The sequence below is a fragment of the Alosa sapidissima genome, chromosome 11, assembly GCF_018492685.1.
Source record: "Alosa sapidissima isolate fAloSap1 chromosome 11, fAloSap1.pri, whole genome shotgun sequence".
Taxonomy (NCBI): Eukaryota; Metazoa; Chordata; class Actinopteri; order Clupeiformes; family Clupeidae; genus Alosa; species Alosa sapidissima.
This window is the reverse complement of record NC_055967.1, coordinates 14252808-14504566: the sequence shown is the minus strand read 5'-3', so window position 1 is coordinate 14504566 and position 251759 is coordinate 14252808. Positions and strand designations below refer to the sequence as shown.

The following is a 251759-nucleotide window of genomic DNA, read 5'->3' as shown; positions in this document are numbered from 1 at the left end:
GGTAAGGAGGGAGAGAGAGAGAGAGAAAGTCTTAGCCACCTCCCTTCATCGCTAACGTGCATCTCTGCTGTGTCATTTAATCTTCTTAATTGAATGCCTCAATAATTCTAAAGAGATTATACTCTGCCATTGTGTCATCGTAAGGTCAGGGTTAGGGCAGGCCAATTACCTATTTGTCAAATACATAAAGCTCCCATCTCATTTTGTTTCATTTGAATTGATTGTGGTGTGGAAAAAAACAGATCCCAGATGGCTAATAAGATTTAGCGCTGCTGTGGAGAAACAGACAAGGCAAATATTATTTAAAGGTGCGGGATAACCAAGGATTATCTGCAATCACCAAGCACATCCACAAAAGCTGATTTTCACGGCACGCTTGTCCCAAGCTGACAACTTAAAGCCAAGCTCTTTATCAATTTGACTTGAAATGAAGTGCACACCGAAATAAACTTGCACATCTCGCTAACACGAGCAATCTGATCTACAGAAGCAAACACATCAGCATGCCATGAAACGATCAGAATCATCTCATTTCAGATAAGTGACTGAAAACAATATTAACATTTCAGTAACCTAATCAGATTGCTTCTTATGACTTTTATTCAAGGATTACAATACATTAAACATGATGAACTGGTTTACCATTGAAATGTTTGATTATGACCTTCAAATCAAATTAAATAAAATTAGTTATTTCTTAACCACTTAAGAATTGTTTTTCTTTGTCTTGTGTGTGTGTGTGTGTGTGTGTGTGTGTGTGTGACATAACTTCTGTGTCTGATGTGTAGCTTGCCCTGTGGACAGTAATACTTCAGAGACAGCTTGGGTGAGGACAACTTCCAGCCCAATTAAAGCTCATAGCCCCCCAACCCTCCTCCCCCAACACACACACACAGCTGACAATTAGCCTCGTACGGCAGGCCTATTGCGCCCCATGGACGGCTCTCAGCGCCTGCCGATGGCTGCCAATCTCAACAGGAAACCAATGATACTGCCCATCTCCCCAGCAGGCAGGCAGAGGGACCCAGCCAGGTTAATAAGTGTTTAAATGTCAGTCTGACCTCTGACCTCGCAGGGCTCATCCCCAACTGACCGCACTAATGACCAGAGCTGCGGAGCTGGGAAGCTATGGAGGTCAGCCATAGTGGGGGAGAGGATGCAGTGGGGTCAGCCTGCTGCCTTGAGTGAGAATATCGGTGTCTGAAATAAAAATGACACAGAGCAAAATACAGTACATTAGGTTGTGTGGATTTAGCACCAGCTCATTTGGTTTAGTATTTAGGTTATTCTGCAGACAAATACAATTTCTATTTGCAATCCTATTTAATAGCTTGATTAGGATTAATTACCTTCTTTAATTTCCACTTGCTATTTTGATATATTTTCCCATTGACTTTAAACACCAATTCTTCAACTCTTCACTTATAAATATCAAGTCACTCAAAATGTGATTTAGATAATCCTTTTTAGTTTGTTAATTATGTTACTACCTAAGCTGTCTTATATTAACCAGCAACTGAATATAGTTTTAATGGGTGTGATTTAAAATATTTGTATTGCCTTTTTTATAAAATAAAAAAACATACACATACTCAGTGAAAATCATGCTCTTCTGCATTCTTCCTTATTTGTTATTTTTGGTTTTGTTATTTATTTATTTTTGTGCGTATTTATTTTGCTTGTCTTGCTGAACGATCTGGTCTCTTTACATGCTACTCTGTCACTACGACTCACCCAGCAGCCACAGAGGACTCGCACTGGAACTGACTCAGATATGAAGGGCGGTTTGAAGGTGAGGTGAGGGGAGATGTGTGTGGGCTTGTGTGACGGCGTGCTTACATGTGTGCATGCGAGTAAGTGTGTGTGTGTGTGTGTGTGTGTGTGTTGGTGCCTGCATGCATGCATATGCCCGTGTGTGTGTGTGCGTGTGTGTGTGAGAGAGAGAGAGAGAGGCGGGGATGATTGTGAAGGAAAGATAAGGAACTGCTCATTTTGTGCCGACCCTCCTGTCTCGGGACATTTCCACTCAGGCTCCATCATGAAAGCAGAGAGGACCCCCGCTGCCCGCGCCGCTCCCCTGCGCTGACGAGGCTCCCCTGCGCTGACGCACTTCAGCAGGAGATGCCTGGGGGGGGGCAGCCCGACGAGGAGGAGGGCAGGAGGGGTAATTGGGGGGGATTACGGGGTGGGGGGCTTAACATCAGGCTGGGACCTCGTTGGTCCTCAAACTCATATCCTATCATGCCTAATTTCTATGCCGTCTCTCTCTCTCTCTCTCTCTCTCTCTCTCATTCTCTCTCTCTCTCTCTCACACACACACACACACACTCTCTCTCGATTTCTGTCTCTCTCTGCCTGGTGCTCTCTCCTTCAAATCCTCTCAACTCCACATCTTGCTCCCCTGCACGCAGATCGGAGCAGACAGCCACAAGGCGCGTCAGGGCGACTGACTGCTCTCTTTGAGGTTGTGGCATGCCAGCGGAGCCTTCAGCGCCCGCCCGCACCCCTCCATCCCGGCGGACGGCCTCATCTTTGTGGCAGGCCCTGTCACACGGCGGAACGGAGTGGGCCGAGGCAAGCGATGCCACCCGCGCAGCAGCGGGCACAGAGACAGCTCCTGACGACTGCACCGGCCTGACAGGGAATATGTTCATGCAATTGGCAAGCTGGTGGCAACTGAGTGACTGCGACTTCAAGTGGCATCATATGAAACAACGGAGCCCCTCGCTGTTCTTTACGCGCATGTGTGTGTGTGTGTGTGTGTGTGTGTGTAGTCGTCAGTGGTGCAGTCAGTGCAAGAGCAGGAGAGCAAGACTCCAGCACAGCACCTCAGTCACACTCCAAAGCTGGTGGCAGAGCTGTCTCATTCAGCAGCCCGAGCAGACGGCCAATAAGGGGCCAAATCACTTCACATTTTGGACTAAGATGAAAAAGATGATAAGCAAATTGTGAACTTGACAAGTCTGCAGTGAAACATTTAAGATACGCATGCACCTTATTTTACTGTATTTCTCCCAAGCTGTGACAGCCAGTTAAATCAAAGAATTGGCATTTTAATTATTTAGAACCTTTCTCATGATGGTATAGTAAAACTGACTTGTTTTGTTCAGTAGTGACATATATGCAAGCCATTTTGTCTTTTCAAGTGACATGAATATGGAGGAAAAAATGTGGTGCACAATTTTAGATGAGGTCAACCACTAAGCAAAACTTATTTTAACATTCATGGCAGTTACCAGCTATTGTCGTTGTAAAAATTATTCAGCAACTAACAAACTAACTAACTAACTAACTTTGACTATTCACTATCCAGTACAACCAAAACCAATAGTAATAAAAATATAAATCCAAACAATTAAATCTAAACAGATTCTAACATGTCTAATTATCAAAAGGTAAGAATTTTTGCAATAGTTGTAACAGTCACTTCCAGTTATATAACTAAACATGGTAATTCAAATCAGAAAATACTTGCTAAATGTGCATGTAAATGTTCCCATTGTGTGGGTATTAAATTAGGCTAGATCACAACCAGTATGTGTGTGTGTGTGTGTGTGTGGATGCTTTTTAAGAATTCATCAAAGACTCTAAACCTGTATAGGCAAGAAACACTACGGTATAGCAAACCTCTATACACCGTCATATATTTATGCATATTATTTGATCTGCCATGATATAAAGGATATGGACACTTTTGCATAATGTGAGATTACTTGCCATTAACCTTTGTTATTAACAGAGGAGCACTTTGATATTTGTCTACATAAAAAGACGCCAGTGAAAGAGTGCCATCACTGTTAAGCAAGTCTAAATGCCTCTCCATTTCCATAAACAGACACACCGACAATGAGTCATAATCAAGTCTGATTCCTCCTATTGAATCACTTTGCATTAACCTAGCGTTGCCATTCAAGGTTAGTGACTGGGGCAACAACACACAGCACACAGAGCCCTGGGTGGATGGATGGCCTCATGCTGTAGCACTTGCTGGGGCGGGCATCCGGTCCCTAATGAGGCCAGGGTGGAAGGGATGGTGGGGTGGGGTATAGACAACTACCCACGCTGCATCAGGGTTGTTGTGATTACATTCTGCATGCAGAGGAATTATGGGTAAGAGTGTTGCTATACCCTCGCTTTGACCAGAAGAGCTGAAGAGCAGTGGCTTCATTTGTTTTCCACACATATAAGAACTTTACCATTTACTTTTTGTTTCAGTGTAAATAGAATAATTTAATACATTTGCCGTGCTTTGTTCTCTTCTGGTAGCTCTGAGAGAGGAGATCTACATCTGTTTAACTAAGGGTAGGGGTAGTGTGCACGAGAGAGAGAGAGAGAGAGAGAGAGAGAGAGTGTTTTTGTATATGAGTATTTGTGTATGCTATGTACATCTGATTTTGTCAGACAGAGAGTGCGTGAGACGGCCAGTCAACTGAGAGCCTTGTCTAGCACAGAGCTGTCACTTCACAATTAAGGAGACACTGAGTGGCTAATATCTTTAATTCCTTTATTCAATATACTTTAACAAACATGGCAGCCACGCACAGGGATAATGCATAATCATTAGCAAAAGGTCCACAAATTATTGATGTAAAATAAGCAATGATTTTTTTCCCCGCTCTGCAATTTATTGCCATTAACAAGTAACTTGCAATCCAATAAATGTCAGCATTGCTTTCAGTTAATTAAAGGAATAGATATTATATAGTAATGCAGGGTGGCGTTTAGATCCCAATTTCCACAGACTGCAATTTACTGCCTGGGCTTTATTTGAAGGGAACCACAAATAATGACCATTAAGCTGTCAGCCGCTAGACAGGAGATCACATTAATGAAATTAGATAAGCTGGACCACTGATATAAACAGCACTTCTGCAGGAGCCCCAGAGACTAGAAATGGGTCAAGACTAAGTTTGAGGAGAGAGAGAGAGAGGTAGAGAGAGAGAGAGAGAACAATGGTGGTTTCCAGACAGAATAAATACACAGTGACGAGTGAAAGAAAAGGCAAATTAATAAGCTGTTTAAAGCTGTTCAGAGGGATGGCCTGAGTAGTGTGTGTGTGTGTGTGTGTGTGTGTGTGTGTGTGTGTGTGTGTGTGTGTGTGTGTGTGTGTGTGTGTGTGTGACAAAGTAGAGACAAAGGAAGTAAATGAGAGGAGAGTATAGATAGATGATTCTCCACCCTCAACCTGTCATATTTCAACCCACAAACTACAGGGCTCTGGTACTAAATTAAGCTTTTGCCATCCAGGTTACTGCCATATCTTTTTTTGTGAAATAATCAACAGAGAAATATTTATACCTTGCTAAAATCTTGTTAATCACATTTCATTTCCCCATCCTGAGTCTGATCCTGCAAAGCAAGCAGCACTTACCTGCTATGTCCAACTAGATAGTGGACGTTTGTCCTGGCCGTCACTTTAGCTCAGCCATTCTGTGCATCTCCCACGCTCGTGTCAAATATTACAATGTTTTGATGAACTGATGCAATCACCATGCATAAGCTACTGGACACAGGCGCAAAGGTCCTGCTGTGTCCCGTGTGTGTGTGTGTGTGTGTGTGTGTGTGTGTGTGTGTGTGTGTGTGTGTGTGTGTGTGTGTGTGTGTGTGTGTGTATGTGCATGCATGAGTGTGTGTGCATGTGTGTGTGAATGTGAATGTGTGTTTGTGCGCGTGTGCAAATGTGTGTGTGTGTGTGTGTGTGTGTGTGTGTGTGTGTGTGTGTGTGCGTGTGTGTGTGTGTGTGTGTGTGTGTGTGTGTGTGTGTGTGTGTGTGTGTGTACATGTGAGTGCCCCCCGGCAGAATGCCAATGCTCAGACCAAATTAGTGATCAGGGAACCTGGCCCCCCATCCCCCCTCCCCTCCCTCCACTCCTCTCAAAGTGGAACGACGGCCGTGTCAGGAGCTGTCACCTCATCACGCAAACTTTTCTCCCAGTCCAAAAAACTTTGGTGCAGCAACTATGGTGTGTGTGTGTGTGTGTTTATCTGTGTGTGTGTGTGTGTGTGAGTGTGTGTGTGTGTGGGTCAGAGAAGCTCGTGCGTGCAGTGGCATGGGGCAGTGTGAGCGGAGGGGGCAGTGGCGTTTTGTGACATCCCTGACGTCTCCCCCTCAAATCAGACTCCCTGCTTCTGTCAGCCCAAGCCTCGCCCCCCGGCTAACACTGTCAGCTAGCCTGCCTACTGACCAGCAATGAGCCGGACTGGACTGTGGGACACACACATACACAAACACACACACACACACACACACACACACACACACACACACACACACACACACACATACACACATACCATACAAACCACACACACACACGTGCAATATTCACTTGCAGCTACACATGCTCATATGGTTATACTGTATACAAACATAAAATCCTACATTTCTGCACACACATACACACCTCTGAAAAATATCAAACATGAGCTACAGTACCACAAACACTAAACATACACATTGTTTTATCTGAATCTAAAAAAGGAAAAAAATGTCTGCAACAAATCTCACAGACCACATCCGAACTCATTCTAAACTTTAACTCACCCTGAGGATGTTTTCCAAAAATCACTTTTCTAAGAGATCTGACTGGTTTCAATATGGTTGCCGCAGTAAGCATAGGGGACGCACTTTAGTGACAGGATAACCTGCCAATAATGTGGTCATGTGACACTGACTTCCTGTCTCTCCTGCTGAAGTCTTGTCGATATCAGCCCAAGCAGAGATGCCTCCTCGCCCCCTTACATAAAGCAGGCTAATTATGAGGTAATTGCCTGGTTCCTCTTTGTTGGTTCTTCCAACAAATCCATTCCTTCCACAATGAAGAACAATAACCGTTTCCTTCCCTTTATACATTTCTCACTGTAGTTAACGGGCATCAAAACATGCATTTAAAATAATGAGCAGCATATATCTTTGTCTAAACAACAAAGACAAGTGAATATTTAGTTTACTAAATAGAGAATCAGTTATGGTTGTACTCATCTAATTTGAGAAACCAGAGAGGGTTAAAGCCTTTACATTATTAAATAGACTAATCAGCTGAAATAAGTTTGTTTGTGATGGAAGTCAGGTGAAAGTGTCCAGCCAGGAAGTCCAGTTCTACACTCTAATGCAACGCTGCCCTCATGTGGCCTATGGTAGACAAGCATCCGCTGTACACCCAAACCTCCCACACACTCAGACAGTGTTCAAGCACTTATCATAATCAGGCTGCTGAGTGTCAGTAATGTGTACAGTGGAGATTTATACACAATTGTCCCACTGATCTATTATATTATTAATATTACAAGCTCATCCCACATTGTTTACATGTGCCTGTCCACACAACTCACCCCAGCCACACTAAAGGCTTCTACATACCTGACGCACCCGACCGGTAGCGCGACAATGTGACGTCAAAATGACGTAGATCTCTCTGGTGCGCCAGGGTTTTGGCCGTGTAGCGCGAGGTAGCGCACCACTCATTTTTTTTCAGACGAGCGCGACAAGGCGGAAACAGGAAGATGGACTAGTTCGAGGGCAAGCGAGTTGCAGTGTTTTGTTACAGTCGTGAATTTTTAATAGTTTGCTGGATAAGTTAACAAAGTTACCAGTGAGAGTTGCAACACATGGAATTAAGAGGAAAGAATAGAAACGATTTATTTTCAAACAAAGGATATCTATTAAGGCCTGAACAAAATCTCTTTCCACTTCAGGAAATTACACAAACTCAGCCAGCTGCTAGCTAGCTAGCTAGCTAACTAAACTGTTTAAATTATTAAAATTTCCCTCGGGATGACTAAAGTACCTATCTATATATCCATCTATCTATCTATCTATCTACCTGTGCACACACCTTGGAAACTACATGATAATGATGATGGTAGTTGTGAATAGTAGCAACCAAAGTCTGAAGTACCATCACAGAGGCTAGCTACTGGTGTTTCTTACTGCAGCTTCTTCTGCTGTTTAAGTAGTTAATGTTAGTCTTTTCACAACAGCGACACCTCTGTTCAGGAGAATATTGCAACTAGTGTTGCGACCACCACGCGCGAGTATAAATGGTTACGGTGCTTCTGTGACGTCACATTGTCGCGCTACTGGTCGGGTGCGTCGAGTATGTGGGACGTTTAAATCATCTACTGAAGGAGAGATGCCATGAGTATGTGTGTGAAAGTGTTGTTCTTAAGTTCTAAATGTTTTGCTTTTCTCCCATAAATCTAAAGTTAATTCCATTTCGATAAAGACTCTGGTATAGGCTACTCTAGTACAGTGATGCTCTCCATACACCAGGCCATTGGAGCTGGATCGTGCCGTTCCTAATATGGAACAGTGGCTCCCAGCCGCCTGGTTGGAGCTCACCTCACCCCCTGGACCCCCAGCTTCACAGCCGATGGCCTCTCTGACAGGCACCACTCTCCTTTCCTACATCTGCTTAACATTCGCCATTGATTTGCGTCAGGCCTTCATTGGCAGGACTAATTTATTTACGAACTTGTCATTCCAAATAATTGATTGAGATGTCCTTGGCGTGAGCGTGTAATGATATGCAAAGATAAAAGATTTTCTCATTATTGTGGGTAATGTAATTGCGGCGTGTGTCGTACAGGAGGAGGGATCAGAGGTGCGCTGCCCGCTGGCCCTCCCGTCTGTCTAGGCCGCCTGAAATGTTTAATTAGAGCCGGTAATGAAATTCAGGCCCCAGACATTCCATGTCGCTCCGACGGGAGCGCAGGGAGTTAACATTACCAGCGGACTCGTGTCCACCGCTCCCATCTTGTGACCCCTATCGAATAGGCTTCAGGGTGCGTCACTATTTAACCAAAGACAGATGGTGGGTACGGGGTCTGTGTGTGGACACGTGCAACTGGTTTGCATTAGTGCCCAAATGTGCCTTCTGAGAATAAAGGGAAATTATTCTTCGCATAGGAAAGTGACCTGATCTACAAGCAAGAGACATACAAGCAATAGCGAGGTACCTTCATGTGTCAGCGACAGACACAGTACGATTTGTTCTAGGCTTTTAATAGTGTTATATGATATAAAGAGTTTCTGTGAAGCTAGATAAAATGGGGTAGAATACTGTAGCTGAGCAGTGGGTGTCGGGCTGCCGGCCAGGGGAGTTGACCTGTGTTCAATAGCCTGAAAAGCTACTGGATGAATTGATGATGTTCTCAGGTCAAGAGATCTCGGCCCAGAATAGCTGACTGGGCATGTTTGAAGCTACGGCTCAGGATGGGGATTGTGAACGCTGCATTTCACCTCGCTACTTCTCTAATGTATTAATTGATGGTCAACCTTCTCCATTTTTAAGTTCTCAAGTTTACAAGTGTGCTGGATTTACACGTGCCCTCATCAATGTGATCCGAAAGCTCAACAAGAATACATGTGGTGGGTGGATTTGGGCTTCCTGAGATCTGATTCGGATCAGATTGGTTCAGTCCAGCGCATCACTTGCCCTCCGGATCCATTCAAACTAAGTGGTTTCATCTCGTTCTGTGGGTGTGATGCATGGTTGGTTGTGACACTTAATAATAGTGATGACTCCATCTCCCCATAGCTGATAGCTCCCTCGTTAAATCACATGTGCCAGCACGCGCTCCTACCGTATCTACAACGCTGCAGAGGGGAGACCAGTGATAAGTTAGTGTGCGCTCGCAGGTCAAACATATCTCACGTCACATTAGCTCACCGCACCGATTCCACGAGTTGTCCCCAGCCTCTGAGACATTGTGTATATCATTTCCAAATGGCCCGACTGTCATATTTGACTCTGACAGTTCATCCGAAGGGAATGATCGCTGTTCTTGTATGATTTATACACATTAGAAAGACAGTTAATGAACATGTCACGCCTGGAGAATTATTCAAGGACTTGTAGAGCTTCAGGAGTGACTTGTCGTCCTTGCTGTCAAGAATGAAGTCATTGCAACATCATCTGCTGTTATGATAGGGTGTTGTCAAATGTGCAGATCAAGGCCAGCTAGGAAGGGCCTGGCATGGTTTGACATGTGGTATCTCATATCTACTCATGATTCTGCACCTGTCATGGAGGCAATACAAGTTTATTACGGGAAGGCCTGACACTCAGTGGCAGCGAATGGTACTGCAAAAAATATGGCTCATGTTGTAGGCTAGGCTGTACCCCAGCACTTGCATCTTTTACATTCTGTTTGCCATAATACTGGAAAGCACCAAAAATATAGTACCTACATTCTACAAAATAATTTCTTTAGGATTTATCCACAACACACACAGCACTCTCACACACATTTGTCAGGGTTGCATCCCTGTTGTAGCCTAGAAATCTAGACGCACCCTAAATTACATTTGCTGCCAGGGCTAGTCTAGCAACTCTCTGTTGGCTTGTGAGCTCGAAAAATTAAACTTCTATCAGGCCAATCAAATCGTGTATAAAGACGTTAGGCGGGCTTAACATAATGATTGATGGCAGAGTTGCAACGGTGTGGCTTGAATTCCCTGCTACTTGAAAACAAATAAGATGGATGTTGCTGTTGGCGAACAGTGTGACATGAGTTAAGCTTTTATTAAGTTGGCAAAAGTTTGAACTAGCCAACTAGCTCCACTGGTGGGAAACGTATGGGACTCAGCACTGTCCTATTGCGTGCAGAGGGAATTTGAAAGACAACCGATTATCCCGCCCCTCGGACTGAGCACTGCGAACGGTGAGTGCCCAGACCCTACATTTTAATGTGGGTCTGGCTCGTCAGGCTATCCCTGTTGTCCTTTAATATGTTGTCACCCAGAGAGAACAGCAGGTGGCACTGTTACATTGTAAGTAACTGCCGCAGCAAAACCTAAAGATGAGTGTTCTTTTGATTTGACATTACCTTACTGTGAGCGAGCTTGGCACTGGCCTCTTCACCATGCTGATAATCCCATTTCTGAATTAAACACAATGTCATGAAGCATAAATCAATAGAAACATCCACTTTTTATTTATACACTGTCGTCAAGGACATAATTTGCCAGACTTCTGCCAGGGCTTTTAGTGTGTGTTTGAGTAAGAGTCTGAGAGACTAGAGTTCTGTCCCATCACACCTCACAGAGCTCACCTTCCAGCAACACCTCCGGACATAGCGTGGAGCACCAAAACCTATCAATTTCATTTTGGTTGAAGGCATGGTCAGAGTTTGTGAAATGATAACAAATTTAGGGGAATTAACCAAGACCTTGAAAATGTGGTGAAGTAAAATCAATAAAACCTCCTTCAATTTTACAAATATTTGGCACAAAACAGCATCTATCAATGTCCGCAAACAGAGCTGACAAACTTCAATTACATTCACTTTACCTCTTCAACAGTATACAAGTATACAACAACTTTATGTGAAAAACAATATCAAAGAATTTGAAAAACCAAGAATCGAGACATTTACAAAACAGTAGTTTTTGTTTGGTTTGTATTTGGTTTGTATTTGGCACAAAGAACACCAACAGCTGTCACAATACAATTCAATTTCCCACCAAACCTTGGGCCACTCTTTTTATAACACATTCTGTGTCCATTTTCTTACCTTGTATACGCGCACACACACACACACACACACACACACACACACACACACACACACACACACACACACACACACACAAAAGCATTGGGATGCCTGCCGTTACACCCACAGTAACTTCAATGACGTCCCACTCTAAATCCATAGGTACGATTATGGAGTTGGTCCCCCTCTTTAGCTCTAACAGCTTCCACTCTTTTGGGAAGGATTTCCACCAGATTTTAGAGTGTGGAAATATTTTCTCATTCATTCAGAAGAGTGTTTTGTATTTACGAGGTCAGGCACTGACGTTAGGCAAGAAGGCCTGGCTTGCAATGTCTGCTGTTCCTCCCAAAGGTGTTTGATGATGTAGAAAACCCTGTTCTCTGCAAGCCAGTCACGTTCTTCCATACCGAAATCACTTACACGTGTATGCATGGACCCTGCTCTGTGCACTGTGTGCAGTGATGTTGGTTAAAGGATAATGCCATTTCAGAGGTTGGGATTGGGTTAGTGAAGGGAAATATTAATGTTTCAGTATTCCAAGAAATTATGGATCATTGTATATTTCCAACTTTTTGGGAACATTTCGGGGAAGTCCTTTTCATTTCTGGCTTTACTGTAACACAGTGCACAAAGCAAGGTCCATGAAGACATTGTTGGTGTGAAAGAACTTGCCTCATCCACTGAAAACAGGGTTGTATATGCTATCAAATACCTTTTGGAGAAACTAGAAGAGATATTGCGAGCCAGGCCTTCTTGTCTAACATCAGTGCCTGAACTCACAAATACTGAATAAATGGGCAAAATGTCCAGACACTCTCAAATCCTTCGCAAAACAGTGGACGCTAATACAGCTGCAAAAGAGGTGGGGGGTCCATATAAATACATATGGATGTTGAATGGGATGTCATCAACGTTCCTGTGGGTGTAATGGCAGGTGTCCCAATACTTCTGTCTATCTAGTCTCCGTCACTCAAACATGGTTGAGGCCAGCCCTGTTTGTCTGAAGGTCTCAGCCACCTGTTTGGAATGCTGTATTTTGGCGGCGAGCGCCTCAAACACGTCGTTCTGGTCCAGTGCGGTGGCTGTCCGGTAGATGAAGGTCCCCAGGGCCTCCAGACCCCTCATGCCCAGGTTCACCCCGCAGCCTTCAGGGAAAGAGCACAGCACAGCTCAGTCTCCTCCACCACCACCACACGCCTGGCCTGCCAGCACTTAACTCAGCCGGTACAGCCCAATGGCCCACCTCAGGGCCTTGAAACTGCTGCCTCGGCACACTCTATATTAACCACTGTGCATCTGCTTTAATCTAAGCTGTACATTTACTTGCACTTAAGCAGGTGCACTTGGAGTGTATGCCAGCAGCTCCCCTCTGCTCCCTTATCTGACCCTGGCTCCCCCTCACTCCTCCATGTTTGCGGTCTCCCTGCTCTGCTTCTTGACATCATGTGGGACTTCGTTCTTTGCCCCCCATCACACCGACTGCACACACCTCCCACTGTGATGACGCTGCACAGTGCATCTCAAATGTGTGCTCTAAAACCTGGGGCTCTCTCCCCGCAGCACACAGCTCACATATCAGAGACCAGAGCCAATCAGAGAGTGAGGCACAAAAACAACCTGTGAGAAGCAGGCTGTGGAGCCCAGGGCTGCTTCCTAATACAAAGGAAGGCTTGATGCTGGTGTAGGGGGCTAAATAGGAGCGCTACTGGCACAGTTTATGAAGAGGAGGGAGTGACCAGAGGTGGAATAAGCACTAAAATATTGTCCTCAAGTAAAAGTACCAATACTTTGATGAAATATTACTCAAGTACAAGTTAAATTACCGATCTGAAAATGTACTTAAGTAAAAGTAAAAAGTAGTTCATTTAAAATGTACTTTAAGTAAAAGTTACTTAGTTACTTTTTTTGTGTGGGGGGGGGGGGGGGGGGGGTCGTTTTTACCCAGCTCTAGTGGCTGCAGCCAGCAGCTAAAGTAGCCAGGCAGCTACCGCGCTACATTCTGGGGGCATGTTCGTGAGCCCCCATGTTCATGCCCCCCAGAGTGTAGCGCTGCAGCTGCCTGGCTACCTAGCTGCTGAAACGGAGATCTACAGTATGTGAAAAATCGCACAATTAGTTGTGCTCATCCTTGCTCACTTTGCAGTGAACAGTAATCCAGCACAACTGAAAAGCTGCTCACAGGCATCTGAGGCAGGCAGGCCCATGTTGAGTTTCAGAGAGAAACTCTATTTGTAAAGGAGTTCAGCAGATCCAAGGGCCTCGGACTGTGGGAAAACTGGGACTGATTACAGGGCCCCAATGGAAGAGAAGGTCCTTGAAAAGTCTGAAGTATATCTTATTTTAATTTCCAAATTAAATGTCAAAATGAATGTCAGACGAAATGTAAAGTTTGACTGACTAAATTTTGTATACAAAAACATAGTGAAGACTGTATAAGGCAGGGGTGTCAAACATCAGGCCCGCCAGCAGGTTTCATACCCCAGATGTTTTTGGTAGGAAGGGAAAATTAGAAAAAAAAAAGAAATTCACATCCAGTTGTCTTCAACAATGTGTTATAAGCAATATTTCTATGATATGACAAATTGATTAAACCTAGCACTACAAACCATCCTCAGCAAGGAATTAGCAGAAAAACTAACATGGAAGTAGGGCAGTACATGACAGCAGAAAAATTATAATGACCATGACTGTAAGTATATATACTTTTTGATCCCGTGAGGGAAATTTGGTCTCTGCATTTAACCCAATCGGTGAATTAGTGAAACACAAACAGCACACAGTGAACACACAGTGCGGCGAAGCACACACTAATCCCGGTGCAGTGAGCTGCCTGCTACAACTGCGGCGCTCGGGGAGCAGTGAGGGGTTAGGTGCCTTGCTCAAGGGCACTTCAGCCGCGGCCCACTGGTCGGGGCTCGAACCGGCAACCCTCCGGTTACAAGTCCAGAGTGCTAACCAGTGGGCTAAGGCTGCCCCAACGAGGTTTCATTTCAACAAATCCGGCCCACTACCTAATATGAGTTTGACAAGGTCAAAGGTCACTCTCACTCTCCCTTGCTAAAGCGCAAAATGGTTTGGTCCGCCTTCACAGCGATTGATAAGGTATCTCATTTTGTTTACATAGTTGAGCATCACTAGTAGTGGACAGCTAATTGTTGTGCTGCTGGTACAATGTCTTTCTCCAAGAAAACCAAGTCGGATTACCAAAAAACAAAGGCAAAAACGAGAAAAAGAGAGATGAAAATGAGGGGAAACAGATGCTAATAAACTTCTTTCCAAAGAAAGATGAGCACACACGTTAAAACACAAAATCCCATGGTGTTAAACTGCTTGAATATCTCCGCAATAGAACTGAGGCAACCCATTGAAAGAGCGGAAAATACACTTTCCTCGGTTACACAGGTAATCTGAGGTAGCCTATCTCGTGATCCACTTCCATCTCCATCTCTTTCAGAAAGACTTGGTGCCAGCTTGATACATGCTGATCATTCTAGTGGTTCCGGGCGCAATTTCCCCCCTTCCTTTCGGTTGTCGTTAGTCTTAACTTTTTTTTTTTTACTCAGTAACGCATGGGATTTGTGATGTAGCGAAGTACAATACTTCACTCAAAACGTAATCAAGTAAAAATAAAAGTACTAATTTGAAAAACTACTTAAAAAATACAAAATACACAAAAAAAACTACTCAATACAGTAAAATGAGTAAATGTATTTAGTTACTTTCCACCTCTGGGAGTGACACACGAGAGGGAGAGGTGCCGCGACGGCCTGGCGAGAGAGAGAGAGAGAGAGGGCCTGTCACTGAGCCACAGTGAGTGTCTGTGATTGGCTGTGTGGCGGAGAGCGTTTCATAACGACTGTCGCTGAGCACAAAAGTCACCCTCTCACATCTATTCTAGTCGCTTGGCTGCTTTCTCACCCACACTTCCTACACACACGCACACACGCACACACACACACGCACACACACACACACGCACACACACACACACACGCACACACGCACACACGGACACACACACACGCGCGCACACACGCGCACACACAAGCACACACACACACACACACACACACACACACACACACACACACACACACACACACACACACACACACACACACACACGCGCGCGCGCGCGCGCATGCGCACAATGAGTAGGGGTTATTAAGTGTAGAGACAAAGTGTCTCAGACACAGTTCTTACTATGACTCAGAGAACTTAGGGGTACAGGCTACTTGGCTCAACTGGCATGAGCCTGCAGTTAAAAAAGCCCCAAATAACTCCCTCATGGCTCGTAGAAAACAAGGATAAGCAAAATCAAAGACAGAATTTCTAAACTGATCTACCTTTTCAACTATGTATAAATAATTACATAGACTAATATGCATCTTTATTCCTTTATAACCCTTGAATGCATTACGTAATAATACTTTGTAAATACTGGGCTCAAGTAAAGTGTTGAAATTGACATCCCTCTTTTCTGACATCCCTCTTTTCTGACATCCCTCTTTTCTCTACTTCCCTTTCCTTTCTTTGCCTGCATACCTCATCCCTCTTTTTAAGCCCATGGCCTCACCTGTGTCAAAGTTGAGCACGCGTGCTGCCTCTCCCTCCACGGTCACCGCTACGTTGTCGCCCTCGATGTAGGCGGCATTGACGCGCCGATGCGACAGCATGATCTCAAACAGCTTCCGGCTGCACTGCATGCGGTGCAAGGTCAACTCACTCAGCCGCGGCTCGATGTCCGTCTTATAGGCGTTAAAGGACTGGTGGAAGATGTTCTTCATGATCTATAAAAGGGAGGACATTTTAATGTCCAAGATGAAGTGTGTGACTGTGTGCCTGTCTTTGTGTGTGTGTGTGTGTGCGTGTGTGTGTGTGTGTGTGTGTGTGTGTGTGTGTGTGTGTGTGTGTACTTATAATTTAACTGACACAGTGCCTTATCTTAATTCAAGGTCACTTAACCGAATGAATGAACCAACAAGATAAGCAACATGAAAGGAAATGAAGCAGAGCAGTAAAAAAAGATCAACTTAAAGGACATATTGCTATATAAAACATATCTGCATGCACCCATGTTCTAATCCATCTTTGAGTACCATTATTATGAGTACCTGGTAGCAAGTCCCTTCCCTTCATCAGCAGCTACAATAAGGAGTTTTAACAAAAATGTTTGCAGATTTACAATAATAATATTCTAATATGAGAGCATAATTACAATACTGTGCTTTTAAATTGTTTTGTTCAGTGCATATTGATTGTATGCTCTGGGCTTTACATGTATTGGGTTAATAAAATGAAACATTTCCACTGCTCTTTCTGTTATATTATTATGCTAGGCCTGGAAGCATCTGTATTCAGGACAAGAAAAAAAATGGAAAATTCTGCAAGGCCCTTTAGCAACAGACCCAAAACTGTGACATTTGAAAGATCTGTGCCTGGATCATTTGAAGATTTGTGTGATGGAAAAGCTCCTGCAGTTGGAAGATGATTTGTCACTGCAGAGGCACAAGTCTTAACTGCCACAGTGAAATAAATCATGGCAAATGAATAACCGCTGTTCAATGTATCAACCAGCTCCTTTACTATATTACTATAAAACCATTAAAGGATAATTCCGGTATGAACACCACTAACCACTCGGTGAGTTGCACAGTTTTGAAAACGAACATTAAGGGTTGTTTTAAGGACATGTTTGTGCATGCTTTTACTGTAGCCAGCCACTCTGAAACAGTCAAAGGCGATTCAAAACGAGTCAGAAAGTCGAGACAGGACCCATCGTCAAAATTTCGGTGTCCACCACTCTAGTTCATCCAAAAAAAAACAGTGACAGACTCAAAGTGCTAAATACCGGAATTATCCTTTAAGCTTCATCAATATCAAAAAGAGCTATAAGCTGCATGATAGCGAGCTTGTAAGGTTTAGGATGGCATGTTCAGTCCAGTGTCCATTGTTTTACCCTTTCAAGAACATCTGAGATCTCCCATCTCCTCCCATCTCCTCTGTGCTGAGCCTACATCGTTGCATGGCTCAATTCTCTTTCAGTGAGGAGCAGCCTGTGGGTTTTTTGAATTCTCTAATCCCTCCCCTTTCTCAGGCAATCTTAGGCCAACTGCTATATCATGCATAAAGTGCACAACCGCTTACAGTAAGTGTGCTGCTTTCCTCCAAAGACATATTGATCTCTGGGTCTCCTTTTTCAGACCAGAGCACCCTGACAATTAGCCCTCTCCAAGAAGGTGCACCTGCGCCTCCTTTAAGATAATACCAGAGGCCTGGACATGCCGTATTACACCATCTGGACGAGTGTCTTCGTCACACCGAAGAGGCAGCAGAAAATATCTCCTGATGGAGGCTGCGGCTTGTGACTCATGCCTTGAGCATCCCTCCCAACTGCAGCCCCACCGCCCCTGCCAACAGAACCCCCCCGCCCCTCCTGGCCCCCATGGACACACGGGCCGTAACCAGGTAACAGTAGCGTCTCGCTGAGTGATGGCCTGATGTCGTGCTCTGACGCCATGTGCTCATTAGGCCCTAACTCCATTTATCTTGCTTCTTCTCTCTCTCTCTCCCCTCTCTCTCTCTCTCTCTCTCTCTCTCTTTCTCTCTCTCCACCACACTCTTTCTCCCTCTCTCTTTTCCTTCCTGTTGCAATCCTTCCTTTTATGCCATCAGCCCCATAATCCATTCCTTTCCCACAAAAAGAAAAGCATCATAAAATGGCAATATAATGCATGTCTGAGTATAGCAGAGATGTCTCCATTTCATTCTCCTGACATCCTAATATTTATTCATTCCTTCATTTATTCGGTATTTACTCCTGCATCCTAGTTGTTTTGAAGTTGGTGTCTCTTCCTGTTCCCGTATTCGTTTGATCATTGGTTTCGTTCGTTTCACCCGGCTACTTACATTCCACTCCTGCAATCCAGCTCAGCTATGACATGGAAGTGTGTGGGAGAGAAAAAAGCGCTCGCCTGGTACCCCCCCCCCCCACCCCCACCCCCACCCCGCTTGCCTGCTACAACCACATTCTGCAGGTTTGTCATGGAAGGAACGCGGCATCTGCGACACAAGTGCCACTCGGCACAAAGTTCCCCAGTAACAGCAGGCAGGTGAGCAACAGCTCGTGGGTTTTGTGAACGCTCCAATCCCTCGCCTGTCTCAGCCATTCACATGGAAATGCACACGGCGCAGCGCGGCGCGCTCCACATCAAAGGGAGCCGGGGCCGGAGGAGATGAACTCGCACAGACACTCACAAACCGACGGGGTGGAATACCCGGCAGGGGTGAGCTCTCGAGTTCAAAATCATCCCACAGCTGTGAAATTGAGAAGTAGGCAGGCTAGTCCTTAGCAAAATTGAGTTGTCAGAAACTTCGTTCACACCGTCTGGTATTTTAATTCTTCATTGATCTTTGTTAAACTTAGACATGGGGTGCCAAGCCTGCATTAAAAGTTTCATCTTTCTCCAGTAGAGAAGTAGGCCTACATGCAGGCAGTGGTGCACATTCATGTCAGTGTGCAGGTGCAGCACTCTGTTTTCCCAGGCATTCATATACATTACATTCATCTTGCTCTTGTGCGTCATAATAGGCCGGCTCCACTTGGCCCCAGATAGATGTCCTGTCGGCTGTTATTCAAATAATCTATAGTGTTTCACATACCGAGGAGTTAGTGGTGTGACGCAGGAAGCGCATCATCTTGCTGTCCGCAGCTGTGCAGGCCAGGGCCATGTAGCGGTTCCGGAATGTGCCGTAGATCTTGAGGTGGAAGCCTGGCTTGGCCGTGGTGTGGCCAGATCCCCGGGGCTCCTTCAGTACGTCCACCCCGTACGCCGACAGGTCAAAGTACAGGCTGTGAGCCTTAATCTCAGGAGTGGGCACCTGGACAACAATACAAAAAAATGAGAGAAAATGAGAAAAGAGCTTTCAAATGGGATTTTAATTCTAGGGTCAATCTGTGAGGAAGGATAACAAAGAAAGGCAACTCATTCCTCTGAGGTTATTCAAGGACATCATTATGCACAGTGGAGCATAATAATAACTGCAGAAAATGAGCCCTTGACGTTTGAAATTAATTAAAATTGTACTTGGCTCACAGTTGAGTAAACACAAATGGCCCCTCAACCCTCATAACCACTGATAATTACTGCACTCTCCTTTTCTCTTTCTTTCTCCTTCTATGTCTCTCTCCTTCTCCTACCTGCTTACACTTACACTTTCTCTCTTCTACTGCACTGTAGCCAGTATACGAGCTCAAATGATATAAACGGATAAACTGATCTCTGTCTGCATAAAGAAGTCAGCTCATGATGGCAGTGGATGGGATAAGGATGTATTCCAGAGCTAAGGCAGTAAGGAGCAGAAAGATATGGCACATCAGTGCATTTGCTGACAGACCTGCCAAAGAACAAAACACTTCTTCTACAGCTCCTTACTGAGCTCCTTATGAGACACTGTGCTGGGTTCTGGAGGAGGTAACTGGAGGCACTAGGCAAAGGGTGAGCTGTCAAGCTAATTAGTAAAGGGCCATTTGCAGTGAGTGGTACAGTGAGTATACATTCACTCAAATATATGAATCATTTACACCACCATCAGAGGATGGTATATAATTAAGCTGTCGTGTCGTGTTGCTTGTGGTTAAATATAACCATTCTAAAACAAGTGTAGATATGGTCAGTGATGCATACTATGTGATAAAATCAGCACCAATGTTTTGCAGTTTGGGATTTCTGCCACCAGCACACTCCTTTAAAATGTTAGACTTCTTTGTCCATTCAAATGACTGGTCTTCGTGTGTATTCCTCGTCCCCTTGACCTTCTCTTTACTTATCTCTAAGCTCCTGAATCTCCCAGCTCTGCAGTGCTCAAGTGCACTAGAGGGAACCTTTTACTTCCTCCACATCCAAACTGATCAAATTTAGCAGCAAATGAAATGAGGGAAATTAGATTGCACGGAGCAGATTTCCTGGACTTGGCAACAGAAGCATCCACACAAAAACAATTCAATACCTTCAGCAAACTTCAGGGCAATCAGCTGAGGTCAAATCAGGAAATTAAATGTTAGCTTTTTGCTGTCTTATGAAATATGAACCTCAGATTGTACCCTTTCTTCAGTCTTTGTGTGTGTGTGTGTGTGTGTGTGTGTGTGTGTGTGTGTGTGTGTGTGTGTGTGTGTGTGTGTGTGCGTGTGTGTGTGTGTGTGTGGCACATATTTGAGTGTGCATTTAGATATGAGGATGTCAGGAGAATGAAATTGAGACATCTCTGCTGTTCTCGGGCATGTATTATACAGTATAGACATTTTTGGATGCATCTTTTTAATCTCTCATTCTCTTTATGTCATACAAATAAAGTGAACAAATTTAGCTAGCTTATCATACTCAACACTATGCTAGTTGTTTATCTAACCAGCCGTGGAGCTGTTATGCCATGTAAGGTGTTTGATGAGTAGCTGTGCAAATATCACAGTCTGGCTGGCACTGTGGCAATCAGCCTTCATTTTCCTGCCTGTCCTCTCCCCAGGTTCCCCTATCTGATGCACACATCTACATGAACAGGTCCAGAAAAACAAACTCTCTCAGCAAGATAGACACAGACTCTCATATCTACAGAAAGCAGATACACAATAGAAACGTAGTACTTGAGGTAGACCTGAAGTGTTAGCAATGGACTTTAGTGTCACTAAATTCTTTCTAAGTAAAGTTTTGTTCTAGTCACTACAATTTGTTATATTTAGTTTCTATTTTATTAAAAATAAAACAGAAGATACACTGCCATTCAAAAGTTTGGGGTCACTTAGAAGTGTCCTTGTTTTCATCATTAATGTTGTAAATGACTGTTACAGTAATGCAATATCTACATTGCCCATTATCAGCAACCATACATCCAATGTTCCAAAGGCATATTCTGTTTATTAATCTGATATAATTTTAAAAGGCTAGCAGAGAAAACATTGGAGAACCCTTTTGCAATTATACAATTATGTAAGCACATAATATAATTATGTAAGCACATAGTGTAATCTGAAAAATTATGTAAGCACATAGTGTAATATGAAAACAATGCAACTGATCTCAGCTGGTACTCTGTCTATAATGGAGTGGAATGGAAATTTCTAAGTGACCTCACACTTTTGAACAGTAGTGTATCGGAACCTGTATTACCTCCAGTCCCTTATTTCCGCCCTCTTACGTGTATGTGTCACTTATTATCAATTTCTATGCAAACCAAGACGGTGGATTCCTAAAGAAACGCAAGCACCCACACCATAAGTGTATCTAAATTAGCTGTACCAAAAAGGACATTTTATCGTGACTCCAAGAGCTGTAAACAGTGTTGTAAGGCTGCGTGTACAAATCCGCTTGGAGCTCCAGTAGAATTTTGATTTGTGATGAGAATTCTCAGTCTAACCGTTGATGTGCCATGTGAAAGGCCGGAAATAGGCACCCACCAGCCCAGCACTAAACTCCAAGTGTGGTAAACAAAATCGGATATTTCAGGCAGTAAAAGCCCCGGTAAGAATCAAACCAGATTTTGTTCAAATCTACACACCTATGGCTACCGGAAAATGTAAGGTTATCAAATTTTGAAGTAGTAAAAAACATCTTTGTTTTAGAATTTTTGAACGAAAGGGGCGGTAGTTGGTGCTTTTACGATATATAGCTAATGTATGTTTTTACTTGTTCAGTGTGCTGCCTGGAACTCTGCCTGGTGTTCCCACCATGCTGCTCTCCCAGTTGAGATAGAGGAATGTCTGAGCCAAAGTGATCCAGCCTCAATCTATCTCAAGCCTGCGAGGTCATTACTGCTGCCCAGTAGCCTACTGGCTGCTTTACTTCCCCGCAGACCCCAGCACTGCATCAGCTGATTACTGACAGGTGGCCGCCGCAGGTCCAGACTAAAGCAAGACTGAAAATAGACTGACTAAGCTATTTCCGCCGTAGTTTTTACTTTACCATGACATATGAGCGGCTGTGTGGTGTCGTGAGAGAAAGTAAACAGAGGCAAAAAGACAGGTGTGATAAATGTGCAAATCAAATGCTTGAGTAGATGCGCAAGAGGCGATGCAGGAAGCTTGTGCTAATTGTCTGGGGTTTGTTGTGCGCAGCGGCTGGCTGCGTCACCAACCTTTTATTTTCCCCTCGCCGAGGCGCGCTAATCATTCATTACTCATTCATTTCCTCACCCCTATTCATGCTGGTGTCAGCCACTCGCCACAGGAAGGGCCCCCCTGCGCCTATCAGCTCTGTGCATCTGCACTGCATCCATATTCAGCCCAGAGGCCAGGCCAGGAGGGGTCAGCGGAACAGACAGCTCAGATGCAGAAAGAGGCTCCATGGAGGCAAGCACACATGATGATCAGAGCACCGGAGCCTGATATAGCCCGGCTATAATACGTACCTGTGGAACTCCAAAAGCCTGCCAGGGCATAGATTATGATCTCTCTCTCTCTCTCTCTCTCTCTCTCTCTCTCTCTCTCTCTCTCTCTCTCTCTCTTTCTCTCTCTCTCTCTCTCTCTCTCTTTCTCTCTCTCTATCTTTCTCTCTTTCTCTCTCGCTCTGTTTCTTTCTCTCTCTCTCTCTCCCATATGTGTCCTCCTGGCTGATTGACTCTGATACAGTCAGACAGTTTGACAAAATAAGTGGGTCCTATGAAGGTTTAAAAATAGTATGTGTTCACACATACAATTTTCACACACACAGGAAATAGAAAAAAGAATAGAAATGATTTCCTCAGACATCTCATAATTGGGGAAAACCAACCACTGACATAAAACCAGTTATTATCAGTCTAAAAAAAATCATTAAAAATCAGGAACCGTGGTGCAGCTGTAGAGTTGGTGTCCTTTGGCACATATGGGTTCAGTGCCCACCGGAACCCAGGATCCACAACCAGACATCATTTCCTGAACCCACTCACACCATATCTCTCTATCACTCATTTCCTGTCCTCTCTACAAATCCACAAAAACATAATATGAAGCATGTTTTGTTAGGAGGGTTGTAAGTCTTGTACAGTAGGTCTGACCTGCCGCTGGTCCAGTCTTTCAATGGTGGCGTTGGCTCCGTAGGCATGGCAGGACTCCACTAAGTAGTCTGAGCTGATGCCCAGCACCGAGCAGGAATCCCCACAAGAGCCGTCCGCAACCACAATCACCCGCGGCCACTGCCCACACGGGATCCGCCGCAGGTAGTCCTCGGAGAACTGAGAGGGCAAGCAGGAGAGACAGAGCACAGTCACCATGTTGGAGAGAGAAAGAACAGACAGAAGTGAATAGCACACAGGGAGAAAACTGATAGAGAGAGAGAGAGAGAGAGAGAGCATTTGAGGACTATGAAGGTCAGATGAGGCTCTTTAGTATTTTGGTGAGGCATGACCTAGTCCTAAATATGCCATTTCAAGCTCCACACTATCAAAGTGTGACTTCCTCAGTAAATCTCTTCAGACACACAAATCTGGAAGTTCTCTGAAGCACATCAGTCAGATGTGGAGACACACAGGGCACACACACACACACAGGCCCATGTGACTCACAGTTCCCACTCGCGCTCTATTCTGCCACAGCTTGGCCAGATGGGGATGTTTGGCACGTCATCCGCTAAGCCAAACAAATCAAAATAACACTGACCTCATTCTGACTGACACATTTAAAACCGCTATATTACATAGTAGAAGCCATCAGGCTGTTCAAAAGCATCCTTAATAATGTTGGGGGGGGGGGGGGGGGGGGGGGTTCAGTTAGCCAAATTGATTTCCCAAAGTGACACTGGGATTGATGTCTTCATATTTCAGTCATTGGATTTGAAAATCAAATATGTATCCTAAACCTGTATTTACAAATTGAGGACAACAGGTGATCCTGGAGCCCTCCTTGAAGATGTTTTCAAGTATGTGTGTGTGTGTGTGTGTGTGTGTGTGTGTGTGTGTGTGTGTGTGTGTGTGTGTGTGTGTGTGTGTGTGTGTGTGCATGTGTGCATGCCTGTGTGTAAGTGTGGGTATGTGAGGATGTGTGGGTGTGTGTCACAAACAAGGTGGCTGAGCAGAGACTAAGCTGGCCCTTTAAGAATCTCTTCCTCTCTCTCTCTCTCTCTCTCTCTCTCTCTCTCTCTCTCTCTCTCTCTCTCTCTCTCTTTGTGAGTGTGTGTGTCTGTGTGTCTCTCTGTGTGTGTCTGTGTGTGTCTCTCTCTCTCTCTCTCTGTGTGTGTGTGTGTGTGTGTGTGTGTGTGTGTGTGTGTGTGTGTGTGTGTGTGTGTGTGTGTGTGTGTGTGTTGTACAAATATGAAGGTTTGTTTAACCTGCTTTAGTTTACACAGTCACAGTGGGTATCCTGCAGTACAGGATATGCCACTAATGTGACATCAACATTCACACTCACATGATAATATTTACAGTTTAGAGACTGATAGTTAAACACTGAAGTAAATCACAAATGATTAAATTCACCCGGTGGGAGGTCATATTCCTTTAAACCAACACAAGCACTGGCACTATCACAATTCTGCCACAGGAATACCTAAAACAGAACAGGCTGTATGCAGAGTTATATCACTAAGACATTGTATATGCATTTAATTAGAAAATGGAGCATAACGCAATGTTTCACTGATCCTGTGTCAGCATCATATTTCTTTTTAAAGGTCAGTTGGTCTCTGAATAAAACACACTGAGACAGACACGGGCAGTAATAGAGAGAGAGAGAGAAAAAAACAGAGGGAGAGAGAGAGTAAACAAGGGGGGTGTATGAGTGTGTGTGTGTGTGCATGCGTATGAGAGTTTCTGATCTTAACATCTGAAAAGACATCAAGACCTGAGAGTCAGTGTGTGTGTGTGTGTGTGTGTGTGTGTGTGTGTGTGTGTGTTAGGGAAAAGGTCATGCTCTCCCCTATCTGAAGAGAGAGGGAGCCATCTCCTTGTGAGAGAGAGGAGAGAGAGCGGCTGAGACCTCTCCTCTATCTCTGAAGCCCGGGGGGCAATCAAGTTACCTCGGGATGAATTCTATCTAGACGAGTCCCCAGTGTGAACACTGGATCTATTAAATCACTTTATTACTGGTGCCAGAGGGGGGACATGCGTCAGCACTCTCGTCTGTGTCCACCTTACACACAATCAGCCTCGGAGCAACTGTAGCACACACAGAGCCGCACAGCAGGGAGCAAATCCAATATGGAGATTGGCCTCGGCCACAGCCACAGCTTCAGGGTTCCCTTAAGACCCCGCAGCTCATCTCTACAAACCAACAGGGGGCTTTAGCTCACAATCCCAATCACTGTTTAGTGTTCAAGCTTGCCCTCTAACACAGTCTACATCCAGTGTCCCCTGCAGGACTGGACTGGGCTAAACCATTTTAAAATGACGAGAGAGAGAGAGAAAGAGAGAGAGAGAGAGAGAGAGAGAGAGAGAGAGAGAGAGAGGAAACCTCTTCAAATGTGCCATGACAACAACGGACTGAAGGGATTCAATTGAGGGTTGAATTGTGCAACTACCAGCAGTCATGGGTCAAAGTTCAAAATGTCAGTTGTCACACAACTTAAGGGTTGGAGAGCTGGTTGGCATGTCATTATACGACTATTCAGAATCCTCTCCAGGCTATATCTGTCATTTATAAAACACTTACGTGGCTCTTTTGCTGAATAGCCAACACGTCACTGTTATTGCTCAGAAACAAAACATGAGCTGTCATTTCATGTTTTATTGCAAGCTATTAATACTTCAGCCGCTACTGCTCAGACAAGTCCTAACCCATGGTGTGCTCAGCAACTCAGTTCCATAGCCGTGACAGAGATAAATATCCTGGAGGGACCGGATTATGCATTCTAATATTGGCTGCTGCATTCTGAGCGGGATGCTATCTACGTTCGAAGCCACAATCACAGGGGTATATTAAAGTCACCCCAGACGGACACGCATCTCCTCAAGTGGGAGAGGTAAACAGGTCCGATCCCATTGGCTTTGATTCATGCCTGCACTGGAAATTACATCTGACATCAAAGGGAGCAGATCACTCCCATCTGTGTCTAGACTAGTCTGAATATTTGTGTTCTGCCTCCACCGCCACCCCTCACCTCTTCCATGGGCTTCACAGGCAGGGGAATAGAAAAACAAAATAATCCATGTCCCTGGATGGCATTAATCATCATGTCACAAAGTAACTTAGCAACCTGATAACAAGGCTACAATAGTGTTCTGAAACGCTTTGTCTCCCAAGACCAGGGATGAATGCTTCCTATTGTTCAGGAGGGGAAGTGAGTCTTTAAAAGTAAATCCTGCAATACTGCAAAAGTCAAACTGGCTCCCTGAGACATGATTTTAAGAATACAATCCTTAGGCCCATCAAAGGTTCATCCATAGTCCTATATTTCCAGCCAAAAACTATATCTAACATGACAGCTTGTTCACTTGCATAACACTACTTATCCCTCTAATGAGGCATATGACAGGCAGTGAATTATAACTTGGCTGCATCCACACATTTTTAAGAGTCTCATTCTCAATAGGAATAATTGCAGTAACCATGCACAATTCATGCATGGTGCTTAGGCTCTAGCCCATATCTGAATGCCCAACAATCTGTAAGAGTTTAAGTCAGTCAGACCCTCTGCACGCTTGACAGGTCAGAAAGTCAGCATGCCTAATCCCCGATTGTGTGAGTGCCAAAGGAAGAAGGTTTAATTTGGGTGATATTTAAAATCAGCTAGTTGTACAATATTACCTTTGTTCCCAGGTGAACTTTAATATCGACCTTTTGCTTCTTTTGCTCCAGAATGCTGAGCAGGTACTCCTGGAACACGCCAATCTTAGTGAAGAAGTGGTCGTTGTGCCAGCACCCCTCCATGTTATCAAAGTCTACTCCCAAGCCCAACAGGAACCTGACGCTGCGGGGGTCCAGTGCGATCTGCTGTGGTCTGCACAGCAGCGCGGTCCTGTAGCGCTCATCCAATACCGTGAGTTTCAGCACCTTTCCCGAGCGAACAGCGACCAACGCGGCGGTCAGACCAACAGGACCAGAACCCACAATCAGAACCGATATCCGAGCTCGCCATTGCCTAATCCGGTCTAAGCTCACTTTGACGACCACATACACTACCACCGCCAGGAAAGTGCTGAGTGCTGTGTCGTAGACGAGGGCTCGGTAGTTCTCCTCTTCCACGCTGCTGTTGATAAGGTCCCCAGGATTTTCAGTTCGTGCTCCGTCCATGTCGAGTTTAAAGAAAGATAATTAATTAAGAGGGTGAAAAAACCTTCTGTTTTCACTTGTTGGATAGTCGTTTTAAATCCATCTGCAACACGGTTGCCCGTGAACCAAATGTAGCCGACACGCAAGCATCGGGGCTATCTTGAGGTGGCGATAAGTCGGAAAAGTGCAATGAGTCCAGCACGGCAGTTCACATTTCTGAAAACATTCACTATGATGAGCAGTTGGAATCATAAACTGGTACTGGTACTGTTCCCTCTTCCCCAGCCGCGTGGGCTGGATTTCAAACCCTCCGGGTAACACGGTGCTGCCGGGGCTGCTTGAGCCTCCGTGGCTTCGACGTTGTGTAGCCCTGCTGAAGGAACGCCTCTGCGCGCGCCCTGCCAGGGACAGGGCTCTTCCCAAACCAGCGCGGTCTCTCCAGGCTGCAGGTGCTGTACACGTGGGTGCGCGCAGTTTTTGCCATAGTTTTGAACAATAACGGGATTGTGAATTGTGTTTTCTAAGGCATATTGCATCGATGTTGCTTGCGTTTCAGGCTGAGGGGACACGATATTAATTTTCCAAATAAAGTTTCGGATGTGGCGACCTCTGAATAGCACACAGATCGGTTGAATTATCAGTTTCATTCTAGCGCTTAGTAGAAGGACGCAGAGCTACACCAGGGCACGAGTCGATTTTTGTAACTTGACCGTGATGTATTTTTAGCTTCAGAGGCTCAGAGGGCCCATAACTAGCTCTGTGTTTTATCCAGAGCCATATTGATTCAATGGAGCTAAAAACAATGACGCTGATGGGAAACAGATTCACTCTGGCCATTAATTTCTGCACGAATCTACACATGATTTACTGTTTGGATCCCCCTCACCCCACTGTGTAATGTGAAATGAAATGTTAAAAAAATGTGAATGTGTAATGTGAAATAAGAAAATCATGATCTACTGTATGTTTTGGATACGAAAGAGAGAAGTGTTTAAGAAATCATAGTATCACTCCAATAGAGATGTTAATGATTATTATAGTAATATTTTTTTTCTTGGACATTACAAGTCACATCATCTCTTTTGTGATGTTCTGAGGCCCACAGAGCTTACTTTTTCTGGGAGAGGAGTTCTCAAGCAACCCCATTCCCTGGGGATCCAGCAGTGATACAGGGCTTTGGGTGGATGAGGCTGAGGCTTGAAGTGGCAGCTGTTCTGAGAGTGCAGCCAGGGAAATCAACGGAGTGGAGCAGAGACATGGTCTGTGGCAGATAACAGTGGACGTGGCATGCTATGCTGATAGAGGATCAGGTCCTCCTGAGCAGTACACCCTCACAGGAATGATGGGATCAGCTCCGGCTGCTGAGCCAACCATTGTGGGTTATCATTAACTGAGGGCTCTGCATGTCAGTACCATGCACCACTGGGATGTCAAGCAGAAAACCTCAAACCAATCTGTCTGGCATTGCATTGTTTTAAGGAGATCAATTCTCCAAGGAAACACAAGCTGTGTGGACAGAGAAAAATGTGTGTGTGTGAGAGAGGAGGGGATAAATGAAAAGAGTAAAATAAAGGGACTGAGACTCATAGAAAAAGAGAGGGTGAGGAAAAGCTGCCTATTGATTAACAATTAGAGCCTTTAGATGTGCAGGGTGCACACACACACACATACACACATACACACACACACACACACACACACACACACACACACACACACACAGTCAACCACCCACCTACACCACCCACACACACACCTCTCTCTCTCTCGCTGTCTCTCTCTCTCTCACACACACACACACACATACACACACATATTGACAAAGTGGCAGTCTAGCAGAGAATCCTTGAATGTGAATCAAGGAATGTGAATGTGATTGCAATGAAGGCCATTCGCTGAGTGGAGGGAAAGCTGCATATATTGTGGAGTGAGAGCCTGGACAAAGGACCCATCTGGCTGCTGATTCAGTGCTTGCCTTGCCACTGCAGTAAACAGATAGGGAGAAAGCCTTGACAAGAAAAACAGTCAGAAAGCTCAAAGACTACCCTATATTGAACAAAGGTTATTCAAGAAATGGCCATTTCATTTAAACCCAGTATATAAAATTGAATTGTGGCAAAAAATATTTTGCCTCATGCCCTCCGTATATATTGCTCCTGTGCTACCTGCCATAGGTGATCTCATTATAGTTCATTTCACATTTTATTTTATGGTTCCAGCGTGATTGGAACCATGCATCATGCAGAGTTTCAGCCTGACCTTTGGGTTAATGGGTTGACCTTTACATCCGATGGCCACAAGGACGGAAAAAAAGGGGAGCAGCTTTATGAGCGGTGGGCAGAGAATGGTTCTGACAGCTGGTTAGCAGCAGAGGGAACACACACACACACACACACACACACACACACACACACACACATCAAAAGCGCTGCAAGGTCTTCACAAAGACCAGTTGATATACACACACACACACACACACACACACACAAACAAAGTAAGTGAGAGACAGGAAGAGCAGGAGGAGGAGAGAGAGAGAGATGCTAGAGAAACAAGCTTTTGTTGTGAATCTATAATTATCTGGCAGTGAAAGAAGTACAGGCTATTGCTGTCTCTTCCTTGCTCCTGTCATTCTCCTTCTAGTTTACAAGGCATAGAGATATGTTCTTCATAACAATGTTACTAAAAAAGGAAGAGATTATGTGATTATAACAACACTGTCATAATTTATCATTTCACTTTGTTATATCATAAAAGTTTGTTATTTCATAAGAGCCTTCACCCATCTTGCTTATCAACTCCAAAGACAAAAGAAAGCCTACTGTATTTCAGTAATTGTGTTGTGTCATCTCCAGATGAAAAATAATAATGGTAATTAAAGTATTGTTTAAGTCAAGTAAAGTCATGTTCATTTATGAAGTGCTTTTCTAACACAGAGGTCATTCAATGTGCTTTACATAAACAAAATCAAACAGAAATAGCTAATAGCTAATCAAAGCACAGAAGGGCAATAATCAAAGAACAGTTTAAAAAGTAAAGAATAAGAAAGAAAGCATAAACCTCACAAGGTAATAGTACTGTACATAAAAGCATAAAAGGGCAATAGTTTAAAAGTGTTTAAAAAGGTTACTCAGTGATAGTGATACTAGTCAAACACCCAGTGAACAGCAGCACTTTATCAAAATACTTGAAGTAGTCCCATACTGTGCACGCACACATATATTACCTTTCAGGGCCAAAATGCCTGACCACAGGGTTCAAATCCTTGATTAACGCCCAATAATTAACACTCAGAGTTTCAGAGAAACCCAGTATCTGAAACTCTCGAGCCGTAAAGAATGAGCCGTTTCACTCTGACTAGGGATGTAACGGCATGAAAATTTAACCTCACGGTTATAGTGACCAAAATTATAACGGTTTTCGGTATTATCGCGGTATTTTTAAAAGTGTGTTCAATATGTTCAGAAAGCACTAATAGGCCTACACAAGCTGAAAAAGTTTCAAAAAGTGTGACAGCATAAATTATATTCCAATATATAGGCAAAACCTTATCAAAGGGATGCTGGAACTCATTTTCACCTGGGGTTGCTCATAGAGGGGGTGCTGAGGGAGGGTAAAAAAATTGTTACTGAGTAGATGTGATTCCTTTATTCTGGTGCATTTTAAGGTGGCCCTGAAGAATTGCTACTGAAGAAGGGCATATTTTCATTCACATTCATAGGCCTACATCCTGACTGGACAAACAAACCTGGCTGAGCTGAGCATTGTTAATTCATAGCATAACGTTACCGTGGCATTGTGTGTTGTCCCGTTCACTTTTTCCTTGGTCATGTTTAATTGGCCACAGTTAAATTCATCAAGTAGATAACAGAATCAGTAGGGTACCAGTTTTGTTTCATTGTACCAGGCCTACTGTATGTCAAAAGAAGGCTTGGATGAAGCTGGGAAGGATTAAACGCACGGTTTCCACACCGTGGTAATCAGCAGTGATAATACTTAAGGGATATTTATAATGAAAACGGTAATTGTAATCGTCAACATTTTTATCGCGGTTGATGGTAATTTTGATACCATAGATTTAATAGAGACCCAGTCAGACCAATAGTATGAAAAATCAGGAACAGAGTTTATTTACAATGATGCGCATCAAGGGAGAGACAGCATGACTTCACCTAAAGATCCATCAGCTGCTCTAACTAGACAAGGAAATAGTTCGAGTTTAAGTATCCTTCCAGGCTGACGGGAGATGGCGTTGGTCATCCCATCTCACGTGGACTACACTGAATCAGACCCTGATTAGTGGCAACCTTGGAATCCGGAGCAGATAGCTACTGACGCAGCCATGCAGAACAGTGAAACACTGCAAAGTCATAATATTCCCGCTTATCTCTAAATACAGTCACACACAGATATACACAGGGACAGTACAGATATCATACAGTCATTACATAGAATCATACTTTTAGTATCAAAGTGACTCACTAATGAGAAATGCAGAACATTAAACCACATATTGGAATATTGGACATAATCCAGAACATTAAACCATATATTGGAATATTGGACATAATGTTCTATTCCACTTTCTCTCACGGTTTACCATTATACCTGTAATCGTTACATCCCTAACTCTGACTATGCCCGATCTGTCTATTCTGTTAGGACAACTAAGGACTGCAATAGTACTGCAAGGAACAATAGTACTCAACAATAAGTACTGTTTCACACACACACACACACACACACACACACACACACACACACACACACACACACATACACACACACGCACACACACACACACACACACACACACACACACACACACACACACACACACACACACACACACACACTTAAGTATATTACAGTATCAGTGGGGACGTAAATGCTCCTTGGAGACAGTGAGAAGAACACTGTGCTGGTCCTGGGTCACCTCCAGTAATGCCTTTCCACACATGCTTTGGTGCTTGGCAACCACAGAACGTGTCAAAACAAAGGACTCAGGTGTTAATTAAAGACCTGCAGACGAAGAAGCCTCCGATGGAGGACAAGGGGACAGGGACAAGCCAACAGCTGTAAAGCATGTCACAAAGCAACAACGTCATGTCAAACGCTGTTGGCTTGTTTTTAGCACAGCCATTTGTCAGAATCTTGATTTTTTTTTTAAAAAGAAAAACTTGCAGGATTGTGTTAACCAAAGGTATAATTGCCACCCTTGACCTTAAGATATTTTTAACTAGAGCCAAACTTACAAAATTAAAAAGTACACATGCAGTATAAACTCCTCTGTAAATACAGAGCTAATTTCCACAGTGGAGCTGTCTTTATGTATTCTTACAGCCACATCACAAAGGCTTCTCCCATATTGTGATGCTATATGGCCATGTGAGAGTAATAACCATGGTTGTGATTCATATTCAGCTCTGTGATCAGTTCAGAGATCCTGTGTGTTAGAACAATATCTACTCCAGGCACCTTCAGGCCTATATTGCCAAACACATCAGATAGTAAGCTGACTAGATTTTAACAGTGCCAATTGTGCTTTTTTTGGCGTTTGGTGTAAATGTACGTCTGGCTTGATCCCCTAATGCCTCTTTAACTCTCTCAATCTAATGAACATTAGCTGCACATATAGTGTACATTGGAATAAAACAACTTAACATTTTTAGGGGGGCCACAGCTATATCTACTTTGTATTTCTTGGGAAAGCATTCATCAAGTGCATATGGAACTGAAACATATTACAAGCAGGGCGTATGTAGGACGATCTCCATCGAATGTTGGCGATGAATCATTTGATGATTGCGATGACTCAGAGCAGACATGGCGCTGGCGGACCCTGGCCACAGAAATGCAAACAGCACGGCCCTCACCGACTGAGTGGTCCTGAGTTTATGGCCACTGATGAAGCTGCTTTTGTTCATAGAAAGTCACATTCATTAGAGAATCCTATACACAGTTGGCCTCTGTGTCCATCAGGTCATGCGTGCAATGGGCTTGTGAACTGGGTGCCGGGAACAGAAGCTTCGTCCATTTCTATGAAGCTGCATTGTTTATGACTCCCAAATGGCTGTGGGGCTGTTTTTCAGGTCAGTTTGTTAGCCACTTTACAGCTTTACGACACGACATTGCACACTTGTTGCCTGGAAAGCATGCTATCGGGCAATAATCTCTTGAGAGCTTTTGTAATCTCACTGCTCTTTGTCCTCTCTCTCTCTCTCTCTCTCTCTCTCTCTCTCTCTCTCACACACACACACACACACACACATACTCTTTCGCACACATGCAGAAGCGGACAGAGTACACAGCTTCATTACTTGAGTAAAAGTACAGATACCCTTTGCTAAATTTTACTCAAGTACAAGTAAAAGTACAACAGTCATATGTCTACGTACAATTACTGAAGTAGTTGTTTTTAAAAGTACTTGAGTATCAAGAGTACAAGAGTAGGCTAGCCTACATTTTCTAAATATTGCATTACTACTGCCACTGTGCTTACATTTATGTACAGAAACGTCTTACATGGAGTTTTGAAAAATGTTAATGTTAATACCTTGGAGAATGTAAAAGGAATTGAAAGTAAAATCAAGTCATTTTCATCTTTTTACCATGTTACTAGGGATGGACAGTATTTCTAATACATGTATTTAAAATACGTATTTCAAATACAAAATACTATTTTGGAATTGAAACACTTGAAGCGAAAACTATCATTAACTTGTTCAGAAAATTGAAATAGTCTGGCGAGGTGAGGCCACGGGTTGGCACATTCCCGGGATGGACCTGCTGCGTCTTCATCCATTGTTTCGTCCATGGTTTCGTCTCTTATCTAAATCTGACCATGGAGTTGACTTTGGCAAAAAGCTGAAGGTGATTGCTGATAGGCTGTCCCAATCAGTGTTGCCTGCACAATCCAATCACGTTTGAGAGGGAAACAACAAAGTGAGGGTATTCACACATACATACAAACACACACAAATACACACAAACACACACACGCATATACACACACACACTTTCATGGGCTCTGGGTGAGCCCTGCATGAAGCATTTAGACAAAACCTGCATGAGGCTCACTAAATTGATGATCTGTTTATGTTTGCATCATTAGTGCACTGTGACTGTGACGTGTGATGGTGACACATGGGTGAGATAAGAGGATCATGGGGCTGGACAGGAAGTGAGCATGGCCAGGTGAAACAGCAGATGGGGTGGGAGAGATGTGGGGCTTCCGTGCACGTGGTCAACTCTGCTGACTCTGCTGGTAGTGGACGCTTTGTGGCTATCAGCTTCCTCCCTTTATCTAACACAGTTGAATGATAACCAGGGGCTTCCCCAGGGAATATTGATGTCACATATGCTCTGAATCTGTGATACACAATCATACCCTCCGCTGCTTCTGTTGTTCAGGCCTCCTGGGGGCTCAGTTCATCCATATTCTAGTTTTTCATGATGCTTATCGATTCTGTGTTCAAACTGAAGGTTATCCCTTGTAACCATGGGTCCCATGACAACCAGGTCCTAATGCATGTGCGTACATACTGTATGAGTCCAACATACAATTACAACATGCAACATGAAAAGGATGTGTAACCTACCTCTCGTATTATATCTGCTTTATATAGCCTATGACAGGTTTTAAAACTATAATGGCATGTTTGGCCATCTTGTTAATAACACACTTTTCAAGGCCAAAAGAATAGCACAGAGTGGATTGTTTCATTCTAGCAAGGATCACATGTTTAAACTGTAGAATGCTAACACCTAGCTTATTCACTGACAATGCCAAACCTGTCGGAATAAACCTAAAAAACAAGTAGGCCTATGGAAAAATAGCAAATCATAGATGGAGGTGAAATTTCCTGCAGAACTGCAAATAATTCCTCCAAAACTGCAGTTTTGACACTTGATGTAGAGCAGGGTTCAGTTGCATAGCACACAGCTGAAATATTGCCAGACTGGCTGAAAGCCTCAATACTACCAGAGAAAAGGCCCCAGTGAACGGCAGCAAACCAAATATGCGCAAACTATACCCAGGGTTTTAAAAGAGGTATTACGCAGCTGAAAAGACAAATGCCATCTCATGTGAAAGTAATTCGAAATTGAATTGCAAAAAAGCAATGCAACAGTACAGTTCACCAGCGAAACTGTTATGTAGGAGGTCACCCACTGTGCCTATTTTCCGCAGCCTCAACTTTTATGTTGTTAGCATTGTCAGAAGACAAGAGCATCCTTGAGGCAGGTGTGAAGTGGGCTTTGGGTCCTTCACGCTACAGCCAGGAGACGTCAGTGTGTAACCAGGAGTCAGCCATTCATCTAAAGAAAGGAGCAAAAGAACACACTGTTTGGAGGCCCTAATTGTTTGTATTTGCCTTGTTCTAGTCATTGATTCTAGTGGATGAATTTATGTTTTCTGTTTTAGCTCAACGCACAGCATCCAAGTAGGCTAAAGAACAGGCTTGCTAAATGTTAGCAAATTGCTATACTATCTGGAATACCATTCCAATAGGATTCATACACTTCATTGTTAGTGTGTCTTTTCCTTTACTCCTTTACCCATTGATCTAGAATAGTGACAGACAATCTGGATCATTAACTGCTTGCAGAGGTGCAAAAGTCTGGCCTCAGAAAGTAGCCTAAAAATCCTATCACATATTTGTTTCAACCATTTACTGTCAGGTATATCAGGTAGATTGGTCAAATCACTTAAGTGCACAGGTATATGACTTTTACTTTCTACTTTACTTCCTTCCTGCTTGCATTGGTCATACATGACAGATAGTTCAAGGGGAGCAGCTTCCATTTCATGACGTTTTTTCTGCTGTCCTGCAATAATCTCCAGAGTCTCCTGGGCTTTGTAAGGAAAAGGGAAAAACTGTGGTATTACAAGAAAATCCACTTGTCCCCAAGAGAGGGGGTTGCCTAAATATGAGGAAAGGGCCACACAAAACCGCCACTGTATGCTCTCTGTCCTGTGTAATAATACAGTCCCCTGAGACATACCATCCCACTGAATATTTATACAGAATAGCACTGGAGCTAAATATTTACTCTGTCTGCCATTAGTATTGAGCATTTGCACTGTCATGATTCATGAGATTCTGTCAAAATCCACATATTCAGAACATGACTGGTTGTGTCCAGTCCAGGAAATTTAGAAAAAACTGAGCCACAGCCTAGTAAATCTTTCTCAGTCAAGAAAAAAATGACCCTTTCCTTTGTCAGTTTTACAGCTTTGCTGGACTAGGGAGACAGTAATATATTGAGAATATTTCATTTTTGGCCACATTGTCTGTTGTGCCTTTCTTTTTTGTTCTATAGCAGGCAGAACAGCCAAGATTTATTTCTGTGAATAGTTTATGGGGACACGCCGTTAATGAGTGTAGTAAATTGATGAGACGCATAATTGAAGTTTTGCTGTGGGACAGCCACATACTGTAGAAACTCTGAGGGCCAACAGTGAATAAGGGCCTTTCAAAGCCAAATTTAATTTGTGTCTGTATGGCTCTGCTTTGGCCTTGACGGATAGCAAACAAATGCTCACACTGCCTTGACAGTGGGAACTGAAAGTGGCTCTGTGCAATTAAAAATAGTTGAAATGCCTGCCTTTCATGACTGCCAGCAGTCATGGGTAAATAGGACTAATCTGGGGAACAACCAACGAAGGGTGAGAACAAAGGCTGGCCGCCACCGAGAATGATCGCAGACTCAACGTCACACACTGCCCTCTTCCTACTGCTGGTATAATCAACCCAACAGATTCATCAATGCAAAGTTTACTTTGCCAAGAATGCTACACTGTGTGACCTGAACAGACCTTGGCTGTCCTCAAAGTCAACCTGTGGCATGACTGCGCGCAAAGCCATTAAAATGCCTATTGACAAAGGGATGCAGGCTTTAACATACTGATGTGATGAGGCACCTGTCAGGATGAGACATTGCCCATTATGTTAGCTGGGAGAGGCCAACTGACCTTGTTTACTCCCTCTATACCCCAACAGCATATGCACTCGGGCACTAACTTTAAACAAACAATAACAACAATTTGCCACTTTCTAAAAGGATGTTGGTATAGGTAATCAGGACTGGTATCATCTACAAATGAATTTGAATGCCATGTAAAGGACAGATAAACACACCTGTAGTTTCAACTAGCCACTGATAAATGCACTGTCTAGTTTTGTGGTCCAGGTATGACCACCTTGTATAAAATGTAAGAGAAAAACCATAAGACTTTGTGAACTATATGGCCAAAAAACATGACTTGTTACAAGTATTTTATTTATTTTTTTTAAATACTTTTTTGATCCCGTGAGGGAAATTTGGTCTCTGCATATAACCCAATCGGTGAATTAGTGAAACACAAACAGCACACAGTGAACACACAGTGAGATGAAGCACACACTAATCCCAGCGCAGTGAGCTGCCTGCTTCAACGGCGGCGCTCGGGAGCAGTGAGGGGTTAGGTGCCTTGCTCAAGGGCACTTCAGCTGCGGCCCACTGGTCGGGGCTCGAACCGGCAACTCTCCAGTTACAAGTCCAGAGTGCTAACCAGTGGGCCATGGCTGCCCCTTTTATCAGCCGTGTGCTGTTTTTGTAAGGATTTTGTTAGTTGTTATACTGTTATTATACTATACTGTTGTTTCAGTATAGTTTACCTGTATGCTGGTTATGACAGGACTAAGCAACAACATTCACCAAACCCAAACAAGAAAACTTGACAACATCTCAATGTCAAAGTAGTTTGAACTGTGAAATAGGATGACGTAGTCATACATCATGATCCACCACAGATCACACAGCAGACCTCCTATCACATGTCACAGCTGCCCGGGTCGTCATCTGCTGTAGTACGGCAGTGAAAACGCATGACTGCTGATGATACCCAGATGTGAAAACAAGGCTAAAAATAGCCCTTTTGTTCTGTTTCACTGTTCAAAACATAAATATTAGGCCTTGTTGGAACTGACAAGCTTATGGAATAATGATTACTGAAGGAAACCCTCATACCAACCTGCAGAACAAACCTTTTCACAGACAGAAGTTTCCAAAAAGAGTCTGACCTATATAAAATAGAAATCTTACGGACATGATTGCTTTCCCACACAATCAAAAAGCACAGTTTTGAGCTATGCCTTGCTTTTTTTAGTCCATTTCCCACACACACATAAACAAACACAAGGACAAGTCCATCTCGTTTGATATTTTCCATTTAGAAGCCTTAGCAACAGGAAAAAAGCTGACCTTACTCAAACTGAAGGTCTGTGGAGCTCTTTGTATTCAACAAGGCAGGTTTTCAGAGCTTTCCAGAGACTCTGAGTAAGGCTGCTTCTCTTAGAAAAAATACAACAGCATGGTTTTTAAAAACATAACCTATTCAAAGATGTCATGGAAAAGTCTTCAACATTTCTAATTGTCTTGCTCTTGGGGATTGTCTGGACAAGGGGACAGAACATAGCTCTAAAATGATAAACATCAAAAGCATTATTCAGGATAGATTATCGTCTCTTTATCTCTTCTCAATCATCGCATCTCATTTAGGCAGGAATTTTCTTAACATCTAAAGTGGGCTAAATGTTACTAACAGGATAAAAATAAGGATAAGGAGAACTGCTATCTTCTGAAAGGCATTGCCGGAAATATTATTCTGAGGTATTACTGACCTCTACTGGTGGAATATTGACCTTCATGAACATCAGAGGTGAAAATGACCCGTAGTAACCTGCCATGTAACTAACAACTTTAAGAAACAATCAAATTTAAATAACTGTCTACAACTAAGCTACATTTCACAATTGAAGACAACATTGTGAAATGTAGCCTGATTGCTACTTTTCACCATATGGTGTGGCAGTGTCCAGAGGTTACATGTACAGTAATAGATTTTGGCATAGTGTTTCATCCATCATGTCAAGTATTATCAAAGTACCCATCCCTCTCTCACCATGTTTGCTTCTACTCAATGACACATCGTCCCTAAAGCAAACTATAAACGATAGGCGTCTTCTTCTGGCTGGTCTGACAGCCGCTAAAAGAATGATAGTCTGTCGCTGGAAACCACCACATGCATTGTCAGTGAGGAAATGGCTCTCTTCTTAACAGGATATTGCTCAGCTAGAGCTCTCCACAGCACATTTACATTATGCTAAAACCTCTCATATTGATTGCTGGTCAGAGCTCTTAGAGAAAATAAATGACATGATGTAGATAAGGTCAAACTTAGCATCTCTCTCTAATACTCTAGGAAATATCTACTGTATGGTTACACTGGAAAGGAGATTCCTGGGTGGCAGGGGGAAAGGGTTGAGTGTGTGTGTGTGTGTGTGTGTGTGTGTGTGTGTGTTTTGTGTTGCTCTTTTTTTTCTTTCCTCCTTATGTGTCTGTTAACTGTACAATACCTTGAGCGAATCATGTTAGGGGTTGGAGGGTGGGCATTGGGCTGGGTGGGTTGGAGGGAGGGGGGACATGGGGAGGGGAGGGGAAGCAGGCATCAGAATAAGTTCACTGTGCTTCTGTTATATCTGTAATGATGCTGTAACCGGCCTTGCTTTTTTTTTCCTCCTGTGAAGGTGTTTCCCCTCCAATGTGTAAACAATGATTGCAAGAAAATATATAAATAATTGATCACAAAAAAAATTAATGTAGCCTGAACGCTGAAACAAATTATATTTGCCCAGGATACAGCCAATACCTTCAAAGAAATACTGTTTTGACTTGTTAAAGATGAGCACAGCAGGTGCAATTAAATGAACAATGAAAAAAGAAGTAAAGTCATATCTGCTCCAGCAGGACCAGCACATTTGACAGAAGTATCACCTCACTTGTGTGTGTTACTGCAGTTGAGGATATTTGCATATGCATGATGGCTTTAACGAGATTATAGATTCCAATCCAGGTCCCTTAAATGAGACTTGGTATTTGCAGAGATACTTAAGTACAATACTTAAGTATGAATGGGGAGTATTATCTGTATCTATATCTGTACTTTTACTTTTCTTCCTACTTTCTTTATTCCTACTTTACTTTTACTTCATTACATTTTTTTAATTAAATGTATACTTTTACTCCACTACATTTTCATTAGCAGCATTGAAAGTAGCCTAAAATAATGTGCTAATGAAAACAAAAGCCACAGTTTACATTCAGCATGTTAGATACTTGCAACCCAAAGATTTTCTGACCTGATGTCACCACGGGACACAGCAATGAATGAAAACATAGTGACAGTTAAGGCCTAGCAAATATAGCTAAGACATAGCACACCAAGGCCTAGGCTGTTGTAAGGAGCTGATTTAAATTAAAATTCATTAATAGCACTCTTGTTTAGGCTTCCATAGTGTGTTTATGGAGTGTGATGTTGTAGCTGCCCTTCTAAACATTTTGGATAAACTTTATTATAGGTCTATTAAAGGGTACAGTAGGCCTACAGTAAATGAATGGCAGCCATACCTTTGTTCAGGCTTCGAGGACATTGTGTATGAAGTGTAGGCACCAAGTTTTAAGGTGCTGCATAGCCTATCCAAAAAGCCTATTCTGACTGCTTTCTTTTTTTACTAAAAGCATAGCGAAGAGAGGGAGTTGTCATCCCACCTGGCATCGAAAGCTTTTACTAGTACTTTGTAGGCCTACATCTAATTTCAGTACTTAAGTATGTTTTATAATGGGCTTGTCACGGGCTATTTAAGTAGTGTCAATAATATATCATTTAAGACTTTTGTGCTACTTAAGTGGTATGCTTATAGATTTTTACTTAAGTCATGTTCTGATCAAATATCTGTACTTCTATTCAAGTGTGGGTTTCAGATACTTTATATATCAAACAACTCTGATCATTTGCAGAATTTGTAGGCACTTCCCATGTTCCCATGTTCTCAGTGAACTTGATTTTTCACTCCAGGCCAATTGGTGGCGCACTATCATTTGCAGTAATTAATTCCAACACACAGTTTCTTCGTTTGCTGGAAAAATATGGCGCTTCTAGTACACAGTAGGCTACTGTGTGTGTGCCATGTAGTGTAGTTAATAGTTTTCAGTGAATTACTTTGACATGTACCTTTGTGGATTATATATTTTTGTGTGATAGGGATGGCACTCTCCTAGATTGTTGTTACTAAAACTCTTTACTAATCACATCACAGTTGACTGACCTGCGTCACGATTGCTAGCCACGTTAGCCATATAGCTAACATTTAGTTTGTAAGCGACCAGGTAAGGTGAGCATTTTAAAAAAAATATTTACTTTGATCATTAATAGCCTAGCTTACAGGATAGTTTACTACTAGTTAATATTGTAATGACCGGTGTAGAATAGCCTGTAGCTTGATATAGGCCTTAGGTTAGCTAGCAATATCCAGCTTAATGCACTTGTGTTATGGCTTCAGTCATCTGACTTACTGATGTGTTTGATCACGGTCTAAGTTATCTTTCCAAATGGTTAGAAAGTTTGAGATGTTGCTCTGACATAACATGGCATTGAATTACTATGTAATGACAGCTGATTAGCGGCAGAATCCACTTACCTGAAGACACTCAGATAACTTTTCAGGGTGAAGGGATGAATGGTATATTGTTCAATCAGTGAGAGTATCTTATGTTGTTCTCCAGGAATTTATGAGATGCATTAAGAGTTTAGGTACAAAAGAAAACTTGATTTAATCATTATGTTATATTCTATGCCATATAGTGGGAACTTTCTATTCAATAATGCATTAATAAAATAGGACTACTTGTTGTCACCAAGGAAACTTCCAAGATGGCCTCAGGGAACGGTCAGGGTCCTGAGCTGAGGTCAAGTGCGGCATCCCGTTCCGCCAGTGGAGAGGATATTGCTTTAGATATGACCACCAGTGAAAAGGTACCACTTTCAAACAATGTACATTGCCGTCTGCATAGCTGCACAGACAAACCTTTTGTACTCTTGAGGCACTTTGACAAAGCTGTTGTGTCATTTTGACAGGTTGTGGATCTTCTGAACCAAGCTGCACTGAGAACTACAGAAAATAAACTTGTAGACCTGAAGCAGGTGTGGTTTTTACATGGCTATGTGTTCGAACGAAGGCATTGAATAATGGAATTAAGTCGTTAAATGGAGTGCACAAGATGTTGTTTGTATTGAAGGCGAAAAATGTGTGCAAGTGTGTGAACATGTTTACTAATTGGTGTTACCTTTTAGGTCCAGGAACTTATCATCAATAAGGATCCTTCACTGCTTGACAACTTTCTTGATGTGAGTATTTGTTGACAAGTCTTCAGAGTCTTTATATGGTTGTCTTTTAAAAGTAGATTTACTTGAATCCTCCATCAATACATAAACATGACATGGATATTGGTCATTCTTACAGGAAATAATAGCTTTTCAGACAGATAAATCTATGGAAGTAAGGAAATTTGTCATTGGCTTCATAGAGGAAGCATGGTAAGTTGTTTTTTATTTTTTTAGGTGACTTCAAAGTAAATAACTCGAGTGATCATGTACTACTACCCTTATGTTTATCTTCTAACATTGTTTACTTTGTTCAACAGCAAAAGGGACAATGAGCTTCTATTGAAGCTTATAGCCAATCTGAATATGCTACTTAAGGATGAAAGTGTGAATGTGCAGAAGAAAGCCATTCTTACACTTACTCAGCTTTATAAAGTAGCTCTTCAGGTAAAATCACATTCCAATCACAAAACCCCAGTCTATGCTGTATGCTACATAATATTGAATAATACTACTACTAGAATAACTGAATCCTGTTTGTGTTTTGTCCAGTGGCTGATGCGGCCCAAGATGGTTTCAGACATGCAGGAGGCCTGCTGGAACATGGTCACTCAGATGAAGGAAGAGGTTCTAGCCATGCTGGACTCCGACAATGATGGGATACGAACCCACGCCATCAAGTTCACAGAGTCTGTGATCATCACCCTGTCGCCACGGACACCCGACTCTGATATCCCCAAGAAACAAGAAGGGGATATTACCCTGGACAAAATCCCGCGAGACCATTCATACATTCGCTATGGTGGGTAGAGAAAACTGGGCACTGTCCATTCTTATGCAGAAGTGTGACTAATGTGTTTGTTAAGGATGTGCAGAATTGGTACGGTCAACAAGCTGACCATTCCTCTTCTTCTCTGGCCCTCTGTGCAGATACTCTTTGTGAGGAAGGGAAGTCCGCACTGGATAAGCTGCTCAAGTTCATGGTCCACCCGGCGATCTCCAGCATCAACCTGACCACAGCCCTGGGCTCTCTTGCCACTCTGGCCCGGCAGCGGCCCATGTTCATGTCCGAGGTGGTGCAGGCGTACGAGACACTGCACGGTAAGTCCATTTCAAACGGCCATGGTCATATGAAAATTCTAATGTTATGAGTGGTGTGCTGTTGTTATAATAGCTGTGAGTGAGTGAGTGAGCTCACTTAACATTTCTCTGTCCACAGCCAACTTGCCCCCAACGTTGGCCAAGTCCCAGGTGAGCAGTGTCCGCAAGAACCTCAAGCTCCACCTGGTGTCCGTGCTGCGGCACCCGTCCAGCCTGGAGTTCCTGGCCCAGATCAGCACGCTGCTGCTGGACTTGGGCATGAACCAGAACGAAATCAACCGCTGCACGCCCGCCGCCCGAGAGCGCAAGAGACCCCACCTGGAGCACTTCTCAGAGGGCAAGAAGAAGATCAAGATGGGTCAGTCAGAGCAGATATTGTTTGCTATATTCAGTGCCGTTTCTTTGTAGATTTTAGTTACTCGCCCAGAGAGTTTTTTAGGGGGTTTTCACTGCACCTGCATCTGATGTGTGTTGTGTGTTTGTTTGCCCTCAGAGCCGGCCACGCTGATCGAGGATGATGAGGATAAGGAGGAGCCTGCCCCAGCCTCCGCTCCCAAGCCTGCAGCCGTGCCGCCCACCCAGTCAGCCATCGATGTCACCGCAGACTTCCTGTTCCCCCTGCTGTCTCCAGACAATGTTGCCAATCTGGTGAGGTTACAGAGATTGAGAATGGATTCTGCATGACATACTGGCTATGATGTTTTGGCAATCAAACTGCCCCTAGTTGCAAGACCCTGGTAACAGTGGAGAGATTCCACTAGAAGACTTTCAGTACATTCTTATTAAAGAGACTTTCACTGTTGTTCATCTAGGTCCTGATCAGCATGGTGTACCTGCCAAACACCATGCCAGCCTCCTTCCAGGCCACATACACCCCTGTGGAGTCCGCAGGCACAGACGCTCAGATCAAACATCTGGCCAGGCTGATGGCCACCCAGATCACAGCGGCTGGAATCGGACCAGGTGGGGAGAAGATCCGGGTGTATGAATATCGAATGCCCTCATTCACATATGATATACAGTACAGTATCTGAAACTTTCCTATTGCCATTAAAGTTCTTGTGTCATGAGACCGCAGGATGGCAATCCCATGTTTATTTTGTGGAACTAAATAGATCTAACCTGGTGATTCCAAAGCCATTAGCTAGTGCAGTCGGTCCATCACTTATTTCACACACTTGAACGGCATCATTCTTTCTTTCCCAGGTGTGGAGCAGCTCAAGGCCCGGGCGGAGGACCCTGGGAAGGAGTCCGGTTCTGGTGAGGGGCCGTCTGAAGAGCTGGCCGGCGGGAAAGACCTCATCATCAAGCGCAAAGTGTCGGCCGTGTCCCTCGGCCAGGCCATCTCAGTGGTCGGGGGCAGCTCGGGGAAGAGCGTCCCCCAGTCTGACGAGGTTCCCCAGGCCAAGAAAATGCCCGAACCCATCGTGCCCTCTGCACAGACCAAGTGAGTCCTCAAAACTCACACAGACCAGCAGGAATTAGCGTGTTGGTGGAGGGAGCCACTTGGTTCACTTGATCCTGGTTGGTTGATGGTGTGTTGGTGGGCCATTGATGTCTTACTCTTCCACCCTCCAGGACGGCTGGCTCCAGCGGGCGTAAGAAAGTGTTCCGATTGGCTGACGTGGTTCAGCCTTTGACTGAGGCCCAGATGACAAAGTTGACCAACTCGGCAGTCCAGCGCATTCTGAAGTCGGAGAAAGCCATTGCACGTAGTGGCATGTCCCATGTGAGTCATCAAATCTCCAACAGCATCATTTAATCTTACTTTTCAGTGACCCAATGCAAGTCATTTTATCAGTGGTTTTCTACATCATGGAGCACTGAGCTTAGGTTTACCATCGTACTTCCCATGAAGCTATAGGAACTTAATGGCCAATGCAGATCAACCAAGGAGTGCATGCATATACACCCTCTACCATGTAAGTAAGGGATAATGGTCGCCGAGGTGTCCTGTTGTACGGAATTAATGGACGAAGGTGAGAGGCAAAGAACTCCCCGAGTCCATTAATTCCGTATAACAGACACCTCGAAGGCTGTTATCCCGCTTATCACCCGGTTGCCACTATAGGCAATAGTCATGCCTTTATAGCACGCAAAGGAAACAAGTGGTTCCGTTTAAAAAGAAGCCGACTTGTTCAGTTTGTTGTACAACTTTCTTTGGCCCTATAACAGCGATAGCATGGACAGTTAGCTTGTTTACAGTTGATTCCATTATTGCGAAGCCTGCTTCCAGGCTCAACCGTCGTCCTACTATGGTTGTTATAGTTACCATTTATAAGCATTGATATGGAACGGTGATTAAACTTCATAGATGTACCGTTATTCAGAATTAATAGCCACCCCACCAGCCAATCAGAAAAGAGTATTTCTTCCTTGTGAGTTGTTCCTTGTGTTTTCCAGGTCAGAGTGAAGTTGCTGGCCCGGTTGGCGACCCAGTTTGAAGGGGCGATGAAGCAGGACATGTTCGAGTTCATCCTGGGGGACATCCGCAACCGTAGTGACCTGGCCTTCGCTCTCCTGTATCAGGAGTACAACATCTATCTGAGCCAGCAGCCATCCAGTACTCTGGACAGCTACGAGTACTGCCTGTTCACCCTGCTCTCAGGACTGCAAGAGAAACCAGAGCAGAGAGACGGGTAAGATTATACACACACACACACACACCACACAAACCTTAACACACACACCACACAAACCTTAACACACACACACACACACATCCAGAGGGCTGTTATGTTCATGTCATGTTTGGTGGAAAAGACGTGTTTTCTATTGCTTATTGCTGAGTCACAAATCTTTGCATAGAGTCGTAAAACAAGTTGTATTTTCTGCTTATCAAACAAAGACATGCAAATGTTCCAATCCCGTCACTCACTTCTTCATTTTTATATATACATAGTCCAGTATTACATTTTCAAACCCCTGGGCAGCATGTTGTCGTAGCACGCGGTTTGTAATTCTGTTCTTCTCCACCTCTTCCAGACTGTTCACTAAGCTGGTGTTGGAGGCCCCTCTCATCACAGAGTCTGCCCTGGAGGTGATCCGGCGCTACTGCGAGGATGAGGTAAGGAGTGTTGCTCAGTCACACGCTTATGGGAACAGTGGAAAGACCGCGAAACCCATTCCGACTTGGGTTTTAAATGTAATTGGAGATATGCATGAATCTGAGCCAGACGGTGCTACCGTATGTTCTTCTGCATGTCTGTTCAGACACGGGTGTACCTGGGGATGACCACGCTGAAAGAGCTCATCCTGAAGCGCCCCTCCAGACAGTTCCAATACCTGCATGTGTTACTGGATCTCAGCTCCCACGAGAAGGAAACGGTACGCTCACAGACTCAATCTGTTTCTTCCACATCATCCTGCTTTTGCACGTGAATATCTGATAACCACCTGCATATTATATTTGAGAACAGTACTACTTGCTTTTAGTAGCAGTTTCAAGTAAAACTGCTTTGGATGGTTTTTTAGGTGCGGTCTAGTGCCCTGTCCTTCATCAAGCGCATGTATGAGAAGGACCAGCTTCGGGATTACATTGAGCGCTTTGCACTGAACTACATGCAGCTGCTGGTTCACCCCAACCCCCCCTCAATGTTCTTCGGAGCAGACAAGGACATAGGTAACCAAACCAAAAGAACCACCCTCATGACATTCACATGACACACCTACTCCAAGACGGTCCACTCAGTGCTCGCTGTTTGCTCATTGAACGTCTTGTCCCACAGAGGTGGCGTCTCCCTGGACGGAGGAGACGGTCATGCAGTGTCTGTACCTGTATCTGGCCCTGCTGCCCCTCAACCATAAGCTGGTGCATGAGCTGGCGGCCGTCTACACCGAGGCCATAGCGGACATCAAGAGAAGCGTTTTGCGGGTCATAGAGCAGCCGGTAAGACCCAGTTTTGGCATAGGAGCTTGTTCTTCTGTGGCAGTCCATCAATTACCTTTTGTTATGAAAAACTATGGTTGGAATTGGCTGTAAACAGTTTGTAGTTCCCCTATTTGTATTTACGTTAGTAATTCACATTTAACTTCGATTTTACACTTTGCTTTTACTTTTTATTTAGTATTAAATCAATTTGTGCAGTGTACTTTTGTTTGCATGGCTTACTTGTGGAAAAACAATGTTAGATTTGACCCACAACATTCACTCATTGCACATCATTGGTGTGACCACAGATCCGAGGAATGGGCATGAACTCTCCTGAGCTGCTGCTGTTGGTGGAAACCTGTCCTAAGGGGGCGGAGACTCTGGTTACCCGCTGTCTAAACATTCTTACCGAAAAAGGTAGTTCAACGCATTGTATGTGTCTATGCCGTAAATAGAGGTTTGAAATTGTTCAGCGTGTATCTCAAATGAAACCGGTAAAAAGATTGAGGTAGATCATTATGGTCTAGTTCAGTGTTTTTCAAACTTTTTTGTGCCACGGCACACTTTTGACACTTAAAACGTCCCACGGCACACTAACATCCTGTGTGAAGAAAAAATAAACATACCATAGCCTAAAATTTCAAAATAATACACAGATATGGCCTTATTATGGCTTCTATGCAAGACCTGCTCAATATAACAAGCGCCCTCTGTTTCATTTGTAGGTGACTATATCTAATTTAATTGTTGTTATGAACTGGATATGTGATGATTCTGTGAGTACTGGATATGGGGCCCCCGTTGTACAATGCCTGCATACCACAAATAGTGCAATCATACAATCAATGAGAGCATGTGGTTATAAATTCTTTGATGCAACAGTTGCTTTTCTGGACCAGTGAGTGACATTTGGGTAATTTTCTGCGGCACACCTGATGATCTCTCACGGCACACTAGTGTGCCCCGGGCACAGTGGTTGAAAATCACTGGTCTAGTTTACTGTTTCTGACCTACGACCTCCACTTCCCCCACAGTGCCACCATCTCCAGAGCTAGTGGAGAGAGTGAGGGACCTCTATCACAAACGAGTGGCAGACATCCGCTTCCTGATTCCTGTCATTAATGGACTTGAGAAGGTCGGTTTCACTATACATTACCCATGTTCTATACATCCTTTTAAAGCAGCCTGACCTTTATTCTGAAGCTGACCACGGGTGCTTGTGTCCACCCAGACGGAGGTTATTCAGGCTCTGCCCAAACTGATCAAGCTGAACCCCACTGTAGTGAAGGAAGTCTTCAACCGGCTGCTTTGTGCCCAGCACAGTAAGTGCTCGTCTCTGCCATTCTAGGAACATTCAGATTCATACAACACTAGTTTATAAATGCACATTTGTGTTTGCATAATGAAGTCAGTTGCTCATATTTTGAACTGTGCTCTGTATTCTAGGTGAAGGTGGTTCCTCAGTGTCTCCAGTGACGCCTAGTGAGCTCCTCATTGCCTTACACAATATTGACTCAACAAAGTGTGACATGAAGTCCATAATCAAAGGTAATACATCTCACTGTGGAATTACCTAACACTTTTTCAAGTATACAGTCTCTTTAATTGTTCTAATATAACTTCTGTGTGTGTGTGTGTGTGTGTGTGTGTGTGTGTGTGTGTGGTTGTGTGTAGCCACAAACCTGTGCTTTGCGGAAAAGAATGTGTACACGTCGGAGGTGCTGGCTGTGGTCATGCAGCAGCTGATGGACCAGAGCCCTCTGCCCATGCTGCTCATGCGCACCGTCCTGCAGTCGCTCACCATGTACCCGCGACTGGGCGGCTTTGTCATGAACATCCTGTCCCGCCTCATCACCAAGAAGGTGGGGGTCACACTGGCCCTCAGATAGGGTGCCAAATCACAGCATGCTGGAGTACAGCGAGTCACTTACTTAGTGTTCCAGAGGAACAGAGTTCCATTAAAATACTAATAATAATTGTGCATGGGCTTAAAACATCATATTGTAGCATATAAGTTCACTGGAAGAAGCCAGAAGAGAACAGACTCTTGTAGAATACACTATCACTAAGTGATGTATATTAGCATTAATAGTGTTACAGATGAGTAGCTTTTGATTCTTTGCAGACAGTTGCCCATAGCCTGATGTGTGCTGCTCCCTGCAGGTGTGGAAGTACCCGCGGGTGTGGGAGGGCTTCGTGCGGTGCTGCCAGCGCACCAAGCCGCAGTCCTTTAGCGTGCTCCTGCAGCTGCCCCCGCCCCAGCTCAGCAGCATGTTTGAGCGCTGCCCTGAGATGAGGGAGCCCCTCCTGCAGCACGTGCACGCCCTAACGCCACACCAGGTAAACACTGACCTGGCCTGCCCTGCCCTGCCCTGCGGCCCTCGCCTCACTGGCCCTTGCCAGTGTTGTCTTTACGTTGTAATTTTGTTTATTTGTCAGATTTGGTCATTTTTATGCTGAGAGAAATTTTGCTCATAAGCTTCCCACCCTGTTCTTGCTTTTCAGCAAGCTCACATACCAGCCTCCATCATGACTGTGCTAGAGGCAGACAACAAAGAACCTGAGCCAGAACCTGAACCAATACCCGTAGAACCTGTGGAAGAACCAGAGGTGTGTAACATTCCAACAACAGACACAGAGACAAAATACTTAATATTCCAGGAAAATAGATAGATATCATTTATGAATACATTTTGGACATTGGTAACTTGTGGGATGTAGCCATAAAAAGGACAGAGTTTATTTAAATGATATAGCCTCATTGTACCACAGCTAAGTTGTTGTTTTTCCCTGACTCTTCCCTGTCTTCCAGGTACAGAGTCTACCGACACAACCTGCGATCATCTTACCAGAACAGGCAGAAGAAGTCCCGGTGGAGATTCAGACTGTGGAGCCGGCCCATCCTCAGTACCTTCCCAGCACGGAGGAGCCAGAGGAGCCGATGCAGACGGCCCCCTCAGCCTTCACCCCTCAGGAAGAGCCCGCTGAGCCTGTCCCACAGGTAAGATACTCACATAGAGGACCGGTGTCTCACACAACAACGAGTTATCTGCTGTTCTACCACCTGTTCTTCATCTGCTGTTCTACTTCATGTTCTGTCTGTTCTGCTGTGGTCCTGTTGGGGCTGGGATTCACGGGTGTTCCTTTTAGCAGGAGGAGGTCACAGAGCAGGAGCCAATCGCCTCTCCAGCACCTCCAGAACAGGAAGCAGAAAACCCGACAGAGGAAGCACTTCCAGAGCATTCCGATGAGGCTGAGCAACCAGACGAACCGCCAGAGGAAAACGTCATGGAAACAGATGCTAGTGCTGCAGATGAATGATTTTTTTTTTTTTTTTATGTAGATCTTCAAATGCTGAAATAGTGTTTTTTGTTCATTGTGAAATATTCAAAATAAAAAAAAATCTTTTGAATTGTATAATATCTATCCACCTGGTATAACTGCAATAGCACATTAGAGATGGAGAAGATTGGAGGTATCCCTTGAGCTGAGCGCTGTTTGTGTAGAAAAGAATATTTTCTTGCACTTTCACAAAAGTCCACCTGGTGGAGCTGTAGCACTAGTTAGTAACCTACATCGGTGGGACTGGAGGAAACACTTGATTCCGAAGAAAATCCCAACAGCGACAAAGCATGTAAAACACCTACAATATGAATTGTCAATACTCATAATTTACACATAAATTAAAAAAAAAAAAAATATCACCAGTGCGGCGAAAAGGATAAAGTTTGATGGTAGGCTAAATAATGACCGATTGGATTATAATAGTGCGGGTATTTTCCCATTTTATATATATAAGTACAATTTTGATTTGTCTTTGTATTTTTTTTTATCAGTTATCCTGCTTCAACTTTCATCATACAGTGTCCTCAGAATGGTCAAAGTAACGTCAGAGCTCGCAAAATTGTAGAGTAGCATAGGGCCTGTTTTACGTGGATTATTAAACCTAGTCCTAGCCAGACCCAAGAAAACGCGAACAGCCTGCTGTCCCTGTGCATCTCCACAGAACGCTCATGTCGAACTTTTTTTTATTATTATTATTATTGCAAAAATACACGTTACATGTTATAGCAAACCATCACTTCATATACTGCTCAACATGTATATTCAATACCATACCATTCATACATACAAAACACACAGTAAAACCTGTTGCCAGGAGGTAAATATCTAATTAAAAACATTAAAAACATCACAAACAGTAATAGTTTTAAAAGCTTTTGCTTTCGTAGAAAATCTAATTGAACATGTGTATTGTTTAAACTCGTTTCTGAAAGCAATGAAGCACGGTGTTTTCCCTAGGAATTTATTTTTGTGAATATAAAACTTTGCCATAATAATTAGCAGATAATTTAAAAATAGGCTGTTCGAGTTACGTTCATTAACTGCAAGACCAAATGGCACATTTTTCCAGAATAATTCAAAGTTTTTGTCAATGTTCACTATAAAAAGCCACAGATCACGCCAGAACTCTTTTAACAATGGGGCATTCCCAGAACAAGTGTAACGCTCATGTCGAACTCATATTTTTTGCCCACCAACAATGACATCACGACAGAATTGTACCACGTAGGATGGAACTAGAATGTTCGACAAAGTAGAATTTTAGCAGGCAAGGTAGAATTTTAGGAGTTAGTGTGTAACCACTACTTTCACGGTCAACTCATACAAGCAAGTTTACGAACAAACTCAACGAAAAGCCGACATAAAACTGCTACGAGACATATAGAGGAGGATTATTTGGTAAGATAAACGTCAACTACATTCAAATATATATATTATATATATTTTGTATTTGTAACACGAAATTAAAAGACCAACTTGTGTTAATGAAAGCTTGAACTCGACAAAACAGGTTTAGGCTTACATGTTGGCTATCCTAAAATCTATTCAAAATTGAAAAAGAAAACAGTTCACTTATACATGTAGGGCTAATTTATCTGGGTCCTTTCCGATTTTAAGCTCTCAGTGTGCCAACATGAGACGGCTGGAGGAGAGCTGGAGGCTCCTCTTTGAGGCCAAGGCTTTTCAAGAGCGGGCCTGGCTGGAGTCAAGAATAGAGGCAAAAATGGAGGAGGTGAGAATAATGACTAGCTATTTCATCATATGGTTTTCCAGTTCAGATTTGATTTTGCAGTTCATCATGGCACACCCTTGCAAGCTTGTTGTCCCAATTGATTTGCTGTAGTAAATCTGAAGTTCTTCTTTAGATCTTCAATTTTCCCTTGGGGATCAATAACGTATCTATCTATCTATCTATCTATAGTTAGGTCCCACTGTATATCTATCTAATCTCTAATAATTCAGAGGTTTGTCCTATTACAGATGCACTCCCTCATATTAGCTGATGTGGAGTGGAAGATGCACTCTTTCATGAAGCTGCTCATGGAGCAGGAGAGAAGAGCTGGGACTGGGCTTACTAGTGCACTCTGCATAAGCTGGGCCATGAGTCCCGAGGGTAAGAAGACCAGGAGCAAATTCACACAGACAGAGAAATGATCCCAGTAAAATAGCCAAGACTTATCTTATTATATGGATTTATGAAATTAACTTAGTAATGCAAACAAGGACAATGATAAGGAGACCATGTTGCATGGTGATACTGCACTTTAAACAATAAATTGATTGATTGATTGATCGATTGATTGATTGAACGTTTGCCTGTGTTAAAAGTCGATGGCATTTATTCTGCTTATTTGAAGACCGGGCCAGACTTGAGCGTTGGGAAAGAGAGGAGGAGGAAGTGAGAGAGAGAAGAAGACAGTTGAAGGAGGCATGGCCATCAGTAAGCCTGCAGAAGGTGGACATCAGGCAGGCTTTTCACCCAGGTGGGTGTTACACATTGGTGGTGGTTGAAGTGAGGTACTCCCCTTCACTTTGTGTACTTGGATAAAGTGCTATATAAATGTGATCTGTTATGTATGTTCCACACAGACCCCCGGGTCACTGAGGCTCGTCTGAGAGAGGAGAAGGAAGTGAGAATGACAGCAGAGCAATGGAAAGCCATTGAAAATGAGAAAAGGAAGAAGGAGGAGGTGAGGAGAGAGATTAGGGAGAGATCTGCAAAGCTTGACCAAGAGAAACTGCAGGAAGACAGAAAGGCACTTGAGGTAGAGTGGAAGAACCTGGAGAAGGAGAAACGAAAGATTGAGGAGGAGAGGAAAGAGATGGAGCGACAGGCAAAGGTTCAAGAGCAATTGCAGGCAAAGTTTCAAGAGCAGCAATTGGAGGAGAAAAGGAGGGAGAGTGAGGCAAGGGAGCGAGAGGATGCTCTCCGAAAGAAGGCTCTTACGGTTGAGTGTGAGAAGGAAAAGATCGGCATAGAGAGGATGAAAATAGAGGTGGTGCTGAAGGAGGTGGAGACCCAAAAGGAGCAACTGCTTGAGAAGAGGAAAAAGCTTAAAGAGAAGGTAGTCAGGGAGAGGAGGACAGTGGCGACAGACAAACAGCGTCTGAAGGAGGAGTGGGAGAAGGTTGAGGAGGAGAAAAAGAGAATGGAAAAGGAGAGGAGGGAGCTGGAACAGAAAGAGGAAGAGCTTCAGGGGGCTCAAGAGATTGAGAAAAAGCAGAGGGAGTATAAGGCTCTGATGAGAGAGATGGAGAAAGAGAAACAGAAAACTGAGAAGTACAGGAAAGAGTTGATGGTGGAGAAAGCACAGCAAGGAAACAAGGAGGGGGAGAAAGAGAGTGACGAGGTGAAGCAAAACATGGAGATTACTGAGACAGTCATTAAGCAGGAAAAGGCTGTTGAGGTTGCTCAAGGTAAGGCTGAGAAGGCCGAAGTTCCTGATGATAATTCTTGGGACTCTGATGAAAGTAACCGAGGGGAACCATTTAAACCGAAGGCCAAATGTAACATTGCCTTGATGAAGGCTGGATCCCAGGAGAGCCCAGTGAAGGAGCTACCAAAGCCTGCTGTCAGTGCCCAGGACAATGAGGACGACTCCTGGGACAGTGATGAAGAGGTCATCCCCACGAAGGCCACAAGGGCTCCGACTACTCAGAGGTCAACTCTACCACTGAAGCCAGGAAGCGTGTGCAACGTGCCAGTTAAGAACACATGCACCAAGAAACAAAGCAAGGCTTTAAATGATGCCGAGTTGTTTGATAAAGAACTCAAGGAGCTTGAGAGAGAAATGGAAGTCAAAAGAAAGACTACACCAGCTACAAATATTCAGAAGGCAGCTGTACCAATGAAGGCCTTGGTTGATCCGGAGTTGCTTGATAAAGAACTCGAGGAGCTTGAGAAAAAGCTAACAGCTGGCCCGAGTAACAGAAAGCCTACAGTTGCCAAAAATATTCAGAAGGCAACCGTACCAGTGAAACAAGGAGATGCAGGCAGCGTTGCAGTCCAAAAAAAACCTTGTCCCAAGAAACAAAGCAAAGCCTTGGATGATGAGTTCAGCGATGACTTGTTCAATACAGATCTTGAGGAGAAGAAAGCCACAAGAAAACCAGCAAAGGAGCATCCGGATGACACCGATGCCATTGTAAGAGAGTTGGAGAAACTTAATGAGGAGTTAAAGGATCCTAAAGGAAGCATGGGGTCCCTTTATAGTCAACGTGACAAAAGAGCCTACGAGTGGAAACACAAAGACTACCAACATAAATTCAGTTCAAAGGGTATGACTGGCAGTAACCTGACAGGTGTTAAAACTCCTGAAACCAAGAACCAAAAAGTGAACAGTCCACTGTTCCCCAGAGACGCCATCCATCTTAAATATCTCAAAGGCAGGAGGTTCTAAAGGGGACATGCATGACTACATATCCTCAGCCTATGACTGCTGGTCTACCACTGTTTTTAGATTTGAGCTTTATTCACATTTTGATTAATAGAATGCCAAATGGTAAAATTATTGAAATTGAGTTATTATTTTTAATAAATGTTATTTTTATTAATTGTGTTTCTTGTGATGTATCTGGGGAAAAGATTATGAACGCAGACTGCGTGGTGCTTGATTAATACACCTGTGGCAAGGGACCTGATGAAACCCATGAATAGATTGTCCTTACAAAGCATTGGAAAAAAAGATTACATTCAGTTCCTTGAGTGAAATGGTCGAAGAAGTTTGCAGCCTGGCTACACCTAGAGAAGATTGTTCACACTACATTTTAGTCTCTATTTATTATTATTACTTAAATAATGTCAGTGTTAGTGGTACTTTCTACTTGCACAGGTCTAATACACTGACTAGCAATGTGCTGTGTTACATTTACAAAGTGTGCTCCATTATGTTTGTTGGTATCACCAATGTAACAAGATACAGTGTAACCAGAGCTTCAGATTATTCTTAACCAATATACTATTCATTGGGATAAAACTCAGCAGCAAGGACCATCACATGCTCCAAATCCACAAGCCATATACCTGTGGTCATCCAGTTTCATTGCTATCCTGTTGCCTATCGAATTCATATTAAAATTATGCCCTTCACATCGAAGGCTGTACAAAATCACTTGCTTGGCTAGGCTTGCATATTCATTGTGACATGGTTATTCAATCTAATCATAATTATAATAGTAAGTATTATAATTGCTGTTGTTACTTTATGATTATATATACATACCACTGCACATTTTTCTGATGTCATCCTACGGTTGCTGATTGACATTCAAATGAGTTGAAAATAAGAGACAACTGCAAATTTGAATATGACGGTCAACTAATTTGAATGTCACTCAGCAACCGGATGACATCAGAAAAATGCGCAGTGATCACTTAGTGTTTTTCCCACAGCTGTATAGGTTATATTTTATATTTATGTTATAAGACAGGAATAAAAACAAAGTCTAATACTCATCAGTTTACTAGAGTAACCCTCTCAGATTGTCACATTTCAGACTCTGGTTAATCTCTGTATGTTAAACTTTGGGAACCTCGTACATAAGAGGTCCTAGAGTATAGTATATCTATACATGTTGAATTTACATAATTTAATTTTGTCCAATAGATTAATTGTGATATGAAAACATGCAATATAAATTTAATTGTATTATTACAATTATACCTATGTATGGCTATGGTCTATGCAAGTCTGCCGAAATAGAACATTTTGGGTAACATGAACACATCATAGCAATGTTTGTGAAGGTGCTGTAGTGACTCAACATGACCATGATTGGAAGCATTTATTCATTCAAAATAACTTTTAATAGTTATTGATAAAATCACTTGTTTTTTTCCACCATAATACTGTGAGACTAAAATGGATTTTTAGAAAAGCTGAATTCCTTTAGACACCAAACAACATATTTACATACATGATTTTCTTTTCATAGAATCATGGCCTCACTCTGCTGTCCATGATGCAAATCTCATCAACTTCAGCTATGTACAGGATTACGCCGCATAGTCACAATCAACAGTAAACAAAAACAAAAATTTACTGGGCTATCCCTTTATGCAAGGGGGACTAATTCAAATGGCTCTCCCACTCAATTTCCATTTCTCTCTCTCTCTCTCACTTGCTCTCTTTCTTTCATACTAACACACACACATACACAACACACACCACACACACACACTCACACAACAATAATTTTCACAGACATCCACCAACGTGTTCATTTGCAATCATTTCTTCTATATAGATGATTCTTAAGCTGAGGATGTGCGTTGTCTGGAAATTTGCTACGGATTATAATATTTCTCTTGTTTTGTTGAAATCTGTTACTTCTCTTTTTTTTTCTGTTGGCAAATGTCTAATAGATCTACGGTGGTAGGAATGCAACTGCGTAGAGAGGAGAGGACACCCGGGGACACATCCCGCGCTCATATCGCCAAAAACACAACTCCCTCCTAAGGCCTCTCCTTTCCTCCTGGAGCTCCAGCACAGCTCTCATCCCTGTCCCCGGATCTCCTCCTCAGCCAAAGGGGCAACAAGAAGGCTGTGATGTCAAAATGCATCTCTCTTTCACACACACACACTCTCCCTGCATCCCCCCCGTCTCTCTCTCTCTGTCTCTCTCTCTCTCTGTCTCTCTCTCTCTCTGTCTCTCTCTCTCTCTGTCTCTCTCTCTCTCTGTCTCTCTCTCTCTCTGTCTCTCTGGCTCATGTTTATCTGGGGCTGTTGCAGGTTTGGCTCTGCTCTGCTCCGCTCTGCTCATTCCTGGCCGAAGCCTTCGGTCTCCTCGATGGCAAAGAGCAACTTCTCGCGCAGCTGCTCTAGATTCCTGTAGGGGGGCAGGTCCAGCCGATTGAAGCTGGATTTCAGAGGATGAGGGGGGGAGAAAGTCAGGTTTATGTGGTTGGAGAGGGTCAGTTAAACCTTTCAAATGAAAACAGGTCAAAGCAAAACAACACAAGCATGCACAGGCTGCTTCACACTTTCTGGACTCACCAGGTGTGGCTTCTGGGTAGCCATGTCTCCTTCCCCACCTTATCTATGCAGAACTTCTGTGGACCATTACTCCCTGATGAGACAGAGAGAGAGTCGAGAGAACGAGACAGCATTAATCTCATGCCAGTCTAAAGCAGTAAAATGCAGTTGGGAATTTCAGGTGAATGAGAACACCAGGTCCGTACCTATGAGCTCGTTAAAGCCGCCCACCGGCAGCCGGCAGGTCCCCGTCACAAACTGCAGCAGGCGGATCCGCTTCTCGTTGTCCATCTCCTTCACCACCTGCCAGAACCAGTTGATCTGCTTGCTGTTCTTGGTGTAGTGGCGGTAGATGGTGTTCTTCTGCCAGTCGCTGAGGTCGATCTCCTGCATGCCGCATAGCATGAGCTGAGGGAGAGAACGTGAAGAGACGGGTCAGTGGACAGGAAGAGAAGGACGTGGCGGCGTTCCATCAGCGCACTGCACACTGCTGCAGACAGCCTCCCTCACCTCCAACTCCTTCTCGTCGAAGTAGCGCAGCCACTCCAGAGGCACCACCTCGTTGAAGCCGTCCAGGAAGGCCTTGGTCTGTTCCTCCACCCCCCGCATGAAGCGCCAGTCAGTCAGCAACCTGCACAGCGAGCACAACTCCGCGTCACCATTGTGTTTCAAAACGAACGAATCAATTTGCTATATTGTTGTTGCTGTAGCTTAATGCAATATCAAGAACACAAAATATCTAATTCTTTACTATACATTTGTTCTGATTGTAATAAAACATATATACTGTGAGTGATCCTTTAGCCAGTTTCAAGCATTTAACTCATTCGGGTTCATTTTTAAGAAATTATCAAATAATATTTTTTAGAACTAATTGTTTAGTTCAGTTTTGTTTTGTTTAGTTTTTCATCAAGTTTAAGCTAAACAAAGATGCTCATTGATTTCTTAAGCTTAATTGCTAAATCTATATAAACACTTTGTTTTTAATTTTATCAATCGGTTTTTGTCATATTTAATAGCAAACTAAAATGATTTTGTGAGTGTGGGGATGCTGTGGTATGCCACAGTGAGAGGAGGAGAAGCTGTTTGTGAGATACCTGATGTACTCCTCCTTGTTCTCTTCTGTGACGAGTTCATTCTCGCCGTTGTCCTTCAACTGGTGTGTGGACACCTTCCCTAAGATCTCCATGTCCTGAGCAAAGTAGAGCTCCACTCCACACTCCTCCAGATTGTTGTCTCTACAGGCGCACACACACACACACACACACACACACACACACACACACACACACACACACAGAGTGTCAATAAAGCAAAAGCTCTCTATTGGCCACATGCACAGCTCCATGTGGTGTGGAGCAGGAGAGCACCCAGTGAGTGGAGGGGACTGAAGGGGAACAGTACTTACTTGACCCACATGATGGAGTTAAAAAACTCTGGGTCTATGGACTCCAGGTCCTTAAGGGTGGGCTTCTTGTTGAGCATGCGTTTGTAGAAGGGCAGAGTGAAGCCTGTGTCGATGAACTTGCCATGGTACAGTGCCTGAGGAGAGACAGGGGGGGAGGGGGTGTGGGGGCAATGGTTAGTGCACATGGTATACACACACACACACACACACACACACACACACAACCATATAGAATTACAATCAACATCTTTGTCCAGCTCATGTTCCACACGTATTTCTAAACGTTAGTTCTCCAACATTCCGACTGAACACCTTCTCCACTCAAGCTCTCTCACTTGCGGGGACCAAAGGCAAACGTCAAAGCAAGCGGCGATAGAGAAAATCACGAAGGCCCGTAAAGGCAACATGCGCTCAGGAAGACGGGGCTCGGTTGGGTTACGCCGCGGCCCCTCGGATAAGAGGCAGACTGCCCGAGCAGCGGGGTCCAAGATCAACACAGACGCCCGCTGCCCAGTGACTCACGGTCTGTCCAGCCCCAGCACTCTGGACTGGAGCGCTGCTGAGACCCACAGGGAGTCAGAGCAGAGACACTCAACACCAGAGAGGCCGAGAGAAATGGAGAACTCGAGAGGGGATCGAAAATGAGGGCTTTGGGGAACCCAGGGAACAAAAAAGGGTGGCTTTAAAGAAAGACAACAGAAGCAAAAGTCAAGACTGTTTTAACAGTGCAAGACACATAAAGAGAAAGGCTATATGGAGAATTTATATTGGGGTGTGTGTGTGTGTGTGTGTGTGTGAGGGAGGGGGAGTGGTGGTGTGGGATTGTGTGAGGAGCGTATTTGTAGACTAAATATAGGACTGGCGTCTGGGCGGGAGCTTGCTGGGTGCGGCAGTGAAGTCATGCCTGAGAGGGAGGGTGGAGGAGAAGAGGGGCACTAGGAGAGGACGGTGCTGCTGCTGGTGGGGGAGGTGGTGGGGGAGGTGGGTCCTTTTGGGTTTTGGGGCCTGGAGCTTCTGGAGGTTGTCGAAGTGCAGGAGCTGGGCTTGGCAGCGGCCAGGGGTGGTTGGAGCTGGGGTGGAGTGGAGTGGAGTGGGGTGGAGCGTGCTTCTAGCATAAGGCCACTATTCACCAGATCAGAAACACACGCCTCTGTGTCCGTGTGTGTGTGTGTGTGTGTGTGTGTGTGTGCTCCCAGCAGCAAAAGAGTAGCAGTGCCTCACACAGGCACGTAGTGTTCGGGAAACTTTCCCCGAGGTTTGTAGAGGTTTCCCCGATACCGGAGTTTTCCACTGCTCAACGTGAGTCTGGCTACCTCCTGTTTGATTGAGGTAAACTCTCACTGAATGGCCTTTTCTAAATGTCCTTTTCATTACAGTTCATTTATTCAAGTTGGGAACCATATTCCAGACTCCAAGCTGAAAGAACTCCAAGAACCTTCTGTTTTCGCTTGACTCATTTATGATGCGCCTTATATCAAAGGATGTTGACCATCATCAGTATAAGGTCATCACGTGTCTCTTAAACGGAAGAGTACCAGGGGGGCTTGATGACTACATGATCGCATTCCATTCAGTCAAAGGTTATGTGTGTGTGTGTGTGTGTGTGTGCTCACCATGGCGATGAATCGCCCAATGAAGCGGAAGTAAGTGAGGTGGTCAGGGTTGATGGAGGAGGCCGGGTTGATCTGCAGACAGTAGTTGTTCTTGCCGGCGTACTCAAACAGACAGTACATGGGATTGAGCACCTCGTGGGAGAGCAGGAAGAACCACTCTCTGTGGAGCAAGGGGAGAAGCACACATCAGAACAGCCCGGGGGAGGGAGGGAGAGGGAGAGAGGGAGGGAGAGAGGGAGAGAGAGAGAGAGAGAGAGAGAGAGAGAGAGAGAGAGAGAGAGAGAGAGAGAGAGAGAGAGGGGGGGGGGATCACTAAGAGGAGGTAAAGAAGGAATGTAGAGAAGAGGAGAGAGATAGAGGGATGTGACCAACACCGGGTGGAGCCAGAGTGTGTATTTGAGGAGAGGAATGGTGCAGATGACAGTGTAAAACCTCACCCTCCAAAACCCAGTTTTAAGACAGACATGGAAGCTTCTGGAATGACAGTGACTTATGACTAAGACATGATTTTTATGCGCCCACACGCGCGCACACACACACACACACACACACACACACAGAGGTGGAGATTACACACGACAGGCATGATTTCAACACATGATGAAATGGCAGTGCAAGAGACATGAAGTGACAGTTGAGCCCTCGCCACCTATGACGTTGAACTCCATAGACACACACCATCACAAACAGTACAGCATAATGGAAAGACACACAGAGAAATACCAACAGGGCTACATGGAAAACAGACACACTGAACACTACCAACAGGGCTACATGGAACACAAACACAGTTAGCCGCTTCGTCGCTACATCCCAGCGTGATTCATCATGCATGTGATGTGGCAGTTTCCCGCACACACCAAAGCAAGGAGGGGAGTGCAAATTTGGACTGAGGCAAGGCTCAAGTGTTGACAGAGGTGACCACTGGTGTGACTATCTGACCGTCTGATCGATGAGGTTTGATGAGAATTTGGTCAGCACACCACATGAGAGTCTCTTGATGAGGTCAGGTCTTGTGGTGCTACCCAAGACAAAGCCTTTGAGGCCACATGAAATTCTCCACGCTGGGTAGTATGACGTGATCACATCTAAGACTAAGGCTAAGGCTTCAGCATAGGCCTACTGTATTTCAACTGACAGGACAAAAAATATCTAATAGTACAAACATAAATATACACACACAAACGCACAAATCACACACACACACAGACAGACAGACACACACACACACACACACAGAACTGAAGCCCCAGCTACCCACCACCACAAACACCACCACCATTGCCCCCATCCCTTCACCTCTGCCCACCCGCCCCCACTTCTGCGTCCCAGGGTGGGGGGGAGAGCGCTGGGGAGGCTGGCTGGCTGGCTGGCAGGCTGGCTGACGCCGGGGGCAGCGCAGACACCTCCAGACATCCCGTCCGTGGTTCTACCCTGTGGTAGAACAGCATGACGTAACCTACCATAGGGTAAAACCACTGGCGCGACGCCGGAGACACAGACACAAGGCAAAAAGAAAAAATCACAGACAAAAAAAAAACAAAAACACTACAACAAAAAAAGGAGGGGGTTACAGGACAGCATGGGCAGGAACGAGGAGATGGAGCACCTAACACCACAGAAAAAATGATGAGGAACCACCCGTCACCAACCACAGACACACACACACACACTACACACAGATACACCAAATGAGCCGCAAGGATACAGAGGCAGTTGTGCTGCAAGCCATGAAGAGCAGAGAGCGACAGAGTGACTAAGAGGATGATGAAAAGCAGACAGAAACACAGCGTCAGAGAGGAGAGGAGAGAAGAGAAGGAGAGAGAGCCAGAGAGTGAGCAGCGGGAGAAGTTGCTGAGGAAAACGACAGGAGAGAGAGAGAGAGAGAGAGAGAGAGAGAGAGAGAGAGAGAGAGAGAGAGAGAGAGAGAGAGAGAGAGAGAGAGAGAGAGAGTCAGACAGCCAGGAAATGACTGCTGGGTGAGGCCCTGGGCGGGCGGGTGGTGTGGTGTGGTGTGATGTGTGGTGTCGACAGTGCCAGCGGCGGGACTTGCCTGGCGATGCCGCCGTAGTCCAGGCCCTCTTCTCCCCTCATGATGATGTAGAGCCTCCGCCGCAGGTCGTACGGCTTCATGTTCATAATCTGTCAGAGCCAGAGAGACACAGACGCTCAATCCCTCCGCCTGGTGGACCACCATCACCTGTGTCCAGCAGAAATGGACACAGATCCCACCAGGTATGTTGAGTCCAATGTGTATTGAAGCCTTACCTGCTGAAAGGAGTCCTCAAAGAGTGTCTGCCTGGACACGGAAATTTTGACATGGCTTGGCAAGGCATTGGACTGCACAGAGAGAGAGGGAGAGAGACAGACAGATAGACAGACAAACGGATGGACAGACAAAAAGAAACAGATGTGGAGAGAGAGCAAAATAAGGAGAACCATACGGGTAGAGTACTTTCTGAACTTGCACAAAAATACGAGCTAAAAAAATAAAAGAACAGAACTGGGTCAGGTCAAAAGAAAAAGTGCTTAGGAGGAGAGAGAGGTGCTTACATGGCACAGGAAGCGGAACTGATGGTATTTCCACCTGAAACTGCGGTCATAGGCCCCTGGAGAGCCCCCTGCCTGGACCTGCACAGAGCGAGAGAGAGAGGGGAGAGAGAGAAGAGAGGGGAGAGAGAGAGAAGAGAGAGAGAGAAGAGAGAGAAGAGAGACAGAGAGAGAGAGAGAGAGAGAAGAGAGAGAAGAGAGACAGAGAGAGAGAGAGAGAGAGAGAGAGAGAGAGAGAGAGAGAGACAGAGAGAGAGAGAGAGAAAGAGAGAGAGGAGGAGGAGGATGAGTGGATTTGAAAAGTAAACATGGGACTTCAGCAGTCAAACCAACGGGTTCCAATAGTCCAGTGGGTGGGGTATTGTTGGTACCCAGATGGAAGTAGAATAGAAGGAGCTTTGGTCGGACTTGCTCGTCTAGACTATCCCTGTCTCCCAGCACCAGTGGCTGAGGACACTCACAGCAAAGGCAGAAAGCACCCAACTAGACCACAGACTTGGTTGGGCTTTTGCTACAAATATAAAGGATGACTGGGTCCAAGTTTAAACTGGAAAGCTCAAGTAGAAACAAGGACCATTGGTCAGGGAGGGTAACTGATTAGTCATGGGGTATCCATTGACCTGGTACCTGGACCCTGTAGGTGAATGGCACCGGAAATAATGGGACCAGAAATAAATGGAATTTGACAGGCCCTGCTCTGGAGCTGCATGGGGAGGCCCAATGAATCTTACTGATGAGGCCAAAGGCAAAAGAAGTCATCAGACAAGGCCCAGTCATGCAGCTCCGCCGTGAGGCCTTGGGCAGGAAAAGGAGTAGGGAGTGGGGAGGGAAAAAAAGAGGCTCGCCTGAGGCCCAGCGTGCCCGTGGAGGTGAGCCTGAGCCTGCAGCTGTGTTAGTACAAGACCCAACTACGCGCGCACACACACACACACACACACACACGCACACGCGCACACACACACACACACACACACACACACACACACACACACACACACACACACACACACACACACACACACACACACTGGATATGTGCCGAGTCAGCAGCGAAGGAAAACTGAGCGCGCAAAAAGACGGAGGGAAGAAAATATGGAAGCCGAGCGGATGAGTGAAAATGAGAGAGAGAGAGAGGGAGGGAAAAGCCACTAATATTCTGGCTTTTGTGTTCTTGCCATTGCTGTGAGCGGAGTCCAAGCACACACTGGTTTTGGTTAGGGATGTTGGACCGCTAAAGCAGCGCTAACTACAAACATGGACTCCATCAGCGGTATCAATTTGAAATCACCCTGGACATTCTAAGTGCCTCATAGAGCCACTACATCCAAATAAAAAGGTTTTTACAATATATTACAAAAGTACAGTTAATTTCAACTTTTGCAAATTATATTTTTACAGAATTTATGTCAAGACACGCACACACACACAATATTTCATGGTAAATTCACTATAATTTGCAAGTTTAATTAGTGTAAGTCCATGCATGCTTCATGTGTATGTGGTGAGGTGAAAATACAGCAGCACCACAGAACAGCTCAGATTCTCCCAGGGAGAAGATGGAGCAAAACTATTCGTTCCCCAGAAAGGAAACAAGAAAATGATGTAAAAAGTAAAATAATAATAAAAAAGAAAAACAAAAGAGAGGACTGAGCTCTAACATGATCACTTCTTCATTGTCGGGATCATTATATCTACGTACAAACTGGTTGACTGATGCTGTTAAATGGACGCTCCCTTAAACTAGCTTTCCCTGTCTTGGGGTACTAAGGTGGTGCAGTAGGGGTGGGGTTGGGGGGTGGGGGTTGGGGGAGTAGTGGGCTGTAGGAACAGCATATTTACCCAGACTCAAAGCCCGGTCGGGGGTCTTTAAAGGTGGTGGTGCGGGAGTTATGGTCCACAAAGTAGCGCACGCCCTCCGCTGTGTACTTCATCTCCCAGCCGGGGGGCAGGGGGGGCTCCTGGATCATCCTGATGAGAGAGGGGAGAGGGGACGTGAGCTCCGGCCACCGAGCGGGCGCAGGGAAGCCGCCAACCCCCTGCCCAGCCCGCCATCCCACAGCCGCTCGCCTCAACCTGACACCTCACGGCCTACGCTACCGCTCGCTAACGTTACCATTTCATTTGGCAAGTCAAAACAAAATCAATCAAAATAAATTCCAAAAAAAAAACACATAAAATCAACAAACATGGCATTAAAGCAAGTGTGGGCGGAGAAGCCATGGAACGCTTTCCTGTGAGGGTCAGAAAATAACAAATGGCTACACTATGCATAAAAGTCATTTTCTTCTAAAAGTTTTCATAGCAATAGTTCAGGGGCCATCTTGACTCTGGCTTCCAGGCGTCATTCTCTCAGGCAGCTGTTACAGCACACCCTGCTTTTTTACTGCTGCTAATGTGCCGAGGAGATGATTGCACTGAAAACGCTTAAGCCTTGCAAACTAATAAAACTGCTGTCGAAACGCCCGGGGTAATGGGAGCGCGAGACGGCTGAGAGCAGTGAGTAAAACAGATGCCCTGAGGAGATCCCAGAGCCCTGCCTCAGTCCCTCAGCCCTGCCCTCCCAGGCTAACATTAGAGGAGCAGCCGGGCGGGGAGCTTGGGCTGGGTGGGGCCCCGGTTGCTGCCCACACCGCCGCTAGCCGCGGGCAATGCTAATCTGCCTGCCGGGAATCCAGCGCCGACGGCTGCCAATGAGAGGAGTGGGCGGAGGGGGAGGGGAGGGGAGGGCAGCCACGGGCATCACTCGTCTCTGGGCAGACTGGCAGACGGTAACGTTACTGGTGGAGGGCCGCTGGCTGGCTGGCTGGCTGGCTGGCTGGCGGGCACTGGGAGTGGAGGTGAAATTGAGGCGGGTGTGGGGGTGGAGGGTGGAGGGTCCTTACCCTTGGGTTCGGGGGTCCTCCCACTGGGTGGTCCGTGTGTTGTGGTTGACGAAGTAGACTCTGCCATTGTCCTGCCGCTTCTCTGTGGGGGCAGAGGAAGAGGTCAGATTAAGGCAACATGGCAAAAAGTACACACACACCTAACTGCAATAACCTTTGATGCATTCCATCTTGTGAAAAACAAAACAGAAAGCAGTCTAGACTTTGAGACAACTGCTGGATGTCTTCAGGGTGTCACTTTTCAATGAGTGACTTGAGTAAATACAATACTGGCTATATACCTCATTCTGAAAAGAGTGTAACTGGCAGCCAGTTTGAGAGAGAGAGATGGAGGGAGAGAGAGAGAGAGAGAGGGGGAGAAAAAAGGAGGGCAGCTGAAATCTCACAGAGCTGATTGAAAACTAACGGGTGTGTGTGACATTTCACTCGCACCCTTTTCCAAAATGCTTTTCCAGTGCCGACCTCAGCACTTCTGCCTCTGGCCCAGAGAGGGAAAAAAGAAAGAAGGGATACAGAAAGACAGGTGGAGAGGTGATGAACAGAAACGAGGGGGAAAAAAAGAGGGATGGCAGGCAGGAGAGGAAAAGGAACGGCAAAAGTAAGTGGTAGGAAAGAGAGATAGAGAGATTGAGAGAGAGAGAGAGAGAGAGACGGTAAACGTGTGTCAAGAACAGGGAGGATAACTTGCTGACTAATCTCCAGTTTGGCCTACAAAGACACAATGGCAACATAAAAAAGATAATAGTGTGGCGACCACATCCATTTCCGTTATGAGGAGTGTGTGTGTGTGTGGGGGGGGGGAGTTTTATGTTTTTGCTTCTGTTGTCATAGTCCCAGAGCCCTTCTGGTTTTCAGGACTGCAGCCGATACCCCACACATCCCTTAACCATGACCCCCTCCAACCCCCACCCCCACCCCCACCCCCACAGCCTCAAACCCCAACTGTGTGTGTGTGTCTCTCTCTCTCTTTTACTCTCTCCCTGCCTTCCTCTCTCTCTCCGTCACTAGCTCCCTCCCTCTCTCTTGACATCTTGTTCTCATTAGCGGGCGTTTGTGGAGAGCACTGGACCAGTAGCGCTCACATCGCAGCTCTCGCCCCTCTGTTCCTCTACCCTCCCCTCCCTCCCTCCCTCCTCTCTCTTTCCCTCCATCTCTTTAACCCTTCTCTCCTACCAAGCACTTCATTGTTCTCCCCCCCTTCTCTCTCTCTCTCTCCTGCCTCCAGCTCTTCCGTCTATTTCATTCTATCCATCTTCTGAGCAGCGGGCGCAACCACAGCAGAGGCCACTTGGCTGCAGGTTTTTCAAGAGAAAAAAAAGAAAGAAACATAAAAAAAAGAGAGAGAGAGAGAGAGAGAGAGAGAGAGAGAGAGAGAGAGAGAGAGAGAGAGAAGCCCATCTCAAATGAATCTCTATTACATAATGGAGGTTTGCGAGCCGGGAGACAAACCGCGTCTTATTGAAAGCCAAACACGGCTGGAGCATGGGGCCGTGTGTGAGAGTAGAGAAGAAGAGGAGAGGAGAGGAGAAGTGGAGAGGAGAGGAGAGGAGGAGAGGACAGGAAAGGAGAGGAGAGGAGAGGGATGGAAGGCATATGGCGGGCCCCACAGCACTCCAGACCACAGGGACAGCGAGCGGCCCCCGTGCTACTCTAAACCTCCTGTTGGCAGGAAGCAGTCACAAGCTATACAATGGCAGTGGTCAGATGCAACAAAGAAGGAAAAAAAAGGGGGGGGGTAAAAATACAATTCAGATGAGACTCATCAACTTTATGTTCCTGTGCTGGCTCCAGCTGAGGGAGAGTACCTACAAGAATTTAGAGTGAAACAAAAGAACCTTAGTGGCTTCAATTACAGCACGAGGCCATGAGTTATAGACTAAATAAAGAAGATCCTCTGTCCATCCCAAACAGACAGAAAGACAGACAGAGAGAAAAAGAGAAAGAGAGAGAGAGAGAGAGAGAGAAGGACCTAAGTCCTGCCCCCTAACCCTTTTGGACATTTCAGTGACTCACAGTGGTCCCAGATGAGGTGACCGTGACGAGAGACAGCAAAACCCCAACTGCCACTACACCCACAAAACCAGCCTGTGTCCTCTTCAGTGTGTGTGTGTGTGTGTGTGTGTGTGTGTGGACATTGGAACGAGAGGGCACACACTTACCCCAGCCTGGAGGTAGAGGGCCCAGCGGGTCATTTTCAACAGGCGCTCCTGATGGCTGAGGAGAGAGAAGAGAGAGACAGAGAGAGGGAGAGAGAGAGGGATGGAGAGAGGGATAGAGAGGAGTGAGAATCCAGATCCCATTCAGTGGCGTCAAGCACTTTTCCTCTCTGCCTCCTAGTCCTCAATGCCCCTCTTCTTTTTCTTCTTCTTCTTCTTCTTGTTCGGCTCATTCTTTCGGTCAGTCTTTAGGGCCACTGCCTGTCCCCTCTGGCAGTCCGACGTGAAATGCATCACACTTCGACCACACAGCTCCTTCACACTCCACACCACAGCGAGGGGTGAAAAAAAGAAAAAAAAAGAAAAATATGGCAAAGGGAAAAAAAAAAAAAAAGAAAAACAGCAGAAAAAGAAGGAAAAAAAAAAGAGCGAATGAAAAACAGACAAAACCACAGAAAGAGAGATAAAGGGCCCAGGCAAGCGTGGCACACTGACAAGGAGCAGCAGGGTTGTCCGTCTGCTTCTGCTGCTCTTTCTATCTTTTCTTTTTCTTTCTCAGTTTGCCTGGTGCTAGTAGTGGTTTGCAGGAGGCTGCCCTGGTGCTGGGTTAGGCGGCCGGTAGAGCGGGTCGGGTCACTTCGTGGGAAGGGCAGGACGAGAGCTCTCTCCTGGAGCAGCGGGAACATGCGACTGACGGACTGAGCTGCGCCGCCACTTGTATGCCTTTCCAAAAACTACAGGCTCAGAGCAGGGGGAGGAGGAGGAGGAGGAGAAAAGACAAACCATGAAGGAAAGGGAAAGAAGGGGGAGAAGAGGAGGGAAAAACAACGTGCACACACACACACACACACACACACACACACGCACACCACGCTGTTCCAATGAGCTCACTGGCTACTCTCATGCTCCACCTCTTTCTTCCCCACCCAGCCACTCGTTCTGAGGGGGGTGCCTCTCTCTCTCCCTCTCTCTCTCTCTCTCTTTTCTAGAGCTGCTGTGAAAGTGAGCAGGGAGGCGTGATGTCTGCACAAACTGAGAGCACATTCATCGCTCCCATCCAGCGCTGCGCCCCACCACCACACACACACACACACACACACACACACACCCCCTCCCCTCCTCACAAAAGCACCTTTATTCAGCCAGCCCCTGGACCCGCCGCCGTTTACTCAGCCTGTGTCTACACACAGCCCAAGTGTGTGTGTGTGTGTGTGTGTGTGTGTCTGTATGTGTGTATGTGTGTCTGTGTTTGTGTGTGTGTATGTATGTGTGTGTGTGTTTGTGTTTGTGCGAGTGTGTGCAGTCAACAGTGTAGGTCCCCCTCAGTCACATAAGTAAACACACATATATTTGCTTCAGCATGGAAATTTTGTATGTTTATAGGTGGCACACAGTCGCTTGGCAAACCTGTTGTGTGTGCTTTATGTGTGTGCTTCATGTGTGTGCTTTATGTGTGTGCTTTATGTGTGTGCTTTATGTGTGTGCTTTATGTGTGTGTGTGGGGGGGGGGGGGGGTCTCTATGTTACTGGTAAATGAAGAATCATATTTCAGTTGATTTCAGTGTGTGTGTGTGTACAGTGTGTGCAGAGAGTGCGCAAGAGTTTGTGTTTTTGTGTTGCGTGTGCATGCGTGAGAGGGGTGTTTTGTACAACAGTTTGCGAAGCTTTGGGAAAATTCCATGGCTGTCCACACACACACAAACACAGTCCTGTCCCTAAGAATACCTGCCTCTGTTCTGGCACACATTCAGTGCTATCACCTCCAGTCGTTTAGTTACACCCTTTAAATGTGGCAAAGTGTTCACGGGAGCCGCCAGGGTGAAAAATAGCCCCAGCGCACTGACCACAGGGCGACCGAACCTCATAACCCCCCAGTGAATGGGGTCTTTTCTCAGGCTTTGTGGCCCTCCTCTCCTCTCCTCTCCTCTCTCTCGTCCCTCGTTCCCCACTCCTCCATGCTTGCCCTCCATTTTAGCACGAAGGCGTCACAAACGCATGGCGAGGTCTTGCTCGCACGCGCCAACCATTCCACTGCCTGTTGAAAAATAAAAGTGGCGCGCTTGCTCATGTTGCAAAACTAGTCCACCCTAAAAGCACTCTGGAAGCTTGCGCTGGGAATCTATACGTCTGTGTGTGAGCGCAGTTTGTCTTGTCACGGAATCAAACGACTTTGCTGTCTGAGTGGCAAATGCCAGAGAAGAGGGCAGTGGGTTTATGGGCAGGAAAACTGAGTGTGTGTGTGTGTGTGTGTGTGTGTAGTGCTGGGAAATGGCTAGAGTGGATATATGTGTGATTGTGTAAGTGCATTTGTGTGCATGTGTGTCTGTCTGTTTTGTGTGCGTCACTCACTCACAGGCCTGTCTATGGTAACCACCCTCTGGAGTTTTCTATGACTAAAAAGGTAAAAAAATAAATAAAATAAAGAGTAAAAAAAAAAAAAAAAAAAAAAGAGAACAGGATGACATCATCTCCTCTGCCTCTCTCTCTCTGCCCTCACCCTTCAGTGTTCCTCCTGCCAGAAGGGAATGGGAAGAGGGGGGGGGGGGGGGGGAGAGAGAGCGAGTGAGAGAGAGACTGAGAGAACTGGACAGAGAGAGAAAGAGAGAGGCCTAAGAGAGAAAGAAAGAGAGACCTAAGCGAGAAAGAGAGAAACCGGAGAGAAAAAGAGCTGGACAGAGAGAATAAGGGAGCGTGAGAGTGGGAGAAGGACGACAGCACAAGTTAAGGGGGGCAAGGAGAGGGGAACGTGGGGGGGAGGTGAGCATGGGGCCAAGATGAGGCTGACCTGGACGAACACTCTGTCCTGTGTCAGGGTGAAGACATGTCTGACCGTCTCCCAGACCTCATCGACTCTCAAACATTCACTCAGACACTCCTCCAGTAACAAGTGACATGGACACCATGGACCACGGCAGTGGTCAGCAATTGAAGTGGACATTTTAAGTGACCGCTGAAAAGTGAAAAAAGGATAGTGGGGGAAAAGGCCGAGTGCAACTTGACCAAGTTGGACATACATGGCACAGAGGTGGGGGTGGCCGCTCACACAGGTAATACAATGGCCCCGCTCTTTTTCAGAGGTTTTTATGAGAGAATGCTGTAGTGTGCTCTATGAATGCAATCGCTTCATGTATGATCTGGCATTGGGCTGAGAGAGTGGAGGAGGGGAGGAAAGAGGTTGAGAGGGAAAGGAGGGAGAGAGGGAGGGGGGGAGGGGAGGAGGAGGAGGGGAGGGTTGGGTTGGCGGGGCTTTTCTGGAAGGAGAGGCGGAAACAGCAGTTAATGACTGAGACTGCTCTCTCAGGAGTTCCTAACGAGCAGGCAATTATGGCCCAAATGCTCACGCGCACACAGACTCCCCCACCACACACACACACACACACACGTACACATGCGCACACACACACACACACACACTCTATGTAGATGTGTGTGCCGCTTGCTGATGTGTGCCCATGCATCTGAGAAGGAGCACGTATGTTCTTGGAAGATTTTATTGCACTGTAAGCCATGCCACTGCAGCATTAGTGATTGTGTATGTGTGTCTGAGAGAGAGAGAGTGTGTGTGTGAGAGTGTGTGAGTGTGTGTGTGAGAGAGTGTGGGTGTGTGTGGGTGTTTGTGCGTGCGTAGTGCACCACAGAGTAATGTATGAATCAGGTGTCACATTTTTGGAGTCCTGGCATGACACTGAGTCATGTCAGAGATGGGGCCCTGCTTTCTCGCTTTCTCTCCTCCTCTCTCTCCCCCCCTCTCTCTCTCCCTCTCTCTCTCTCTCCTTTCTTGCACTGTGTGGGGGGGCTTAGTTATGTGCCAATTGAGCACTCTATTCCCTGCCATATCATTACGCAGGCTATAGACAAATGCAGCACCGTCATGCCAACGCAGGCGGCCCTCCCTCGGTCTGTCCGTCCTTCCAAATCGTCCGAAGCTTAGCAGGACGGCCCTGGGACTACTGAAGGGAAGTGGACTCTAAAGGGTCCCAGACACAAAGCTCAGCAAGCCCCCAACCCAGCACAAACACACACACACACACACCCTTATCTGCACTCTCAGAGACTGATGTAAGGTCCCTGGAGAGGAAGAGGGGGCCACTGGGTTGCCATGTGTTTGTGTCTGTCCGTGTGTGTGTGTGTGTCTGTCCGTGTGTGTGTTTTTGTCTGTCCGTGTGCGTGTGTGTGTGTGAGTGTGTCCGTGTGTGTGTCCGTGTGTGTATTTCTTCCCCTTACTCTCTTTCACACAGTGCTCTCCTAAAAATAGGCAAACTATCAGCCCGCCTGCTTGACCGAACCCAAACAGGCCCTATCAGTGGGGAGAGAGAGGGAGAGGGAGAGAGGGCCGTCTGTGTTCTCAACGGAGCTCAGCTGAGAAGAGGCGGCTGTTATTCTGACTGAGGTGGGCACAGTTTGTCAGGGTGGGTGCTCAGAGAGAGAGAAAAAAAGAGAGAGAGAGAGAGATAGGGACAGAGAAAGAGGGGGAGAGAGAGAGAGAGAGAGAGAGAGAGAGAGAGAGAGAGAGAGAGAGAGAGAGAGAGAGAGAGAGAGGAAGTTTAAATAAGGACTAAAGAAGAGTTGCTCCCTTTTCGTAATTGCAGTGCAACTAGATGCCCCATTTTGGCAGCAGGGGAAAAAAAATTGTTTATTATTCTTATCCTGTGCTGCTTCGGTTCACTAGCGTCGCTCTGGTGCCCTGCATTACCCAGCATGCCAAGCGGGCGTGTTTAGGGGGATGGTGGGGGGGCAGGGGGAAAGAGGAGAGGGAGGTGGATGGTGGGGAGGGTGAGCTTGGTGGTGGAGAGGGCAGTGGAAAAGTACTCCCCTAAGCCTTCACGCTCCTCAGAGGGGGCCGGGGGCCACGACACCAGCACTCAACACAGGGCAGCAGAGGTCAACGCAGATAAGGCACACACACATGACACACACACACACACGTAAGAAAAAATACACACAGGTGGCAGGCAGGCGCTTAACAAGCCTGGCAGGACAGAGCACACAGGATCAGATTGTTCAGTCTCTCAGTCTCTCCTCTCTCTCTCAGTCACACACACACACATACCTGTACACACACACGTTGGTAGACCAAATATGACAACATAAGAGATGCCTTATGTGTGCGTAACACTGAAAACCTAAAGTCAGACTCAGCACTCTGTGGCCCCCCAGAAAGACAGACAGACAGAGTGGGTTACCTGATAGAGGAACCTCTGGCTGAACTGGTGCATGGCCCCTGCAGCTGGCTGCGCTGCGACTGCCACTGCTCGTAGTTGCGCACCGACTCGGCTGTGGGCCGCTGCCAGGTGGTGGTGCGGGTGTTGTGGTCCACGTAGTAGTAGCGCCCGCGCTGGTCCACCCGCTTCTCCCAGCTGGACACACACAAACAAACAAACAAACAAATTGGGCAGATGTTAGGATCTGAGAGCAAGCAAAGCTTGGTGACTACAGATATTTCAGTGCTCGGTAATGTCAAGCCCACAACATCATCTCCTATTACTCCTGACATCCCATATGAATTCAGATGAAGGCATTCAAAACCTACCATCTTCCGTGGATTTCCACACACACATACTGCACGCACACACACACACACACACACACACACACACAACACACACACCTCTGGGGCAGCCTCTGATACTCAATCCCATCAGAATGATAAGAACATGGGATGGTAATATTTCACATCACAAGCATAATGTGCATGTAGGACTACCTGAGGAGAAGTGGGAGCCTGTTTCACCCCTAAACCACTGGGCCGCCCCATTCCCTTCTTCAGCAAACCCAAGTATGCCTGCGGCTATTCTCATACCTCTGACTCAACCAGTGCAGAATTTGAATGTGAAAACACCAGACTTCCGTGGACACACACACACACGTCTCTGGGGCAGCCTCTGACACTCTTAGTGGAGTGACTTTTACAGTCAAGTATGCTGCTCTGTTCTGAATGGCCAGGCAGAGTTCTGTAGATAGCCGATACCCTCCACACATCCGCCGTCCCCGAAGACAAAGACAGCTCAGCCCTCTGTCTGGACAGCCCAGGCAGAGTGGGGGAGGAAAGAGGGAGAGAGAGCCCTGAAGAAAGGAAGGAAGAAAGACAGGAAGAACAAGAGAGAAAGAGATATTCACAGACACAGAGGAGTAAAAAGAGAGAGAGAGAGAGAGAGAGAGAGAGAGCTACGGAAACAGAACGTTGTTTACAGGCCCATTAATGCAGAGGCACACGTTGCGTGTACACCAACCCCCCCCCCCCCCCCCCCCCTCCCCAAACACGCGCGCACATACACACAGACACAGACACACACACTCCTAGAACTGAGTGCCCAGCGGAGCCAAAGCAGCAGGTTTTAAGTGGGAACAGATAGCGGGCGGGACCCCCGTGAGGTGCTCTGTACGAACGAACCAACCCCCCCCCCCCCGCCACTTCGCTAACCCACGCAGGCTCCCTCTCCACACTCGCGCTCACGCTGCGCTGCGCTGCGCTGCGCTGTGCGCTAAGAAAAGGACTTTTGTTCTCCGCTCCCCCGGCGTTTCCCTGGCGAGTGGAAAAAGTGAAGGTGGCAGGGGCGGCGGCAGCAGCGGAGAGGGGCGGGTGGGGTGGGGTGGGCAGTGGCGTGACCTTTCCTTCTCTCGCTGACAACCTCTCCTTACATGACAGGAGGGGGGAGGGGAGCCCGAGAAACAAGTGAGGAACCTGCTTCCACGAAGACTCAATAAGCACTCACCTAACACACAGCACAAGGGCTGCTGGACTGTGTTTTTGTAATGAGAGATGGGGAGGGGGGGTGAAATCTTTACTGCTCATTAATGGCCTGTCTAACAAATTACACCTGAGTAAAGCCATAAATACTCAACTCTACCAGAGACATACATTTACACACACACACACAAAATGTATCCTTACAAGGGGAAAGAGAGGTCTTAGCATTTGAGGTTTAGTTGGAATTACATCTTTAAAACGGAGCTGTCAATCAATAATATTGGGTAGAGTAAAACCCAGGAGTCAGGTTAAAAAACTGAACTGGCGCCAGTGCACCACATAAAATGTCTCAAAAACCAGCATTTCAGACAAATAACCCCGTGATCAAGCAAAGAGCTTCTGAATGAACAGATGTTACCAGATGTGTCTTAGCAGATGTGTGATGTCTGTGACAGCCTTAATTCATATACTTTTATAACACTGCGTTCTGACACTAACAAGCTAGCCAGTCTCTCAAAAGATCTCACTCTCTCTCTCTGAAGAGAGGGGGAACAAAGACACATCCCAGGAAGAGATGTGGGAAGAGAAGAGAGGGAGAACGAGAGAGGAACATACCCTGGTGGGAGGGGTCTTTCCCAGGTGGTAGTCTTTGTGTTGTGGTCCACGTAGTACACCCTGCCGTGGGGCAAAACACGCTGCTCCCAGCTGTAAAGAGAGGATTGGGGTGGGGGGGGGGGGGGGGGGGGGGGGGGCAGAGATGGAGAGCGTCAATGGAAAGACGAGGTCTCTGGCCAACGGCCCAAAGACAAATCATCTAAAGGCATTTCAGACAGTGACAAGTCAGTGACACATGGAAAAACCACTCACACACACTCTTTGAGAAACAAACTTAACCACAGTAAATAAACACTATGTTGCCTCTCACACAAGCACACAGACATAGACACATACACACATGCTCTCAGGCACACACCCTGTTGGCAGCGACTCCATCACGGGCTCCATGGCAGGAGTGGGCTGGTCCGGGTTTGAGGGGGCGGTCTCTCCAGGGGCCGGGGGTGCGGCTCCGCTGTCTGGCCCAGCGGGGGTGCTGTTGCTGGGGGCGGCGGACCTGAGTGTGGGGGATGGCGGAGGGGGGGTGTGGCGGGCCAGACTGCTGCGGCCATTCTCCAGGCCGTTAGGGGCCAGCTCACCTTTACCTGGCCCAGGCAGGGGAAAAGGATAGGAGAGACTCACACAGAGACTGGGATGTGCTGGTGTGTGTGTGTGTGTGTGTGTGTGTGTGCGTGTGCGCGTGCGCGTGCGCGTGCGTGTGCGTGTGCGTGTGTGTGAGTGTGTGCGCGTGTGTGTGCGCGTGTGTGTGTTACCTGCGCTGCCAGGGCTGCTGTGGGAGCTCTTGGAGGCGCGGTGGCGTCCGGCGGCCCCAGGGCTCTGCTCTCCGTTCACATCCCCATTAGTGAGGGGCCCTCGGGGGCCACCTGGAGAGGTCCCCCTCGAACCACCCGGAGAGCGCCTGTGGGTCCTGTACGCAGGAAAAGGAGGAAACCCATCAGGGTGAAAACAAACACTTACACTACCAAGGTCCAAATCTAACAAGCCTCCTAAAAGATGCTTGAGCACTTCTCAGGGACATTGGACATTTAGACGCAGTGGGCAGATCTCCTTACTGACTGGTTGCACGCATGACCAGCAGACCGGTTGCCAATTAAAATTTCCCAATTCCCCTCTAAATGTTGTGATTTTACAGGACAGAGACCTCCATTCCCGCCCTCTATGATACAGTGACTGCCACCAGTTCAGTGGGACTGATGATTAAGAGCGTTGTGAAGCACTGGGGAAGTGCACGAGGGGTGATAATTGAAGAGGTATGCAGGGGCACTATTCTTGGAGACATACTTTATGTAAGGAAATACTGTTTTGCTTTCTGCTCAGCATTCAGAGACCTTTTCCCACAGCTGTGCAAAGAATCTGTGATCGATGATTATGGGCTCAGTTTGCGTCAAATCCAGGAACAAGGGTCCAGCAAAAACGAGGCAAACTTGGGAGCAAAAGCCCCAGACAGCCGCGTCGCTGAGGAATCTGCGGGTTGGCTGAGAGAGCCATCCTTCACTAAGTAAATTGAAAGAATCAAAATTACAAGCTAAGGTTCGGGGCTGTGAGTTTCTCCACAACCTGGCCCCATGTTCGGATCCGCTGGCAGCTTCGGCAGCGCCTCTACCCACAAACAGGCAGAGCGTGCCAGCACAGCGCTCACTGCATCACAGCAGCGTCACGGCAACACGGTCCAGGAACAGCTGACCTCGCTGCCTCCTCAGGTGATGTTCGACAGACAGGATGCTCTCTGATCTGTGTCCACTGTTAAACAGCTTTGACGTGACGAGTCGAGGACGAGAGCAGGGGCAGCTCCAAAGCGGCGGTTTGAGTTTTACACACCTTAAAAATACTCAGTGGGTATAAAGCAGAAGGTCTTGTTTTGTCTTTGCACTTCCGTCATTTGTGAGTGACAGCCGGGCCTTTGATATTTTAGATTTAGGGAAGGAGGAGACCTCTTGATGACCCATTGTAAATGATGTGCAGTGTTTAGGCGGGCCAACAGGAGAAGTGTCTTATGGCAGAGAACTTATCTACTTTTATCTAGTACAGATCGAAAATCCATATTTAGATGAGGATATTTTTACCATTTTTTAGAGGTTTGTTTAGTTTGATCAAGCGCATCTAATTTGATAAAGACTAGCCGCTACAGCGCTTGTGTGTTCAAAGAGCACTCTGTTTCTCCGAGGTATGAAGGAACCGCTCAGTCTGCGACTCAGAGGAACTGAACACTGACTCACAGACGCGCACACACAAAGAGGTGTCAGTGTGACCTTCTGTTTCTTTCAAAACACGCCGCTCATATTTTCCTAGTGGCTAAATTTAGTGCTTCTTTCCGACGTATACTTTTATACAATGCAAACATGTTGGTTCCTACCCCCCTGGATACTGGAATGCTAAGCGCACACTTGGACTGGACTCAATGGAAACATTATAAGGGGGGGTGGGGGGGGGGGGGTTCTCAGTTACATGGTTTTCTAACTGGTTACCTGTTCTCTGCAGAAAAGAACCAAAACGGGTGGGGGACAAAGAGGGAACACAGTTCCAGGGTGCTGGACGGACGTGTTTCATGATCACGTGTGATTAGTGCGTGGGCCTCCTTGCTTCCGCGGGCCCCGTGGGGGGTCTGTACGGCCGGCCGTCATGGGAGACTGGCGGGACGGCCAAACGAGTGGCATTTTTTCGTCGCTTCACGCCATCCTCGCTCTATCGCCCCTCCCCCAACCCCCTCCCTCTCTCAACAGATGGATAGTGCAGCTGAGAGAACCTCTCAACCTGATGGCATGTCCTCTGTGTTGGGTGCATTAGAGTAAATACACAGACTCTTCCTGTGGGTGTCTGGGCAGGGGGCTCTGGCCCTCCCACCACGGGTTGGCCATGTTGTGGTGGAGCTCCAGCAGACGCTCCTGGCTTGCGTCAGGACGGAGAGCTGCTCTTTAAAGAGGCTCCAAGCACACTTCTGGCCCTCGTCACCAGGGACCTTACTATGTCTGCTCGAGAGCACGTCTCAATTTGAGGTTTGTAGACTGGTCAAGAATAGTGCTCTCGTTTGGTTCTGGGGAAAAGCGGATATGTATTGTGGGTCCCAAATAGTATAAGTAAGTATAAGTAAGTACCGTAAAACTTCAAATAATAGCCGAGTCCCAAACTGACGCCTGTCTCTTTTAAACGCCTGGCGTGGCTACAGGTTTGGGTTAAAGGCCGGGCTCCAATAGAGGCCTGGTCTGTTTTTTAGCTTCGGGTTGTATTTAATCGTCTAAAAAAAAAAAAAAAAAAATTAAAAAAAATTCACACCAAAGATTTGCAATGACACGAAACCGTTGCAGAAAGGAGTTGCAGCGGTATGAATTAGATGTTGCACGTCGTTGCAAGCCATCGCAAAGCATTCACCATGTCTGGTCACAGTTGCTGGTTAATAGAATGTTGCAGCTCATCTCGTCGCGAATCTTTGGTGTGATTTGGGCTTAAGCATGGGGCAGTCTGTGCACGTTATGATTAGATGGCATTAAAAGACTGCGTTGGGGAAAAGCTAGAGTTCCAAATTGTATAACTTTTTTCAATATGAACTATGCCCTTATGTCCGACTTCGTCATCGTTCAATTCATCCCTTGTGTTTAAAATTTGCGGATAAGCCGATGGTAGCCTAAGCTTGTTTTTATGCTGGCAAAACAAAAGGGTTCGTGAACATTATTCTTTATTCTAAATGCGTACTGCCATGGCAATAATGAGAAAGAAGTCAGAAAAGGAATTTACCTTAGGTTAATGATGTAAAGTCAAGTACACTTCTTAGGGTCTGGTGTGTGCAAGCGCAGTTTTTATTGATGAGTCGGAGTGGCAAGTGCTGCGTGGAATGTGGCTGCCCAGGGCATTATAAAACTTCTCACTCTTAGGCCTCTCAGGCCTCATACACGGCGCTGAAATTGCATATTTATCTGTCTAAATTCGAATCATATGCTGGGGGAGAAATCGTCGGACATCCATGATTTTGTTATTTAGCACCCCTGGTCAAAAATATGTTTCCGTGCGCCTGGAAGTAGGCTATAATTTGAAATGTAGACGGTTGTCAAATATGCCAAATAAAATACAGGAGAAACTATATGGTTCATGCTCTCTCTCATGCTGTTTCATTCATGCCGAAAGGAAGGGAGAATGAAACATTACGCACGTTCCACTTTTGCATAAATAATTCCTTAACGGTTTTGGTCAGGGCTGATAATGCAACTGTATTTGACAAAGGACCGATATAGGCTATTTGCTAGTGACAAAATATGAGCTTTCAGTGTGATACAATCTCTTTGTAAATTAATGATTAAAACGCGTTTCATCTGTTCTGGCTATCCCCGCTATTTAGATCTTAATGTATCTCACTTCGATAGATAGACAGATAGATAGACACTTTATTGATCCCCAGGGGAAATTCAAGAAAATGAACAGATGAACACTAAATGAATGATGATCCGTAATTGTCATCAGATAGCCTAGTCATATAGGTAGACATTCAGTGTGTTTGAAATAATTAATTTGATAATATTTTCCATCTTTGCAAAGCAAAAGTTTTGTGTAAAGGGAATTAAAGGCCTGTCTCATATAGACGCCTGTCTCTAATACTAGCCGGTGCAGTTTGGCGATTTGGGAAAATAAAAGACCAGGCTATTATTTGGAGTTTTACGGTATATACACTCTTTTGATCCCATGAGGGAAATTTAGTCTCTGCATTTATCCCAATCTGTGAATTAGTGAAACACACTCAGCACACAGTGAACACACAGTGAGGTGAAGCACACACTAATCCCGGCGCAGTGAGCTGCCTGCAACAACAGTGGCGCTCAGGGAGCAGTGAGGGTTTAGGTGCCTTTCTCAAGGGCACTTCAGCCGTGCCTACTGGTCGGGGTTCGAACCGGCAACCCTCCGGTTACAAGATCGAAGCGCTAACCAGGAGGCCACGGCTGCCCCAACCTGTCAGGTTGCACTGACCACTTTTACAAAGTTTGTTGAGTCACTCTTTATAGTGCTTCTTGCTTGCAAATGTTTCTGATTTTCTATCCAGGTAAATAGGCTTCGAGCAGACACTGTGCTGAGTGGGTCATTTGCAAAGATCATGTGATAGATAATGGCAATAAAATAGGTATATGTGTCCCCAATGCATATTGCATCACTTTCAGATATTTACACAGTAAATAACAGACTGTGCTTTCATGTTTCATGCATTATCTGTATAACTGAGGTGCACATTCTGAATCACAAGTTTAAGTTAATATTTCAGGCTCAGATCAGGCTGAAGCTATAGCGCACATGATCGTGCTATGGGTTGGGATGGAACACTTTACACTTAACCTTATTCCCAAGGAAAGACAGAAAGTCATTACCATGCAGTCTCTGCTCTCTGTGCTATCAGTTGATTGGAATAAGAAGAGGACAAATGCAGTGTGTGTGTGTGTGTGTGTGTGTGTGTGTGTATGCGCACTGACCTGCCACGCGGGCTGGCTGTGCTGGGCGTCTCCTCACTCTGTGTCCTGCGTAGGTTCGGTCGGTCTGACGGCAACATCTCTGCAATTAGAACAAACGGAGCAAAAACGAGGCAATCAGAACAGAACATGACACGACAGTAATGACAAGACCAGCACTCACAACATCCAGTCAGTGAAACATTACTACCAACAACATCAATTCATTACCATCACCACCATCATCACTCAACATCTAAGACACCAGGGAGTTTGGGGCAAAGCCTATAAAATAAAGACATTCATCATTGAGACTGTCATCATTGGAGACTGAGAGAAAGGGGGAGGGGTAGAGAGGCAGAGAGAGAGAGGGGGGGGGGGGTCCTCTACGTCATTGCCGTGGGCTCACTGGAGCCATTGTGGTTGGCAAGTTTTGCCCCCATCCCTTCCCCCCTCCAGCTAAACCACCGTATCCCACCCATGACTCAAACACAACAGCTTTCTCAAAACACGGCTTTCATAAAACGCCACAGAGACACCAACACAGGGACCTCAGAGGGGGGGGGGGGAGAGAGAGGGAGAGGGAGGGAGAGGGAGAGAGGGAGGGAGAGAGAAAGAGAGGGAGAGAGAGAGGGAGGGAGAGAGAGGGAGAGAGAGAGAGAGAGGGAGGGAGAGAGAGAGGGAGAGAGAGAGGGAGAGAGAGAGAGAGAGAGGGAGGGAGAGAGAGAGGGAGAGGGAGGGAGGGGGAGGGAGGGGGAGGGAGGGGGAGAGAGAGAGGGAGAGAGAGGGAGAGGGAGGGAGAGATGGCGGCTGTATTGAGCCCCAGGAAGATGATTGACACGGCAGTGGAGACTTGATGTAGCGCTGCGACACGCCGGCTCCCTTTCCGCCACGTTACTCTGGCGGGCGTGCGGGCGGTCCTGTGTAAACAGGCCTCCCCGTTTCATGGATGGCGAGCTGAGCTGACTGACACAAGGCCTGGCTTTGCTTCACCTTCGCTTTTTTCACCCCACACTGGACAGCAAGTATGAAAGTGCCTCTTGTGCTGCCGACGGCCCCGTCCACTGACTTAACGAGACACTGGTGTTCCTCCAGCATCCACTCAGCTTCCAACTCAGAGATGCAACTGGACCCCCTGACCCCTGACCTCCGCCTCGTCCAGTCCCCCCCGCCCCCATAACACAGTCTGCTTGCAGCCAAATGACACAAATCTCTGCAGGGTGAGCTCTTTTAACGTGGCTATGGGTCCAGCAGCTTGGGCCACAGACAGTCTGGCCTCATGGTTTTAGAGCTGAAGGAGAACAAGAGGACACTCAATCTGCAGCTTCACTGATAAGGGGGAAGTGTTTTGAAGGGAACCAAAGCACCGAGAGCCAAAGAAAGAAAGAAAGAAAGAAAGAAAGAAAGAAAGAAAGAAAGAAAGAAAGAAAGAAAGAAAGAAAGAAAGAAAGAAAGAAAGAGACAGGAGCCAGCAGATGTCACTGCTGTGTCTGTGAAGGCACTACAGCCTTGGTTCTGTTTTCTACTCTCCACGCTGTTGTTTAGCTACCCTCTGTCCACCCGCCCTGCCACAGAGGCTGTTTGGGACGTGTGAATGTGGCACCAGTGGGCGAGGGCTTTGTGCCGGACAGGCATGTTTGCATTTCACATGTTCTCATATGTTACCGCTGGACGTGGAGGTTAGTGAGGTTACAGCCCCCGTCCCTCCACACCACCTCTCCCAAGGCGAGGGAGGGAGGGCAGAGAGAGAGAGAGGGAGAAAGAGAAAGAGAGGGAGTGATAGAGAGAGAGAGAGAGAGAGAGAAAGAAAGAGAGACAGAGGGGGAGGGGGCATCTTCCTCATGTGCACTGCACAGATGTGCTCCTACTGACACCAGCCCAGCTAAATTGCAGCCATACAAGTGCTGTTTGCCTTCGCCTGCTTGTTGAGAATGTAGCTCCACACACAGCTTTAGTGACTCATACGTATTCATGTGCTGGCAGGAGGCACGGATCTTTGAGTATTCATGTGTGTGTGCTGTGTGTGTGTGAGAGTGTCAGTGTTTGTGTGAGTGTAAAGGTGAGTTGTGACTGCTGTGGTTCTGTGTTTTCTCGGGGGCCCCCACAGCACAAAGAGGCTGTTTATGGGGCGCTGTGTGTGTGTGTGTGTGCATGTACGTACGACTGCGTCTGTGTGTGTTTCAGCATGTCAGAAAGACTGCCAGGGGAAATGAGCAAAAACACTAAACCAACAGAGCAAGCCTTCAGCTGGGAACACAGAAGAGCCTTAACACACAGACCCACAGCACACACTCGACTCTTTTATACATGTGCGCACACACACACACACACACACACACACACACACTTTTGCCAGAGAGCACACACACACTTTGCCAGAGCATACACACACACACACACACACACACACACACACACACACACACACACACACACACACACACACACACACACACACACACCCCCCAGGAGCACACACACACCCCAGGAGCACACGTTCCCCTAGTTCACGCCTCTAGGGACAGCGTACACACTCGAAAGCTTTATTCACACACAGACCTACATACTGTATGTACGTCCAGCATCTCCCATTGGCAGCCTAAATGCACCTTCTCTTCTCTCTTTCTCCCGCTCTCTGTCCTTCATCCCCCTCTCCACAGTGTCCCCACAGTAGGGCAGGAAACACCCCCCACCCCCCTCTCCGCTCCCTCCCTCAGACACACATCTGATCACAGGAGCCGATTGTCCCGCCAAGCGCTGAGAAAAACGACACCCAATTACACAATTCTCAGAAACAAATTACACATAAGCACTCCCAATCATGTTTGTGTGCATGCCTGTGTGTGTGTGTGTGTGTGTGTGTGTGTGTGTGTGTCTTCACATGACAGCAGGCAGGAAGAAAAAGCAAACACGTCTGAACGAGATAGGAAGCCATGAAGAAGCCTATTCATCGCCAATTACACAATATTGCCGTTCATATGCTCGTGTAACGTGCACGTGGAGACACACACACACACACACACACACACACACACACACACACACACACACACACACACACACACACACACACACACACACATCCCTCAGTCATTGAGACTGTTGCAATGGTTTTGAACAGAGAGCCCCACATGTACATTTGTGGCCTTTAATGAATAAACAAGCGCAAACTGTTACCTAAAAAACTAGTCACCCTTTAAACCTCTGAAAAGCGATCGTATTCATAAGGCAAAAAACCATACACCGACGCTTACACCAACAATGCCTCCCTAGTATTTCCAATTGAGGGCGACTAAGTAGGAAAAGGCTATATTTCTCTCTCTCCTGCTCAGCCGGCCAGACCAATAACTAAAGTTAAGCCGTGCACTTAACTGCTAGTTTAAATCCTCATCACTGCAGAACTGTTGCAGGCGGTGCCACATAATACTAATAAACAACAGCTGAATTTGCGTTTTTCGATGGGGGGGGAGGGGGGCAAATTGGCTGGCACATCAATGAAAAGAAGACTTCAGAGAAAGGATACAGTGTACAATATGAACGTATAAAACATCAAACATCATATTCTATATCTGCTTCCCTTTGGTTTGTTTTTACAGTCAAGACTAAACTTCTCATGGCAGGACGCCCTCTGATGATAAAGAAATGGTCCCCTACGCCCTGCGTAAAAACAGAGCCACTCCATTACATTTCACTTTCAGACTATCAATAACAAACAGATGCCCTTCAGCTGCTGCATAGCATTAAACATTAAGCCTCATGCAACAAGCCATATAAACACATTTGCTCTTATTTTTAATTCAGATCACCAATTCATTCTTGTTTTGGTAGTGAACATTAATTTCTGCGATTCACAAAAGTTTTCTTTTCATTTTCCTATTTTTTAAGTGAAAGAACATTTTACTAGTGGCTAAGAGCATTCTACCAAGACGGGAGAAAAATGTCTTATTTTCTTATTTGTGTAATTTGTGTAATGTAATACAAACATCATAACACACCTGCTGATCAAACTAAAGATCAATCAGTGAATCATATAGTTAGAATACCAGCAATGGTATCGGTCACAAGCTTCCAATCTATGATCCTGTGGGATTCCGCATTCAGCACAACAGGGTAAGAGCCCATTTAGGTGGTTAAGAGTGCTTGGTGCATCCTGAGTTGCGTTCTTGTATTTTTACATTTTCACAAATTAATTTAAAATATTAAGAGAGTGTTAAGGGAATACTGGTGCATGAGGCTCATTGTTTCTACATTTAAAACAGTTAAACATTTTCAATTCCATCAATCAGTTCAATTTAAATATTGTAGTTACATTTTAGGTTAAACTTGTTTAATTTAATCTGAGCTCCTTTTTAAAATATTTTTTTTAACAAATGTAATTTTCACTGGGTGAAAAGCCTTCTATGCTGTAAGACCACTGTGATATTTTCCACCTTCAAGCTGCCGCCCACACATTGGAAACCACTGCTCTAAAATATTTACACATACACATACGATATTCGGCGGAGGGTAAAATTTGTAAGAGTTGTGTTGTACCAGCATTCAAAAATCTCCAACTACGTCTCACACTTGAAGAGCGTCATGCTAAATGTTTGATGTGGACTCGTGAGCCTATAGCGAGGCTTGGGAATCAGATGTGGAACACACTCCATAATCGCTCAGAGGTGGTCCTCACTGAATGTAGCCTGACGTCTTCCCGCAAATTGCCTTCACATGCACATTCATATGTACATTAATTAGACTGACTGCTGCTTAATATTGTATACAATCTCTCTCTCCTTTTTCCTCATCTATTCTCTCTGTATATTTGAAGGACAAGCCACACCATGCATGCAACTGAAAATTACATTCAGTTTGGGTTCAGTATAGTTTCTACACAAACCAGGACTACGTGCCTGTATCTTGCCTTGGTATTAGTGTATGGTGAAGAGACTATGCTCTGCTTGTGCATGTGGAAGCATGCTACAAAGTGGCATGGCAAAACTCCCCAGTTTCCCCCCCTTAGAATCTCTCTCTCTCTCTCTCTCTCTCGGTTCCTCACTCACTCACTCACTCTCTGCTGCGGGAAGCTTCTCTGCACTCCTCGACCACAGAGGCCCAAAAGCTCTGGCTTTTTCCACTCCTCTGCCCCAACCCACTCCAGCATTTAGTTTAGGTGGAGTCAACACGCACAAATATACATTGAAAAAAGCCCACTGGTTGTACCCAGCCCAGGCCTGCACCAGAGCGTGCTTGCAGAGCCTGTGTGTTAATGCAGCATTTACTGCACACTCTAGCACACTATTTGATCCGTGTGCATATGTGATCTTTTACATGTATTACAAAAAAAGTGTTTTCCCCCCGTTATGTCCATATGTGTGTGTGTGTGTGTGTGTGTGTGTGTGTGTGTGTGTGTGTGTGTGTGTGTGTGTTATGAGGCGGGACTCACTGTCTGTTGCTGTGCTGCCATTGGGCAAGGATCCCAGATCAACAACCAGGCCGTCCAGACAGACGTTCAGCTCGCCTCCTGCTACAACTGAGCCTTTGTTCTCCGTCTGCAGGACTAGACTGAGCTGCAGATTCTCCACTGAACAGCATATGAATGGGGGGGAGAGAGGGAGAGAGAGAAGGAGAAAATGGTGAGAAAGAGAGAGCGAAGGTCGATAAGAAAGGCTTGCAGCAATGTACGTCATTTGAGCTGTGTCTCAGTATCAATGTTTGGAAAATCTCCAAACATTTTTCATTGTATCAGTATCTCTCTCCCTCTCTCTCACACACACACTGAAAGCAATTGAAATGTTGCGCAAATGAACACAAAAAAGAAAGTAAATAAATAAATCTGGCTGGCAATGACAAATCTGCACTTAAAAAGAGATTTTATTCTGTGAAAACTGGGTGTGTTGAATGAAAACAAACCATCATCACACTGATTAAAAGGGAACTTACAACTTCACAGAGGATAATGTATCTGTCATTAGCATTTATTTGTTTTTGTGAGTTTAAAGTCATATCAGCTCAGTCAAAATCTATCAAACATGTCTCTTTTCATTACCCCATAACCCAAAAGTCAATCAAAAACAGTCTGAAGATAACAAATATAAGGCATTTCAAATCGCTGCAGTCTGTGTGTCCAAGTGTTCTCTCTCTCTTCAGTCTTCCCTCCTTCTGCATGTGTGGTGCAGCACTGCCCTAACGTGGACGTGGCATGGCTGACGGACACTTCGTGCCCTGCTTGGTGGATTCTCTGGGGGTCATTTGGCTTATTTTCACTCCCCTCATTATATCCTATTACACAGCCCCTGGGGCAGCCACAGATACTGGGGTTGTTGTGGCCACATGTCAAGAGAGCGTCCTAAACGTCAGGAGAAGCTTCAATCAGAACTACAAAGTGCTCTGTATGAGCATCAGTCACTAAGTTTTCATCCAACTTATGTGCCTATTTTAGGCACATGAAGCAAATGAAAGATCTGCTAAAGGAAAAGCAGGTCTCTGTGTGTGCATTTTGATCAACTGCGTTATGCAAATTAAAAAGGCCACCGTCATAATCAAGGAGAGTGTCTCTAGGGCAGCTTTAACAGGAAGAAGCAATAATGTTATATCAATAGTCATACAAATACTCGTCAATAAATAGGATATCAGGGAAAGTACAAGCATGTTCACTCAGGACATCCTATTAAAATGCCCACATCATAATTCTGAGTGAAAACATGGCCATGGTCTGTAGATTCAAATCCATGTGAGCATTCAACTATTTCTCTCCTTCTTAGTAGACTCACAAAAAAACAAAAACCCTGTATGAATTCTAAAATGGCTCAAAGTCCGCTCAGTTGTAAACGGCCTCTTGCAAACGCATGCATCAACACCTGTTTTCTTTTTCCAGGGTGTGAAGTCATAATATACTTCTGCAAGAATAAGAGAACTGAACTGAATAAGGGAACTTATACTTAACATTATACGTAGATCGTTTTCACAAGAGAAATGTGGAAAATACAAAGTTCAGTTACAACTTGCGTATGTTTTATTGCATGTCAGCAAGAATGAACTGGATTATCTGTAAACTGAGTGCAGCCAACCTGCCACTAAAAGAAAACAGCATTGTGCATTATGTGGTCTCTTCACCCCCCCCCCCCCCCACCACCATGTAATAACCCAAGGAACAGCTTGTAAAGATATTGTGTGACCCATCTAAGTTCTTGTGTGAGTGCATTTGGCTGGACCTACTTTTGCCATCATGATTGCGTAAGGTGTCCAAAAGGTCAATGGTGGCGCTACCCAGCAGCTCTTTCCTCAGGGTGTGGCAACTCCACAGCTTCAGATCTAGTCGACTCTGAGGTGTCACATTCCTGCATTCACCATCCAAAAGACCAACATTACAACATAACTCATGCATACAGTGAAGATGGACATGCTTGGACAGAAACAGCAGAGATTTGCACACTGCACAATAACAACATCGATCTAGACCCGTAAAACCACAAACAACTACTTCTGCCTGGGTCTGAGAAAGGAGTGTCCAATTCCCATCAATTGCTCCAACCCCATCTATCTACCCTAAGTGCTTTCAGAGAGTAGTGCAAGTGACAGGAGAGTAAAGCTCACAGGGTGAGGTCCTCATTCCACTGGAGTTCCAGGTGGCCTGTGCGCTTGCCCGTCTTCTTGGTCTCACTGGTCAGGCCGTCAGCGGTCACCTCCACAAATGAGCTGAGGCGGGAATGGCGGTTGGGGAGTTTGGGGGACTGGGGCTTTGCAGAAAGAACTAAGAGAGACAGTAGAAAGACAGATAAACAAAACAAAAATGTCAGGGAAATAAAATGCAATGAGAAAGGAATAACGCTCACTTGACAACACATTTGGGAACAACTAGAGTCAGACAACGGTTATAACTCAACCAAAGTATCAAGAAGAGAGACCGTGGGAACAGAATCAGCGTTGGAATCACAGTAGGCCCTCAATGCATATTCATGTTAGGGACTATTTGTGCCAAGTCTATCATAAGATTTGCAATATGCCGAGTACTGAGGGAGGTTCAGTGGTGATTTCAAAACATATCCCTGCAGTAAAAGTCTCACAATTTCCTTCATCTGAAAAGTCAAGTATTCTAGTCACTGAAAAAGCAGTTAAGCCATGGAGTGAACCATGAATGGTATTATCCTCTGAGATCCCCAAAGAGGTCAGAAGCGCACTATGAAATATTGATAATAGTAAAATCCTGATAGCAGCCATTTGATAGTGCGACAATATTTCTCCCCATCCAAGGTGCTAGCCTAACATTTCAGATTAGAACTGTTACATTTACCATTTCCTGTCTATGTTTCCTTTGTCTGGATACAATGACTCATTAGATATTTTGGAGGGCAGAAGCCATTTACATGTAGATAGAGTAGTACTTCCTTTTATCCGATTCAAACTGTGTCAGATAAGCCGAATCCCACAAGGATAAAATAGCCCAGGAAAGAGTCAAATGGAATCCCTTCACTTTTGCAATACATGTAGGCTGTTTTCTGTCCCCGTACATAGTAGACACGTACATAGTATATTTCAAATCCTGTTTATTAAGGTGTTCTGTGTGTAAACACAACATTTCCCTCGCTCACCATGTCAACAAGACTGTCACTACTGCCAACTGCCATATTGGCATAAGACAACAAAGGTAAAAATCTTCTCAGCATCTGACCACTGTGGTCAGGCAGAGTGGACAAGTTAAGGGACACAGTGCCCTCTAGCTGAGACAAAGACATTCCTCCACACCGGACAATACTGACAACAGTGCTGAACTGCCATATGTCTGGCGTTCATAATACCACCCTGTCCAGTTATTTTGTGTTGATACTGTTTTGATCCTACCACTGGTGAAAAGAGATGATTCAGAGGAGAGTGAAGGACAGTGCAAAGATGTGGCATGGATGACGAAGCAGGTGTGCACAGGTAGAAAATCATGATTCATTACCTTTCAAGGTCAGCTGAGATTTTTCGGTGGACTGGACACTGCCAGGTCTATTCACACTGGCAGTTGCCATGACATCACAGCTCTGAAATACACATATGACATACCAATGAGACCAATAAATCTCCATCACTACCTTGTCACTACTCCCAGCCGCGTCATTTTTAGGGAATCCCCCAATGTCAATGACCCCAACTGAATCTTTACTGCCAGTATTAATGCACGTTCAAAAGATCGATTTGTTATCTTGACGCAAGCTACCTGACAGCATTAACAATTTGACATGACTGAACATGGGCCGAATGATTCTGACAAGCTGAGTTTGTTTTGGGAGGTAGGTCGGGAACAACATGATGCGGAAGCATCTCAATTAAACGCCATAGTAGGTGGATAGATTTCCCATTTTAGTTATACCACTGCATGCTGGCCAGAAATTCAAGTTAGGATAAAATGGTTTACAGAACATTCCAAACTGCAGTGGGGAAATGAATAACGTTAACGTTCATCTGATGACAGACTGAAATCAAAATATGTACCTTTGCTGAAAGAGAACACAAAGCTGGGAAACAAACTTGAGTTTCAATACCTAGCCAGGGCTCACATAAATAGTGTGAATGCCCATTGCATGGCAGTAACTTTGACTAGGTATCCCCAGTTTTTTTTAAGGATAGCTAACGTTAACTAGTTGCTAATACTCCCCCTGCAATTCCGTTAGCTAACTAATTAAGAGAGTGGTCGTTACAAGCACAACGGTTTAGGACGTAGCTTTAAATGCAAGTTCAATTATGTGATTAATCTGAACGAATAGAATAGATTTCATAAACAGGAGAAAGCCAAAGGGTTGTTATTTTGAGTGGAATATGATGTAGCCTCAATCGATTGATGAATCGAAAGCAGTAACAGTTAGAAGCTAGAATGTTAGCTTGCGTTATAAGCAAGCAATAGCAAGACAACAAATGATACATAATTTACTGTCATATCAGAAACTTAGTGAGTTGACAGTAAGAGCGTACTCTCCCTTAAAACTACAAATTCACAAGAGCCCGGGTCACATCCCAAATCACACCGACGCATTGTGTGCGCAGTTTAAAACCCCCACAATAACAACACGGAAGGTATCCTAGCTGGCTAGCAAGCTAAGTTAGCTAGCTAACCCATCAAGCCTGGCAGTTAGCTATTTCTAAGATAACGTTACCAATTAACATTTAAAAGGGATCCTCAGACCAGCTTAACATGACAAGTACAAATTACCCAGTAAGAAAACATATACGTTAAACAAGCTTTGAAGATCTTACGTTGATGACATCTGTTCCTACCTTATTAAAGCTGTGGTCCTATCGCTGCTACCTAGTTAACTTTCATTTCCGCCTCAATGTCAGGGTCACGTGGTAAAGAGAACAACGCAATCGCAATGAACCCCCCCCCCCCCCCCCCCCCCCAATTTTTTTTTTTTTTTTTTTTTTTTTTTAAAAAACAAGAGAAATATAGTATCTTTGTGGTAAATAATAACCGGTGCTCTTGGTAACTTTACTCGCAGCAACTATTATTGAAAAGCCTATTTACAAATAGTGCAATGCCTTAATTGACTGTCAATTTGTCATTGTTATCATTATTGTAGTAGGCTAATCTAGTCTTCACCAAAGATCTTCGGTCTTCACTTAGAACAAAGAGTTTGCCTACAATGAGACGGTATAGGCTAAAAACCTCACAAGCTAGTTGTTTCTTTAAGGTTAGGCCTATGTCATTTTCCTTCAGTATTCTGTATTGTTGGCCTATGCTATTCAAACAGTGAAGCCAATGTGCCCATAGAGGGGATAAATGCAAAATGGTGTTACATGTTTGGAGTAGGCAATATACATTATTATTATCATCATTATTAAAATATACTACACGAAAAAGAATTGGCTTCACAGGAAATACTCTAGCTTGCTCTGATCTGATATCCAACAAACACTCTGAAAAAAATGAATTAGAATTTTATTGTGCCTCTGGGAAGGTTCTATTTGAACATCAGAGGTCAGTAAGAGTAACTGTATGGCATGATGATGTACATATCTACAGACTTCAGTGCAGCCTGCCAGCTCGTTCAAAAATCTGCAGCATATTATTTTCCAAGAGTAATATGGGTGTAACGATGAAATGTTTGTTTTTGAGGGTTGAAGCCGAGACATTAACAAATCTTCTTGTCCTTACTTGTCAAGCATCTCAGCATCTTACTTGTCTTAGCATCTCAGCATTCTTTCCTCTATTATTACGAAATCAGCAATACTGGCACTGATGCAAGGTTTTTTTATAAGGTTCATAGGGTCGTCGCCCCCCAATTTCATTTAAAAAAGACTTATGAGACAGAAACCTGTTGTACATCTGTATGTTCTCTGTAATTTCACATGGTGTTATTCACACATTTACAGTACATACAGATACAGTGTGTCATTTGGCTGTTTGGAACGTTTTCAGTGTTCTTCCTGTGGTAATGGGACTGGCTGTAACCCATAAGATGGACCACGCTGACTCATGTAGTGGTCATGGTAATAAGTTGTCACAGCCAAGGGAGGGCCCAACAGCAGACAGAGCCACACTAGCCCATTCCCATAGTTACCAATGAAGAAGCGCTCCAAGAGAAAAGCCAGGAGAAGCTGAAATGGGGATGTGAACAGAAATATCTGAATCTGTGCCAAGGTCCATATGCAATGTTATAAATGCAACTTCTGTTTTATGTTTTTCCAGTTAAATGTATTGCAAAAGAAGCCATGCCTCACCTCAAACATCATGTTGAGAAACAGCCATAAGTGACACCGTTGTAGGGCCAGAGCAATATTAAACTGCAAATAGATAAATACAGACCTGGTCACAATAATGCTCATTGGCCACAGCAAACATCTCTGTATTGTACAACTGCATCGCACCTCCAACAGTCCAGAGACTACTATGAAGATCAGTATGTCGGCCTGTTTTGCAGAGAATTTCCTCTTTAGAAATGGCTCATAGAGATGTCTGTATTAAAAAGAGAGGAGAGGCAAAGGGAAACATGGACCAGATAAGAGGAGTGGAAAATCGTTTGCAATTTTTGACAAAGGAAAAAGAGTGGATAAGTCATTTATTTGGGTGACAGACCTTTGAATCCACCTTTGGAAAGGAACATTCCAATTTCTCCACAAACTGCCAAGTGTGTCAGCATTCCTGGGAAAATGCAAGTTAAAAACATATTTAACCAATGACACAGAGGAAATGAAAGTCAGCATGATTACAGGTTTGAAGATGGTGTGACTTACCACCAGTCACCATAGAATTGCCGGTCACCAAAGCGCAGGAGTTCGGCTATGAAGTTCAGATAGGAGTGTGAAAAAAGGAAGAAGAACATCAGCCACAGGAAATGGGTGGGAGTCTGCATGGGAGAGTTCAAGTAAGTGTCATTTCAGATTTCTGACTTCCAAGGAAATACAGCAGACAAATAGAAAGCCCAACACAGACACACACACACACACACACACACACACACACACACACACACACACACTCACCGCCAACTCCACAAGGTGCTCAATCCTTGCAGCTATTTCCATATCCTTGACAGACCAGACAGAGGGTGGAGAGGAAACACTTATGAGACCTTGTCACAATCAGACAAATTATATTTATCCAAAGACTTAAAAGGACTATGATGTCACTTACAACAAAAGTCTTTTTTGACCGCTGGAATATGGGGTCAATCCACTACAATGGGCCAAGCATATTGTTGAATGAAATATGACAGCAACTTAATATTAAATAACAGCATAAATGAACATGTTCATGACATAGATTAAATCTGACTGACTAAACTGTAAAAAATAACTACAAGAATCCAACCTGCTGCATGATTCCCACTATGAGCTGGGTGAGGACCATCTGGGAGGAAAAACATCATCGGAGTTATTCTCCATTCACACTCTTTGATCGATTAGAGGAGTTCCATCAAAACATCACAGAATACAATACATACTGTAGAAGTCGAATATATATATTCCCTACAAAGCCTCACAGAATGACAAAAAATCTTACCATTTCCACCAAGCTTTGGAACACAACATTTATACGGACCCTAGGTGTTTGAGGGAAGTCCCTCTGGTAACACAGAGTGGGAGCCAGAAGGAAATAGTAGAGATCTTGAAAAGGACAGAATAATCAAAAGTTAATCCTGACACTCACTATAGATTTCATTTTGTCATACCATTGAATAGTCTTATACAATGTGAAGATGCTGTGATTAAAATCTTACCACAGAGAGTGATTTCACTTTCCTGAGGAATTACATGTTTTGATCCTGTAAAACATAACTTCTTTATGCACAATACTGTATGATTATACTGGGGATGGCAATTGCAATGGCAATAGTTGATAAACAATGTGCACACGTGCAAACGGCATGCACATTTTGGTCATTTCGGGCTGGATGCTGTCTTAGAGAGGGCTCAATCAGGCTATAGCATCAACAAATCAGTCCAGTAATACATTAACAGTGTGTCTTGATTTTGTTTGTGGAAAATGATATCAGTCTACTTCACACATAGTGACACTGAATCATGGAAACAGTTAGGTTCATGTCCAGCTTCATGTAAAATTGTAGTTATTATTTCTAGGACCTCATCAGACCTCCCTTTATTAGAAATAATGCTTATTAAGGCAATCAATAACGCTGAAGCTCTAGCTCATACCGTCCTTTGTGCATTCCCTCTTACGGTACCAGCTGCTGACCTGCTGATAGGAGTAGAGCTTCAGCCAGAGTATAGTGTAGGTGAAAAGCGACAGAAGAGCTCCACCTATTGACATACAGTAAGCATGACAATGAGGTCGTTTGAGGAGGTACAGTAGGTTCCAACGACGACAGTGTGTATTGCATCAAGCCTTTCCCATCAACTTCTTTTAAACAACAACAGCTTCTATCCTAATAGCATGAAGACCAATTAAATCCTTTGCCAATCTATTAGTTACCAGTTGTAGGGCTGCAACTAATGATTATTTTCAATGTCGACTAATCTGCCGATTATTTTCTCGATTTATCGATCAGTTGATTGATCGATAAAATGCCAGAACATGCTGAAGAAATGTTGATCATTATTTTCCAAAGCATAAGATTATGTCCTCACATGCCATGTTTTGTCCACACACCAAACATCACCATCATAGAAGAGTAAGTAGAGTAAGTCAAGTAAGATGAAAATGTTCACGTTTAAGAATCTAAAATCAGAGAATTTTGAATGTATTTTCCTTAAAAATTGGCAAATACCAATTAATTGATAATCAAAATAGTTGGCAATTAATTTAATAGTCAACAACTAATTGATTAATAGATTAATCTTTGCAGCCCTAACCAGTTCATAAGTGCTGTGACTATTCATCAACTATGAGGACTGAGTCATTCATTACCTGTAGATAAAGATGTTTCATAATGGAGAATAATGAAGGTGGGGAAAACAGACAGAAGCACAAGGTTTCCCATGTGAAGCCAGTATGCCAACGAAGAAGAAAGGATTCCCTGAGGTCATTAGGAAACAAATTAAAAGCTCTATCAACAACATAGTATAATCCAAAGCCACAATAATTCATTTTGGAAAATAAATCCAAATTCCACACCTTTTCCTGGCTCTTTTCCAGAATCATAGACACAATAGGAAACATGTTGGCAGCTGCAAAAAGAGTACAGACAAGAAAATCACTATTCACTGCTTGGGTGACAGCTGCAAGGAATTAAGTTACCTTGAATTGCATCCTCACCCAAGATCAGGTACATATATGGCCAGTAGTGGTCCCCGATCAGGAATTCCACAGCTTTCTTTAAGTCAATCAGAAAGCCATGCCTTAAGACAATGGAGAATGATTCATTTAAATTGTGGAGAGCCTTGTCCGGTCTCTTAATTCTTCATATTTGCAATGCAGGCTACTCACTGTATGAAGTTCTCCAGAAACAGGTGGGCATAGGTCAAGGTCTGAAGCACAAAGGTTTAATATTCATCTTAAACAGTGATAAAAACACCACACATAGGTTTTACAAAGTTTTTTTTTTTTTTTATTAAATCCTACAATGCAGGGCTCTCACCAGAAGAATCACTATCCAGTTGAGAATTCCTCTGTAGTTGGTAAAGCGGCTATTGGAGCTCAGCAATGAGTCCTGAACACTGTGACAGCTGTCCAGAGTTAAAGACAATATTAGTGTGTGACCTCGATTATCGTTGACTAATTTCATAGCCCATACCTTAGGTAAACTACAAGCATGCACAGATACCAGATCATCTCCATGTAGGGTCCCAGAAGAGTGGAATCTGTGTATTCCTCCTGGTCAGACTGCGAAAGGGATTGACCACGCAGGTATGCTTTCGGGACAGACATCTCAGCTGTTTGCTCAAGCTCAAATAGTCAGTTCAAGTGTTATTCTTCTACGTTTAACATTTTATCGGACCATTAATGATACTTTTTTTTACATGTAACTTGCATGTTATTTCAGAGTTTCACACAATAGGCCTAATTACCTGTATGCGGCTGCAGTATTGACTGAGGATGCAAGATGCACCAATTAGAGCAGGATTAGGCTACATCCTTGCACAGCTCACTCAACCTCATATTAGCATTATGTTAAAGAGAAATCGTTTACCAACACGTGTCAATTTGGCCGCCTTCAAACGAATTGGTTTCTTATCGTCTCATTAGCATTGTTCCGACTGAGGCTAACCTTGACAGCCGAGAAAAGAGCGCAGGAGCAGGCAGCTGGTCAAAACGATAATTAGTCCTCCTCCGTGACGCATCTGAGGTCAAGAGTACTGTCTGTCTGCTGTCCATTCATGTCGTTACGCCACGATCATGTCGTATTTTCGTGGTTAGCCTACATTGAAATATAAACCAGGTACAGAACACGAGTATCCCATACGTCACACTAAGGTGTTAAATAATATGCAGCAGCTAGCCTACCCATATTACCTGCAGACCAAATGAAAGGGTTTATTTAAAATAATGAAATTATTTCGCCCAAATAGCATGAGTCCACACCAGACAGATGACTGCCACCACGAGGTTACTGTCAAACCTTACACAGCAGGGTGGTGGTGGCTCGCAGGATGCTTCTGGAATATCAATGGAAGCCTTGCGTGTGTATGGGCTGTTTTTGAAAACTCAACTATAATCTGTATTTAACTGTATTCAAGTCAGAAGCTGAAGTAAACTGATACTTTATTTACAAATGCAATCTTGTGTGATTTATATTGGTTTTGTTGTGTATAAATGGCATAGAGCTTATAAAAGCCTTAAGATACAGAAAGCAATATAAAAGCCTTAAGATACAGAAAATGTCTAAAAACACAGCTTCAGTTGATTCAAATACAGTTACAAAACAAGGTAAATCTATGATGAATTGTATCTTTTATTATTTTTTTAAAGAAAATACAGTGCCTACAGCTGGTTTCAAAACAATGACAAAACTGGAAGTACCTGGCCTGTCCTCCTAGCCATCCAGTTATTCTTTTTCATAGACAAAGCTTAAATTCATTAAAAATGGCTTTGTTATATACAGACTGATATCGTCATTCCAAGAAACAAACAGAAAACAAATTAGCATGTACTGAAAGATCTTGTGGGTCATTTAATGATGGATTTGGGCGTTTCTGCTCTCGTGAGGATCTCTGGATTTCTTCAGTTGATAGTGAGTACATCACTCTGAATCTCGTGGCTCAACTGTGTCTGCAGATCACTCAGTTTCTTCTTGAGCCCCGCCAGGGCAGACAACACTATGGTCTCTGGCCGGAGGGAACCACAGGACTCCACATTATAGTAGAACCTGCCATAGATTTGGGGGCACAAGACAGTAAGTCCACTTTCATCACACATTGATTTATAAACTGATCAAAGCTTCACCAAAATGTGCTTGTTTTTCACATACATCTGGGGATCATCCCATTCATCAACAACAACAAACATAAAAGAGCAAATTTTTTTCAAACATGAAAGCCCTGCAACACTATCACTCACCTATCTGGTTTGCCGTTTGGGTCATAAGCAGCTTGCACTTCATCTTCTTCAATCTCCGAGTATTCACTCTTTGGCCTGACACAAGACACACAGGAATAAGGGAATATAGAATATAGGCAATTAACAGTTCACTACACAATTTTTATAACACATAGCCAACTTTCAAGACAGAGACGCACCATTCCTCTGGACGGGGGTACACAGTGTGTCTAAGCGCATTGTCAGGGTCATACTCAAAGGCCACCCCAGCTGTGGGGTTCCACTTGGCATGCTCTTTTCCGAAGCCCTTCTTAGCAAACGCCCTGAGACGCAATTCTTGACCTTTTCGAAGTTTGACAAGTAAGATGTCTGTTGGAATCCAAGTAGAATAGGAGAGAAGAGTTTGTCAGCAGGGCCGGAGATGACAGAGAAATGGAAATAAACAAAGACCAGCACTGACAGAGAAAAAGGGAAGGTCTTGGCTCACCATCCTGTTCTACGTAGTCATTGGGATCGTTGTCTCGACTCCTTGAGGTCACCTAGAGACACACGCTACAAACATCAATACACTGCTGTATACAGAACAGCATATCTACTGACTATGACAGCATATCAGATTGCCTCTTACAGGTATCACACGTGGGTTGTTGGATAAAAGGTCCCTGGAGGTTACATGGCGTGTCTGGTCTTCTGTGCAGCGAACATCCAGGGTCAACTCAACAGAGCATTCAGGGCAAAAGTCATCACATGTACAGTCCTGCAGTGAACACATGGAGAGAACACAGGAGATTACATAGAGCAGAGTCCACATAATATAAATTGTGAGACATAAAAGTAAATGCCTCTAGCCTATTGTAACTAACTACTGTAAATCAGGCTCTCAAACACTCACTCTGGAGTACTGCATCTTATCCACGATGTCATCACTTGTAAGGGGGATGAGACCTGGGAAACCATACATACTTAGGCATACTCACACAAAAACATCATAATATCTATGCCCACACCAAAAATCCGGATGTAGCTGCTACTCACCGACTCTGTGGGCTATGAACTCATCATGGAGAACAGAAGAGTTGGCATCGATTTGGATCCAGTCAATTGCTAAGTGAGAAAACAATTAAGGTTACGAATTGCTACGTGAGAAAACAATTAAGGTTACTAAGAAATGTTTTATGAATATGGTCTAAACATTAACAATTCATTCCCTATTCCATATTATGAATATGGTCACAACACACAATTCATTCCTCACCTATAGTCGGAACCTCTGACATAAAAACGCGTCTGACAGAATTCGCAACCCTGCAAGGATTCAACAATGGAGAAGCACATATAACTTTACAAAAATAGCACGGACAGTGAAAGAAAAAATACAGTAGCAATCCTAGCGTTAGTCAGCATGTAAACTAACACGACCAACACGACAAATGTTCACAACAGACACTATGCTAACGGCGCAAACACAAACACTCACGATAAATCGGTATTCTCGATGACAAATTTCACATTCTCGTCTGAGAGTTCTGTGATTTTCACTGTCGGCTGATTGGCATATGGCATTATGAACGCAAGGATTTATGAAATATTGGGTAAAAACACAAGACACATACAGCTAATACACTCGAATACACAACAGAAAAGCGGCACTAGATTACACACAATTTCTGATTGGCTCTTGTGGTGATTTCGTATCCAGGTTAAAGTGCGCCATCTATTTCCGTTAAGTCAAAATAAAAGCCCCTTTTAAAAAATAAAAGTATGTCTGAGGCTGAAGTTATGATGCAAAGTTGGTCCGTGCAATCGCAATCAGGTATTTAGTCACATTTATTTAAAAATATATTAAATTAGTAGTTATGCACTGAGTTTTTTTTCTTGTAATTGTATTTTTTAAATAAAACAACTTCACGGGAAATATACAAGTCAATTTTATTGAAGAATTCCCAACAAAGGCTGATGCTAATTCACTTAATTTATTTTTGTTTTGTTTTTAACTTTACAGTAATACAATGGAAAAGATTATTGGGTCTGGGAACGGGAAGGTGGAGGTTGGGGGGATTTGATGTAGACAATAACAGCTGAAACCCTGCTGGAAAAAAATATATATATAGACCAGTTGGCACAGCAACTTTCTTTTACAGTGTCTTAACGGGCAAGAAAAATGCAAAGCACATCATCCCCTGCATTAAGGTTGCGTTCAAGTAAAGTGACGAAAATCATTGGGTGCTTGGGCATTGAGCACACACTCTTGGTGGGGAGAGGTTGGGAGAGCTGTGAACGTGACGCTGGCATATACAACTTCATCTTCTCTGGTTAAGCCCTGTGATGTTTTTCAGCTATAAACAGAAGTAAGACCAGTCAGCCACAGCAACAGACACAGTAAAATGTTTCAGTGAAAAATGATAGGGATTAATCTGATTATATAGTTATTGGTACTGTAGTCACCGGAGATGCTGATTAAGATATAATTTAACAGATATTGTCCATAATTGTCTATATAATTTGAAAACTGAAAAGAGCTAAACCTAATATTAACTTACTGTAACTGCAGCTCCCATAAGTCCCTGTGCCACTGCCTCACCAGTGGACTGCACCTGAGGGACACAAGAACACTGCAATTAACCAAACAGGTAATTTGACATCACAGGGAATGCAAATAATGATTGAGGAGGCTGTTGGCAGGGGGTATTCAGTAATTACACCACACTACGCATAATACCTGTTTTGCTGTACTAGCCATGTTGACTACATCCTGGATACGGTTGTCAAGGAAAGTCCAAGTGTCCTGGAAGTCGGGAGAAGAGTCTTGCAACATCACCAGCTCTGTGGTATTATAGATCCCAGTCAGGGCTGCCCGTTTGGTATACCAGTTCATCTGTGCAATTTCAAAACATGACAAAAAAAGGGACAATATTGTTCATTAAGTTCACACAACATTCTTCAGCTGAGAGACAGCACTGGTGAAACTATTCTGAGTTGCAGATAGTATAGGTTTATGAAAGCAGCAAAAGATAGCAAAAATGCAAATGAGGCTACTCACATCTGTGGAACGATCACCTGCATAGTACCAGATGTCATCTATTAGTGTGGACAGATGCTTTAGACTGTGTGGGATGTTATGTGGGAGAATCAGGATGCTCATAGCCTGAAAAGGAAAACAGACATGTAAGTTAAGGGTTAGGGTTGACGGAAAAACGAATGGTAAGACTGCCTTCTGCGGCATGAGTAATGCCATAATACCTGTGGCCATGTATCGATGTAAGGGATGTGCATCCTCAACCGTGTCTCAACCGCATCTCGCAAAAACTCTGCAGTTTTCTTTTGTCTGCAGAAACACAAGTATGCTCCGATAAAATAATAGAACACTCTTATACGAAATTAACTATCATTCAGTCCTGTGTAATGTATTTGATATGAAGATATGATACTCTTCAAAGGGGGAGGCAACAGTGAACTTAATTTCATTAAGACACCTGAGTATATTTTTTCATCACACACAATGAACTTTCCCTAACGTTCCCTAGAATATAAAGACAAAGGACTTAGCTACAGTGTGCTTGAAGGAAATTATATAGCTAGATTCTGTCACAGGTCACTGGGCAGGTGCAGTTAAATATAACTAGCTAGCAGCAGAACATACATATACAGTGAAATTAAACAACATCTATTGCAAAGTATTGCTGATGCACATTTATCCTGAGATGAGGACATACTCAGCTTGACCAAGCTGGACGTGCTTGTGCTGTTCGGCCAGGATCTCTGTGAGCTGAGTATTACACTGGCCGACAAAGTGAAGCACCAGGTCTCCTGCTCCATTAATGAACATTCCGGTAGAGGCAGATGACAAACCCAAAGTCTAACACAAGGAAATTTAAATCAGAGTTTTTTTCTTGTCTTCATTTTCTATGCAAACTACAACAATCCACCCATCTTGAATAGAATCCACTTACCTCTGCTCCAGCTGCAATAGCCTCAACCGTCCAACCGTGCTGTGGGACAAAGTCTAGAGCTGCCGTCAGGATACGCTCGGCCAGCTGCTCTTCAGTCTCATAGTCCTCATTTTGCTCCCCACTCTGATCCTGGTAGCTGGAGTTCAGAAAATGTATGATAGATGAAGGGATGCAGGTCTTTGAAATGCAACCAGATTTATTCAAAGTAATGAGCTAAAATAAAATGACATTTGGTACATTAAGTCAAAATGTTCAAAGCCATTACTAGACATTCAGCACTAACCTTGTGTTACCTTGGGGGTCCTCTTGCCCTGTGGCAGCACCACCTGCAGATGCCTCATGTGTGGAAGTCGACGTCCCCTCGTCTGCAGTTGATGAGTGGGTCTGGTAGTGCTCATGGTGGGGAGTAGATGAGGAGGCAGATGCAGGATCTTTGGAGTAATCATGCACCCGCAGCAGGGCAGCGCGATGGAAGCCTCGTCTGATGTTGCTGCTCTGAGGATTGGCTGCTGCCTGCACTACCACTAAAAGGAAAGACAGCCTAGGCTAAATGCTGAGTGACCTTTTTGGGGTGTGTAAGGCAGATAAGTCACACCAAGCTCTTTCGAGATGTAGTATGGAAACATCTATTTTCACCATTTCCTTCGCCCTCTACAATTTAATGTTTTTTATTGCTTATTTTGTTTTGGTTTTTTTGTACATTTCACAGCAAATATTGTTTTCTATTTATTTTGTCATTGTAATCTCGGCATCACTGAAAATAAAGTGCTTGGCTGACGTTCATGGGGTTTATTGATTATTCTTCTAACTGTAAATACTTGTTTTATTTGCCATAAGGTGAATGGTAACTGTAGACAGTCACACACTTTTAAAGTATTTATAGTATTAATTCAGCAGGCGTTTGTCCACAGAGTATTGAAAAAAATTGCTTTACTAGACTACAAAATCTGCTGAATGTTTCACGTTGACTGATGAGCGGCTTACCTAACAGTTAACGTTACTCCAAGAAGTGACGCCCCCCTTCTCACATAGCATGCAAGCTAATTTTATCCTGACTTATAACAAATGTTTAGCGTTAACGCTTTTTATGAGAAACCAACTGATAAACCAGTCTATAAACTCGAACTTCTCCTCTCCACAAACTAACAGTTTGCTCGTGTAATTATGTCCTTCAGGACAGGATCACCTTGCTCAACTGCATATGACATTTGGCGACATACCAGCCAGCTACTGCTAGCCACATTAGCAAAAGCATGAGCTACCTAGCAAGAATTACGTTGCAGAAAGGTTTCGTTACATGATAAAGTGCTAAATATCATCACCATAGACTGATGAAAGTACCCTCTTTCAGACTCACCACTGGCCAGACTTCGCAAAGCCCTCCCAGCTTTTAGTCCTCTTAATAGCGCCGCCATGTCCAGATTGAACTACGCGTTCCGTTTATTTACTGCGTAGATTGCATGCGACCACACGTAACGTTACGTCATTAGTGGAGCAGCGAGGGTGCCAAGTGGAGAACAGTGTACTGAGGTGAAATTTAACATTTTAATTCGGGTAAGTGTGAAATTGGCTTTACAGTATGACATCACAGCTTAGTTCTGAATTCTATCAATACCAAACCTGATGTAGTTTTCTCTAAAATTATGACAATTATTTCTGTGCTGCGTCACGTTGTCATCTTATCAGATAGTTAGCATTTTAATAAATGTTAGCGGTTATCTTTCTTCACTTAGAGCTAGCAGCTACGTAGAATAATTTTCATTCAGAGAATATGTCTTTAGAAGATGATTCTGTATAACAGCAATATGCTTAATGTAAGCTCTTGGTTTAGAATGAGTTTTAGTTATGGGTCATGTCAGATGTAACCTCAAAGTTATGCTACGTTAATCAGCCAGTTTCCTCTCATTGCTTTGCTCGAATGTTCTTTGTTTACATGACTGGCTAACGTTAGCCGAACTAGATGTACCGCAGAGCGGTACAAAATATGACCGCCGCCCAGTCCAGCACATGTTTTCCACAAAAATAAGTCACGCTGAAAGGCATATATGGTTCTAACTGTCTCATTGAATTGCATTATGCACACTCAATTCTCACTGGTATCTGCTAGACAACAAGTACCAAAACATGATTAGTTCATAGATTTCACATGTAATATACATTTTATACAACCCCACCCCCATCTTGCCTGTTTATAATTCTGAGAAATTCTTGAATTGTGTGCGTGTACATGTTTATGTTTATGGGTGTGTGTGCGTGCATGTGTGTGTTTGCCTGTTTATGTGCCTGTGTGTGTGCATGTGCATGCATGCGTATATATGTCTACTGTGTGAGTATGTGTCATACGTAGGATTACTGTGAATGTATGTGTGTGCGTGTGTATCTGTTTATGCACATGTGTGCATATGGAATGGGTTTACATGACCCCTGGAGGCAAACATACGCAAAAAATTGGTCATCCTAGGCTTCGCTGCGCGGCGGTCATAATTATATACGTTCGACTATTTGTGCCATGCCCGTAGTTCGAGCATTCAATGTCCAGAAACCAAATATTAGATTCTAATATTTGGTTTCTGGACATTGAATGCTCGAACTACGGGCATGGCACAAATAGTCGAACGTATATAATTATGACCGCCGCGCAGCGAAGCCTAGGATGACCAATTTTTTGCGTATGTTTGCCTCCAGGGGTCATGTAAACCCATTCCATATGCACACATGTGCATAAACAGATACACACGCACACACATAATAATAATATTAGAACCATATACAAGGTCTCTGTTCAAGCACAGCTGTCATCTACAGTAAGTTAATACCACGACTGTTTGAAATGACAGTGTGCTCGCTGTCAAGGACACTTGTGATGTGTTGTGGACGTGCTGCTTTCTGTGACCGCTATTTAAAGGGGAACCGGTTTAGACCTGCATATGAAATGCTTGGATTCAAATGCTTTGCTGCAGGTTGAAATGGCAGACTTGGGATTGAAAGCAGGTGACCGGGTTCTGTTTGTATGGACTCAGCCATCATCTCCAGCCCTTCTGAAGGAGTTCGCCGAAACTCTTGGGGGGCTTGTAGGTGAACAGGGGCAGCTGTCAGTGGAAAATATGGAAAGACTGGTGTTGTGTGAGTATGAAGCCATGTACTTTTGATATTGAACTCGTATCCATGTCATTTTGTACATTATTATGTATGTTCCTATTTTACTGATGTTATGATGTTTCACTCCAGTGTTGTATGAGTCATCGCCTGCTCTTCTCTCATCAGCTTCTCATCCAGCATCCAGCTATGATTGGGTTCTGTCTGGACTTCTGCCTGATAGCTCGCCCATCCACAACTCTGAGCTACTGGAGGAGATTGCTAGAATCATGAAACCTGGAGGGAAGCTTGTTCTAGAGGAGGCAGTTACTGGTGAGAAGTGCCAATTGTGATTCAGCTGAACAAAAGACTCACCACAAGAAAAAGGATTAGTGATTGGCCCAATTGTTGTCAGTATTGGTTAGCAATTTAGTTCCACATGTATCTCTACCTTTTCTGATGATTTAAAATCCAAAACTTTGACGTGTTATCAAGATTTTCAAAAATGAGATGGGGTAGAACCCGCAATCAGTGACTCTCCTACATAATTGTTGGCTAAGTGGGCTTTGTTGTCATTGGCAACTAACCATAAAGGAGTTAGGTTGATGATATTCATTGGAGGAGGGATGCTGCAGTTGCTACTTGGACTGATACCCCAAACAGTTGGTGCAAAATATAATAATTTATTTGGTGAAAATGTCTAACATATCCTTTCCACCAGGCTCTGAAAGCAATGGTGTGAGGACAGCAGAGAAGCTAATGTCAGTCCTGAAGCTATCAGGTCTGATATCAGTCACTGAGGTAAGCAGATAGACACATGAGGTTGAGTTCTGGTAGTGTTTCAGACACTTTTTGGCTTGCAGACAACAACTGAAGCCTGCACTGCTTTCAGGTTAAGAAAGAACCTCTGAGCACAGAGGCCACTTCAGCTCTGAGAACAGCCACAGGGTTCCAGGGGAACACTCTGTCACGTGTGCGCCTATCAGCAGCCAAGCCTAATTATGAGGCAGGCGCCACCAGCCAGCTAAAGCTCAGCTTCGCCAAGAAAACCCCTAAACCAGGTGGGTTTCTATGGTCTTCATAGGCCACTGTAAGTACCAGTAGTTGATTTTATTTTCCTCTAAGAATGTGCGCTGCACTTCTTTGTATTTTAGCGGAGAAACCAGCCCTCGACCCAAGTGCAGCCAAACTGTGGACTCTGTCTGCTAATGACATAGATGATGATGATGTGGTGAGTGACTGTCTAGACCAGTTTCTTTAAAATGCACTGCACATTCAATTCATTATCTGATAGCTGACCTTGTCTTGCTTTGCCTGCAGGATCTGATCGACTCAGATGCTCTTCTTGACGCAGACGACTTGAAGAAACCTGACCCAGCCTCTCTGAAAGCCCCCACATGTGGTGAAGGTGCAAAAAAGAAAAAAGCTTGCAAGAACTGGTAGGGGAAATGCAGTCTTGCATCTTATAAGGACATAAAACTTTTAGACATTAAATGTAAACTTGAATATCCAAAATGGTAAGGTCCCTCATCATTGAATTCTTCATCTCACCCTAGTACATGTGGACTAGCTGAAGAGTTGGAGCAGGAGAGTAAAGGAGCTCAGAAGGCCAGCCAGCCCAAGTCTGCCTGTGGAAGTGTAGGTTTCCACGCTCAACCATACAGTCATCCTACTACTTACTGAGACTATTGTTCTCTTGTGTGTGTTGAACTTCAGCGATATTAATTCAAGATTTTTGGGGTTTTTTGCAGTGTTATTTGGGCGATGCCTTCCGATGTGCCAGCTGTCCATACCTTGGGATGCCTGCTTTTAAGCCAGGAGAGAAAGTGCTGTTGGACAACATGCAGCTCACTGATGCATAGATGTTTCATAGACACTTGTCCAGTTCGTTGGCAGTCTACATTCCTCCCTCCTATCCCGTCAGCCTTTGATTTTGAATCTCAGCATAGGTAGAAAGGTCAGAGCCACCATTAAGCTGCACATTTCAGACATGTTTTGAGCTGGCTTTGCTCTCATGGCGATTCTGTGACAGCACCAGTATCTGTTCCCCATCACTGAATTGCCATATAGTAAAGGTTTCCAAAGTGTGCTATTTGTTCCCATAACGTACATGGCTAAAGTCAAGGTGGACTTAATGGTAAACACTGTACAGTATGTAAACTGCTTTCTATATCAATATTCACAATCAGTATACCAGCAGGTTCTAATGCTGACCTTTCACATGTGCACTTCATACTCTACCAATCGAAGTAGAAAATTCCCGTGATTTGTTCATTTTTTTTGTTGATCTCCCCCAAATCCCCGTTTCACAAATTATGCGCACAAAGTTCTGAACTGTATACTGATGTGTCTGTATAAAGTGTAATATTTAAGAATAAAAATGTAATTACAGGTACTATTTCTACCTGATGTATTTTGCATAATCAATTCACACACCACTCTTTCCACTACAAAACACAACCTATTTTAATATTTGTTCATCTTTGTCAAAACCACAGCGTCATAGCCAACTTGAATTGCTACAAAAATGTTATAGGTAAGTCAATATTTTCAGAGAAAAAAAATGGATTATTAAAGAGGTTTTCAACATGAGACTGGAGAGAAAAGTACAGAGACTGAAATAAATATTTAAAAAATCTGAATGTGAGATATTGATCTTTGGTAGAGTTATCCATTTGTTTTTCCCACCATAAGACTTTGCAGTTCATGCACTTCAAGGCTGTGCGCTGAAGGCTATTAAGGCAAAGCAACAGAAAAGTCCATCTTGATGTCACCAATGCTGGGGTCAAAGGTCAGATTGTAGGACACCGCAGCTCTCTCGTCTCCTGAGCTCTCCCATGCTGACCTCAGAAAGTACACACCCTGCTTTCTGTGGGGACTCCATTCACAGGCACCCTGCAGGGAGAGTCAAATGCAGAGACCACTTAACTGTTTAACAGAACCATCTTGTAAACTTGCTCTAAGTAGTTGGTGCAACAAGGTGTGGTGTCAACTTGCAGGATTTGTTTTCACGCACCTCTTCACTGACAGGTTCCACTAAGCCCATGCTCAGGGTGACATCGTCTGTCAGTTGGAATTCCATCCATAGAGCAACTCCGTGGCAGCATCCTCTCCTGCACATAATAAACTACTCATTGCAATGACAGTGTTTGGGTTTTCCAAAAACTCCTTGAGTATCCTCACATTACAGTGTTAAAATGTGGCTGTAAGACGGGCCAAAGAGAGTACCACATTTTCTAAATAGCCTGTATCCAAGGGTCCATATTCTGAGATGGGGCGTTTTCTAATGAGAGAAGAACCTAGTTGTCTTACCTCAGGAGTGGCACTGACCCCTGGCTGCTGACCGGTTGCTCGGGAACACACTGCTGGAAGTCAAAGGTCATGACGGGGCGAGGCTCAGTCAGGGCGCGACAAGGGTACTCCCACAGGGGTTGTGGTTCTGCCTCGCGTGACTCACGGAAGTCCAAAGATTGCTGAGAGGAATACAACTCCATTAACATCTATTGACATTGTTTTTTTTACTTTTCATTATTCTGTACTCCAATGAAAGGCCAAGTAAGGCAGTGAGAATGCATCCCACCTGGACCATCTCATCCATAGGTCCCACATCAAAGCCTTCACACGTGCCACAGGGAGCTCTTATTCTCCACAGGTCCTGGCAGAGGAATACAAAGAAAATAAATAAACATAAACAAGAAATAAACAAATATTTTAAAAAAATAAAACAGACATGCCAATATCCTGTATTTATTGTCAAACAGAATGTCCACAAAGGGGTAAGTAAGACAGAAGAGGGAGTATACAGAGGCTTCTTTACCCGAAACTCGACTCCCATCATGTAGAGTGTGGCAGACCTGGGCAGGATGGTGGCGTTGGGTTGGAGCAGCTGGGCTAAAGCAGTGCGGCAGTACCAGAAGAACAGAGAGTGCCAGGGCAGCAGGGTGGTGCTGAAGTACGGCTCTCCTACGAGCACTGACACCTAAGGACAGTCCCAGAGAACACAGGGCAGGTCAGCGGACAAGTCTCTGCCCCGAGTCTGCACACACCTGTCCATCACCCAAGAAACAGTATGTAGTCGATAAGAGTTAACTTGAGGCAGGGAGTACCTGTTGGCCGTCTAGGTCTGCAGATGTGACCTGTTCAGGTCGCATCCCTAACACCTGGACCTTGCCCTTCAGGGAGTTGAACTCGAGGATCTGAGAAGAGGAAAGACCCCATCCATGTTAATCTCTGTTGAGATAATCTATCTATCAATCTGTAGCTATCAAGGATACCTTGCTTATTTTTTGTAGAGAATAAAATAAGTGAAGTATTACCTGTTCAATCACTTGACGGGACATGCCAGAGTTTTCAATAGTGAACACCTGTAGTTGAGTAGAGTGGTCATTATAGATTAAATATAAAGTGAAACATTGGACGTGTGTGCTGTTTTTAACCAGATTATAATGTGTGGGTCAAAAGAGTGAGATTTACCTTTTGAGCACCAAGCATGGAAGCAAAAAGTGGAAGCAAACTTCCATCACTCACACCGAGACAAATGCTGTCAGGTTTTAACACCTGTCAAAAATAAAATAAAATATTTCATTATAGATAGATAGATAGATAGATACTTTATTGATCCCCAAGGGGAAATTCAAGAATACGATATATTATATTATATATTTTAAGATACAAGCTAGGAGGACAGTTTCAAAGTCTTATAGCCACTCACGGCATATTTCAATGCCAATTCATGTGTATGTGTGATCAAACCAAGCAAACCTGCACAGACTAACAGCAAAGTGTATTTAGTGTAACTCACACTACGTAGAGCACTGATGTAGCTCTCGTTTCTGTGTCGGTCATTCAGTTCTCCAAAGCGAGGTCGTGTCCACACTAAGTGGGCCTGACAGGTACACATGGGCCGATCCAATGACCTCTCCACACTGCTCTGTTGGCTGGTATATTTTACATTTTGATTGGATTATATGAAAAAATAAATGCATTTTTCATTCATCTGTAATCTGAGATGCTTTCCATACAGTTTTACCAAAACCCTTCTTGGTTTTACAACAATGCACACTGAATTTTCATGAATGTGTTTATCAGAGAGCGTCACACTTTAATGAAGTTAGCAAGCTGATTCAAATGAGATTTATAATTGAATGGCAAAATATGTCATCTATTGACATACTGAAAATATCAACTAAATACTGAGATTTAGAAAACAAATAGATAGCGGTTGGCTTAGATGCAACACTCACAACTGAAAGCAATGCTGAAAGCCATCAGCAGGATACCAGATATGAAATATGAGCTAGTGGAAACACTGCATGTTTGCAGATATTTGTGGGTATTTGTTGTGTAAGTTTACCTGCAGGAGAGGTTATACCAGAGGCTGTAGTCATCATGGTTCACAATGAGACTAACCTCCTCCCCTTCTCTCACGGTCATCTCAGATGGGAGGAAGTAGACACTCTGCATCCAGTGATCCCGCCACTGTGCACACAACACAATGATAAGACCTAAACAAATAACCAGACCGATGCCTCATAGGTCACTGTAAAAACGTTCTCTCCATATACTCACAGGACACTCCTGAGGGTCTGAATAGGTCCAGCTAGGGGCCATGGAGCACACGATGCTCCCCTCTGGGTCCATGTCTATGTCCCACCAGGACAAGATGACCTGAGCTTGTCCGCTGGCCTGGGCTTGGAACTTGCATGAATAGGACTGTGAGGCACTGCTGACAGGCTGGCTGAAGTCCACACTGTATAAAACAAGTAGGGATGGGGAGGAGAATGAACGAAGACACTTCATATCATACTGAAAAGGTGTGGATTCCATGAAAATAGCTACAGTAGACATTTTATACTTTCCAGCAAAAGATACTAGCCTAGAAATCTGTCCTCCTTACATTTCCCTACTTAATATGAAGTTAAAATATTTACAAATTATTCAAATGGTTCTCTGCTACATGCCATCACTCACCTGAACATGGTGCAGAGGGGTCCGAGTGGCGTGAAAGAGTGCGGAGGCACCTGGCTGAGCTGAATGTCGCAGACGGAGGGCGCTCCAGCGCAGCAACCCACGGCTGAGGGCGGCATCAGACGCTTGTCATCGTCAACCTCGACGGGCTGCAGCTGTGTCCAGCTCCACAGCCTTTCGGACTCCACCAGCTGGGCGTATACGGTGCCGCGATGGGGCACCGCCTCACAGCCTCTCTGAGTAGGACATGGAGGGGTCAGGACTTGTGTGAGCCATGAAGGGGTTATGCTTAAACAGGTTGCTTTAATGTCATTGTGTAAGTTACTGAATCTCTTTTTTTAGTGTCCCCACAAAATGACGGTGATCTGCATGGTTAAGCATTCAAATAAAGAACAAAGCTTATCTCCAGTTCACAAGATGCCATCTCTGTATCTTACATTCTACCCCAAACCCCTCTTTACCTGGACTAGGTGCATATGGGCATGTTCATAGCTCTGTACCTGGACTAGGTGCGTATGGGCATGTTCATAGCTGGGCAAGGCTCCTTCTCCAATCAACTCTGTGTCAAATAGCTCAGTGACAAGGACATTAGCTCTTGTGAGCATGTCTCCATCTGCGATAAAGAAACCTTGAATTAACCTCTTACAAGTCAAATGCACTATCAACATAACTCACATGAGATAGTGTGCTCTCTAAAGTAGAGAAGAGAAGTGGGATGGCAAGTCTCACCTGGACCCACTGTGACTTCTGTGGAATGTTTATTGATAACCTTGATTTTGTCAGCAAATCCATTTTTCTTTACAATTGAGATTGCAGCATCAGCCATGGGCTTGAAGACCTACAGGTGGCAAAACAAATTCACCCAAGTTTAATTACAGCTCAGCTTGGCGGCCATCTGTTGTTGTTATTGTTGTGCCTGGTTACAGCATCTACAGTGAGTGCTCAGTAAAAGGACCGAATGGGAACATCAAGTTCACTTCTAACCTCCACTGCATAGCAGTAATCCGCTCCAGCAGTGACAGCCATCATGGACAACAGACCAGTTCCAGTGCCAATGTCGAGGACAATAACCTTCTCCCCACGAGCCTTTACCCTCTCAACTGCAGCTTTGATGCCTTGGTAGTACTTCACGTTCTAATACAGACACATATCTTAGTTCAGAAATGATTTGATTACCATGTAAATTACAATGAACACATCAGCAGTCAGAGCACAGATCCTTTACTCATACATTGTTTCAGCAGATACTCACTCTGTCCCGGTCATGTAACATGTCAGCATAACAGGACCTGTTAAATGAAAATCCAGGTGTAAGATCGAGGTTTACCCTAACTTTTTCTCCAATACAAATTGCCAATACAGTTGAGTTAGTTAAGCACTAGAAAATGCACTCTTCAAACATAATATTATTTCATCATGTTAGTAAATGATCTCAAGACATTGACAACATTAGACAAACGATTTAAGAATGGCGTTTGGTGTCATGTCAATCCTGGGGTTTTACATACATTTAAAAAAACTGATATTCACATAGGCTAAGGCGTAAACGTAGTCTAACGTTACCTCGCAATCTCTTGATGATAATCATATTCTTCACTTTCCTCCACCCAGTCAAGAGCGCCTGTGGTAGGATTTGCGCGGCCGCAAAATGTCTTCATGATACCAAATCTTCCGTGCTTTCATAAAATATGTCCCTGAATATTTCCGAAAATTCACACAAAATGATAATCTGTGATGAAGATTAGAGCAGCATTGCATTCATGGAGGCAGACATGCTTCAGACGCCCATACGACCACGTGACTCAAGTGAAGTCTCAACCAGGTATCGCGAGGATTGAAAGAGCGATTTTATTTGTCCACATTTTTTTTTTATATATATATAATAGGAGACAGTAGTCTCTAGGATGTAGTGGTGCATATAGTGGATTATTGTGTTTCTCTAAAAAGGTAGCCTATTTAACTTAAAAGGTAGCCTATTATTCAACTTAAAGTAAGATAGAAATCACTATCTGGATATAGTTTAATTTAGCATTTCAGTTCATAGGCAGCAAGATGGCATTAAGCTGATGCATCTACTGCACTATAATTCTTTTCTTTAGTTAAGGATGACATGTGAGGTAGACCATTTAAGAATTTCACACAAAGACAATGTCATCCTCTTCTGTGTATTGTTATACCCCACCGTTACGTGGCCCTATGAACAAAATCCCACCACTGACCCAAAATCCTCATAAATAATAACACCTTTTAAAATGCCCCAGTGGGATTTATTACATCAAAACATACCATGACAAGACACTACAAAGTCCAAATCAAAAGACAATACAAAATCCCATGCTGGGAGGCAGCAAGACAGCCAGCAGTCCCCACGCCAAAAGCCTCTCTTCAGGAACAGGATCGTCAAGTCCTTTTAACTCCTGATCAGTCAGCTGGTCAGGTGCTCCCAATTAAGGCAATGCAGCGCACCTGAGCAGAGGTAGAGAAGAGAGAACAGGGAGAAACAGCACTGGGAACACACACAGCCGTAACAGTATTTTCAAATTGGCTAGGCTACTGTGTGTTGGGTATTTGTCAATCTGCAAAATCCCAGATGCTCACAAGATATAGGCCTACTCTTGGATGTTGTCCTTCTTCACCATAGCTGAATGCATGTTGTAATCCTTCATTATGTATGGTGCAGGGGTGCAGCTAGAGGGGGAGAGTTAGGACGATTCTAAAGGCCCAGCACTGACAGGAGGCCCCCAGAGAGCCCCCCGATAATATATAGTATTATTGTATAGAACTATTGTCTGTCATAGGGCCCACATTATCTAGCAGCGCCCCTGGTATGGTGAATTTGTATACCTACAGACTGAGAAGCAAGGCAAGTCATGTGAACATGATTCATTAATTTGAAAGTGCCAATCGTGGTGGTGGTTTAATCATTTAAACATAACACAGTAACACACTAGTAAATAATCCAAACATACATTCCAAACATACCATTTTATTAATGTAACTTAAAATGTTGTAAATGATGTTCACATTGCAGGTGGTGCAGCAGTGAAAAGTGATGGTGTGCAATAGACCAGGAACAAGCACTGTCCCACAACAACCAGTGTCTGAGAAAGGTGTTGTGTATGGAAGCAGTTTAAATGTATTAGTGACAGGAGGTAACATGGTTGTGATAAAAAAGTTGTCATATGAAAAGACAGAACAAGTGGCCATGGCCACTATGACCATGATTGCTGTATCACTATTTTGTGTTCTTATTTTGCTTCATTCTTTTCTCTGTCTCCTCGATCTCCCTCCACATCTCATCATAGTCGAGGTCATCCTCATCCTCATTCTTCTTCCCCTCCTCTATTGGTGGCACCAGCTGTTTTCCATTCTTCACATTTGGAGATGACATATTTGCTTTTGCAGTCTCTAGTTGGCTTTTGGGAGGTTGTGAGAATTCAGACACTTTACCAGCATTTACTTTCACTGGCGCCAAAGGTTTCCCAACTGTCGCTTTTAGAGATGGCAGATCTGCTTTGGATGCTTCCGCCTGCTTTCCAGTCATCCCTTTAGGAGATGGCAGATTGGCTTTGGGTGATTCTAATGAGTTTCCACCCATCACTTTTGGAGCTGACAAATTTGCTTTGGATGTCTCTAATGGTTTTCCAACCATTGCCTTTGGAGCCGAGACATGCATTTCTCTTTTCTGTGCATTACTGTCAATCTCAAACTCCCTCATCAGAACCTCAAGCTCCTGGTCACACAACTGATCATCAGTTTCTTTCTTTGGAGGCTTTGTTGATATTTTTGGACTATTCTTTGGAGATTTTGCCTTTAGCTCAAACACGTCGTCCACACCCAAAGGTTGAACATTTTTCTTTGCTGTCACTTTCACATCAGTTGGCATGTTGCTCACATTTCCTCTCGTCATTTGTGTGTTGTCTTTGTTATTTATGCCATGACCCTTGTTTTGCATCTTTTCCTTTTCCTCATTTTTTTGGATCAATTTAGCCACTTCCTTGTCTGTGGCGACCTTGCAGTCATCCTCATCGCTGTCCCAGGGAGAATCATCACCATCCTGTTCCTCTACATCTCCCTTCCTTTCACCTTCTATGCCGCGCCCGTTCTTTGCCTGGAGACTTTCATCATGTTTGATAGTATTGTCCTTGACGATAACCTCGTTCTTCCCTGGTGTGTTTTTCTTTAGTGTGGTCTCCTTCAGATGGGTGTGTCCTAACTCACCCTCATCGCTGTCCCATGGAGAATCATCGGTGTCCTTTGCAGTCACTCTCCCCCCAACTTGTGCTTTGGGTGCGATTCTTGTCTCCAGTTCTCCAATACAGGCATCAAGCTTTGGCTCTTTTTTGTCCTCTTTCAGACGTTGTGCAATAAGATGCTTGAAGGAGATGTTACACGTTGGCTTTTTGGGTTGTGGGAATAATTCCCCCTCGTCACTGTCCCAGGGAGAATCTTCATCATTGTCGTTTTTCTTCTCATCAGTGACCTTAGTCTCAGCCTTTGGGTTCTTTGAGGAGGTTTTGCATTTGTTTGGAATATCCTGTGGTAATTTCTGACTATAATCCAAATTATTATTATTATTTTTTATATGTTCCACAATGACAGCTTTCTTTGGGCAGGTTTTTTTCTCAGTTTCACATTTCTCCACCATTATCCTTTTCATCTCATTCAACTCCTCCTCCATCTTAATCTCTCTCAGGGCTTCCTTTTCTCGTCTTATGGCATCTTTGTGCCGCAGTCTCCTCTCTTTTTCCTGCAGCTTTTCTTTCTGAATCTCCACCTCCCTTTGCTCAACCTCTATCTTCTCATCCAGTTCTCTTCGCTCTCTCTCAAGCCATTTCCTCCTTCTCTCAAGTTTTCTTTTTTCAGCGTCTAACTTGTCCAGAAGTTGCTCCTCTTGCTTGTCCAGTTCCTCCCAATGCTCTTTCTCGATCTTCATCAGTCTCTGTCTCTGATTCTCCACTTTTTTTGTTTCACTCTGTATTCGTTCCTCCATTGTCTTCCTGTCACTTTCTATTTTTTTCCACTCATCCTCGATCTGCTTCCTTCTTGATGCCATCCTCTGAGTTTCTATGCTGTCGATCATGGCTTTTCGCTCTGCCTCAATCTTTTTCCATTCTTCCTCAACCTCTTTCATCTTTGAAGCAGTGTTTTCTCTCTTCATTGTCACCTTCTCCCTCAGCTTTCTCTCCCTCTCTATCAGGTGCAGTCTTTGAGCCTCCACTTCTTTCCTCTCCATCTCCAGTTTCTTTTTCTCCATCTCCATGGTTTCCTCTAGTCTCTTTTTCTCCACCTCTATTTGCTCCCCCCATCTCTTTTTCTCCAACTCAAGCATCTTCCACTCCTGCTCAAGCCTTGACTTGCTCATTCTGTCTTCTTTTCTCTGCATCTCCATTCTTTTCTCTTCATTCAGCAGCTGTGCTTTCAGGTGAAACACTTTCCTCTGCATCAGCTTCACTTCCTGTTCCACTGTCTTTCTCTTTGTTTCAAGTTTTTGGCACTCAGCCTCCGACTCCTTCTTTCTCACGAGAAGCATCTCTTTTTTCTTTGCCACCTTCTCCCTGAGCCTCAACTCCTTTTCTTCAAGTTTCTCTCTCTGAGCCTCAAACTCTTTCAGGCCTTTTTCAATATCTTCCCTCACTCTCTCTCTTTCCGCATCAGTCTTTCTTTTCTCATCCTCAAGCTCTTTCTTTCTGTTCACATATTCTCTCTCTCTTTGTTCAGCCTCAGCCAGTTTTAGTGCTTCTAGTTCCAGTCTAGCTTGGTCAATTTGAGCCTTGATTTCTTCTACCTGCCTCTTCTCCTCTGTCAGTTTCATTCTCTCTTTTTCTATGCTTTCCCTTTCCTCTCCAAGAGCCTTATTTCTTATTGCATCCTGCTCCCTCTCCATCTCTTCATTCTCTATCTGGTTTTCTTCTCTTTCTTTTATTTTTTTCTTCCATGTTTTGTCTTTCACTTTGCTTCTCTCTGCTTCGATCTTTTTCCACCCCTCCTCTATTTGTCTTTCTTCCTCTCTGATCCTCCTCTCCTCCCATTTTCTTTTCTCAATTTCAGCAAATCTTGATATTGCCATGTCTATCCATTTCTCCATTTTCTTGTCTGTTTAAAAGTCAGATAATATAATTTATTAAACTGATTGTAGTTAAATGTAATTTGAATGCAACATGTATTTTATTGTGAGTTTCAATTAAATGAACACAAACTTAAATAGTCTAGCTATTAGATTACATTGATTTTTAGCATTTGTAGCCTGTGTTTGAACTTGAAAAACAGCTATGGACATGTCACTGTGTGAATTTACCATCATTTCTTGCTACCATCTTCTTCTTCTCCTCTGGTTTCCACTGCTCATGAAAAGTCATCATCCTCCATTCCACCTCTTTAGCTATGAGGCAGCGTACCTAACAGTGAGGAGACATTAGGTTACCAACACACTGTGAAAACATTCTTCACAGTCTATATAAAATTCCACTCCTTAATTAAATGCAAATTATGGGTATAATTCAATGGAAATATAAAAATTTCTCTCACCTGTTCCATTCTCTCCTCTAGCCAAACTCTCTCCTGCAAAAGTTTGATGTCCAAGATCTCTTGCCATGTTAAGCCTGGTTGTGCCATACTACATAACAAAATGTAAATATAGCGATTTTCCTTTATATTTAAATTATTGAAGTTAATCAGAGTGTCTATGAGCTTTTAAGAAACAACTCATGACTTCATGATTCACTAAGTCATAAAAATAAGATGACAGAGTTCAAAGATGCCCTAGTTATTCATCAATATGCAAAGACAAGAGAATACACCATTTAAACTCAAGGGAAGTATGTTGAACTCTGTAAGTCAGGCCTGGCTATCAGAAAGTAATAGCCTACTCACCTTAAAAATATTGGATGAGCTGGAAAGATTCGGTAAAGAGGTTTGTATTCTCCATCCTAGACATTAGGAGAAGATTAAGACCTGTTTTATTGGCAAGGAAGGCTTCACAAAGTATCAGTGAAAATAAGAATAGGGCTAATCTCCAAAATATTATTTTTTTAAACCTCGCATATCGCATAACCATAAACATAATATGTCGAGGGCCAACCATTAAGCCCACCGTATTGGTTGTAGCCCTACATTTTAAAAAGTAGACCTAGCCTATTTTAAACTACAGTAAGGGCTATTACTCCTCATTAAGTGAAGAAACAATAACCTACTCTTCACTATGTTTAGGCTACGATAAGAGATTATGAACAGGTAGGCCCAGGCTAAACAACCTTGGAATGAATAATATTGCAGTGTAGCCTAGCCTACTTACATCGTCAGTGTGACCTTGAGTTGTTGCTCTTTGCAAATGATTCGGGACAGAAACGTTCCAAGATTCGAATTCCCTGGTGGCCTTTCGTAACGCTTTTGAGGCGTCATAAATCAAGGACTGCAGGTGAACGTTCCAACAAGTGCACAAAATTTGTGTAATTTAATGTAAAACCAGAAACAAATAACACATAAACAATGTATGACGCACAGAACGGTTTATTTTTTCGATGGCTGAAAACGTTAGTTTGCTAGCTATTTTCAAAATAGAGTAGGCTATGTGCTGTGTATAAACCTGTACTGGATTAGGTTTTTCTCATGATAATGCACATTTTGTTCATGAACATAGTTGGATGATAATAGGCCTATGCTCTCCCATCAACACATCTTTGGACAATTATAATTGACAGCATTTTACAATTCAGTGTTTATTATCAATGCCTAATTAGCGGAGGTTAATTACAATTACATTTTGTTCTCCATGCAGTCACAATATAGAAAGAGGATGAAGAGGGTTGCCACTTTTAGTCCACAAGGCAACTCAGAAGTATTCTTTCAAACGGTAGCCTATGTGCAGATGAGTTCTGCAACCTGTAGCTTTGTCTCTGATGTCCATCTCTGAAGCGGTCCACTGTCCTGCAGTCAGCTACAATTCACAAGAGAGATATCTGTGTATGTGACAACAACCAATTTTTTCTCAGTTGAATGTTTTTGGTACACTGTTCCGTGTGTGTAGAGTCACAAAGATTAGTTGAATGAAAGTATACTGAAGGCACTGGTCAGAAGAGTCCAGAAACAGGTCAGGGTTGCAGCGAGGGAGAGAGGACACACTTGTGTGACTCTCCAGCACGGTTGGCGGGCTGATGTCCTAGGAGAGTAAGATGCTTCGGTCAAGCACACTTGGGCGTAGGCAAGCAAAATGACATGCTAGGAGCTGGCACCAGAATATCAGAAAACAATGGCCGATATCCTGGCGGCAGTTTTGGAGCAGTGCTTTCCAGTAAGTCCAATACTGTCCCTCGAATCTCCCTGGAGACATCCCCCCTCACTTCCAGTAACACCAGCACATGTTCCTCACTACAGGAAAGGGAGGGAAATCAACAAGGAAATCATCAATTTAGCAATTTGCCTTTATTCAATCATTTTCTACCTGAAAACCTATGTGTTTTTGAAAGTTAAGCCATCTAAACATTCACTCCACCTTCAGTCCCTGAAAACATGTGATGTTATGCATTATATATCAGACTCCCACCTGATATCAGGGTACTTGGCGACCAGTCCCGAGACTTCCAGAGACAACATGCTGGGGTCCCTCAGCTGGATAAAGTCAGCCAGCACACTCAGCAGAGCGATATGATTAATCTCACTGTCCGTCCCCTCGGCCTCCTACAGATAAAGCCCAAAGACAAGTCACATTAATCCAGCTCCACTCGCCATCTTTTCCAACACTGTCACTGTGACAGATTAGACAGATTTGTAATTCAGTGCTTTAGGTATATTTATACAGCGTAGCTTTCTTCAGTACTGTCTAATAAGCAAATATAACTAGTTCCTTATGCATAAAGTGATGATAACCGGGCAGAGGATACCTGATAAACTATTTGATGTTAGCTGACGTTTGGCATATTATAATGGCTTAACTTCATCTACATTGCTGCATGATGAATGGCTATTAGAGATGATATGCGTCACAGAACCTCATGTAATCTGTAAATTCTACTCACTGGGTTTTGAAACACATCCCTAAATTGTTGAGCATCCTGTGACATCCGCTCTGCAAGTTGTTGACGCTCCTCTGTGTTCCGGCAAACTAATCTCTTCTGCATTAATGCGCGCACGTACTCCATCACTGTCAGCCACTGGCTCTCCTCCTGCAAGCGCTGCAGTAAACATGTGGGGTTAGAGCATGAGCTGACCTAGGATCTGTGGCTAAAAGCTTCATCTGTTCTCATAGATGAATCATAACAAGTGCAATCAGTGAATTGGGAACAAACAATAAAGGGAAGGATGCATTTTTTTGTTTTTGTTGTTTTTTTGTTTGAGAGGGAGGGAGGAAGGAGGCTCACCTCTCGACAGGGCGGTCTGACTCTGCCGTAGAGCTCCCAGTGGTGCTCGAGGACGCTGCAGAGCTTCGGGGTGATGTTGCCCTGGGTCAGCCAGGAGCGGGTCAGGATGCCCTGCAGGTACGGCTGGATGTCCAGGAGCAGCTGGTCCATGACCAGGCGACAGGCCTTCTTCACTGCTCGCTCCAGAGCAGCCAGGGTCCCAGGGAGAGCCCGGGAGAACCGGCCCGGGGCAGGAGGCCTCAACTGCCTCTGAAGACTCTCCGTGGAGTGTCTGGACACACACAGAGTCACAAAGTGTTTGAGAAATGCAAATTCAGATACATGTTATACATGCATACATGCATCAAGATCACAGACTCACATACACACACTTAAAAAGTTGTACTTGCGACTGCAAGCACTATTTGTCTGCATACACAAACAAACACACATACTGTAAAAAGAGACTTGTACACCATCTCACTTGAGGATGATACAGTTGCTGATAGATGCCAGCAGGTAGTGGAGGTAGAACTTGTTGTCGCTGTTGGGTTCCTTGCGATGCTCCTTTCCAAATCCGACAAGAGCTTCTCTGAATCTGCGGTCAAGGAAAGGGAGTCAGTCTTAGTGTCAGTGGAGAAGAGCATGATGCCTTTCTATATGCTACACACATCATACACACACCATGCACACAAACACGCCACACACACACACACACACACACACACACAGACAGACCTGTTGAGGAGATTCTCCATTTCGTAGAGCCCCATCTGAATGGTCTGATCTCGGAGACTTTCACTGATCATCAAGGCCACTCTAGCATTCTCCTCTAGCATCTAACAGGTGTTGGCACAACAGAACGGCACATGCTAATCAGCTCACAATGAAAATGGAAATGAACAATGATAGCATGCTAACAAGCACTCTGCCAGTGGAACAGGATGAGGGAATACCTGGGCGAGAATAGTGGGCAGGCTTGTGTGGTAGTAGCCTTCATGGTCAGTGTCCGGTTCCTGGTCTCTTTGCCAGTCAGTGAGCTCCACCTCCAGAGCTTTGTGCATCCACTCTGACACACTTCTCTATGAAAGAGCAACCCAAGAGCAAAAGACAATCACTTCAGAAATACCTGCTGAGATTTGAATATCCAGAAAAAATAAGCAGACTATACTGAAGAAAAAATGACAAAGGTCCAAACAGCACCACCAAGAGGTAGGCAAGGTACATTTCAGACTAAATTCTGAATAAGCACATGAAATCGAGCAAGAGTGGCTAAGGTCACACACTGTGAAGCACCACTCAGCAGAAGTTTAATGTCAAATCACTTAAGAGGTGACATATTTATAACATGCTGTCATTCTTTTAACCAGGGTTGACAGGAACTGCTGCAGTTGCAAAAAAAGGCTAATGGGACTGTACTGCAGGAAAAGGTAAGAATGAAACATTGTCTATTGTGTCACAGTACAAATAAAAGATCCCTTTCAAACACGTTGCAACCTCTGACGTGGCTCGAGGTCTGGGGGTGGATATTATTACAGCCTCGTCTGACAGGAAACCACTGTGAAAAAGACAGCCCAGGCAGCAGCTGGATCTGGCGCCAGAACAGAGCCAGAACAGCGCCAGAACAGAGCCAGAGCAGATCAGTGCCAGAACAGAGCCAGAGCAGGGCGAGAGCAGTGCCAGAGCAGAGTGCGGTGGAGGTCTCACCCGTACGCTCTGCACATATTTGTTCTGCAGCTGCTCCAGGCCCTCCTGTGTGATGAGCGGCCCCAGCTCCTCCTGCGCCATCTCAGCCACCAGGTCCGGCTGACCCATCATCTCTACACTGCAATGGACACACAGAAGGGACGGGGGACGGTCAGTGTATAGAACAGTCCTTGGGTGAGGTGTGCGTGTGTGTGTGTGTGTGTGTGTGTGTGTGTGTGTGTGTGTGTGTGTGTGTGCTTGTGGGACTCTAGCTGGGGCGCCCCTGAGTCAGGAAGGCGGGCTGAAGATTTCCTTTGTCCCCCTCCTTGTTCAGTGCCTGCCCACTGCAGACATATGGAAAGTATTACACATCTGGTCCTCTGAGGGTCAGATATGATAAGTAGCCACTCGCTCCCATCTCTACCCTCTATGACATGCATGCAAATGACATGGATACCTTGCATTTCTTGAAAATGTTCCCCACACGAGATCTTTAATCTTTCATGCATAAACAAAAGGAGTTGAAACAACACACCCACACACAAAGGCATACTTTGATCTACAAATCTCTCTCTCTCTCTCTCTCTCTCTCTCTCTCTCTCTCTCTCTCTCTCTCTCTCTCTCTCTCTCTCTCTCTCTCTCACACACACACACACACACACACACACACACACTGTGTCATACACTCACATGTTCATTTACATCTGCAAACCTACCTGCTGTAGATGTGCAGCACCCAGTTGAGCACGGCGAATATCTCTCCACTCTCCAGGTCCCAGCTGCTCACCTGGCCCAGGTGGCTCTGCAGGCAGTGGTGGCAGGCGCGCAGGTAGGCCTGCGTCAGGCGGTAGTGCGGCGGCACGCACTGCTCCAACAGGTGCCGCACTGTGGCCAGGTCCGCCATGACGGTGTGCTGCAGCGCGGACAGGTGGCCGGCCAGCCCCGGCCCCCGTGTGTGGAGGTAGGAGACGCTACGGAAACGTGCCGACACCGCCTCTTCCATCACCTGTACACAGAATGACTTTTTATCAGTTCAGTTTTGTGCAGTAAAAGGAAATATTTTTGTTCAAAAATGATTATGATTAGATGAAAAGCACTTATGATACATGAATGAAAAGACAATAATGGCACTCAGTCCACAAAATGCAGTATTAGCAAATCGGATTCTGAGCACTAAAGGACAAACAATTGTAGTTTGAAAGTAAATCTAAATGCCCTTGCAGCATTTCATAGCTGTCATCAGTTCAGCTCTTCTTGAGTTGAAAAACAAAATGTCACTGATAGATGGATTGCATTCCACAAAAGGCAGCATCAGGAAATAGGACTCTGATTACTCAGGCCAAGGTCAAAAGGCCAAGATTTGATGAACAAGAAAACACATCAATCTAATTGTAAGAGGACACGGTGCTGCAGTCGCCCATGAAGGTTCTCCTGACCTTGAAGAAGCGTTCCCTCCAGCAGCGCGGTCTGCCCGGTGGCAGAGGTTTGGAGTTGGCCATCCCGGCCCACCCCCCCACGCTGCCCCTCTCCTCCAGCAGGGCCTGGTCCAGCGCCTCCTCGCGCTCAATGATCCTCACGGCCGACACCAGAAGCGTGGGGTTCTGGCGTGCCTGCGCCAGGCTACTCCCGACCACCGTCCACAGCTCCTTGCCCAGCGCGTCCACCAGCCGGCCCACGCCCGAGAAGTAGTCCCGCACCATCAGCTCGTCCTCGGGCGCCAGGCTTGGGCCCCCGCACCCGCCCGGAGCACACAGCTGGAGCAGCACCTCATCCTGCCAGCGCTCCAGCTCCATCAGCCGTGCGTGAGCCTCCAGCAGCCGGCGAGACTCCACCAGCCGCTCCGTCTCCAACACCTTACTCTTCACTGGGGTCAGGTAGATGGGTAGAGGGGTTTGATAAGATGGAGCAAAGGGGAAAGGAGAATTAGGAATGGGAGACAAGGAAAACGTAGATATATAGTATGGTAACTAGTGCTACTATAGATAAGTACTAGTGCTACTAACTAACTACACACTGATGTTACCTGGACTACTATTAATGAATATAAGCATACAGTACATATCTGAACATAACTGAACGTGGCTAAAGAAAGTGAGTTCACATGTCAATCACATGTGGAGTAGTTGGCACCACTCTATGTGGAGTACCTAAGTAGAGGCGGGGGAGGTTGCTAACGGCGGCCAGCAGTTGGCAGTGGTTATCGGCGACCTCCTGCAGCTCCTGCAGGGCGGAGGCTCCGCTGACGGCCTTCTGGGCCTCGGCGCTGACCTTCTGCATGGTGTGCGACACCTCCCTCAGCTCCTCCCGCGCGTCTCTCAGCTGCTCCAGGCCCCAGCCCACGCCCTCCAGGTAGGACTGCACCACCGACTGCAGCAGCGCCAGGGGAGAGAGGACAGAACAAGAGCAGGGGTCAATCATCTGCCTGGGCCATTACAGTGCTTTAGCTCTCCATTAGACACCATTAGCAGTGGCCCGTGAGCCGAGCATTTCAGCGGGCATCTTTGTAGATGTGGTGTGGAGGACAGTCAAAGCATGACTGATTTGTATTGCTTATTGCTGGCAGAGGCAGCAGCCTTGAATCCAGCAGCTAGGATTGCATGACTGGACAAATCTGATCACTGCTGGAGCTAAGTGCTTGAGATAAAGCAGTGGTAGTGTCTGTCCCAAACAGATGGACTATTGGCTGACTATTGATTTTATGGTACCTTTAGTCTTGAGTGAATCGAGGATGTCCTTTGGGTCTCTCTCTTCTTGTATTGTCCCAGTCTCTCCAGTTGCTCGGGGCGACAGAACACACCTGACGCCCATTTCAAGGCCGCACCCCGGGCGAGACTCTCCGCCCTCTCGAGCTCTGGCCAGATCTCCACAGGGAGCGGGGCATCTGTCAATCACACAGAGGGCTGTGACTCAGCACTGACCAAAACGCACATGTCAATGACCTATTCTATCCAAGAATCCAGGAATACTGACTCCAGTGTTTATTATGTAGTCAAATGCTTGAGCCAACATTTCTGGGACACAGACTACAACCTGAGCATTGTCTCCCCTCTGTCATAAGATTATGATCTCTGCCTTTGCTTGTGACTTGTGAGTGGCTCAGCCAAAGGGAAAATCCCACAGGACGACAAACACACACGCACACAAACACACGCGCATGCGCGCGCACACACACACACACACACACACACACACACACACACACACACACACACACACACACACACACACACACACACACACACACACAATAGCTGTTTGTGAAAATGAGTCAGCTGTGCACACTTAAGTGGCAGTGAAAAGTTCACCAACCCTCCGGTCAGCAGTGTGACTATGACAAACAAAAAAGCCTACACACACACAAACATAAACATATCCTGTCTCCTGTCTCATAAACATATCCTGTCTGTCACACATACACACATAACCATCCACAAATAGTCCTGATCTGCCTCCTAATCATATAGAACAGACTAGATGTCAAGAACTGACCAGCTGTTTGTCCAGTCAGTCAGTCAGTCAGCCAGGCCTGTTGACATGACCCTTACATGCTTTGCCTGGCTGTCCTTCACTCGAGCCCCATACCTTTAAGACTGTCGCTGCCATTCTTCGCTCCGTCGGACATTTACGCTTCAATTTCAGCCGTCGGTCCGTCCGTCCAACCACTGTCCAGCCGAGCCTCTGCCCTGCCCCAGGGGCTGCGCACACATGCAAAGAGGCAAACAGTGATCGAGGAGAAAGACTGAGGGACAGAGAGAGAGAGAGAGAGAGAGAGAGAGAGAGGGAGAAGGGGGGGCACACATCCACACTCGCCTGACGGCCCTTCCTCTCCCACACTCCCAGACAACATCCTCTCCGCACAGGCCGGCAGGAAGGGATGGAGGAAGGAGGGGGGTGGGGGGGGTATAGAAAATGGGAGAGAGAGAGCGAGAGAGAGAGCGAGAGAGAGAGAGAGAGAGAGAGTGAGTGAGTGAGTGAGAGAGAGAAAGAGGGTGGGAGAGACTGTGAGGGGAGGGCACAGGGGAGGGGAAACAATGAAGATGGATGAAAGGGTGGAGACAGGTGACAGAGGGGTGGACATCACGTCACAGGGCTCTCCTTATGTCATTTCAACCATTCAAGACACCACCACACTATATATAGTATCGTAAACAATAGTTTTATATCAATTTTATTCTAGCAATAGTAGTTTATTCTCCTGCCCTTCTTGAGAAGACATATTTTTTCTTATTTCTCTGGGAACCTGTCAGCCGTGTGGTGCTGTAGGCTCTGTGGCCGTCGGTGTTGTGAGGATGGTCTGACGCTGACCCTGGGTGTGCTGGGGGCCGACGGGCTGGGCGGCCTGGGGGGGCGGCGTGCGACCGGGGCTCCTGTGATCCCGAGCAGCTGCTGCCTGTGGGACAAACACCAGGAATGTGGCCGTCGCACAGACACGGGCTCTGTTTATTTGTGTGGTGGTCAGCAGGGCCTGACCTCCCTCCATGTCTGTGTTTACATCTTCCCCACTTCCCCAGAGTTGTTCTCGCACACACTCGCGTGCACGCAAACACACACACACGCACACACACACACAAACTTACTCACCTTGGAACGTCATCACTGTCAAATAAAATGGTCTATTTTTTCCTGCTCCGAGCTAAAACAATTGTTAGATATGACTTATCTATCAGTGCCTAACAGGATGCGATACAGTCAACATTACTCATGTTTTCAACTGTAACCTGCCCTTCACAGCATACAGTCACGTGTCTCCAGCTTGGGGGGGAATCTGTTCTCCATAACCAACAGACCCCTATGGTGTCTATAGAGATCACACTAACAGTCCCTTTCAGAGGAGCTGCAGACAGAAAGCACTTATGAGGTGATGTTTGTCCCAAGCTTGGGCTTAGGGAGGCTGGGGATTGGCGTTTACTGAGATGAGCTTTTAGTGGTGAAGAGAATGTCCTAATGGGTGCTCTCTGGCTAGAGCCCCCCCTCGCCCCCCTGCCTTGCCCCCTCCCTCTTCTCCAAGGCCACTGACCTATTGTTCTCGCCGTGCTCCAGGGGGACTGCTGAAGAGAGTAGGCCTTGAGTATTGATTGCTCCATCGGTCCCATCCTGCTTAGCATGCGTTTCACAATCAGTGGCAGTGCCAGCCAGCGGAGAATGAAATAGAGCACACGCACAAACACACACACACACACACACACTCGGGCCTTGTTAATGGGACCCGTGCCACCTTTGGGTAGGGAAGTGTGTGAGCACGGCGGTGCCGCTGTAACGTCACGCCCCGGCACACACTGTCATCACCCGGCTCTGCCCAGGAGGCAGCGGCTCCACCAGCACCCAGAGGGGGCAGCGAGGAAATAGGAAGAGCTATTTCTGAAACGGCCCACCAAATCCAGGGAGGACTTCCTGTCTGACATTCCTGACCTGGGCTGGGTTCCTGCTGCGCTCAGACAGACATGTGCGCGCTGCTCGAGCACACACGTGTGTGTGAAGTGTTCATTGTTATTTCTCACATACACACCGTGGCCCTGCTCGGCTAAAAATCAGTTGGAAATAGAGGAAATGAACACTCAAATACAGGGAAGTGGAGGGCAATGAGTGCAAGTATATAGGCATGTAGATGACCAAGAGGAAACACTGAACACCCACCATATTTTAGCATTGAGAAAAAATCAGGTATTTTGAGGAATCTTTCCTCGCTGTCATCATGATTTGTCTTGATTTTTGTCTTCTGACTGAGGCAATCAACTGATACACACCATACTTAATGCACAGCAATGCTGTAAGCCATCATAAATCTATTGTCGAAGTATTTTTTATTTCAAATGTATGTCTATTGGACAAAATGAAACATTCATGAACAAGTGTTTAAGGACTGCTCAACAATGGCCCAGTCCAGTGACAATACACGAGCTGCGGTAGGCCCTGAGCATGTCACAGTTGAAAAGCGTGACAATGGCGTTTTTAATCCTAGGGACACTTTACAGAATTCACAGTCTACCCTGTCTAAGAATTTCATATTTACTGTACTTCATGTCCCACATGGTGTTCTCATCAATACAACTCTCAAAGCTCCATGCTATGGCCTCATCTGGGCCCAGGAAGGAACTGAGGTGTGAGAAACATTAACATCTGTAGAATCAGTATAGGGGAAGACCTCTGAGAACCATCCAAGTCAAGGTGTTAATTCATTAAAGAACAATAAGGTGGCCAGACCTGATGGTATTAGCAACCTAACTCATTAACATTTAGAGGGCAGGAGGGACTTTGAAATAGGATATTAAACAAGAGTTTAAGAAGCTCTAGGTTCAGTCTTCAAGATTGGTGCCCGGAAATACATCCCACGTATTTCTGTGATTGCTTTTTATTGGAATTAAGATTGAAGCTGTATTAACCGAAGAATCATCCTTTTTCCTATGAACACCTTGTGTTTTTCTTACATACTGAAGACTTGTTGTGCGTGTTCTCCACAAAAAAAAAAAAACAAGTGAAAACACTTAAGAATGCATTAGAATGCATACTAATTATAAATTGAATGTGCAGGTACACGTGTGTACGTACACTTGTGAATGTACCTGTACGCACACACAGTCATTTCAATACACACAAACACATAAGTAGTTTGTTAAAAAAACAATGGACCTTTATTGCCATTTCACTATAGATTATACACGTAAAACTCAATAGCAACAGTTTAAGACTACTTCCAACTGGATGAAATACAAAACAATGCATCAGGATGACCAGCATTCTAACAAACACGTCAGAAAGCCAGGGGAGAAAAAAAAATAATCAAACCAATTATTTAAATCTCAAAACAGCATTTAGTAATGCAAACATTATTTACAAAATAAAATAGTTTAAAAGTACTTCATGCCATGCTCCTTATTTCAAGGACACAATCAAAAATCCTTCAAATTGTACAGGAACCTCTAGTATGGAAAAGCAAGTAAAAGAAAAAGAGAAAGTAAAACTCCAGCAGAGTGGTTAAGAGACATGGTTACGCTGGAGGCCCTGGAGAAGATGAAGAGAAGAGACATGGTTCTGCTCAGACGTCTAGAAAACAGGGACAGCTTTATGTGACGCATAATAAAAGCATTCTGCACAAGGAAACCATACGCTGAAAACTCCTAAAATGACACTTAGAAGCCAGTGGTTAGCGTTCATGAGTATATACACATACAAACAAACTGCACAATACTAAAAACAAAAAACAAACAAAAAAGTTATTCAATAATTAAATATTATATAATACAAGGAGATGGGAAGCTTGGTTTTTATGTTGAATTAATTATTATATTTTTATACACAGGAGTGTATGGGTGGCCCTGACTGAAAATAAGACCCAGGGTCAACTATGGATGCATGTCTTATGTGTGGGAGTACAAGCAAGGGCCTAGCCTGGCTAGCCTGGTGGCGGGTGTGGTGTTGGAGGTGGTTGTTGGGGTGGTGTTAGCAGCCAGAGCTAGCGCTAATCTACGCAGCGCTCACTGGCGGTTGCTCTTGATGCGCTCCAGCCTCTTCTTGAGGTCGTCGAGGTTGGCGGCGGGCGAGGAGGAGCGCGTGGGGCTGTGCGAGTGCTCCTGCTGGAAGTGCGACTCACGGGACTCCTTCAGCTGCGACAGCTTGCTGTGCAACATGTCGGTGGACGAGGCCACCGTGGGCTTGGACAGCAGGGAGGTGAGGGGCGGCCGCTCGTCCGCAGACGACTGCTGCTGCTGCTGCTGCTGCAGCTGTGAAGAGCAGAGAGAAAACAGAAAGAACAAAACACTGCTTAGACCGAGAGACGAAGCCAGAGCAGATCATACTGTGAGTGTTATGACAAAAAGGGTAATCTAGGTCACCCTCTTAGATCAAAGACCTTAAAGGAACACGCCACCCAATGTCAGTAGTAATATATGTTCTTACCCTAACTTTCACGAGTTGAGTCATACCTCTCCCGTGTCGGTACGTGCACTCAAACGCTCTGGTGCGCGGTGCGAATGTGTTAGCATGTTGCTATGCTAGCGGGCTCAGACATAGCCATAGAGGGAGGAAGATAGCAGTAATCAAAAACATCCATGTTTTCCCTACTTAAATACAGTTGCACGAGTAGTTGATAAAAATGTGTAAGGTCACACAACATGAAACGTGGCGATTTTCCAAGCGAATAAACAGGAGAACTACAATGTATGGTGCAATAGCACTTGGGAGTACTTCGACCTAGCGTAGTAATATTAATTAACACCTAATTGTAGGTCCCAGCCATGCTTTCCGCCGTTTGCAGCAAAGTGGAATTCTATGAAACATTTACGAAATCACTATAATACTTCTGCTTGTCATCACAACCCTTCACAATGCATGTTATAACCATGATTGTTCACAATCTACTTTACCACTACCTGCTACTTTGCTAAGTCAGCTCAAACTAACGCCAGCAGGGCAGGTTGTCTCTATTTACGGAAATGACTGTGTGTGCCTCGGAGGGGGAGGGGGAGGCTGAACTCTGTGGTGGATAGGATCTACAATTAGGTGTTAATTAATATTACTATGCTAGGTCGAAGTACTCCCAAGTGCTATTGCGCCACACATTGTAGTTCTCCTGTTTATTCGCTTGGAAAATCGCCACGTTTCATGTTGTGTGACCTTACACATTTTTATCAACTACTCGTGCAACTGTATTTAAGTAGGAAAAACATGGATGTTTTTGATTACTGCCATCTTCCTCCCTCTATGGCTACGTCCGAGCCCGCTAGCATAGCAACATGCTAACACATTCGCACCGCGCACCAGAGCGTTTGACTGCACGTACCGACACGGGAGAGGTATGACTCAACTCGTGAAAGTTAAGGTAAGAACATATATTACTACTGACATTGGGTGGCGTGTTCCTTTAATAAAAGTAAACATTTAGGGTCAGTTACCAGAACATGGATTAAGCCTAATCCAAGACTACAGTTTATCTTCATCATCTTAATTCTTTTTTACTCTAAGACTAGGCTTAATCCATGTATGGGAAACTGGCCCAAATATACATTCATGAATTGATTAAATAGGTAGCAGTGCTACAGGCTGGGAGTGTTGAGGCCGAGGCTGACCTTGGAGTTGTTCTCTAGACCATGTCTTTGTCTCAGGATCTTGAGCCTCTCGTAGTAGACGGCTGGTTTCAGTTCCTCCCCGTTGCTGTTGATTGGGACACTGCTGGAGCTGGGCATGTACGTGGAGGGATCACCAACATGCTGGGGAATCACTGCACACACACACACACACACACACACACACACACACACACACACACACACACACACACACACACAATATGGGAAAAGAACTATAAAATGCATAGCCTCATTATGAGCAGAACCTTTAAAACAGGCAAACTATTGCATCAAGTTGCTTTAAGTATATAATGATTAATTAACAGGGCCATAGATAAATTTACAATTACAATATACCCTGAAAATGAATCTAGGATTAGTCCTCAAGTCAGCAGAATCTACAGGGGTATAGAATGTTTGTGTGTATGCGTCAGCATTGTATGTGTGTATGTACCAGTGCTGGAGGACTGGATGCGACCTTTGCCCTCACGCTCAGACTCGATCATGCGCAGGCCTCGCTCCACGTAGCTCTGGAAGAACTGGGATGTGTTGCTCAGGAAAGGCTCAACATCAGCATCCGAATACTTCAGCTTATACTCATACAGCTCTGTCAGACCCTGTACGCACACACACAAAAAACAGTTTTAGTCCTTTTCCACAAACCATGGTTTTACCAAGTGAGATGTGAACCAAATTAAAAATGTACCTCTTTAGTGTTCTCCTTGGAGCCAATCTTCTTGAAAATCTCTGAAAGAATTTCACTCACTTTGGACTTGGACATCTTTTCATCCTATGAGTAACATAAATATACATCATTAATTCATTTCCAACTCAACCACCACGCTGAACAAGCCCCGTGCTCAAAAAATAAACACAACTCTTCCATACCGTCCGGATCGCTCCCTTCTCAGACCCCTTGTCGGATTTGTGACCCGACAGGTTGCCCGCATGCTTGACCACTCGCCGCAGGTGTGCCTCCAGCTCTGACTCATTGCGGTTCTCGATCATCGACAGGTGATCCAGGATCTGTGGACATGTGAGCCAACAACTGGTTAACACACTGTAAAAAGCGCCACTACATCAACTAACCACACACACAGGGGTTTTCCTGCCCCCAGTACAAGGTCAATATGGAGAGCTTTCCATTTGGCCTTGGAGTCTTTTGAACATTGTGCTCTAGGTGGGCCTCTGTGGTGGTCATACCTTGGCACCTTTGAGCTTGCACAGGGTGTGCAGGAGGGTCTTGAGTGTCCGGTGGGGGACGTCGCTCTTGAGCTGCTTCAGCTTCTCTTTGGGGAACACCTTCATGAAGTTGTGGACGTCCAGGAGGATGCGGTCCAGGTTGATGCTATTGATAGTCTCCGGAAGGAACCGGATCATCCTCCACAGGCACTGAAGAGAAGACGGTTCCACTCATGAACACACATCCATGAGGACAAGATCTCATACACGGACTAGGGTGGTCCTTATTTTTCAACTTTTGAAAGTTCATGCTCTCACCCCACAAATATGTTTGAATAAATAAAAAAAAAAAATAATTGGGCAAAATTTTATCAATATTTAGAGGTTGCTCAAGACCTTTGAAGTTTAACACATACTGTGCAGTGTGCATATTCAGGATTATTTGCGTATTATGTGATACATTGTGCTAGGATGTATAATTGTTTAATAATATATGCTTATGGCAGCAATGAACTTATTTGACCATGCAGTCAATGTGTATTGATTATTGGTGACCACATTAAAATGGGAATTCCATATTGTCCATGCATATTTGGAATGCGTATTTGCTGATCTCATCTGCTGATTCTGGTATTTCCCAATAATATGCTGTTGTGAGCAATTCATAGCAACTCCTGTTTTAGTTGTGATATGTCTTTCAAGGCATCAATGTGAATGAAGCACAATAGACAATATACACTGAGACAATGGCTGAAGCAACACGAAGCAAATCCGCTATATGGTTACTTGGATCAGAAGAGACTGAAATAACTGGAACAAAGTTACCCTTCGAGAAGCAGGTTTTATGTTTGTTGTAATATCACCATAAAACATTGAAAAAAAACTTGCGGTGATCAAAGAAGTCTTGGTATTCTAGGACAAGGCTAGGATTCCCGTTCGTCCCCAACATGCCATAAAACAACTGGAAACACTTCACGACAAGTGGCAGAAGCTGAAGAAAAATGCCAAGAGAACTTCTGAGACTCAGCAGTGCAATGTAGAGGCCTTCGTAGACTAGTTGGGAGACCTGTTTGATATTGCACATCAAGATGCACTCATTCTTCTCAAGAATCCAGAAGATGGAGACTTTCTCCTGGCCCAAAGAGAAAGAGGACGTCCCGGGTGTACAACTGTACAATATGATGATACAATTTAAATCTCTCACTTTGGCCTTTGGCCTTGGACACTGACTGGATCTGCTCCTTGTTATTTTAATTCAATGATCAAGATATACATCCCCAATCGCCCATTGCGGTCTTCTGATGAGCGTCTGTTATGTCGACCAGTCATAAACACTAGGTCAAATTCAGGACTCTTTTCCTCAGTGGTTCCATGTTGGTGGAATGAGTTGCTCAGTGGTCTCCGTTCCTGTGATAGTTTTGGGTCATTTAAGAGGGGTCTAAAGGCATATCTGTTCAACATGCACTTAGTTCATTAAGCGCTTCTTATGCGTTATGGTTTGTAAAATATTGTTTTATTTCCATTAGGCTGTTGATTAATTTGACATTGTTGTTTACTATTGATATTCTCTTTAATGTAGTCTTAGCATGTTATTGTTTTTATATTATTGATTGAATGGACATTATTGTTTATTATTGCTTTTCCCCCCCTCATTTTCATTGTTTATTTCATTAGGCTATTGATTTAATTGACATTGTTTATTATTGCTATTCTCCTTTATATTATTATAGTCTGACCAACAAATAGTATTGCATTTTATTTTGTTGTGCGTTCTTAAATGGTACAATGTCTGCAAAAATGAGCGATTCCGGAAATACTGAAAGGCCTTGAGCTACCTCTAGATATTGTAGGAACAATTCAAAATTTTGCACAGTGTGTTTTTATTGATATCCTAACACATTTAGGGGGTGAGAGTTGAATTTTACCCCATATAAGGACCACCCTAACACGGACATCAGCACAACTGTGATTTATACCTTCATGACCAATTCTGAGAACATCGGAGACCCTGCTGTAGTGAGAAGACTGTCTTGTAGCAGCACCAAGAGAGCACTAATGGAAGAACAGAAGCCATTATTAGTACACCCGATCAGACACTGACACACACACTGACACACACACAGACAGACGCACACAGACAGACGCACACAGGCACACACAGAGACAGACAAACACACACACAGACACAGACACACACACACACGCGAGGAAGCCGACCTGAGGATGTTGGTCTGGTCTGACTTCTCCAGCACGCGAACCACCAACAGGTTGACCGAGCGGATGAGCTGCTGGCCGTCCTCGATGTCCTCCACCCGCGCGTCCAGCATGAGCGTGATGAGGCCATGCATCAGGTCCTTCAGCACCCCCATGGACGCCTCACGCGCCAGACTTTCCACAGAAAACAACTGGGAGGGGACCACACACGAGAAATCGCACAATGAGAAAGAATGGTCCAACACTTCAATACACACAAACCACCCCCCACCACACACACACAGACTTGGCATAATGTTCTACTCACAAACAAACCAACTAATCAAACCAAACTAATAAGTCTAAGGCTATTATCACAGGACATTTAAGAAACATCTTATCTAGAAGATGTGGAATTTGCGGATGTTGCAACAGCTTAGAAAGTGCCTGCTAACATGTTTAAAGTACTTTAATTACTAAATGGCATTTGTGTTCAAAACAATTTCAAGACATAAATCAAACGAGACATTTTGGCTATTCATTGGAAAACATTTGAACACAGTTGCTTCCTTGCGACAGACTAGTTGCACAATTGGTAAAGAGAGGAGGAGAATTGTTTTTGCTCACAGAGAGCATGTTGCCGATGATGCAGCTGTAGAGCTTGAAGATGTCCTTCTTGTCCAGCCGGTCGTCGGCCATGTGGGTGTTGTAGATGAGCCGCAGCTGCATGAGTGTGGCGATGAGGAATTGGTCAATGTGGCCCGACATGGCCTCTGCCTTGTCCTCCTGCCGCAACACCTCATCGATCTAAACAAGTCAGTACACACAAACACTCAGCAACAGAGCTATACAAATACCTTTATCAATAGCTATGCAGGGATATTAAATTCTTCAACGGTTCAATTGATACAAAACACAAACGCAGCCATGTTGTGTCTACTGAACAAGGATTTCGGTGCAGAACAGGGTCCTATTGCACAAAACTAGGATAAGGGATTAAGCCGGGATATCTTGGTTATCCTGGCTCAATTTATCCGTGATCCAGTTGCACAAAAGCGGGATAGGGGGCAGCAGAATATGTTATGGTATAAGTTACCATGGCGATTTATTCTGTGGAGCTAGCCTGCTCCAGACCAGGCTAAGTTCCAGGATCTATTTAATCTCATCTCTTATCTCAGTCAGCAGTCACCACAAATGGAAACCAATAGTTATACCACTGCCCACTACACATTGGCATCACATATACCTAGATCCACTGTCATTATTTAAACGCTTGTGATCATTAATTAACTTTTACATATTCGCCATTCTCGACCTGTCATGCGACAATGTGACGTCACCGGAGTACCTAACCATTTCGCGCGTGGTGGTCGCGGCACTAGTTGCAATATTCTCCTAAACAGAGGTGTTGCTGTTTGTTTCTGTTGTGAAAAGACTATCGCTACCTACTTCACACCGTAGAAGAAGCAATGAAGCCGCTCTAGTTGCCATGGTGAATCAGTGAATCTGTGATCGGTGACGGGGTCTATTTGAGGGAGCCATGACCGCGCACTTATCCAGGATAAGTTTCACCTGGCTTGATAAATCAGTGTCTGCTCATCCTGGTTTGCTCGTTGTGCAACCAATACGCTCGCCTGTACGCTCGCTCTTGTTTTGGATTAATTGAGCGCAGCTCAGTAACTTACCCCGGATGTCTTAATTCTGCTTTTGTGCAATAGGCCCCAGGAGAGTTAAATGTTGGAATGTGGAATACATAGAACCAAATAAAAACAAAACTCCTGCAGTTGCCAGGCCTGCTTCGTGTCCCACCTGTGCTAGGGCCTGGATACTGGTGTTGATGTCTCCACTGGCCACCTGGGAGATGACGAAGTTGATAGTGGAGGCTGTGCTGTTGCGGAGGTCATCAAAGTGCGGAGACACCGAACGGATCCTAAAAGACAAAACATTGAGAGAGAACGAGAAAATATTACTCGAGAGAAAAATGCACCATGTACACTACAGAACACAATGTAGATTGTATTGACAGCGCATTTGTAAACATTCACCTTTATATATAGCAACAGTGGCTAACATTCTGTGCAATCTAATTAATATAAACATGAAAAAAAATGAGCACCCATGACCTCTGACCACTGAAGTGAAGATGGGCGTTCACATTAAAGCAACACCAAAGAGTTTTTTGTACCTTAAAATAATGTTTCCAAAATCATTTCAGTGGTTCATCAACTTGTAAGAGGGTGAACGGCACTTCTGCATTCGCTTCGCGGCCCTCTATCGGGTATAAATGCACTATGTAAGTTTGCCAGATCGGGTAGTGCATCTGTAGTTCGATGGAATGAGACATAAGAAACTACAAATTTGACTTGAATCTGATGTCGCAATACATCGTACTTTCATAAAATCATGCAACATATTCTACCTTGTTTGTGGACATTGTTATTAGCAAAGCTAGTGATAAACAAATAGCGTGCGTGCGAGAGAGAGGAAAAAGTTCTTTGGTGTTGCTTTAAAGACCTCTGGCTGCAGCAGCACCAGAGCCCATAGAGCCCCGTCATGCCTGTTCAGCCCCACTGGACTGTAGTGGTCAGCAGAGGACTCACTTGGGCTCTGGGATCATGACCGGCTCCAGCAGCTCGTCCAGCTTGTGCTGCACCAGGTCGGGCAGCTCGCACACATTCGTGTGGTCATTCTCGATCATGTCCAGGTCAAGCTGGAACTCCCGTGGGATAGAGGGCGCCGAATACTCGGAATGAGCGTTGTGCTGGCGCGCTTGGCTGTGGATAGAAAAAAAACGGAAAAAAACAGTCAACCTCTTATAGAAATGTCTGAATCTGTTCATACATTTCTACAATGTAACGTTAAGGATTTTATACAAACAGGTCAACAGGGTTTTTGCCATTGGGGTGACTGGGTTATGGTGTCGCGTGATTCAGCTTTGCCTCAGACTGCCTCTGACGCCCTCACTCACAAGCATGTGATGCTCCTGCTAACTGAGAAAGCCCCTCAAGGCTCCTGCCTCTACCCTACGTGCGTGGCTGCGGAGAGGGGCTACTGGAGGAGGAGGAGGAGGAGAGGGCGGCAGGAAAGACCATACTTACATCCTATACGTGCGATACATTATTCTGTCCACGGTGAGCGGCACACACGCGTGAGAGTAGGGAGTTATACAAAGAGAGGAGAGAAAGAGATACAGGCACAGGATTAAGAGAGACCACATGCAGTCCGCCAGAGCAAAGGAGACAGGAGAGAAGAATGGCAGAGTCATCATAGCAAAGAGATTAGTCCGGTTACAGGCACACTAGGAGTCTCAGAACATGCAAAGAGATTAGTCCGGTTACAGGCACACTAGGAGATTAGTCCGGTTACAGGTTACAGGCACACTAGGAGATTAGTCCGGTTACAGGCACACTAGGAGTCTCAGAACATGCAAAGAGATTAGTCCGGTTACAGGCACACTAGGAGTCTCAGAACATGCAAAGAGATTAGTCCGGTTACAGGCACACTAGGAGATTAGTCCGGTTACAGGCACACTAGGAGTCTCAGAACATGCAATCCATTCCATGCGCTGGTCAGGTGAGCGGAAAACAGAAAGGGTTAATAGGGAGGGCCTTTTTTTAAAAGACCTTACCACATCTTATAAAACAAAGCCAGTATGGATCTAGTACTACATGAGTCAATATGGCCTCTCTTAAGAACATGGCAAAAACCGGCCTCTGAAAAAAAAGAGTGTTCATGGAGTGTTTGGAAAAGGGCCTCCTGGTGTTTGGGGGACGTACTTGAGCTTGTTGGGCATGTCCTCCTGGGCAGCGGCAGGCTTGCGCATGAAGGTGGCGCTGGGGTTGGTGGGGTGCTCGCGCTGCGCCCGCTCAGCCGGCTTGGCGGGAGCTGGGGGAGTCTTCTTTGCCGAACGCTTGATGCGCTCTTCCAGCATACTCAGGTCCTTCTCAGAGAGCTGCAAGAGACAGCGACATTGCTTAGCCCAATTCTCCAAGGCAAAGATAAATTCTCTCAATCTGATTGCTCTAGTTATGTGACTCTAGTGATGTGAAGGCCTTTCTAAGCAATTGATGCAGTTTAGGCAGTGAAGAACCTTCACAATGTTTATCATAGAGCCAGATGGGTGCTTAAATCAAACTGCTCCCCATTAGGCACCAGGGTTAAAGAGGGCTGAAATACTCTGTATATGCAGCTGTAATAGTGCCTGTAAAAGTGTATACTTATTGTTTATGTAAATACTACGGTATTCAGGGTTCCTACACATTTTCCATTTCAAAATTCCATACTTTTTCCATACTCAAATATTCAAACTTCTCAGTAGATTTTTCTGACCATATTCTAGACATTGTCAATGGAGCGTTCTATTAACATTTGAAGAGCTGTATATTATTAACTTGTTAGCCCTCAGAAAACACTTGCCCATTGTTGGATACTTTTTATTGGGGAAGTGCTGTGTTGGAAGGTGCACTCACATTTTTAGTTCTCTGTAGATACAGCATAGCCTACATACATGTACTGTATATTGGAGACTGCACTGCTGGCAGAGGCCTCATAATAATCAGTATTATTTGTTTGCAATAAAAGTTTCAGATAATGCAGTATCCATGTCTTGGCAACTTTTACAAAAATCAAAAAAGTCTACCAGTGTTTTAGCAGAAAATAGCAGAGCTACGCAAACATACCAGTGCATAGAACAGGGGTTTTGGTACCAAAGTCCCCTTGTGGGAGAGATTTTTTTCTGAGGACCCCCATTCAATTGTATCTTGATGATGGTGGACTGACAGTTAATAAGCTACACAGTACTCAGTTCCTACTCTGTAGGAATGGTTCATTATGACCTGAGTGAAGTGATTCAGCTTAGTACTGTAGATGCAATATTCTGGAAACACAAAGGTATTTCTCCATACCCTTGTTTCTTTTTCCCATACTTATCCAGACCTGGAAATTACTCAAATCAAATTCCATACTTTTCCAGGTTTACCATACTGCGTAGGAACCCTGTGTATTTAGGAAAATATTTTGCACAAACAACAAACACTCACATTGCCAATGAGTTTGAAGACCTGGTCCCCACAGACATTGTACACCACCACCACAGTGTTGAGAGCAGCATTCCGGACAGTTGTGTCACGGTCACCAATGTGGACAGCGATGTCCTTCAGGCATTTAGCCGGAGTTGGCTGGCAAACATTCATTCCGAAGCCCTCAATCAAGCACCCTAGCTCCTCCAAACATTCTGGGTTTAGCAAAATGAACCATAAAAGGAAAAGCAAAGATTACAAACAAATCATGATAACACTATTAGTGATAACCATATTCTTTAGTACTGCAACAGTATTTACGCATGTAAACTTTAGTCATGAGTAGATGATGGGCTTTGTTATGGTGGAGTGTTTGGGCTTCCTCACCACATCTCTGCTTTGAGTTCTTGGACTTGGTGCCCTCCATGAGGAAGGGAAAGAGCTTGCTGGCGGGGTACACCTTAGACAGGATGGAGAGGATGGCACGCACGTCCTTGCGCACCACGTCTTTCGACTCCCCTACCTGCTCAAAGGGCACAAGGGGAATCAAGAGTTTTTAACCATTCCAATGTAGGGGTTTCATTTTATAAGAATAATAATGCTGTACATACCACATTTCTTCATCACACACACACACCTTGAGGATGAGGTAGGGGATGAAGGAGGAGGCCTCGTAGTCGCTGAGGTGGTAGTCTTCGCGCTTCAGCATGGTGAAGAGCAGCTTGAGGAACTCCAGTGCCTTCATCAGAACGGTGGTGTTGGTGTCAAAGAAGCGCAGCGTGAACCACTTCAGCACCAGGTCCAGACAGCCGATCACCGCGTCCCGCTCGTCCTCCATGTGCTGGTCATTTCCCCCAGAGCAAGAAAGAGTGGACAACAAAGTGAAACTAAATGACATGATGGGACAGATAACATCTCCAGTGACTTGGCATGTGAAAAAGGCCTATGAGTGGCCTCCTCAAAAAATGAGATCAATAAAAAAAAAAAAAAATAAATAAATAAAAAAAGCATGTTTGAGGACACCAAGGCTGTCAGAGTCGGTTGTACCTCGATCATGGAGCCGATAGCTTTGACGTGGCGCTGGAAGTCAAAGTGGAAGAGCTCGTCCTGGAGCCACTTGGCCAGGCAGATAGACATCTGGGTCTTGAGCTGCTCGATGTACTCATCCCTCGGAGTGTTGAAGTTCCACTTCAGGATCTGCAGGGCAAGAAAGAAAGAAAATGAAGTTGCAGCTTTGAGCAAAGAACTTAAAAGTTTGGAAGCCATAATTTATTATTGAACATTAAAAATTAGGATAATTTAATTTGATTTTAATCTGAGTCTAATTAAAATCACCTGTATATTAATATTCTAACTCATGCCCTCGTGATCTGGGCTATGAAGGTACCAACCTTGAGTGACTTCTCCTCCTTCACACGCTGCTCCTTAGCGTTGGGCACCAGGATGAAGATGGGGCCGGACTTATCCTCCTCATCCTTGGCATTGGCCTTGACCACAGTCTTCTTCCCCACCACACCCTACCCAGGAAAACGTGAACATAAGAGCCATTACATATATACTCAGACAGACAGATAGACAGACAGACGGACGGACCATTAAATTCTCTTCAACACCTCCCTGGTATAAAGAGAAACCGGGTGAGTGCTTTGCTGTGTAAACCCACCAGCCCCAAGTGCACTAGTGATTGCTGTGACTGACTCATGACAAAGGACACCAACATTCTTACAAAGGTACCTGCTTGTCGTCAAGACTGTGGTCTGAAAGCCGTTTGGGATTACTGATATTACTAGCTCTGTCCATGCCAGAGTTGAGTTCCACACTGGCTCTCTATATTTAATGAACACAGATCAGCTTCTTAGAAAATACTGGCTTTCCAGAAGGGTAAAGTCTTACTAAGACAGTATTGTTTCACTAGTCCTTTTCCAAACGATTAGTGTAAACAGTACTAAAATGGAACAGTGTTCAAACAAATGACGACATGGGGGAGAAATGAACCTTTTTAGCAGCTGGGCCAGCTGACTTTGCTCTCTTGGTGTCAGGTTTGGATTCTCGTTCCCGCTCACGTTCACTGGGAGCAAAGTCATCTGCGGCACTCTGGGCACTGGCTGGAGCTGAAGGAATGACAAGATCAAGAGAGGATACCTCAGTAGCTATAGTATACACACTCTACATACTTCATTAGGAACAGTATATACATACTACATACCTTATTAGGAACAGTATATACATACAACATACTTCATTAGGAACAGTATACATACAACATACTTCATTAGGAATAGTATATACATACTACATACCTCATTAGGTACAGTATATACACTACATACTTCATTAGGAACAATATATACAAAGAGCATCATATGGGTGATCCTTTATGGATGCTGAACTAACATCCAAGAGGTTAATTTAGCTTCATTGCTGTCCACTTCAAATGTTGAACTTATGAGAAGTAGTGAGGGGACTGTGGACAGGCTGCTGTAGCAAACTGAACAGAACAAAGAGTTCTACTAATTCCTCCGTAGGTCAGATCCACTGTGGTACCTGTGGTGGGTCTCCCAGAGGAGGCTGCCTTGGTTGGGGCGGCTTTGGCCGGAGGACCGAGCTTGGCCGGCATCACCGCTCGTGCTTTCTCCAGCATGCCGACCACCTGGTCCTTGGACGCCGGCTACAGAGTAGACAGAGAGGAAATGACATCATGAGATGAACCGAGGGAAGCAGTAGGTGAGACAGAGGCCAGTGCACAACAAAAGGGAGTTTTGAGTAAATACTTTTTAACATCCTCCATCTCATTCATTCAGAAACCACAGAAGCAAAGAGGTCTTCTTACACAGGCCAAGGTCACGAGGACACACCGTACCTTTAGCTTGCTGGTGGCCTTGGTCATCTTCTCGTAGCCCAGGTGCATCATGAAGGTGGGCAACGCGTCCTGGGCCTTCTTGCGCACGTCTCCGCTGCGGTCCTCCAGGCAGCAGTAGAGTTGGGGCACACAGAGCATCAGGTCTGGGGACGCCGCCCGCAGACTGGGCAGCCTCTCGGCCAGCCAGCCCAGCAACTGCAGACGAGGAGCACAGGGGTCACGGAGGTCAGACACACACATTCTCTTTCCATTTCATTTTCCCCAGTACAAGGATCTTCACTTGTTTGATGGGTTAGTACAACTTTCACAGAAGACTATTTAAAGGGTCACTAATGAACCAACCCATGAAATCACTGTTGGGACAGGTCTGGAATTTCCCCTAGGGATCAATAAAGTATATCTATCTATCTCTCTATAACTAATTCATAGATATGTCCATTTATCTTGATTTATTGAATTGATTGATATTTGATTAAATACCACTAACAATTATTTCACTGCAGGACTACAGCAAAACACCCTGCCGACAGGGGCAAGGCCACAGTTCATAAGGTGCTGAAATACTGTATGTGCAGCTGACAGCCTTAAGGGGGTTGTTGGCGTGTGGTTAGTAGAGGTGGGAGGGGGGTCTGGGTACCTCCTGTCTGAGGAAGGGGTTCTCCCTCTTCAGCTCCTCTGACATGTCCTCTCCCTCCAGCCACTCCTTCATGCCCGTCTGCTCCACCCAGGCATTCAGCGTCGTCATGGCAGAGGTCCGCACATTCGCCTGGGGAGGGGGAGAGAGGAAAGCCCAGGGCCAACTTGTAGATCACATACAGTCACTACCAAACAGTCAGTGACCGCTGATAGAGTATGTGTGAGTATGTGAGTGTGAGCATGAGTGTGTGTTATAATCTCTACCTTGCTGTCTCCAAGCACAGTGATAATGGGAACTCCCAGATGCTTGACATGCTGCTTGAGGCCAGGGCCCATTGCTATGGCCAGCTGCTGTAGGATATTTAGTGTCTGCTGAACCTGTGGGCCCACACACACACACACACACACACACAATATGAGACATGACATGATTTACTGCCCTCTGCTGGTGAAGAAAAAAACAAAAAAAAAAAAAAAAAAAAAAAACAAACCCAATCATTTATTTTCAAAGGCAAACAGAAGTTCACAAGGAGGATAACATCACACAGGATCATACAGACACACAGAGTTGGACTCCTCACCAGTAGTTTGTTGGAGTCATTGAGACGGCCCTTGAGGGCCAGGGGCAGCTCCCCGATGTTGGACTGGATGAACTTGGCCTCAGAGATGACCGCAGCCACTTCGTCCAGACCCTCCTTACGGATCTTCCAGTTCTTGTCCTCGATCTTGGACACCATCTCAGATGTGATCTTATCACTGGAGGCAAAATCACGCAGGTTAAAGATGCACAATAACAGGCCAGAAAACAAACTAGCTGCATGTTGAATGGATGTGTGTGGTTTGTGCGTGTTACCTGATGTCTGTTCTGGGCAGCAGGTCCATGACATCTCCCGCTCCTCCCTCATCCTCCTGCTCGTCAGCATCCTCTCCGTTCTCCTCAGCACCGCCCTTCTTAGTGGCACCTCTGAAGGGAGCCGGAGCAGACTGGCCCTGCATCTACACACACACACACACACACACACACACACACGTTAGCCTGCAGTATGAATGCTGGGATAAATTTTCGATAGACATAATGAATGTTGTGGAATTACTAGGGCTGTCAAAATAACGTGTTAATTTCGATTAATTAATTACAGAAATAACAACGTGTTAAAACATCTAACGCTGATTAATCGCATTTCATAGTAACATTTGACCCAGTGCTGCAGTCTGGCTATCGTGACTGAAGGAGGCAGATGAGAAAGCACTGCTTTGAATGAAACATTTAGCCTACGTTTAAAAAAAAAAAAAACGCCCAGACCAATACTGTTGACAGGAGATTCAATTTACTATTTCTGCACTAAGGTTTCGTCCTGTCTGTTTGGTGTTTGTCTGTTCATACTCCCTTTGTGATTGTAATACAGAAAATCCTTAAAATAAAATTCTTAAAAATAAAATAAAAATAATGCTAGCCGCCAGCCTTGTCAAAGTTAATTTTGCTAACGTTTTGCTGAGCCTACACTACATTTCCGTTGCAATCGTTTTCCTACTGTTTAGTTTAATTTCTTGAACTATCCTGGACTGCCACCTACTGGATAAAAAAGGCAACAAACTATTTTATGTGTGAATAAAAATCTACAACATGTTTGAATGGCCAAAAAAAAGGATAAATCATGGGGGTATTCCACACATTACCTTGGTGTTAGGGTAGCCTACTCTGTACATGTCATTGACAGTAAGTGGCAACTTTAGTCATTTGCATTTATCATGCTAAACATCTGACAGCAGGCATGCTGATTCCTGAGCCAAAGGGGAAATTATGATAAAAGAGAGAGACGTTGAACTTTAAAGTCTATAATGTTGGTTTAGCTCATCTGCAACTAGTTTTTAAGATATGTTCATAGCAAAAATGGATGCATATCGATTAATGAAATCACAGATTGTGTAATTAATTAGATTATTTTTTTTAATCGAAAGTTACGAGACTTTATTGAGCACTAATACACATATTAGTTATGTATTAATGGCCAACTTGTGTTCCTTAGCATTACCAAAACTTGGTATTTTGTGAAGTGAAACATAAATGTATTTGTGTATGGCATTAAAAGGTTCAAATTCCTGACCACTTGCCAATAACAAGGTTCTGAGTGGTGCCATCTTGTATAATTAGGTTCTCTCTCATACTTTTGCTAATGCTTTCTTTTGATGATATCAGCATGTTCAATAATGCTGTGCTCTTAGCACATTCATAGCTGTGGTTTTCCAGAATGCAGAGCTGGTTATGGCCTACACCGGTTCAGGGCTTAAGTTTACCCTCCCCTCCCAAACACACACACACACTGACTCTATAGAACAAACACCGTCAGCAGAAATGTACCTTCTCAAACTCGGCGTCGATCTGTGAGAGCAAGGCGGTTTTCTCATCCTCAAAGAACATGCGCAGTGGAGCTCCCATGTAGAGATACATCACGCCAAGCAAGGTGATGGCAGATGTGCGCACCGCCTAAGACACACACACACACACACACACACACACACACACACACACACACACACACACACCAGGGTAGAAGCTTTACTTTATCTCTCTGGCATAATAGATTCAGTTTCACACAAAGGAAATGTGGCTGTGGCTTTAAGATATGGTGTTATGTGAGTGTAGTATTTCAACACATTTGAATATTATTTCCATATAATATGCTTAGCAACTTGCAACAGGTGTAAGAATAGGTGGCTTCGTTGGTTTAGTATGTAGCTAATGGGCATTTCATAGCCTAAATGACACAGAACACTGGCAGCCTAGTCGACATAAAATAAACAAAACACTCACCGGATTGGTGGCACCCAAAGCAGTCTTAACATTATTGATAAATGCCTTCACATTGATCCTGCAGGAAACAGAAATACAATGTTCAATGGATCTTCAGACACAAACCCATGAAATCATAAATGACTAATTTTAATTAGCATGTGGAAACATACCCTGTGAACCCAAATTCCTTCATGGCGTTTGCCAACCAGTTTAGAGTTTCAGCCTGATTCTTGGGGTTTTTCTGTGCAAAAGCCAGGGACACCACCTAAAGACAAAATCAAGCACATAAGAGTTCAGTTAATTAGCTTGTTATAACATTGTCCTTAAACATGACTTAAACCTCCTTTGTTAAAAATATCTAAACTTTCACGTTTATGTCACATTATGTTGTGTGTGTGCATGCTTGCACGCATGCACATGGAGTGAGCAGGTGCATGTTCGTGTCGCACTTCTCTCTGGATCAGTGACAACAGAGTGAAGCTAAAAGTAGGTTACAATGGCATGGGTCTATTGCCAATTCCACAGGTGTCTCTGGGGCATGGGTCACAGCTATTAGCGCTCTGCATTTAGCCACTTATCTTATCAGTCACCAAACAAACGTTTCAACAACAGCTTCCTTCAGAGGACCATTTCAATTAAATATAATATTACAATATTACGATATTGTGGCAGCCGTGGCCTACTGGTTAGCACTTCGGACCTGTAACCGGAGGGTTGCTGGTTCGAACCCCGACCAGTAGGCACGGCTGAAGTGCCCTTGAGCAAGGCACCTAACCCCTCACTGCTCCCCGAGCGCCGCTGTTGATGCAGGCAGCTCACTGCGCCGGGATTAGTGTGTGCTTCACCTCACTGTGTGTACACTGAGTGCTGTGTGTTTCACTAATTCACGGATTGGGATAAATGCAGAGACCAAATTTCCCTCACGGGATCAAAAGAGTATATATACACACTTATACTTATACAATATTCCAAACATTTATCCACTGACAGTTCATAGTAGTATGCAATACAAATGTACAGAAATAAATACATGAGCCAATTTGTGGAGCCCCTTGTACAAGGTTAGTCCTCCTTTGCAGGGACGGCACAGACCTGTTCGGCGGTCCAGGGCAGGGAGCAGGCCTCGCCGATGGCCGTCAGCGCTTCCTTGGCCTTGCCGCCACATTTCACGTCGCCAATCTTGTCCACCAGCCCGTCCAGCACCACCAGGGCAGATGTCTTGGAGAAGACGCCCTTCTGGGCAATCAGGCCCACGATGTGCAGCTTCATCTGCATCACCTAGGAGACAGCAGGACAAAGGGCATTTTGAACAACAGCTCATAGATCTATTGGTCACCTCCATCACCTTGGTTCCTCAACTTGTGTAAACCAAACATGGTATTTGTGTTAGTAAATCACGAGGTCATGCAAATCAGGCAGAGAACATCTTGCGAGTGCTTGACCTGGCCAGAGGTCTGGTGAGTTTGAGAGTTGCTAATGACGACAAACACACCTGGAAATTCGTCTCCTTCCAGCCCGGCTTCTTGGCCAGCATCCGGACCAGTGCCTGGCACGGCATCTCGCTGCGGTCCATCTGCTCCACAGCCTGGAAGTGAGACAGCCCGCAGCACAAATGAGTGTGGTCACCCACAAGTACGCCATTGTTTTATTTGACTAAACAGTCTGACCAGAAAACTGGCCAAAAAGGACTTCAGTGTGACCAAGCGGTCTGCTCCTTGGTATCCTAACTCCATTCGATGCTAGCGGACGTTAGCAACAGAAATCAGTTTGATTTATTTTTTCCATTTGGAATGTGCTAACTGGATGTGACACGACACAGTGCTGTACAGCGTGATGTGGCGCGACATTTTGAGCAGAACTTTTTGTCGGACGCCCCGTTTCTGTTTTCTTTCGGTCACTCGCGTTGCTCTGCTATTTCGAACAACAAATATGATGCAATAGAATAACATAATTGATATAATATTCAACAGATTCAATATGGACAGAGAGCATTCAATGCTACGCGACACCCGGATGTAGTTACAGTAGGACAAGCTGTGTAAGAGTAGAAAGGTCACCTTCTGAAATTCCTCCATGCTGGCCAGACGCTCCTTCCAATTGCCACTGTCCAGCTGCTGCATACAGGAAGCGGGCAACACGGCAGCAGCCTTCTCCTCACACACCTCCAGCTGGTCAGTCACACACACACACAGTTTTGAGGGAGTCGCCCTACATGCCAGTTTTTCCATTGAAATTTCAACAAAACAAATAGATGACAAGAAATTACATGTTTAATGTTTGCTTACTGAGAGTTCAGTCTCTACAATCTCTTTGCTTTCTGGAGCCTTCTTTGATTTTCCACTGGGTGTACTGGAAGGCTTGCTCTTTTTCAGGGGACCAGCCGACTGAACATAATAGGAATAATATAGAAAGAAAAAAAAATCATTAGTATATCCATCCATGCATCTTACAAACCCCTTCCCCGTTGGAGAGACTTGTGGAGGACAGGAGACATTAGTAGGGTACTGCCTAGAGGCTTGAGGGAGGGATGCTCCTCACCTTGGCAGCTAGGGCCTTCTTAGGAGGCCCTGAGGCCTTGGGTGGAGGCTCTGCTGCGGGCGCGGCCTTGGCTGCAGGTTTCTCCTTCTTCTCAGCTGCTCCTGCAGCACCTTTCTTTCCTCCAGCTAGCTCCACTTTATCTGCACATTCTTTTATCTGTTGCAGCAGCAAAGACAGAAGAAGAATTAGCATAATGTGTGTGCCATCAGGTGTTTGCTAATCATGAAATAAATAAATAAATAAATAAATAAATAAATAAATAAAAGAGTTGTAACAGTTTGACCCAATAAACTCTTCATATGCAAAGAATCTTTTGCAAAAATCAAACCACTTCCTACATATTAGAATGCATGATAGGAATGAACCTTTGTGTGTAACATGTTTATGATACATATTTGGATGATGTGGTTGTTACCCTATCAAGCTTGAGTTTATCCAGGTCTGCCAGGAATGGGTTCACTGCCTTCTCCCCCAACACCTTCATGGCAGTGCCCAGAGCTTCAAAAGCAGCGTCGCGCACCTCTGCAGCAGAGTCATTCACTTGCTGTAGGTTAGAAGATGGGGGGGGTTAGAATCGAAGCATCAGAAACAATCCAAACTCTGCTGCCATTTATCAACTCGTTTGTTTGAGCTGTGTGTACCTTCAGAAAAGCGGCACAGAAAGGCTTCAGAACACTTTTTGGCAACGTGGATGGAGTGCAGTGACGGAAACTTCTAGCCAGGAACAGGGAGGCCTGCTGCTTGATGGAGGGATTCTTGTTGTCCATCACAGACAAAATATCCTCACTCAGATTTTGTAAAGTTGTCTATAGACAGAAACACAAAGAAATTCACAATATGAGTGAGGCCCACTTGATGATGATGATGATGATAATAATCATAATAAAGTACATAGCTCTACGCTGGTCAAAACAACAAAAAGCTGTCGTTTTCTGTGTTATTTCAAGCACTCACAGTTAGGAAGATTGCATCAATGGCCTCCTGCAAGGCCTGAACCACTTGGGGTTTCTTCTCTTTGAACTTCTCTAAGATGGTTGGCACCACCTTCAAAGAACCCAGAAGAGAGCATGTCAGTTAAGTTTGTTAACAACAGGAGCATAAATTTAGACTTGAAATCGCAAAAGCTCACATGGCCCGCATAGGTCCCAAACTTCTTCCGAAGACCCGCCGCTAATCCGGTTAAGCATTTGGCCGCCAGCGCCACCAGCATCACATTGGTATCTTTGCCAACAACCTGCAGAAGAGATTTCAGGGGATTTAACACACAGACCTACTTTACCCAAAGATCTCACCTGCCAGACGTCTGTCTGCTGCTCAAATAACTTAGTAACCTTTTTCAGGGCGCGAGTCAGGTCTCCATAGTCTCCATTCTCCAACTTCGGAATTTTGGTCAAAGTTTCTACCGCCTCCAGAGCCTCCTTCCTTTCCTGCCATTTCTTTGCTTCCTATATCGGGTTGCAAGGAAGATGGAAGGTGAGCATCAAACACGGTCACTAAAAACACAATCTTGAAGACTTTTGTGAACTGTACGAGCACTCACAATTTTGTCATAGAAATCTTTAGGCAACTTGGACAGGATTTCCACAGGCTCCAGGAGCTCGTATGGATCAGCAGGTTCTTCACATTCATCATCGTCATCTCCTACAAATAAATTTAAATTATACTTTTCGTACAGATACTCAAATTACAACTAAATCTGTTGCTAAATTGCCGAAAACATTACAAAGAACTCAATTCTAAATTCTGCAAAGGGTCACTTTAATAAAAAAAAAAAAAACATTATTAAGATATTATTCAGCCAAACAGCAGAGTGTAGAGGGAGAGGGGTGTGACAGCCAGGCTTACCGTCCACCTGGTCTCCTCCTGAAGCTTGATGCTGCTCAAACTTGGCCTTGAGGTCCTGCTGGGATCGCAGGAAGCGGGACTGTCTGGGGGGCGATGTGGGCAGCTTCACCCACTCCTCCTCCAACTCTTTCAGCTGCACACCAGGAGACAGAGGCCAGACGGGCCATTAAGCATCTTACAGGCCAGCTCAGACAAACACCACAGACATCCTTGAAAAAGCCTGATGAAGTGCTGTGCTCTGACATATAAACAAAGTCACCCCCCAGGAGGATGCTTTCTTGGTGCCTCTTCATGAATGGAAGCTTTATGAAGCACTGCCTTTCATAAAAGCTAGTGGTTGTGATTTTTAAACAGTCAGAATTGAATATGGTGGAAAACAAACTTTTGAGCTGTCTTTTTCTCTTACGTCATTGTTAGTGAGATGGCCCTTAACTTACTTGCACAGAGTTGATGTTCTGAAGAGGGGCACGAAGTGCATCTCGGATCCACTTGTAAATCTCTACAGCTAGCAATTTGGCCTCATCTCGAACTGCCTTTTCTCGAGACTCAAACAGTTTTGGCAACAGTTTGACTACTGGCTTTAGGGTGATAATCTTGGAACCAAATTCACTGCAAATAAAAATAAAAACCATGAATAACTGAATAAATTGACCAAATCAGGCCAAATATATAGACCACTCAAAGTCAAATTTTCAATTAGTGAATAGATTTATGACTAAAAAGAAAGGAGGAGGTAAAATCTAGTACAAACCTGAGGGCTCTCCTTAGTGTCTCTACGCTTGCTACAACAATCTTGGGGTTCTTGTTGTCCAGCCCCTTAATCAGCTCTTCCTGGACCACCTCAGCTTTCTCTATTTCTACATACATGAGGCAGATATCGGAGCCCAGCTCTTTGGCCCGTGCTTTGGGCTGGTTGAAAACTTTGTTGACCACTCCAGACACTACCTCTCCAGTCGTTCTGAAAAAATAAATAAATAAATAAATAAACAAACAAACAAACAAACAAACAAACAAACCCATGTGCTGAACACTAACAGCAGCCTCAAAAGTTTACCATCAGCGGCTGTGCACAAAAGATAAGCATATGGTTCTTTTGTTCGGTCAACATCTAGGCCAACACTGATGACCTACTGACGATATACTTCACAGGCCTACCAAACAATATCACACACCCAACAACTTAGGGAGTGGTGTTATGGTAAAAGCGACATGTTATGACAACAGAAAACCAAAAACCACTCACAGCTAGAACACAGCTTGCATTTATGTGTGTTGAACAGTCCGTGTGAGGTGAATGCCAGTGTCACATATCTAACGGCTATGATAACGGTGTGAGAATAACTTCCATATAGTACAGTGTTTTTACTCAAGGAAAACAGAAGGATAATTCTTCTTAAGTGAAGAACATGAAAATATCTGCAGAAATTAAACACATCAACTAGGGACCTAAATAAGCCTGGTAGTGCAAAAACATAATAAATAAATAAATAAATAATAATAAAAAAAAAACTGTACTTACTTGCCAGCCACATGGGCATTCTCTATATACACAAGTGCTGCCTCCAGGCCTTTGAGCTGAGCTACAGCGTTGGAGTCTGTTACAAATCTCTTTATGAGTCCCAAGTATTTTGCCCATTCTGGGCTTTTCTCGTCCGTTATCCTCTGGAAGAGCTTCAGTGCTTCCTCATATCCATTTACTCTTGCTTTCCATACCTTGAGGTCGAGCCAGACATTTAAAAGACAGAGAGGGAACAAAACTAAATGAGTTCATGACTGTGAGAACTGACCCAGTTTTCTGTGAGAATCTGAATACCTGTAATAGACAGCAGTCTGTCAAACCTACATTTAGGGATGGCTTGCCTGGGTATGGGAGCCAGATTATTTTTGCTCATTAAGTTTCTGTTTTGCTCTTTAAGTCGAAAAGCAAAAGGCAACACAGGCTACTAGAAGCTCAAGGGGCTTAGCATCAATTGCTCCGATTCGTTGTTAGCTTCTCAGGAATGCACAGCACATGGACTAAATTGCAATTTAAGCTCTTTCCTTCCAAAATGATGTCTGAGGTCAAATGTTACAAAAACAGCAATACCAGACTATTCTCAGGATTGACTCCTTTGATTTATAAGATTATTTTAAGATATTGGATTTCTTGAAACTGCAAGCAACACACCTACTTGAGTGAAATTGGACAGTTAGTTAAAAATCACCTTGTGTTCACATTTCTGATCAATAGGCAACTTCATCCATTCACTGTCGTCCCCCATGGTGGCTTCTGTATGGGTGTGCCTTATCTGTTTAACTGCATGGAGGGGGAAACATCAGGAAAGGTAGCATTGCATGCATATTACAGTGGGACAAAACCGTACAAGCATATTAGTTCTAATAGGCTACTACTTTTAACAACCTTCCCACAACAATACTGAATGCATGACAAACAATCTGAAAAGCATTCATGATTAGGTTTACACAGACTAGCAAGCTAAAAGAATACCATATGAACGTTGAAAAACACAACCACTTGTATGCAAGAACAAGTTATATGAAACATTTAAAAATATATTCTGGTCGGTCACAAGCTGCTAACACGTCATTGATGAGAGCAAGGCTAAGAACGTTACATGCATGCAGGCCATCTACAACAGAAGACCATGAGGATGATGGGAAATAGCTTTCCATGCTATCCAGAGCAATATTCCATACTACAGATGCACCACCATTGAGAGCCTACTAATGCCATAGCTAATGGAGCAGAATGGGGTTTCACATTTCATGCGGATCCATAAAACTCCGTTCAACAGCTATGAATCACGATATTCCTAGCCAGGCCAGGTGAACATAATCCATGCGCATGCCGAAGTAGAGGCGACTGTTGTGACGTTCATTACAAAATCAACTGTTTGGGAAAAGGTCAGCTCCCATAATCTAAATTAATTATTACAAACCACCAACATTATGGTCATTTAACTCTGCGTCACACAGAAATATCTTCTTGCTAGTTTCAAGCACAACAGTGATGGTGACAAATTAACTGCTGTTTACATCTAAATGCGCACAGCTTGGTTGACATTATGCTAACGTTAATGTTAGCAATGTAGCTAGCTATGTTTGTTCAGCTGGCTACATAATAACAGTTAACCATAAACTACTGTTGATTGAATCACTAACGGATTGCTAGGTCACATCTGAAGAAATCATCTGCAGAGAAGATTCTAAGCAAGATGAAGCAACTGATGTTTAGATTCTATCTTTGCCTCGCCCACCTTTTGACTTAAGCTAAGTACGGGATAGATTTTCTACAGTGTAACGTTATTACTAACTGACTAGGCGTGGGGCATCAACACTTGAGCTGCATGCACATTCATTAGTTCAAACAAATTCCTCAGAAGACAAAAAAATGTGTATATCTCAGATGGCAACATCTTTTGGATGCCAGCCACATCCGCAGGGGACAGGTTTACAGCTCAGCTCAGCTTGTCAACCATGGCTGTGTTGGCTAATTTAGCTTCAGTTACCAGCGAAAACAGCCAAGCTACCAAGTTAACGTTGGCTGGCTAGGGTAGCTAGTTAGCACATGAACTGGGAGGGCCTAGCCAGGCTGGCTAGCATCAGCTACACTCGAAACGGCGAACACGTCCACCACCTCGCCATTTCAAATGTTTACAACAAATCCATCGCTACACGACCCCCTGATAATATATGGGCATAAAATGGTTGGCATGACAATGCAGTCACCATACAACATGGGCACAAAATAAACCGACTCACTATTGTTTGACACAAGCGCTTGTTATTTTATACACAACCAGGCCCCGACAACGCAATGGTGGGTGCAATAAATGACTCGTTAATCGTTAAAAAGCTGGTTGTCTTTACAGCAGCGCAAAAGGACATTTTGATATAGAATTCACTTAGTTACATTACCTGTGTTCCGACAGAGAAGGCAGGGTGATTTTATGCAGATGGAGCTGATACTCAATCATTACTCTTCGGGCTTTGAAACGCCTCCAAGGGCGGAGAGTCAGAAGGAGGGACCCAAATGAACAGAGCGTGCTTCAAGCAGCCGGTTATACACGGTGACGCATACATTCGGCTAACTCCAACCAATGCCCACCCTGTCTTGAGAGATTGACTGGGAAAGAAGTTTGACGGCTATGTTTTATTTACAAATGACGAAAACGTTATTAAATATACTGATATACTAAATAATTACTTTTTTTTATTCTAACAAACAAACTAATTTAGCCTACTTTTTTTACACAAATAATTTTACAAATAGTTGTATGTAGCCATTTTATTTGACCAAGATGACCTCTAAAGTAGGGCTAATGTTGAAATTGACTAGGCTAATTTCAATGTTGAACATGGATTTAGATTTGCCTATTGGTGTGCAAGCAAACTTGTCAACAGGAAGTTAAGATTAATTCAATGAAAAAACTGTAAGTGTTACTACTCTGTGAGATTGCAATGTCGGTTTTGTAGGCCTGTTTTTTTCTTGGACTTAAATGACAAGCTGAACACAATCAACATAAAAAATTTTTGTAGGCTGCTTTATAGCTCTTCATAATGAGCAATATATTAAATAGACAACCGAGAGGTTCTGGGGTCTAGACTTGTAATAGGCTATAATGTCTATCAAAAAAAAATCCCTGTATTATGGGCCAGACAATAAAAGAAAGGCGAAGAACAGGTGAGTAATGTGGACACGAAGCGCCTGAAAAGAGATCATAAGTAACATGAGCATAGCTATTAGCCTAATCACCCCGTGGGAGTATGGAAAGGGTAATACAAGATTTTATTAATTTGTAAATGGTAATAAAAAGAGAAATTATATACATCAAATGACAATGACATAATCCATCAAGAAATGCTTATAATTTAAACATTGATTTACAAAACCAGCATAAAACACTACATTCAAAATAGGCCTATTAATTTGTGAATGAACGATAGAATTTCATAATCTTTTTGAAAATTCATTTAAATAAGAGAAAGGACACTTGCGGAGTTTGAATAAAAGGAAAATGGACACTTGGCTGAAGAAAAAAGTCACACCAAATCACCTTTTTGTATGAAATGATAGACAACTTTACAGAGCCTAGTTTTATGAAGAAAGCCCACTTTAAGCCAATCTGATAAATAATAATAGTCACAATAACTAATAATCACAATGATTGACCCTGTTAATTACACATAGACTGTAAAATAATTAATTGTGGTGACACGCCATCATAATTTAGAAAGTCACACTGTTTTTTGTTTTGTTTTTTTTATACCTGGGAACATATAGTTTATTTCTTGTTTCAGTGGGTGCCCTTTTTGTATGTGCACTGCCATTTTGTTGTGGTTGCCCAAGAAACGGCAGATGTGGATAAATCCTCGATACGTTTACCAGAGTTTGACATAGATCCAATATTAAATGTCAGGCTTTCCACAGACTGGAACACATTTTTTGTCATCCACCGCGAAATGAATTCTGATCGGTTCGCACTCTCAGTTGATGACTATCTGGGTGAGTTTAGCCTAGCCTACTACTACGTTAGGAATGGAATGGAATAGGCTATGCATCCAGCTGGAGGTCTTGGCGTTAGTTTATATTGCTTTATGGTTTCTTCAATCTCATGTCAATTGGTCAACGTTGGTGATAAATGCACAGCTGTTCATGATGTGCAGTAGCCTATAGTGCTGTTGAGTATGCAGTTCTTATTGAATATCCAGTGCACAACTGGATGCAGATATAAGTGTCGTTGATGAACGTCGCTGTTTTGGACTGTTTTTATTCACCAGCAGCTGAGACGAATGTTCTCCTCTATCTGAATGATGCGGTTACACAACTTCTTGAACATAAGGAGGAATACACTCAGTTTGGAGTTGGACGTTATTTTGCTGAATAGTAAGTTATGATGTGCAACTCCTGACATAGCTGTGTTGCTTTGTGCTAAAACAAACAAACACACACACACACACACACACACACACACACACACACACACGCACGCACACACACACACATTTATGTATTTTTCTTTATGTTGTTACTTTATTTCTGTTGACTATTTTTTACATTAGAAAACATATGGACTGGAAGACTGTGAAATAGAAATAACACGTGGAATTGTATAGTAAGCAAAAATGTGTAAAGTTAAACATTTTGTTTTGATGACTGCACATTTCTTTCTCCCAACATGGTTACCATAGCATACATAGCACTTGTTGGCATTCTTTCACTGTTAATTTAAAAGTACAAAATAGTCTAAATAAAAAAAGTGACCAGACTTGTGTCTGGGTACAAGGTTGGGCGCTAAATGAACATGCAGAACAAGTAGGCCTATTCTTGCACGGTGCAAATACCAGATATGCTGAAAACTGCCATTTTTGAACTGTCTGAAAATGGCTTGTCTTTTGGTCTACAGTTTTAACAGCGTGAAGAATGGCAACCATGTCCTTTTCAGAGAGTTCAACTACATAAAAGCAACCCCACACAACCGTGCGTCTTTCATTAGGATATTCTGGAGATCTTTCAGACAAATCGGAAAAAATGGAGGTAGGCTATGTCTGTAAAACATGTACCTGTGAGAAGACAGACCCAATATGTGTTTAATATATCTATCTATCTATCTATCTATCTATGTTAAATTACAATTAAGCCATGCTTGTCTTTGTTTTGCTTGGCAGACCTATTGGCAGCAATGGAGTACATCTCACTCCTGCAACTTTTATGTCCTGACTTTCCAACAGAGATGGTACAAAACACAGCCAGGTTAGAGACAAGATCATTTAATAGTGTTTTTTAAGGATGCTGTCCATTATAGGATTTTTTCCCCTCTTGATCTCTGTTTATCACAGTCTTTTGATTGCAACCATGTTATCATTTAACAAAACATGTTCTTCTGCAGGATTGTGCTGATTGATGATGCAGTGGACAGTCCGATGTCCTTCTCAGACTTCTTGTATTCTTTCCAAATTAAATTTTACTTTGAGGGTATGACACTTAATTTGAATATATCATATTTCATATACCTCCATTTACATGTCATTTGTTACACCATTGTAATATGCTGAATGTGAATATTATGTAAACATGAATTGGCTTCAATCCTTTGTATTAATGGGGCTAGTAAGGCTAGAGACCAGGTAAGACTAGTCTCAATGCGGAAGTGTAGATAGAATTTGCAGTTTAATTATACTCAACCCAGAAATGCCTGGGAAGCATCACACAGAACGAAACCTGTGCAATACTAAATCATCAAATGGAGTAAAATAGTTGTTTTGAAGTAGAGTTGGAATGATCTTAACCTCCATGCATGTGGCATTGCGCACATATTTTTAGAAGCTTCAGCTGAAAGATTTCCTCTGCTTGTGTCCCCAAGGGACTCACTCACTCATGAGACTAGACAAAGGGATGAGATCACCAGGCCCATGAACAAACAGGCTGTTCTGACTTCTGAGCAGGCACTCTTTAAACACTCTGCTCTGCTTCTATTTCTCTCTCTCTCTCGCTCTCTCTCTCTCTCTCTCTTTCTCTCAGAGTTCCTTGACAGTGTGTCGGTGATTTATCAGGACCTTCTTTCGGGGAAAAGTCCCAACACTGTGATCGTCCCCACTTCATCTTCAGTGGAGCAGCTGAGCAGCCTGGCTGAAGATGAGCTGGAGGTTCAGGAGGCGGTGGACTCGGCCATCTTTGCAGAATGCATTGAGGCCCTGTGTGAGAGGTTTAAGCACAGGTGAGACAAAGTCATACAGCAGTGCTGAATAATGGTGTTGGATACAAATTGTATTAGTCATTCAGTCTATAGTGAGCTTTAGTACGCACAGTTGATTTAGTATTCCCTCAGCATGTTTGTGCCTCTTTGGACAAACAATGCTTCGGACACAAATGCTTATTATGTGTGATTAGATTATTGATCTAGTTTTTGTTTTCCAGTCACCCCTCCCCCTCGGCAGTCCGAGAGATACTGGAGAATTCTCAGCGGGTGTCTTTCTACGGCTTCCTGATGGCCATGGCAAAAAGTGAAACTATCAATCAGGATATTGGTAAGAGTGGCACACTGTGCAAGCAATAAATCATACTTTTGGTCACTGCCCTATTTAGAAGGCCAGAGTTATTGTATTAAAGGCACCCTTAAGAGCTTTTTTACCTTAACATTACGTTGTTTCCGCACCCCCCCCCCCCTTCCGAAATAAAAATGGAAAAGCTGCTATGCTACAGGAATTTGGAGATCTCTTTCTACAGACTGCTGTCGGTGCATTCCCTCTATATTGTATCAAAGTTATGTTCATACTTTGCAGCAAAAGATTTGCAGCTTTAATCATTGGCTAACGAGTCAGCAGTTATATTAAAAAGATCCTTTTCTATCTACATGTAACATACAATTTTGGGTGTTTTAGTTATACATGGGTACTTGCATTATTACAAGAGGTGATCTGCAGAAGTGTATCAACTGACAAGTAAAGGCAACCATACATTTACTTTTTAAAGGAGCCTTACCAAATAAGTCTGAACTTCTGTTGGACCCAGAGATGGACCGAGAGTTGGAGAGACTGTGAGTGAACCCAAACACACATGTTCTTGCAATAAAAAAATCTCGATCATTTATCCACTGTATTTATTCAAATGTTATAAAAATTAAATAAGAGTTTTGATTCAAATGGTGCTTCACATGTCACAGGTAATTATAGCCCACATTTGAGAACCCTTTAGGGCAATGGAGTGCTGGGGGATAGTAATTGTGCTTTGTTGCAACTGAAAGCTTGGCTGTGGAATTGTGTAGATAACTCATTTAGATTAGTGTGGTGAGGTGAAATAAATGCACTCTCATGTGCTGCCTACACATGTCTCCTTCCTGCCTCCAGCATCGCCCAGATCTCCATCAGCCCCACCTCCAACAGCAGCGGCAGCGCCACTGGCCTCAAGGAGCTGCCCAAGAAGGCCTCACCGCGCAAATCCCTCCACCACCGCAAGAGGATCGAGATGGAGAGTGACGGCTCGACAGAGGAGACCGATTCCTCCGAGAACTAGTGCCCCACTCCGCATGTCCCTGTTACACAGACACACGACCACACCAATCCCACAGCAGATCTCCGCATTCATATCCGTAGACGCAATATGATATTCTGCAAATGGCATGAGAGAGCTCAGCTTTTGGAGAACAAGCCAGAATGTCTACCTAGAATTTGAGCTAATCGTCCTACTCATTGCATTCCAGAAATTATTATGTGTATTGCATATTGTACTGTGCAAAGTTCTATTTTTATTTTTAATTTTATGAGAGTTAACTATTTATTCTGTTATCGTAACTATTTATTGTATGATTACATCACCACTGGAATATCATTGCATTGAAAAGAATAATACTTACCACCTGACTCCTTGTTTTCAGTAACTTAGCTTATACTGCTTGTTTAATTGAGCTAGATAGAGTTTACCTGATTAAAACTAAACAACTGATGTACCTGAGATGACCTTTCAGATTTCCACAAGCTTAACTTCATTAACCTTGAAAACATCTGATTTTGTTACAAAACAAATAAACTACTATTCTTTTACAAATAGCATTTAATAGGAGTTCCACAGTGCTCACAGAATCATTCAAAATAAAAAAGACAATATACAATGTATAATCACAACCAAAAATAAAATAAAATAGGCACAATCTGTGATTTTGCATGATTGATATGAAGACACGCATGGCCTCACTTCTACCACCCACAGACACAAGGCTGATAATGTTTGGTCTTTTTGAACGTAGTATTAAATAATTAATATAATCTGCAATTGTTCAGAATTCTGCTTCACTGAAAGAGACACAGTCACATTAAAACTGGACATTCAGCATTAGGCTTATTCACACATCTCTCTCCAATCACATCCACTGGTTTTGTCAAGATTCAGATGAAATATTTATATACACACAATGCCAGAGATGTAGCTGATGAGCATATGACACCAAACACATCAGTTCAATTCAGCTTCCATGTATTCATTTGAAGTTATCTGACCCTAATCATCGTTCAGTTTGTTCAACCTTCAACTCCTCACCATTTAATTTTAGCAACTTAACATTTCTTTAATAATAGTTTTTGAGCAGTTGAATAAATTCAATATATTTGGTATTAATAGGCTACACAAGAGCTTGGAGTATAGTAGCAGTCAGGGAGTCCGATGAGGCCCCACTCTTAACAGTGAGGCAAAACTAGCACTCTCTTTGAACAGCAGCTCCATGGTAACTGCCGTGAGCCGAGGAAGAAAACACAACGGGACGTCAACATTCAGTGAGAGAGAGAGAGAGAGAGAGAGACCCAGTTTACTTTTGGCTGTGTTACACTGCTTGTGCCGACAAACACTTAGCCTTACAAACAGACGTGGAGATGTGTTTTGCACTGATCTCAAGACCATCTATGCTGTGAGATACAATGAATTACATGTGTGGGTGGCTGGAGCAGGTGGCTCCTGGAAGTCTGGTCTAGCTCTGAGAGAGGTCCGTGTCATCTTGTGCTTTAAGTCCATAAATAGGAACTGCACATTATAACCTGCTTGTTCATGTTTTATACAACATTGCCTCTCAAGTTCTCTCAACGTCAGACCTGGAATATAGCAATATAAAGATATGGGTCTTTCCATAAAGCTGGTAGGTAGGTAGACTCAGTTAGAAATGGCAATTCCAGTAGTACGGAAGCCGATGTCATGACACTTAAGATGGATGTGAACCTATATGTTTGTCTACACCAGACCCCAAAGTAAAAACAACCATTAAATGGGTTTCTATTATCCATCATGCAACACTTTATAAATGATCTATCGTGATGCAAAACATTAAGTAGGTGCAGTGTTATTCAAGGAAGATATCTTCTGTTGGACAAGAGTACGCCATGTGTTCTTTGTAGTACTGCTGGAATGCTTTCCTGTTAAAGATAAACAGATTAGTTGTATCATTATAGTTATCGACAGAACTAATATGGGGGACCATTCTTATAAACAGTATTTCCTAAAGTGTTAATAATATTGCTATTGTTCTTGCTGGAAAGAGCAGCAGGAGTGGAGATGTGACAGACTCACCCCACAGACGTGGCTAGGGCTGTGGTAGACTCCTCTGAGAAGAAGACATGACAGGCAAACCTCTGATAGGCTGGGTGTTTGGTAATCAACCCGAAATACCTACAAAGAAAACACAGATTCGGTCAATCTGAAATCATGACCACAACACTGTGTGAGAGAGGACACTTTGAAAGATACTTTAAAAAAAAGATTTTAAGGACACTTTTAAAAATCACTGAACTGTTGCTAACTTGTCACTGTAAACAACTGTGTGCTTGCTTGAGGCAAAACTTTCTTTGACTTACTTTTTGTTTTTTGGATGGCATCCACAAAATGAAATGTTCTTCAGCTGGAAGAAATGACAACACTTATCGCCCTGTGAAGAAAGAACACATGCGCTTAGTGTTTTTCTTCAGCCTTTCCCTAAATCGGTGTGACGTTGAGGGCAACTCAGAGCAAGGAGGCGCAGACTGGCTTAGGATGTCTGTGGTCTGAGACTAGCCGCTGAGGACAGGTTTTCTCTCTGAACAGAGGACAAGGGACCCTCAAACATCACGAGTTGTGCTATAACTCCAGCAAATCTTAAGGAAGTTGGTTATACAAGAGGATTACTGCCAATAAATGGTACAGTGCTGCACACTGTCCTCCTGGCGGCAACACTGACCTCAGGAGGCCCCGTTAAAAGGACACATTAAGTGTGTTTCATTAAGAAAGGCTGCCTGCTTTCCAAGACATTGGCCATATTGTGTAAGGCTGCACAGAAATCTGATTAAAAACACTGGGATTGATTTGGGCTGCTATTGTGAGATTACTACAAGGTCCGGCGCACACTAACGCCAGGCCACGTGCACAACAGTGAGGGAGAATTCAACATACTCTGTCAGCAGTCCGGCAGTCGTCTTGAACAATGATCTTCACGCCCCTCATGTTGATCTCCACTACGCACATTGAAGGAGGACTGAATTGCATTTGCAATCTTCTGTTTGTAGCAATCTGTTCACATGTGATAGTTACACAAATCATGGTTATTATCATGATTGTAATGTTCCAAAAACAGGATATTTTCAATGTGAATATTGAAAAAGAGCTTTAGCATGATGTATACCTTATGCATAGCTGCACAAAGAACATCATTTCCTTTATGATATGGCACCTGAACAGAGCCAAGGAATTTCACCCAGAAGGTATCCACCCAGTCACTTTTCTCCTCTGATTTAAAGACAAAAAAACAGTTACAAAGAATTAAAATGTAATTGAATTAAACTTCAATGTAACAATGAAAATTGTCATTAAATCCATACAAAGAGAAAAAGAGAACTCGAACTTCATAAAGTGGCTTTTGCCTATTTACTATCTGACCACTATATATCACCATTTATTGGGTTTAAAATGCCATGAATTCACTTTGAAAGTCAAATGGTCCTGAACCTTTGGCTTGCACGGTTTCCTTAGCAACCTTGACCGCATAGAAGGCGGGGAATATGCCGCGGGCGCCGGTGCGCATGTTGTAGGCCTCGCACCACAGGTCCTCCGACTCGGCCTCCAGCAGGAGTGGATCATCGGCCTCCAGCTCCAGCTCGTCCTCGTGACGCGGGACAAACCTGCCCGGGCCAGCACACACAGACCTCAGCGCCACAGCCCAGCTACATCCGCGCCCATAAACCCATGCCCATAAACCCATGCCCACAAACCCATGCCCATAAAGCAGGTGGCTCCTGGGGGTACGCTACCCACATGATTCATCAATGACTACACAACATTTGTATATTCCAATTGGATACCGGCCACATCTTTTGGATTTGATTTACATACACAATTCAACACAACCTTTACAAGCATGTGTCACTCACAGGCAGTTTACCCTCATGGTTTAGTAACAGAATGAAAACATTTGATCCTGCATACCACATAAGAATGGAACGCTAGGCACACAATTTAAGAACCTGAAAACGTGTTACAGTTTTTCTCAGTCGCTTTGGTGCTTTTCTCAGATCAGAGTGAAAATTCTCATAACTATTAGTTCAACCTCCACATTGCTACTATGATGTGTCATTTGTGCACATCATAGTATCAATTTCTCCTTCCTCTGAACGAATTGCAAATGCTTTTGGACATGTATCAGTTGCTTTGTCATGTCAGTCAAAATTAACTATACTTATGGATGCTGAATAGTTGTTCCCAATAAAACTAGTCTTCATTTCATTGCTTGAGTTACATACAAAATTGGTGAACTAGTTATTAAATTCTGTCCCAATGCTGTATAATTGCAAAGAGCACAGTAAAAATGTGAAACATATATTCAGTGTCTTGTACTCACTTACTCTCCTAACTACAGCAATTTCTAACTTTACTGTAGTTTTCTAATGGCTGTACAAGTACTGTATAGTGCTGTCTTGAGCATGTTCAGGTAGTGTCACCGAGTTCTGACCTTTTTTTGCATGGGAAAACACTGAGAGAATGCCATAATGAAAACATGACAAAGCCATTTGACTATCTTGTTCATAAACAATGGTGTCAAGACTTCTTATTTTGATGACACTGACAGTTTCATTGACATAAATACTTGCTTTTGAGGAATGGACTATCCATTTTGAGCAAGTGACGTGCTTTTGCAGGTTATCCACTAGGCTTTGCAGTTTGCACTAATTGTTTTGAGAAATGCGCTAACTGCTGTGCAAATGTTATAGTGATGTGAGAAAAGCACCAAAGCAACTGAGAAAAACTGTAAAGTAAAAACTGCTGTAATACTATTTGTAACTAACCAAAATTAACCCTAAGCAGAAAAAGCTGTTTAGCTAAAACACTAAAACCTAGAAACACTGTAATCAATCATAAAGTGAGGCACTAAATCAATATTGTGTACATTTTATGTAAGCGTGAATTACTTATAGTCAGCACTGATAGACAAACAAACACGCAGCCAGAAGGCCAGACAGACAGGCAGGCAGGCAGACAGACAGACAGAGTGACAGACAGGCAGGTAGACAGACAGACAGACAGAGTGACAGACAGGCAGGTAGACAGACAGACAGAGAGACAGACAGGCAGACAGACAGAGAGAGAGACAGGCAAGCATACAGACAGAGAGACAGACAGGCAGGTAGATGGAAAGAGACATACAGATTAGACACACACGTGTACAATATACATTGCACATACAACATGTATACAGAAAGAAATATGGGAACATACAATACGTAAGTATAGGCTACATATATTCCAGATAGAGCCGTGTACACAAAATGTTCTATGATATAGTATGGTGTCGTGAGTGCTGACTGATCCTACCTGAACACTGCTCTGTGGCTCTGCTCCCGCTCCTCCCCAGCAATGACACAGGAGAACAAACCAAACGTCTCCGCACCTGGAACCAACACATCAGCACAGGCTCTTTGAGTTCAGCTCACATTTCCTTAACAATACTTCCTTACTCCTATAGCAAGCATGCTGGTTGGGTTAAGTTCTTCTCAATTCGCTTTGAGGGTGCCAACATTAGTTGATGCTCCAGGGAATGAGGGGAGTTCTTAAGAAAGCTGCCATTGTGTTAGCATTGTGTTAGCTCTGCCACATGGCTCCGTTCCTGGGCCGCTGCCATTTTCTCCTCTCTGATGTCCTTGCACTTTCCCAGTACAGAGCTTTCTCATGTATTGATATGCTTACTCTTTATATTTCTTATTTTAGCAGCACTGAAAATTACCATTCAGTGATAGTCTCAGAAAACCAAAACACTGTACCAAAGTCACATTACCAGTATTATGTGTCCACATTATCAGTATTAGGAGTCCATTTACAAAGTAACTGCAATTAAACAGCCTTGAATTTACATCCAGTGAAACATGGATTATGTAACAAAGGTTGCAATTTTCAGGATCTGGCAAGGGATCTGACCACATCAATGCCTCACCTATGGACTAAGCCAATTGATTTGAATCATTAATGGTACCACTTGAATGAAAAGTAACAATGAGTTATGAACTAAATGTACAGAATAACCCATTTTTTTTATTATTTTGTTGTTTTTTTATTGTTTGTTTTCTCTGATGTAGGAGTACTGGATGGCTAGATGCCTAAGCCACTGACCTGACAAGCGAGAGCCACGCCTGTTGACAAACACGTTGCGGAACTTGCGGGAGCGCGGAGCGTCCGAGCTGGAGTCGGTGGTGGTGGCCATGGAGAGGCCTGAGGACTGCTCTCTCTTTAAGCGCCTCTGCGGCCTCTCCCTGCCCCCCTCCTCCTCCTCCTCCTCCTCCAGCGCCGACTCGTAGACGGTGTTGTCGTCGCTGTCGCTGTCCTGGTAGACCTTGTAGCACTGCTTGAGGCTGACCAGCTCCAGCTGCGCATGCTCGTCCACCACCAGCGTGTACTTGACGGAGTCGTAAGACAGGCCGCTGGCGTCCGAGCTGCTGACCGCCGGCTCTGCGGCCGCAGGCTTCCCCTCCGCCTCCACTGCTGCTGTCGCTGCTGCTGCTCCTGCTCCTGCAACTGCGGTCACTGATGCCCCTCCGGCCCCAGCAGCCACCGCAGCCACTACCACGTCGTCCTCCTCCTCCTCGTCCACCTCCGCTATCGTTCTCCAGGCCGTTTCCCTGCCCACGGCCTCACTGAGGCTGACTGTCCGGCGGGGCGGCGTGGGGGGGTAGACCCCGTCATCATCCTCGTCCTCCTCGCTGATGGAGGCCTTTTTCTGGACGTGGTTTTGGTGGTGCGGGTGGTGGTGCTGTGGACACGGTGGCGGGGCCTCACTGTCCGAGCTCAGGGACATGCGGTTGCTGCTGTCGCTGCTCTGTGATAGGGACTGGCGCCCGCTGCTGCTGCTATCGCCGTTGCGTTGCCGCCTGATCACCTCCTCTTCCTCCTCCTCCTCTTGCTCTGGCTGGTCATCTCCATCAGCAAAGTTCATTTCCACACCGCCAAAGTAGCGTGGGTAGCGCTCCTGCTCCCTGCATATGCGTTCCCCATTCTGTGTCGGGTAGCGCACCGTCTCCCGGCTGCCGTTGACCTTGTTGTAGTGGGCCTTCTCTACGCTGCCCTCCGCACTGGCCACCGAGGCTCGACAGCTGTTCACCTGCTCCTGGATGGGCTCCCCGGTCGTCTCCCTCATGGCTGGCTGGGCAGTGGTAGTGGTGGTGGTGTTGGACTTCCCTGCTCCGGACTTCACTGCACCGGACTTCCCTGCGCCGGACTTCCCAGTGCCGGACTTCCCAGTGCTGGACTTCCCAGTGCTGGACTTTGCTGCGTTGGACTTGGCTGTGGAGGGTTTCTGGTGCTGAGTGGTCGAGGGCTTCTTCTGAGGCTTGGATTCCCCGGCAGCCTTGAGAGAGGACGTGGAGGTGGGGCCACTGGTGCGCTTGGAGCAAGTCCGGTCAACCCTCTGCACTTTGCCTCCATCGCTACCCTGTTCCCCTGTTACACACACACACACACACACACACACACACACACACACACACACACACACACACACACACACAAACAAGATTATTTATTAGGCAACAGGCTGCAAGGGGAAGGGATTATGGAGCCAATATCCAGGCTGCATATGCTGCATTTCACACAAAAAGCCCAGCGAATGAATGTGAAAATCCCCTGCTAATAGAGCTGCAACTCCAAATGAGGTGGCAATATTAAGAGCAGCCCGGCACAATTTGCCTGATAAGGGGCTTTAGAACCTAAACAGCAGGGATCTGCAGGGTTGCGTGCTCAAGAGTGATCATGTTCAGCTCACCTGTTGCCTTCTCTTTGCCTTTCTCCTTCCTTCTGTCCTTGTCCCCAAAGGAGTTGTTGTTTATTGTGTCCTGTGATGCATAGGGGAAGCAACGGAAAATGTTTTTACATACATACAGTACATACATTCAAGCATGGCCATACATACAGAGCCCAATACACTATGCCCAAACGCACATAAACGTTTTTGTCTGTCACACAAATTCCTTTTTCTGACTTACACACATACAGTACATGTAGAGTAAACAAGCACATTTTGTGATTTTCTGCACTGAAATGTTTTCACATTTTCTCTGTGTTTCTAAAGGGCTTTGACCTTCTGGTTCTCTGCCCTGTAACATGGCGTGGCACAATGCAGACACGGCGTGCGGAGGCAGTAAAGTGATGCCAATCTGCTGCCAAACAGCTCCAATCAATGTCTGCACTAGCTGTGACTCAGGCCTAGAGGGTGCAGTGCTGACGTCACAGTCTTCTGGGAAGTCAGAGCGGAGAGAGGGAGGGAGTAGGAGAGAGAGGGAGAGAGAGAAACAGAAACAGAGAGGAAGAGAGGAAGACGCTTCTGTCAGAGACAACGAAAGAGAAAGCTAGGGAGAGCTTAAGTGGGAGTCTAGGAGAGAGAGAGAGAGAGAGAGAGAGAGAGAGAGAGAGAGAGAGAGAGAGAGAGAGAGAGAGAGAGCGTGATAATGGGAGGGGGAAAGAGAGAGGGAGCCTTTCCCTCTCTGCCGGGTTTTCACGACTCATGGGTCTAATAACAGCTGTTGCCATCTCATCAGGACTCCGCCGTCATCGAGACGTGGATGGTGACAGGGTGGGGAAACTGAGGGTGTAATTCCACACGTGTCCGAGCGCATCTGGCCACAGCCTAGACTTTATCTGGATCACACTTCAAAAAGCTCAATATTTTAAAAATTGTTTAGGGACATCTGAGGGGAAACAAAAACTAAGAGCTGCTCACACAAGCACCCAATCCACTGCAGGCAGGCTTTCAGCAGGCTCACATGCAAATGCACCACCCAATTCCTCCCCTTTCCACAACACTCTTGTGGACGTCAATTTGTTTGCCTCAGATGTAACGCCCTCCAGATTGAGCGGGAGGGAGAATTAGCGACCTTCTAATGCCCATCATGCCCTTTGAGCTGACAGGCTGTGGCAGAGGCCCACGAGAGCCTGCCCGGTTGCCCGCCCACGTCCCTACCCTCCCGGCACGAGTGGAGCTGACACAGCCAGGATTAGGGATTACTGGAGATGCCCTGCTTCCATGCCTGGAGCAACAACAGGTCTGCTGACCTGGATGTGCTGAACACTAAGGAACCATGCCAGAGCAGGCAGAACATGGGAGAGAACATGGGTGGAACCTTAGATCCAGAGAACATCATGGAAGACCCACATTACATTCTGCTGTTAGAGGAAAGTATGGATTTAGCGCCGCTGATGAATTGTTCACAAATGCTGATAGAAAGTCCTTTAATCCTACATTATAATGATCCCTAACCTCACTGATCAATGTGTGGATACTTCTGAGAGATGTTTTAGAGATATCTCCTTCTTAACAAGATTAATTTGTGAGAGAGCTCACCTCAAATCTACACCCACTGTCATAGTCAGGATTACATTTTAATGTCCATAATATATTCAGAGGGACTATCAAGCACTCGATATAGCTGCTTTGAAGTTAGCAGCTCATTTACTTGCGCTGCATTATCTTGAGTAGAAGTTAAGACACGTGACAGCAAAAACCCCACACTATAGATTATAATAAGAGAGAAAAAGTCTCCTCTCCAGACCCTACAGTGTGCACTGGATCGAGCTGTTTTCTCCTGGGCACAGAGGCCTTTGTACGGGGCAATTATTTGAATCATCCCCTTCGTACGGCGTGGAATGACAGCACTCTCCTCACTGTGCACTTAACTTAGAGTACTGCCTGTGGGCTCCACAATAACAAAAGGCCTCATAGTCATCATGCAGGTAAGGCAGCAGCAGGCTGCAGACACAAGCCTCAGATGGCCTTTATGGCAGGGCAGGGACAGCTTGGCTTGTTGCCCTAATTTAATACCTCTAAATACAATACAATCAATGCTGAACAATCCACAAAATGGTGATCCCAGTACTTGGCAGATTCACCACTGATCACTCTAAACCTGTCAGGATACTGTAATGAAGATACAATAGACCATCATAGCCTTTCGTAGCATAGGGAAACACTGAGGATTTATAAACAGGACATCCTTAAAGAACTGAAACAGCAGGACACAGTACAAGTCACATGAGCTAGACACGACACTCTCCCCATTCAACCATATTCAGTATGTATTGAGGTCAGGAAACAGACATCATGTATGGAGCCTGGTGAAATCCTAGCCTGTGAAGCTGGTGGAGCTGCCGCTCGGTGCTGTCATAGACACCTTCTCTGCCCACTATCCACATCATCACCCCTCCCTGTCGGAGCTGCTCACAACAGATGGATGCAAAGGTAAACAGCCGAAGGGGAAGGGAGCAGGCCTGCTGTGCCCTCCTCTCCCCTCCACAAACCCTCACCTGAGTGCGAGGCACCTGGGGGAAGAGGTTGAGGGTGGTGGGCCTTTTGGGCCGGTACGTGTCCATGGCGATGGGGGCTGGCTCCCTCAGCAGAGGTTGTCGGAGGTCGGGCGGCGCGGCTCCCCCTGGCCCCTCCCGTTGCCGTGTGGGCTGCCGGGCCGCATGGACGGGCTCCTTCCTCCTCGGCGTCGTTGTCGTCGTCGTTGTCCTCCTCCTCCTCCTCGGCTCCTCTTCCTCCTGCTGCTGCCGCTCGTCGTCTTCCTGGATCCCACCCTCCTCTGCATCGATCAGGTCCAAGTGGAGCATCTCCGACTGCAGCTCCACTGCCCCCCTCCTCCTCTCCACCAGCCTGGCCGCTCCATTGGCTGCCACAGACATGTGACCCTGGGAAGATCAGGCAGGCAGCGTTTTGAGTCAGGAGGGAGGGAGGGAGAGGGAGAGGGAGAGAGAGAGAGAGAGAGAGGGAGAGAGAGGAAGAGAGAGGGAGAGGCAGAGTGTGAAGGAGGGAGGGAGGGAGGTGGCTGCAGAGAGGAGAGAGCGAAGCAGTGGGGGAGAGCAAGAGCGAGCGAGCCAATCACAGCCCGGCATGACATCATCAGCCTGGTCGTCTTCCTTCTCCCTCTGCTGCCGGTGACTCTAATTCAATCAGAGAACAATAAACGGCACCACCGCACAAATAAACCAGACACATCTGTGCCACTGTCAGGGGCCATCCTCTCACTGACAAGAATAAGAACATCAAACCATATCTTCCCTTTTTGAGGAACTACATTCAAAAACACTCAGATTAAAACAGGAAATGCACCACTCGACATGGAAAACAACAAGACCGATAAGGTCTCTATTACACCCAAAGCTGGTCCCTGAGTCTCTGTCCACTGACCTGCTTGGCTGTGGTCTGTGTACTGTGCGTGCGTGTGTGTGCCACCCATGTCTGTCAGTAATCTCATAATGGCTCTGGCCCACTGACAGCACGGCTGTGTCTGCTCCTACTCTCTCATTCTGGCCATCTCTAAATCAACAGGGCGCTCTCCTCTCCGCTCCGCTGCTCGGACACGGCGGCCCCACCTCCCATAACCTCGGCTGGACTAATAACCTGGCCCCCCACACCCCTCTGGATGTGTTCAGACATATGAATAAAACATGGAGGACAGAGAAGGAGACCTGTCTGGGAGAGAAGATGCAGTACATAATGAAAATGGATCTACAGCAGATGCAGTACATAATAAATTGTATGTAAAGAAATTCGGCTTAATCCATCGCTGTAATGAGGATCCAAACGCTCTGGTCAGTCTGAGGGCTCTGGAAGCCTTCACATGCTCGTGCCTGCCGACTGCCTCCAGCCGAGCTGCTGGACTCCATCCCTCACGTTACTAGGTGACAACATGACGACAGGCGGGGTGGGCGGGGCGGGGGGGGGTGGGGGGGCCGACAAAGAGGGGAGGGGGAGGGGGGGCTTTCTCTGTGTGAGAGCCGACAAGCACACACCCTGGGGTGACAAACACACGCGCTAAAACAAAAATCCCAGGCTGACAGAGAGAAACAGATACAAACACACCTGCAACAGATCTGATTTCTTCTAGGATAAGCCCAGCGTGGCTCTAGTCCTTTGAGTCCTAGAGATAGAGTGATCAACGATGACGTATTTTAACAAGATTCCCCGTCCCCTTGAGTGAATTGGGATCACTGTGAACAGATGTGACAGCTACCAGTGGACCAATTATTGCACGTGGTAGAGAGAGAGAGAGTAATAGAGAAGTGTGTGTGGATGTGCACGACGATGACTAGTTGTTTAGATTGGATGTCAGCCATCAAAAGATTAACCTGAGATAAAGTCATCCCCATTTGACCCACATTAGGGGGGGGGGGTCTTTTCTGCACCTCACATTTTGTACCTTTACCATTATTAGGGTAGACAAGAAACTGACTGTGTGAAGATATACCAACACGTCAATTCCACTGAAATGCAGTCAGTTAAAGCGTGCGAGTGTGTGAGCTCTGCATGGCTCTCCCGGGAGTGTTCTCCTCTTACATACGTTCACATCCGCGGTGCAGTAGGTAGGACTGGGCGCAAGCTCATCACCAATCTCTGTGACCTCGGACAAGTCGTCATCCTCGTACTCCTCCAGACTTATGTCGTGGGTCAACCTAAGGAACGAACACACAGTGATAGACCAGGTCCTCTGAACAGCCCCTGAACTCCAACTTGATCTGAAGCAAATGGCACATGGCAAAATACACCAAAGAATATAACACCGTGCACTTGTTTTGCAATTATATTCAATGACTTAACTTATTATTTTCTTAAAAGAAAACATGAAGCAATAGAGCATGTTTATAAAGATAGTGAATCTATGTGAAAACTGGTCTAATACAACAGTTTTGCAGTATTGTTTACAGGAAGAAAAACAATAGTCGATGTGATGGAGACCTTGAAGGCTCTTACTGCTCTGACTAATTGCCTCGTTAGAAATGCAAAGCTCACAGACAGCATGTTATGAGCAAGAGGAGGAAACCCTCCTGCCTGCAAGATGGAAAACAACACAACACACACACAGAGCAACCCTAACACAAACACTTCACAACTCAAGACATCACTTTAAGACATGCAAGTTTACCATCTCGCTAACCTAAACATGAGATTCACCGCACCAAAGTAAACACTATTACCTTGTGTTCAAAACATCCACTCATTCACTACGTTGTGTACTATATACTGAATAACCACCATGTAGTGATTCAAATCATCCACTCATTTACTACCTAGTGTGCTACATATACTAAATAAGCACCATGTAGTGATTCAAATCATCCACTCATTCACTACCTAGTGTGCTATATATACTAAATAAGCACCATGTAGTGCTTCACTAGCTGCTCTATGTAGTAAATAGATGGATGTTGTAAAGCCAGGGCTGAGGTGAGGCCGGCGGTGAGCCTGCACAGGTCTACTGTACCATTTCTCCCACTGCTCCTCCACCCAGCTCTCGCCATCCTCGTTGGACTCCATGGCCAGGCTGAACACCATCTAGCTGGGGCCGGGCGGCAGACCACGGGGCGCTGGGGATCGAATGACCAGGGGCAATTAGCGGGCACTTCCCTCCCTCCTCAGCATGGAGCATCCCAGACACATGCACACTCTCTCACACAAGCGCACACACACACATACACACTCTCGCAGGGTGGACCAGCGGAGCACGCCTGTTCATCCAGCAGCACGAGGTGGTGGTGGTGATGCTCAGAGGCGAGTGTGCAGCAGGCTTCTCTCCATCGCTCCTGTCTGCTCCCTCGTGCCTGGGAAAGTCACCGACGGGGGGGGGGAAACGAGCTCGGAAGGGAGGGACCAGAAGGAGGGGTGAGAGAGAGAGGGAGGGAGAAACACAGAGAGGGAGGGAGAGGGAGAGACTGCTTTGTACAGGGCACTCCCGTTAAAAGCCTGCCACCGCTATGATGGATAGGCCCAATCGATGCAGCTCAAGTTGCCGCCACCATGGGAGAGGGGCCCAGCCCAACCCAGCGGAGAGCAGAGCAGAGCAGCCGACAGAGGGAGGCTGTGGCCCTGATCAATGAGCACTGATCCGGCTGGAAATAAACAGCAGCACTGTACCTCTGCTGAAACAGGAGGATTCTGTTTCTGGCCTCTCAACCTTTAATTTGCTGCTGCAAGTACTGAGCTTTCACTTCAGGCCAAGTGATGACTGGGGGAACATGATTTTCTGTAGGTGTCATTTAGACCAAAAAAAGAAAAGGGGAAATGGAGGACATTTATTTCATTTATTCACAGCTCAATGTCTTCTGAATGCACTTAAACAGCAAGTATGCCAAAGAGAGTGTGAGCTAAAGAGAAAAGGAGGAAATAAATCTCAGGGAGGTGGGCATCTGAGGACACAGCTGAGATGCACAGGGCTGATCAGGTCAGTGGTCCTGCTGGGCTCTCCACACCCGTGCAGCCAAAGGAACCCGTCCCCCACAGAGCTGCTTTGGACATGAGCGACAGGGTAGCAGACAAACACAGAGCTGGTCTGCATCCCGAGCACCACTGCAGTGCGCCCATTCTTTTAGGAGTCTGATAAGCACACCACACCTTCCTGAAGTCATTAACAGCTTTAGAATGGGAACAGTCAAGTGTGGCAGAATTAGGAAACAATGAAATGCAGGCAGTTGAAATTAGAGGCAAGTATAAGGTGTTAAATACAAGGTAAAAACCTAAAGTGCAGCGTATCGTCCTCCAACACATTCTAATCTACAATTGTAGTCTATAACACACAGTAATATTGTAGACTATTAATACACTATGAGAATTTTTGAAGCATATCCTGATGCTGTTTGCATTCCCTTATATTATCAACATATGGCATTTGTCTATGAATTAAAGAGGTTATATTGTTAAGCACCAATTATACAAATACACACAGAAGAGACAAGGAAAACAGAAATACACCTTCATCAATGGCATTCACAAAATAAACACAGAAACCAACAAAAAGCTTGCTGCTCATTTCATTCTGCTAAATGAGGAAACTGATTAAATTCTGCCATCTAGTGGTATAGCACAGTACCTAAAGGCATGGGGGGGAAAAGAATGAAAGAAAAAATAAACTCTTTTACAACATTTTCAAATTTTAAGGAATTTATTTGATATATTGTATCCTACAGAAAAAAAATACTGGATGCAATATATAATATATCCCATAGATGGTCTTAGATGCAGATTGATGCATGTAGTGTGAAGGCTCTCATAAATTACTGCCTATAGACAAAGTAGGTCACAATTCCATCAGCGCTTTAATGAAAATAAAACTCTTTTGTACAATACAAAAAAATAAATAAAAGTATTCTAGAAAGCTTAAAAGGAAACAAAAGACTTTAAGTGTACACATCTGCATGGAATGTACAATGATGACCATTTCAAAGCTATTGATGGTCAAGGACAAGGTGTATTTAGGGAGGGGGTGGTATGGCAATGAGAATGATATCATTTGCATGTACTTTGTCAAACTGCTGCGATGCTTCTTATGTGAAAGTGCTGTGCGAGTGACGAGGCCCAGTTTGAAGGGGGCTCATGTACAAGAGGGCTAGAGAATGCAAAAAGGACACAGAGACAGGCACATGCATGTGCTAGATATTCCTTCCGAGTCAGGTGCACACCAAACCTACCACTAGTGCAGTGCTGGGTTTGGAGGCCAAAGAGTGAGGAATTCTTTGATAGAGCTTCGGAGCAAATGCATGCACCTCTAATCTGACTAAGACCTCAGACACGTCAGACTTACAGACAGAGCAAAGAAACTACATATTCAACCTTGAAAGCGCTGCGCTTGAACTGACATGTTTGATTTGTACAGCTAAAGTTATCCGATTGTATGTCTCTAGCTATGTACGCTTTTATTGATTTGATCTGCAATGGGCATGACATGTTTTGGTGAGCGGCTGATGGAGAGTTCCAAGACATCAGAGGTGTTCTGGAATTTTCTGAGGGAGTGACTATTGGACAAGGTACTGGTCAATTTATTTTATCACTATTTGATCAAACTCCTGGCAAAATTTTAGATTTGCTTCTTTAAAACATTTTGGCAGAAATATCTTACTTTTAGACTGGCTTTGAACACATTGCCTAAGTGGATGGCTAGGGTTGGCTGCTGCTTATTGCTGTGGCATTAGTGCATTTTGCATTCGGGTTCAGCTAACCGACCTCTTTACAACATTGCAACTTATCAGGTCCAATTACAGCCCAGCAGACTGCTGAATGTACTAACAAAAATGTTACTATTATTCACAATAAGAATGATGGTATTTAGCCTGTACATGTCAAGAATAAATAAAGAGGTTGATTGCAAAACTCATTTCTTCAATGAGTTGTCATAAATATATATTATTTAATTTTGCTTTCAAGGTAATATCGGTTGAACTGCAGTTGGGTTATGTTGGTTAAGTAAGTAAGTAAGTAAGTAAGTATTTTATTTGTATAGTGCATACTTCATGGACAGAGTGCAACACTAGTTTGCTACAAAACACAACTGCAATTTCATTGAGATCATGTTTTTGAAGGATTGTCTGCAAATGTGTACTAAACATCTAGATTACCCCGTTAGTTAGGAGCTAAATGCAATTGTCTTTTTGCAAATCTCATTAAAAAGGTTCAAAATTCTTCTTCAACATGGACCTCTGTCATCTTAAAAAAGAAAAAAAAAAAACATTTCAGTTCCTTCAGGATTTTGCAAGGATTTGTGGAGATCACCGTGGCCAAAATGAACGAAATCAACAGTTGTAAGTGTGGATTTTGAGTTAAATGGGCAAAGTGTAGTCTTAAAACATTCAAACAAGACCTAGAGCAACAGAATGTGAAGAAACAACTGTTCTGATGCAATTTCAAAAACAGCTATGCTCTGCGTTACTCAGATATCCACCAAAGCTAGCATGCTAAACAGCCAGCTTCAGACCCTGCTCAGACCGCACTGTTGTAATACCACTTTGTACCTCAGTGCAATACAATGCAAGTCAATGGAAGAGCACCATTGCAAACTTAATGATGCATTCAAGACAACTCAAGTCCTACATAATTCTACACATGGCCCCTTTAAATAAAATACATTCAATCCAAAATATTGCACTGCAGTGTTTCAAATACTTTTTGGCAATAAGAGAAAATTGCAACTCGCAGGAAATTGAGGAAAATCCTTGAATTTGCGAAAACGCAAGATCGCAAAATCCTGGAGGGATTTATTTCCGTTACGTTCGGACTAGTCTTACCTCCACTTATAGTTGTCCAGTGTAAAAATCTTTGGTTACAACGAAACTATTGCCAGATTGTCCGCTTTTAGTTTTGCCAGAATCTGATTCAACAATCACTCCATCTCCAAGAACCTGCTCTGACGACTGCTGCTTGACCTGAAGCCCATTGCCTCATGTTAACTAGCTGAAGTTGTGTACAGCATGATAACGGCAGTGTAATCTGCAGTCAGACAGCGATAGCCACAAAGGGGTTCTGATACGGCTATAAGGGGAATCCCCTCCAGTTCAAATTCACACATCAGACACATAATCAGGGTGAATCTACAGGACAGGAGCAGATCAGGGTAACAGCCAAGAGAAGAGGAGCCAGAAAGGCACCAGCTCTCACTAGCCAGCTGTTCCCATACAGTCAGAGTCCAATTGGCAATGGTAAAGCTGATGTGATCTCTTCAGGCGCTGCTTTTGCTGCTGATCTTTTTCTGCAATGCAACACAAGCTGCGTGGAGTGGCAAGGCAAGGCAAGGCATGGCATGGCATGGCATCTCTCCTTCGAGTCTCATCTGAGGGATGTGCAGTGTGTCAGATATCAGGGGACACCTCCACAAGACGACAGGATCCGCTCTTCGCCCCCATAAAGGCCTCCTTCATCGCAGGCCACCCCTGCTATCAGTACACCTCCTGCTTCTTCTCGGGGACGCCATCTGATATGTGTCTAAACACAGACCAAGGGGAAAATCATTTTGAAGTCATACAACTGATTACTTAGTAATATAACTGATTACTAAGTAGCTAAGTAAACGAGGACATGGTAGATATTCCAGTGGTGATATTCTAATGGAATGGTTCCAAAGTACACAGCCGAGGATTGAATTTGGCTTAATAGAAAGCGGGACGGCAGAATGGTAGAATTAATCATTATGGTCCAGTAAGCAGTTAATAAGATGTATCATGATGTCTGTAGACATATATCATATAATTAGATGCATTGTTTAGCAAAGTAAAGTAAATTTGTGGTAGTCATTACAGAGTATTGAAGGTCAGTACCGGAGGTTACTCCTGGCTGGTGGAGGGCTTGCTGATGTGCTGGACTTTGGACTGCGAGCAGCCCTGGGTACTCTGCAGCTCCGTGGGCCAGCCTCTCTTCCTCTGGGGCTGCGCCGACACAGCTGGACACATGACTGTTGCAGGTGCGGCGATGGCGGTAGTTGCTGCTGATGAGGTGACCACTGTTGGCGTAGCTTCTGTTGTGACCATTGTGGTGGTGGTGGTTCTCTGGCATTTTAACATTGCACCTGCGAACCACACGAACACAAAACGGCTACATTGCATCTTATTAGACATATAATGCAAAATATGTGCTAGCTACTTCTAATCAGGCAATTTGTTTGGACAAGAGGCAATAAAGAGGTAAGAAAATTCAACACAACTTTGTTGGGTCCTAACAAAGAGAACAAAGTTTGTAGTAGTGCTATATAAAACTGTTTAACACCGAGATGACTGCCACCATCTTGACTTATCAGCACCCAGGAGCACTTCTCTACAAAAAAGTGATGGATGTGGTAGATGATTGTTGTGTCCACTAAGATAGCACTGGTCTTCTGTGGGACAATTACCCAACAGCCAAAAGTAGGTTGCTGCAATTTTCCATGGCCTCCAGAAAGAGAACTCCCCTGAAAGGTTGAAAACTACTGGGATAGGTGATTAAGGAAGATCACTGGCAAAACGAGGGGTTCAATCACATGGTTACCCACGGCGGGAAACAGGGGGACATGCTGGTGGTGTCCAGTCTCCCTTTGGACACGCACATCCCATGACCAGCCATGTGGTAGCCTGGGAAAGAGAGGTGTTCCACGGGTTTGTGGTGGATGCTGAGGAGAGCAACAGTACCCAAGCTGCAGACACCTCCAGGAGAAATGACAGCCCTCACTCTGGTGGGATAAATATAGGGCTTCAGTCACTCTCGGAATGTAGAAGCAAGTGTTGGGAGAAACAGGTGACAAGAGATACCGCAGACATCCAGTTTCACCTGGGGCCTGTACTACGAAGGGAGCTTAACCTACCCAGATGTAACCCAGGGTTTACTTCTTAAACCGGGGTTGACAAAACCTGGTTATCTTAAGTGGTGTTAATCGGTACTACGACGCTGATTATGAAGTTGATTTGTTGAGCCGGGGTTAACCTAATTGGAGTTTGTGCGCGTTCACATAAAAGGGGCGGGTTGCAGTGCAAATCACCACTTTCAATGATGACGCGATCACCTTATTTTACGGATGAGGAATGCACAATTATTATGCCAAGTTATGAGAAATTAAAACCCACTCTACGACAAAAATCAAATACGTCGGCAGTGAACAAAGCAAGGCAACGTATTGCAGATCGGGTAGCCTAAAAGTAAAGTTTTATTTCCACATGTTCTTCAAATATGTGTTGCGGAGGATTAATAGCTTGCGGAATGTCTGAAATGAGTTGAAATAATTAAATTGCCTATTTTGAGTTCATAGAAATGCCTACAGATGCAACACAATTTAGAAGTGGGCATATAGATTACAGTAATAGGATAATTGATGTTTAAGTAGCCCCCATTGACTGATTTAGTTTATGCCTAGTCCTGTGAACATTTCAGATGCAACACCATTGCCAAACGCACATGGCAGCAGGTGAAAATGAAACACAAACACATTATTCAGAATAGTAGGTTTATTATAGCTTGCATTAATATTTCTTAATTATGAAAACATGTAGGCCTAGTATGCTTATAGCCTTCACTTGGCCTCTGTTTTACAGCTAACAAGAAAAAGGTTCTTTGAACACTAGGCTACTGTAAGGAGTGTTTTAGGAGTTGGCCATCGCAAATAATAGTGGAAGGCCGATTGTGGAAGGGGTTGAGGGAGGCATTCGGTCGAATTCTGGTGCTGTGGAAACGTGTAGCCTTTATGTGCAGCGTACAGTAATAGGACATTCAATTCAACAAGTTTGTTAAAATGGTGATTTTAATTTATTAGGCCTAGGCTATGTCCGATTTATTTTAGGCTATTCTTGCTCAGATGTTCAGCATACTGTAGGCTAGGCTAGGCCTATGTCCGATTTATTTTCGGACATACAGTATTCTTGCTCAGATGTTCAGCATCACCGATTAGATGGAAAACATCTAATGTCCACGTAAGGGCATTGCTATGACGGGTGGCATTAGAGACTTCTGCCTAGATCATCTGACAAAGATAACGAATTCCCTCGACTGACCATCTATATCTTCATAGAGAATATATATATATATATATATATATATATATATATGGCGGTCTCTAAAACCCCTCGAAAAGAGCACCTCACGCTTTGCGCTCCGCTGTCGTATCATCCAGGCACGCCGACATAGGCTCGATTTGTTAGTGGAGGGGTGGTACTTATAAAGGGTGTGGTTAACGGAAACCTCGGGTTACATAACAGAGCAGGTTTGAGATGCAGCGTAAATTGCCATGGCAGCATACCTCGGTTAAAATCGATCCACCTTTCGTAGTACAGGTTAATCGGGAACTTACGCCACACGTGATCAAATTACTCTCGAAGTTACCCAGATAAGCCAGTAACCCCGCTTCGTGGTACAGGCCCCTGATCTGAACTGTTGTTTGGTTGTCAGCGGAGAGGCACTTCCTTCTGCACTACTGTAGTAACTTCTCATGCTACTTGAGTTGGCTTCTGTAGTAACTTTCCTACTACACTGTAGCCCTCTACATACCAATTTGAAGGTAGGGTTGATGAACTGCCATGTTTGCTAGTCGGGAAGACATTGGCCACCTTTCAACTCAGGAACTTGTGGGGGTGAATTGAATGTTTATAGGAATGGCCCAGTGCTCGGCCCAGCCGCTAAGAAAAATGGTTCCTATTTTATCTCTGAAAATGGCCCTTGGAGATCCTATGTGCATATTCCGTGGCTGAACTCACAAAAATGCAGGCAGCCCTAAAACGGCCTGCTAGTTCATGCTTTGAAAAAAAATGTTACATACGGCCTTCAAATTAGAAGTTCTGACTTGCATCTACTCCACCCATGGGTAGGATGGCCCACGAGTACCCATACTGCTACTCCATACTGATTGTTTTCAAACAAAATGGCACCTAGTGGTACAAAAAATAGATTACCTGAACAAGGTATCCTGGTTTCATTAATATCCCATGGCACCTGGGGGCAGCCGTGGGCTACTGGTTAACGTTTCGGACTTGTAACCGGAGGGTTGCCGGTTCGAAACCCGACCAGTAGGCACGGCTGAAGTGTCCTTGAGCAAGGCACCAAACCCCTCACTGCTCCCCGAGTGCCACTGTTGTTGCAGGCAGCTCACTGTGCCGGAATTAGTGTGTGCTCCACCTCACTGTGTGCTGAGTGTTTTTCACTAATTCACAGACTGGGAAAAAAACGCAGAGACCAAATTTCCCTCACGGGATCAAGAGTATACTACTACTATACTAACTGCTTGAGTATCCAGAGGTAAGCTCAACTTCAGGATTCACCATAACCAACCACAAAAAGTCTACAAGAGGTGTTCTTCACATTCCAACTTTACATGTAATAAAGAAAAAAAAAGAGTTTTTTGGGTGGGGTTGGCATAGCCAAGACACTCTTGGGCCTGACTTGGAAACTTGAGTGACCTGAAGCTACCTACCCTGGAGAGGCATTGAATTGGCAGTGATTTGAGGTCCCACCTACTGGGCTGCTGAACATCCTGGTGCCCTCTCAGAGGAAGGGTCAATTCAAAGACCATACACACAACACAGCTAATTCAGCACCGTTTCGACATGGCTTACAAAAGGTAACAAGAGCACCACAGCCACACATACGGTTGAAGAACGACAATGCAAAGTGATATACACGGGTTTCCCGTTTACCAACAAAACTAGATGCGCGCGCAGCCGTGAGGCAGAAGACGCTTGGTGGCCGACCACAACGTTATAAACTTAACCTAAATAGTTGGCTGCTGTAAGCTACAATCGGATTTTTTTGTATACCCCTGTTGTCTCAATTATATTAACATCTCATTTCAGACTATATTTCAAAGTTTGACGTTCATTTGGATTATTAATATAACATCGTATTTTGTCATTTTTGGCGAAGACATGCATGCCGTTAGGGATATTGAACATATTTAACATTCTCTAACCATCGTGATTTCGATTTGGTGCAGTTTTCAGCACAAAAACTCATTTTATTCTTTTGCTCTTTTTCATTGATCTTTGCTGTTCTATGGTGGTTTCTGCCTCTTGGTTGCGCACGCATGTTTTCGTGACGTTCCATGTATACGGGCTGGTGCTACTTAACTTCTAAGCACCAGTTTATTTTCCATGAGCTAGAGTTCAACCATGGAGCTGCTATTAACGTCACTGTATCAGCAGACTTACTGTATACCCTCCACCAGTCATCTTTCACCCAGCAAACACTAGTTCACCTCTGTGGTGAAGGGGTGAAGGAAGCATGGCTGTGCTCATGGCTAAAGAATGGTGTGCTACTGGCTAATTTATTTCACATACAGCCTCAAACTATGTTAGTGCAACACTGTGCTGCTGACTAGCTGCCAAACTTGTGTGTGAAAATCATCCAATACAGGGCCCACGGACACAACCATTTCGACTAGTCTCATTTCTCATGACCTGAAATGTCTATGCAATTAAGACATATAGACAGGTTGTACCATTTCCAATAATATTACTTTATTGTTTGCGCAAGGGAGTTAGGGAGTGGTTTATGACATGACATGATTTCAGTTTTGGTGTTGAATGCACAGAATGTAAGTTACAGTATACATCTGATGCCCTTGCACAGTGTTCACTTATCACTTGAATGTCTATCCTAACTTCCTTGGCTTCACAAACTGTCTTTGACTTGTAGTTCAGTCAGGAAACTCTCTAAACACGCTTATGAGCTTTATTTATGTACATGACATGGTAGTAAGTTCTGTTTTAGCTAAACGGACTACATCTACTAAAGATGCTGCTGCTGTTAGATGAAAATGCATCCAATCTAACAGTGACTGCTGCATAACTGCTGTTGATGAACACAAAAAAACCCCATCATAAAGCCATGAGTGAAAGGATGCCCGTTAACCTACGCAGAGCTAGACAGGGGATCTCTCATAATTAGCAGCCCTAGCTAGAGTTTCCAGACTGAACTCATGCATGGCCATCATTTACCTGAGAAAACCATTGCAAACATATGTGGGTACACGGTTACCCTTAAAATCCCAAATCTTTATTTTCAGTGTGTTTTCATTCATATACACTTGAAAATAAGTAACCGTAAACAGTGCATGCACAGATGGCATGATTAACAGATAGCACAAATGCATAGCAATGGATTTCAAACATTTGACCTTCTCTACTTTTTTACAATGCCATTTTTCAGAATTGAAGTTTTTATATACACGGAGCTTTCAAGAGCTATTACAACTTGTTGATACAAACAAAGAGATGTAAATAATATACATTAAAAGAGAATATAAAAAATATGTTCATCAAATGTAATGGCTGCTGGTCTAAGTTTCCCAGAATTCCCTAAACACTGATGACAATTTTGTACAATGGTGCAATTGCTGTGTTACGGATGAACACTGGGCCTCACGTGTTCCTGTTCTTACCAGTGGTGCTGCTGCCACTGGCCTGAGAGTCATCTGATAACGAGGGCTCTACCTCTTCTTGGATGGTGGGAACAGACGCCAAAAGACCTGTGAGAGAGAGAGAGATGCAAGCAAAGAAAAAGAAAAAAGCTCAATGTGTAAGTCTGACCTCATGAGACTGCAAGAAAGCTATTCATTTTTTAGCAGGCCACAATTGCCCACAAGCCTACCAACTGTTCTGAATGAAAACAACCTGAAAACAACCAGGTGAATGATTTGCAGTTATTATTACATGAGCACATAGACTGCATAATAATAATAATAATAATAATAATAATAATAGGTCATATTTACATCCAAATAATTTTGAGCTCAAGTCAACCAGTGTCTTTTAGCTGTTATTAATCCAGCAATACAGACTATAACAATATATTCTAAAACGGATAGTTTTGGTCCTTCATTATGATTGGCTGAATCGCGTTCTATGCCATTGTAAAATCGAGCATAGCCCTACACATTGACCGCATTTGGTTCTATATTTCTGCACCTCCACAAATTGATACAAAAGTTAGAGTTGTTGCGTCTCGACGTTGCTTAGCAACCATTCTGACAGAGGAAATATATTTTTTGGCGGAAGAATGATTGTCCATGAATAAATCCTTACATTTCTCGTTGCTGTGTCTTTATTTTATAAAATCTTGCCAGATATATGTAGTAACCATTTTAGAAAAGCAATAAGCCACTCGAGTCCGTAGGTTACACTGATTTCACACGTCGTGCCTAACAGTGTAACCTAGGGTCTCTCAGGGCTTATTGCTTAAATGAAAAATGGGTACCGGTAATTAATTTTCCGTTGGACATGGCAGAACAGTGTGTGTGTGTGTGTGTACGCTTGTGTGTTTTTTCCTCATGCTTGCGGCTCATGGCACTGCTGTGATCAAAAGGATCCTGCCGTGTAAATTACTTCAATAGGGTCATGCTGACAGAACTCCAACCGAACAGCACAAAGACTAAATGGCAGAGATGGAAACACTCTGAACAGCAGAAAGGGTCTCTCACTAAGAGCCACATTGAGCATCATTTCAAAAACTAGCCTCTGACGCATGGCCATAGCCTTTTGCCTCACATAAGGCCATTTATTAATAACAGTTGTGAAAAAGCAGAGCAAAGCCTTTATGTATTTGTAAGTTGCAGCTTGGAGAAAACACATAAGCTGCATTCAGACCTACGTGTAAGACCGGAGGTTCTGCGGATGTTAAACGGTTTCTGACGGTTTTCTAAACCGTCTATCTGAACAACATAAACGGTCATTTGGAAGTCCGAACTTAGCCGGCTGTTCTACTGCTCCCCTCCTAGTATTTCCGACATTATGTAAATTAACTTCTGTCTGAATAAAGCGAAGAACATGCGGAGATTCTGCTCATGTGCGTGTTCAACCACATTCAACCTGTTCAACCACACAGAGATTCTGTTCATGTGCGTCAGTGTCGTTCACACATACGACCGTATAATGTTAGCATCATATCTGAATCACCCAAAGGGTCAGACCTCCGTTTGACAAAGCTCCGCATATACTCCGGAGGTTATATCTGAAAGCATCTATAGTCTCTGTACAACGTTGCCAAACACACTACAGTATATTAGATGAATCTCATGGTGTGCATGTGTGCGTGTAGGGAAACACTCACTCAGGCCTCTGTAGTGGGAGAGCTGCTGGTAGACCTGCTTCATTCTCTCTATGTTGAGGCGACTGCTCTCAGCATGGTTGATCATGGGTTTGGGGTAGTCCACCCCCACCACACAATTGGCTGCTTTCTGCACAGACTCCGGTGCATTCCAGGGCTCATAGATGTACCGATTGGGATAGTCCTTCAACTTTGGGATGTAGCGCCTGCACAGGGCAAATGTAATTCTTAAGCTTCATAGTATCACATATACCTTTCACAGAATAGCATGGAGACGGCACTTTGAACTGGTGGATTGGACTAAGACCATAAAGTGACATTACACAAGTTTTAAAGACATTTTAAAGATTTGTTTTAAGTAGGTAGCTAGCTTTAACTATATCCTAAAATCAATATTCAAGGCAAATGGTCATGTGAAGATCCCCCCCCAGCACACTGGCATGTACAAATACTACGAGTACAACGGTTAGCAGGTATTACTGGCAAAAAACGGACTGTGCTTTGCGTACCTGATGTAGTCTCCACTTGGGTCTGTTCTCCTGCCGAAGCCCACGGGGCAGTAGCAGTGGAAGAACTGCTGGAAGAAAGCACTGCAGGAGAGCCACATCCAGCTGCCCGCGTTCACACTCCAGTCAGCGTCCAGCAGCAGCTCCTCAAACACCTGACCAACAGACAGAACCACGTGCATTCAGATCCACTCTTTACCTCAAACAGACACCAGCAAGGTCTTATGAGGAAAAGTGGGGGCAATAATTACACCAAAGGTAATGACAGCTCCACAGCTAGGCCTAGTGAGTACAATGGCATAATGGCAGGGAAACAGCATTACCTAGTACCTAGCAACCGTGACACTGGCACAGCAAAAGCATGTGATGGAATCAGTAAATCGAAACAATCTTTTAGTTACAGCCAACAGTGCTGACCCCAAAAATCAGTAGCATGTTAAGCTGTTCAACCTTTTTAGGCTTTCTTTTTCTTGGAAAGGTGCTACCATTCTCTGTTCACGTTAAAACGCAAAGCCGGACTTTTCTAATAAATATGGGTCCGACATCCTTTTCAAATTGTTCATGCTGGAATAGTGTAGATGAGAGGTACAAAAACGTAACAAACGTGTTTCGGATTCAAACGAAAACAGAATAGTATTATGGGTGTAGCTATAGTACGGTATGCTTAACTGAACACACAGCCAGAAGTAAAAAACAGTGTGATCAATACGTGAACTGACATGAATCATTAAGTGTTCAATGCAAAATCTCTAAGCAAGCCAGTTCAAACTTAGGTCTAAGGGCCTGACATGGTCAGACTTCCCAGATCTAATAAGCATTCTGTGCAAACTATGACTTATTTCCAACAAGCATTACAAATGTAAGTTTCATTTGAAAGACTTTATAAAGTTGAAATAATCACAGATGATAATAAATAAACTGATTTGACCGTAATTTCTGACATGTTAGTATATTTACAAGTTACATGTTTAAAGTAAATTAAGTAAGGAATCACCCAATCACAGTAATATATGTCAGGTGCATTACTTGATCACACATTTATTTACAAAACATAAAGCCAGCAAGTGGATGTCTGTGCTGCCTATTTGTAGACCTAAACCTTTGAAAATGACTAAAAAAACACAACCTGCCTTCCCCTGTATTCATGCCAATTATTTGTGAGGACTTCATATTAATAAACTATTGTACTTTTGTAGAAAATAATGATTGATACCAAATAGGTAAAACAAGTTTATATTCTAGAGACATTGGTTTTGGTGCCCATTCATGATATAGACAAAATCTGCACAAGCCTTGTCTGAGTTAGCACAGAATGATCAACTTTGTACATGAGTATGATTGCTATGTATTCTACCACTTAAAACTGGAAGATAGAAACTCACAAAAACAGTCCATTCACTGTGTAGAGCACTCACTGTATGTGTTTATAAGAGCGAGAGTTGACTATGTGTTCATACATTTTGTTCACAGAGTCAAATGAGAAGATTCAAGTCAGATGAATTGAATGCTTTTTACCTTATAATGCATTTTACCTGTTTTGCTGTTTTGAAAGATGCAAACAATCACAATGATATTGTGAGATCATGGCCCAAATATCATGATTGTATCATCGCCTCTGTGGCAATTCACATCCCTACTTGCGCAACGGAAATCTAGGTGCTCAGAAAGCAATATCCCTCAGACTGAGACTGCATAGCTACAACAACATGGTGTTGAGAGGACATTCTAAGCCAGAGCTTCTAAAATGATTTCATATATCCAATACAAGCCAGTGTACTGCTTGCCTACAAAAGCAACCATGGACTGCTGTGAAAAGACTTCATCACTCAAATACTTCTGAGCTGAGGGAATGCACACAAGTGCTCAAGCCAATGCATACCAAATCACTTAAGGCATTTACACAGCGCATCATCCAAGTAAAACACCCATAACTCAGGATATAAAGTGGCTCAGGTCAGGTCCAACGGTCAGGTCCAACCTCCAGATGGTGACAAAAGGCGGGATGGTGGCAGATGCTGACGGGCACATAGAGTCTACTCACTCTCAGCAATTCTCCAGACCAGTCGCCAAACTGTTTGCCAAAGCACACCTAGTCCAACCTTAAGAGTTCCATGAAACTACAGCAGTGGTTTTCAAATCCCATTCCTTACCTTCATACCACACTCCCAGCTGATCCACAGGTCTCCTCTGGTCAGGAAGCAGGCCACGGCGTGCCGGGCCAGGTGGTGGATCCAGCCCTCCTGCCGCAGCTGGGTCATGATGGCGTCGATCCAGGGGAAGCCCGTCCGGCCCTCGGCCCACTTGGCCAGCGCCTCCGGGTTGTGATCCCATGGAATCTGCACGCAGATGGGGTTGCTCTCCATGCGGTCAAAGTTGGGGTTGTTGGTGGCCGCCGTGTAGAAGAACTCCCGCCACAGCAGCTGGCCGTAGAGAGAGAGCGGAGGACTGCAGCGCTTACGGAGCTGAGGGAAGACAAGTGAGAAAAACACAACCATCACACCACGCACACGAGCACGGTGTCTACAATACAACAAGTCTACTGTACCACACAGGCAGCACAACACGTCTACCGCACAGGCACAACATCCCACTAGGTGAACATGGCCATCGACAGAAGGCTGGTGCCATGACTGGTCAGAACTCACAGAGATCCACAGTGTGGTGTGAAGTACTAACATACTAAGACAGATATGTCTAAACACTGCATTTAAACTGCAGCCATTGAGCTGCTTCTGCTGTGACAGCACCATCACCACACACAAATCTACAGGACGAGGGGGAGGATGAAAGACATTTTGCATTTACAGTATAGCACGGCTAGTGATGGATCTAACTGAACTCACACTGGATGTAAACTATGTGTATTCTGTACAAAATGTTAGATATGTGCAAAAATACAGTGCATGAGGTAGGCCTTGGGGATAATGCAATTTCTGCATTAATGCAGAAAAAACAATCAGGTCTGAAGACCTTTACATACATAATTGATTAAATTAATTGATCTTCTATCCATATACATGTTCTAGCCATAAATGTGTGAGTAAATTGGGTGTCTCGCCCGAAAGCATTTTTGGTCATAGGTCTAAGACTGAACAAGTCAACAGAAGAGTCAGACTGCCATTTTGTGTGTGTGTGTGTGTGTGTGTGCATAATCTGTATTTGGACTGGAACATTGGCTAATTTCTATGGCAAGAGATCAAGAGAATAGGAAACATTCATACCTCCGAACATCTAACTGGCAGGAATTGAAACTATTACATCACTGAACTTGGGATGACTGAAGGCATGACCTTTGGTCAATTAGTTTAAAGTTTTGCAGGGCAATGCTATCCTCTCTACAGAGGTTTGACTGTTGTCCACTGACGTGCAAAAGCTACACTAAGAAGCACCTCTGACACTACAACTTTACTGTTATAAACATGCCTGGGATAATGTAGCATGATTGTTTAGTACAACACAACCTATGTTTGTGATGTTTGAGGCCATAATGACGGTCAACACATAAAAGTTACCCTACCTGCAAGTAGAGTTCCCGTAGGTTGTAGTAGAACACTCGACAGGACAGGCAGCCGAATCGCAGGTAGGGACTTAGCCCCGTGGGGCTTGCCAGCAACGACATCATGTTTATTCGTGGTCGCTCAAAGTTGGCCACCCATGCCTGAGGAATCACATCAAACACAAGGAAACATGACTCACTAATGATATGGTACAGGATTTGTTTTAGGGAAAAGACAAGCAATTAGCAAACTGTATTAGCAAACAACATGAGGAACACAACTTAAGTCAGCTCAGCAAAGGATCTGTAACAGTCCAGACCACTCACCTTTCGGTCTAAATGCTTGTTAAGTCGTTCCAAGGCTTCAGTCTCACCACCTTTCCAGACTGCATCAGCCTGACTTACATTCTTAAACCCTGAGAATACAGTACACACAGACCCTTAGTGAAATCTACATCTGTAGAACATCAGTAAAGCATGAACTTCATAACTCTTTCTCTGATATTGCATAAAACAGTAAAGGTATACACTTCATAAGCCTACTGTTAGCCTTGAAATCAGTATGCCAGCTTTTTTAAATATATAAAATAATACACATTGTGGGCGCCACAATTCCCCAATAACTAATAAAATACTATATAAAGACAGTTTTATACATAAAGGCACAGCTGCTGCACCAACTAGGCGTGGCTGAATGAGCTGCAGTAGGTTGAGGTAGCTTGCCCACTTCAGGAGCGGCTGAAAGTGCTGTGGTTGGTTAGGGTTGGGGTTGCTTGGCTACTAAACCCCTTTAGGAGTGGCTGAATGTGCTATGGTTAGTTATGGTTATGGTGGAGTGGCTGAATGTGCTATGGTTGGTTATGGTTATGGTTGAGTGGCTGAATGTGCTATGGTTGGTTATGGTTGAGTGGCTGAATGTGCTATGGTTGGTTATGGTTATGGTTGAGTGGCTGAATGTGCTATGGTTGGTTATGGTTATGGTTGAGTGGCTGAATGTGCTCACCTAGCTCCTCTAGAGAGGGCACGCTGTAGTGTTCGTCGTGGTTGTCCGCGATCTTAATGCGGCAGCTGTCCATCTGTTCGGGCGTGATGGTGGGCAGTGGCTTCTTGGGCAGCTCCAGGCGGCTCACGATGGCCTGGAAACGCTTAAAGGTAAGCGGCGGCCGGTTGTTGTTCATCTCGATGATCCTGTCGGGGAGGAAGCACCCCAGGTGAGACAGACCCACATGGCCTGAAAACCACCCCGCACTCAAGCAGGTTATGAAAACTCTACTGAAAATGCATCAGGCCCAAGTACAGTTTGCATTCTAAATGACAAAACAATTCATCAGCTGGCCTTAACATTAGCAGTTGCCCTAGGCAACCAGCTGATTTACAACCATGTCCTTGCTTGCTTCATGTCATGATGTTCATTTAATGTACAACATCCAACATAAATGTAAAGAGTGTGCTTTGTGGCCTGCATATGCTGAACCATAGCCCTCTACATATGGCCCATTTGTGTTTCATATCTTGGCATATTGGCCTATTTCAATAAACGTGAGTCATGTAAATACAAGGTAAGGCAATGCATCTTTTCAACCCACAGCAATTAAAATGCATCCTGTGTTTCAAATGTAAAGATATATGGTCTGTCTGAGAGTTTTATATGGATGCAGTCTGATTCGCTGAACTCGGACAGCACAGTTAATATTATTGGCCCATTCTAAATAGTTTGGGTCACTGATGCTGAATAGGCCAAATTAAATCCTTCTTGATCGACACACAAACAGACTAGAGAAAAAAAGTTTATTGGGGGAAAACAAGAACAAGGCTAAAAATGTTAAAAAAAAGTATTCAATGCTTTGGAGACGCACATGACTGCATGCTAATGCAGGTAAGCTCACCCACCCCGATAAAGTTACAGCCCTCAATCTTTATTTATAGGTTTCTTCACATTATACAACAGGCGTCTATACTGAGCCAGCGTCGGCTCCCTCCCATTGGCTCCCTGGTCCGGAGTCAGGAGGCTCCCATGTGTAAGCAGCAGTCTGGCGGCGCATGCCTGCCAGCACATGTCAGTAGTTGGGACTCCACGGCCTACTTACTGCCCCTCCCTTTCCTCCGTCACATGTCTGGCAGTGTGACCTGCAGTGGCGGCGCTCGGCCACTGGGTGGCTGCAACTGCCAGTGCACAGCAGTTGGCCCGGACTGCCTGAGAGCGAGAGAGGCGTCTCTCTGATGCCCACGCAGGTGCCCCTTCTCGGAAAGGTGGCGACGACAACAGCGACTGCGTGGGCCGCTAGTGAGCACCTGCTTTTATGTAACGTTGTGCTGGCGTGCACACCTTCTGACGCACAAGGAGAGGGAAAATGAGTGTGCACGAGAGAGAGGGGGTGGTGGCAGGGGGCGTACGATGAAGATACAGAGCACACGCATGGTCCCAGGGATTAAGTTGAACGCTTTTCTCCTGATGATGTGAGGTCAAGAGTGCGCAGATGCAATTTACACACTTATGCAAACAGCGTGTAATCATCTGTGAATGACTCATGTCTGTGGGGAGCCAGAGCTGCACTGGACACGGGGTGACCAGGCCAGGCAGCTCCAGCAGCCCCGTAGAGCCCCACAGTCAATTATTGATCAGCCAGCAGCTGGGGCACCGCAAAGGTCAAAGAGCAGAACCACATTCAACTGTGCCAATAGCACAATAGCCATAAACAGGCCCACAGGCCATGCTGCACGTCAGGGTACTGATTAAGCCTCCATGCAAGGGCATTACACAGAATGTGTGCAATGTGTGATTGAAGGATAGAACTGCCATCAGCAGTTTTAAAGGTACACTCCCATTTTCACTTTGGCCTTTTCCTCATGTGTATCATCACAGGCTAATTGAACTTTGAGATCCTCCTCTTGCCTGTGTAACACTTCAGATTCTGCTGAAGTCGTGATATGAGTGACGAAACTGGCCTGACAGGCTGAACGGCCGATGGCTGTTGGACGTTACACCCTGCAGGTCATGTTGTTTATTTCCCCGACTGAGCCTTTTAATGACTCGTGGAACCCCAAGCCTTATCTATCTTAACCATACGTCACATTCAGCAGCAGCCTGCAAGGTACTTGGCCAACTGACACTTCATATTTTTCATGGAAATTAAGTATTGTGATTGACACGTCAGAGAAACACGGCAAAACGTTCAATTGTGTCTCCCACACGAAAACACACATACACATGCACAAGTACGCAGGCATTAGAGCACAACACACTCACAGAACAATCAAAACACTGAATACCACAGCAGATGCTGTTTTAACTTTCATTTTCTTCCATTAAAAGCTAATTACTTTTCTGGTAATGACAATCTCTATTTTTAACAGTCCATGCCAAATATTTATTTATTAGCCTAAAGCTTCAGTTGCGTGACAAGCCTACTGATTTTTGTAACCAAAGAGCATTCGCGATCTCAGGTTACACGATGCATAAAACACATCTTAACCCCCTACTGTCCGGCTCGGCCCCTCAGATCCTCCAGCCTGGGACTTTTAGTTGTTCCAGAAAGTAAACTGTCAACTAGGGGTGACCGATTATTTGCAGTTAGAGCACCCAAGCTTTGGAACAGCCTCCCTTATAACATCAAATCTGCACCATCAGTGGCTGTTTTCAAATCTAGTCTACACGCTCAGGCTGCGCGTCGGGGTCCGGTTCACCCTGTCAGGACTTATTTTCCCAATAATGACCCGCGTTCTATACATTATCCCTTACTTATTTGAAACATCTCTATTTTACTTAGCCTACTTCCATACAGTGGGTCCCATTAATGCATCAACAAATGTTCCACTACCCTCCAGAACTAAAAAATGTAAAAGACTATTTGAGTAGTACAGCAGTGTTTCCCACAGAATTGGATTCAATTTGTGGCGGTAGCCGACTTGGACAATGGGGGGAGGGGGGGCTTTATTTACTTTTCCATTTACATCGGGATTTTGCAAACATTCAGTGTCAGAGTCAATAAAATGAGCCCTTCAACGAAATTGACAAGCAGCTGTAAGTAGGCTAAGCATGCTAAATTCGACATCCAAACAGTATTCTAACGTTAGCTTTGAGATACTGCTTGATTTCATAACTTAACTTAGTTTAGTCTCTTCAATGTAGCCTACTATGTTGTGATAAGACCTTAGCAGAGTTCACTTCAATGCAGCAGTTTTGAACAAATTTGCGCAGCATGGTCACGATGCTAAGTGGATTTAATAGCAATTTAGCAAGACGTCTTCTATGCAATGCTTCTATGTGGCAACAACAATCCTTCAACAATCGTGAATGTTTTGTTAAATGCACATGCAGAGGAGTGGTAGCGGGTTACGAGAGAGAGCGGGGCGGGGCAAGGAAAGGCTGCGTGCGTAAAAAGCGCAGCTCAATGGCAATGCAAGGATTTGACCTTATATTTAATTTAAATTAAATTAAACATAGAATATTAATCTGTGGCGGCAGATTTTTATTTTGTGGCGCCCCGCCACAGATTAGTCAATGTATGGGAAACACTAAGTACACTATTAATGTGTAAATGTTAAACAAGCATTAGCCTAATACATGGTCTATTCACAAAAAGTCTATGCAAAACACTGCAAAATGTGCAAGACAATCTCTACAATGTCCCTTAGCAAAACAAATTTTAGAAAATGAACAGGAAACTTTCTTTATATAGATAGGAATATGAATACCATAATGCCAACTTCCTTTTCCTTGTTTCCCACCGTTTTCTTTATATGTCTTTATATGACATCGATGAGCTGTTTTTAATATGTAAATGATTTTGTAATGTTAAGGCAGTGGTGAGGTGCCCCATTTAAGTGCAGAGTGAAACACCGTCTGGGGAAACTTTTTAAAGGTACTAGAACAACGCTTCAATTAGGCCAACGGCTTTCGAAGATTAAATCCCTTTCCTTTCCATTCATGCTTTACATTCCTCCAACTAGAAGAATCCTCCATCAAGTCGCATGACAAAACCTTACAAATTCCAATTTTCTTTGTATTGCACTTACGGTAGTAGGGTTTTAGCTGGTGTGTGCATACTGGACTATATGTAGGTGACTTTCTCAAGTACAACACTTCAGAACCAGCCACTATAGAGTTAGCAATACACAACAGACAAAATGAAGTGTGGAGAAGTGTTCCACCTGAATATATCCTATAGTATTCAACTCATGCTTAGTGCTGGAAGAACTGACTGGACGCCTGCTCCTGCCCTGAAAAAAAAAAATGACTGACAGACTTACTTATCCAGGTTGAAGAGCGTGTGGGAGTTCCGCACCATCGTCTCCACCCCAAACTCCTGCGCCATCTTGATGATGGCTCCATCCCGCTCCTTCCCATATGGCTCCGAGTCATACTCAAAGGTCAGACGGGTGATGTTCCATTCCTGAGAGGAGAAGGAGAGGGACAGAGAGGTTTCACATATTAGTTGTTTTCGTTGTCTTTTCTTTATCAAGAGGAACTGATTAAATGTAAAACCATTAAATTACAACTTAATAATTATTCATCTCCATCCCACTTCCAGCAATTCAGCTCAGACCCAACACACTTTAAATGTGTATTATTATACGGCTCTTCACAATGCTAGTAGAACGCTCCATTGACTTGAATGGGATTTCCCAAAGTTCTAGCAGTCATTATTTCTTGGGAAAGGACCTCTGAAAACAAGAATGACCGCCGTCAATGGCAACGGAGTTTGTGCTTGGAACTTCATTCAAAAGTGAAAGCAGACGGTTAATCAGCTGTGTTCTAAAGAATGTTTGATTCAAGTTCAGCGTGTGTTGCGAACTATTTGTTTCTCAGCAAAAGCCACGACGAAACGGTAACAAATAAGTGTAAAGAGACATATCATGGAGTTTATTTTTTCGTTTTGGCAAGTAGCCGTATAATAAGCGGGATAATGTATAGAACGCCGGTCATCATGGGAAAATAAGTCCCTTCAGGGCGAAACAAGACCCTTGCATTGTACTGCTGGCATATACAGTCTATCTAGTCAATATTTTTACTTTGCTGTTCATTTTACAGTTGGATATTACTCAAGTAACCACAACAGGCATCCTGTGCCATTAGTCGGCCATTAAGTGAGAATTTGTATTTTACCCGTATTATCACTTTTCAGCATACTGGATAACCCTGGATAAGAGTCTAGGATGCCTTGTGTGTTCAAATTATGCTAAAAAATTATGATGAAAAAGGGTCACCTTTCTGTCTCATTGAACAAAAGTGAAATAGTGCAATACCAGACGCTCTGGATGAGCAGTGACTATGACCCAGACACCATTTTCCCTATTAGATTTTGTTGATGTTGGCTTTTTGATTTAGTTACTTTAAAGTAAAATTGATAGACATTGTTGCTTGACAGGTATAGATAATGTCAGTCATCCGTCTCAAGAGTTACTGACTATGCAACCAACAAAATAATGTATCCAGCAGTGGACACCAGAAATACAGCTGGTCAGACGTCTCAACAGGTCAGTGTTGTGTCCAACCTCATTCTACTGACGGGGGGCTAAAAACTGTGGCCCAGAAAGTTGTGTGAGGACCTGACAGCAATTTAGAAATCTGAGGAATTGGTGAACATTACCTCGGTCCTTTCAAGACCTTATATTACTTTCTTAGATTTAAATTTTAACAATGTCAAGCACCTTAATTATGTGATGAAATGAAAGTGCCCTTGAATGTAGTGCCTGTCCTCTCCTTCACAGCTTCTCTGAAATTCAAATGAGGATCTGTTTAAAGGCTACTTCAATTATTTTTCTAGAAGCACAAGAACTTCTCCTAGTTACAGGCAATGGAGACAGGCCAGACCAACAAAGGCAGTGAATCTCACAAGTGAATGCTTTCATGTAAAAACACATGTCTGTGCATCTCACTGCAACACAAATAAAAAAGAAGTCTCAGAACAACAACACAAACGAAAACAAAATGTTTAATTGCTTGGAAGCTCAAGGTGACAGGATGGGTCACGTTGCTTCTAGCTATTTAAATGTCTCCTGCCATGTGGGACCGCAAATAATATTAACATAATGTCCCTGAGACCATTACCTACAGTGTAGAGGATGTTCCCTACATCAACCCTTCTGGTTACAGAGCATTTCGCCCACTGTGCCCAGTGGCTCTGAATAAAACGGAACAGCCATTTAGGACAATCTCTGGCTGAGTGACCAGCCGTAAAATAAATGATCCAATATCGTTCCGATTTATGAGACGTGCTGTTTACCACTGAGGTGAGTTTCCTTAGTCCTCTATCATCTCATAACGTTTCATAACTATGTAACATAATGTTTCATAATATTCTATTTACAGCAGCATCAAAACTACTATAAAGTGAACAAGCTAAAAGTTATTCAATGTATGCAAATAACCTTGCATAATAATAAGAAGCAAACCTTACATTTCTATACATTATATACAATACTGACCTTGAAAAGCCGTGGAAACACATCTGTTGGTTGGCCTCTCACCACAAAAAGCCTTGAATTTAGTTTCCTGAGACTGGTGTCCAAGTCCTCCAGGGATTCCAGCAAAAACCTGAGGAAATGTACAGGACAAAGTATAGTATACACTCTTTTGATCCCGTGAGGGAAATTGTTATGTTTGAATAACATGTTTATGAGGCAAACATGTTATTCGGCTAACGGTGGCGATTTGTGATCGCAAAACATAAATGTATATATATGGACTTAGTAGTTATTCCCTTTGGATGACCTCATGTGGCCCAGACAATCCGTCACTACCGTCATCATAGCGTTGTGTATGTATTACTTTTCCAATTAAGAAGAGCTTTTTGACACATTCATTCTATGTGACACAAATTTGGGACAAACGTGTGACCCAACTGTATGGTATCGTGTGAGCATGCATAAGCTTGAAATTAATGACGCACAAATACTGTGTATTGAAGGTGTTACATAAAACACAAGTAAGTTGGCGTGAGCAAAATGCGTTCGCATGATAGCATGCTACTTAACAAATCCGCAATCTGAAGGAGTCATTAATTACATTGCCGTATTGACCAGCCATCTACTTACTATTTTCTTGTACATGGATCACATGGTACATGGATGTATCTTTATAAGTTCGCTGCTGCTTTCACAAGTTTCACAACAGAGCAGCCCTAATATTAGAATTAGCCTAGCTTTGAAGCTAAGGGGCTGATATGGCCTACAAGTCAAACGAAAGCGTACGTTTAGCTGTACTGTCAAAGGGTATAGAAGTTAGAAGTTACTTCTATACTCTCTGGTACTGTACAATAGAAAATAAAAAGGAAACGTGTACGTTTAAATTATTTCAGTAAATGCATATCCTGTAATAGTTAACTCCTCATTTGCATTAGCTTGGAGCTAACAGTTGGATGCGCCAGTTATTTCTTGTGGAGGCCAACCCATGCCAAATTTGGCTTCTGCCAAAGCTACACTTATATTCCAAGCAATAAATATATTTAACATTTAATCTATCGTGGACGTGAATTGTCAGCTCTGCCTAAATCGTAAAAAGAAGCTCACAAACCTCCATCTGTTTACTCCCACGTTCGCCGAACCAGCAAACCACGGGTCCAAAATATAAACACAGCGTACAGTGTCCGCGCCATTTAGGGCTTCCTGTAAAGCTGGATTATCGTGAAGACGCAGTCCTTTTCGAAACCAATGTACAGAATTGACGACCATGACTTCGATTTAGTCCATGCTAGTAATCCAGTTGATGTTATAAGATGCTTTTACTCAAACTGTATTCATTTTAGATATCGTTGACACGCTAAAGCTTCTTGGAGTTTGAGCGACCAGTCACGGAGAGTCGACACCAGACGTAATGGCTTTCCTCCGCTCTTCTCTTTCATTGGTCAAGAGAATGACACGTGTACAGAGTATTAAAATGAGCGACGTGATATGCCTCGCATTGATTGGTTCCTCCGCACGTGTAGACTTATCCTAGTCACGTTTGTTTGGTAGCCATGGCTGTAAAGAAACGGTAGAACTAGAAAAGTGAAATTTCACTGTGAAGGCAGCAGTAAAATATAACCCAACAAACACTTTAGACAGGCGGAATCTGTGGTGGCAATGTCTAACCCTATAATAAAGCATTGTGTATTGAGTGCTTGAGGATTTTATTTTTCAGTGACCGTCACCTTTAGGCTACTTGAACACACATGGTTTCAATGCATAACCTACATTTCACACACTTTTGAAATGGGCCTAATTTGTTTGTAAAGGGATTATAGCCTGTGTTTAAATGTTGGATATCATTGCAAAAACTGCATCATGCCAGAAACAGCTTAGGCTACTTAGAAACATGTCTTGATAATTTTGTTAATTTCACCTGCAATTTAAGCACATGGAATTAAAACACAGTGGGTCAGTGAACAGGCCTCAAGTCCACATGTCTTCATGAGTCATTTGTCAGTAAAAAAGGTATGCTACTTAAAAAGTAGCCTAGTTCCACTCCCTCAGTGGAAGCCTACTTATTCAGGGTGATGTGTCTTGTCTTAGTTCTTTTTTAGGTGTAAGCATCAATTATATGAATGCCTGCTTGACATAAAATAGACTAGGCCTATGCCTCTTGTAAATATAGCCTACATCCCCCCTGCAAATTAGGCTAGGGTACTTTCCTTTCTGTAGTTTATGTCGTAATTATTTACACATTTGTTTGGTTCTGTGGTCTCATTATATAGGAAGGATCGGATGACAAACGTAGGCTGACTTTTAATGGTCTCTGCCAAACCATGTTTTTTGAGAAACCCCTGCTACAACTTCTGCACGATCTGCGGTTATCCTACTTGTTTTTTTTTTTTTTTTTCAGCTCTCAGGTGCAGGCTGCCACCACTAGAGAGTGCTATAAGCCTGCATTCTGATCCTTCATAGACCCTGAGCCCCTCAGTGAGAGGCACTAAACGAAGTAATTACCCTGAATGATCCTAATAAAGCTTATGTCGTTGAGCTATCCAGTAGTCTATTTATGAATATGTTTACAATCAATATGTAATACAGTAATATAATTTAGAGTTTGATTCAATAACATCAAACACCTTTTAGGCCTACAGTCTACCTTTCTATTTTGGGAACATTGTTGATATAAACAATTGTTTTGACTGTAATATTGGGCATTCTCCTCCGATCAATAACCATGCGTGAAGGAACATCAAGGGGTCCAATACTTTACAGCTTTCCAGAGTACCAAGGCAATTTTGGATATATGGCTTTGGATCAATAATGTTAAGCCTTGACTTAACTTGGGAAAATTCCAGACAGTTGTTTTGAATGGTTTGATAAAACACATGGTGTTATAAGCTTAAAAATCAATCATTGACAAAACTGAGGAGAACTTGCTGACAAGCAGAAACCAGCAATTCTAAACTCCAATATTCTGGATATATGTGATATGACAGTGGTTTTCAGCAGCCTCCTTTTATAACTCCAGGCTATAGCAGACATAGATTTAGTGGTAAGGTGAATATGACGAATTGTATATAACCAACAGTGTTCACAGCATTATTATACAGCCCATACTGGTAGTATTTATGTATGTTCAACATCACTTATAACATAATAAATGATAAGGATGAGAATATGTTTCTTCTCTGAATTTGTTACTTGCAAACAATTTAGGGTTTCGGATGAATCTGGTTACAAAAGGTCTTGATAACTGAGCGACAGTATTGCAGTGAGTACACAATGCATGCTACTCACTTAATGAGACCCCTGCTCTGAAAAATGCTAGCAGAATGGCTGAAACTTAGAATTCGGCTATACAGTAAAATTTATTTAACACAATTAGAATGGTACAGCTTATTGTCCAGCTGGAAAAATGAAACATTGCAGAGCATATTACTGTTGTGCGGAACAGCTGTAAGTCTTTCAGGGCCAGTGTATGGTCATTTAACATGCTTCGGGACTATGGGCTGATTGGCTGATGAAAGCTGCCTAGTGGAAGTCCATGTCATAGCCCCGCTCTTACTTTCATTGGATGTTTACCTCACAGCTAAGCCATCATCATCTCCCAATGGGCCACAATACACACCCACAAGAGTGCTTGGAAAGTGCACTTCTGTGGAAAAGAAGCACTGAACTCTGTGACAAACATGTTGTACGATATACCTTAAAAATATGAGCATGTTGACATGATCTGTACAGTACATTGCATTTATAGGCTACATCCGTTTCTAGTTTATGCTTGTTGCTTTTAAAGTCAGAATCACAGTTAGGATGCCACTGTCTCATTTAACACCATTTTGAACACCATGCTGCCTGGAAACGACATTTTCTCACTTCTCAGTACTTTTTCTCAACACTCCGATAACACTTGTCATATCTAAAATGATTGATGTTTGACACAGTTTTTGTTCGTCTCAGGAGTTAAAGCCGAACTTTAGACAATTTTTTCCCACGAGCAGTTCTAAGCTTGCAGAGCTCAAGCTAAGCTATCTGTCTTTTGATCTGGCAGTAATCAGTTGCTGGACTCAGCCAGCTGATATTCAGGGCTTTTTTGGCAATCATGCCAGCAGGGCACCTCAATTACATTGCCACTGAGCTGTTTTATTGAGTGAAATGCTCTGTGGAGACCATTGAGGGACATCAGTGAAGCGTGGAAATCACCTCAAATATCTATGGTCACCTGAGCTTGCAGTCTGTTGCTTTTTCCCACTGAAAGCCCTTTTGGCATATGGCATAGACTTTGCCTATAGGTGTTTAAGAGGGATAGAGCACATCACGGTCAAAAGCTACCTCATGAGCAGAGGAGAAACAATCATTGGTTTATTTAGCTGAGTGTACAATAGATTGCATGACACATCAAGGTTTGAAGTGTTTGTTAGACTGAGGGCTGAGCTCAAAGTGTTTCTCATCCAAACATGATTTATGCATTTGAAAAGCCAGGGGCTAAGAGTTTGAAGAACTGATGCACATGACACACACATATACATGTGTGTCACACATACACACACACACACTCACACACACACACACGCACACACACTGGCACACACACACACACACACACACACACACACACACACACACACACACACACACACATAAAGAGGGGGGCGCAGATGGTGTGCAGACTCCTAAGATGACTTGCAGCAGTGCGCTCAGAAAAGCAGCAGTTCTGTGACTCTGAGATAATGGTCTGTTGATTAATGAAGCTTTTTTTGTGGGGATGGTGAACCATCTGGAGCAGGGGCAGAGTAATAGGTCTACATCCGCTCCTGGGGAAGCTGTGGTCCTGTTCAGCTTGGATGAAATCTCAAGGCCTTCTCTGGTTCAGCCTGTCCAGCAGCAGGCTCTCCCTCTAACTGACTGATGGCAGAGACACTCAGATTCAGGCTCAGGCATCAGCAGGCAGGGGTGGAGAGGAGGAGAGTGAAATCACTTGCCAGAGACCGCACATCTGCTTCTCCATCTTGCAGCAGTTATTAATATACTTTTGTGGAATATTTACACTTCATTAAGATCCAGCTGTTCAGTATGAGTCTGTTCTTTCACTTTTGTTATGCATGTGACATATAAAGTATGTAAAATGTAATTCTGCTATACCACGCTGAGGCTGTATATAGCTGTCTGGTAGGCCTAGTCTATGACCACAAAAATATCAGATAGAATAAGTTGAGTTGAAGTTGTGTATTGGTGTTTAGACTACAACACAGAAAACATGAATATAAAAGAATGTTTGAGAATACTGAATACTACACCCAGCATGTGAGAAGCAAGTAAGTGTAAAATCTGTCATATTTAGATGTTCATTCTTTTTCTTGATCATTTAGTGTGCACTTGGTACAAATTTGTCCTTGTCATGTATGAGTTGCAAAGACAATTGTCACAGCTCTGCCAATAAGGTGGATTTTAGCAAGGGAGTAGCACAGATTGTTCTGTTCCTGTCAGTGGCTCTTTAATTAACAAGGCCACGCTGCAGTATCAAATCTGCTGCACAGCGGGCTAAAGATTATGGAATCAGAACAATGGTGCAGAATACTGGAAATGCTCTATTTGCTAAAATGAAGGTCCCTTGTTTACAGCAGTGCAAGCCCTTGAGCTTTGAGGTAATGAAAGACTGCATGTTACAGTACAAAGCACACTGAAGGCAAAACAAGTCAGCTGACTAACACACTGGTGCATGGTCCACCAGCCCACTCAGGCTGGTCAGCCTGGCTTTTTATGGCCAAGTAATCGGCCAGTGATCTATTCATTCTCTTAATGGAGCTCTTCTTTGTATGCCGCAATGTTTTATCTTGATCATTCTGTCTTAACAGGGCCGGAATGTCACAAGAAAGCCTTTGTCAAACCATGGCCAAGCATTAGGCTGTGGGATTTGATAATGGCATGGTGATAACAAGTCCTTATGTACATCATTTGGGGAGCTCTAATGGCTTTAAATGGCTTGATAGTTCATCTGAGCAACATGATTTTGCAAATAGCTGTTCTTAAGTTTGTTGTAATAAATTGATCGATTTTTGTGATATGCTTTGATATAGCACAGAATGAAGCGTATATTTGAAAGAGAGTAGCTTAATAGAGTTCTGGGAAAAGCTATTCTACTACCAACATGTTTCGCTTTGGCTACGGTATTGAGATTATCCAAGCACAATATATGTGGCACACTATGTTGTTGAGTTGCATTTGCTCCTTTTCATGAACTTATTTCAGAGGCAAGGGGAGAAAAAGAGACAGCCATTCAATCAGTTTCAATATCTTGTGACATTTAGGGATGACATAGGAGGGAAAACAAGGGCTATTTATTCTTCTTTCGAAGCATAGGCTTGGACAGACGGAACACTGATATGTATTGTGCAGCAAATTATATCAGGTAACGGCACAATGTAATAAAGTTGGCCTGAGAGCAGATGGGATTTCTCAGCACAAACTCCCCACTTGTTTGCCTTAATCTGGTCCCTCATGTCAGAGACCCTCGGGGGAATCTGAGCAGTCGTGCCCTGGCCCCCTTGACTTTTCTCCTTATTACCAGCATGGAGGTACAGCCCCCGTCTCCCTTTCTTTCAGTCCGGCGCATACCCGGCCGCTATCGGTTGACGCCAGGCAGAGAGGTTTTTGGCAGCGGATAAAAATGGCCTTTGCGGCCGGTGGCTATCGGGTGCAGTGCCGCGGCGACATTAACCATTTTAATGATCAGATGAGAACTTGTGCAGGGCTGGTCCTGCTGGAGGTCAGACAGGGGAAATGGAGCTTGAAGGCCTTGGGGTCACTCCCAGGCCAGTGGTACAGCAGCAGGCTTTATGTTTTCGTATTGTTTGTTTGGACCATATGGTGTGTGTGTGTGTGAGTGTGTGAGTGTGTGTGTGTGTGTGTGTTTTATACACATCATGGGAACATCAGATGGCTACACGCTGTGGATGCTATGCTATGTATCAATTAGCTGTGGCTAAAGATTTCTGCCTGATTTCATTCCAGATGCCTTTCACTGGCCACCCGCTGAGGCGCTGCTTGTCTGCCGGTGTACATGTCTGCCAGCTTACCTGACTGCCTGTCAGCCTTCTGGATAAAGTAGCTTATGGCCTGATCAGTTGTCATGTACATACATAATAACTGACAGAGCAACAACTACATCTGCTGGCCCAAGTTTGCCTCACAGATTGACAGCCTTATTCACTTGGGTCGCTTCATGTCTATGTCTCCATGTCTTCCTGTCTTATTGTCTGCCTGTGGTGGTTTATTGTCACAGCATGCTTCCTGTCTCCCTACATATGTGTACTGAAGTGTGGCAGTGGCCGTATTATGTAGACAAAAGGTGGTAGTGACTGTGTGCTGGCATTTATGAGGGCACACAGACGCCTCTTTAAAACAGCAGAAATAAACAGGCCTTTTATCGCCATCATTACTCTAAAATGTGCCCTGAGACACCGGGAATACAAATAACATCGAACATCAACAAACCATCGCAGGCTCAACCCTCCATCAAAGTCCACCTCAATATAGAAAATGCAATTTGGGTGGGCTAGGCATGCCTAATTTGTATTCGTGGTCTGCAAAATGGTGTGATTAGTATGCTTACAGCAGCTATGTAGCAATCATAATTCAATAGGTTGGGAAATCAAAGGCAAATGCCAGTGCACCAGAGCAATCACAATGCCATTGTTTTTATGGTGAGCTTTTCAATTCTAAGTGGTTTAAACATAAGTGGTGTGCACAATCAAATTTGTGTATGCGCTCAAACTTCCTGCCAAACTTTGACTTACTGAAAATGTGTGAAAGTATGTGAAAGGTGCTGTTTTACATATCCTTCTATTGTACACACTTAAAGGTATAACGCCTCCCTGCTGGCATTTCAACATTGATTCAACAGTAAATAAACGTTATAAACGTTTTAAAAAAAACATTATAACGGGTGAATCAACGTTGAATTATGTGTTGGATTTGCAAATTGAATCAACGTTGATATCGCAACATTATTTCAACATCCGCCATTTCAACATTGCTGCTGATTTCCTTGATTTCTTATTTTACAACCATTTGTCAACATTTTACAATTAGCATTAAAACAGTGTTTCAACATTGACACAACAACTGACATTATTTCACCTATAATTCAACATTGATTTTCTTCCTTTTTACAACCAACGTTGTTTCAATGTTTGTCTACATACCCTTTTACAACCATTTAGCATTAAACATTGTTTCAACATTGTTTAAACATTGACGCAACAACTGACGTTATTTCCCTATATTTCAACGTTGAAGGTCGGTCGTGTGCCGGCTGGGCTGATGTTCCTGATGTTCCTGATAGTTTTACATTTATTTGTCTTTTGTATTGTTTCATTTCAGCAATACTAAAGGAGTGTCTCATTAACCTGAAATCTGAAGCAGTGACACAAACTATGATGATCATACAGGTGTGGCTATTCATTATTTCACTTTTTCAATTTGTGACATGTTGATTCTAACACAAGTTAACATTACGTTGTCAATGAAAATGAGCAAAGTACATTGCATTACTGATAATTGTACTGGTGGCCATATTTGACCCTGAAATAGCTCTCTTCTCACAGTATTCTGTGCCAGAATCAATCTACTTTGAAATATGTGGATGTTTAGAGATGGTTTGGCTAAAAATATTGTTCTGATGTGATATGGTCATCAACTCCTATTGAGAGTTACAGACTCCAACACAGAGGGCTGCAGATTAGTGTCTACCTTTGAGTGCAAACCTTGTCGTGATTTTGTGTTTCAGGTCTGTTTTCATTAGCTCGAACCAACTTCTTTAGGGAAAAAATACAGAAATTCGATTCACTCCTCTCCTCTTCCATCACCTCTGCGTCAGTGGGAGTGAATTACGCCTATTAGCATTCTGCACCACATGGTTCCTCCACTGCACTATGTTCCTGCTCTGGCTCCCCCACTGCTAGCTGAAAAGGCAGATTTTCGAGCACAAAAGGGATTATACTGATGGAGCAGCCAGTCCCTCAAATCAAGCTTCTCCAGTAGCCAGGCCCAGCAGGACGTCTGATGGAGGCATAATGATCTGGACTCGAGTCGTCTTTGTGTACTTCATCCAGGGTCAAGAGTCCCCAATTAGGCTTCAGAACGAGGAATTGAGAATGGAGTTCACCATTAAGTCGTCAGTTGGCCTCCTTAGAAGTTATTTTCGAAAACAAACACACAGACTTCAGGTCAGGTCTGGAAGAGGGCTGGGGGTTGATGAGGGCAAATTGCATGTCTGACAGATGATGCGGCACCCGCTTCTGACTTTCAGGATTTGCTTTTCGTTTCGCCTTCGACTCCATTAGCTCTCAATTCTACTTAGGCCCGGTGTAATGAAAGCTGACACTGTATCCATTCTCCAATCTGAGACATCTCACCGTGTGGTACTGCCGTTGTGTTCAATTGGGCTGCTTGAAATTCATGGCAGTGCACTCTCATTGGGTGGATAGACATGAGATTGAGCACTCTAACTTTGGTTTCTGCTCCTGAAGAGCAGGACTTTGAGAACCTCTGGAGAGTTATAGCTACTTTTGATGACTGTTATGAGCCTCGCATGAAATCAGGGATGCAGGCTTGTTTTGGGACCAGTAGAGGCTGATTTCAACATGTAGGACCCAATTTGCCCCTTGAAGTTGTAACTGTGCAGATTGTGAAAATGACATCAAGGGTGAGAGAAGAACTCACACTCAGGAACAAACCATGCATATTTCATGTGCATTAGGTAGCCTACTTAACCAAATGAACACTCAGGACAAGGTGGTGTTGACACAGACCTGGGGGGTATTCCAGAAAGCAGGTTTACTGGCTTAACTGGGTATGTTAACCCAGAGTTAGCGGTAAACCTGGGATTTCAGTTCCAGAAAGCTCAAAAATGATCAGGCTATGTAAGTAACTATGGTAACATAGGCTCTGAACTGAACTGGGTATGTAAACCCAGAGTAAACGGTAAACCTGGGATTTCAGTTCCAGAAAGCTCAAAAATGATCAGGCTATGTAAGTAACTATGGTAACATAGGCTCTGAACTTAACCTGGTAGGGGGTAGGTTTTGTTCAGGTTATGTTCAATTGTGTTCGGTCATTTCAGTGCATGTTCAATCAGGCCGCTATTTTTACACTTGTCACACAATGGCGTTTCATTTTGACGGTCCGATTGACAAAGAAGCACAAAATCATGTAATATTCATCCGTGCAATTCACCGTGAGAGGGCGATAAGACCACGACATCACATGATAGGACTAGCCTATCCATTCTTTTCCAAACGAGTTTTTCAGCTGAATCCTAAATATATCCTACTTGAAAAGCATTCTCCATCCCTACATTAAGCATGGTGGATTAGAATAGAATAAAATAAATCTTTAATGTAGGCTAGCTAGCCTAAGCTACACCATAGTGGACATTTGTGTTTGGCTCACCAGACAGATGGACAAACAACATCTCAGACACATTGAAGATATAATTAAAACAAGTACAGTACAAAAAAGGGGAAACATAGCCTATAGAAAATTAATAAATAAGTTTAAATAGCTGTACAGCTCAGCCGGGTATGCATGTTGTCACTAAGTTTGGTTAAGAATGCTGATGGCATTTGGGATAAAATATTTTTTTAATAGGCTACACACGCTCTCCGACTGGGAGTTTTTGTAGTGTTGGAGACGCAGAGCATATCGGCAAGCTGTCGGTTGGTGCGTAAAGTTTGCCTTGCGCTAAAGCAGTTCCTGCGCAACTTCATTCGTTTTCCTGGACACAAACCCACGATGATCATTAAAGTCTAGTTTCACGAACAGGCAGGTCAGCATCACTTATTAAATTTTCTAAATGTGCACCGAAATGTGTCCAATAGGCTACCCATGCCTTCCGACATTCATCCTTCCGATGATGGAGCGCAAAAGTTTACCTTGGCCCACAGCTGCAGAACCCGCGTTAAAATAGAAAATTGCATTTGGGATTCTCAAAGAATTCTATGGCCCACTCAATCTGTGACAAGGTAGGCTAGTTTAAGAAAGCATCATTGAAATCAGTCAATACAATACGTGATGTCCAGTGAATTATTTAATTGTGCTTTTGACATTAAATAGGCTATCTTAAACATACACATTTACACGGTCAGTTAGGCTATTCTCTGCCAAGCAAGGTCTCGGACGCAGGCGCTTAAGTAATGCTCTTTTTTTTTGTTATTACAGTTCTCTCCTCCTCGTAAGCCTCGACTACTCCGCCTCTGAAAAATACGGTGCTCTTCCTTTCGCCGGTTTCACTCATGGTTTCGACTCTCAATAGATGATGTCTTTATAAGTTCGCCGTGAACGCGCACAACTCTAGGTTATCTAACACAGGGTTGATTGAACTAACTGGTAACCGGTGTTTTGGAACCGACAGCTCGGGTTTAGTCGCCACAGGTTCAGACAACCCAGAGGTTAAGTTTTATCTCAGTGTTTGTTAAACCTCCTTTCTGGAATACCCCTCTGTTCAGGTTTGTTCATACGCAGTAAACAAACAAGACTACACACACAGTCAATGATAGAGAAAGTTTGAGGCTTAACTGGCATAATTTAAGTTCACATTAATTCAAAGAGACTGACTGATAGGAATGTGCCCAAAGACCTTGTGTTTGACATCAGTTTAGTTTTGCACTGGCTTCCAGTAAGTCAGAATTGACGTTAAAAGTTTGGGGTCATTTCCATTCCACTCCATTATAGACAGAATACCAGCTGAGATCAGTTGTAATCGGGGCAGCAGTTTTCAGATTACATTATGTTCCTTAAATAATTGCAAAAGGGTTCTCCAATGTTTTCTCAGTTAGCCTTTTGAAAGGATATCAGATTAGTAAACAGAATGTGCTTTTGGAACACTAGATGAATGGTTGCTGATAATGGGTAATGTAGATATTGCATTAAAGATCAGCCATTTCAGTCAAGGACCCTTTCGCAATTATGTAAGCAAATAATGTAATCTGAAACTGCTGCCCTGATTAAAAAACAATGCAACTGATCTCAGCTGGTATTCTGTCTATAATGGAGTGGAATGAAAATATCTAAATGACCCCAAACTTTTGACCGATAGTGTATAGATTTACAAGGTATACGTTTCATCTTTGCTTCTCTCTTTTGGTAGGAAATTGGGATATTTAGGTGCCCAAGATACAGCCTTGGGGATAGTTCAACTTAGTCTATTCCCTGTCTAATTAGTGAAGTTGGTGGTTCTGCATGTGAAACCTTTCTCTCTGCCTTAAAAATGCATCATTGTAAAGAATAAAACCTGATTGAACACTAATTAAAAATTGATTATCAACATAAATATAAGAAAGATAAGATAAGATAAGATAATACTTTATTGTCTGTTACACAGAGGTTACAGAAAATTGTCTTTGACAAGGCTCCAGTCACAAATAAACATTCACACAGACATACAGTATACAAACAGGACATGGGGTGTTGAGGTATCAACTGACTGTAGTGTTCATTTTTTGCTGTTCAGTATGACTATTGCAGAGGGGATGAAGGATTTCTTGTAGATGTTTTTATGGGCCAGTGGTACATTAAAACGCCTGCCTGATGGTAGTAGCTGGAAGGAGTGATGGAGGGGGTGAGAGGGGTCCTCTGTGATCAGGTTGGCTTTCCTGATCACAGAGCGGCTGTACAGCTCAGATAGGGGGAGCTAGGGGGAGCCAGTAATTTTGGCAGCATGATTCACTGTACGTGACAGTCTTGTTTTGTGTTTGATGGTGAGTTGGTTGTACCAGGATGAGATATTGAAAGTGAGAACTGATTCAATGAGGGAGCGGTAAACCAAGTTTAGCACATCCTTGCTGACCTGAAAAGTTCTGAGTTTCCTGAGCAGGTGGAGACGTTGTTGTGCTTTTTTGTATGTTGTGTCTGTGTGTTGTGTGAAGGACAGGGAAGTGTCTATGTCTGTGCCCAGGTACCTGAAAACGTGAACTTGAAAGCCAGTCATGAGGCTATCTTTAAGGCTCTCCAAATTCAAACACGTTCTTCCTATCTTTCAAACAGTCTCTAGTCTCACATTGATCAAAACCTGGTTTGCACAGTGGTGAGACCATGAACACATTCATTCTGTGCAGAAGACAAAGCACAACGGGTGCCTTGCGGGGTCTCCAAATTGTGCTCTACAGGGTGTGGCAACACATCAGATATCAAATAGACAGCGTCTTAATGTCATTTTGCCGGCTCACAACATCCCAGGCTCTGGAGTAGCTTCCTGCTGGAACAACAGAGCGGCGATCGATGCACGGATAAAATCATTTCAGATGTGATGGTATCTGTCACAGCCACTGCCATGGTCAGCAAAGGCAGAGGCAGGCCTCCAAAGACGCCTGCAACATTAATCTCAGCAGTGCTGTGCAATATTCATTTTCTAATGGAACATTATGAAGAAATGCTGGGCTGTGATCCTAACACAGAACGAGGAATGACTTCAAACAATCCTGAAGTATGTTACGGAGTTGTGATGCAAATCACCATTGCACAATTACTGTTGTAACAGAAATGTAAATACATTATTATATATCATTAAGTGTTCATTCATTACATGCATATACAGTCCAGTTTTTGTCTAGATGCAGCTCCGACCCTATGCAGGAAAATTATGGGATGGAGAGGATCCTGTTTATGGAGAGGGGAAGCGATGAGGAGAATTTTGATATTTTCATAAGATGCTAAAATATTGAAATATGCCATTGTCAGCTTTCCAAACAGGTGTGTGCGAATAATGAGTGATGGTCTATTAAGTCAGCTGGGAAATCTGCTAAATGGCTTTTACTCAGAGAGTATTACAGGCCTAATGTTGAAATTATTAGAGAAACTTACAAGATATGAACCTCTGATAGAAAATATTAAAGATGGCCTTTTCATGAAAATGCTAAGTGACTAATCTGGAAAGGCAGAAATGAAAATTGGTTTATATTCAAATTTCGCCTGAGCCAAAAAGGAGATTAGAATACAATGCATATTCAAATGATAATGTCGAGCATTTGTCTGAGGAGCACTGGCCCATATTATTTGACTTTGTGCCGATTGTCGCAAGTACAAACTCAGTAGGGAGATTACTGTGTGTGTGTGTGTGTGTGTGTGTGTGTGTGTGTGTGTGTGTGTGTGTGTGTGTGTGTGTGTGTGTGTGTATGTGTGTGTTTATATGTCTGTTTGTGTCTGTGTGGGGTACAGAGGTTGTGTGACTGTGAAGAGAGGCTGAAGGAAAAGGGTGTTAAAACGCAGTGAAGCCTCAGACTCATACCCATAAAGACTATTTCACATTCACAGGAACCTATCAGAACTAATTAAACAGCAGCACAGGTGTTGCAAAGCACAATGATGAGAACATTTTGGGCAGTGTATGAAAGGATTTCATTATGAACGCTTGAGTATTCAAATGCAAATTCAGAGACTACTGTACAAAAGGTGCTAAACTTCTCTTGGGTGGATGGCTATTTTAAGATCAGGATTTGTATAGAGAAGGCAGCGGTGAATGACGAGGAAGAAGAACAGATGACTGTAATTTAAAACATTCAGCTGTGAAAAGGCCAACGAAAATTAATTCAAAATTGCATGAACATCAAATGATTTGGAACATTTTATTAAAAATTATCATGGTTTTGTCAAAATCACAACTCTTTATCAATACTAAAGCATACATCAAGCCCAAGGTTTCCACACACTAAGCAGAACACATGGCTATTGCTGAATGGAGGTTTTTCAAACTATGCTGTTTTATTGCATATTTATTTTCAGAGTCCAGTTTCCATATGTTTGAGAGTGCAACGGCATTCCAGTCTCCTACCCACAATAGTCTAAAACAAACCAAGTGTAAACTTGAATTATAATGACATTTGACCTATTTGTGGGAAATGGGCAGCCTGCCAAAACTGTGAGCTCATGAAAATGCCCAGTTCCCCAGTGTTTCCAGGGTTACTGCACTGCACTGCGGTGCTGTCCTTGGTGCTGAAGTTTGGCCCATGTCACTGCAGTGCACATGTTAGATGTGCAGCTCCACGGGAGGCAAGGACTCACACTGCGCCTCAGGTCAGGCACTCCCCCTCCACTATTACTGGCACTTAAAATCAGCATGCAAGTATCCACTGGGGAGAGACACAGCCTCTTTAAAAACAAACACACACAGTTTGCCATCCAGAAGTATACCAGAGACCCTTAACTGAACATTAGGTCCAACTTCATTCAATAACCCATCGCTTTCAACATCTAATGAACCCTCGCTCCTCTGGATTAACTGTGTTGGGATACAGAAATGGGATGGTCATTAAATTGAAAATGAACTTGATAAGAGCTGTAATTTAGATAGCCCGGCTAATGAAGTTGAAGATAAGTTCTTTCCAATTTTGTCACTGATGGTATCGCTACAGATAAGTGAGTGGAATGAATTGAGTGAAATATTTTCTTGGGGGGTAGCATAAACAGAACTCTTCTGTAACTAAAAGTTCTTCTGCTGTTGAATGACATATTATGATTATCCTTGCAACATATAATACATAATGTATTTCTGTGCCAGCTAGGGCACATTGATTAGCAAACATATTTTGTGCAACATTTTACAAAAAAAAGGTTTGTGCATTTTGAGTTAACAAAATTCAAAACAAAAGAAACTGGTTCTCTGGTTTGAGAAGTATTGTGTATGACCTTCCAAATCTAGTGCTGACTCGTGTGAGATTGTGTGAGAGAGGACTGATAAGGAAACATTCAGGTTGTAATTATGTTGGGGCCTGAAAGGACATCTGGAAATGGTACCCTGAATATATTCATTTCACTTTCTGCATCAGTTATTTAATTTCATGGGCCTTGATAAAAGGACCACAGTCCCATTCAAAAGAACTTGCACTTGACAGACTGGGGGCTGGGAGGTGGGATAGGAAGCAGAGGATCAGGAGGCAAAATGAAAGAGAAAGAGAAAAGGAAGCCCTAGTGAAAACGGCAGAGAGATAAAGTCTTGCGCACAGGACCCCACTGCAGCTCCAAGCACAGCTGGCCTTTAATAGAGGATCTGATTGAGGTTTCCATCACGAATCTGCATGTCACATTGCCAAACCTTCTAATGGCTTAAGCGCCCATATTACACTGCTCTATTTGCTTTCTCAGTTGGGACATAAAGCAGCGTGAATGCTCAAATATTGTTTTTGAAGAAAAAAAACTACATTATAGCATGGCACAGGGGTAAGGCAGAAGAGGAAAGAATAAGATAGGATAGTATAGGCCTACAATCTTCTATTTCTTGAATTTCCCCTTGGGGATCAATAAAGTATCTATCTATCTATCTACAACTAGGCTCCATCCATCCATCCTAATATTATACATACATACATATACATAGCCTAAACACGCACGTTAAACATTATGATGCTCCGGACCTTTGCTTGAGGAAATTTTCCGTAACTGGACCTCGCTGAAGATTAATTGAATACCCCTGGTATAGGATATAGGATAAGGTATAGGATAGGGCTTAGGATAGGATATAGGATAGGGTATAGGATAGGATATAGGATAAGGTATAGGATAGGGCTTAGGATAGGATATAGGATAGGATATAGCAGTGGTCCCCAAACTACGGCCCGCGGGTGGCCCCCCAAAACATGTCCGTAGTATATAGGATCCGGCCCGCAACGGGAGTACAACATTGTCAAACTAAAACCTCCGCAATTTCCCTCATTCATTCTTTATGGCGAGTCTTAACAGTACACATGTAATACTCTTTTTGTCTCGGTGTTTGTTTTGGCACTGTTTTGCGTTTGCCATCGAAAACGAAATGAAATGTAGGCCTACCTGCAAACAATGCAAGATGCCTATGCTGACTGCATCTAGCCTGGGTGTTCCCATGCTGCCTTGCGCGCGATTTGATTCACGCTGCTAAGGCAGCCTGGAAACTACCGCCCTAATTTTTGCCTCAGATGGGGAACCAATCACAGAACAGGGGGGAAAGCAAGACGATGATGAGCTATGCACAGACACATTTGATAGACATCCGTGGCACCCAATAAACGAATCTGGGCATTTTTTTCAAATACGAGAAAATTAACGTTTGGTTCCCAGACCACGTCTCATTGAGAAGTGGTGGCGCTAGCCAGGCTAGACTGCATCAGTGCTTAAAGTATTTTAGAAGTTTATCAATTAATTGTTAATAACTAACTAACTTCTATTCAAGTCATATTTCTGGGACTTTCTGGGATAATTATTTCTATTTTTTATTCACTCGTTCAAATGTTCATACAAAGAGTTCACAAAGTTCTCATCAGGTGACTGAAAGTTAGAATGGTGGTCATTTCAGACCACTTCAGCACTTCATAAAATTCTCATAGTTTGATAATTTTAAATTATTTGTAGGATATTCACAACTTGAGCTGTGTATGCAAAGACACAGAATTCAGAGTTCACACATTTTTTAACAAAATATACTTTTGGGACTCCCTGCTAATACTTTTGGGAATGCAAACGTTTTTTTTATTAGTATTATTTAATGTTACACTGATATGGCATGATGACAATATAAACACAGCTAACAATGGTATTAAATTGCAATAGCCTATGATTAAATGTAATAAAATATTCAACTAATGTAGACTGCTGTTGTTCACAGCACTAAGCTATTTATGGTTACTGATATAGGACTACTCCGAGTCTCTGGCCCTCTCTTGGAGCCAGGCATAGTGAGGCCCTCGGAAGAAAAAGTTTGGGGACCACTGGGATATAGGATAAGGTATAGGATAGGGCTTAGGATAGGATATAGGATAGGGTATAGGATAGGGCTTAGGATAGGATATAGGATAAGGTATAGGATAGGGTATAGGATAGGATATAGGATAGGGCTTAGGATAGGATATAGGATAGGGTATAGGATAGGGCTTAGGATAGGATATAGGATAGGATATAGGATAAGGTATAGGATAGGGTGTAGGATAGGATATAGGATAGGGTATAGGATAGGGTATAGGATACAATAGAATAGGCTATAGGCAGTGGTTAAATTGGGCCTGGGGCTCTCCGGGGCTCAGTGCCGGCACATAAGCCTGCTCGTTTGTGTCTAGATGTGCCTGCTTGCAGTCAGTTGCCTACTGGAAATAGGCCTATGCTGTATAAAATTTGATGAAAGTGATGCTTTTGAAAACATGATATTTCTGAGAATAAATGAAAGTTTTTTGAAATGGCAGGTCTATTTTTTGAAAACATGATATTTCTGAGAATAAATGAAAGTTTTTTGAAATGGCAGGTCTATTTTTTGAAAACATGATATTTCTGAGAATAAATGAAAGTTTTTTGAAATGGCATGTCTATTTTGTCTCGGCGGAGCTGGGTTGAGAACAATCAGAATACCGCCGTATTCTTGTTCAGCTGCTTAATCTCGTTGACCATTGTGCCCCGCTCGCGCATGCATTCCGAATGCAAGTGCACAACAGCAGATAGGCTACCACAAAAAGGCAACCAGAATGACAGAATCCTCATCCAATGAATGTATCCCCTCGAATGAATTGCTAAAATATTAAAGTGATTTTAGACTAATTTGTTCGCTGGCGGGCCATTTATTTTAATTAGCCTAATTTCACAGACCGGTTGCAGAGACATTTTCCGTAAACTTTTTTCCAGGTGCATCTGCAAACTGCTGGCCCAAATACAATGCCCTGAATTATGATCATCAGCTTTGCATAATGACAAAACAAAGTGGTCTATCTAGGTAGGCTTAGGCTTTTTTATTTGATGAATGTTCCTAGGAGATCCTTAGTTGCGTGGGATGTGGAAGCATGAAAGTTCAAGAAGACTTACTGCCTTGAAAAAAATGCTATTATTTATTAAACGCTATATTCATGAAATCGTTAAATATTACAACAATAAAAATAGCTTGTGTACTTTCTTAATTGAAACATGCTATGCACACAAATGATAGTTGGGGCCCCTACTCATATGTTGTCTCTGTGTAATCAAGTGATAACTGATTTACAGTAATGTAAATGCTAAATGCCCTACCTGTTGATACTACAACAATGCAAAGTATAGGCTCTTACCCTTGCAGTTTTGCACATATCATGTAAGATTTGGTTTCTCCATTTCTTTGCACAAAACTCTCCAGAAAGTGCCATTTAATGGTTTATTTTTCATGGGGGGGGGGGGGGGGGGGGGGGCATACCCCCGGATCCCCCTAGAGAGAGCCCCCCCCACATAACAAATCCCAATTTAACCCCTGGCTATAGGATATGGTATAGTATATAGGATATAGAATAGGATATATGATAGGGAATATGATAGGATATAGGATAGGGTATATGATAGGCTATAGGATAGGGTACATGATAGGGTATAGGATATGATAGGATAGGATAGGGTATAAGATAGGATAGGATGGGATATAGTAGTATAGTATAGAGAAGGATAGAGTATACATACACCAGTGCTAAACCTATTTCTGTCTGACCTTCAGACATCTCACTGAAATGCAATCTTAAAGATGCCCGAAACAGGCTGAGAGTCTGAATGTTGCTGTTTGTGGTGATTCCTGGGATTAGAAGGTCAGGGGGAAATTGCCAGAAACCAGCCTTCAGTTGAGGCGCCCTGAGAAGGCTGGCATATTTGAGGGGAGATTCCGCCTAAGATAAACACCTGAGAAATATGAGATTTCCACTTTGAAGGTGAATTGCAGAGGGAAGGGCGCTAGATGTGCACCACGCACACTGGGTGGCATGTCAGGCCTCATAGAGAGTTATCAATATTTTGACAAGAGCCCAGGTTTGCTTTGAGAGGGAGGCTGTTTGAGCACGTCAGTATGGAGGAGCGAGATATAGCCAAAAGAAGAAGAGCAGGTCGCAGGTATACATAATTTACAGAGCGCAGTCTTCATTATTCTCAGGCACCATCCCTGGTAAAACATCATTTGTATGGAAATTAGATTCGAGTTTCATAAAAGGGGAAGTGACTTGGAAGCTTTTCAGGCAGCATGCCGCACGCATCTCAAGCCGGCCCTGTTAATTATGAAACATGCTACCACAGCTGTTGGGTAGAGGCGCCGGATGAATACTGATAACGCAGCACGGCGTCTCTATGACAAATTCATGTACACAAGGGTTATCGCTGAGCGTTTGTTGTGGCGCACATGGCCAGCACACCTGGGGTGCCATTTCCCCCTTATTTATATTCCCTTTGTTCAAGGCAAGGCTAGTGGTGGAGTTACACTCAGGGTAAATGTGTCCATGTCGTCACTCACAACTGGACCACCTGAGTGAGCAGTCATTGTCAGTGGAGATGAGTGGTGGTAAGTGTTATGGATTTATAGGGAATTGACTACGCGTTTGACATTGATGCCACTGACAAGACAAACTAGGACTTTCAATGTGTGTGCGTTGACTGAGTCACTCGCTGTCAATTTCTCTGAGCTCAGAGTGACCCCTGGGATCTTCCTTGACCTGCCTTGCCTCTGAGAAACAAGAAAAAGACCCGGGAAAGAAAATTAGTTTCGTAGCATAATTGAGTGTAAGCCAGTAGTTCCAGCATTAATGCTAGGACACAGGGTTAGACGAAGGCATCTAGTATGCAAATAAATCATTTGGTGCAAAGCTGATTACAACCATCTAGCAAGCAATCTGGGTGGGAGAGAAGCCTCGTCTCCACCCCCATCAGACCCGAGAGGAATAGCTAATGAAGTGTTTGTGCCATGCAACTATGTCTCCCTCTTTCTCTGTCTCTCCCTCTGCCTCCCCTTTTTTCTCTCGCTTTCTCTCTCCCTCTCTCTGTGCCTCTCGCTCTTTGCATCTCTTTTTTTTTCCTCACGGGCACATGGAAGGCCAGTCCCAAGGACTCATTTGCCGGGGAGAGTGGATATTAATTTGGATTAGCCCGGGGTGCGCCGGGGCCCTGGTCCTGGAAGAGAGAAGTGGAAGAGAGGCATCAGAGAGGAGCATTAATCCTCCGTGCTCTGTTGTTCCCCCATTTGAGAAGGAGAGCAAGATTCATGATGGTACTTACCAATCCCCTTCTGAAAAGAGAGAGAGAGAGTGTGGAAAAAGTTGGCCCACTAATCTCATGTGCAATGTGAAAGGAGTCCTGGTTTATTTTTCAAAGACCGATTGGTCTTTGAAAATAGCAGGCCTATTTTGTTATTCTATTGATTTCTTTTTTTATTTCTTCCTAGTAAATTTAGCATTCCCTCCTCCGCCATCTAAAATAATCCCAACGTCTCACACAACAGCAGTGTGCATGGCTGAATCTGTTTGCTCCAAAACCAGTTGCTCCAGTGAGATACTGTATAAGCTCCACTCCAAAGTCACTTTCCCATGCTAATGGAGTATTAGTGTAGTTTCAGGAGAATAAAGAAGCTCTTTATTGCTGCTGGCATCTGCACAGTTCTCAGTTTCCTCATGGACCTAAAGCACAAACTGCTTTTACAGGTGTTTCTGTGTCATCACTGCTTCTCTGCTCTCATTCTGACTCAGAGAGATGCATGAGCACCGTTGGCAAGGCTGACTCGGATCTGACGGAGAAAACCCCCTGCAGCTGAAACCACACATACTGTAACTGAGGAAATGGAGATGGAGGTAAGTTGGTATTTTTATGGACAATGTGTGTGTGTGTGTGTGTGTGTGTGTGTGTGTGTGTGTGTTAGTGTGTGTGTGTGTGTGTGTGTTAGTGTGTGTGTGTGTGTGTGTGTGTGTGTTAGTGTGTGTGTGTGTGTGTGTGTGTGACCCACATGGTATCACTTGGAGCGTTTATATGTGAGAAACATCGGCTGACGCACGGGCAGAACAAACAGTGGCGGGGAACATGATGAATGCTCACCGTCAGCGCTGCAGCCTGCCGTGGATCTCATAATGGCGGTGGTGATTAATCCATGGTGCTTACTTCCAACATGCGGGCATCACACAATGCTGGGCACCGCCCCCCCCCCCCCCCCCAAACCCTCAATTCTGCAAGTGCTCAATGGCCCTAAATTTCCTCAGTGTATTCTCTAGACAGAAGAGCAATCAGACAGGGCATACAGTAGAGGAAGCTTTACTATTGGCCAGCTGGTGACTAGGCCATGTCCACCGGCCACCGGCCATCTGACTCAACTGTATGCAGGAGCGTTTATTAGAGCGCCATCATGCTCTAACTGATGCTCTAACTGTGGCGTGTATTAGATCGCCATCATGCTCTAACTGTGCCGTGTATTAGATCGCCATCATGCTCGAACTGTGGCATTTATTAGATCTCTATCATGCTCTAACTGTGGCATTTATTAGATCGCCATCATGCTCTAACTGTGCCGTGTATTAGATCGCCATCATGCTCGAACTGTGGCATTTATTAGATCTCTATCATGCTCTAACTGTGGCATTTATTAGATCGCCATCATGCTCTAACTGTGCCGTGTATTAGATCGGCATCATGCTCTAACTGTGGCATTTATTAGATCTCTATCATGCTCTAACTGTGGCATTTATTAGATCGCCATCATGCTCTAACTGTGGCATTTATTAGAGCGCCATCATGCTCTAACTGATGCTCTAACTATCAGTGGCGCCGGCAGGCGTAATCCTGTACGCACTGTGCGTACAATTTTTTCACGGCTTTATTTGTGAAATCATTCAATATTAGCCTACAACAATAAAACAAAAACTTGGTGTGACAACTAGCCTATATTTATTGACTCATGTGTAATCTGAATATTGGCATTATTCCAAATAAAACCGGAATATGGTGTGCATGGAAACCATAGACTATAAAATATGAAAACGTAGCATCATGACATGATAACGACGAGACTGTCCTCTATGGTCACGGTCTACACATGTTTAAAATGTTGCATTGTTTGCTTACCTCTGTAGGCTTATTTTAAAAAAAAAACACTGTTTGGAACAGGGATTCAGTTAATGCGTAGAGCAGAGGTTCTCAACCTTTTTGGGGCTAAGGCACGTCATGACGAGTCGGGTTGGTGCGGGTGTTAAAAGTCCTTGACTGTGCGTAGGCCTATCATCTAAAAGGTTGGGACAACCAAAACAGCAGTTCAATGTATTTAGAGTGTTGTGAGCAAATCCTTATTGTAAGTAAGTTACCATATCTGTGTTTTTCTCTATCGCAAATCGCGAGATAAACTCATTGGTTTATTTTTTTTTCATTTCTTTCCCTTTTTCGCGGGTTGGGCATTGAAGTTATAATGCGCATAAGGTATGTTCCCCTAATTTGAGTCAGAGCCGCTTGCTCTGTAAAGGTATTTCTGTCCTTCCCAAACTGCATTAAAATAGTGTGCTTAGCAACCAGAATTTAAAAAATTCTCGGGAGAGAAATCTCCCTCATCCCAGAAGGGGTGTGCATTTTAAAAAGCCTGAAACACCCCTATAAGCCCACGTAACCTACAGCCAGTGTTACTTAGATGCTTTATGCGGTAGGCTATTTGATAAGGGATGACATGGGTAGGTTGACGTGATTAAGAGGGGCTTTCTGTTCCAGTTTATGTAAAGGTTTTTCTTAGGCTCAATAAGGAGAGGCCCTTGTTAGGCTAGCCTACATTTACCAAAAGCGCAAATTTTGTAAATAAGGTCGGGTAACTTTTTTTTTTTTTTTTTGGGGGGGGCACGTATGCGTACCTTGGAATACAACCCTTGCGGTGCCCCTGCTAACTTTGGCGTTTATTAGAGCGCCATCATGCTCTACTGTGTCGTTTATTAAAGCGCCATCATGCTCTAACTGTGTCGTTTATTAAAGCGCAATTATGCTCTAACTGTGTCGTTTATTAAAGCGCAATTATGCTCTACACTGTGTCGTTTATTAAAGCGCCATCATGCTCTAACTGTGTCGTTTATTAAAGCGCCATCATGCTCTAACTGTGGTGTTTAGATAAGCTGGAAATGTGGTGGGCACAAAAAACAACAACATGCATAATCACACTGGGATATAGAATGTAAAATATTATCATAAATGTTGGCATCATGTGTAAAAGCCAGGTTATGTGGATATGCGGTTATGTTTCAAAGTCAGATCTACAATATGGTTAGCTATATCTGTAAAATTCAATAATTTTTGTTGCTCTGACTCACTCCTTTCTCTCTCACACACATTCATCCTTGCTCTTCTTTCTCGCTCTTTTTGTTTTCTAATTCCCTAACATGTTGCATGCAAATTTCAAATGACGATTCTTCCAACGCACAAAGATGATTAAACAAGAGATCAGGGCCACAGTGTAGCTGTTGTGCTGATTCATGTAAATGAACCAAGCGTCTGCGTGGTGCACAACTTCATGCATTGTCAAATGCTCTATTGTAATTAGGTTCAAGAGGGCTCTTGCCTTGTTCCTCATGTCTCTTTGAAATTACAATTAGCCCAGAGAACAAGCACAATCTGGGACGACAGATCCTTAATTATGATGGGGGCCCAGGAGGCATATGAAAGTGAAAGATATCTGCCCCTTAAATCAACTTGTCAATAGATAGCAAGGCAACAATCCCAGGTCAGATGCAATGGGATACTGTTGACGGGTATTGCAGGCTTCTAATAAAGCAATTATGTCATGGTGTATGCATGTTTTCCCCATAAATCTCCCCACTAAGAATAACTGAAGTCAAAATGGGGTCTCTCACTTTGGTGCTAATTCCCAGAAATACAGTGCACCTATTACTGTAGCCCCAAATGAAAGTGACTATGATAAAAAGGTCACTGTTGTATATTATGATGGTACATCTTCTGTACCACCACAAATAATTCATGACTCAGATTAGTTTAATTTTATAATCCACTGCCCTCGTATTTCTCTTCTTTTGTTACTCTGGACATAAAATCTATTTTTATCTTTTTGGCTTTTGTTTTGTTATTGTCAGGTGCATCTGGTTACTCGGTGGAAGTCATCTGGTGTAAAATGAATTGTTTCACATTTCATGCTGAGGTACCAACACTTTTGACAATTTAATCTCTCACTTTTTTCCCTCTGAAAAAAAATGGTCTAGAGAGAGAGGAGAGATGACAGGAAAAAAAACAGTCAGACAAATGGCCTTGCCAATCTGTTTTCTCAAGGTTCAATAAAGAAGATGGTGGAATTGATACATCAACAGGGACGGGGGAGAAGCTGGCGGTATGCGCCTGCTGTAGCTGCACAAGCCGAGAATTGCAGTGAGGGAGAGGAAAGAGAGCCAAACTGAGATTGGTGCAATAGCAACCTTTTATTTGTTCCCTTAAGGTAGGAGAGAGAGAGAGGGAGAGAGAGAGAGAGGGAGAGGGAGAGAGAGAAGAGGGAGAGGGAGAGAGAGAAGGGGGAGAGGGAGAGAGAGAAGGGGGAGAGGGAAGGGGGTGTTGTTCAACTAGAATGACTAGAGTTAGAAAGTATACACATACTGATAAGGTTGCAAAATGGATGAAATGCATACTTTACATGTGTTGTGCACCACTTTAGGTGAAATGTACCGAGAAACGAGATTATTGCTAAATAACAGTCAAAAAATGTAACTCAGTCCCGTCAGCCCATACTGCCTACATGAATGAATGCATAGAGTGTTTGTTCTAAGATTAATGTAGTGCTTTACCAGACATCATTACGATTAAGTCTTACATTTGGCTACTGTGGACCACTGGTCTACATGAAGGAAATAAAGTTCTGTGTCAGGGTGATTACTCACATCTAATGGGCCACAACAACTCAGCAACTGCATATATGTGCTTTCCAATTATAGATGGCCCGCTTTTCTACATGTATAGGGAGCCAGACATCAGTGGGGTGCTTCAGAAGTATGGCGAGCTGATGCACTCTAATCCCTATCTGTCCCAGCACAAGCTCTCCATCATGAATTTCTGATGCATCACATCCATTCTAATACTATCCCTGGCATGACTCAACAATAATAGCAGTTTAACCTTTATATTCCCTAATAGCAGTTATCAGAGGAGAGGGGGCTAATCCAATAATAGAGCGTGGCATTGCATTTTTCCCCCTCACAACTCTCTTTTTTGGCCATTTAAATGCAAATTCTCTACAGGGTGAATGGGGGCCTGGCTCAGACACGCAACAGAGCATGGCGGTATTGGTGGCAGAGCTGAGCTGCTCTCAGATCAGTCTACGGGTATAAAATAAAGAGGTGGAGGTAGGGAGAGAGAAAGAGAGAGAAAGAGAGAGGTAGAGAGAGAAAGTGGTGGGGGAACCAGTGGAGTGGAGATGAGGAGGGAGTTGCGGCTGTCTAATGAGTGAAAATAAACATTTCCTGTCCACTGGAGATCGGATCTAAGGATGATAAATGGTGCGATTTCAGGTGAGGATGATAAATCGACTGGCGGCAGCGGCGGTTGGGACGTGCTTGCGGACCGAGAAGCGAAGGAGGGAATGGCATGCAGTCATGTGATTGGCCACTGCACACGGCCACACAGGATACTGCTCATACTGTACGAGAAGCCAGCAATCAACCGCTGCTTTCTCATTATCACCCTGTTTCCCATCCTTATTCAGTCATGACACGTGCCGGGTGATGTCCACACATCCAATCCACACGAGAGGGAGCCAGACTAGGCTGGAGAATGGAGAACCTACTCATGCGATTACTCAGGCGATTCCCTCTCTAATGTGCACCTCATCTCTGTCTACAGAAAGGCTCTGCCAAAGAGCTCCCGGTAGGCTGATTAGGCCTTTAAAATGGTGTGGTGCAGAAGGCCATGTGCTCATCATGAGCCGCCCTCACAATCTGACCTCTGACCTCTTCCCCAAGGGACTGAGGTGCAGGTAAATTGGTATTTGTGGGCAAAAGTGTGTATGTGTGTGTGTGTTTGTGTGTGTACTGTTTGTGAGGACAAAGTGCAGTATGGGGACAGCTCCACTCCACGGTAGGGTGGGAATGAGAGGCCCCGGAGCATGTGACACCTACCCTCCCCACCCTCCAAAATAAATCAATAGCTACTTACTTGTCAGGAAAAAAATATTATTGATCAGCACAGGCAACAGAGACTTGCACAAATCCACAGAGGATGAGACATTTAAAAAGAGATCAATTATTCATCGCTGAGCGACTGGCAGCCATCTCGACGCGACAGCAGAGTTGACCTGACAAGCTCCCCTGGTGCTGTGGCCCCGATGCTGGAGCTGAGACGAGCTGGTTCAGAATACCTACCAGTGATAAATGCTTCCTCTGATGTTTGGTGCCATAGATCAAGCGCAGAAACAATGAGGCATGACAGTAATCAGCCCATTAACACCTCATCATGTTTCGCTGGCAGAAGGGGGTTAGGGTGGGGGATGTGACATGGTGTTATTTGATGTGTGTGTGTGTGTGTGTTTGTATCTGTGTGTCTGTGGTACATTCAAGTAGTGGTGCTCTCCAGCTCTCCACTGGACGCAGGACAGGCCACATATGAGTGCATGAAGCAGAAGGTCACAGGGGACGTCACAGGGAACAATCTGGAAATGTCAAAGCAGCAGCATGTTCATGCGCAGAGTTGATTTTGTTGTTTTGACACTGTCAGCAAACACACATTGAATCCGGTTCTGTGTTCCTCTACGGTGCTCACATTTTGTGATCTGGCCACCACCCGTGAGCCTCGATGGGCCTCACCTTAGTGGAACTTATATCACTCACAGTCCTCTCTTTATTAAATCTTCCAAAAAGCAGTAATTGGAAGCATAGCCAACCATGACCAGGAGATCAATTTATGCATGTGTAGGGAGCTGCTAGGCTAATTCAAGGACCTGTTTGCTTATGTACGCAAGTCAAATGGGACTGCATGGAAGAGCAGTTTCAAACCAGCCTTTCCTTGATAACATCATTACAATCCCATTAGCATGCAGACTGGATTGCTTTGCGCAGAGTTTACTTCTGCATAAGTAAGTAATTTATGGAATGAAACATTGATTTTGAGGCTAATCACAAATGTGAACAAGCATCAGTCTCAAAGCTACACATGCACAGACTAGATTGGCTTCTGTGTGACAGTCGCAGATGCAAAGCAATTCCTTCGATGCTAGGCTAGGGATTGAAAGCAGCAGCGCCAACTCTATAATCCAATAAAAATCACGAGCAAAGCTTTGTTTAATGATCACAAGAATAATTATTTACTCTTAATTAAACTCTTTAATTAAACAATGCAAAGTTCACTCAAAGAAGGTTAAGGAGAAACAACTGATGCAGGATGTTACTCAGGTGGACTCCCTCTCGTTATTCCCTCCACCAGTGCCTTCTGTGAGGTGACCCCGGAGTGCTCAGTGGCACGTTCTTTGCCCTCTAAGGCTTGTCAATGGCCTGGCTCTGGGGAGGCCCTGAGGCCTGAGTTAGCCAGAGTTTGTCCAGGGCCTTCGGTGCCTGGGCTGTGTTTGTCAGCAGACTCTTCATTTCACCGCTGTGCAGAGCTGCATGTAGATTGGATCTTCTTGGCCCTGGGGGCATTCCTGTTTTGTTTTTTTCGGTGTGAGGTTGCCGATTACATGCTTGTTCGGAGCCATTGTAGCGCTCGCTGTTTAGATCCCTAGCCGTGACCCACGGGCCCCTGGGTGCAGGCACTCGCTGTGCCTGCTCAGCCACTTGGAGCTGTGTGCTTGGTGTATTAGTATTATCAGGTGGCTGCTCCTTCCTAGCTCCTCTCATCAGATAGCCGCTGTTTATTGAGCCGGCCATTACAAGTTAAGCCTATGTCTAAGTGTAAGTGCAGGGTCTGCTCATGAGTAAGGGCAGGGCTGTGCAACGCTGCTTTCGAGGAAATGCTATGTGCGTTGTTTGTTTGGAAACTTTTCCTCAATTATCTTTATGATGATGGGACATCATTAGCTAAAACAGATGCGCTGAGAGAGAAGTAATGCCCAACTAAAGTTTCAGCAGCTTGCAACTGTATAAAGGAATCAGGGAACATCCAAGGAAAAAGACATCCCTATTCCTTAGTTATTCTGTCTGTGTACAGCATATATAAACAGGAGGGGGTTGGCTGATACGCTGTTACGCTACGATTTACAGACGTCAGCGAGAAATGTCACTGACTGCTCCTTTAAGGATATGAAGAGTTTATAGCTACACAACCACTGCTTATGTGCACACGCGCTGAGTGTCTACGAGGGAGGAAGGGGACTTGGCTAAGCCTGAGCTGCTCTGTGCCTCCTGAGCATAAATATTTATTTGCTAAGTGCCGTGTGCTGTCTGACTTTGGCATTTATTCAATTTTTGTCTGAGGATTTATTGACTGTTTGTCTCCTCTTATTGTTTTACCTGAGTATATCTAAGGGATTTCCTCAATAATTCCACTCAGATGAGAGAAAGGAATGATTACGAGTTTACTCTAAGCCATCTCCATCACCAGTTTCTCACTATTTCTATCATCAGCCATTTGTGGATCACTGCACTTTCTTTCAAGCATGGGTTCTCTATATCAAAACTGTCTTATTCTTGTGTTGTTGTTGTAGTCACAAACCTTTAAAGGAGAACTCTGGTCGATTTCAACACGTAGCTTTGTTGTTTGTGGTCAGTGTGGCCTACACCAAGTTCTGCTAGAGTTGCTCCTGCTAGAGTTCGCACCCAGGCGGCTGAAACGGGGCAGGCTATAAACGTCCTTTTGGCCTCTTAACATGTTCGACATGTCATTACAAGTGCCTAGCCATGTGAACTGATTCCTTCCAAGTGAACACAGTGAATATGACTGCAGTAGATGTGAAAGAACTGCATGAAGTTGTGTTAATTCAGCCAGTGCACATACCTCTGTTTAGTTCCGGTATTCCGGTTAAGTCCACACAAGTCGACTGTCAAACTCATGCAATATCAAATAATATTCTAAAACATATTTTTTCCACAAAAAAAACATGGTCACGAATTGCCGTGGTTATGTCCATAGTAATGACTATGTAGCAACATAGATAGGCCGTAGCCTGACATCACAACTGAGCCTGCACAGCTCCAACAAAACTCGATTTTGAGAATGATAAAAAGCTATTAGCCAATCAGAACCCATTATATTTTAGCCATCGCATTCATTAACACAAGGAGAGACTTATCGTTGGTCAGTGTGGACGCTTTTATCGTTATGGTTATAGTTATCGTTATAGTTATCCTTCTTGGTGTGAATGGCCCTTTAGGCTATGGCCTATCTATGTTGCTACATAGTCATTACTATGGACATAACCGCGGCAATTTGTGACCACAATTTTTTTGGTGGAAAAAAATACGTTTTGGAATATTGGATTGTATGAGTTCGACAGTCGACTTGTGTGGACTTAACCGGAATAGCGGAAACAGACAGCAACCAATGTCGATTTTTTTTTATTTTTCTCGCTATTGACAGCACTCCGTGACAACAGAGCTACGTGTTGAAATCGACCGGAGTTCTATCTCCTTTAAAACTTATCTGGAAGAAAATAAATTTATTGGGAAAGATTTAAAACTGTGATGGCCTTATAGGAAAAAAGACCAACATTTTTCAGAGAAGGAAAGAAGGAGCAAAAAGCAAATACAACAAAACACAGTGATAGGTACAGCATACACAGTGAAATTGTTTCTTATAAAAATATCCATACTTCCATGCATCATTTACAACCAAGTGTCTCAGTGCCTCCAGCTGTCTGGTGTTGAAACCAGGCTGTTAACCATTCCACACACTCTGATTGTGACGGATCTTCTCCTACAGTCCCTCTGCAATAAATGCTCTTTCTTAATAAGGCAACTGTCTGCTTTACAGAACTGTTTCAGGAATTCCCAGGATTCCACTTACAAACATGCACCTGAGGAGAAAACCGCACCCCATTTTCATGTCGCTGAGAACTCAGTTCAAGAGAACAACATCCATATCTGTGTCATTCTGGGGATGTTCATTTGTGGCTCAGCAGTCCATTCATGTTTTTATGTTAAATGGTCTACTCTTCCTAAGAGACCATAATTCACTCTGAGCTATATCTCAGTGTTAGAATTGCTCTCAATCTTTGATAAAAAAAACACTTCAAATGCCCAGATTAAGGTACATTTCAGTTAAGACATGTCCATTCAGAAAATGAATGAAACCTTTGGGGAAGAGTAAGCCATGGATAATCAGCAGGTTAGAGGAGAAATGTGTAAATGCTCCATCATTCCTCTCAGCCAAGCCTCCATCAACATGTAATTTCCATGGCTACTCAAATGTTTAACATACAGATTTATTGGCTTCAGTGGGTAATGCAAATTGGCACAGCCATGACCTCAGGAATTAACTTGCGTTCTCTTCAAATAATCATTTGGATTCAAACAAAGACAGGAAAAAATCTGCCTTGCAACATAGGGCTGTGACTTTGAAAGTGTATGCAATTACTTCACCATATTCCAAAAAATACACAGGAAACAGGCTTCTGTGTTTTTTTAGTGCCTTTCCAGGCAGGAAATAGGAAGAATGTGTAGAACACAAACTTACATCAATATGGCAATTGCAGGTGTTTCCATTATCCCCCTGCACAAACAAGCACAAAGGAGAGGGATTTTATTCAGGGGAAAAATCAAGTAATTGCTACCCATTTCCTGCAGACTGATCACACCAGTGTTAATAGCGCATCCTAACAAAGGCTCACTAATCAAACTCCAGGTTTCTGGCTTCATCAAGTCCTTTGCAGAAAATACACTATTTAGCCTCCATTTCTCACTTTGGAAGTCACCCCTATTTCTTCCATGTATTGTGTGTGTTACTATGTATCAGTTCTAAATAATTACTCTCTCTCTGCTGAATAATTACTGCCCAAGAATGCCTTGGCTGTCACTGCAGTTGCACCAAATCTTGAGCCCAGCTGTTCAAACCAGGGATGGAATAACACGACTATAACACAGTCCTGCTGAAATGGCTAGCGACAAGGCCGGAGTCATAATATACTTTGATGGGGACAACCCCCCCCCCCCCCCCCCCCCCGCCCCACACACAATATTCAACTATGTGGAATATGCTACAGTACACTATCACCGCTGTCCGAAATAATCACTTGCAGATGTAATCACAAACTAAACTTAACAATTGTTAATTAGAATACTACTAATAATAATAATTCTATAGGCTATGTAATCAGTGAACAGACTTTTGCGTAATTTTGGGATCTGTTAATGAGAGAGAAAACAGGAAAGCTGTGCAAGCTGAAAGTAATGCAAAATTCTCCCAATTTTCTGTGATTTTTCAACGGCAGCAGCTGGCTTTAGTCACCACGGTAACCTTAACTACTCAGCCGCGATGGGAACTGACACTTGCCCTCTCGAGGGAGAGAGCAAGCTCGTCCCTGTTTTTCAAGGACAGCACCACTACGAACACGCCTTGGCTGTGGCCCGCGGTTAGCCTCTGTCGGTAATAGGTATAGGCCTGCATGGAGAGGTGCCAGCACACTCAGTCATGGTCGTGGCTGATGTGTTATCAAACCCAATTTGCGATCTGCCGACAGGAAGGATGGCGGTGCCTCTGTCTCCCCCCCTCTCCCTCTGTGGTGCCCCTCTGCCCAGTGCAGGTCCAGCCAGACCCCCTGGGTCAGGAGCATCCTCTTAGTGCTAAGCAGGGTCAGTGGGCTCATCACTCCTCCAGCATCTCCTCTCGTGTGACACGTCCACACTGGTTGCCTGGCCAGGCAAAAAGAGTTGCAGACAGCGGGGCTCTTCCTTCATATCTTCATGTACATAACCATGGTCACTGCAGTGAGTGTTACTGATAGTCAGGGGGCCAAAACTGATATTGTGACTTTGTCGGACAGCTCTGGGTACAAGCTGACAACCTATCCAGAATTAATATTTAACCATTTAAAACACGTGTTCTAGCCAGGTTGTCAGCTTAGAAAATTATTTTTTTGTCCATTTTATCACTGTATTCTGTAAAATCTGCTTTCTTATTCTTCTAAACCTCTTCCTGTAATTTTGAGCAAATTTGCAATACAATCCAACTTATGTGCAAGCATGATCTTAAAAATTGATAATCAATAAATACCAAAGGAGTATCACACCAATCCACTCTACAGTAAACAAATTTCATTTCTGCCTATACTAACCACCTATCTTTGGACCTCTTGGCTTTCACTGAGACTTCATCAAACCGGAAAACAATGCCACCCCAGCTGCACTTTCAACCACACAATTTCCCATACAGGCCTGCTAATTTCGAACAAATGGAAATATATCATCATACAAATACGACTCCTTTGAATACCATGCTATCATTGTGACAGCTCCGGTCAAAATCTATTGTAATTTACCATCAACCAGGGGTGCCAGTTCATACTTCAGAAGAGCTATAGGGATGTTGGAAGTGTTTTGTGAGAGGGAGTACAGATCATAAAAGGGTGGGTCCGGTATCACCCCGGGAAATTTTTGAAATTCTGGCTGTTAAATACACCTTTTTAACGCAGTTTGGGAAGGACAGAAATAGCATAGGCTAACAGAGCGAGCAGGGCTCTTCTGCTGTATGAGGTGACATGAACATTGCTGCCTGCAGAAGGTTATCTCTTCACTACTTGACACTACCCTACATGGAGACATTTCACATTTTTTACATTGGAGATTATACAAGCTAAATTATGGCGCAGTTCGAACCCCGACCAGTAGGCACGGCTGAAGTGCCCTTGAGCAAGGCACCTAACCCTCACTGCTCCCCGAGCGCCGCTGTTGTTGCAGGCAGCTCACTGCGCCGGGATTAGTGTGTACTTCACCTCACTGTGTGTACACTGTGTGCTGTGTGTGTTTCACTAATTCACGGATTGGGATAAATGCAGAGACCAAATTTCCCTCACGGGATCAAAAGAGTATATATACTTATACTTACTTACTTGAACTCTCAATCGCAAACAAGGATGCAAAGTTTCCACACAAGTGCACACAAGTGCGACTTGTGTCGTTCCTGGGTAGTTCCAGTTGGTGTCCAGAGCGCCTAACCAAACAATACGAAGTGGATGTTTATCTTGTGACTCAATGATTGATCTGTCCTGTAGCTTTATTTTGATTAAGAGACTGACTCCCCTACTTGGCTCATTCTTGCTATTTATGTTAATTCGAGTATTGCCTTGCTTTTTGATAAGCTAGTATTATAATTTTCACAGACACTTAAAATAAGCACAGTTATAAATGGTGTAGTGGCTAAATTATCCCAATAAGTGGTGACTTATTATCCCAACGTTGTAGGTTCGATTTTCTTATGATGTGAGATTGTTCTCTTGCTTCTCGCTACCTGCAGGTGAACTAGTGTGACACGTAGATTCAATTGTTTTTGACTGATGTCTTGGTCTCTCGATGTAGTAACTAAATATGTATGGTCAAAACCTATTGTTGTGTCTCGTAGGCCTACTACTCAGAGGTGAAAAGAAGATATAGGATGCGAACTCTGGCCGAGTGCGCAGTGCACTGACGCGCTGCCGTTAAGCCACGAGACAGTTGATAAAATATGCGATACCCAGAAATTCGTCCAGGCTATATATTTTTCCAACATAGATATTTAACACAAATAATGACTCATATTGGTCGGCTTAAGTTAACTGTTTTATATGCTTGCAATAGGTTTAGGTTTTGGCTGATGGCAATGACAATGCCAGCATTAATCACTCGGTTTAGATTAGAAAAATGTCGACATATGCCGTGACAGAAAATGTCTAGGGGGTGGGGTATTACACGTTGCCACTGTTTCCACCAATGATATGTATCGCTGCATTATAAACAACGTTGTTGGAACTACGGTGTGCGAACGTCGGAGGTAGTGAATTGCGACATAGGTACGATGCTTTCTGGAAACAGGTGTAACAGTGTCGTTGTTTGGTCGCAAGTTGCGTCGTACCATGGTGGTTGAGTAACGTCGTTGCTAACTTTTCTAGAAACGACCCCCTGTTTACATGAATGCTAAATAATGTAATTGGCAGCCATCTTTGTTTTCAACTCGTACGTTCAGCTCGGAGTACTCTAAGGAGGCACGAGTTAGACAGTTAAAATTACGATCTAAAGGTGGTGTGTCTCGGTGAAATGTTGAGAGATAGCTGGGAGACTTACACTTTCCACTCGGGGGGGGGGGGGGGGTTACGCAACATTAAACAACGACACGCCCATTTCAAGTCGTCTGATGAGAGGCGAATAGAGGACCCCCAAGGTCAGCGGAGAGTTCTTATGACTTGAAAACAAGAATGGCTGCGCCCTGTGTTTGTGTTAAGTAGCTGTGCTATTTTACTCTTCTTTTTTCTGTTCAGCAAATGTGAATGTCCATTTCAATGACATACAAATACTTCAAAGGTATTTGTTATGTTGTCTTGTTGTTTGTGGAATATCGTGGAATATGTAGTTTATCTGTTGGTGTTGGTAAAAGTGGTTAACAATGTTGCTGTGTTGCTTAAAACAAACGCTAGACAACGCTAGCTACTCGAGGTGCTCTCTGACTCATGTCAGAGCCTGTTTACGGAGAGCCAGTTCACTCCCTATTAACTCCATTGTATCTGCAATCTGTTCCGCTAGGGGCGAACACTAAACATTGAACGGATGGGTACACTGAATAGAACTATAGTGATATGCCAATTTACAGTGTGGTACATGAATAAAGTAAAATAGCGCTAAGGCCACTATCTAGAATTCTACATTTCCACCTGAACATTAAACTTGTGCAGCGTTGCACTGTCTCACACTTCAAGCTAGTGCACAGTGTCCTGCCAGACAGTTACCCCCCCTCCCCCAACATTCTAAATCAATTGTATGCACCATTTTGCTAGCATAGTAATGTTATACACCATTTGAAAGCTTTGACTCTTGGGAATCCAAAAATGACAACTTTTTTCATGTAAAATCTGTATAGTGCTTTACATTCTCAGATTCATCTTATTATGTCTCAATTAAATTTGATCCAAAATGCTCCCCTCCCCCTCCTCTGCTTTTGGTGCTACCCTCTGGCTGCAGTGTAGCTGCAGCACCACAATTTTAGATGCAACAAAGTAGATGCAACATATTGGGTACTGAAATATTCACAAGAATCCATAGAAATTGAATCTTCATGTTATTATCCAATATTAGTTGTACAAATGTATAGTGACTATCTTATACACACTCATTGAACCAACAAAATAAATGCAAAAATAGAGACTATTTTGTAATTATTCCATATTTTGTGTAGTCTATATCAGAACACCTGACATACAATCTAAATAGTCCACAAGAAACCTCAAAGTGTTACCTTTCATTTGAGACCAGGATTATGCTTCTACACAAAGGGGTTCATGTGCAGTAAGCATTTGATTGTCAGTATGCATTTTGGATAACCAAAAGTCCTATGGGGAGTTTCCATAGGGCATTTTACAAAACGCATGAGCATACCTTGGCAAATAATGGTCTAAAGCAGTGGTTCTCAAATGGGGGTACGCGCACCCCTGGGAGTACGTGAAGGCACTCCAGGGGGTACGTGAGATTTTAAAATATAAATATATTTAAAAAGTAGAATCCATGCAAAAATACTTTAAAAACAATTATTTAATAAATATTTCAGGAAAATATAAGTTCATAAAATGAATTTTATATTCCAGTAGGCTATTCAATTTCATTATCCTAAAAACCCAGAGTCCCCCCCATACCAGGATGGTTCGACCCAACCTGTCACATGCCACACGCCATCACCTGTCAATCACTGTCAAAACTCAAACGATGGAGTCGTGGTTGAAGCATAGTGGTAATTCTTATGAAAACACGGAGGGAGAAGTGGCAAAGAAGGCCAAACCAGAGCCAGCAAAATTCCGTGCTCTGTTTTAAGTCTTTTTTTCTCAACTAAAAATGCTTTGCGCTGGTTAGGGGGTACTTGGCTGAAATATTTCACAGTGGGTACATCACTGAAAGGTTGAGAACCACTGGTCTAAAGCACTCATATTTTCATTCTACATTGATCTACTTTTGCACACAGCTTCACAAGACCTGGTGCTAGGGCTCAGTTGTGTTTCTAAGTGATATCAAGTTACCCAGAGGGCTGAAATGTGGTCAGTTCAGAGATGTAATTCGGCAGAAAGGAAAAACTATATTCTAGCAAGTGAGTACATCACACAGTTACTTTGACTGTTTCCTACGAAAAGTACAGGTTCTCAGCTTTCTATAGAGGTCCAACATTTGATGGTAGGCCCCAAAAGAGGTGGGAACAATGCCCTTGTAGGCACAGTGCAATTTCAGGCAAAAACTTGAAATTTGTATTGAGATCCATGTGGTTAAACTTGGCATGACTCATGCCCATAGATAGGGATACTGATTGATAGAGGGTTTTTTTAGGCAGAGATTGATTTTTACATGTTCCATCTCTATATTCTCGTACACTGTAAAATGAAGTCTGACACTTCTGCAGACAGCCCATGAGTGTTTGCTTTCATTTGGTACCATGTTTACTGTATGTATATGGTCGTTTGTGGTTGTGGAGATATGCAACATTTATGGGCATGTCGTGTTGAGCAGGAAACCTGAAAATTGCCCTGAAATTGCTTGTTTAAGTCACAAAAAGAAATGTTCGACTTGGCAACCACACTGGAACTTAACCTATAGGTCCCTTGTAACTAAAGAAATAATTTGTCAGCTTGTACCCAAACATGTCCATAAAAGTCTTAATGGAAGCCTTTTTCAGAATTGGCCCCCTGCTATGATGCACACACAGAGAACTCTTGTATCACAGACCACTCTGATGGTCCTTAGTTTTCAGTCTACAGCTAGAAAGACTTTGACTGTTCTGTAGAAGCAAATGTAATACTCAAAGTTGGAGGTGGAAATTCAATACAATAAAATCCCCTTACTTTTCTTTTTGTGTAAATTGGAGTGCAAAACACGCCATTAACAATTGATCGGCCATTTGTTTATTTGTACAGATCAGCAATGGTATTTTCACCTATTGTCCTGCTCGCCTTATAATAAGCTCAGAGGCTGTGGGCCTGAACAGCGAAGAATGAATGTTATACTTTTAAACGATCACAGGTCACTTGAACCCCTTATGGCCCCATGCAGGCTCTAAATAAGAAATTCCCATTATTTCCACAATGGCCCGTTGCCACGGCACCAATCCTGCACTCTGCACCTCTCTGCATGTATAGAGCCTCACATCCACCACGGGGCATATTGCATCGCTTCATAAGCAATTATTTCAGACCGGGCTCAGTGTGAACAAATACTTCTTCATTGATTGCATATTAATGAATCCTTGTGATGTTAGGGCCTAATTACATGACATTACTATTCCTCGTTGGCTTTGGGCATGAGGCCAAACATCTGAGTGCATAATGTGAGCTGTCAGTAGTGTGTTTAGCAGGAAGTTTAGGCAGGGGAAGATTATTTTTCATTATTTTGACACCATTAAGTCAAAGACGCTGTAGATTTACAATACAATACAAATTTACAAGACAAGATTTACAAGACAAGATTTACAAGACAATACAAATAGCAGCCGAACATCCAAAAGCAGTTAACTGGTGAATTGCACACAAACATTTTTGAAACATTCAACACTTCATTGATATGCATGGAGCTGTAAGAAACTAACTCTAGTGCAGATTATGATGAGCAATGACTTTCTGATCTCACAAACAGTCTACAGACAAACAGAGGGTAGCAGACGTGAATGACTTTAGTCATACCAGTCGTGACTGGTATAAATATCTCCAATATGGCAGCAATATTACACCTCAGAATCTGCTCCACACCTGACTGGCAGAGTCCATCTGACCGGGATATACTGTAAGTAGCTGTGAAAATGCATTCAAAACATCCTGTTTCTTTTCACGGTGGCTTAGGTCGATAATCACTGTGTCGTATAGGTTGCGCCAGGAAAGTGATACATTTTTGTCATGAATCATAACTATGTTATGTGAGACAAATATCTTTTCTTGGGACTGAAACCTCTCTGCTTTGGGGAAGTGTGCTCTGCAGTAAAAATGACCTAGATAGAAAATGAGAGAGGGAGAGAAACAGAGAGAGAGAGAGAGAGAGAGAGAGAGAGAGAGAGAGAGAGAGAGAGAGAGACTGTAAATGACAAACATTTTCCTAAGGGAAGGTGTTTTCTTGAACAAAGCTTTGATTGTGACAGGAATTAATATCTTTGTGTTTCTTCTCCAATTGAGGCATATTGACCTGTAAGTGCCTCATACAAATCTGAGTGAAAAGACCTATGAGGATTTCCCTGTGCTTTCGTTGACAAACAAAATATATATGCACTTTGCTGAACAATTTAGCAAGTCATCTCTCACAGGGTCCATGCCCATGTATGTTACTGCTGGGGAAGACCTGTATGCTTTTAATGCAGTGAACTAAGCACACAACAATTTGGAATGCTCATTATTGGATTAGTAATTATGTCGTGGAATCACATGGGTATATGTGCCATAGCCGATGCATGTATTTCATTATTTAAATATAATAATAATAATAGGAATGTTATTATGCATGCTTTCTTGCATATATCTGAAATGCTGTAATAACAAACTACCGGTATGAAAGTTTTGCTAATCTATTTTATACAAGTGGACACAGACACAGACAGACATGCACACACACACACACATACACACACACACACACACACACATACACACTAATGGCAGACAGGCCATCAATTTGATTCCATTTCAGGCCACCCTTTTCCATGCAGATCTGTCATTTTGCAAGCTAACCCTTTTTATTGATGGCTAAAGTAGGGCCATATGCTATTTTCAGTGTAATTTGACTATCTTAGTTTTAAGCCAGGCCATATCTGGTATCACATGATTTGATACGACTTGTATATTTCTTATATCTGCCTTAATATCAAGGAAAAGCAGACAAATGGATGTGATTTTGACACTGGTGGAGTTTACTGTTCAAGGCAGGCCAGAACTACCCGGAAGCCTATTCTACTAAAACTACTGATGTGTCATAGCGCTTTCAGATATAACCTCCGGAGTACATGCGGAGGTTTGTCAAACGGAGGTCCTACCCTTCGGATGATTCAGATATGATGCTAACCTGTATAAGGACGTATGTGTCGTTCACACATACGTCCTTATACGGACGTATGTGTGAACGACATACAAGCACATTACAAAATCTCCGTGTGGTTGTCGAGTGAGGGGTGGGGGCTTGTAGATTTCACAAGATGCGAGATATGACGCAGAATATATGCGGCCGCTGCCTGTCACAGCTGCTTTTTGTTTGCAAAGTGTAGGCCTAGCCTATGCATTATGTAAGCTAAAGAAGACAAATCTATTGTGCGTAGGCTAATACTTGAAGTAGGCTAGTCAAGTAAGCAAACAGTATTTGTATGTGTGCTTCGAATAAACACATTTATCTGTTTTCAACGTTAGGCTATGTACCAGAATTACTTGGCTATAGAACCCCACATCTGGTTTGCGTTGGAGAGAGAGCATGCACAAACTTTATGGTAGGCTACCAGCCAATTCAGTAGGCTAACTCAAGACTTCAAGGCCATCATACAACGTTTTTAAGCAATAAACAAAATACTAACATAACAGTGAAGTTGTTCGTTTTTTCATGGTTTATTTTTTCCAAAAGCATCCTCTCCCCATGTGTCTATTGCTTTTACGTAAGGAGCTTGTAACAAAGTTGGCTTTTCTTCGTTTTCATTTTCTCTAGGCATATTTATGCTCAACAAATATCAGCGAGCTCAGCGAGGTATCAATGAACAAAAAACCGTGTTGGCTAACAATTTATTAAATACTCCTGTTATTGTCGTCAACGAAGTCGCTATAGGCTACTGCCTTTTCAGCGCCTTCTGCTTATGGTGATTCAGTCTTTTGAATTCGTTTGGCCTTGCCATGCAGTTGTAGGCTACAACGTCTCTTGCCGTTCCCTTCATGTGTTCTATCAAAATGTTGTATGCCCTCATGGACAGTAGCTCCGTGATGTCTGCATCTTTCCAGGTCGGAGATTTTCTGGACAGCATTATGCCACTCCATCATAACACTGGCATTTGAGTCAGATCTAACCACATGGACGCACGACAGAAACGTCACCAACACGCCTCACTAGGTGTGAATTTTAACCGCATGTTCTACGCCTCGTTCAGACACAGCACATTTACATAATGTCCGGAGGAAATACTAGGGGAGGAGTAGTAGAACAACCTGCTAAATTCGGACTTCCATATGACCGGTTATGTCGTTCAGATATACGGCCCCACCGTTTAACATCGGCAGAACCTTCGGTCTTACACATATGTCTGAAAGCGCTTAGTGTCTCACTGAATACCATAACAATGTGCCATACCAGTACATCAGTGATGAAAATGGCCAGATTGAACACGAGACAGCATTCGTCTTCATGCCCATGATGGATGGACCTTTTCTCCCCACTGTTGACCAATGAGGAGCTGAAGTCCAATCTGTTTGCTTGGGTCCTGGTGCTGTTCCTGAGGGCATCAGAGCCACATATTGCTTGACTGTTGACCCATCAACTTCTTCATATTTCCCATGAGCTCAGTGTCACTAAATGCCAATGTGGGGAGAGATGGGATGCGATGGTGAGCGAGAGGTGCATGGTGAGGTTTGGCAACTCTAGTCTCACTCCATCTTGGGATGGCCCTTGTTCCTCCATCGTGGGCAAACAGATAAACGGACGGTCAAACTGGCTCTGCCATATATGGATCTGTGATCTCTAAGCAAACAAAAAAAGCAATATCCCTTAGCCACCCTTAAGCTGTTTTCTGCTTCGCAGTGAGTCAGCCGCTCTGTTGTGCAAGAAAAGACATTGGGTACAAGACATTACAAGACCTTAGGTAAAAGCCATTGGGTACAGACGTTGTCACAGAAACATTCATTTCCAATAAAGAAATCCAGTAAGTGTTTACATTCAGGGGGCTCTATCTTGCACTTTAGTGCAATTGACTTTGCGCAAATCGTTTTGTGGGCGGATCTTGGGCGCTGTTTCTGTTGCGCCCGACGCAAATCTAAAATGGGGTGGTCTGTAGTAGCTACATTATTCATGGGTGTGGTTTGGGCGTAACATGCAATAAACCAATCAGAGCGTCATCTCACATTCCCTTTAACAACAGGCACGCTTTTTCCATAGCAGATTGCTATTATGATGGCGGATTTGCCAGGCGCAGCCAGGAACGGTTCACAGCACTATAGTCAGTTGGGAACAGTTTGCTATTGATTTTTCCTCTTGACAAAATGTAATGTAATGAAATGACAGAAATGTCACTTTCCGATGTTTTGGGATCACTCTCACTGAATCATGAGGTTATGAATGCATGGTGATATTTTTGCAATGTAATCTAACATTACCTCACTATAGACAATGCAGATCTGTCAGATAAGCTCTCCTCTCCTGTGCTGATGCTGGGGCATTTGGGTTAAATGGCATCGGCATGCAGTTCAACATCACGTCTCATTAAGTCCTCTAATATTTGCTAATTTATGTCATCAACACATCCGTGATTTGTGGAAATGTGTTCGCTAGATTTATACCTGTTTTTTCTAGGGCTGTCAAAATAACTGATTAATTTCGATGAATTAATTTGAGAAAAAATAACTGATTAAAAAAATGAGTGCAGATTAATCAATTCCGTATGACCTTTGACCCCGAGTCAGTAAAAATTAGACTGTAAAATGAAGGAGAGAGAAGAAAATGTGCTGCCTGTATCATTGATTGGAACATTTACTTTTAAAAAATGGCCTGATGGTGTTGATAAAAAATAAAGGGCTGTATTTTGGGTCACTAGTGCATGGGGTAATACTCGTTATTCACCCACGCAAAGTTGAATTCGGTATTTTGCACGTTTATTTTTTAAGCATTGCGCCCAGGGGTGTGGCAATTAACAACCTAGGGAGGGGCTTAGCGCGTTGTCTAAAAATCGCTATCATACACCACCTAAACCTGGTCAGAAGTCAATGGCGAGTTGTTCATATGCTATTTTAAGAGTGCATGTCACCAGTCATATTGGCAGGTGCACGCACCATCCTTCTATCATTCATGAACGCACACCAGCGCACGTCCATGCAAAGCATTACAAATTGCACGATTACAATGGGAAACATAATTAGAACAAAGATATTACGAAATACTGTACATCTCATAATGAGTATTCACCATCATTTGCAAATTGGTAATGACGGTTAAAAGTGATTAGGGGAGAGGCGAGAGACACATATGGAGCACAGCTGAAGACGCACTGTCACGAGATATAAGCAACTTCTCTGCAGGATAAATGTTGTTTTATTCAGTCATTTGAGCAATATTAGGGTAAGTGTTGCTTTTTCCAGCCTATGTTTTCGGTGGTAACCCATTGTCAGTCAATAGTGAAAGTAACTGCATATAACTGTCTTGTCGTTGACTGACTCCTTGGTGAAGTTAGTTTCACTTTGCCAATGAGTTCAAATAGACGAGTGCAAATGTGTGAAGGCTACACTAGGTTTTAGTAAAGCATGGTTTAAGAATTACTATTCTATACGGTCTCACAAGCAGCCTCCTTCAAATGCGCCTTTGAATGCCAAAATACCGATGCATTTATTTGACATATCGCGCGTTGCGCCGTTAAAGGGAATGACAGATGTCATTCTCATTGGTTTAAAATGATGTTACGCCCCAAACACACCCATATGACTGATTAAAAGACCTAGGAACACCTTGTTACGCCATCCGCTCCACTTTTGATAGCGAAACCCCTCCCAATGTGAACTGGACATCCTACTAAATTTGAATAGACTTTTGACGAGTGACGATGCACTTTAGAATGTCATGATAGGGCCCAAAGTGTTGAAAATAAAGTCCTCTGCAATGTCTGCAGCAAGGAATTTGCATATCACCGGAGTTCATCAACTCTATAGTCGTACATCAATGCAATAAGTGTTGACATTGAGGGGAGTGTTAATTAATTTTCATTGTGTCCCCTAAGTTATATCTGTGGCCTGAAATGCCTTGTATGTGAAAAAAAAAACTTCTTCCCGAAGCACATTTGAATTTATTTCCTCAGCATATTAGGTCATATCATAGATTATTATGGCAATTATTTGAACAGTGAAAATAATAATAAAAGAGTTTTTGAACTTTAATGTCACTAATGCTGATTATTCCATGATTCATTTGAATTTAAATTTTTAAAATACCTTCACAGCAAAAATTATATATGCAATTAATTTAGATTAATTAATCACAGAGTATGTAATTAATTAGATTAATTTTTTTAATCGATTGACAGCCCTAGTTTTTTCACATCGGACACCACACTGATTTCCCTTGTGTAGCAATATTTGTCCTTGTAATTATGTATGGTTTGGAGAAATGGGAACTGCGTTGTATAGATGAGAGGAGCAAAGTGCATTGCGCAACACAGGCGCCCAACCAAGCGCTCCTGCAGGTGTAAGCTACGGCTGTACCTTACCAACAGGCAACTCAACAACGAGAAACAGTGTCCAAGTTGACCTAACTTTCCAACTCTGCACAGTATCCCATTAACTGCATGACAGTAGGCTATTTACAATATTTATTTTATGTAAAGTAGAGTTTGTAAACACGTTATCATCAACTTAATGCACGCACAACTTTTGTTTGAGCAGGAGGGAGAATAACAATGAATGGACGCAGCAACTACAGAAATTGTAGCCAAGGCTACTTGCTGCTTTCTTTTACTGTCTATGGTTGCTGGTTAACAGCACATAATAAGCTAATTTAAGCGAATTCACAAACTCAAGACTTCAAGGCCATCATGGAAATAAAATGTTTTTTGAAAACAACGAAAGGATGGAGGGAACATAGCAAAGTTTGAAGTTATTTCAGATGGGCTACAACAAGGTAGGCAAAATTGTGGTGCTTGTCAAAACCTTAGCACGGCTGGAATAATGCTTATAGGCTGATGTTAAAGCACACACAATGTTTAAAGCCATACACAACGGTAAATTGGAACAAAACTAAAAGGTAACTTTAGCCTTTATAGGGCTGTATAAAGTTGTCCAAATTAATAGGTCGTAATTAGGCGTTGTTGTAAAGATATTGCATGTAGATGTACTATATAGGCTACTAAATTTTTAGTTGACCAATGCACAAACTAAACCGGGAAACGGACAAATATTATCAAGGCTTTGAATGTTTCCATCTGTGCACAGGATGTCTGTAGATCGGTGTGCATAGCATTCATTTCTGCAGGCCTGTGGCCATGCATTTGCCCTTAAAATAGCATCTGAATTTGCGCCACTGACTTTAGACCAGGAGGTTCCTGGTCTGTGGCGGAATTGTTTTCTGAAACTGCAAAATATCAACAGGGACCGTTTGCGCCGGAACACGCCCCCTCTTTTCGCTGAAACGCCCCCCTGGGCACACATGTACCTTTGGAGGGAAAATTCCAATATGCGCTGACTGCAAAATAGGAAAGACAAAAGCGCGAGTATACAAAGTCAATTGCGCTGGTATGCAAGATAGAGCCCAGGATCTTTTTAATGATATTGACAACTGGAGACCATGCACTTAGAACTAATAAAGCTTTGCCACTAAGCTCATTTACAGTGTTTGCTTACATTTTGCTCATCCATGATGCTTCTCATGATTACAGTTTCAAATTACGTACCCTTACTGCAGCTTAATCAAATATCAAGTAATATTTTAACTTTAAAGATTTACACAAAATTCATCACAGTATTTCAGTAGCAAGTATTATTGTGTAATTAAGTTTACATGAACAAACCATTGCTTACAGTACCAAAAAAAAAGTAATTCCGAGTGGAATCTGAAGTATAAGTATAAGTATATATACTCTTTTGGTCTCTGAATTTATCCCAATCCATGAATTAGTGAAACACACACAAACACACAGTGAGGTGAAGCACACACTAATCCTGGCGCAGTGAGCTGCCTGCATCAACAGCGGCGCTCGGGGAGCAGTGAGGGGTTAGGTGCCTTGCTCAAGGGCACTTCAGCAAGTTTCTACTGGTCGGGGTTCAAACCGGCAACCCTCCGGTTACAGGTCCGAAGTGCTAACCAGTAGGCCACGGCTGCCCAATATATGCATAATGAATATATGCACCTTAGATTTTTTTTTATTTTTGTTTTAGTTGACTTGGTTCCATGTTTGTCTAATGTTAGCTACCAGGCTAGGGACCATACATTTACTGTAATACATTAGCTTCCTAATAGGTAATTCAGTGGCTATGCATCTTTTAAATAACTTATTTTGAAGGGATACAGTAGTTGAAGTAGCTTTGAAGCTTATTTAGCAATCTTGGTGAAGTGCCAAGCCAGTGTTATGTTAGTTCACTTGCTAAGGAGCACACTTTTGGACTACTAATGTAGCTTGGTAATAGGCTAAAGCAGTAACTTTTGTTTGTACATGGTCCTGGAGCGACGTTGCCATGTTGGTCTTGGACCGTCTTTACAATGTTGGTCCAGGACCCACATTGCCATGTTTGTCCAGGACCGTCATTACAATGTTGGTCCAGGACCGGCTTTACAATGTTGGTCCAGGACCGCCTTTACAATGGGCAGCCGTGGCCCACTGGTTAGCACTCTGGACTTGTAACCGGAGGGTTGCCGGTTCGAGCCCTGACCAGTGGGCCACGGCTGAAGTGCCTTTGAGCAAGACACCTAACCCCTCACTGCTCCCTGAGTGCCGCCGTTGTAGCAGGCAGCTCACTGCGCCGGGATTAGTGTGTGCTTCACCTTAGTGTGTGCTTCACCTCACTGTGTGTTCACTGTGTGCTGTTTGTGTTTCACTAATTCACCGATTGGGTTAAATGCAGAGACCGAATTTCCCTCACGGGATCAAAAAAGTATATATACTATACTATACTATATACAATGTTGGTCCAGGACCGTTTTTACAATGTTGGTCAGGGACCGTCTTTAGAATTTTGGTCCAGCACCGTTTTTACAATGTTAATTCCTGGACCAACATTGTAAAGACGGTCCTGGACCAAAATGGTGGTCACTCCTGGAAGATGTACAACAAACAAAAGTGACTGCTTTAGCCTATAACTATATAACCATATATATATAACCAAGAAGAGACCCAATAGTTGATATAGCTTTGAAGCTCATTTAGCAATCTTGTTGCCATGGTAATTAGTGCTAATGTTAGCTGCTAGGCTAGGTAAAATACAAAAAAAATAGCTTGCTATTAGGCAATACAGATCTGTCAGTTGTCGTTAGACTGATTTTTTTTTCTTCCTACATTTCTGAGAAACTTGCCATGTTTGAACCTTTATACAATAAGCTGCAAAATATTTTTTCTGCTTTGTTTATTCCAGGTCCATCATAGTCTAATGAAAGATTGAACTGTATATTTTTTAAAATCTGCATTTGTATACACTAGAGATCTGTTTTGGTCTTACATAAAGTTCTACTAATGTTTCTTATAATGTTCTTATGCATTTGTTTGCCATTAGTCACGCCACAAGCTTGCCTGCCATACCTGTAAGGGTTAATGAGTCACTGAGCTGGCTCCCCCCTATACTGTAGGCCAGGTGATTTAGACCATGTGCAATGCCTGTGTTTGCAGTGAATCTGAGGAAGAACAATCAAGGTCATAACGTCTTGCCAAACTATGAGAAAATAAAATCAAGAAAAGAAAATACCAAGGAGTGTGTGGACTTTTTCCTATACACTTTTGCTTGTTTTTGTTCTGTATCTGGGATTGTGCACAAAGTCCCTTTACAAGTTGTTAGAGAATGGAGCCATACACTTTTCTAAGAATCTCTGAATTTACCTGTATAGGTGTCACCAAGCCATATATAATTATTTTACAATCTCAGAGAATCATGTTTATTGGTTGCAAAAGAGTTTGGGGTAGATTGTGGAATGACAGTGGCAACATACTGTAGAATAGCATTCACAATTTATTGTAACATTGTAACATAATGTGTCACAAAAGAACAGTTAACATCGCTATAGAGTCAGGGACATCAGTATAACTTTACCCAATATAGCCTTTAACTTTTTCTTTTTTGGTAATCTTTGAACTATTGTACAGTTGAGTCACATTTCCTATTTGGAAACAGTGGCTGATCTTGCATACATTATTTGGGGACTTACTGACTGCAGATTTAGAAACCGATATACTGTGGTTTGTTTATGAGGCACTTTGAAGCTTGCCTAGCAATGTCCATCAATAGGGGGAAGTGAATGGACAGTGTGAGCCACATGGCAGTCCCATGTTTGAGGTGGGCTACACGCTTCACAATGACAGCAAAGAGTTGTTATCAGACATTCACTAAGACTTATTACCCAGCACCAATCTATCTAATAAAAACTTTTGGAAGTGCCATTAATGATATGTTATAAAATATTATAAAATATACCCGACCGAGGACCGAATATTTTAAAATTAAATAAAGGAAAACCGAATATTGATCCTTCATTTAAATTTCCAGTATTATCGTTATGTGGTATATAGGAAGTGGAACCAAGTCAAGCAGCATGCGTGTCTTGCCGCAGAAAGCTGCGTTGTCTGATGGACAAAGCACATAACGATGACAACTCTTTGCTGTCATTGTGAAGCGTGTAGCTCACCTCACAATGATTCTGCCATTTTTATAGCTGTAACAGTAAGTGTTCACATTAATATAATGTTCTCCATACACAAAAAAATATTTGAAAAATATTTTCACAATATATTTTGAAATATATGTACATATTCAAAATTGACAGAAAAAAAACAATTTTGAGACTTAAAATATATTTCAATATATTTTTTCCAAATAAGTGCCCTTAACGACCCACACTCAGTCAGTCTCCATAGCTTAACATGGTAAAAGTCAATCCCCTACTAAACATATTTTTTAAACTGCTGTCCCACCCCCTTTAATTATAGTATAAACAGATTAATGAGGAGAAAATGAAATTGAAACAGTGATGTATCGCTTGACCATCCATTTGGGTCCAGACCAAAGCAGAGTGTGTGCAGACTGGTATTTCTTATGATGGACCTGGGCCAGCTTCCCTGTGATGGACCTGGACCAAATTTTTTATGATGAGCCTGGACCATCATCCCTGCGATGGACCTGGGTCAACTTCCTTGTGATGGACCTGGACCAACTTCCCTGTGATGGACATGAAGCAACTTCTCTGTGATGGGCCTGGACCAGCTTCACTGTGATGGACCTGGACCAACTTCCTTATGATGGACCTTGACCAACTTCCCTGTGATGTACAGGGACAAACTTCCCTATAATGGGCCTGGAATAAACAAAGCAGACAAAAAATATTTTGCAGCTTATTTTATAAAGGTTTAAACATGGCAAGTTTCTCAGAAATGTAGCAAAAAAGAAAAACAAACTGACAGATTTGTATTTCCTATTAGCAAGCTATTTTTTGTATTTTACCTAGCCTAGCAGCTAATATTACCACTAATTACCATGGCAACAAGATTGCTAAATGAGCTTCAAAGCTATATCAACTATTATTGTAAAGACAATATTGTAAAGTCGGTCCTGGACCAACATTGTAATGACGGTCCTGGAACAACATTGTAATGACAGTCCTGGACAAACACGACAATGTGGGTCCTGGACCAACATTGTAAAGACGGTCCTGGACAAACATGACAATGTGGGCCCTGGACCAACATTGTAATGACAGTCCTGGACAAACATGACAATGTGGGTTCTGGACCAACATTGTAAAGATGGTCCTGGACCAACATTGTAATGACAGTCCTGGACAAACACAACAATGTGGGTCCTGGACCCACATTGTAAAGACAGTCCTGGACAAACATGACAATGTGGGTCCTGGACCAACATTGTAAAGACGGTCCAAGACCAACATGGCAATGTCGCTCCAGGACCATGTACAAACAAAAGCTACTGCTTTAGCCTATTACCAAGCTACATTAGTAGTCCAAAAGTGTGCTCCTTAGCAAGTGAACTAACATAACACCGGCTTGGCACTTCACATAGTTGCATGCTGCACCTACTGTACCTATTAGCAAGCTAATTTGGTAGCATAAATTTATGTTCCCTAGCCTAGCCTCTAACATAATAACAGCAGCACCAAGATTGCTAAATGAGCTTCAAAGCTACTTTAACTACTGTATCCCTTCGAAATAAGTTATTTAAAAGATGCATAGCCACTGAATAACCTATTAGGAAGCTAATGTATTACAGTAAATGTATGGTCCCTAGCCTGGCAGCTAACATTAGACAAACATGGAACCAAGTCAACTAAAACGAAAATAAAAAAATCTAAGGTGCATATATTCAGATTCCACTCGGAATTACTTTATTTTACAACTATTTTACACACAAATATGCAAGGACCTACCTTTATTGAGATACAAGTTGGTGATCCACTGGTTGTAGGAAATTTCAAAATGGGAGAAGCAGAAGACTCACATTGATGACATCACAAGGCTGTGATTGGTTAAAGAGTTGTTGGTCCAGGAACAACTCTTACTTGAACAAATCACGGTCACCTCGTTAAGTATTCCAAGATGAATGAGGGAGATGGGCGCAGATCCTAGAATTTATGATTCAATTTAATCATAGTATTTATTTGTCTCGCGAACCGTTCACCAAATGGCTAACATCGTTTAAAAGCTGAGAAAAAGCTCTTTCATGTGATGTGATAGTTGTGATGCCTGTATGATGAGTAGGCTACTTTGCGAGTAGTTCAACTGAGAAGAATGGGAATCTGGACGCACTTACTTTCTTGCCACTTGTCACTTTTCCACTGCGTAAAATGCTACAATAATTTGCGCTGTGAAAGATTATTTTGTCAGGCCATAGGCTAATAAAATACGCTATTAGTCCGACGCAAACCAGAATATTGAGAGAAGGGGGCACCAAGGCCACAGTGGCCTGTAAACCTCTGATTTTCAAAGGGGCATCTCGGCCAATGCAAGGGGCTATGACGGCCAGGGCCGTCGTGGCCGCCGTGAAATTCCTACCCTGATTGTGTCACTTGTGCACATCAAAAAAGCAGTTTTTCATTTCTCTACTCTTACCGTAAAATCCTTTTTTTTTCTTTTTCCATTTTATACACAATTATATTCTGTTAGCTAGACAAAAAACAAGTACAGTAACCATTGTCAATGAAGGACTGGGCTACAGTAAGACTGAGAGGTGGACATGAGGGATATTTCAATGGTCCTCTGCCATAGTGAGAAAACATCTAAACATTTTGACTTGCAGTGCTTACACAATGCCAAAGGGACGATGCATTTTGGGGGTACTGGCTATTTATATGAGAAAGAAATTTTGTTTTGACACGAGTGAACTGTTTTTGGAGAGATATGAGCTTTTGCAGGTGAACCATGGTGTTGTGCTGAACCATCCAGGTTATTTTGGTAAAAGCACCAAGAGTGTTAAGAATGTCTGTTTCAAGAAATTAGCCAAAACATTGAAGAAGGATATTTGCAATTTTGTGGCACTGACTCTTTATGTGGGAAAGGCATTTCGTTTTGAAGCATGAGTGAAAGGTTCTGGGAGAGATATTAGCTTTTGCAAGTGAGCTATGGTGTTGTGCTGAACTGTAAGACTGTTTTGCCAAATGATCTTAGTGTTTTGAGAATGTAATTTCTGTTTCAAGAAATGAGCCAAACCAATGGAAAAAAACTGTAATACAATGTGTATTAGCTCTCTCTTCCTTTGCACAGTGCCCAGTGCATCCTTCCCCAGTCTCTCTCTCACACACACACACAGGAAACAGAAAGCACTGCATGCAGCGTTTAGGCTAAAAGGCTCTGCACAGGCTGACAGCCCCACTCTGAGGGGACATAGTGAAAGTCAGAGTTAATGCAGTGTGTGTGTGTGTGTGTGTGTGTGTCTACCTTTGTCAAAAGAGTAACAATCAATTTCTCTAATCTGACAGCCCTGCCACTGGACCTCTAATGGAACTTAAGTGGCTTTCCGCCTGATGTTAAAGTGCGAAAATGAATTTAATACTAACAAAGCAGCCAGACAAATAGCACACAACTAGGTGGTCGTGAAGGTAGAAGATGTTTTCCTCACAAAGGCTTTGTCCATTATCAAGCCACGTCAAGCCAAGAAAAGGTCAGTGGAAATGTCAGAGCTCTGACTGTACTTTAGTTGCTCAAGTTGTGCCTGAGCTTTCCTACTCGGACTCCAACGTGAACAAGTTCCCCCAGTACAGATGACTTTGTGAACTCCTACCACCTTCTTGGACATCAGGCCAGAGAGTGTGACCCCCTGCACACTGGAGGTCGTACTGTAGACGCCTGTCCTGTCTCTTGACTTGTTAGAGCCCTGGTCCAGGTTTCTGAGTGGTAGGGCCGGGGAGAGAATGTTTAAGAGTTTAACCCCCTGCTCTGGCTGATGCTGTTGGAGCCAACTGCCAGAGCCTGATGAGCTTTGACAGGACTCGGCTGGGAAAGTGTGTGTGTGTGTGTGTGTGTGTGTGTGAGTGTGAGTGTGAGAGAGAGAGAGAGAGAGAGAGAAGAGTGTGTCCTCTGTGCAGACCCAGTGGAGCGTAAACAGATGTGTGTCTGTGCGTGAGAGACAGACGCTATCATCTCTCTGACCTGGCAGCATGCTGGGGACAAATCACACTCTGCCAACATCCTGGCGTTGCCCGGCGGATGAACACTCCTACCTGCCTCTGCCTCTATCCATGTAACATGCATTAACTGCTTTATTTTTGGTTTCATAAATAAAACGCACTAGGACAGACACATGAGGAATCAACAAACGTGTGCATATCCATGTACCTCAGCTCTATATTCACCTGAACATGTTGAAATCCTCTGAGGATTCTCTTGAAGAAAAGACCTGGAAACCTAAGCCAAGGTGTCTCCAGTGATGCACCAGCATTGTTCTGTTATTTTAAGACTGTTTTTATAGGGGCTTATATAAAAAACCTGCTATCAAAATTTCAGGGCCACTCATTAGTTATGGCTCAGAAAACATGATTACGAGGCATTTTCGCTCAGATCAAAGACTTGCGGCAATCAGTGGAAATCAATTTTGCTTCCCCTGTCTCCTCTGCTCTCCCCTTCTCTGTCTTTTTCTTTAGCTCTGTTGATTTACACAGGAATAGTGTGAGAGAGAGAGAGAGAGAGAGAGAGAGAAAGAAAGAAACGGGAAGCAGGGCTCCACGAGTGGGCTGACTGCCTATCAGAGGCATCGAGTGGGTTGGTCTTGGACTGAAGGTGAGTGGGTTTCCCCTTGGCACTTCATCCACATTAGTTTGAACATACTGACTACTATGTCAAACCTACTGACTAACACGTCGAACATACTAACATGTTGAACATACTGACTAACGCGTCGAACATACTTACTAACACATTAAACATACTCTGACTAACACACATACTGACCAACATGTGGAACATACTGACTAACACGTCGAACATACTGACTAACACATTAAAAATGCAACGTAAGACTAACATGTTAAACATACTGACAAACACATTAAAAATGCAACGTAAGAATGCATTGGAAGAAGAAATTAAGCTAACTAAAAAGAAAAAGTTTGAACATGACCGGGCTGATTATGATGGAGGAGCGGTCTACAGGTGACGTCGTTCAAGGCCGGATTCCCACACATCCATGGGAGAAAGAGGCAGGCCTACTGCAAGGCTGACTGGTCGTGGACATGCAAGATATTGGCAGCATTCACGTTCGTCTCATGATTCGGATTCCAATACCAGTGTGGAATATGGACAATCTTTTTTTAGAACGAGGCCAGAGAGAAAGGGAAAATCGGTCAAAAACAAGACCGCAAAGAAATGCAGGCGCAGTAAGAGATCTACCATTCCAAGACCCATATGCGACCCGAATAAGGACGAAAAGGAGACTCTGAATATAGTGAATCTATCTGGTAAGTCTCTTTCAAATACATGCATATCAGCTCTATCAAGGGGTTTATCTTTTGTCCCTACCTCCCAATGTGATGATTTTACTACGCATATGGACATGCAAAGATTTTTCCGTACGTTGAGGTTGAAAGAATTTTTTGGTAACCACACTTGAGAGAATACCCAAATTGTTGAGACACCGATGACCTATGCATCCTCAGAGACAATACGGGTTAGGCCAGCACCTATAAGACCTCAGCCTATGATGGAATTCTCAGACACTCCCATGGGGGAACCTGAATCTACATCGGAACCTCTGATGCCCTCAAGAAACGTGTTTAAAGGTGAATCATTCTATACTTCCCAAACACAGAAACGCTTCTTTGGATACGTACTGTAGACTAGTGGAACAGGATGTGACTTCTATTATAAAAAATAAGAAGGAATATAAAGTGTGGAATAATTTATCAAAGGAACAGAGAGAAGAACTTAGCACCCTGAAGGAAGATAAAAGTTTGGTGATACAAAGTGCTGACAAAGAGGCATATTATAAGAGAACCTTACGAGAATGAAATAAATGGACAATTAACCTTTAGAACCCGATTGACGCAAAGTGCGTCAAAAAACACACCCTTTCTTCTCTGTTACATTGCTCCGGAACCGTTCATCGCAGCGAGATGAAACCTTTATTGCATGACAGAGCAGAAGTGGGGCTTTCCAACGAGACTATACACTTGTCTGTACGATCAAGTATCAAAATAAAAAAAAAATCATGAAATTAAATCAAATTGCATCATATTAACAGTCTACACTTCTCTGCGTTCACCTGCGCACCCATTACTCTCATTTGAATTACTCGCGAACCCGGTTTGAATTAATCACGGACCCGTGATCGGATAGATATGCCACACATGTCAGATGAAAGAGGAGACTCAGAGCTATCATTTGATACCAAGTACATCCTTCTGGGTTATAAAACAGACGAAGTGACAGCAAAATAATAACTTCATATAGCTGGACTTACCCCACGTTTTTGTCTGTTTTTGTGGCAAAGCATGTTTATAATCCAACGCTATCGTGTGTTTCTCTGGCAAAGCATGTTCATAATCCAGTTTTGAGATCCTAGTAAATTCCTGCATGGCATCCAATTCAAGGCTCACATTGCATCCCAATTTGTTCAACAAAGAAACACCTTTTTGCCTTTACTTTGTTCATGGCAATGCAGTAATAAGTTGAGAATCATTATGAGTGCCTACACCATAGCCACACGCAGGCTAACACGCAAACTCGGGTCAAGTCAGGTCAGATCAGTTCGTGTCACAGATATGGAGCGCAGAAAGGTCATTTTTCATCACTAAATAAAAAATGGCATTTATTTCCGTAAATCACACACCACATATTTCTGTAAATTGCTCTGCCCCAGAGTATCCCTCCAACATGGCAATTATATTGCCTGATTCAGGACAGTCTGCCCTACACACACATGAAATGCACGTAGAGCTATGAGCTTGCTGTGGTGAGATACAAGATGTCAAAATATAAGAATCTTTATAATACGCTTTTTGTGTTTTAATTCTTTAAAAATCAAAATAAAATCAATGCTATTACTAATACATGAAATTATGGCAGATCTGAATAGCCTAGACTCTGCTGAAAAAAAATATATATAATATGTGTGTGTGGCACTTACAATGACCAGAATAAATCCTTATGAATAAAGGTAGTGAAAATGTCCTAAAAACAGCTTAGGGTTCTAAGGGTTAATGAATACCAAATTCAGTGTCGGCCCGAGCCTTTTGGGGGCCCTAAGCAGAATTTGATTTGGGGGCCCCCTCCCACAACGCAGAGTCACCTGTGCTTGGCGATAATTGACAACTTCACACTATAATGTCATATTATAAATTAATACAGTGAGGTTATGTATTAATACAGTGAC

The 251759-nt window shown here is 43.8% G+C and overlaps 14 protein-coding genes across 23 annotated transcripts; 4 read left to right on the top strand and 10 right to left on the bottom strand.

Moving 5' to 3' along the window:
* Nucleotides 1–10915: 10915 nt before the first annotated feature.
* On the bottom strand, nt 10916–28235 carry si:dkey-234i14.6. Its single transcript, XM_042111255.1, has 5 exons — nt 27209–28235; nt 23527–23703; nt 19162–19380; nt 16076–16289; nt 10916–12644 (listed from the first exon to the last, which is right to left on the bottom strand). The coding sequence occupies exons 1-5, from the start codon at nt 27692–27694 to the stop codon at nt 12466–12468; spliced, it is 1275 nt and encodes a 424-aa protein (XP_041967189.1). The 5' UTR covers nt 27695–28235; the 3' UTR covers nt 10916–12465.
* A 13398-nt stretch (nt 28236–41633) lies between these two features.
* sympk (symplekin) lies at nt 41634–51264 on the top strand. Of its 3 annotated transcripts, none has more exons than XM_042110904.1 (27): nt 41634–41881; nt 42414–42527; nt 42630–42695; nt 42846–42899; nt 43015–43088; nt 43196–43322; nt 43428–43677; nt 43806–43976; nt 44095–44334; nt 44470–44624; nt 44789–44939; nt 45183–45423; nt 45555–45705; nt 46380–46615; nt 46962–47043; nt 47190–47303; nt 47451–47598; nt 47705–47865; nt 48156–48264; nt 48882–48982; nt 49079–49169; nt 49294–49395; nt 49522–49709; nt 50011–50187; nt 50353–50457; nt 50660–50848; nt 51001–51264. In XM_042110904.1, exons 2-27 carry the CDS (start codon nt 42426–42428, stop codon nt 51166–51168), a joined length of 3753 nt encoding a protein of 1250 aa, XP_041966838.1. In that variant the 5' UTR covers nt 41634–41881; nt 42414–42425; the 3' UTR covers nt 51169–51264. The 3 variants fall into 3 exon arrangements, with proteins under 3 accessions (XP_041966838.1, XP_041966836.1, XP_041966837.1); XM_042110902.1 differs by having other exon boundaries at nt 50998–51264; XM_042110903.1 differs by having other exon boundaries at nt 41634–41886; nt 50998–51264.
* A 661-nt stretch (nt 51265–51925) lies between these two features.
* Nucleotides 51926–55740, top strand: LOC121724656 (caldesmon-like). The gene is made up of 5 exons (XM_042111359.1): nt 51926–52590; nt 52810–52924; nt 53173–53305; nt 53550–53675; nt 53782–55740. Exons 2-5 carry the CDS (start codon nt 52826–52828, stop codon nt 55590–55592), a joined length of 2169 nt encoding a protein of 722 aa, XP_041967293.1. The 5' UTR covers nt 51926–52590; nt 52810–52825; the 3' UTR covers nt 55593–55740.
* A 1221-nt stretch (nt 55741–56961) lies between these two features.
* On the bottom strand, nt 56962–96582 carry LOC121724715 (NEDD4-like E3 ubiquitin-protein ligase WWP2). Its single transcript, XM_042111477.1, is given in 39 exon segments — nt 56962–58050; nt 58188–58260; nt 58373–58574; nt 58677–58797; nt 59264–59404; nt 59575–59708; nt 61188–61347; nt 63241–63329; nt 63456–63527; nt 63741–63812; nt 64434–64440; nt 65577–65705; nt 66620–66701; nt 68779–68833; nt 73959–73993; nt 73996–74132; nt 76079–76168; nt 76437–76662; nt 76831–76985; nt 81523–81601; nt 86924–87061; nt 88696–88817; nt 89074–89230; nt 90422–90503; nt 93178–93240; nt 93325–93412; nt 93533–93598; nt 93691–93803; nt 93940–93984; nt 94091–94132; nt 94268–94306; nt 94460–94563; nt 94677–94721; nt 95113–95217; nt 95825–95933; nt 96032–96084; nt 96173–96255; nt 96344–96384; nt 96495–96582. Coding segments are annotated over 37 exon segments (3546 nt in total). The 5' UTR covers nt 96189–96255; nt 96344–96384; nt 96495–96582; the 3' UTR covers nt 56962–57950.
* Nucleotides 96583–97790: 1208 nt separating this feature from the next.
* polr2c (RNA polymerase II subunit C) lies at nt 97791–100083 on the bottom strand. Its single transcript, XM_042111476.1, has 9 exons — nt 99870–100083; nt 99648–99697; nt 99428–99496; nt 99285–99337; nt 99021–99149; nt 98880–98931; nt 98593–98761; nt 98414–98488; nt 97791–98222 (listed from the first exon to the last, which is right to left on the bottom strand). Exons 1-9 carry the CDS (start codon nt 99953–99955, stop codon nt 98078–98080), a joined length of 828 nt encoding a protein of 275 aa, XP_041967410.1. The 5' UTR covers nt 99956–100083; the 3' UTR covers nt 97791–98077.
* A 224-nt stretch (nt 100084–100307) lies between these two features.
* On the bottom strand, nt 100308–103831 carry coq9 (coenzyme Q9 homolog (S. cerevisiae)). Its single transcript, XM_042111473.1, has 9 exons — nt 103700–103831; nt 102626–102866; nt 102343–102478; nt 102106–102248; nt 101633–101717; nt 101433–101537; nt 101112–101267; nt 100933–100986; nt 100308–100728 (listed from the first exon to the last, which is right to left on the bottom strand). The coding sequence occupies exons 1-9, from the start codon at nt 103755–103757 to the stop codon at nt 100693–100695; spliced, it is 1014 nt and encodes a 337-aa protein (XP_041967407.1). The 5' UTR covers nt 103758–103831; the 3' UTR covers nt 100308–100692.
* ciapin1 (cytokine induced apoptosis inhibitor 1) lies at nt 103778–107812 on the top strand. 2 transcript variants are annotated; one of them, XM_042111474.1, is made up of 9 exons: nt 103778–103896; nt 105303–105465; nt 105607–105750; nt 106139–106218; nt 106310–106478; nt 106572–106648; nt 106738–106856; nt 106974–107055; nt 107169–107812. In XM_042111474.1, the coding sequence occupies exons 2-9, from the start codon at nt 105309–105311 to the stop codon at nt 107277–107279; spliced, it is 939 nt and encodes a 312-aa protein (XP_041967408.1). In that variant the 5' UTR covers nt 103778–103896; nt 105303–105308; the 3' UTR covers nt 107280–107812. The 2 variants fall into 2 exon arrangements, with proteins under 2 accessions (XP_041967408.1, XP_041967409.1); XM_042111475.1 differs by having other exon boundaries at nt 103805–103872.
* Nucleotides 107813–107823: 11 nt separating this feature from the next.
* prmt7 (protein arginine methyltransferase 7) lies at nt 107824–113713 on the bottom strand. Of its 2 annotated transcripts, XM_042111472.1 has the most exons (18): nt 113629–113713; nt 112948–113078; nt 112637–112673; nt 112369–112518; nt 112114–112222; nt 111885–111997; nt 111388–111620; nt 110986–111166; nt 110771–110895; nt 110219–110354; nt 109891–109974; nt 109734–109781; nt 109524–109613; nt 109235–109396; nt 108998–109072; nt 108730–108890; nt 108434–108530; nt 107824–108312 (listed from the first exon to the last, which is right to left on the bottom strand). In XM_042111472.1, the coding sequence occupies exons 2-18, from the start codon at nt 113040–113042 to the stop codon at nt 108154–108156; spliced, it is 2055 nt and encodes a 684-aa protein (XP_041967406.1). In that variant the 5' UTR covers nt 113043–113078; nt 113629–113713; the 3' UTR covers nt 107824–108153. The 2 variants fall into 2 exon arrangements, with proteins under 2 accessions (XP_041967406.1, XP_041967405.1); XM_042111471.1 differs by lacking the exon at nt 113629–113713 and having other exon boundaries at nt 112948–113197.
* A 661-nt stretch (nt 113714–114374) lies between these two features.
* LOC121724643 (trichohyalin-like) lies at nt 114375–118726 on the bottom strand. Of its 2 annotated transcripts, none has more exons than XM_042111336.1 (5): nt 118679–118726; nt 118258–118313; nt 117913–118000; nt 117683–117782; nt 114375–117480 (listed from the first exon to the last, which is right to left on the bottom strand). In XM_042111336.1, the coding sequence occupies exons 3-5, from the start codon at nt 117997–117999 to the stop codon at nt 114620–114622; spliced, it is 3048 nt and encodes a 1015-aa protein (XP_041967270.1). In that variant the 5' UTR covers nt 118000; nt 118258–118313; nt 118679–118726; the 3' UTR covers nt 114375–114619. The 2 variants fall into 2 exon arrangements, with proteins under 2 accessions (XP_041967270.1, XP_041967271.1); XM_042111337.1 differs by lacking the exon at nt 118679–118726 and adding an exon at nt 118578–118633.
* A 149-nt stretch (nt 118727–118875) lies between these two features.
* Nucleotides 118876–126242, bottom strand: exoc3l1 (exocyst complex component 3-like 1). Its single transcript, XM_042111233.1, has 13 exons — nt 125988–126242; nt 125111–125286; nt 124553–124772; nt 123842–124269; nt 123122–123411; nt 122427–122544; nt 121676–121801; nt 121458–121558; nt 121204–121317; nt 120741–121011; nt 120399–120554; nt 119927–120060; nt 118876–119751 (listed from the first exon to the last, which is right to left on the bottom strand). Exons 1-13 carry the CDS (start codon nt 126025–126027, stop codon nt 119565–119567), a joined length of 2361 nt encoding a protein of 786 aa, XP_041967167.1. The 5' UTR covers nt 126028–126242; the 3' UTR covers nt 118876–119564.
* A 2766-nt stretch (nt 126243–129008) lies between these two features.
* On the bottom strand, nt 129009–154591 carry ckap5 (cytoskeleton associated protein 5). The gene is made up of 44 exons (XM_042110405.1): nt 154452–154591; nt 152738–152829; nt 152053–152246; nt 151285–151491; nt 150971–151142; nt 150534–150666; nt 150229–150329; nt 150020–150133; nt 149818–149922; nt 149643–149732; nt 149330–149494; nt 149104–149232; nt 148689–148844; nt 148436–148534; nt 148208–148318; nt 147643–147735; nt 147243–147428; nt 146321–146415; nt 146169–146226; nt 145716–145841; nt 144210–144352; nt 143938–144112; nt 143621–143734; nt 143358–143486; nt 142721–142915; nt 142405–142528; nt 141856–141971; nt 141252–141377; nt 140908–141057; nt 140498–140701; nt 140248–140383; nt 139882–140075; nt 138619–138794; nt 137443–137616; nt 136652–136772; nt 135470–135649; nt 134867–135054; nt 134626–134701; nt 132671–132859; nt 132356–132493; nt 132174–132257; nt 131922–132084; nt 131468–131619; nt 129009–130123 (listed from the first exon to the last, which is right to left on the bottom strand). The coding sequence occupies exons 2-44, from the start codon at nt 152792–152794 to the stop codon at nt 129878–129880; spliced, it is 6084 nt and encodes a 2027-aa protein (XP_041966339.1). The 5' UTR covers nt 152795–152829; nt 154452–154591; the 3' UTR covers nt 129009–129877.
* A 1253-nt stretch (nt 154592–155844) lies between these two features.
* On the top strand, nt 155845–160187 carry c11h11orf49 (chromosome 11 C11orf49 homolog). 2 transcript variants are annotated; one of them, XM_042109364.1, is made up of 9 exons: nt 155845–156039; nt 156318–156420; nt 156941–157071; nt 157203–157287; nt 157424–157509; nt 158056–158251; nt 158452–158561; nt 159007–159070; nt 159381–160187. In XM_042109364.1, exons 1-9 carry the CDS (start codon nt 155997–155999, stop codon nt 159544–159546), a joined length of 984 nt encoding a protein of 327 aa, XP_041965298.1. In that variant the 5' UTR covers nt 155845–155996; the 3' UTR covers nt 159547–160187. The 2 variants fall into 2 exon arrangements, with proteins under 2 accessions (XP_041965298.1, XP_041965297.1); XM_042109363.1 differs by having other exon boundaries at nt 156315–156420.
* mapk8ip1a (mitogen-activated protein kinase 8 interacting protein 1a) lies at nt 160066–174360 on the bottom strand. 3 transcript variants are annotated; one of them, XM_042109360.1, is made up of 13 exons: nt 172779–174360; nt 171858–171969; nt 169822–170205; nt 167288–167357; nt 166754–166965; nt 165643–166723; nt 164851–164926; nt 162991–163163; nt 162668–162771; nt 162439–162555; nt 161868–161938; nt 161584–161682; nt 160066–161429 (listed from the first exon to the last, which is right to left on the bottom strand). In XM_042109360.1, exons 1-13 carry the CDS (start codon nt 172847–172849, stop codon nt 161357–161359), a joined length of 2643 nt encoding a protein of 880 aa, XP_041965294.1. In that variant the 5' UTR covers nt 172850–174360; the 3' UTR covers nt 160066–161356. The 3 variants fall into 3 exon arrangements, with proteins under 3 accessions (XP_041965294.1, XP_041965293.1, XP_041965292.1); XM_042109359.1 differs by having other exon boundaries at nt 165643–166965; nt 172779–172881; nt 172991–174360; XM_042109358.1 differs by having other exon boundaries at nt 165643–166965.
* Nucleotides 174361–174587: 227 nt separating this feature from the next.
* On the bottom strand, nt 174588–197674 carry cry2 (cryptochrome circadian regulator 2). Of its 2 annotated transcripts, XM_042109361.1 has the most exons (12): nt 197349–197674; nt 196262–196370; nt 194084–194226; nt 189837–190021; nt 189161–189249; nt 188855–188995; nt 187488–187799; nt 185341–185492; nt 184835–185037; nt 183168–183254; nt 177595–177842; nt 174588–177262 (listed from the first exon to the last, which is right to left on the bottom strand). In XM_042109361.1, exons 1-11 carry the CDS (start codon nt 197504–197506, stop codon nt 177601–177603), a joined length of 1821 nt encoding a protein of 606 aa, XP_041965295.1. In that variant the 5' UTR covers nt 197507–197674; the 3' UTR covers nt 174588–177262; nt 177595–177600. The 2 variants fall into 2 exon arrangements, with proteins under 2 accessions (XP_041965295.1, XP_041965296.1); XM_042109362.1 differs by lacking the exons at nt 196262–196370; nt 197349–197674 and adding an exon at nt 195485–195525.
* Between the last annotated feature and the right edge of the window lie 54085 nt (nt 197675–251759).

What these genes read in the sequence shown, in the direction of transcription:
- si:dkey-234i14.6 (XM_042111255.1), bottom strand. Translation starts at nt 27,694, where the DNA reads ATGGACGGAGCACGAACTGAAAATCCTGGGGACCTTATCAACAGCAGC. An exon ending in GTCACACCACTAACTCCTCG is followed by an intron (nt 16,290 to 19,161) that starts GTATGTGAAACA and finishes TCCCTTTTATAG; the next exon opens with ATCATGAAGAACATCTTCCA. An exon ending in CGTGCTCAACTTTGACACAG is followed by an intron (nt 12,645 to 16,075) that starts GTGAGGCCATGG and finishes CTTTCCCTGAAG; the next exon opens with GCTGCGGGGTGAACCTGGGC.
- sympk (XM_042110902.1), top strand. Translation starts at nt 42,426, where the DNA reads ATGGCCTCAGGGAACGGTCAGGGTCCTGAGCTGAGGTCAAGTGCGGCA. An exon ending in AGCGGCTGGAATCGGACCAG is followed by an intron (nt 44,940 to 45,182) that starts GTGGGGAGAAGA and finishes TTTCTTTCCCAG; the next exon opens with GTGTGGAGCAGCTCAAGGCC. An exon ending in GCTGCTTTGTGCCCAGCACA is followed by an intron (nt 49,170 to 49,293) that starts GTAAGTGCTCGT and finishes TCTGTATTCTAG; the next exon opens with GTGAAGGTGGTTCCTCAGTG.
- LOC121724656 (XM_042111359.1), top strand. Translation starts at nt 52,826, where the DNA reads ATGAGACGGCTGGAGGAGAGCTGGAGGCTCCTCTTTGAGGCCAAGGCT. An exon ending in TAGAGGCAAAAATGGAGGAG is followed by an intron (nt 52,925 to 53,172) that starts GTGAGAATAATG and finishes GTCCTATTACAG; the next exon opens with ATGCACTCCCTCATATTAGC. An exon ending in CTGGGCCATGAGTCCCGAGG is followed by an intron (nt 53,306 to 53,549) that starts GTAAGAAGACCA and finishes GCTTATTTGAAG; the next exon opens with ACCGGGCCAGACTTGAGCGT.
- polr2c (XM_042111476.1), bottom strand. Translation starts at nt 99,955, where the DNA reads ATGCCATATGCCAATCAGCCGACAGTGAAAATCACAGAACTCTCAGAC. An exon ending in ACAACCCACGTGTGATACCT is followed by an intron (nt 98,932 to 99,020) that starts GTAAGAGGCAAT and finishes GTGTGTCTCTAG; the next exon opens with GTGACCTCAAGGAGTCGAGA. An exon ending in TGACTACGTAGAACAGGATG is followed by an intron (nt 98,762 to 98,879) that starts GTGAGCCAAGAC and finishes GGATTCCAACAG; the next exon opens with ACATCTTACTTGTCAAACTT.
- coq9 (XM_042111473.1), bottom strand. Translation starts at nt 103,757, where the DNA reads ATGGCGGCGCTATTAAGAGGACTAAAAGCTGGGAGGGCTTTGCGAAGT. An exon ending in CTATTGCAGCTGGAGCAGAG is followed by an intron (nt 102,249 to 102,342) that starts GTAAGTGGATTC and finishes TCCTTGTGTTAG; the next exon opens with ACTTTGGGTTTGTCATCTGC. An exon ending in ACATCGATACATGGCCACAG is followed by an intron (nt 101,538 to 101,632) that starts GTATTATGGCAT and finishes TTTCCTTTTCAG; the next exon opens with GCTATGAGCATCCTGATTCT.
- ciapin1 (XM_042111474.1), top strand. Translation starts at nt 105,309, where the DNA reads ATGGCAGACTTGGGATTGAAAGCAGGTGACCGGGTTCTGTTTGTATGG. An exon ending in CAAGAAAACCCCTAAACCAG is followed by an intron (nt 106,479 to 106,571) that starts GTGGGTTTCTAT and finishes TTTGTATTTTAG; the next exon opens with CGGAGAAACCAGCCCTCGAC. An exon ending in CCAAGTCTGCCTGTGGAAGT is followed by an intron (nt 107,056 to 107,168) that starts GTAGGTTTCCAC and finishes GGTTTTTTGCAG; the next exon opens with TGTTATTTGGGCGATGCCTT.
- prmt7 (XM_042111472.1), bottom strand. Translation starts at nt 113,042, where the DNA reads ATGAAGACATTTTGCGGCCGCGCAAATCCTACCACAGGCGCTCTTGAC. An exon ending in ACATCAGTGCTCTACGTAGT is followed by an intron (nt 109,975 to 110,218) that starts GTGAGTTACACT and finishes TATTTTTGACAG; the next exon opens with GTGTTAAAACCTGACAGCAT. An exon ending in CCATGCTTGGTGCTCAAAAG is followed by an intron (nt 109,782 to 109,890) that starts GTAAATCTCACT and finishes ACTCAACTACAG; the next exon opens with GTGTTCACTATTGAAAACTC.
- LOC121724643 (XM_042111336.1), bottom strand. Translation starts at nt 117,999, where the DNA reads ATGGCACAACCAGGCTTAACATGGCAAGAGATCTTGGACATCAAACTT. An exon ending in TAGAGGAGAGAATGGAACAG is followed by an intron (nt 117,783 to 117,912) that starts GTGAGAGAAATT and finishes CCTCACTGTTAG; the next exon opens with GTACGCTGCCTCATAGCTAA. An exon ending in GATGGTAGCAAGAAATGATG is followed by an intron (nt 117,481 to 117,682) that starts GTAAATTCACAC and finishes ACTTTTAAACAG; the next exon opens with ACAAGAAAATGGAGAAATGG.
- exoc3l1 (XM_042111233.1), bottom strand. Translation starts at nt 126,027, where the DNA reads ATGTCCGACGGAGCGAAGAATGGCAGCGACAGTCTTAAAG. An exon ending in TGCCCACTATTCTCGCCCAG is followed by an intron (nt 121,559 to 121,675) that starts GTATTCCCTCAT and finishes AACACCTGTTAG; the next exon opens with ATGCTAGAGGAGAATGCTAG. An exon ending in ATGGAGAATCTCCTCAACAG is followed by an intron (nt 121,318 to 121,457) that starts GTCTGTCTGTGT and finishes CCTTGACCGCAG; the next exon opens with ATTCAGAGAAGCTCTTGTCG.
- ckap5 (XM_042110405.1), bottom strand. Translation starts at nt 152,794, where the DNA reads ATGGGGGACGACAGTGAATGGATGAAGTTGCCTATTGATCAGAAATGT. An exon ending in ACACTAAGGAGAGCCCTCAG is followed by an intron (nt 151,143 to 151,284) that starts GTTTGTACTAGA and finishes TTTTATTTGCAG; the next exon opens with TGAATTTGGTTCCAAGATTA. An exon ending in AGGCCACCAGCAAGCTAAAG is followed by an intron (nt 142,529 to 142,720) that starts GTACGGTGTGTC and finishes TCTACTCTGTAG; the next exon opens with CCGGCGTCCAAGGACCAGGT.
- c11h11orf49 (XM_042109363.1), top strand. Translation starts at nt 155,997, where the DNA reads ATGAATTCTGATCGGTTCGCACTCTCAGTTGATGACTATCTGG. An exon ending in CTCAGTTGATGACTATCTGG is followed by an intron (nt 156,040 to 156,314) that starts GTGAGTTTAGCC and finishes TTTATTCACCAG; the next exon opens with CAGCTGAGACGAATGTTCTC. An exon ending in AACTATCAATCAGGATATTG is followed by an intron (nt 158,562 to 159,006) that starts GTAAGAGTGGCA and finishes TACTTTTTAAAG; the next exon opens with GAGCCTTACCAAATAAGTCT.
- mapk8ip1a (XM_042109358.1), bottom strand. Translation starts at nt 172,849, where the DNA reads ATGGTGTTCAGCCTGGCCATGGAGTCCAACGAGGATGGCGAGAGCTGG. An exon ending in CCCAGGTGCCTCGCACTCAG is followed by an intron (nt 167,358 to 169,821) that starts GTGAGGGTTTGT and finishes TATGCATCACAG; the next exon opens with GACACAATAAACAACAACTC. An exon ending in TGCCATCCAAAAAACAAAAA is followed by an intron (nt 161,683 to 161,867) that starts GTAAGTCAAAGA and finishes TTTTCTTTGTAG; the next exon opens with GTATTTCGGGTTGATTACCA.
- cry2 (XM_042109361.1), bottom strand. Translation starts at nt 197,506, where the DNA reads ATGGTCGTCAATTCTGTACATTGGTTTCGAAAAGGACTGCGTCTTCAC. An exon ending in TGTTTCCACGGCTTTTCAAG is followed by an intron (nt 194,227 to 196,261) that starts GTCAGTATTGTA and finishes TTCTCCTCTCAG; the next exon opens with GAATGGAACATCACCCGTCT. An exon ending in CCAAGTGGAGACTACATCAG is followed by an intron (nt 185,038 to 185,340) that starts GTACGCAAAGCA and finishes TGCCCTGTGCAG; the next exon opens with GCGCTACATCCCAAAGTTGA.